This window comes from Amblyraja radiata, chromosome 3, assembly GCF_010909765.2.
Source record: "Amblyraja radiata isolate CabotCenter1 chromosome 3, sAmbRad1.1.pri, whole genome shotgun sequence".
Classification (NCBI taxonomy): domain Eukaryota; kingdom Metazoa; phylum Chordata; class Chondrichthyes; order Rajiformes; family Rajidae; genus Amblyraja; species Amblyraja radiata.
The window spans coordinates 25,108,701-25,397,058 of record NC_045958.1 but is presented as its reverse complement, the minus strand read 5'-3'; the positions used below and the strand labels follow the sequence as shown (position 1 = coordinate 25,397,058).

The 288,358-nt window shown below is 43.9% G+C and overlaps 2 protein-coding genes across 7 annotated transcripts in view; one reads left to right on the top strand and one right to left on the bottom strand.

Annotated features, from left to right (window-relative positions):
• Window positions 1–32,160, bottom strand: part of dmxl1 (Dmx like 1) — a 240,997-nt gene extending 208,837 nt beyond the window's left edge. For all 6 annotated transcript variants that reach the window (XM_033017479.1, XM_033017480.1, XM_033017481.1 and 3 more), the window contains exon 1: window positions 31,486–32,160. In XM_033017479.1, coding sequence (XP_032873370.1) covers window positions 31,486–31,572 — 87 coding nt within the window. In that variant the 5' untranslated portion in view covers window positions 31,573–32,160. The remainder of the gene's footprint in view (window positions 1–31,485) is intronic.
• A 28,367-nt stretch (window positions 32,161–60,527) lies between these two features.
• Window positions 60,528–220,823, top strand: dtwd2 (DTW domain containing 2). The gene is made up of 6 exons (XM_033017477.1): window positions 60,528–60,919; window positions 111,653–111,743; window positions 119,481–119,575; window positions 155,199–155,391; window positions 217,850–217,978; window positions 220,468–220,823. Exons 1-6 carry the CDS (start codon window positions 60,630–60,632, stop codon window positions 220,627–220,629), a joined length of 960 nt encoding a protein of 319 aa, XP_032873368.1. The 5' UTR covers window positions 60,528–60,629; the 3' UTR covers window positions 220,630–220,823.
• Window positions 220,824–288,358: the final 67,535 nt, after the last annotated feature.

The window sequence follows — 288,358 nt, the reverse complement described above, 5'->3', positions numbered from 1 at the left end:
AGCGGGTGGAGCTGTGGTGGACGCTGCTGCGACCCGACCCCCGGAGATTCGGTGGCTGCAACTGCGGGTTTGGCGGACGGTAACACCGGGAGCCCGCGGGTCCCTGGAGGGAGACCGCTTTTCGGGGCTTCCGCAGCGGCGACTTCTCCCGCCCGAGTTGCGGGGTTGAAGAGCACCTGGAGCGGGGCCTTACAGCACCGCCCCGCGCGGCTTGGAATGGCGGCGGGTCTCTGCGAGCGCACGCCGGGGGCTCTAACACCAAGACCCGGTGTGCGACCTTGCATCACCCGGCGTGGCTTTAATGGCCACGGGACAATCGCCATCGCCCGCCGGGGGCTTTGACTTTGACTTTGACTCTGACATCGGGGGGGAGAGTGCAGTGGAAAGGGAAGTTTTTTTGGCCTTCCATCACAGCAATGTGATGGATGTTTATGTAAATTATGTTGTGTCTTGGGTCTATTTGTTTGTAATGTATGGCTGCAGAAACGGCATTTCGTTTGGACCTCAAGGGGTCCAAATGACAATAAATTGAATTGTATTGTATAATTGTATTGTAAGAGGGTAAATAAATTGTTTATAGGTCTTAAATAGCAGTAGTGATGTAGGACACGGTTTAATTGAGGAAGTTATGTAATGTAAATAATACAGTAATCACTGTATATTGATCTCGATATAAACTGAGGATTAATGTAGTACTGAAGGGGCTGAATTTCTGTAATTTATGCAAGATTGATTTTCAGATCAATGTGTCAAGGAACCGTCTCAGACTGCGATGTTAGATCAAGTAAGAGGCAACAAGGTTAATTAATAATCTTTTTGGATAAGGCATATAAGAGAGAGTGAACAAAATACAGTACTATTTTAAACCAAAGTGCTGGAGGAACTCAGCAGGTCAGGCACCATCTGTGGTGGAAAATAAACACACCATTTTGAACCAAGACCCTTCTTCACACTAATGGAAAGAATGGAGAAAGCTGGAAAAGTGAAGGTGTGATGGTGAAAAGCCTGACAAGTGATGTGGATAAAGATGCAGGGGGTGGGGGAGAAGGGTGTGTGATTGTCAGATGGGTAGAGATAGTGACAAAGGCTAGAAGTGAAATTAAGCAATAGATGGAGTATAGGTACCTTAGATCTCAGTTGGGTCCTCACCGGGATGCCTGGAAACTGAGATAGATGGCACACTTGCCTTTGTGGCCTTCTGGTCTCATGGTCCCATCCAGCTTAATTTCCAGGCCTCCCAGTTCGGGCCCAGTCAGGATCAGAGTAAGAATTATTTGGTGAATTAATGATAATTTCAGTAAAAATTGAGAATTAAGTAATTTTGAATTGAAGGAATAGTGTCAATTTTGACAGGTCTCCTATTTTTCCTTTCAGCCCATGAAGTCAACATCGCATCTCGCCATATTCTCAGCAGTCCATCCCTCTCATATACCATTTGGAAATATTGAATATGAACACTGAATTCTCCAATTTAAGTAATACCATCCTAAACCCCCATATCTTTCCGAGACCCTCCCCAGTGTGCATCCATTTTCTCCACTGTCCTTCCCCAGTCACCCTGCTCCTTTCCACTCCTTTGTATACTCATCTCACATTCAAGAGCCCTTATTTTCCTCTTATAGCCCCTCTTTCCCCTCCCCTTCCACCATATCCCTCCCGCGCATTACATTTCACTCCTCCTTGCCTTATCCGACACCCCTTTATCTCCTTTTCATCTCTAGCCTTTGTCACTTACTCCACCTATCTGCCGTCCCTTCACTGTATCCACCTATCCCTCACCAGATTTTGCCTCACCCGCACCACTCTTATCCATCTTTCTCCCCCCACTATGATCTGTCTGAAAATCGTCTATCCATTTCCTCCAGATATTGCCCGACCTACTGAGTTCCTCCGGCACTGTATTTAGTGTATGTAAATTCCAACATCTGCAGTTATTCATGTCTCCACATTCCCCTGTATTTATTCTCTCACATGTCCATCACCTCCTTCTTAATTCTCCAGCCACACACCACACTAGGATTCATTTATTGTAATTAATTAATTTAGTTTAGAGATACAGAGTGGAAACAGACCATTTGACTCACCGAGTCCACGATGACCAACAATCATCCCGTACACAAGTTCTTCTCTACACACTTGGGTCAATTTACAGAAGCCAATTAACCAACAAACCTGCACGTCCTTGGAATGTGGGAGGAAACTAGAGCACCCTGAGAAAACCCATGCGGTCACAGGAAGAACGTGCAAACGCCGTACAGACAACACGTATGACACTCATGACTGCGTAGCTGGTCATAGTGCGAACTCCACTGTCAAGTTCGCTGAAGACACCACTGTTGTGGGACGTATCACTGGTGGGGATGAGTCAGAGTACAGAAGAGAGATCGAGCGACTGTCCAGATGGTGCCAGCACAATAACCTGGCCCTCAACACCAGCAAAACCAAGGAACTGATTGTGGACTTTGGAAGGACTAGGATGGGGACCCACAGTCCTGTTTATATCAACGGGTCGATGGTTGAAAGGGTCAAGAGCTTCAAATTCCTGGGCGTGCACATCTCTGAAGATCTTTCCTGGTCCGAGAACACTGATGTAATTATTAAGAAAGCACATCAGCGCCTCTACTTCCTGAGAAGATTACGGAGAGTCGGTTTGTCAAGGAGGACTCTCTCTAACGTCTACAGGTGCACAGTAGAATGCATGCTGACCGGTTGCATCGTGGCTTGGTTCGGCAACTTGAGCGCCCTGGAGTGGAAAGACTACAAAAAGTAGTAAACACTGCCCACTCAATCATCGGCTCTGACCCCTCTTCCATCGAGGAGATCTATCGCAGTCGCTGCCTCAAAAAGGCTGGCAGTATCATCAAAGACCCACACCATCCTGGCCACACACTCATCTCCCTGCCACCTTCAGGTAGAAGGTACAGGAGCTTGAAGACTGCAACGACCAGGTTCAGGAATAGCTACTTCCCCACAGCCATCAGGCTATTAAACTTGGCTCGGACAAAACTCTGAACATTAATAGCCCATTATTAGTTATTTGCACTTTATCAGTATATTTATTCATGTGTGTATATATTTATATAATGGTATATAGACACACTGATCTGTTTTGTAGTCATGCCTACTATGTTCTGTTGTGCTGAAGCAAAGCAAGAATTTCATTGTCCTATCAGGGACACATGACAATAAACTCTCTTGAATCTTGAATCTCTGGCACTGTAAGGCAGCATCTCTACTCCTGTGCCATCCTGAAAAGAACATGGAGGAGAGCTGAAGAGATTGATCCATTTGCATTTGTGAAACTAGAAGAACAGTCTTATTGCAAGACTGTACCAAATGGCAGTGTAAGGCGAAAGGGAAAGTTGGTGGCTGAGTGGTTCACAAAATCACTTCCCCTACAGTCATAAAGCACTCTAAAGGTCCGTGATGAATTAGATAAGCAGGGCATGGTGGCCTTGGCGCACAGAAGCAAAGGGTCATTATGAGCCAGGACGAACAGCACAGTGGTGGTGGTTGTGGGTCAAGGGGAAGTGACCGTTAGAGGTCCTACAGCAGCTGAGTGAGTGGATCGAGCGTGGCCTGTGGCAGCTGTACAAAATGGCGACGAAAGAAGCTGACAACATTGCGCGAGGTCAGGCCGATCCCTACTTCATTAATCAGTACCGCCAAGACACCGGGCCTTAAATAGAAAAATTGCATATCCCCTGAGAAATCTGATCTTGGCCAGAGGCCTGGAAGTTGCACCATGGCACTGGAATTTGGCAATACTGCACGCTTTCCAGAAGAGGATCTATTGTACTCGTGTACAGCATGATTTTAAAAGATAACATGCAGAACTAGCTTGTCACTATCTCTGTAAATTGAACTGGGAGTGGCAGAGGCACTAACTATAGAAAACAAAGATTAAAAAAAATCTTTCACAATGAAAAAGTAAAAATAATGCTGTTAGAAGGAACTGCAGATGGTATAAACTAAAGAACGACACAAAAGGCTGGAGTAACTCAGTGGGACAGGCAGCATCTCTGGATAGAAGGAATGGGTGATGTTTCAGGTCAAGACCCTTCTGTAGACTGAATCAGGGGGAGGGAGATACAGAGATAAGGAAATTAGGGTGTGAAAATGAGACAAAGGGGATGATAATCAAGGAACATGTAGAATAGATCATTGTTAGCTAGAAGGTAACAATAAAGCAGTGATAAAATGTAAACGAGGACAGTCAGACTAGTCGAAGAACTGGGAAGGGGGGAGGGATAGAGAGAGGGAAGGCAAAGGTTACTTAAATGTTAGAGAAGTCAATATTCATACCGCTGGGGTGTAAGCTGCCCAAGCAAAACATGAGGTGTCGTTCCTTCAATTTGTACTGGGCCTCAATCTGACAATGGAGGAAGCCCAGGACAGAAACGTCAGTGTGGGAATGGGAGGGGGAGTTAATATGTTTAGCAACTGATCAGGTAGGTTTAGGCAGTGAGCAGAGGTGCTCAGCTAAACGATCTCCGAGGCTGCGCTTAGTCTATACCTGGAACAGCGGATACAGTAGATGAGGTTGGAGGAGGTACAAGTGAACCTCTGCCTCACCTGAAAAGACTGTTGGGGTCCTTGGACGGAGTTGAGGGGGGAGGTATAGGGACAGGTGCTGCATCTCCTGCGGTTGCAGGGAAAGGTACCTTGGGAGGTGGTGGTTTGGGTGGGAAGGGACAAGTTAACCAGGGAGTTACGGAGGGACGGTCTCTGTGGAATGCGGAAAAGGGTAGACATGGGAAGATGTGGCGAGTGGTGGGATCCCGTTGCAGGTGGCGGAAATGCCGGGGGATTATGTGCTGCATGCGACGGCTGATGGGGTGGAAGGCGAGGACTAGCGCGACTTTGTCCCTGTTGCAACTGGGGGAGGTGGTGCAAGAGTAGAGCTGCAGGGTATCGAGGAGACCCCAGTGAGGGCCTCACCTATGATAGAAGAGGGGTACCACCATTCCCTAAAGCATGAGGACATCTCCGATGTATGGAACATCTCACCTTGTGCGCAGTTGCGGCGTTGACGGAGGTATTGGGAGTAGGGGGCTTAGAGTCTTTGCAAGAAGTAGGATGGAAAGAAATGTAGTCTAGAGAGCTGGGAGTCTGTGGGTTTATAATAAATGTCAGAAAACAGTCTATCTCCTGTGATGGAGACGGTGAGATCAAGAAACAATAGGGAGATGGTCCAAGTAAATTTGAGTGCAGGATGGAAATTAGTAGTAAAGTTAATGGTCAGTGAGTTCTGCCTGGGTGCAGAAAGTAGCAACGATGCAGTTGTCAATGCAGCAGAGATAGAATTCGGGGATAAGGCCAGTGTATGCCTGGAACAGGGATTGTTCAATGTACCCTAAAAAGATGCAGGGGCCCATATTCTGTGTCCATGGCTATGGCTTGGATTTGGAGGAAGTGGGAGGAGTCAAAGGAGAAGTTGTTGAGAGTAAGGACCAACTCTGCTAGGCAGAGGGAAATTGGTTGTTTCTGCGGTCGAGGAAGAAATGGAGGGCTTTAAGACCTTCCTGGTGGGGGATGGAAATGTGGAGTGACTGAACATCCATAGTAATGATGAGGGAGTGGGGGCCTGGAAAATAATGTTGACAACTACCTGCAAAGAGTTTGGCAATAACCTACAATACTGGTATCTCAGTTCTGGCAAATGGAGTGGGACGCTGGCCCTCGGCTGGCACCAGAAAAAAAAACATGTTGTGCAGAAATTTGCTTCATATCTACCACTGATCATTTACACAGAACAGTATTTTGGCATGTTAACATCATTAATTTGAATTACTAAAAGTGGGTAAAAATAACTAATTTAGTATAAAAATGTCATTTTTGAGAGAAATAACAGGTTCTTAAAGACTTTTAGATGCCTAAGTATTTGATCTTGGATAGCCAATTTTGGATTAAAGCAATTCAAAGCCATGAAGGATTCCATCTTATCTGGGCCACCACCAGCAAGTTGCATCTCGGAATCACCTTGTACAGCTCAATAAATTTTGTTTCACAAAATTCTTCGGGATATTTTATGATGTCAAAAGTGCTACACAATGTTATTTTGTACATTTAAATTTTACATGTTAATTTGCTATTGAGGGAGCGCAGCGTAGGTTCACCAGGTTAATTCCCGGGATGTCATATGTCGATAGAATGGAGCGACTGGGCTTGTATACTCTGTAATTTAGAAGGATGAGAGGGTATCTTATTGAAACATAAGATTATTAAGGGTTTGGACACGCTGGAGGCAGGAAACATGTTCCCGATGTTGGGGGAGTCCAGAACCAAGGGTCACAATTTAAGAATAAGTGTAAGCCATTTAGAACGGGCGTGAGGAAAAACTTTTTCACACAGAGAGTTGTGAGTCTATGGAAATCTCTGCCTCAGAGGGCGGTGTAGGTTGGTTCCGTGGATGCTTTCAAGAGAGAGCTAGACAGAGCTCTTAAAGATAGGAGAGTTATGGGATATGGGGAGAAGGCAGGAACGGGATACTGATTGTGGTTGATCAGCCATGATCACATTGAATGGCGGTGCTGGTTCGAAGGGCTGAATGGCCTACTCCTGCACCTATTGTCTGTTGTAAATGACTCAACTGCAAAGTAAGCGCAAGGTAGTTATTTTTTTCTTGAACACTTCTAAATGATAAGGCACCAAGCAAATGGAAGAATTAAGTGTATGAAACTTAAGGATGTTGGATTTGACTTAGAATTTGAAATAATTTGACTTTTTCTTTCATATATGCTGAAGCATTGTGCCCAGACATTTAGACACAGGATATGTGGCTAATGAGTCTCTCAAGGCAAAGATAGCCAAGGAGAATTATGCTGAGTGTTATTTAAATAGTAGTGCTGCCATAAATGACTTGGTAAGTGCAATCTCAAATCAAGCTACCACCATTTAAAGCATCAGAGCAAAATAAGTAAGCACATGAATAATTTTGCTGCAAAACAAACTTTTCAGATGGCACTGATGTGTGGAGTTCCACCTTACATTTAGAAACAAGGAACAGCAAATGCTGGAGTGTTGGCGTAACTCAGAAGGTCAGGCAGCATCTCTAGAGAACATGGTTGTTCATGGAGAACAGTGATGTTTTGGGTTGGTACCCTTCTTCAGACCGAATGTGTGGAGGAGGGGGGCAGGGAGGAAAACTGGAAGAGATGAGGTGCAGGACAAATGTTAAACTGAGTTATTTTGTCAATCTAAAGTCAAGTTGACTCAAACACTTGTTGAAATCAATTCTTTATTCAGCTGTGACTAGTCTCTTGAACCTTCCAACACAGAGCTGATGCTCTGGGGCGTGTCCAGAGAGGAGTAACTTTGATAGAAACTCATGGCATTTATATAGGTATTAGACATTTCAGATACAGAGGGTATGACAAGCTAGTAACCAATCATCTGAGTCCTTCTGGTGATTTACAACAGCAGTCACATGATCCCCCTTCCCTGGCCTCTTTACAACCTTTGTTTGCCTGTGGTATAACTTTGCTTATTTTATTTCAACACAGCAAAACCCCAGTAGGCCCAATTATCAAAGACCACTCCTCAAAATATAAGATACATACAATGATCACACAAGTCATACACACTTTTTATATCAAGAAAAAATATATTTCTATAAAATCTAAACAATTTCTATAAGTCTAATGTTTACCTTCCTACTAAGACAATACATTTCATAATTTGTTTTACTACAATTTCACAGTTTGAAATAGTTTTACCTATGTCTTTAAAACATTAATTATATAAGTTTGTTGAATTACGGTTTCTAAGTTCAAAATCCATACACATCCCAACCAAGCATACATGGGTCGTAAATCTGTCAACTTACTTAATAGGTGTTAGGTGCCTTTCCTGTTATCGGGAAGCAGGATTTCCAATTTCATGTACCAGGCAGAACACAAGGTTCTTACAAGGTACAACTCAGACCATTACGTCAGAATTCCATCTGCTTCGACTTTCTATAAACAACTCCATCAATCTAATTATTTTCTTCTCAAAGCAACTACTCACCTTCACACACATCCTATTCCTGAACACAATCTCATTATAATTTTACATAGCCAAGGCTAACTACAGTCTATTATCTCTCAGCCTTGAATTCTGTCTCAAACTCAGCATAACTGGCAATAACTCTTCACCTTTATGTCACATTCAGGCACAGGCAAAAATGTGCCACAGAGACGGAGCAGATGGCCTCTGGCCGAAGAAGAGGCCCCTTATTCAGCTATCCATTATTCAACACAAAGTCATATCAAATACAATTTCCTCCAGTGCTACAATTGCCTCAAAGCAATAACTAAGCTAAGCAGGTTCAGGTTCAGGCCTCGATGTTTTGATTCATCTTTACCTGTGTGTATGTGTCTGCTTGCACTTTATTTCGTTAGGAAAACCTTAAGCTTTTCTTTTGCAAATTACCTAGCTTATATAAAAGTCACTATCCGAGCGGTTCTATTTATATAATATTTCCTCACAAAGACTGGCAGATAATAAGTTGATAAACACATTTTTTGATAGGCAGGTGGTTGGACAAGAGACAGGGATGAAATGTTGTGACAGAAGGTGTGAGACGAAAGGATTATAGAGTTGCAAATTGTGAAGCTCGACCTTGGAATGTAGTGGGAAGTGGAAAGGAGAAATAGGCTCAAGGAGAGAAGGGGGGGGGCTCTCCATTCTTCCCCACAATCCCTCCCCTTCATCTCCCCGCTCCCCTATCCTCTGTCCCCCCCCCCCACTCCATCACCTGGACTCGGATCTATAGTTTTTTTTCCAATATTCCTCTTAGTCTCAGTTTTCCTATTAACCCTGCTTGGTATTATTGAGTTCTTATTGCTCAATCAAAGAACATATTCTAAAGTGTTCATACAAACAATATCTCCAGCACAGAATACATTAAGATTTGTCATTATCATTTGATCAATACATTAAACATTTGTCAACCATATCCTGGCATAGGACTGAAAAGTGCTACTGTAGTATTACAAGAAGTATACAGAGTGTGGCCATCATGTACAGAAATATATTTTGATGAATGCTGAAGGTGCTTTAAGTGTAGGTGTAACCAATTCTGTATGAAGTGTAAATAGGAATGAAGGTTGCCAGAAGGTTCAGCAGCTTGTAATGTTATACCAACAATTTTCAGACTTATAATATGATCAGGATAGTTACATAACAATTGCAACTGCAAATTTATGATCAAAATAAGTACACCACTGGCAACAAACAATTTGCTGATAGAGCACATATCTTCTTATTTCCTAGTTCTTCAAGATCAAGACTGGCTTGCTTCCACTCCAGTTTGGAGAAGTGGAGGATACCTGTATGAAACATAGAAAATAGGTGCAGGAGGAGGCCATTCGGCCCTTCGAGCCAGCATCGCCATTCATTGTGATCATGGCTGATCGTCCCCTATCAATAACCCGTGCCTGCCTTCTCCCCATCTCCTTTGACTCCACTAGCCCCTAGAGCTCTATCATTCTCTCTTAAATCCATCCAGTGACTTGGCCTCCACTGCCCTCTGTGGCAGGGAATTCCATAAATTCACAACTCTTTGGGTGAAAAAGTTTTTTCTCACCTCAGTCTTAAATGACCTCCCCTTTATTCTAAGACTGTGGCCCCTGGTTCTGGTCTTGCCCCACATTGGGAACATTTTTCCTGCATCTAGCTTGTCCAGTCCTTTTATAATTTTATGTTTCTATAAGATCTACCCCTCATCCTTCTAAACTCCAGTGAATACAAGCCTACTCTTTTCAATCTTTCCTCATATGACAGTCCCGCCATCCCAGGGATCAATCTCGTGAACCTACGCTGCACTGCCTCAATCACAAGGATGTCCTTCCTCAAATTAGGAGACCAAAACTGTATACAATACTCCAGATGTGGTCTCACCAGAGCCCTATAAAACTGCCGAAGAACCTCTTTACTCCTATTGTAGTTGCCTGGTCAAGGCCAGGAAAAGACCGGACGCCAGGCGGATTCAAAAGAAGCTTTTTAATTCCAACAGTCCGAGAACACACACACACACGACACCCTTATCTCTACCCCTCGTGAGTCGTCAGGAAACCCCGTGGCAGACCAACGCCCCTGTCCGTCAATCGGCGAGGGGGATGATCCAAGGAGTGGCCTACCCCCCAGGGACCGCCACAGGACCCCCCCCCCCCACACTGAAATCCTCTTGTTATGAAGTCCAACATTCCATTAGCTTTCTTCACTGCCTGCTGTACCTGTAAGCCAAATTGTAAGTTCAGTGACCGGTATACAAGGACGCCCAGGTCTCGCTGCACCTCCCCCTTACCTAACCTAACCCCATTGAGATAATAATCTACCCCCTTGTTTTTGTGTGGATAACCTCACATTTATCTATATTATACTGCATCTGCCACGCATCTGCCCACTCACTCAACCTGTCCAGGTCACCCTGCAACCTCCTAACATCCTCTTCACAGTTCACACTGCCATCCAGCTTTGTGTCATCCGCAAACCTGCTAGTGTTGCTCCGAATTCCCTCTTCCAAATCATTAATATATATGGTAAACAGTTGCGGCCCCAACACCGAGCCTTGTGGCACTCCACTCGCCACTGCCTGCCATTCTGAAAATGACCCGTTCACTCCTACTGTTTCCTTCCGGTCTGCCAACCAATTTTCTATCCATGTCAACACCCTACCATGTGCTCTAATTTTAATGATAATTATTTCAATGTGGGAAGACCATTTTACACCAGCCACTACATAATGCATGATAGAGATCCAGATCTAATGGCAAGAAGATCCAAGACTACTGGAAAAAAAGGTTTTGTAGCAGATTTAGTAGACAGCAACTTAATATTTGAAGTAATACAAGGAAATCTAGATATACTTGGGAATCATTCACATTCACCCAGGGCACATGATCATATCACGCTTCATGTGCACAGCGATTAACACCTATGTGTATTAAAATCACTGCAGCATGAATTTGGAATGCCAATTACATAGAACAGTACATCAAAGGACAAGACCTTCGGCCCACAATGTTTGTGCCGAAACATGACGCCAAGTCCTCCTCTGCTTGTATGTGATCCATTTCCCTCCAATCTCTGTATATTCCTGTGCCTACCTGAAACGCTCATAGATACTAACATAATTGCAGCCATCACATTCCAGGCACCTACTCTGTAAAATCCTTTAATTATTTTTTTCACCTTTCACTTTAAAGGTATTCTTCAACATTTCCACCCTGGGGGGAAAGGTTCTGACTGTCTACCCTATCAATGCCTCTCATAATTTTATGGACATTAATCAGGTTTTTCCTCAGCCTTTGGCATCTTACACTTGTTCAGATTAAACTCCAACTGTCATTTCTACACCCATTTCATTTGCTGATCTCGATCCCACTATACTTTGGCAGCCTCCCTCAGTAAACGCACCACTACCAATTTTGTTGCCAAATGCAAACTTACTAACCAACGCAGCTATATTTAGCTCCGTCATTTATATTAATAAATTTGAAAGCATTGAGGCAAGAAATAAATGGTCAGGTTGACATAAAATCAATTTTGACTGAAGATATTTTTTCTGATATGATGCTAGATTCTGTATTCCCCACAGGATAGACATCCATGTTTTTTTAAAAGTACAATAAGATGCAATAATATTAAAACTGCTCCCAGCATTTAAAGAACAGTAAAGTTTAACATGCAACAAAAAATGGGAGAAAATTTTGTTTAGCTAAATTTCCTGGAACATGCTGGCAAATGGTAGATCCTGAAAACAGAATAATTGACATTTATAAAGAGTAAATGCTAGCCAGTTGAGAACTCTGGCGCATGTGTAGCGAAGCTGGAAAACCACAAATCTCTGACAGATTCTAGCTGTTGAAGCTGTACCCATGCATTATATTGTGTGAAATATCTCAACAATTGTGCTGGAAACCTGCATGTAGGTCCTGTGCTTTGTCAACAAATTACAAATTATTTATTTTTAAATATGTGCAAGGTTTCTGAACTTTAAGGAGATTTGAAGCATTGCAAAAGTGAAAAGTACTTTTACATCAAAGAAAATTGTTTGAGGTGGTCTTCAACATATTCTTTCCCACAGAGTGATCATTCCTTTATGTTCCTTCCAGCAGAGTAAGCTTTGAATCGTTGTATTTTGTTATCAATGGCTTAATGGCACTTAAGAATCCACACATGACGGCTTCCAGCGAGTTGCTGCACCACAGAAGGAGATAAAAGGGGCAACAGCTGAGATAGTAGCTACAAGAACTGAAGTATTACAGAACAGAATGGCCCTAGATTTAATCCTAGCAGTAAAAAGAGGGACGTGCTCCATAATTGGCCGGGAATGTTGTACTTTTATCCCCGATGCATCACCAACATTACCGACTTGGCCGCTATTTCAGAATGGAAGTGGCTAAAATAAAGAAGGGAGGTGCTGAATTCCATGATTATAGCTTCGGGGGAGGTTGGTGGCCATTGACTAATAGCTTTGGAATGTGATTAAGTGATGTGATCATGGCAAACATCTTTGGAATGTGATTAAGTGAGACACAGTATAAAAACACCATGTAAAACTTTGTTCATTGAAGTGGTAGCATGGGGAAGTCAAGTGTTTGTTGCTTACTTGACTGGTGTATCCCCGTCACTTCCGCCGGCAGATGATCAGTAAAGCTTGAGTTGGTTTACCTAACGTTTTTGTGAGTTGTCTGTTTTAAGTGGGTATTTGTTTGAAATTGAGCAGATAGCATGTGTCTATACACTTCAGAATTCATTATGCCACTACCATCAGCGCTTGTATCATCAATGATGATAAGTGAGCCAGTACCAGCAACCATACATGCCCAGGCCATAAAATCCCCACCATCGTGTTTCACAGATGAGGTGGTATGCAGTTCCTTCTCTCCTCGATACTTTGCTATTGCCATCACTCTGATATAAGTTAATCTACATCTCATCTGTCCACAAGATCTTTTTCCAGAACTGTCGTTGCTCTTTTAAGTACTTCTTGGCAAACTGTAACCGGGCCATCCTATTTTGCGGCTAACCAGTGGTTTGCATCTTGCAGTGTAGTCTCAGTATTTCTGTTCATGAAGTCTTCTGCGGACAGTGATCATTGACAACTCCACACCTGACTCCTGAAGAGTGTTTCTGATCTGTCGAACAGCTGTTTGGGGATTTTTCTTTATTATACAGAGAATTCTTCTGTCGTCAGCTGTGGAGGTCTTCCTTGGCCTGCCAGTCCCTTAGCGATTAGTAAGCTCACCAGTGCTCTCTTTCTTCTTAATGATGTTCCAAACAGTTGATTTTGGTAATCCTAAGGTTTGGCTGATGTCTCTAACAGTTTTATTCTTGTTTCTCAATCTCATAATGACTTCTTTGACTTTCATTGGCACAACTTTGGTCCTCATGTTGATAAACAGCAATAAAAGTTTCCAAAGGTGATGGAAAGACTGGAGGAAAGACGAGGTGCTGAGAGCAGTGCTTTCACACCTCAACATTTTTATTCCTGAAATAGAATTCCAAATTTCCTGGAATTTGATGGTATTTCCTGAAACTTTCCAAAATGCTTCCAGTTTGCTAGTTGTTGGGTTTTTTTTTCCCATGGGCACATGTTAACAACACAAAGAAGAACAAGGCAAAACAGATTTATGTAACTACATCGTTTAAGAAAGAACTGCAGATGCTGGAAAAATCGAAGGTAGACGAAAATGCTGGGGAAACTCAGCGGGTGAGGCAGCATCTATGGATCGAAGGAATAGGCAATGTTTCAGGTCGAGACCAATCTTCAGACTGATGTCGGGGGGGGGGGGGGGGGGGGGAGGGAGGGGCTGGAAAAAGGAAGGAAGAGGCAGAGACAGTAGGCTGTGGGAGTGTTGGAGGGAAAGAGGAATCACAGAAGGGGGGGTGCAGTGAGAGAGGAGGTTGCTAAACTGTCTTCTTCAAAGTAGACATATCTTGAGGAGATTTTGCAGTGGAGTAGACATCTGCCTGCTTCTGTTACTCACTTGTACAGTGTTATGCAAGGCAGCTTTCGTTGTCTTCATTTTTTCAACCAGCCATCATGTGTCTCAGTCTCTGCTCTCTCTCCCTCCCACTCTCCCTCCCTCTTTTCGTCCCTCCCTCCCCCTCCCTCTCTCCCTCCCTCCCTCTCGGCCCCTGGAGCCCACCCACCATTCTGTAAGATAAAGGCGAATCCCACCGCCACTAATAACCTTTCACCACTAGGTTTATCCAGAATTCTACCACTGCCTGAAAAATAATCAAAGGCTCGACTTCCACTGAGAAAGAGAATTCCAAAGACTCATTGTTCAAGAAGGAACTGCAGATGCTGGAAAATCGAAGGTAGACAAAAGTGCTGGAGAAACTCAGCAGGATAGGCAGCATCTATGGAGCGAAGGAAATAGGCAACGTTTCGGGCCGAAACCCTTCTTCAGACCCTTTGTCTACCTCCAAAGACTCATTGCTATACGAGAATTTTCCCGAACAGTCTGTGACCCATAGCGATGTGGCCATATCGCTATGTTTAAAGCCCATAGAGCTGCAGCCGGTACAAGATACATTTATTTGTCACGTGTGCCAGTTGGCAGAGTGAAATGTGATCACCATACAGCCATACAATAAAAATAAAGAACACAACACACGATAGAGTTCAACATAAAGCATCCCCACACAGCAGAATCAAAAGTTTCCCACTGTGAGGGAAGGCACCAAAGTCAGTCATCTTCCTCCAATGTTCCTGATGTTCACCCGTGGTCGGGGCCTCCGGAACCCTCCGCAGTCACCGCTACGGGCATCCCACCATTCAGGCCTGCTCGCCGGGATGTTGGCACTCCGATGTTGGAACGGGAGGCCAACCTCAGTGGCTTGGACCTCCAAATCGGCGGCTTCCCACCGGAGTCCGCGGCTCCCGACGTCCCCAGGCCGCGCCGGGCGGATATTCACGCTGGCGGCCCTCGGATAAGTACCCCAGGAACTCTGCGATGTCGGTCAGCGCCGCCCACGCTGGGAGCTCTGCGTACCACTGCTCCGCGATGTCGATGCTGCAGGCTCAATGCTCCAGAGCTTCAAATGGCGATCCAGGTAGGTATCGCCCGCTATGCAGAGAATCCAGCGCTGCCGGACTTGGAGAAATAGTCGCATCTTCGCCAGGAAGCTACTGGGAAGCGGTTTCCCCCAAAGCGCCATATTTAGAACTCATGGTGGCGCTATATTTAGAACTCATGGCATTGCAGCCGACAGCTCTTTGTTTAAATTCCCACATGTTAAACTGACAGCGCTCTGTTTAAACCTTTGAGTGCCAAACCGGCAGTGCTGTGTGTATTACCATTACACCTCAGATACGGACATTTCCCTAAATTATTCCAGTTCCCTAAAATTAACAGAAGACAAGCAGAATTTACGGAATTTCAGGTAAATTCCTTCAATGTGGAAACACTGGCTGAAAGCTCTTTTATACCTGCATTAACAAGGCTCGAAATTAGCGAGTGCCACTGGCCACCCAAAGTGCTGCCGGGCAACCTAAACACCGAGTCATTTTGCCCGGCTTGGCACTGCAGATACTGGTTTATACTGAAGATAGACACAAAAATCTGGAGTAACTCAGCAGGTCAGGCAGCATCTCTGGAGAAAAGGAACGTGGCGTTTTGTGTCGGCGACGGTTGTAATGCGTGGGAAAGATGCTAAGTGTGGCGTGACGGAGGGTCGGAGCGAATGATGGGACCCAAACAGCAGCAGCAGCTCCATCTCCTCCTCCTCCCACCCCCGGCCCGGACTGATAGCGGCCGCTACCTGCCACTCTGCCAATGGCGCTTTCAAAACAAACCCTCCCGCACCCCACTGGGCCCCGCACCTTCCTGTTGGTTGGCGGAGATGGGGAGGCAGTGGCGAGGAGATCCCAACTGCCTCCCCCTTTAGCGTCGGTACTTGGCAATGGACAGGGACCAGGGGCGGAAATCTTGGGGGGGGGGGGGCGGACAGGGGGGACACGTCCCCCCCTGTTTTGAGAGGTCCCCGCCCGAGAGTCCCCCCTACCCCACGCCACACCACACCCGAGGGTGGCCAGAGACAGGTTTGTAGTTTAATTGGCTTGGTAAATGTAAATATTGTCCCTAGTGGGTGTAGGATAGTGTTAATGTATGGGGATCTCTGGTTGGTGCGGACCCGGTGGGCCGAAGGGCCTGTTTCCGCGCTGTATCTCTAAACTAAACTTCTGTGCTCATTTAAACCTGCATTCCGACAGAAACTGGCCACGTTTCTTCTTGAGCATAAATTTTTACCCATTGATCAGCACAGTTCTACATATTTATCCAACAAGTGCAGTATCAATATCCGATGTTTAATATATTGTATTCCAAGCATGCTAGATTTCATTAAGTTAAGCTAACTAGTTATACATATTCAAACTTGAGACACAAGAGGACACAAAGTACACTGTGCTGGTCAGGCAGCATCTCGGGAGAATATGGACAGGTGACAAGTTTAAATTTTGAATATAGCAGCAATGCAAATATAAAATGCAAGGTGGCTGCATAAGAAATGGATACACCAACTCAAGAGAAACCATATCCAACACGCTATTTAAGGATATTTAGCACTATTTTTCCACTAGTACTCAAATCATCCTTCATAATGTAATGTGCAAATGTAATTGGTTTACCACTGGATTGTACCACTGGATAGTACCACTGGATTGTACCACTGGATAGTACCACTGGACACTTCTCCGTGGATTGCCACTTTGTCGTGGTGGACAAGCTTGTGTGGACCCGAGATCCTGAGAGCGATGGCGTCTGGAGCTATGCTCCTGCTAGGGCCACCCATGGCGGTACGGTCGAGGGGGAGGTCTCTGACAAAGAGCAATCCAACCAAGACCTCAACGGTGGAACAGGCAGAGGAAGATGGCTGACCTTAGTCGAGCGTCACAATGGCTGGGATGGTGGATGAAGGCTGCAGCAGGAAAGGGTCTCCGGTCGTCTTGGACTCTATGCCACCGGATCCTGACCCAGATCTGTCAATGACCGTGGGGTGGCAGCCTGTGCACCAGCCTCCCCACGTTAAACAAAGTCACGCACAGGCGTCCTCCAGGTGTCCTCCATATAGCACCCTGGACGTGTGAAGGAAAACACCAAATGCAAACCTCCACTGCCTTGTGGCTATTACCTTATTCAGGAAAGGTGAAGACTGGATCTGGCAGAATACGCGGAGGAGATCACCATTTGGCGGTCCAACGGATAGGAAGGACAGAAGGTACAGGAGCATGAAGACTGCAACATCCAGGTTCAGGATATTATCTCTATTAAACTCTACTCAAACACAACTATGAACATTAATAACCCATTATCTGTTTATTTGCTCTTTATCTGTTTATTTATTCATGGGTGTATATATTTATATAATGGCATATGGACACACTGATTTGTTCTGCATTCATGCCTACCATATTCTGTTGTGCTGAAGCAAAGCAAGAATTTCATTGTCCTATCTGGGTCACATGACAATAAACTCTCTGGAATCTGGCAGGTGGACCCAGCAAAGCATCGTGGAGTGCAATTAGGGCGCAATGTTCACGTAGAACACTGGTGGCCATCCACTGTATCCTGACCTGTCGCCAGCCATCTCAACTATGTCTAGCCACTGGATCCTGATAGGCTGGGACGAGAAAGTGAGTCTGACGATTTGCGCAATTCTCCCTTACTTTAATCCAAGTCAAGCGCAAGTCATGACTTCAGGATCCGTACCGCCCAACTGGGAGAAGCAAGATCACCAAAGGATGCAATGCATTTATTTTGAGGGGGCTAGAATACAAAACATGGATTAATGTTGAGGCTTTATAAGGCACTGGTCAAACCACATTTGGAGTATTGTGAGCAGTTTTCAGGCCCATATCTGAGGAAGGATGTATAAGAAAGAATTGTAGATGCTGGTTTAAATTGAAGGTAGACACAAAATGTTGGAGTAACACAGCGAGACAGGCAGCATCTCTGGAGAGATGGAATGGGTGACGTTTTGGTTCGAGACCATTCTTCTGAGGAAAGATGTGTTGGCATTGGAGAGGGTCCAGAGGAGGTTTATGAGAATGATCCCAGAAATGATTGGGTTAATGTATGATGAGCGTTTGATGGCACTGGGCCTGCACTCGCTAGAGTTTAGAAGGATGATAAGGGACCTCATTGAAACTTACCGAATAGTGAAAGGCTTGGATAAAGTGGATATAGAGAGAATGTTGCCAGTAGTGGGAGAATCTAGGACCCGAGGCCAAAGCCTCAGAATAAAAGGACGTACCTTTAGAAAGGAGGAGGAATATATTTTCTCAAAAAGTGGTAAATCTGTGGAATTCATTGCCACAGAAGCCTGTAGTGGCCAATGGATATTTCTAAGATGGAGATCGACAGATTCTTGATTAGTGCCGTTGTCAGGGATTATGGGGAGAAGGCAGCAGAATGGGATTGAGAGGGAAAGATAGATCAGTCATGATTGAATGGCAGAGTAGACTTGATGAGCCAAATGACCTAATTCTGCGCTTACAACTGATGAATTTATAGATTGGCTTTCAGGATATACATGCAAATTTAATCCAAAATGACTAAACGCCATCTCTGTATGCATGGGCCTAAAGCACAAACTATGCTCACTCTGAGACTATATTGCAAATTATAGATGACAAAATGTAAAATGACAATCAGGGTTGACTCTGTTAAGTAAGGACAAAGTACTCTACACACTTTTTTTGCAACTATCCCCAAGAGTGCTTCATAGCATCAAGCCAAATAGCATTAATTAGTCATACAGTACAAGTACAATGAAGCACAGGTGAAATGATAATCTTGCTTGCAGCAGCATCACATGCACATCAACTCAGACAACACACAAATGCACAAATTATACAACTAAAAATAAAACTGTGCATAACGTAAAACATTTGTGCAACTCATAATTACAAAACAAGCCTTTTTCCTGGGGTAGGAGAATGAAGATCTAGAGGACATAGGTTTTTGGTGAGAGAGAAAGATTAAATAGTAACCTGACGGGCAACCTTTTCACACAGAGGGAATGGATATATGAAATGAGTTGCCAGAAGTAGTTATTGAGGCAGGTACACAAAATTGCTGGAGGAACTCAGCGGGTGCAGCAGCATCTATGGAGCGAAGGAAATAGGCGACGTTTCGGGCCGAAACCCTTCTTCAGACTGATAGGGGGTGGGGAAAGAAAGAAGGACAAAGGGAGGAGGAGGAGGAGCCCGAGGGCGGGCGGATGGGAGGAGACAGCTAGAGGGTGAAGGAAGGGGAGGGGGGGAGGGGACAGCACGGGCTAGCCAAATTGGGAGAATTCAATGTTGATGCCAAGGGGACGCAAGGACCCCAGACGGAATATGAGGTGCTGTTCCTCCAATTTCCGCTGTTGCTCACTCTGGCAATGGAGGAGACCCAGGACAGAGAGGTCGGATTGGGAATGGGAGGGGGAGTTGAAGTGCTGAGCCACCGGGAGGTCAGGTAGGTTATTGCGGACTGAGCGGAGGTGTTCGGCGAAACGGTCGCCCAACCTACGCTTGGTCTCACCGATGTAAATCAGCTGACATCTACAGCAGCGGATGCAGTAGATGAGGTTGGAGCAGATACAGGTGAACCTTTGTCGCACCTGGAACGACTGCTTGGGACCTTGAATGGAGTCGAGGGGGGAGGTGAAGGGACAGGTGTTGCATTTCTTGCGGTTGCAACGGAAAGTGCCCGGGGAGGGGGTGGTGCGGGAGGGAAGTGAAGAATTGACGAGGGAGTTGCGGAGGGAGCGGTCTTTGCGGAAGGCAGACATGGGGGGAGATGGGAAGATGTGGCGAGTGGTGGGGTCACGTTGGAGGTGGCGGAAATGGCGGAGGATTATGTAGTTATTGAGGCAGTTTCATTAACAACATTTAAAAGACATTTAAACAGCTATTTGGATGGAAGGGTTTGAAGGGTTATAGGGGCTGTTATAATGAAACAACTTGGATGGGGCATCCCGTTGGCATAAACATGATGGACCAGTAGGCCTATTTCCATTCTGTATGCCTGTATCCATGGTAATGCAAGAGCAAATTGTCATCAATAGATGCTTCCAAGAGAAAGCTATATTTCTTCTTCAAAGTGAATAATAATAATAATAATAATACATTTTATTTTTAGGGGCGCCTTTCAAGAGTCTCAAGTAGAGGAAAAACATGCAAGGGAATGAAATAAATAGTAGAGACATGACTAGTACACAAATTAAAGACAGAATTCAGTTCAAAACACAATATGAGGCAATTCAAGCACAGATGAAAAGGGAGGGTGACGTGGAGCTAAGGATAGGCAGAGGTGAAGAGATGGGTCTTGAGGCGGGACTGGAAGATGGTGAGGGACACGGAATTGCGGATCAGTTGGGGGAGGGAGTTCCAGAGCCTGGGAGCTGCCCTGGAGAAGGCTCTGTCCCCAAAACTGCGGAGGTTGGACTTGTGGATGGAGAGGAGACCGGCTGATGTGGATCTGAGGGACCGTGAGGGTTGGTAGGGGGAGAGGAGGTCAGTGAAGGTATCAAGGCATCATTCTGGTGGGCTATCACCTGACCAAACAATTCAAATTTAATGCCAGTTGATTCAATTGATATGCATCAATGTTTTCAAGCCACTGTGACAAAACATCTATGTGTGAATATGACATTTACAATAAATTAAACATTATAGGCCCCACATCAAATGTTTTTAGAAAACCATTGCCATTGCAGCTTGGAAATCAAGAAAACTTAACACAATGAGAGGCTGGTTGATCCACTGTGCTGATCTAACCTCACTAAAATTTACAGAAAAGAATCACTCTGTATTTTCTTGGTATTTGACTTTCATTTAAATATTTATCCACTGTAATTTAAAACTTTAAGATTACTTCTATCATTAATCAATAGGAATACCCTAAACAGGTTTCAAAATTCATATCTCATGTTGGTTTGCTGATCTTCTTATCCTTGAAAGATAAGATCTCTCCCGAGAATTTTTAGTTTATTTCCAACAATTCAAATTCTCATATCATTTCTTGCATCACATTGTGATCAGTCTTAAATATAGATTGCATAAAGCCAAGTACAATATTCTGACAACACCGTAATATTTATCTGTATTATAAATTAGTCATTTTATGGTCCATTTCTACATTCAAAATGCTGTAATTTACCAACGGCTAATTTCCCTGCTCTACAGGCCATATTCACAAAGTATTTAGAACACAGAAAAAACCCACCATTATAAGCCCAAAAGATTCACACAAATATTTACGATTTATACAAATCTCAATGTGCCTTCTGTGAAATGTTGCATCCATGCTTTTCTTCCTCACAATCTTTTCCATGTTTCATACATCAATTCCATTCACCACATATCTTACCCATGGTACCAATTCCACATTTTATAAAATCTTTGGGTAGGGATGTTTCTACTGAATTGTTTGTTTGGATTTCAACAATTAATATTATGGTTCCCTAATGCTGCTCTTCCCTGCAAATGACGACATCTCCACTCGAGCTACCCAATTTAAACCTTTCATTATCTTGGCCATCCTTGCAAACCCATTACAGTCATTTTTTCCCCCAGATAAGGGAGACCGTGTTTAATCCTTTCAGACGGCTACAAGTGAGTCAAGAGTGTTTAATTGTGTTTTAGAGATATGGGACGATGAAATTCTTGCTTGCAGCAGCATAACAGGTCTGTAAACATGGTACTCAATAAATAACATAAGCAAACAAAAAAGTTAAATAAATAGTGCAAAAAGAAACAAAAACCTGATAGCTTGAAGTTTAGTTGGTGTTTGTTGTGTTCAATAGCCTGATGGTTATTGGGTAGAAGCAGGGCCGTCTTAACAGCATTATAGGCCCCCAGGCAAAGCAGTGTACTGGGGCCCCTACCTACACATTTCGTTTTCGTTCCTGTTTTTTCACATCGCTCTAATCTGAATCTGGACACCTACTCCTTGTTTTCAATTCGTATTCACTAAATTTGTCTCTAATTTCCTGAAGATAGGTTTTCAGAGACTCAAGAAGATTCATGGCAACAAGTATGTTCACATCCTCTAACATGTTTTGTTCACTCTTTCAAGAATGTACTGGGCCCAAAATTATTTATCATGTACATAAATGATATTTGTAATGTGTCCAATGTCTTGAGGCTGGTTTTGTTTGCAGATGACACAAATATTTTTTGTTCTGGGGAAAATTTAAAACAGCTATTGGATAAAATAATAAAATGGGTAAATTGAAAATATGGTTTGATAGGAATAAAATTTCATTAAATCTGAGTAAAACTAAAATAATGTTATTTGGTAATTGTAGAATAAATACACTAGTAAGTATAAAGATAAATGGGGTGGAAGTTGAAAGAGTGCATGAAAATAAATTTCTTGGGGTTATAATTGACGATAAAATAAGCTGGAAATCACATATTAAACATGTAAAATTAAAATTGTCAAAAAGTATCTCTGTATTATACAAAGCCAAGCAAGCTCTGGATTACAAATCACTCCGTATTCTTTATTGTTCATTGATTTTACCCTACTTAAATTATTGTGCAGAAGTCTGGGGTAATAACTATAAAAATTCGATACACTCATTAACCATGATGCAAAAAAGAGCAATTCGTATTATCCATAATGCTAAGTATCTGGGTCATACGAATCCATTATTTTTAGAGTCAAAATTATTAAAATTAGAAGATTTGGTTACATTCAAAACAGCTCAGATAATGTTTAGGGCCAAAAATAAAAATTTACCTGGAAACATTCAAAAATTATTTAACGAGCGTGTGGGGGGTTACAATTTAAGAGGAATATTTAACTTTAAGAAACAAAAAGTCCGTACGACTAGAAAAACCTTTTGTATTTCGGTTTGTGGAGTAGGAGTGTGGAATAAATTGAACGGGGAATTGAAGCAATGCACAAACATGAATCATTTTAAAATGATATATAAAAAAATAATTCTCAAGGGGTACAGGGATGGAGGGGATGGTTGACAAGTGGGGGTTAGTGTTTATCTATTGCTTTACTATTGTTTACTTATGTTTGGGTACTTCAGTTATGAAGTTTGTATGTACATAATAGTTGTATGTATATATATGTCTGTAGGTATTACGGGAAATTGCCTAGGGTAGTATTATTATTGGTAATGAATTGATTTTTAAATATGGTAGAAGTGTTGGGGAAAAGGGGTGAGATTTAATAAGTTATTCTTCTTCTCACTCCTTTTCGAGCTTGTACAGACACAGAGTTGGACATTGGAACTTTGATTTTGTTCTTCTCATTGCTTTGTAAATATTGATTGTAATGTCCAATTGTTTGATAATTTCGATTTTGTTAATATTAATGTCGTTAATGTCTTTACTTGTTCGGAATAAATAAATAAATAAATAAAATAAATAAAAAATGTAATTCCAAAGAATTGTGAGAAAGATTGTTTCCAGGTTCTCCATTTTCTCGCTCAATCCTTCTGCCTCTCGCCTTGTGTTCACTTCCTGTTCAGTTTCAGCTGATACAGAATCCAGTGCATGTTTAATTTTCTCGAAACTCCCATACAGAGCATGAACAGAATCAAAATATGACGACCATCTCGTGTCAGACAGACGCTTGACTACAATATTTTTTCCTAAAGACGATGCTAGAACATTCCATCGATTTGTAGATGCAGAGAAAAAGGAATACAGACACTGAACAAAGTCAAAGAATTTTAGTCTGTAGACAACACTCTGCCACTTTTACTCCCAACAAGTCCAGGCTGTGACCAGCACAGGGGACACATAGATGGTGACAGCAAGTGACAACATACATAGATTAGCATGGGGCCCCTATGCTCGTGGGGCCCCGGGTAACTGCCCAGTGTGCCCATGCGTTAAGACTGCCTTGGGTTGAAGCTGTTCCTGAACCTGGAAGTTAGTTTTCAGTCTCCTATTCCTTCTTCCTGATGATGTGAAATAGCGTGGCCAGGATTGTGCGGGTCCTTGATGATGCTGGCTGCCTTTGAGGTGGCACCTCCAATAGATCCCTTTACAGGGCTCTCACTTAACTTATTTTCCACTGTTGCCAGCCGGGCAACATAGGCAGCTTTTCAGGTTGTCGAATGACAGTTTAGGTGGTCATTTAAGACGGCTTGCATGACGCGTGCGATAATGTGCTCGGACAAAGTGCGTATTACCAGTCGGAATTATGCTCAATGAAGCATTCACATATTATTTCTATTTCAAATAATGTCACAAACTAAACATATTCACCAATCAAGACATGATATATACCACAATGACATGCAGCAAAATTGTAATACAATATCTCAACTCTTTTTACACGTTGCAATGAATGCAATTTCTATTATTTCTTTCCAGTTCAAAACAAAAACGTGGTTGGATTATTCAGCGTATGATTGACTTGTGTCAATAAATCCTGGACCATGGTAACATATATGCTTAACCATGCACATAGTCAACCATGGTCCTAAAATTATCATGACATGGCCATAGGATGGTTCTTTTCCTCTTGAATCTTCCATCATCAATCTCTGTTGTGCCCAGTCACAGCAAGGTAAGTTGATAAAGAATCGAATCGATCTGTTTGACACCTTTGAAGGTAGGCACAGTAACAACATCAAGAGGGGAAAAATAGATACATAATATATCCCTTCTGTTATAGGATTTTGTAATTTAAAAGAAATAAAGCGAATGGAAGTGTACCTTGATTTTCTTTTTTTTTGTAACATACTGTATTATTATTATTACCTGACCAGACCTATACCATACTTTTGAATGTACCTCTTTTACTCTGTGCCCACCTAGAAGATGAGTCATGGAAGTCGGTGACTATATTGAATCAATCATGGCACTTGGCAAGTGAGAAATGGCTGAAGTGCTTTTTCTTTTGCACGGGGGGGGGGTCAACTTTAAATGACCAGAAACATTATATTTGTGAGAACTTGTGTAACTTTCCTGCTTGATATTTAAACCATCTCATGAAAAGCAAAGTAAAGACAGAGCTGTTCAAATACATGTAAAAGTCACTTTAATTTTCATCTGAGTCGCTCTTGAGCAGAGCATCCTCCTCATCATACTTGTCACTGTCAGGGTGAGGTCCGAGGCAGATGCTGCAGCTGGGTCTTCTCCCGTGTCAGGCCTCCTTGGCCTCATCCCTCCTGCATGCCACAAGCTGATGACTGGCCAGGGATCAAGTTGCTTGATGTTACTGGCATGCAGCATGATGAGGAGCTGGTCAGTCACCTGGTCATCATGGAGGGAACTTCTGATGGTGGTCTTCATCTACTTCAGCCGGCTGAAACCTCGCTCAGCGTCAGCTGAACTTGCCGGTATGGTAAGGACGAGGTCAAGGAGAGTCCAGATGGGCAGTTCTTCTGGTGTGGGACTTCAGGAACACCATGCTGTATCACAACAGCCTTTTCAGCAACATGGCTGTTACTTGACACTACACTGGAGCATTAGGGGGAGCTTCAATGCCCAAATTTCAGGGTGGGTTTCTGATGAAAAAGTGGGGGAGAACTGGTAAGTGAGAGACAGAGTCACAGAGAGAGACAGAAACAGCAGAGGCAGTCAAGTCAAGTCACTTTTATTTCTATAGCACATTTAAAAAACAACTCTTGTCGACCAAAGTGCTTTACATTGGTGGAGGTACTAACGTTATACAACATTGGTTCATAGATTAAGTATATACATAAATACATACATATAGCCCTCCCTCAGAGGACATCAAGAAAGGCTTGAGAGTTAAGTCGAGACAAAAAACTCATCTTTAAAGAGTCGATGTAGGGGGCAGTTCTGATGGGAAGAGGGATGCTGTTACACAGTCCAGGAGCTGCAACCGCAAAGGCGCGGTCGCCCCTGAGCTTACGCCTAGACCGCGGGATATTCAGTAACCCCAAGTCGGCTGATCTGAGGGACCTGGAGGTGGTGTGGTGGGTTAGCAGACTTTTGATGCAAGTGGGGACAAGCCCGTTAAGGGCTTTGTAAACATAAAGAAGGATCTTGAAATTTATTCGGAACCGCACTGGGAGCCAGTGGAGAGAGGCCAGAATCGGGGTGATGTGGTCCCTTTTTCGGGTGCCCGTCAGGAGTCTCGCTGCGGTGTTTTGGACCAGTAGCAGGAGGCACAGGGAAGATTGGCTGATGCCAGTGTAAAGAGAGTTGCAGTAGTTGAGGCGGGAGGAGATAAATGTGTAGATGATCTTTTCAAGGTCATCAAACTGGAGGAATTGTTTTATTTTAGCTATCGTCCGAAGCTGGAAGAAGCTAGCTTTTACCACGGCATTGACTTATTTGTCAAATTTCAATGCTGAGTCAAATATCACGCCAAGGTTTTTGACATGAGGTTTCAGTAATGGGGTAAGGCTTCCAAGGCTGCCTGCTATCATTTTGATTGAGTCCGAGGGGCCGAGAAGGAGGACCTCAGACTTACTCTCGTTTAGTTGGAGGAAGTTCTGGGCCATTCAACACTTTATATCCTCGAGGCAGTGGATAAGGTTAAGTAGATTTGATCGTTTTTTGGGCTTCAGGGGGAGATAGAATTGTGTATCGTCTGCATAGCAATGGAAGGAAATGCCGTGCCTTTGAATGACAGCCTAAGGGGAGCATATACAGGGAGAAGAGAATGGGGCCAAGGATGGAACCTTGTGGAACCCCGCAGCAGAGGCTAGCTGGGGAGGAGAAAGGGTTGCCTATGTTAGTAGAGAAACTCATACCTTTGAGGTAGGAGATGAACCAGCTCAGGGCAGTGCCATCAATACCAACCCCGTACCAGAGACGGTCAATTGGGATGGTGTGGTCGACAGTATCAAATGCTGCGCTGAGGTCGAGAAGGAGCAGGATTGCACAGTCGCCGGAGTCAACGGTGAGAAGTAGGTCATTATGTACCTTCAACAAGGCATACTCCGTGCTGTGGTGGGCCCTGAAACCTGATTGGAAAGTCTCCAAAATAGTATTTTGGTGAAGGTAAGGCATAAGTTGACTTAAAATTACCTTTTCAAGGGCAGAGATAGGTAGAAAGACAGGGACAGAGACAGGTACATGGATAGATCAGGTTTGTAAGGATATGGACCAAACGTGGGCAGGTGGCTTTGCAGTTTCTCTCCCCCTCCCATTGGGTAAGGGATTTAAGGGCCTATCCCACTATTGCGACATTTTCGGCGACAGCCTGAAAAGAGGTTGTCGCGTCGTGGTTGGGTCGTGACGCGCCTTGTCTCCCTGTCGCCCCAGGATTTTGGACTGTTCAAAATCCAGGGGCGACATTTGGGTGTCTCATCATGTTGTGCGCCGTGTCACACGCTGACGTATGCTGTCCTGCGGGTGACGCCTGGTTAGGGTTGGGGTTAGGGTCCACAGAGGGGATGAAAAACATTCTTCCTTCAATGCATGGATTTTAAACTTAATATATTAAAATTAATACAATAAAATCAATTGTGCAAATGAAAAGATGTCTGAATCGTTCAGTTTTACTTTGTATTCGTCAGCTTCCAGATCCAAATCACCATCTCTAACTTTTCACAGGGTTGGATTCAGTGAGTGTAGACTGAACTTCCATCTCTCCTCCACTCCCCTCTTCCCCCCTCCCGCCTCCATCCCTCCTTTTCCACTCCCCCCCTACCCTTCTCCTTTCCCCGCTCCACCCCTTCCTCCTCCTCCCCGCCACCCTTCTCCAACCCCCCCCTCCCACTTTCAGTGCCCTTCGGCCCACCAAGGCTGCATCGACCAGCGATCCATCGCACACTCTCCCACACACGCTAGGGATAATTTATAAATAACAAGCCTATCAACCTAGAGTTAGGGTTAGGGTTACCTCCCGCACTCCAAAGGGAGGGAGAGGGGGGAGATGGGGATGTGAAGGGAGTGGGGGGGGGGGGGGGTGGAGTGGAGAAGGGGAAGAAGAGTGGAACGGGGAGAAGGGAAGAAGGAAGAAGAGATAAAGCGGCTCAGGCGCTCGACGCCACTGCAAATTGTTTTGTTGCTCTTGTCCTTTAAAGGGACTGTCCCACGTTGTGTTTTTTTTCGACAACTGCAGAATGTCAGTGACTGACGCCCTTTAAAACCGTCACTGACGCTCCGCAGTCGCCGAAAAAAATCACAAAGTGGGACAGGCCCTTTAATGGAACAACAGCAACAGAACAATTTGCAGTGGTGTCAAGCGCCAATCCGCTGGTTCACAAACAAGCAGCAACTCCAGAGGGCAAGGCAGGGAACAAGGATAAGACAAGAGTTCTCTGGGAAACGCCGGCACAGTTTGCATCAGGCATTCCGCTGTCCACATCAGCCAAGCTTTCCTTCACTTACCAAGCCGGGCAAAATGACTCGGCTTTTAGGTTGCCCGGCGGGACTTTAGGTGGCCATTGGCACCCTGGCAACCGTTAATTTCGAGCCCTGCTTTGATGATAGGGAGATCAGTACCCGTAATAGACCGAGCAGTGTTCACTGCTTTTTGTAATCTCCTTTGCTCCTGAGAGTTTGAGTTTGCCAAATTAGGCCATGATGTAACAAGCGAATATACTCTCAACCATACACATGTTCAAGACGGTAATCGTGGATATACCGAATCTCCTCAATCTAATAAGAAAATAGAGGGCTTGATGGATTGCATCGATATCTGGATCCAGGGCAGATCTGATACGGTTCACTACTTTAAAAAAAAAACAGACAACTCACAAAAACGTTGGGTAAACCAACTCAGGCATTGCTGATCATCTGCTGGCTGAAGTGACGGGGATACACCAGTCAAATAAGCAACAGACACTTGACTTCCCTGCGCCACCACTTCAATGAACATAGATTTGCACGGTGTTTTATACTGTGTGTCACATTCCAAAGATGTTAGTCATGGTCACATCACAATCACATTCCAAAGATGTTAGTCATGGTCACAAGATGTAGCCAATATACATCACTACAGGACGAGTTTGAGCTTGTCGCTCTTATCAATTGGTAGACACATTTCAACGGCACCGGTCATTGTCTCAATATACATCAACCTGAGACAAGCCCGGGCTTGTCTTTCTCTCTTATCCATCCACTGGAGAAAGCCTGCTTGAGAAGGAATACATGCTCCAACCTAGTCATGTATTCCACCGTGTATCTTATATATATTTAAAAGCATTTAACCTTTTAGATCGTTAATGATTCGTGTGCCCAGGAACTTGAAGTTGTTGACTCTCATTTATGGTATCACTCTTTGTGAATAAGGAGTAAGCCATTTAGAACGGAGATGAGGAAACACTTTTCTCACAGAGTGGTGAGTCTGTGGAATTCTCTGCCTCAGTGGGCCATGGAGGCAGGTTCTCTGGATGCTTTCAAGAGAGAGCTAGATAGGGCTCTTAAAAATAGCGGAGTCAGGGGATATGGGGAGAAGGCAGGAACGGAGTACTGATTGTGGATGATCAGCCATGATCACATTGATGGCGGTGCTGGCTCGAAGGGCCAAATGGCCTACTCCAGCACCTATTGTCTATTGTCTTTGCATTTCTCATAAGTCCGTATTATAAGCTGTTGATCCAAACTGCATACAGTACTCGCAGTGTCGTTTAAGCAAGGTTCTGTCTAGGTTTAAAATGATAGAAAACATCCAAGCCAAATATTTTTCTCATCCAAGTATTTTTCCATCATATCTCTTACATTTTCCTACAACACAGAGGTGATTCTCCTCGATCTATGACTCCTCTCAGATCAATTACATTCTTCTCAGCTTCAAATGTTTTGAAGAGAGAGTTAGATTTAGCTCTTAGTGCTAAAGGAATCAAGGGATATGGGGGGGAAAACAGGAACAGGGTACTGATTTCAGATGATCAGCTATTGTCATGTTGAATTGCAGTGGTGGCTCAAAGGATGAATGGCCTACTCCTGCACCTATTCTTTTGTTTCTATTAATTTATTAGTAATCTGTGGTTACTTTCTTGTTGTACATCCCTCTGAAAATAGGTTTAACATATCAGCACATATTTTCAGTGTGAATTGTGATTAGATTAAGAGAATGGTTGGTTTTGTATTGCAAAGTACACCATTAATTTAGCTCAAAATGTAAAACTACAGTCAGAAACAAGCATTAGAGCAAAATTCCATTAAAATACATAAGTGAAATCATTCCACTCATTCATTTTAATATATGCTGCCGATGACTGACTATCAGATTAAGTTTATAATTAAAATAAACTGGTTTAGCCCAACCAAAGTAAAATTCACGCCATTTGAAAAACTAATGATATGTACAGAATTTGCTTTGGTTTACTTTTCTCAAACAAGTAACTGCAAGTGATTTATTATCAAACCCTAAATCCTTTATTACTTGCAGCATCTCCGCTCATTAACGATTATTTACACAGCTGAGGGATTAAAACATGTTTGCCAGCACAATCATTCTAGTGGGGAAATAGTGTTAAGGCATTTAAACCAGACTCCACATTTGATAGCCAGTCAACTTTTGGCAATCTCCCACTGATTCCCACAGAAACCAAATAATACTTTGCCAAGTAACCACTATTATAAAATACATAAGGAATGCCTTAAAAATATGTGCATCAACAGAACTCATAGCATAATTGTACATTACCCAAAATGTAGCACATTTTCATACCAACTAGACAGTATTGGCAATCTGTACAATGCATTTGTACATAAATCAACGCAATAGCTCTGTGCATTTCCATTCCACTTTGAACCTATTTTTTTATGTTAAAAATGCAAAAATGTCTTCAAATAAATATATTCTCCAGATTGAACAAAACGTCTATCCCAAATATACAGAAGTTCTCAAATCATTAGTGAAACGTTTTTATTCTATCCAAATGTTCACCTTTATGAAAATGTTCTGAGCACTAGTACTGTAGTTAAATAACTATTCAATGAAACTATGGTTTATTGTACATAGCTGGTTAGTACTAATTTAATCCACACGTGTACAATATTCAGCATGGCTTAAGAAGAAACTGGAATGAAAATATAAACAGGATAAACTTTCTAAAAGTCTTATTGCCGCATATCATAGATTTCCTGATGTCTTGCAACTATTTTTTTTAGATCGTGCAATGAAATTGCGGTCTCCTGGTCTGCTTGATCCCGTAACACAAGGGGGCAAATTTAATAACTTAAACCGAAACATTCCCAGAATGTTAAAGTCACCTGCATTTCTAGTGCCTCGACTATCACCACCCATTTCTCTCAAGCAGGAAGTTCAAAAACAGGTTAAGGTACATTACTAAACAAGACTGACAGAACAAGTTGAATTCATAGAATCAGGAAATGTTAGCTCCCACAGGTGCGTGGTCATCTCGAAGGACAAGATGATTTAGTGAAAGTTGGTAGAAAGGAGAGCACTCTTTTTCATTCTCGGACCATACAGTCGTTAGGGTTGGGGGCAAGAGAGGTGATGAGGCCAAGGCCAGCATTCTCCAGTGGAGACAGAGGTGGCTGAACAGCTGACTGCCCGCTCTGCGTCCCCCCCCTTCCTTCCCCCCTCCTCCCGCCCCGCCAGTGCCTCCATACTCCTGTACACTGACCGTGAATGGTTGTTCGCCGACGTTGCCCACTGAGAAACAGCTGTCGCCGGGATTGACGGCGCCGGTGAGGACCTGATGAAGATTCATCCTCCCCTCTCGCTGGCAGCAGGTAGCTCGGCAGAGGGTTACCCAGCCCGATCGCTCTCTGGGCTCATCTCAGGCCAGCAACGACGGCGGCAGCACTCGTCGGACAGCCCCAACGGGCTGGGTCTGCGCTCGCACACTTCTGTCGACGTGTCTGTTGAGTAGCGTCTGTGTGTGTGTCTCTCTCTCTCTCTCTCCTCACCGATGCCGCTCACAGCCTACAGCCGCCATCTTGCTGACACATCTCTCCCTCGCGAGAGCGGCCGGGCCCCGGGCGCCTCTGACTGGAGCCGGCGGGCGTTGCCACGGCGACGGGAGGCCGCAGGCCCGGGCTCGGAGTGACAGTGACCCGAGCGAGTGGCGCAGGAACAATTATTATTATTATTACCGCCGCCGCCTCTGAAGTTAATGTACACTCGATCACGGTCACCTTGGACGGGCCTTTATTCCCCTGAACAGCCGTGAGCAATCGGAAAAAAACGCCAGCGGCATTGGGAATTGCGATTTGTTTTCATTTTGAATGGCAACGACAGGACGACCGAGGAGTCTGCGCGCTATCCATTTGGTGTGAAGAGCAATGGACTGTGTCGAGAGACCACAGGGCGGTGGAAAATAGAACATGTGATAACATCGCCAGGTTTAAGTCCAACCAAATTTCAAGAGTGTTTACCTCACTTGTCATATGAACCGGAACAATGAATTTCTTACTTGCTGTAGCTTTACGGGCACAATGGTCCAATGGTACTTTATTATTCCGAGATACAGTGACATTCTCAGTTTTGCATGCAATCCGGACAATCATCCAACATATAAACTGGATGATATGCAAGTACAAGCGTGCAACGACTATAGTGTAAGAATAGTAAATTTATTCTGAGGCAGTACATAAAGAGTCGAAACGTCTCTGATGCCACCTTGCACCTTTTAAGTTTCAAGTTCTTAAAAATATCGCATTTTATCTTGGCCTTGAAGGACTGTTGTTCTGGTGGCATGGTCGACACATGGTAGTAGGTGGTCACTGGTAAGTCTCCTTCATGGTCGAGAGGAGTTCCCGCATAGTGGTTAAGAGTTTAAGAAGGAACTGCAGATGCTGGAAAATCAAAGGTAGACATAAGTGCTGGAGAAACTCAGCGGGTGCAGCAGCATTTATGGAGCGAAGGAAATAGGCAACGTTTCGGGCCGAAACCCTTCTTCAGACTGATGGGTGGGGAGAAGAAAGGAAAAAGGAGCAGGAGGAGCCCGAGGGCTGAGGGAGATCTAAGAAGGGGAGGAGACAGCAAGGGCTCACGGAATTGGGAGAATTCAATGTTTATGCCACTAGGATGCAGACTACCCAAGCGGAATATGAGGTGCAGTTCCTCCAATTTCCGTTGTTGCTCACTCTGGCCATGGAGGAGGCCCAGGACAGAGAGGTCGGATACGGAATGGGAGGGGGAGTTGAAGTGCTGAGCCACCGGGAGGTCAGGTTGGTTAATGCGGACCGAGCGGAAGTGTTTGGCGAAACGATCGCCAAGCCTCCGCTTGGTCTCACCGATGTAGATCAGCTGACATCTAGAGCAGCGGATGCAATAGATGAGGTTGGAGGATGCAGGTGAACCTCTGTCGCACCTGGAACGACTGCTTGGGTCCTTGAATGGAGTTGAGGGGGGAGGTAAAGTGGCAAGTGTAGCATCTCTTGCGGTTGCAAGGGAAAGTGCCCGGGGAGGGGGTGGTGCGGGAGGGAAGGGATGAATTGACACGGGAATTACGGAGGGAGCGGTCTTTGCGGAAAGCAGAGAGGGGGGGGGGGGGGGGGGAGATGGGAAGACGTGGCGAGTGGTGGGGTCACGTTGGAGGTGGCGAAACTGACGGAGGACTATTTGTTGTATGTGACGGCTAGCGGGGTGAAAGGTGAGGACTAGGGGGACTCTGCCCTTGTTGCGAGTGGGGGGATGGAGAGAGATCAGTGTTACGGGGCATGGAAGAGACCCTGGTGCGAGCCTCATCTATGGTAGGGGAGGGGAACCCACGTTCCCTGAAGAAAGGACATTTCCGATGCCCTGGTGTGGAACACCTCATCCTGGGAGCAGATGCGGCGTAGACGGAGGAATTGGGATTAGGAGATGGAGTCCTTACAGGAAGCAGTGTGGGAAGAAGAGTAGTCTAGATAGCCATGGGAGTCAGTGGGTTTATAGTGGATGTCGGTCAGAAGTCTATCACCTGCGATGGAGATAGTGAGGTCAAGGAATGGTAGGGAAGTGTCGGAAATGGTCCAGGTGTATTTGAGTGCCGGATGGAAGTTAGTGGTGAAGCGGATGAAGTTAGTTGTGTGCTATATTTAAGATGGAGTTAGATGTGGCCCTTGTGGCTAAAGGGATCAGGGGGTATGGAGAGAAGGCAGGTACAGGATACTGAGTTGGATGATCAGCCATGATCATATTGAATGGCGGTGCAGGCTCGAAGGGCCGAATGGCCTACTCCTGCACCTATTTTTTTTTTCTATGTGTGTGGGTGCAGGAGGTAGCACCAAAGCAATCGTTGATGTAGCGGAGGTAGAGGTCGGGGATGGGGCCCTGGTATGTCTCGAACAAGGATTGTTCGACGTACCCGACAAAGAGGCAGGCATAGCTGGTGCCCATAGCTACGTCTTGTATTTGGAGGAAATGGGAGGAGTCAAACGAGAAGCTATTGAAGGCAAGGACCAACTCTGCTAGGCGGAGGAGTGTATCAGTGGACGGGTATAGGTTGCTTCTCCAGTCGAGGAAGAACCGGAGGGCTTTGAGATCATCCTGGTGGGGGATGGAGGTGTAGTGACTGGATGTCCATGGTGAAGATGAGAGGATGGGGGCCTAGAGAATGGAATGCGCAGAGACGACGGAGAGTGTCTGAGGTGTCTTGAACATAGGTAGGGAGGGATTTAACCAAGGGGGATAGGATGGAGTCAAGGTATGTGGAAATGAGTTCAGTAGGGCACGAACAGGCAGAGACAATGGGTCTACCGGGACAGTCAGGTTTGTGGATTTTGTGGAGACAGTAAAATCGGGCCATGCGGGCCTGGGGAAAGATGAGGTTGGAGGCTCATACTCGCAGCCTCAGTTTGGTCGAGGAAAAATTTTCAACAAGCTGAAACATTTTCTGCGAGTAAAAGTTGGTCAGCATGGAGAAAATCGATACTTTTGAACACATAGTGCAGTGGTAGTGGTGGCACCATGTCGTTGTAGGTAGTCTAGGTAGCCGTAGGTAATCTCCTTTGCTGACTGGGCATTTTAATTGGCTCACTGGGGGAAAATAACATAAGCACGAGGTGTGTGTGTGTGTGTGCGCGTCAGCTCGCGTTTTTTCAGGCGAGTGCCTCCAAGCTTGAAGGTCGCAGACACTTTGCTGAAAACTCGCATAATTGGGACAGGCCCTTTAAGGCAACTCAACTCAGAGATATAAGACTGCAGATTCTGGAATCTTGAACAAAGCACAACGTACTCGAGGAACTCAGCGGGTCTGAAGTCTGAGGAAGGATCCTTACCCGAAACTTCACTTATTGAGTTCCTCCAGCAATTTGTGTTTTGCTCAATCAAACCATGATAATACAAAGGAGCAAAGTACATTGAGCATCCATCGTGATGCAAAGTCTGTCGTAGTATGAGAGGGTTGTGGTTAGGGTTGTACTTCATTTAGAGATACTGCATGGAAACAGGCCCTTCAGCTCACTGAGTCCACACATGACCTATGATCACTCGTACACTTGTTTTACCTTGCATGCCAGGGACAATTTACAGAAGCCAATTAACCTAAAACCCACATGTCTTTTGAATGTGATTGGAAACCAGAGCATCTGGAGAAAACACACGCTGTCACAGGGAGAACGTGCAACCTCCGTACAGACAGCACCTGTAGTCAGGATCTATATCGGGTCCCTGGCACTGTAAGGCAGCAACTCTACTGCTGCACCACTGTGCTGCCCCTATGGTTCACATCTGATGGTTGACGGAAAGAAATTATTCTTGAATCGTTACAACAGTTCTCAGGCTCCTATACCTTTGTTCTAATTGTAGCAGACAGAAGTCGAGCATGGCCAGGATAATGTGGGTCTTATATCATCTGCATTTTTGAAGCAGTATTTTTGGTAGAACCTTTTGAAGTTGGAGAACTCAGTAGAAGTGTAGCTAGTGGAGAAACTGCCTCACTTGCTTGGATTCACTCCTGATCTCCAGCGCTGGATGTTTCGATTGCAAAAATGTGTGGGTTTGTAGATTATTTACTACATTACTGCAAAGATATGTGGGTTGGTTGGTTATTTACTATAGTAATTCAATTCAATTCAATTGTCATTTGGACCCCTTGAGGTCCAAACGAAATGTCGTTTCTGCAGCCATACATTACAAAACAAAAAAGACCCGAGACACAACACAGTTTACACAAACATCCATCACATCGCTGTGATGGAAGGCAAAAAAAACGTATCTCTCCACTGCACTCTCCCCCCCGATGTCAGAGTCAGAGTCAAAGTCAAAGCCCCCGGCTGGCGATGGCGATTGTCCCGCGCCATTAAAGCCACGCCGGGTGATGCAAGGTCGCGCACCGGGTCTTGGTGTTAGAGCCCCGGCGTGCGCTCGCAAAGTCCCGCGGCCATTCCAAGCCGCGCGGGGCGATGGTGTTAGGCCCCGCTCCAGGTGCTCTTCAACCCCGCAACTCGGGCGGGAGAAGTCGCCGTTGTGGAAGCCCCGAAAAGCGGTCACCCAGCAGGGACCTGCGGGCTCCCGGTGTTGCCGTCCGCCAAACCCGCAGTTGCAGCCTCCGAAGCTCCGGGGGTCGGGTGGCAGCCGCGCTCCACCACAGCTCCACCTGCTCCGGACTCGGCCAGCCCCGTGACGGTGAGTAGTCGGCAGCTCCGCAGCTGGAACCCCAGGTCGTTCCTGTTGGAGGCCGCTCCACGTTGCAGCCCCAACGACAACGGAGACCCGACAAAGAAAAGGTCGGGTCTCCCATGCAGGGGAAAGATTTTAAAGTTACCCCCTCCCCCCCACCCACACACATACCCCAACAAAAAAAATAACAAAAACTACATAAAAACAAGACAAAAAATAATAAAAACACAGACGGACTGCAGAGGCCGCTGCTGACGAGAGTCGCGCCGCCCACCGACAACACAACACAATAATCACCCTGGTGTGTAGGTTAGTGGTAGCATCTGAGGAGAGTTGATGGAAATGTAGGAGATTAAAATCAATTTCCAGATTCAAAGGTTTTGATCAATCTCCAGAAAATGTCTCAGAAATTATACCACATATAGCAGGACAGAGAGGAAAGTATTACTTGAAACTGCTTTTTGGGGTGTGCTTAGACAGTGAATGAAATAAATTGGGTAGTAGAATGATTGGCAAGGTTGACCTTTAAGTCTAGAGGACAGGAAGGTTTGCAAGAGAAGAGGATAGGGCAGTTTGGATATCAGCCTGTACAACTCAATCAGTAATTTAGAAGTGCTGTGTTGCACAAAAGGCAGCTTTTGACATCCAAGCTCATGTTGAAATGACTATCGGAAAGTAGGAAGAGTGGTAATGTTTGGGAGAACATGTTGGATATGCAAGATAGACAAAAGTGCTGGAGAAACTCAGTGGGGGCAGCAGCATCTATGGAGTGAAGGAAATAGGCAACATTTCAGGCCAAAACCCTTCTTCAGATTGATGTAGGGTGGGAGGGGGGAGGGGGGGGGGGGGGCAGAGAGAAGAAAGAAAGAGGGGAAGCCCGAGGGCTGAGGGAGAGCTGAGAAGGGGAGGAGACAGCAAGGGCTACCGGAAATTTGAGAAGTCAATGTTTATGCCGCTATGGTGGTGACTGCCCAAGCAGAATATGAGGTGCAGCTCCTCCAATTTCTGGTGGTGCTCACTGGCCATGGAGGAGGTCCAGGACAGAAAGGTCGGATTCGGAATGGGAGGGGGAGTTGAAGTGCTGAGCCACCGGGAGATTAGGTTTGTTAATGCGGACCGAGTGTAGGTGTTCGGCGAAACGATCGCCAAGCCTACGCTTGGTCTCACCGATGTAGATCAGCTGACATCTAGAGCAGCGGATGCAATAGATGAGTTTGGAGGAGATGCAGGTGAACCTCTCGCACCTGGAACGACTGCTTGGGTCCTTGAATGGAGTCGAGGGGGGAAGTAAAGAGACAAGTGTAGCATCTCTTGTGGTTGCAAAGGAAATTGCCTGGGCAGGGGGTGGCGCAGTAGGGAAGGGAAGAATTGACCAGGGAGTTACGGAGGGAGCGGTCTTTGCGGAAAACAGACAAGGGGGGAGATGGGAAGATGTGGCGAGTGGTGGGGTCACGTTGGAGGTGGCGATTTGTTGTATGTGACAGCTAGTGGGGTGAAAGGTGAGGACTAGGGGGACTCTGCCCTTGTTACGAGTGGGGGGATGGGGAGAGAGAGCAGTGTTACGGGGTATGGAAGAGACCCTGGTGAGAGCCTCATCTATAGTAGGGGAGGGGTAATGTCCTACCCTGAAGAATGAGGACATTTCTGATACTATGCAAAGTGGGTTAAATGAAAGATAATGTGACTGAACAATAAGAGGTGATGATGGGAAGGAAGTAAAAAAAATAGAATAGACTTTCTGCAGAGGCAAAATCTATTGGGGTAATCCCCTTGAAAATCTGATGGACACGTATGCAAATCTCAGTATTTGACAAAAGTCAAGGTCATGTGTTTTTTCGTAGAATTCAGGAAGTTGGCATTGGTGAATGTAATATACAGCCAGGCTGATAAACGAATGAAGGCTTGTGCATGCTTTGTTAGGGTTTAGGATTGAGTGAATGGCAACCTGCTTGTGAGCTACCAAAACTTGACTGGCGAACCAGGCTTTTATTCTGTAGACAAAGTGTTTAAGAAGGAACTGCAGATGCTGGAAAATCAAAGGTACACAAAAATGCTGGAGAAACTCAGCGGGTGCAGCAGCATCTATGGAGCGAAGGAATAGGCAACGTTTCGGCCCGAAACGTTGCCTATTTCCTTCGCTCCATAGATGCTGTTGCACCCGCTGAGTTTCTCCAGCATTTTTGTGTACCTTTTATTCTGTAGATTTGTGCTGACACATGATGAGCTTGAAATATTTACTGAGCAGTACCACACAAGCGACAATCTCATGAAAAAGAGCACCTTTAAAGATATTTTGGACTGTTTCTTCGCCTCTGTTGCTATTTGTCAGTGTGAAGATTTATCACCTGTGGGCATGATTGCACCTAAACAGTCATTTCTGTTCTGGGTATTTGAGTTTAATGCATAACATATTACTGGGCTCATTGATTTACAATAACTCAATAAATCAAATTAATTTATAATTTTTTGTGATATTTTGGAGTTCATACATGGTGTGGTAAATTGGATTAGTAAGTATGCAGATGATACTAAGATAGGTGGGGTTGTGGATAATGAAGTAGATTTTCAAAGTCTACAGAGAGATTTATGCCAGTTGGAAGAGTGGGCTGAAAGATGGCAGATGGAGTTTAATGCTGATAAGTGTGAGGTGCTACATCTTGGCAGGACAAATCAAAATAGGACGTACATGGTAAATGGTAGGGAATTGAAGAATGCAGGTGAACAGAGGGATCTGGGAATAACTGTGCACAGTTCCCTGAAAGTGGAATCTCATGTAGATAGGGTGGTAAAGAAAGCTTTTGGTGTGCTGGCCTTTATAAATCAGAGCATTGAGTATAGAAGTTGGGATGTAATGTTAAAATTGTACAAGGCATTGGTGAGGCCAATTCTGGAGTATGGTGTACAATTTTGGTTGCCTAATTATAGGAAGGATGTCAACAAAATAGAGAGAGTACAGAGGAGATTTACTAGAATGTTGCCTGGGTTTCAGCAACTAAGTTACAGAGAAAGGTTGAACAAGTTAGGGCTTTATTCTTTGGAGCGCAGAAGGTTAAGGGGGGACTTGATAGAGGTCTTTAAAATGATGAGAGGGATAGACAGTTGACGTGGATAAGCTTTTCCCACTGAGAGTAGGGAAGATTCAAACAAGGGGACATGACTTGAGAATTAAGGGAGTGAAGTTTAGGGGTAACATGAGGGGGAACTTCTTTACTCAGAGAGTGGTGGCTGTGTGGAATGAGCTTCCAGTGAAGGTGGTGGAGGCAGGTTCGTTTTTATCATTTAAAAATAAATTGGATAGTTATATGGACGGGAAAGGAATGGAGGGTTATGGTCTGAACGCAGGTGTATGGGACTAGGGGAGAATACGTGTTCGGCACGGACTAGAAGGGTCGAGATGGCCTGTTTCCGTGCTGTAATTGTTATATGGTTATATGGTTATACTAATGTACTGAGGATTGAATTCTGCAATTCCTGAATTATTCCATCATCATTACTATTATTATATCTTGATTTTTTAAGTTTAGCGATAAATTAGAAGAACCATACCAGGTTAAAGATTGGTGCCACTGTTGTGCAGGGAGAGACTCTTTTGGAAAGTTGGAACAAATCAAAATGTGAACTACCAGTGATTGATAGTGAAAGTGGAGCCAATGCGATAGTGAAAGATAAAATATTTAGAATTGTTGTCTATAATGGAGCATTATTGAGAAAGAGAACAGAAATTGCTCCTTGGAATTGCTCCTATAGAATCTGGAAATATAGAGTGTTTAATTAAGCAGAATCACTTTGTTGGGGGAGGGGGTGGGGGGTGTTGGTATTCAAAATTATTTAATAGTCATGTTTTTATTGTAAATGGTGCTATTGTGGCGCCACACGGTGGTTAGGCCACCTGTATTCGAACCCTTGGCGTTCGGGGGTAGGGTAATATGACTGGGTAATGGCAGGAAGCAGTTGTCGCGAGGTTTAGGGGTGTGCCCAAGTATAAGTGTGGAGACCTGGGTCAGCCCACCCCCATTCGTGTGTGTGTTGATCTCTTTACCTGAGCAACAAAGTTCTCTTTGGCTCAGGCGATCGCAAGCCGTCGGAGCTGATCAGCGAGATGCTCACCATAATGAGCACGCCTTCCTGGAGCAGATGCCAGACGACATCCGTCTGCTGCTCGCTGGTGAGGATTTCGCGGACCCTTGAAGATCGATCGAGTAGCGGCGGTGCCTTGGAGAGCACTGCTCCCATTGGGATCCAGCTACGCCGCCTGTCCCGAATGACCCGGGTAAGAGGAAGTGATGTTATTACCACCAGCGGTGTCGCCCGCCTTGTTCGTATCCAGGAAACGCCAGGGACAGCCGCCAGTAGTGGCTGCGGCGGTCGGCGTAAAACATCGCCTCTATGTGTGGGATCTGCACTCAGGACGACGGTTCCTGGTCGACACGGGTGCGGAAGTTAGCGTTTTACCCCCATCGGGGATGGACACTCGTTCTGGCAAGCGGTCTCTCACTGCAGTCAATGGCAGCTCCATATGGACGTATGGAGTTCGCACGATCCCGCTCATCTTTGGTCCTTGCCATTTCACCTGGACCCTTACAGTGTCCGACGTTTCCCGGCCGTTGCTGGGTGCAGACTTTCTCTGGGCCCAATCTCTGTTGGTGGATGTGAGGGGGCAACGCCTCGTTCATCTACCATTTCGCTATTGTGCTTCGGGTTCTCGGGGGGGGGGGGGGGTTCCTGTGGCGCCACCTGGTAGTTAGGCCACCAGTATTCGAACCTTTGGCAGTCGGGGGTACGGTCACGTGACTGGGTAATGGCAGGAAGCAGTTGTCACGAGGTTTAGTGGTGTGCCCTAGTATAAGTATGTAGACCTGGGTCAGCCCTCCCCCATTCGAGTATGTTGATCTCTTTACCTGAACAATAAAGTTCTCTTTGTTTTCACCATGTGTGGTTCGCCCGTCCGCCATACTATGCTAATAAATTTTGGAGAAAGTTGGTTGTTTCACCTTTTCTTTTGTTAATGCCTATTTAAAGAAGAGTAACAAACCAACCTTGTTAACAAACCGGTACTTACAGTAGAAACCACAAATCTAGATTTTGTCTAAAAGTGTAATATTCAAGAATACGGCAAGAGAGCATGAGATTAAATTTACCTGTGGTGAAAACAAAGTGAAAGGGTGTGACGAGGTATGTATTTGGTGATCTTCACCCATGTCTTTTCTCTACCCCCCTTGTGTTTTTTGATGATCCCACAAGGCTATATGATTCACCATACAATAATAAAACAGGCTCCAGGTGTGCTAGAAACATCCTGTGGCTGTGAATCCAAAAGACCTGTTTGTTTTCACATTAAATTTTGTGTCAATATGTGATTAGCTCGTTTCAACAACAGAGTCACAGGTGGACATGCTCTGGTTTGTATTTTCCCACATGATATATAATAGCATTGTGGATATGTCATCAAACTTGAACACCTATTGAAGTGAAACCCCTCACCCAAATACTATTGAAATCATGTTTAACCCCACCCATTTGGAACGTAATACAATGTTGTGACTGTAATATATTAAAATTGAATCAAGCAGTTGATACAAACACTAGACAGGAGAGGGAAAGATGGTAAGGAGGAGAGTTGGAGGACACTGGATGATATTGATCAATTTGTAAAACGGGCAGAGCAATGACAGATGAAATATAATCCTCATAAGTGCAAGAAGGACTTTGGGAGAACTAATAATGCGAGTACACAGACAATCGGTGGTATCTAAGAAAGTTTCGAGGAACGCAGGCACCTTGAGGTACAACTACAAGAACCCCTGAAAATGGTTGCAAAGGAAGCTAGGTGACTTCTTTGCGTGCTTGTCCCAGAAGTGGATCTGCTATCATACATTTGAGCAGCGTTTCTCAACTGGGGTTCCCTGGAATGTTAGTTTTCCGCGAGAGGTCGCTAGGGGTTCCGAGAGAAATTGTGATAAACTAGACCCTCCTTAGTCAGCTGCTCGCTCCTTATATGGCGTGAGAGGCTGCGCGCTGCCAGCATTGTAACGACTCCTTGACTGACACCCGACCAGTCGAATGCAGATGCCACTTGGGGGGGGGGGGGGGGTTTGAAAGCGACGAGAGCCAGACAAACGGGCTGGCCGTCATCCCGCATGACTGACACCAGGCTGCCCAATAGAAGAGACTACCCTCTGGGCAGTCAGATGTGTCCAATGAGGAGGGTGGGCGCTGAGCGGGGTTAGGTTGCGCGGTGCGGAGCGGCTGGGTGCTGGGTTCAAATGGTGTGAGGAAAAAAACAAAATTTTAACGGTGCGGGCTGCGCGGTGGATACTTTTCTCTTTACACTGTGTGGAGCAGCATGGCGGAGGAGAGAGCTCAGCCGACTGCAAAGCGTTTCTGTTCTAGGCCCTTCCCAGTCTCCCGATCGTCTCAGAAAGCTGCACTGACCGGGAGAGGCCACAACCCGGAGTCTCTCTTGGATGCCAGCGCTAAAATGGTGGCGAAGAAATAGACCTAACGAAACAACTATTTGTTTTGTTAGGTCTACATTTGTGTCTGCTAACCTTCGATTTCAAATGGTTTATTAATGGAAAGGGTGTGGGTCCCAAAACAATCTTAGCCAAAATAGCATCGTTTTCTCTCTCTCTCATCACAAACTTTCTTGTAGCCTATGACTATGACTAAGTTAATACCGGTAAGTTAATACCAATCATAAAAGTAATGCTTGCTAGGCAATCTTCTTCATAAGAAACGTGATTCGTAAAGTGAAACACTTTGTAGTTATAACAGAGACTGTGACACATGTGAGCAGGTTGAGAAAAACGAAGGCAACAAAAGCTGTGGGAGCATGCGTGCGTGTGTTCACGCGTGCACAACTGATCCGGCCCGCATGAAGTCGCATTTTGCCCAATCCGGCCCGTGACCTAAAATTAGTTTGACACCCCTGACCAAGCGTAGACCCGTTTGGTCCCTCTCCCCAAACGCAATATTCCCCCAGTAGCACTCACCTGTACACAACGCTGGATGTTAACATGGCGATCCCGGCCTGGCAATCCTCCCCCAACAGCGCAGGCATGGCTGACAGGTCCCCATTGTGACGCCAGAGATCGCCGTTGTGACGCGAGTCAAAATGGCGGCGGGCTTGGCAACCCCCAACTCTGGAGTTCCCTGAGATATGAAAATTATTTCAAGGGTTCTGCAAGGGTAAAAAGGTTGAGAAATGCTGCATTAGAGTCATAGAGAGATACAGTGTGGAAACAGGCCCTTCGGCCCAACTTGCCAATACCGGCCAACATGTCCCAGCTGCACTGGTCCCACCTGCCTGCTTGGTCCATATCCCTCCAAGCCTGTCCTATCCTGTCTAACTGTTTCTTAAACGTTGGGATAATTCCAGCCTCAATTACCTCCTCTGGCAGCTTGTTCCATACACCCACCACCCTTTGTGTGAAAAGGTTACCCCTCAGATTCCTATTAAATCTTGACTGGATAGCATGCAACAAAAAGCTTTACACTGTGCCTCAGTACATAGGTCGGTGGGGGTGCTGCAAGCCGGCAGCCCTGCCAGCAGTGCGTTTGTTTTTTCTACTTTATTGTTTTTTGGGTGTGTGTGTTTGGTGTCTTTCTGTGTGTCCTGTGTGGGGGGTGGTGTGGGAGGGGGGGGGGGGGGTAGGGGGGAACGCGTTTGGTCGCCTCCTCCACGGAGAGGCAACTTTTTCCATGTCGTCTCCCCCGTGGCTAAACAGCGAGGATCGGCGCGGCCCTTTCCAGAGACGTGCCCGGGGCTTCAGCGGCGGGCGCGGCATGGACTCTAGTCGCGGAGCGGGCGAGCCCTCGCCGGGGTCGCCGGAGGGGAGCGCTCCATTTGCTGGCCCGCGCCAACCTGAAGCCACGGTCTGCGGAGCTCCAGCTGGCGCGGCGCCCGCAGCCTGGGGTCCCTCGTTGGGGACCCGGGAGCAGAAGAAGCTCCGATCGCCGACCCGCGGCCAACTTCTACCGCGAGCGCGGCGGGGACTTACCATCAGGAGCGGGGTCCCTCGCTGGGGACCCCTGGAGAAGAGCTCCGACTGCTGGCCCTGCGGTCTGCGGTGCTTCCAGCTGCGGCGCGGCGGGAATTTTAGATCTTCGACCGCCGGCCTGCGGCCTACACCAACTTGAAACCGAGGTCTCCGGTGGGGAAGCGTCGATTCTGGACTTACCTGGACTTTACCTTGTCTACTCATCTGGACGCCCGCAGCGGTGACTACGGAGGGTTGAGGTCCCGACCACGAGGCAAAATGGAAAATGGAGGAGGACTGGCCAATTTTTGTGCCTTCCACCACAGTGATGAATGCTGTGGTGGATGTTTGTGTTGAATTTTTATTGTGTTTTTGTGTGTTCTTTTTTCATTGTACCGTTGCTGGCAAATTCATTTCACTTGCACTTTATGTGCAAGTGACGAATAAAACTTTCACAAGGATCTAACCGAGGATGAAGCATTTTCAGTTACTAGGAGTGACTCTTGTCTGGGTTTGTGGAGGGAGGACGCTGCAGATGTACAGAATTATGAGGGCATTGATAAGACAGAAGGAGACACTTTTTCTTTTGATATCGCAGAGGGGAAGGCTTTACAGTAAGGGGTTAAATGGCGACCTAGGGATGAACCTTCAAACCCAGTGTGTAGTTGGAATCAGGTGCCCAGTGCCTAAGTGGATGGTGGAGGCAGATAGTCTCATATTTAAGAAATATCTCGATGTGCACTTGAATCGCCACAGCATTGAAGACTACAAGCCAAGTGCTGATAAATTGGATTAAAATATAAATTATATATCAGTGATAAGATGATGGGCCGTGGGAAGCTGCAATCTCGGTATTAATGGCAAATGGGTATTTACCTTAGAACCTTAATGCTACTGCATTCAGAGTCGAGTGACTACGCAAGTCGATCTCCAATACGAGTATACATGGCTTATCTTTTAGCACAGAGGAGCAGAAGGAAGGGGAATGGTTTCATGATAACAGCTGTTGCTTTGAAGTTATTAAGACACAACCTAGTAATGTTACAACATTTTGAGATTTTAAAAATCAAGTCTGTAATTTATCCCATCAGATAAAGCATAAAAATAAGTTTAATTTGACACTTTCATATCTTCAGTATTAAAAAAGTTATGACAATTTTCATACTCGGAAATTAGCATCTTGTCCCCTATTGCTTTTCCATTGACTTAACACAAAAGCTGTGATCGAGAACAGTCAAAAGCCCATCTATCTATATTACTAAAAGTCTGATCATTTGTGGCCACCTCGCTCTGAGCCCCCCTCCGCCTTCCGTGACTGGAGGATTTTTCCTATCGATGAAAAATCAGAGATATATTAATGTTTTTTAAAAATTCCCCATTCTCTCTGCTGCCCCCGCTGGAGATTTATAAAACCCGGAAGTGTAGTCCCTCACTCAGTCTCTGCCAGACCCAGGAAGCGAGAAGGTCATGGCTCACTGAGCTGCGAAAAACACTGAACGCACGTCTACTACATGGTTAGTCCCCTCGATGCGGCTATAAGGTGGCTGCTGCCCAATTGTTTGCCTCGCCTTTTAAAAAAGTTTGTGTTCACAAAATGAATTTTGGTTATCGGGTGGCTGCTGCCCAATTGTTTGCCTCGCCTTTTAAAAAAGTTTGTGTTCACAAAATGAATTTTGTTGTCGGGTGGTTGCTGCCCAATTGTTTGCCTCGCCTTTTAAAAAAGTTTGTGTTCACAAAAAGAATTTTGGTTGTCGGGTGGCTGCTGCCCAATTGTTTGCCTTGCCTTTTAAAAAAGTTTGTGTTCACTAAATGAATTTTGGTTGCCGGGTGGCTGCTGCCCAATTGTTTGCCTCGCCTTTTTAAAAAATTTGTGTTCACAAAATGAATTTTGGTTGTCAGGTGGCTGCAGCCTAATTGTTTGCATTGGCTTGGCTTTTAAAATCGTTACAACAGTTGGCTGCCAGCCCAAGAGTCCATTCGGCCCACAATGTCTATACTAGCCCTCTGGAAACCAGTACCATCGGCCCACAACACCCATACTAGCGCAACAGAAAGCCCCCTCCCCCACTGGCGAGCAATATTGGAATTGGTGGAGAGGTGGAATATTGCGTTGGTGACCAGCCCTCCCGTGTGATGCTGGGACCCAACCGGTCACACTTAGTCTAGTAACTTTCTTAAAAATTAAGAGAACTGAAATAAATTTTCAATTATTATAGATTGAAGCATTCTGAAACAAATATGAAACAATCTTACTTAGATGACTTGAAATTAAAGCATACAATTAGTTAGTTATCTAATTGTAACTAATTACAAAATTTAATTACTAGATCTAAACATCTATCCATTTCTAAAAATAGATTAACATTTTTAAATAGCCTAAGTGTCCAAATAACATTCACACAAGAATTCACAATATAACATAATTTTTAAATCTCATTGTCATGGCATTATAGGCCAAATGGAAGGAATTTAATGTTTAATACCTGTAAATTAATGGCCATTTAAATCAGCTTGCGAGTGGGTTTTTCTGGAACGCAATCAATTGGAACCTTGCAGTTGCGGTGATTTAGTCCCCATATCGGCAGCAAAACACTGCCGGTTTGTAAGGGGAAAAAAATCACCGTTTCGCAACTTAAAATGTGAATTAAATGCATCTTAAGAAACACTTTTATACATAAAAATAAACTTTCTTTTACCTGTCCCCTACGTAAAATCCGTCCCCGTTGTCGGTGTTGACGGCTTCAGAAGCTAATTGTAAAATCACTTCAGCGATTAACTTGTCGGGCGAATTTTTTTTTAAAAGACACAGAACGGCCGTCGGAATGATTCTTCAGCAATAGCTTGCACTCCAACAAAATATAATCCAAGACCAGGTCGGAGAAAACCGCATTTTAACACCGCCCCCCCCCTCAAACGCGCCAAAATCGCGCACACGGCCAGTGGCAGTATTGCAGCGCCGCTGAAGGTAAGTATTGTAACATACCTACTTAACCTCATGTAAAGAAATGTCATCATAAAATAAAGGACTTCAGGACAAATGGGAGATATTGTAAGCATAGATATTTTTCTTTGGTGGTCCATTGAGCTTGAGAATGATCTTTGCTTTGATTTTGTGGGTTCTGAGATGCTCTGAGGCCAATGTAAGCGCTTCAACAAATTTGGGAGGGGATAGCTAATAGGATGGGCAGGTAAGTAGTTTTGTGAGACCTTCTGCTGCTTTGCCTGAAGCCATGCTTTGTGAGCAGTCAGAGATCCTGTGAACATAAATAATAATCTTACAATTTTCTGAACTTCATGATTGGTGATACTATTTTGCTGTAAAAGTTGGTATAATAATAATAAACTTTATTACGGACTCGAGGTCCAGGCAACATTACATAAAAAATGCATTGCATATTAAAAAATATCATAAAGTACATATAAAATCTTAGTATATCACATAAAAGCATCATAAATTATATATTTTTTAAAACACAATACATGAGTTAAAAATCCAGATTAAAAGAATGATCAATGTCCTACAACGAGACAACGATACCAGTGTCTCCACAGCTGGGATTCGTAGCGTGTAGTGCTAACCCTTATGTTTTACAAGGCCACAATAATTACATTTTTAGAGTCATTTATCCTGCAAATGAATTTATACATGTGATTTCTTAGGATAACTTCTAAAGTACTGACTCTTGCAGCCACAAACATATTACTAGCACTACACCATCTAGGTTTCCTTAGCAGTGTTCTCATGGCATCGTTATATGCCACCTTTAGTCTCTGCAAACTTGTCTTTCCATAGTTCGACCACAGGTGCGCAGTGTAGAGTGGTGTGCAGTATGCTCTAAATAGCGACATCTTCACCACATCTGCACACGCACCAAATTTACGCAAGAGAATATTCGCCTGTACATACAGCATGCGTCGTTGCCTATAAATATCCTCATCATCTGTCATTTGTTCTGTAATAAAATGCCCTGGATATTTTACCTTATTACAGACACTAAGATTATTGTCAGACAATTTAAAATCAGGAAATTTTAGACATTTATCCTCTTTGGTTCTACAGATAATAGATAGATAGATAGATAGATAGATAGATAGATAGATAGATAGATAGATAGATAGATAGATAGATAGATAGATAGATAAATACTTTATTAATCCCCTTATTCAGGGGAAATTCTGATGTCCATGCAGCACACTAATAAAAATACAACACAGTATTCAAAGAAATTCAACACCAAAACATCCCCCCACAGTGATTCCCACTGTGGGGGAAGGCACAAAGTCCAGTCCCCATCCTCTTGTCCACCCATAGTCGGGCCTATTGAGGCCTCCACAGTCGCCGCCACGGCGCCCGATGTTCTCGCCGGGTGATGGTACACCGGCGTCGGGAGAACCCTCAGCAGCTTGGGGTGCCAGGAACGGCCGCCTTCCCACCGGAGCCTGCGGCTTCCAAGCCAACAGACCACGCCAGACGGAGCTCCGCACACTGGTGATCTCGGCGAGATGTTAGTTCAAACGCCGCAGCTGGCCGCTCCGCAGCACCGCGGCTCCACGATGTTTTCCTCGGCGGTCCCAGCATACCGGAGTTCCAGCGCGGCGACCCAGGAAAGGGATCGCCCGCTCCGCAATAGCGCTCCAGCGCTGCACTGCCGCCAAAGCCGACGTTCTGCGCCGCCGCCACCAACGTTCTGCGCCGCCGCCAACGCCGGTGTTCTGGCCAGGTCCTCAGGGAAACGTCGCTCCAGGACCCGCTGGTAGGCCGCGAGGACAGGTCGAAGTCACTGCTCGGAGGAAGGCAACCCCTCCGACCAGGTAGGGACTTAGAAAAGCAGTTTCCCCCTTCCCCCCCACACATAAAAGATTTAGGCCCCCTGACTATACATTTAACGAACTAAAAATAATAAAAAAGAAGGGGAAAAAACGGACAGCTGCAGGACAGGCAGCCGTTCAGGACAGCGCCTCCTCCGGTAACAGCACTCTTACTAGCATTATATTTAATATCATGTTCCTCACCATACACAGAACATATAGTAAGGAGCTGCTGGAGACCAGCGCTAGATGGACTAAAGACCACAAGATCATCTGCATAGAAACATAGAAAATAGGTGCAGGAGTAGGCCATTCGGCCCTTCGAGCCTGCAATGAACTGGCCTCAACTACCTTCTGTGGCAGAGTTCCAGAGATTTACCACTCTCTGTGTGCGTGCATACATAATATGGTTCACTATAATATTACCAATCACGCACCCAGTATTACAGGCTTTCAATTGTTTGGACAGATCATCAATATATAGATTAAAAAGGATTGGGGACAAAATTCCCCCTTGTCTAACACCATTGCTAACCCCAAATGGGGCTGAGACCCTATTGCCCCATTATATTTGCATAGTCTGGTGGGCATACCAGTAGGCCAGAATTCTCACAATGTATTTAGGCACCCCTCTTTGACTCATTTTACCAAACAGCTTTCTGTGATTAACACGGTCAAAGGCTTTGGAAGCATCAATAAAGCACATAAGGATTGAAGAGTTTTTGCCTCTATATTTGTTTACAATCTCCTTTAGGGCATATATAGTAAGTAAGTAAGTAAGTAAGTAAGTAAGTCAGTGCCATGTTTAGCTTTAAAGCCGAACTGGTTATCTGTGGAGTTTACAAACTCATTTATTCTATCCAGCAGAACTCTTTCTAAAACTTTTGACAATATGCTGGCTAAAGCTATGGGCCTGTAATTATTTAGGCTGCCTACTTTACCAGCTTTGTCCTTAATGACCAGCACTAGCAGAACAGACAACATTGAGTCTGGTAACAAGCCATGAATCATAAAGCCAGTAAAACAAATAGCAAGGAGAGGAGCTATCCTCATACTCGCATACTTAAGATGTTCAGCAGAAATATGATCCAAGCCACTTGCTTTGTTGTTGGACAGCTTGTTCATGGCATGATACACCTCATGTGACATAATCACAATTGAGTCATTACTCTCAATATTGTCCACCCTATACAAGTCACCTTGGATACAGTTGAATAAAGTACTATAATGTTGTCGCCATAACTCCGCGATATTAGCTGTTCCGGAGTATAATCTTTGTACAACAATTACACAGTAACCTGTATACCGGACAGCAGATGCTTAAAGTGTAATGGATACAATAATGTAAGGTGTTTCCAAGCAGTTTACTGGATGACGTGGTTTGTTGGGACAGATGCAAATACACTATATAAAAAGAGAGAATATAGAGATCTTAAGAAATAGCAGGAGGAGCAGGCCCATTAGCCCCATAGTATGCTCTGTCATTCAACAACATTGTGACTGATGCCAGTTTTCAGTTCAATCCACATATGTTTCTGATATCTTGAAATCTATCAATTTCTGTTTTGAATGCTGTCAACGACTCAGCCCATGGTAGAGATTTCCATATATTTTCCATTTCCCCCAAATATCTTACCCCTGATTATGAAAATATGACACCAGATTCCAGTCTCCTCAGCCAGAGGAAAAATCTCTGCTAGTCCATCCTGTCATGTCCTCTAACAATTTTGTATCTCTCAATGCGATAACTTCTTTTAAACTATAGTGAAGAAAGCGCACCCAATCTCCCCATGTATGGTAGACATATCACCCCAGGAAACAATGGTAAATCTTTGTAAGGAAGTATATTTTTCGGTAAGAAAACCCAAATTGTGCACATGATTCCAGGCAGGTTATCACCAAGGTCCTCTACAATTGTTCAAAGACATCTTCACTCATATACTTAAATCTTATAGCAATAAAGCCCAATATGTGTATTTTTACAATACTGGAGAGTTTTTGACGAACAAGATTAGTCATCACTTTTTTACACCAATACACTGTTCTTAACAAAAATCTAGCCATCATGTGAAACCTTATAAATAGCAAATATAACTATAACTTCAAGACCGAAAGTCAAAAACTTCTTTCATAATAGACACATTTTCATTGTTTTCCCACCATTTTGGACACAAAAAGTGTGAAATTAAAAACTCTGTCACATTTAGTCATGAATATTTAATTCTTAAATAAACTTCATATGGCCCCTCATACATATACGTTTTGATAATGGTCTCAGGAAATATCTTCATCTATACTAGGAGAAAAATAGTAACATAAAGGAAATGCAGTAAAGACCCCGTAACGGTCGTAGTGCTTGGTGTCCATTGTCACAACCTCCGTTATCGGAGTTGGTACATCCGTAAGTTAAACCACGGAGGCTCCAACCCTCTAATGCTTTTCAAACACCCAACGAGGTATCCTATGGTAGTAACAATCTTTGGGTGAGTTAATTATTTTTTATTGTTTTGCAATTTTATACATCAAAAACAACGGGGTGTCAAAAATGCAACGTCCATTTACGATATATTTCCTGACTTTGAAATTAAGAAAAAAACATTTTTGACATAAATTTGTCATCAAAACTAAGAAACTGAACAAATTTTCAATTTGGCAACACACTGTCTCTTGTTTACCTTTTGTACCAACCAAGTCATTAACTTCATTCCTTCGTGTCAACTTTGGGAAACTCCACAACGACCGTTACGTAGACATTTTTCTTACAAATAAATCAGCCCAAATCAAACGATCTGACGAATCATCGGCCATCGATGTCGCTCAGATCCATAAGGTAATGTACCATTTAGATTGAATTAGTGAAAATGTTTGGTTTTCGCTGGGACACCGCAATGTACGTTTGTGTGTATGACAGTGATGTGCGGTGAGGTCAATTGCTGGGGAGGCACTGGCTAGTATCAGAGCCAGATTTACACACATATGAACCCAATAGAGGTAGCTTAAATTCACCAATCAATTTGCAGGTTGACTATTGGTTAGGCGACTGTATGTTTCATATTTCATATCAGCATTCTTTACAACACATGCATACAGGTATGTTACGTATTCGATTCACGTTTTATAGACAAATGCGGTTCCACTATTCATACTCATTCAACACAAATGAAAATAAATATTCCATGGTCTTACCTTTACTTGTAAATGAAGTCCATTCGCCTATCCTTCTGGACAAAGATGTCAGTGACCGTGTTGCAGAAGTCCTCTTTATTTTCTTTTAGTTTTTAAAGTCTCTCCGTCTCAATAGAGATGATTGCCAGGGATGAAAGTCGTCCTTGGTCAGTCCGATTCCGACTGTATGTTTTGAGTCGTTTCAAAGCAGAGAACGACCTTTCAATGGACGCTGTTGTAGCTGGTATGGTGAGCACCAGCTGGAGTAACTTTGTCACCTTGGGAACTGTCTGCATCAGATCATTCTGGGCCAAAAAGCTGAGGAGCTGTCTCGGTGATTTGCATTCACCATTTGTGAACTATACAATCTAATAAGATCAGCTTTTAGTCTAACAAAGTCAAAGTACCTTGCATATTTTGATAGGCTCTGCAGTTTGGTGTCATCGAAATGTTGTGACATTTCATAAAATTCCGTGCAATCGACCAAACCAAGGAAAGTTAGCTCACCAAAATGATCAAACCTAGCTTTCATTTGAACACTGATATTGTCCAGAATGTTATAAAACATTATTTTCCTCTCATCTCTGATCGGCTGTTTACTTCGGGCATTGTCTGTCAGGCCAAGTGTGATGCATTTCTGCTCGAATCGATCACAGAAACTGTCAAACTTTTGTCTCTGGCGTTCCACAACTCCCATTGTGTCGCGGATTCGCACACAGCAGAATCTAATGTCCATTACTTTATTCTGCAGCACACAAAAGAGTGCATCGGTTTCATTGAAAATGCCCTCATATGCCATTATGAAGAAGCAGGTTGATGCTTTTGACAGCCAGAGATCATATCCGGCGGCCATCATCAGGGTGTCATTGTCCCAACCATCGGGATTTTCGTTCATAATCCGGAACACAACATGCAGATCAGATTGGTACATGCTGATCGGCTGCACTAGTCTGGAATATGAGCTCCATCTCGTGGGCCCTGCTCTTGGTTAACATCGCTTCACGACATTGTCCAGTAGGTGGGTGCGCTTGGTCGACTTATTGAAAAACGTCGCAAGTCCCTCAACTGTTTTAAAAAACGTTTTACACTCAGGCCAATATTTTGCTGAATGCGAGAGCACCAGGTTCAATTTGTGTGCATAACAATGGGTAAACGTGGCTTCGGGTACATTTTCTTTAATCTTGGCCTGCACCCCATTAAGATCTGATGCCATCACTGAGGCTCCGTCGTAAGTCAGAGCTACCAGCTTTTCAATGCAATCGTATTTCCCCAACACTCCAAAAACATAATCAGCAATAGCCGGTGCTCGTCTGTCATCACTCACATCATCAAATCCCAAGAACGCCTTCCCTCACCTCACAAGTCACCTCACTTTTAGCCACATAACGCAAAACTACAAAGACCTGGGCTTTGTTTGTGACATCCGTTATCTCATTAACCGACTGCTACAAATGGGGTTGCATTAATCTCCTCTTTGATATCATTTCCAATTACATCACCGACTACTTTGATTAAATCGTTCTGTATTCGGTAGGATGAGCCAGAAAACACAGTGGATGTCTCCAAATGTCTAGCTAACTTTTCATCTTTCTCAGCAAAAGCATGTAATAGCTCCACATAGTTGCCATGATTAGAAGATCTTGCACACTCATCGATACCACAAAAATGATAATTCCTGTTTGGCTAGGAAGCAGGTCGCATTAATAAGGTCTTTTAAAATCTCACAGTTTTCCTGTACCTTTGCATTGTGGATGCTGATATTTAATCTCCGCTGTTCATTCAAAGCCAGATCTATCCTTGAAGCTCCAAAGGTTTTTAAAGCAATTTGGCTTTGAAAGTGAGTTGTCGATTTTTCATGTTTTTTGAGGCTCCTTGGTAGATTTTTCAAGTCACAAAATCCCGCGTTAGTCCAAACGTGGTCGGTAGTGGAGAACAGAAGGCAGGAAAAGCAGTAAAGGCGATTCTTCGTAGCACAGCCACACAGCCAGTTTTTTCCGTTGGTACCACTACATTTGAAACGACCGTGTTTTCTGTCCCTTCATTTGAACTAGGTCCTTAAGCTCAAGCATTGATCTTCCAGTGTTAATCACTCCCTGTATTGATTAAAAGTCCAATTTTGAGACATTTTCAAGGTTAGATATAATGTTTTCCATTTTTGCAGCTGCTGGAATTTTTTTGCTAGAGCTAAAGGACAAAGGACATTTATTGTCACATACACCAATTGGTGCAGTGAAATTTGAGTTACCATGCACTTATGCAGCACACAAAAATGATAAACACAACACTTTAGAATTTAACATTAAACATAAAAAACATCCCCCCCACAGCAGATCAACGTTTCCCATTGTGAGGGAAGGCACCAAAGCTCAGTCCTCTTCCTCTGATCAACCGTGGTCGGGGCCTATTGAGGCCTCCACAGCCACCGCTACGGACCCGATGTTTCAGGCGCTCGAACGGAAGAACACTCTCAGCGGCCCAGAGCTTCCGAATCGGCTGCTTCCTACCGGAGACCACGGCTTCCAAAGTCCACAGGCCTAGCTGGGCCGGAGATTCAACGCTGGCGACCCCGGCAAGGATACCAGGGCTCCACGATGTAAGGACAGTGCCACCCGCGGCTGGAAAGTCAACGCCGCCAGCGGTAGAATCCAGTGCTGAGCCGCCGCTGCTGAAGCTAGCTATCGTGGAGGGAGAGCGAGGCAGCGTCAATTACGTGGGCTGAGCCTATGTAATTGACGCTCGCTCTCCCTCCACTGGGCACAAGGCATGCCCCCCTCAGTGAGGCAGATGTGATAGCTGCCTCCCCTGGTACTTTTTCATTGCAGTTTTATGACGAGACCAGTGAGCCTAAATTTAATATCTTTATACATTCAATAAGTTACCTGGACTATGGAAGGCGAGGACATGTAATGAAGGGGTCTACAAGCATTACATTGGTGACATACAGAGAGATAGTAACAAACACACGCTTATTGCCCACGCTCCATCCAGTTTATGAGAGGTTGCGCAATCAGAGGGGAGGCTCAGCTCGTCGCTGCCTCACCTCTCGTCTCTCCTTGTATTTGCAGCGGAGCTCCGCAGATTTGGCAATTTTGACCATAAAAGATGAATGGATTCATATAGAAATGACATTTATAACACAGATCAGTGGAAACATCTTTATATTTATTTTATTTTATTATTATTTTTCTTTACTTTTTGTAACAGCTATTTTCATTGGAATATGACAGGTGAGGCTCTGCCTCCTGTGACCGCACGTCCCTGGTGTATGATGTGTAACGCGCGTTGCTGTGTCCACTCAGATGGATACAGTATTCTACTACATGATCAAGTAAAAGAAGTGGAAATGGTGTTTGTAATTTGATTGTTCCATGTGGTATTCATAAGCAGAAAGGAATAAGTATGTGTGCTTACTGTGCCAACCAGGTCACTGGTGGACACCACGCGACAACAAAATGTATTTGTGTATTCTGATGCTACAGCTCGGTGTATTTCAGAAACTTGCCATCAATCTTTTCTTATATTTGTTGTTGATACTATGTTAGTCATGAACCCAAAATAGTGCTTGTCAACATTTCTGAAGGAATTTGAAATTTGACCCCATTTGTCACATTCATGTGTGCAGTATTGTAAAAAGACACATATACTTTTTGCTTTCCAAACTGCCTGCTGCATATGCATGTTAGCCGTCGGTCATTTATATTCAAAGACACCCAGATCTCCTTGAACAAAAATACAACTAAAACCATTTACAAAAGCTCAACTTTACAGGTTTATTTGCCGTTGGAATAAGTTCAGATTTTTACAAATTACACATAAGTGGTAACCATTGTGGGGGGATGATTTTTTGTGTGTAAGTGAATATGTTAGTCTGTGTCCAAGATGGCTGTCGGAAGGGAGAGTGTACGCTGGCGCGGTTTAGCTGCCGCTGCTCTCTCTTCACACTGTGTTTTTAATTTTTTGTCTTTGGAGTGAATTCTGTCTTTAATTTGTGTATTGGTGATGTCCTTATTATTTATTTTACTCCGACTATATGTTTTTTCTTTCTTGTTAATTTCTGTAAGGTGTCCTTGAGACTTTGAAAGGCGCCCGCAAATAAAATATATTATTATTATTATAAGACGTACTGTAGGAGCAGAATTAGGCAGTTCAGCCCATTGAGTCTACTCTGTCATCCAATGCAAAGGAGGAACCGGTATACTTTGTAACTTTGCCAGCGCTGTAGGTGGCCGCTATTTGCATACCCTGGGCATGCAAGCAAATAATTTTACTGTGGCTTGTCACATGTGACAATAAAGTATTCAATTCCATTCCATCTCCCTATAACATACATCCAAGAAAACTGCTCTGCCAGGCCTGTATTGCAGCCATCTTTAGCTTATGATTGTTTTGGGGCTAGTCCCCTTCAGTTTTCTCTTCAGCATATAAACGGCATGCTCAATTGGGTTAAGATTGAGTGATAAACTTGTCCACTCAAGAAATGACCATTTTTTAGCTTTGAAAAACTCCTTTGTTGCTTTAGCAGTATGTTTGGGATCATTGTCTTGCTATCGAATGAACTGCCGGCCAATGCGTTTTGAGGCATTTGTGTCTATACACTCAGAATTCATTATGCTACTACCATCAGCAGTTGTATCATCAATGAAGGTAAGTGAGCCAGTACCTTCAGCAGCTGTACATGCCCAGGCCATAAAACCCCCACCACCGTGTTTCACAGATGAGGTAGTATGCATTGGATCTTGGGCAGTTCCTTCTCTCCTCCATACTTTGCTCTTGCCATCACTCTGATATAAGTTAATCTTCTTCTCATCTGTCCACAAGACCTTTTTCCAGAACCGTGGTTGCTCTTTTAAGTACTTCTTGGTAAACTGTAACCTGGCCATCCTATTTTTGCGGCTAACCAGTGGTTTGCATCTTGCAGCGTAGCCTCTGTATTTCTGTTCATGAAGTCTTCTGCGGACAGTGGTCATTGATAAATCCACACCTCTCCTGAAGAGTGTTTCTGATTTGTCGGACAGGTGTTTGAGGATTTTTCATTATTATAGAGAGAATTCTTCTGTCATCAGCTGTGAAGGTCTTCCTTGGCCTGCCAGTCCCTTTGCGATTACTAAGCTCACCAGTTCTCTTTTTCTTCTTAATGATGTTCCAAACGGTTGATTTTTGTAAGCCTAAGGTTTGGCTGATGTCTCTAACCGTGTTATTCTTGTTTCTCAGTCTCATTAATGATTTCTTTGACTTTCATTGGCACAACTTTGGTCCTCATGTTGTTAAACAGCAATAAAAGCTTCCAAGTGATGGAAAGAATGGAGGAAAGACTAGGAGCTGAGAGCTCTTCTATACCTGCATTAAGGAGGCATTTAAATACACCTGAGTAATTACAAACACCTGTGAAGGCATGTGTCCCAAACATTATGGTAGCGATGTTACAATACTTACCTTCAGCGGCGCTGCAGTTCTGCCACTGGCCGTGTGCGCGACTTTGGCACCTTTGAGGGTGGGGGGGGCGGGATCAAAATGTAGTTTTCTCCTGCCTGTCGGAGGCGAACTTCTTCAGGCTGTTAAGCTGCTGCAGAAAAATCGTTCTGACTTCCGTTCTCGGAAGTTTAAAAAAAAAAAAAATCGCTGGAGTAATTTAAATAGCTACTAACGCCGTCAACGCCGACAATGGGACGGATCTCCCGTAGGGGACAAAACGAAAGGTAAGTTGTTAATTTTACATATAAACTTGCTTCTTAGGATGACTTTAATCAAAATTTCCGTGGCGAAAATGTGATTTTGGCCCCATACGAACCGGCAATGTTTTTCCTGCCGATATGGGGTTCAAATTCACAGCAAATGCAACGTTCCAATCGATCGCATTCCACAAAAACCAACTCGCAAGATGATTAAAATGCCCATTAATTTACGGGAATTTAACATTAAATTCCTTCCATTTGGCCTATAAATTCATGACAATTAGATTTTAAAAACAATGTTATATTGTGAATTCTTGTGTGAATGTTATTTGGACACTTAGGCTATTTAAAAATGTTAACCTTTTCTTAAGAAATGGATAGATGTTTAGATCTAGTAATTTAATTTTGTAATTAGCTACAATTAGGTAACTAACTAATTATATGCTTTAATTTCAGGTCATCCAAGTAAGATTGTTTCATATTTGCTACAGAATGCTTCAATTTATAATAACTGAAAATTTCCTTCAGTTCTCTTAATTTTTAAGAAAGTTATGGGCTTTTGACTGTCCTCGATCACAGCTTTTGAATTAAGTCAATGGAAAAGCAATAGGGAACAAGATGCTAATTTCAGAGTATGAAAATGGCCATAACTTTTTTAATACTGAAGATATGAAGGTGAATTAGGTGTCAAATTAAACTTCTTTTTATGCTTTATCTGATGGGATAAATTGCAGACTTGATTTTTAAAATCTCAAAATGTTGTAACATTGCTAATTATGGTGCCTTGAAATGGGGGGGGGACTATGTATAAACACCGCTGTAATTTCTACATGGTGAAACCAAAATGTATAAAAATACCCTTTAATAAAATCTGACAGTGCACTTTAACCACATGTTGATTTTTTTCTGTTACAAATCTCAAATTGTGGAGTACAGAGGCAAATAAATAAATGATGGGTCTTTGTCCCAAACATTATGGAGGGCACTGTATGCACCATCGTTAGTCACAAGTGAGGTGCGGGAGGACTTGGGGATTACTAATGATTTATTTAAGAAGAACTACAAAGAAAAACCTGGGAACTGTAGACCAGGAAGCCTAACATCTATGGCAGGTAAATTATTGTAGGGGATTCCTGAGGGATAAGATATACATGCATTTAAAAGGACAGGGGTTGAATGAGAATAGCATGTTGTGGAAAATCATGTCTCATTAATTTGATTGAGTGTTTGAAGAAGTAACGAAGAGCCAGCTAATTGGAGACAAAACCTTCAACCATCACCCTCTGCTTCCTCTATTCAAGCCAATTTTGTATAAAATTATTTGTTGCACTGGTGGTGTGACACACGAGTCGATGCTAGCTGGGATTGTTATTTGTTACTACATTAATGACTTAGATGAGTGTGCAATTGTAAATTACACTAAAATAGGTGGTATCATAGTGAAGAAGGTTATCAATAATTATTTTTTTTGCACCGTGTTGAAAGGAGCTAAGTAAAAAACAGGATTATACCAGAAAGTTCCTGATCCTAGTATGCAGGTGAATGCAGACAGATTCACTGCATTGAATGTCATAGAGATTGGCAACTGAGATGCTTAATGTTTTTGAAGGGTAAAGTACACCATGCAGATGAAGTGGTCATAGAATAGACAGCAAGGACCAAGGACAAGATTTAAATGTATAAAATTGCATTGTGGAATGAAATATTTATAGGCCCATTTTTTCAGTTTTGCACTTTCATTGGTTGTTTAATTTGCATTGATACACAGAAAATATTTAAACAATGCGTATGTGGATAACGTTCTTCCTAATTTGGCGGAAGGGAAACTGGCTTTAGGTCAAGAAGTGAAATGAAACTGAGCATCCTTACCAACTGTATCACAGTATGGTATGGCAACTGCTCTGTCTCCGACCGGAAAGCATTGAAGAGGGTGGTGAAAACTGCCCAACGCATCACCGGTTCCTCACGCCCCTCCATTGTGTCTGTCCAAAGCAAGCGATGTCTGCGAAGGGCGTGCAGCATCGTCAAGGACTGCTCTCACCCCAGCCACAGTCTGTTCACCCTCCTACCATCCGGGAGGCGCTACAGGTCTCTCCGTTGCAGGACCAGCAGGTCCAGGGACAGCTTCTTCCCTGCGGCTGTTACATTACTCAACTCTGTACCTCGATGATTGCCAGTCACCCCACACTCCTTCCCCCAGAAAAATTGCACTTCTACGTATATATATTTATTGCTCATTATTCTATGTTCGCTCTTCTGGGGAGATGCTAATTGCATTTTGTTGTCTCTGTACTGTACACTGCACAATGACAATAAAATTTGAATCTGAATCTGATGTCTTGAAAATATATGGTAACTAAAATTAAAAAATTAAATATCACTTCGTCAGCACCAGTCAAGAGAAAAAATAAAAGTCAAGCATGACCTATTTTAATGCGCTTAAAACATAAAGTACTGGAGGAACTCAGTAGGTCAGGTAGTATCTGGGAAGGGAATGGGCAGATGTTTCAGGTCGGGACCCTGCTGTAGATTGACGACCTACTGTTTTACAGTGTCCATGCGCCCTCCGATGGTCACGATCCCAATTGCACGGAATGCCGGCAAATGCGACCTGTCACACCGCCCCGCCCCGCCCCCTCTGTTGGGCCGTCTCGTCTCGTCTCGTCTTGTCTCTGGCGGTGCGGAACCAACCAAAGACCGACCGTGCTCTGCAGCCGCTTCTGGGCAACATGGAGTCCGAGAGGGCGGGGGTAGAGGCGGCCGCAGACTCGGAGGGTGGGCGCTCGAGTGCAAACTGCGCGGAAGAAGAGCAAAACGTCTTGCAGGAACTGTCAGAGTTGCCAGTGGAGAGGGCGGGCAAGAGGCCGACGTGCTCACGGTGCAGGTACTTACGCCGGAAAATGCGACGCGTGGAGGCAGAGTGGGGCCCAAGTCACAGGCGGAGTCCAGCTTCCGTCACCCACACCCACTCCAGCTGTAAGGCAACGTCCAATGACGGGCAATGTCTGCTTCTCTTCAGTTGAATTACTTTATGAATTTAAACTTATACTGAAATCCAATGCTTTCCATGGAGGAAGCTTGTTGGGGACTCATTTGGCTGGCGTGTAGGGCAGCTCTTGTACAGAAACTGCATACTGTTCCTTTGGCCGGCAAGGTCCTATTGCCATCTCACATTTGTATAGATCCAACACCTGTGCTTTTGTGTCCTTTCATGAACTTACTCATATCCTTGTATTAAAATCATCTGTTTTAGTGCAATTGTTTTTATACACACGGATGACTACACAATACCATCCTAAACTGTCTGAAGCAGGGTTTCGGCCCGAAACGTTGCCTATTTCCTTCGCTCTACAGATGCTGCCGCACCCGCTGAGTTTCCCCAGCACTTTTGTCTATCCTAAACTGTGGACTCTATGAATTTGATGAAGGGTCCCGACCCGAAACGTCACCTGTCCATGTTCTCAAGGGATGCTGACTGGCCCACTGAGTTACCCCAGCACTTGTGTCTTTTCTTTCTAAACCAGCATCTGCAGTTCCTTGTTTCTCAACTATGGACACTTTTGACTCTTTTTCCCTTGATCTATCTATTTCACTACCTTAGCTGCAGTACAACAGGTTTGTAATCACGGTGCTCAAGAGATAATATAATAAACAAAAAAAAGTTCAATAAATTAAAAAAAACGATATATTGCCAACCAATAAAATGCCCAAAGTCCCTATTACAACAAAGCCAGTTCATAATTTGGAGTTCATAGTGTTCAATAGCCTGATGGTAGTTAGGCAGATGTTGTTCTCGAACCTAGACTTTACAGTTTTTCATATACTTTCTTCCCAATGGCAAGAGTGAACCAAGTGCATGACTAGGGTTATATAGGTCCTTGATGTTGGCTTTCTTTTTGAGGCAGTGTCTCCTGTAGATCCCTTCAATGGTGGGGAGGTCATTACTCATGATGGACAGGGCATTGTCTACCATTTTTTTGTAATCTCCTTCGTTCTTGGGCATTTGAGTTGCCAAACCAGGCTATGGTACAGCCAATCAATATGCCCTCTACCATAAACCTGTGGAGGTTCAACTATTCATCAACATACCAAATCTCCTCAATCTTCTAAGGAAGTAGAGGCATTAATGGGCTTTCTTCTTGAGTGCATCAATGTTTGTGGATCCTCAGCCTTCCTTTTCTAAAGTCAAAAATCAGTTCTTATCAAGGTTGTTGTACTGGCACCATTCAATCAGACCTGCTATTTTCCTCCTATACTCTGGAGTATATCCATATTTCAGCCAATAAATGTGGTGTCCACAGTGAATTTAAAGATGGAGTTGGAACAGTCTCTGGCTACACGGTCATGGGTATAGAATCAGTAGAGCAGGGAGCTGAGCATGTGCTGGTGGTTATCAAGAAGGAAGTGTTGTTGCCAATTCTTTCCGATTGTATTCTGTTGATGAGGAAGTCAATGATCCAGTTAGAAAGGGATATACAGAGACGCAATTTCTTGAGCTTGGTAACAAGACTGAAGGGGATGATGATGTTGATTACCGCGCTGTAGTCTTTGAACAACAGCCTGTCATATGTATGTTAATTGTCCATGTGGTCCAGTGGAGAGCCAGTGAGATTGCATCCCTCATTGATCTATTGTGGTATAAGGCAAATTGTAGTGGGTCCAGGTTCTTGCTAAGGAGTTGATATGTGCCATAATCAACCTCTCAAAATACTTAAGATGGACACAAAAAGTTGGAGTAACTCAGCCGGACAGGCAGCATCTCTGGAGAGAAGGAATGTGTGACGTTTTGGGTCTTCAGACTGGTTAGGGATAAGGGAAACGAGAGATATAGAAGGTGATGTGGAGAGATAAAGAACAATGAATGAAAGATATGCAAAAAAGTAATGATGAAAAAGGAAACGGGCCATTGTAAGCTGTTTATAAGGTGAAAATGAGAAGCTAGTGCAACGGGTGGGGGAGGGATAGAGAGAGAGGGAATGATAGGACTACCTGAAGTGAGAGAAATCAATATTCATACCACTGGGCTGCAAGCTGTCCAAGCAAAATATGAGATGCTGTTCCTGCAATTTGCATTTAGCCTCACTCTGACAATGGAGGAGACCGAGGACAGAAAGATCTGTGTAGGAATGGGAAGGAGCATTAAAGTGTCCAGCAACCGGGAGATAAGGTTGGTTCAAGCGGGCTGAGGGAAGGTGTTCCGCGAAACGATCGCCCAGTCTATGTTTGGTCTCGCCGATGTATAAGAGTCCACATCTTGAACAACGGATACAGTAGATGAGGTTGGAGGAAGTGCAAGTGAACCTCTGCCTGACCTGAAAGGACTGTCGGGATCGCTGGACAGAGACGAGGGAGGAGGTATAGCGACAGGTGTTGCATCTTCTGCGGTTGCAGGGGAAGTTACCTGGGGAGGGGGTGGGAAGGGTGGGAAGGGATGATTTAACTAGGGAGTTGCGGAGGGAATGGTCTCTGCGGAAGGCGGAAAGGGGTGGAGATGAGAAAATGTGGCTAGTGGTGGGATCCCGGAGGTGGCGGATATTTTGGAGGATTATGTGTTGTATGCGACGGCTGATGGGGTGGAAGGTAAGGACTCGGGGGACACTGTTGTAGCCCAGGAGGATCAAACACTCTCAACCACTGCTATTCCACTATGAAGTATGCCAATAATGCTATCTCTTGCCCTCACTTTGGAAAACAGACCTCCTGGCTGTGCTCCTTCTGTCTGAAGAGTGCAGTGGTGAGGATTGAACAGAGCTGGTCAGCAGAGAAAGGCAAGACTCAACGGACTTGAATGAAATCCCCACAGTTGCTGAAGGAAATGTGTGAAGGGAGGTGTTCCCACCAAGACATAGAAACATAGAAAATAGGTGCAGGAGTAGGCCATTCGGCCCTTAGAGCCTGCTATTGGCTATTCAATATGATCATGGCTGATCATCCAACTCAGTAACCTGTACCTGCCTTCTCTCCATACCCCCGATCGCTTTAGCCACAAATGCCTTTCTCTGCTGACCAGCTCTGTTCAATCCTCACCACTGCACTCTTCAGACAGAAGGAGCACAGCCAGGAGGCCACATCTAACTCCCTCTTAAATACAGCCAATGAACTGGTCTCAACTATATTCTGTGGCAGAGAATTCCAGAGATTCACCACTCTCTTGTGTAAAAAATGTTTTTCTCAACTCAGTCCTAAAAGATTTCCCCTTTATCCTTAAACTCCTTGTTCTGGACTTCCCCAACATCGGGAACAATCTTCCTGCATCTAGCCTGTCCAACCCCTTAAGAATTTTGTAAATTTCTATAAGATCCCCACTCAATCTTCTAAATTCTAGCGAGTACAAGCCGAGTCTATCCAGTCTTTCTTCATATGAAAGTCCTGAATCAGTCTGGTGAACCTTCTCTGTACTCCCTCTATTGCAAGAATGCCGTTCCTCAGATTAGGAGACCAACACTGTACGCAATACTCCTGGTGTGGTCTCACCAAGACCCTGTACAACTGCAGTAGAACCTCCCTGCTCCTGTACTCAAATCCTTTTGCTATGAATACTAACATACCATTCGCTTTCTTCACTGCCTGCTGCACCTGCATGTCTACTTTCAATGACTGGTGTACCATGACACCCAGGTCTCGTTGCATCTCCCCTTTTCCTAATCGGCCACCATTCAGATAATTGTCTACTTTCCTGTTTTTGCCACCAAAGTGGATAACCTCACATTTATCCACATTATACTGCATCTGCCATGCATTTGCCCATACACCCAGCCTATCCAAGTCACCTTGCAGCCTCCTAGCATCCTCCTCACAGCTAATACTGCCCCCCAGCTTCGTGTCATCCGCAAACTTGGAGATGTTGCATTCAATTCCCTCGTCCAAATCATTAATATATATTGTAAATAGCTGGGGTCCCAGCACTGAGCCTTGCGGTACCCCACTAGTCACTGCCTGCCATTCTGAAAAGGACCCGTTTACTCCTACTCTTTGCTTCCTGTCTGCCAGCCAGTTCTCTATCCACATCAATACTGAACCCCCAATACCGTGTGCTTTAAGTTTGTATACTAATCTCTTATGTGGGACCTTGTCGAAAGCCTTATGAAAGTCCAGATATAACACATCCACTAGTCCTCCCTTATCCACTCGACTAGTTACATCCTCGAAAAATTCTATAAGATTCGTCAGACATGATTTACCTTTCATAAATCCATGCTGACTTTGTCCAATGATTTCACCACTTTCCAAATGTGCTGCTATCCCATCTTTAATAACTGACTCGAGCAGTTTCCCCACTACCGATGTTAGACTATGTGGTCTGTAATTCCCCGTTTTCTCTCTCCCGCCCTTTTTAAAAAGTGGGGTTACATTAGCTACACTCCAATCCTCAGGAACTACTCCAGAATCTAAAGAGTTTTGAAATATTATCACTAATGTATCCACTATTTCTGGTGCTACTTCCTTAAGTACTCTGGGATGCAGCCTATTTGGCCCTGGGGATTTATCGGCCTTTAATCCATTCAATTTACTTAACACCACTTCCCAGCTAACCTGGATTTCACTCAGTTCCTCCATCTCATTTGAATCCCGGTCCCCTGCTATTTCCGGCAGATTATTTAAGTCTTCCTTAGTGAAGACAGAACCAAAGTAGTTATTCAATTGGTCTGCCATGTCCTTGTTCCCCATGATCAATTCACCTGTTTCTGACTGCAAGGGACCATTCAAGTGTTCCTTAGCAAGTCGCCTTAGATGAACCAGGAGATCTGCAATCTACAGAGAGACAGTTAATGAGCATTCAAGTCTGGTGATACTGGATTACTTAGGAAATCCAAGCATAACATTGCTAAGGCCATCAAGAAACGAAGAAACTATTTTGGGCTTTTGGTCCAGAAGGACATTCAGCAGCTGTGGCAGAGCTTGCGCGCTGTTACTTCCTACAAGGCAAAGCCAAAGAATAGCTCATCTGAGAGTGATGCATCACTTCTTGATTCTCAATTATTTCTATGCTCAATTTCAAAGAGAGAATAATCTTCTTGAGTCCCCACAGCCACGGACGATATTGTAAGCTCAGTTATTGAGGTCAGAACATCCTTCACAGGGATAAGCCCCCAGAAAAGTGTACCTGACTGTGTTACTAAAATCTGTGCAGACCCACTGGCTGGAGTTTTTGTGGACATCTTCAACCTTTCACTGCTGCAGTCCAAGGTCCCCACCTGCTTTCAAAGAATTTCCATAATAAAGGTGTCTTCATTGATATGATGGCAATGGAGAGAGACACCAGCCTCAAGTTCCAGGGTGCGCATATCTCTGAAGATATGTCCTGGCCCCACACATTGATGCAATCAGAAAGAAAATTCATTGACATCTCTACCTGCTTAGAAGATTGGGGGGATTTTGTATGTTTCCAAATACTCTATTGAACTTCTGTAGATAGCTTATAGACTGGTTGCATCATGACCTGGTTAGGTAATTTGATTACCTAGGAACAAAGTAGAGTACATAAAGTGGTAGATATTGCCTGGTCCATCATGGGTATTGTTCTTCCTGCTATCAAAGGTATGCACAGGAGGTGCTACCTCAAAAAGGCAGCTAATATCATCAAAATACCTTACTACCTTGGCCATGCTCTCATCTCACTAAAATCATTGGGAAGAAGGTGTAGGAGCCTGAAATTTGTTTACTCCAGGTTCAAGAACAGTTTCTAACCAGCAACCATCAGGCTCTTGAACATTGCACAACGCAGACCACTGTCATACCTAATGATCAAGCTATTATCTATTATGCACTTTTTTGTTGCATCACATACTTTGGCTTTGCACCATTATCTGGATACCTGGCATGACTGATTAATAATTTATTGCATGATTGATTTTTGTTTATTTATTCCATGTGTTATTGCATTAATGTGCCTGTAACTGCAGCAAGTAAGAATTTCATTGTCTTAATGCCCTTAATCAGCATGTTGTTCGGATGAGAATTGTGGGGGTTGATCGGCATGGACAATCTGATCCTTGTTTCGCTCTTAGTTCAAGATGCTGAGGTAAATGGAAGGTCATTGAAGCAAAGTTCATATGGTAGTAATATTAAAATTACTGGACCTTGAGGCATGTAGGAACCAACTTGTTTATCATTGTGACATTATTACGTGGCAAAGGTTATGTAACTTGATGGAAAATAGTGACACAGTATTTGGAAATATATTTATCTTGATCTGATTTTCACAGCAGTGGCTGCTTGAGAACACATTTCTTTGTTGTTGACCTAAAATAGCAAATTATCTTGAACAGATTAGTATTTTCTCTATGATTGATAAATATGGACATTCATTATTCTTGAATGATTAAATAGAGCTTACAAAGAAGCACTGCATGGGACACAGGAAGCAGAAAGACTAGCCATTTTCTTCTCGGAGTTGTCAAATATGTACCAAGTGATGCAGTTTGCTACTTTGGTAAAACCTTTAGTTGAGAACTTGGTAAGTGCAACAAAGTAGCAACTTAACCTAAGGAAAAACATCCAGGAATATCAATCGTAGAGATAAAATTCAAGAGTCAAGAGTTTTAAATTGTCATGTAACAATGTCAAATGCTGAATCTCACTTGCTGAAGCTTAATAGGCACATTGATGCAATAACACTCAAATATACAATAATCACAAATACAATAAATTAATATTCAGTAAGACTAGGTAAACAGAACATAATAGTCCAAAAACTGAAGTTTGTAGTGCAACCAAAAACAAAGTGTGTAGAAGAACATAGTTGCTGAGATTAGTGTTGTGCAGTATTCACAAGCCTAATGATTACTGGAATAAAGCTATTCTTGAAACTGGGGTTTACAGTTTCATAGCTCCTATCCGTTCTTCCGGACTCACTGGTCTAAAATTCAATTTCAGGCCTAGATTAAATCCTATCTGCTATTATTCTGTCCTTTTTACCAACATATTAATATTATCCTGTATCTTCAGACTACCCTCCTCACCACCAACTCTTGTATAATGTATAAACTTTCTAATTATCCCTCCTATATTCACATCCAAATTGTAAATGTATATAACAAAAAATATATAATCCCAGAATTGATCCCTGTGCCATGATACTAGTCACATTCTCCTAATTACAAAACCATCCCTCCTCATTTTTCCAACTTGTCTTGGGTCCAATCAGCTCTAATCCTATGGACCAGACTCCTGTGTGACACCGTCAAAAGCTTTCCTAAAGGCCACTCAAACTACATCAACAAAACTGTCCACATCAATAAAAAGATGACAAATTGGTCAGGCAGGCAAAGCCATGTTGATTATGTTTGATTGATCCCTGCCTTCCCAACAGTATAGATTGATCTTTTCTCTTGGGATTTTTCCCAATAGCTTCCCTTGAACAGATGTTGGCACACTGGCCTGCAATTAACTGTCTTATCCCTGTTGCCTTCTTGAGTAAAGATAACCAATTCTCTGTCCTCCTGTTATGGCCATGTATATCTCAGCTGTGATCAGAAAAATTATTTGCCAGACCTCCAGTGATTTCTTCCCTTGCCTGGCACAGTATCTGTTAACATGTTTCAGAATTGTATTCTCTATCTGGACAAGGTATGCTGAAAAGTCTCTTGATTATATCCCTGAGTTCTCCAATTACGATGCCCATCTTCTCAGTGAATGCAGATGAGAAGTATTCATTCAATAATTGTCCATAATTTGCCTACTCTTTCCTTGGTTACTCTGGTGCTCGTCAGATCTTTCTAAATGTGGAATTTTCTTTAATCTTATCTGCCAGTGACATTTTATGCCTCTAATTTTTTTTTTAAATGCCTGCCTCCATTTTTATGCCACTGGGTTTTATCATTTTCAGTATTGGAGGGTGTGGCCTGATTTGGAAAGAGTGTTGGCATGTGACTTCATGTCGGGCAAAAATATGTCATTTCATTTTGTACCATTATGGAAGGGAATTGATAGAACTGCCAGATGATGGGGAATGGAAGGAATGCATTGCCTTCCTTGGTCAGCTGTGAATTGTTCTGATCAGAAGAATGGAGTTGGCAATTTGGATAATCTGTGGCAAGAAAAATAGAGTTCACGTTTCAGAGTTTAGAGATACAGAGTGGAAACGGGCCCTTCGGCCCACCGAGTCCATACTTACCATTGATCACCTGCACACTAGTTCCATAGAGTCATAGAGTGATACAGTTTGGATACAGGCCCTTCGGCCCAACTCGCCCAACAATGGCCAACAATGTCCCAGCTACCCTAGTCCCACTTGCCTGCGCCTGGTCCATATCCCTCCAAACCTGTCCTATCCATGTACCTGTCTAACTGTTTCTTAAACAATGGGATAGTCCCAGCCTCAACTACCTCCTCTGGCAGGTTGTTCCATACACTTACCCCTCGGATTTCTATTAAATCTTTTCCCCTTCACCTTGAACCTATGTCCTCTGGTCCTCTATTCCCCTACTCTAGGCAAAAGACTCTGTGCATCTATCCGATCTATTCCTCTCATGATTTTGGATACATCTCACACAGGGGTCAGCAACCTACGGTCCACGGGCCGGATCCGGCCAGTAACCCGAAATCATCCGGCCCCAGGCATTTTTTTTTTCCCCGTCATCTACACGTCTTTAGACTGTTTAATACTGTTGGCCAGCGACATAAAGACTTACTTTAATGCTCCTAGCAATCCTGTTTGCTGATACAAAAATTGGAACTTATACAATCCCACGAACTGGGCAAAAGTTTAGTTGGATTGGTGGACGTGGTTCCACTGATGTAACAGTGCTGTTGCAGCAGCTGCGGTGCCTGGTGCTCAGCACACCCCAGGAACCATCCGTCACCACGCTTCACCCAGGGTGGGGGGGGGGGGGGGTGTGGGACAGGGCCAGGGCTGCCCTCCTCAAAGTTGGCGGTGCTGCTGGCCATTGGTTCGTGTGGACGCGGCGGACTGGAATCCAGCGGTAAATGGACGGGACTAGACCTTGAAGAGGGAGGTGGGAGAGAGGGGAGGAGAGGACGAACTGGAGAGGGAATGGGGGGAAGGAGAGGGGTGGGGGGAGGAGAGGGGAGGGTAGGAGGCAGGGAGGAGAGGGGGAGAAGAGTGGAGGAGAGGTGGAGAGGGGGGAGAGGTGAAGGGGGGTGATGTGAAGAGGGGGATGAGAGGTGGGTAGAGGGGAGGTCGGAGGAGAGAGGGGGAGGGGAGGAGAGGTGGAGGAGAGTAGGAGAGGATTGGGATGGAAGGGGAGGGGAGGGGGAAGGGTGGAGAGAGGGGGAGGAGTGGTGGAGGGAGGGGGGAGAGACAGTGAATGGGGGGGAGGGGGAAGAGAGGGTAACAAAGGGTCTGCATGAAGTTTAGGACAGAGAGGGGTAAGGGTAGTTTCAATACCAGTGTCTCAAACTAATATTGTCATGACTAGACTAAGTGGGACCCGTTGGGTATGTGATGGGGGGAGGGGTGTGGGGAGGTGTGTATGTGGGCGGGAGGGGTTTGCGAGGGGGGGGGAGGAGGTGTGTGTGGGGGAGGTGGTGTGTGGGCGGGGTGTAGGTGGGAGGGAGGATGTGGTTTGGGGGAGGGGGTGGTTTGGGAAGGGGTGTTTGTGGGCGGGGGGAGGGTTGTGAGGGGTGTGTGGGAGGGAGGGGTGTGTGGGAGAGGTGTGGGCAGGGGGACGGTTGTGAGGGGTGTGGGAGGGAGGGGGTGTGTGTGGGAGGGGGGAAAGTGTGGGAGGGGGGTCTGTGGCAGGGCGGGGTGTGGGGGGGAAGGGTGTGGGGAGGGGTGTGGAGAGGGGTGTGTGTTGGGGGAGAGGGGTGTGTGGGGGGAGGGGTGTTGGTGGGGGCGGGTGTTGAGGGGGGAGTGATGTGTGTGGGGGGGAGGGGTGTTGGGCAAGGGGGAGAGAGCTCGAAGAAAAGACGGGGGAAGAGCCATGAGGAAGAGTGCAGTATCACGGGGGAGGGGGGGAGGTGCCAGCGAGGGGGACCAGAGCGGGAGAGGTTGGCGGTGCGATGGGTCTCACAGCGGGCGCTGGTCGCTGGCCGCTGGTAGCTTCGCTGGTCGTTCTCCGTCGGGATCAGAGTCTCCGCTTTCCGTTTGGCAACATCGGCGCCATCTTCGACTCTGCACTAGGCTGAGCTGGGCCGGGCCACCGTTTCCGGTCCCTCCCTCCGAAAATTGTGTCCGGTTGGAGACCTCCGCCGGCCATCCATAGCCTCCTGCAGCTGCAGTAAAGATGCAATGGCGCAGGGAGGGATGGACCATCCCAAGGAGTGACAGTAGAAGGGACCAATCCACGCGGCGCTGAATGACCGGAGAGGCAATCGATCTGCGCACGCGTGTGTTTTAAGACTTTTAAACCTCTATAACTCTTACCGGCTTCCACCGATCGGAAACTTGCGGCAATCGCAGCACAGGAGAACGGTGAGTAAGCTGACAAAAAGCTATCGCGTACCGTTTTTGCGCAAATAGAATGACTGCCAAACCGGAAGATAACAAGATCGGAGTTTTGTATAGATGGGTTTTTTTTTTCCCATTTGGAACTTCTTGGTGAATGGTTATTATACATTTTTGTATGTTATTATTTTCAATTTACTTAGTGTATCTTCCATTTGTTCAAATAGTTTTCAATTTTGATTTGAACTCCTTCAAATTTGTGACTTTTTAACTTCTGTTATTGAGTTAATGTTGCGTACAAATAAAACTCATCACCTTATAGTTAGTGTCACAATGACAGTGCAGCAAATCTGCTTTCCGGAGCAGAGTACCCCGTGATGTCGATCTCTGCGTGTCAGCCTGAAGAATTGTTTGACATGAAACAACACCTATAGCTGCTCTCCAGAGATGCTGCCTGACCCGCTGTGTTAATCCAGTACTTTGTGACCTTTGTGTAAACCAGCATCTGCACTTCCTTACTTCTTTACTTCATGAGTTTACTGTTCTGTAATTTTGTCTTGGATTTACGAACTGCTAACTTTTTCTCTGACTATGGCTTGTTCTGCTGCATGCCGTTTATTTTCATTATTATTGCAGAGTGAATTAGACGACAATTATTGGCCTCCATAATAAAATATGGAAAACAGGAAGTTTAGTTTAGAGATACAGCGCGGAAACCACCGAATCCACACCGACCAGCGATCCCCGCACGTTAACACTATCCTACACACACTAGGGACAATTTACATTTATCCCAAGCAAATTAACCTACAAAAACCTACAAACCTGTACGTTTGGGAGGAGTGTGGGAGGAAACCGAAGATCTTGAAGAAAACTCACGAGGTCACGGGGAGAACGTATAAACTCCGTACAGACAGCACCTGTAGTCTGGATCGAACTAGGGATTTCCGGCATGACAAGCATTCTAAGGCAGCAACCCTACTGCTGTGCCACGGTGCTGCCCGTAACTGTTGTTCAATTTTATGCTGCGTAGGTTACAGTAATATTTTGATGTCGATTTGACATTCAAATACTTGAATATAGTTCAAATTCAAGTTTACATTTATCCGGTGTGCGTGTTGGGAGAGAGGGGTGTGTGTTGGGGGAGAGGGGTGTGTGTTGGGGGAGAGGGGTGTGTGTTGGGGGAGAGGGGTGTGTGTTGTGGGAGAGGGGTGTTTGTTGGGGGAGAGGGGTGTGTGTTGGGGGAGAGGGGTGTGTGGGGGAGAGGGCTGTGTGGGGGAGAGAGCTGTGTGGGGGAGAGGGCTGTGTGTGGGGGAGAGGGGTGTGTGTAGGGGAGAGGGGTGTGTTGGTGAGGGAGAGGGGGGTGTGTGGGCGGGGGGGTTGTGTGGGAGGAGGGAGTACGGGGGAGGGGGTTGTGTGGGCAGGGAGAGAAGGGGGTGTGTGGGCAGGGAGGGGGGAGAGCTCGGAGAAAAGACGGGGGTTGTGGGGGGTATCACGGGGGAGGGAGGCAGGAGTCAGTGAGGGGGGACCAGAGGGGAAGGGGCTGGAGCGGACTCACAGCGGTCGTTAGACTGCTGGTCGCTGGACCACTGGTCGCTGGACGTTCTCCTCCACCGGGATCAGATTCTCCACTTTCCGTTTGGTGACATTTCCCGTGCTCGGGCGGGGCGGGGCCGTTTCAAGTCCCTCTGAAAATTGTGTCCGGTTGAAAACCTCAACTGGCCATCCCCAGCTCCTGGAAAGACGTGATGGCACAGGAAGGGGCGGACCGTCCTGCAGAGTGACAGGAGAAAAGACTTATCCACGTGGTGCTGAACGGCAGGAGAGGAGATCGATCTGCGCACGCACGGTTTTTAAGATTTTTAAACCTCGCTCACATTTACATTAGACCACCGATCGTAATGAAACGTGGTGCAATCGCAGCATAGGAGAATGATAATAGCGCTATCGCGTAACGTTTTTGCGCAAATAGAATGACTGCGCAACAGGAAGATAACAAGATTAGAGAGAGAGAGAGAGGGGGAGAGAGAGAGAACGCTATAGGTTAAGTCAAATGTGAGTCATCGTACAGCCAAACGAATAAAAAGAACGCAATACACAATAGAGTTTGACATAAACATCCACCACAGGAGATCAACGTTTCACTGTGATGGAAGGCAATAAAGTTCAGTCATCTTCCTTTGTTCACCTGTGGTCGTGGCCTTTGAACCCTCCGCAGTCACCGCTACGAACGGCCTGATGTACAGGCCCTCTCACCGGGATAATCGGAACTCCGGTGTCGGAACGGAGGAAAACACTCTGTGGCTTGGATTTTCCTAATCGGCCTCTTCTTACCGGAGACCGCGGCCTCCGAAGTCCACAGGCCGAGCTGGACGGAGCTCCAACACTGGCGATCCTCGGCAAAAGATCCCAGGCCCCCACGATGTTCAAGTCAGCGCCGCCCAACTCTCCCGTGCTCCAACACTGGCGATCCCCGGCAAGGGTTCGCCCCACTCCGTGATGGTAATTCAGCGTTGCGCCTGCCCAATCAGTTGGTAGGCCGAGATGGGGGGGCGAAGATATGCGACGTAGAGAAAAGACGCATCTCCGTCCAGGTAAATGACTGAAAAGCGGTTTCCCCCGATTTCCCTCCACCACCCCCCACATAAGACATACTAATAAACATTAAAACATACATTTAGACACTAAATATAACAAAAAGGGTGAAAGAACTAACGAGCTGCTGGCAAGGCAGCCACTGCGGTGGCACCACCCGATTGATACTGTGATGAATGTTCTGCATATCATTAAATGACAGGCCTCATCCATTGACACATTTGCACATTTTTAATGTCCGAATAAGGACTAATTATGTTAAATTACTTAACTCTTAATTACATCAAATCTTAATTACCACGGTACTGAAAAAGTGCGGAGAATCTGTCCTTCAAATTGAAATTATTATTTATGCTTTTAAAAAGCTGTGGACTTTCGCAGAAGCCACTGATCAGAAGAAATTGTTTAATACAATTTTTCTTCTTTATCAAGCCATTTCTAAACCTGCCACTGGAAATATTTTTCAATGCTTCTATCTTCATATTTAATTTCCATCCTCATTACATTACCCTTTTGATTTTCCCATTTCTATGGTGCCATTAAATTTTAACGGTTTTGTTTGGACATAGCTAAATATCTACGTCAATATTATTCAAACGGAGTGAGTAGAGGTACTGGTAGTTAAATGCAGCCTGCCTCTTCCAAATACATTTGCCGCCGAAGTATAATGGAGAACCAAAAAAGGCAGCATTGAAATTGTTACATTCGTACCCCAGCCTGCACCCACATATTTGCACATTAAGATCCTGTCTCTAGTTTTCTATGGAAGGTGATGGTCCTATTTCTGGAAAATCTGAGAGTTTAGAAGGAATTTGCTTTTAGTCTGCTTTCAAAGAGTAGTTAATAAGTAATTAAATTGCTGTGGAACTGAATCCCGATTATTTTGCATGCAATTTAAATTCTCAAACTATCATGATAGTATTTGAAATAGGATTGCAATCCTCTGGATATTAGTCCATACAACTAGGAGACTAGTCCCATAACATGACAACTATGCTAATGTATCTCAAGCAATGTGAAAAAGATGTAAAAGGAATATGAATAACAAATTTAAAGAGCGGAAATCAATGTCAGAAAGTACTGAGTATAAAAAATATGTTGAATATATCACATTCTACCTTTGTTTCCTCAAAATGCATTCCACTGCCATAGTACCTAAGTTTTATTTGTTCATGCTGAGCTGGAAGTTTTAATAATTTGTAATTGGTGAGATTAAGGCCATTCAATTTGTTTCCCATGAGAAACCTGAAAGATGCATAAATTCACTTACTTGTTCCAGTCTACTTTACTGCCTTCAATATAATGTGGCCTCTAATACAATGGGTGAATTTTGCGCACCTGCGTTCAGTCCACTCAAGGGACTCTGAGCTCCTGGTTGCCCACCATTCTACCATCCCTGCAGATTGGAAAGTGCTCAGATTGAAGATGACGTATTGTTCCTCGATTTTGTGTTGGCCCTCAGACTGTTTATACAATAATCGCAACACAAACACAAAATAATTAAGTTTAATTTGATGTTGACTGCTCATTAATTGCCTCACTTTTCACCCATTATGAGAAATTATCTTTGTTCTACCCATTGCTCTCCCACACCTTTGCTGTCAAGAAAAAATAATTTTTCTTTTCTGAGTTCTGATGAAAAGTCCTGGACGTTCAATGATAACCCAATTTTTGTTTTTCTCCATAGACGCTGCCTGAGCTACTGAGTTTTTCCAACATTTTCTGTTGCAAATTATCTCAGATTTTCAGCATCTGCAGAATTTTTTATTTGATGCCAATCATTTACCTGGATTCACTCAGACGTTCTCGTTTATTAAGAGACCAGAAAACAAACAACATATGGAATTTCAGGAAAAAAGTTTACTTTTTCAAATACATTCGTGTCCACCATTTTAGTTTCGTACTGCATAAACATAATCTCATGGAAAGTTACCATCTACATTCAATATGCGAGGCAGCATCTATTGAGCGAAGGAATAGGTGACGTTTCGGGTCGAGGCCCTTCTTCAGATTGATGTAGGGGTGGGGGGGGGGGGGGAAGAAGAAAGGAAGAGGTGAAGACAGTGGGCTGTGGGAGAGCTGGGAAGGGGAGAGGAAGGAGGAAAAAAGCAAGGACTACCTGAAATTGGAGATGTCAATGTTCATACCGCTAGGGTGTAAACTACCCAAGCAAAATATGCTTTCAACTCCCCCTCCCATTCCGAAACCGACCTTTCTGTCCTGGGCCTCCTCCATGGCCAGAGTGAGTCCCACCGCAAATTGGAGGAGCAGCACCTCATATTTTGCTTGGGTAGTTTACACCCCAGCGGTATGAACATTGACATCTCCAATTTCAGGTAATCCTTGCTTTTTTCCTCCTTCCTCTCCCCTTCGATTTTTCCAGCATCTTCGGTTCTTTCTTAAACATCTACATTCAATAGCACATTAACCAGTTTATCTGTCACTCACCGCTTACTGGCTTCTTCCCACATTCCACATAATGAATTTAAATTCTTGTCCTTCGCCTTCAGCAATTCTGGTGTCCCTCTATTATAATTTTTGTCTGAAATTACACCTAATTAATTCCTGTGTTGTTCAGCTCCAATGCTTTTAAGTAATCGGTAACCGAACAACAGTTGCTTGTTTTTTCCAGGATTGTTTACGTATTTTCAAGAGGTTTTTGATAAGATGCCACAAAACAGGCTTATCATCAAAATGAAAGCAGGTTCCACTGTGGCCTTCAAGAGGGAGTTGCATAAGTACATGTGATGAAATATTTGCAATAATAATGAAAAAGAGCCTGTGAGTGGAGGTAGAGAGTTGGTCTTTTAAAAAGCTGGTGTATCGACATGGCAGGTTAACATAGAAACATAGAAAATAGGTGCAGGAGTAGGCCATTTGGCCCTTCGAGCCTGCACCGCCATTCAATATGATCATGGCTGATCATCCAACTCAGTATCCTGTACCTGCCTTCTCTCCCTTTAGCCACAAGGTCCACATCTAACTCCCTCTTAAATTTAGCCAATGAACTGGCCTCAACTACCTTCTGTGGCAGAGAATTCCAGAGATTTACCACTCTGTGTGAGAAAATGTTTTCCTCATCTCGGTCCTAAAAGATTTCCCCCTTATCCTTAAACTGTGACGCCTTGTTCTGGACTTCCCCAACATCGGGAACAATCCTGCATATAGCCTGTCCAACCCCTTAAGAATTTTGTAAGTTTCTATAAGAACCTTACAGTTGTGTGATCTTGTCTGCTGTGACCATTAAACAATTCGGGGAATTTACAGAATTTTCAATACATCTTTACATTTTTCTGACTTCATTGTTTACAGATTATTTATTTATTTATTTAGTATTTTATTCTATTTAATATTATTTTTGATATCTTAGCTTTATATTGATTTGGCTTCCTCATAGAAAAGTGTGGAAATACTATCGAGCAGCACTGCAGTGGACCATATTGTCAAGTATGCAGTTTAATAATATGTTTGAGTGATTAGTTGCTGACACCAAACTTGTTGGCTATGACTGGATGCAATCTCAGTCATCCATAAGTTATGAGGGGTTAGATGCAGAAGGAGGGAAGAAGTCAAGGTGTTTGCTACACATGCTATTTTTGGGAGGTTCAGAGAAGTATGCATGCTTGTTCTAACCTCCCAAAATAAAATCATGTTAAAACTTTTATTTTCAGTGTGCTGTACTATCATGCCTAGATTTGCAAAGTGGAGCATCCATTCATGAGGGTAATGAAAATGCCAATGTGAAGTAATTGGTATGGATTAATGGATTAATCTATATTACTAAAAGTCTGATCTTGACCGCTTTTGGCCCACTGTGCTGCGATTTCCGAGAGAACGTCGCCACCTGCGGCCGTCATTTTTGGCCACCTCGCTCAGAGCCCCCCTCCACCTTCCGGAACCAGAGGATTTTTCCCATCGATGAAAAATCAGAGAGATATTAATGTTTTTTTTTTAAATCCCCATTCTCTCTGCTGCCCCCGCTGGCGGCAGGGGGAGGGACTATAAAACCCGGAAGTGTAGCACCTCACAGTCTCTGCCAGACCCAGGAAGCGAGAGGGTCACGGCTCTCTGAGCTGCGAGTAACACTGAACGCACGTCTACTCCACGGTGAGTCCCCTCGATGCGGCTGTAAAGTGGCTGCAGCCCAATTGTTTGCCTCGCCTTTTTAAAAAGTTTGTGTTCTCAAAATGAATTTTGGTTGTCAGTTGGCCGCAGCCCAATTGTTTGCCTCACTTTTTAAAAACGTTTGTGTTCACAAAATGAATTTTGGTTGTCGGGTGGCTGCAGTCCAATTGTTTGCCTCGCCTTTTTAACAAGTTTGTGTTCACAAAATGAATTATGGTTGTCGGGTGGCTGCAGCCCAATTGTTTGCCTCGCGCTTTTAACAAGTTTGTGTTCACAAAATACATTTTGGTTGTCAGGTGGCTGCAGCCCAATTGTTAGCCTTGGCTTGGCTTTTAAAATCGTTGCAACAGTTGGATGCCAGCCCAAGAATCCATTCGGCCCACAATGTCTATACTAGCCCTCTGGAAACCAGTACCTTTGGCCCGCAACACTCATACTAGCGCAACAGACAGCCGCGCCACTGGCGAGCAATATTGGAATTGATGGAGAGGTGGAATATTGCGTTGGTGACCAGCCCTCCCGTGTGATGCTGGGACCCAACGGGTCCCACTTAGTATTATACTAAAACTCTTCCCCTTATTCTCAACTTTCTAAATTTCCGTGTGCATGCAGGGTTGTGTTGGCTTTCTTTTAATCTCCTTAATTTGTATCTTCTTCCTAAATGCTTGGCCACAGCCTTCCCATTTTCACACATGCGACTCGCATGTTTTCCCTCGATGGGATAAACATATTCATAACATAACATAACATAACATAAACATATCAGCAACAACGATGAGTCGGCTTACAGGGAGGAGGTCCAGCACTTAGCAGCATGGTGCGCTGACAACAACCTGGCCCTTAACTCCAAGAAGACCAAGGAGCTCATTGTAGACTTCAGGAAGTCCAGGGGCAGCACGCACACCCCCATCCACATTAACGGGACAGAGGTGGAACGTGTTTCTAGCTTCAGGTTCCTGGGAGTCAACATCTCCGATGACCTCTCTTGGACCCACAATACCTCAACTCTGATCAAGAAGGCTCACCAGCGTCTCTTCTTCCTGAGGAGACTGAAGAAGGTCCATCTGTCTCCTCAGATCCTGGTGAACTTCTACCGCTGCACCATCGAGAGCATCCTTACCAACTGCATCACAGTATGGTATGGCAACTGCTCTGTCTCCGACCGGAAGGCATTGCAGAGGGTGGTGAAAATTGCCCAACGCATCACCGGTTCCTCGCTCCCCTCCATTGAGTCTGTCCAAAGCAAGCGTTGTCTGCGGAGGGCGCTCAGCATCGCCAAGGACTGCTCTCACCCCAACCATGGACTGTTTACCCTCCTACCATCCGGGAGGCGCTACAGGTCTCTCCGTTGCCGAACCAGCAGGTCCAGGAACAGCTTCTTCCCGGCGGCTGTCACTCTACTCAGCAACGTACCTCGGTGACTGCCAATCACCCCCCCACCCCCCGGACACTTATTATCACTTATTATTATTTATTCAAATCATTTGCTATGTCGCTCTTCCAGGGAGATGCTAAATGCATTTCGTTGTCTCTGTACGGTACACTGACAATGACAATTAAAATTGAATCTGAATCTGAATCTGAATCTGGATATTCCCGTCGTATTCCAACCTATATTTCCGAAGTTTATTAAAAAAAATTAACTGTTTTTCAGTGGGCGGCTCTTGCAGCACTTTCCATTGATGATGTCACAGTGCTATCTCACAGACGTCCAATCACAATGGATCTCATTTACATATAACATCATAATGGGACAGGGGTGGGAGATTGCAACCTTCGCGTGTTTCCACGAGTGCGATCAATCTGGCGTGCACAATCAAATAAGATCAAATAGAACAAGTTGTCCTCTCTACCCCCTCCCTCTCTACCCCCTCCCTCTCTACCCCCTCCCTCTCTACCCCCTCCCTCTCTTACCCCTCCCTCTCTTACCCCTCCCTCTCTTACCCCTCCCTCTCTTCCCCCTCCGTCTCTAACCCCCTCCCTCTCAACCTCCCTCCCTTTCTACCACCCCTCCCCTCCCTCTCTACCCCTCCCTCTCTTACCCTCCCTCTCTTACCCCTCCCTCTCTTACCCCTCCCTCTCTTCCCCCTCCGTCTCTAACCCCCTCCCTCTCAACCTCCCTCCCTTTCTACCCCCTCCCCCTCCCTCTCTACCCCCTCCCTCTCTACCCCCTCCCCTTCCCTCTTTGCTCCCCCTCCCTCTCTGCCCACCCTCCCTCTCTGCCCACCCTCCCTCTCTGCCCCCGCCCCCCTCACTCACTGCACCCCCCCCCCCTCTCTGCCACTCCTCCCTCTCTGCCCCCCTCTCCCTCTCTAGGGAGTGGTGAGTATTGGGACCTCGCCCCCCCTCCCTCTCTACCCCCCTTACCCTCTCCCTCTCTACCCCCCTCTATAACCCCCTCCCTCTCCAACCCCCTTCTGCTACCTCTCTAACTGCGCCTGCGCAATTAGGGGCTATGCGTGAGTGTAGGGCGGGGGATGGGGAAAAGGAGCAAATTAATATTAATATAATATCAAGGGGGGGGGGGGGTTAGTGTGTGTGGGGGGGGGGGGGGGTGTGGTTAGTGTGTGTGATACTGTGCGTTGAGGGGACGGGACCCAATGGGTCCCACTTGGTCTAGTCAGTTATAAATGTCCTGGGTGGCCATTGGATGGTGATAGGAAGGGTTTGAGCTGAGCAATAAGCCTGTAGTACCTAATTCACCCCAATACAAAGCTGTTTACATTAAGTGGAGGGAGGTTTCTCAAGATGACAAGTAATAAGGAATCTGATTTTGCCTCACAAGAATCTTTGTTTACTCATGTCAATAATTATCCTATTGCTAGAATGTATACGGTAAAAGTCCTTGATGGATAAACATTAAACCTATCTGAGCTTTTCAACATTAAACTTTAAAAGTTACCATTTAATTATTTTGGTCTTGGAAAAAACATATCTCGACCGAAAACGTCGCCGAGTCTGAAGAAGGGTCTCGACCCGAAACGTCGCCTATTTCCTTCACTCCATAGATGCTGCCTCACCCGCTGAGTTTCTCCAGCATTTATGTCTACCTAAACATATTCTAATAACATTTGGTTTAACAGAGGATTTAAAAAAATTTGAAACATCAAATTATAAAATTATTTGATATGCAAGGAAGTTTAATGTTTATTAAATGTGTAAACCAAGTTTGTTCATTGGTTCACTTTTGAAAATTAGAATTTTTTCCCATGGGATTGAAGATTTAGACAAAGACACTCGGGCGATTTGTTAGAGCCACAAGGTTAATTGTGCTTCATATCTGAATCCTCAGCCTGCACATTCTTATTGGTCTGTTTTTAATTAATACTTTTATTCAAAATGATTGGATTTAATTTATGAAAAGAGTTACTCAAACTTAATTTATGAAGGTGATTTTTGTATACATCTCGTCGCTCTTTGTCCCAGTAAAGTTGAATGATTTTAACTAAATTTTTTTTTAATTTTCTGTGAATTAGAAATTGAAAAAATGTTGCAAGTCAATTAGTTATTGACAACAGATAATTACGTGTGCTTAGACCTGCTGGAACCACCACTTAACCGCTGTCATAACTGCTGTGACAAAGAGCTTGTCTCAACAAACCCCAAATAGGCCGATTGTCAAATAACTAACTATTCAATAGAGCAGCATAGTGATTTGGGTATAAAATAGAAAATGCTGAAAATATTCAAGATAGACAATAGGTACAGGAGTAGGCCATTCGGCCCATCGAGCCAGCACCGCCATTCAATGTGATCATGGCTGATCATCCCCAATCAGTAACCCGTTCCTGCCATCTCCCCATATCCCCTGACTCCATTATTTTTAAGAGCCCTATCTAGCTCTCTCTAGCAAACTTCATTAGACCAGCGAGCAAAACTAAATCAAAATGTCAGGTTGTTAAGCCTTCAGCAGAGCTGTGGAATTTGAGAATGTCAAGTTTGAGGAACGACGGTTGCATTAGTTTTTTCAGTCTTTCTTTACAACTGTTGCTTTACTTCCAGGAAGAACCTCTGCCATCTGTGTGATTGTTCAGAAAGCCGTGTTTATTCTGGACCGTCTAACTGAAATGAATTACTGAATTTAAGGCAGAGATAGATAGATTTTTGATCAGTGCACGTGTCAGAGGTTATGGGGAGAAGGCAGGAGAATGGGATTAGGAGAGATAGATCAGCCATGATTGAATGGCAGAGTAGAGTTGATGGGCCAAATGGCCTGATGCTACTCCTATCACTTATGATCTTATGACCTTACTAATACATGCTATCTCCTAGACTTTATAGTGGGATAGCTATATCTACCATGTTACCACATTAAAGAACGTTACTTTGGCATTAAGTGTTCACTGATTTGCAAATAATGATAGTGCAATAATACACATTTTCTCACCATAGTTCTTTGTTACATTATGAATTTCCTATTTAATGGTTTAATGAAGCAATAAATCATATGTTGTTTTACTATTTACCTATATGACATTAACATTGCTGCTAATCTGGGAACTGGTTCAAATGTGTAAGACACATTCAGATGTGTGGAGCAGATATTAACATAACGCCTATTGCAGGATTCATAGCATGGTCTTCTGGTAATGGTGTAAATTGTTCATTTTCAATGAAAAGAATAAATGTAATGATGTGGGATTTGTGGACATTTCAATAAGGTTTAGAAAATCAGCTGATGAAAGAGTGGTTGTGTGACTCAAGTTGGGGTAATGAGGCTAATGTAATGCTCCTGTAGAGAGTGGACTGAATGTCATGATGTGCTACCTCAAAGAGAAAATATCAAAGATTTGTGCTACAGTAGCTCCATTCTTCAGCTTCAATGAAATAACAGTTATTTAATAAAATAACATTCTTGTTTTAAGAATGTATTTCCATAGAGATTTAGTTATAATTTGAAGAACAAAGAACATGCTTTTAGAAAGTACTCAACAGAATTTATGAAAAAATGAAATTTTACAATATTTAATTTTTCTGCAGGTCTAAAAATATAAGAATTACAGATGCCCTTAGATGAAATCTTTGTACTCAGCCTTTTATGTTCTGTTTGCTGGTTGACTTTCCATGGGGGTTTCTGGACTTGCTATTTTTTAATGTTCCTCAGCTTTCTTTGGCTGTTAAGCTAATGAGTATTCCCCAGATAGACCCAAGTCATGGATAACTTTCCCAGTAGCCATTCTTTGTGTGTGATGCGGCTATTTGTCCATATCAGGATAAACCATGCCTTAGCTTAATCATATTTGCATGTTTGCGATCATTAGCATAGGAGAAAAAAACGTGAACATTACACAGATGTATATTTTTTATCCTGTTGATTTATGGCATTCCATTGCCACTTTGGCTGAGATCTGAGAAAATATCAAATCTCAAACCTGCGTGTATTGTAGTCCATAAGACTTCTCGGGCCTTAATTGATTACTGAGCCAACAGCAATATGTATATTTCATACCTGATCACTTTTGGATGGAATGATAGTTTGTATTCGTTGAAGCATTCTGGAAAACATTGAGATCAAACAGAATCCTTCAGAAGTGACCACATAGTATGATCATGTTTCTCTAGTGCAACATAGAAACATAGAAATTAGGTGCAGGAGTAGGCCATTCGGCCGTTCGAGCCTGCACCGCCATTCAATATGATCATGGCTGATCATCCAACTAAAGAAACGAGATGCCTAGAATTTGTGAATTAATTAAATGGTGAATACCTGCCTGTACCTGTTGACAAAAAATAGCTTGTGCTGTTCTTTAAGTTGTGCTTGAAATATGAAAACATCAGATTTCACTGCACGAAACATTAGTATTACTGCTTTCAAATTAGATGTTGGAGAGGTGAGCAACATACACCTGTAGTGGCCATTTGGCTTGTTTTGTGTGTCATTAATTATGGCATGTGTCTTTAAATTTTAGACTGCCGTTATTATGCGGGTGGGATTTATGACGTATTCTAGGGCGTGTTTGGAGCTAGGTTTATTGTGCAGAAGCTTAGTTTTTAGTTTAGTTTTGGACCAGCATGAGGAAGGCATACCCTTTGACCATGCGAAGTGTAACGGAGACACGAGGATTTTCCTAACCTTTAAAGCGATATGCTGGAGTTCGATGAAGATTATAGTATACGAGTCGGAAGAAGGTTGGATGTATACCGTATGATTTTTCATCAACAATAAATAATCTATTAATTAAAAGACTGTGTTATGAAGATTTATCTGTGAAGAAGCTCTGAAGGTCTCTGACGGAAAGCTCACATGAGTATAACGACATTCTCCTTAATCATGTGGTCCACTTAGTGGCTAGAGGGAGTAATCTCTTGAACGATATAAAAATGTGCCGCTACATTAAGTCAAAGGAAACCTCTGACGGGGGGTGAAACCCAGTCCCAGTGAGTGGGACAGAAGACTTGGCTAGATCTCGAAAGAGGTTTTGGCCAGAAGACCGGTTCCAGCCGAGGAACTGAAGACAATAGATCTCGGCCAGAGACGGCCTAGAGGTTTATCGACAGCGACACGACTTATCTGAAGAAATGATCAAAAACGTGAATAAAATCGTCTATTATTCTTTTGAATTTTGAAGCTGAAAAGCTTTAATTTTAAATGGCTTCTGTAAGAAGAGCCAGAAAGCTAGCCACTAGCTTGGAAGATAGCCAATATAAAAGTGTTTTTCCACTGTCTGGAGATATCCAGCCAGTTCAACCTTGGATTGTTTTGAAGTAAAGATAAGACATGCATTCCTTTTGAACGTCATCTTTAAGCCCATGGATGTTTGAGAGACGTTGGCTACAATCTCAGTTTGTTATAGTTCTGAGAAAATTGTTTTCAAAATAGTCACTTGATGTTCACACAGAGTTGGAGCAGAATTCAGAGAAGACTTTGTTCGTTCAATTTAAAGACTTGGCATTCTGCCAAGACCTGCTTAAAATCATGTATCAAGAAGATGAAGAAGAAACCACACCAAATGAACCACAAGGTGGTGAAGTCAAGCTCAGTCAAGGACAAGCTGCCTACCTGAAAGAAACTAAGGAGGAGGAAAACACGATGTGGGAACAAGTTAACCAGTCAATTGAAAGCTACAGAGAACTCGTGTATCGAGAAGAAACAGATGATACACAAGCTGCCTACCTGAAAGAAACTGAGAAGGAGAGAAACAAATTATGGAAACAGTTTACCAGATTAATTGAAAAACAGAAGAAACTAATGGAATCAGTACAGAACGCGATCAAAGTAGAATCTAATCTGGGCCAACTATGGAACCTCGGCCAAGAGGTTGGGAAAAAACAAAATGTGCTGCTGTGTTCACAACCGCCTCGGGAAGAACGCGTAAAATACATCTAGTGGTGGGAAGACAGGGTGAAGATATTCAATGGTTTCATGGATAAGGCAGAGGAGTGGTTATCTGAAATTATACCACAATTTACGCGCTTAACAGCTGGAGGTGTGATGCAACAAGGTGTCGGGATGGAAGATGAGATTACACCACGAGATACTATCTCAAATATATCTACACGAAGATCAGGGCATAAATCTGGTTCTACAGCCAGTTCGGTATCAAGGGTTTCTGCTCGATTGGTAGTTGAAGCTGCTCTCTCAATAGATGCGGATGCCTTGAAGAAGAAACATGAGATTGAGCAAGAAGAAGAAGAGATGAGACGACGAGAAGAACAGATGAAAGAAGAGGTGAGGCGACGAGAAGAACAGATGAAGGAAGAGATGACGCAACAAAAGAAACAGATGAGGCGACGAAAGGAACAATTAACTAGACACAAAGATGTCGGTGGCCAATTCAAAGAAGGAGATACTAGAAAGTAAGGGTTCAAGATGTAGCTCTAGATCATCGAAGACGATGAACTCTAAACCAAGAGGAAAAACTGCTCCAAATGAGTCAGCAGTTGGATAATTCCACAATTGAGAACCACCGGATTACAGGCGTGGAACACCCATTGAAGCAATAATAGGGCCGGCAAAACCTCATCTCAGCTAATGAGTGCTAGATCGAAACAAACTACTTATGGAGCGTCTGTAGATGCTCGGGATAAACCAATAGCGGACCACACTTTTCCAAGGCCTGGTGCACAGGTTCGAGCAAGCCAGTTTGAGCCAAGGCCTGTCTATCGTTCGTTGGAGCCAAGCCAAGGTTATCAGGATGGAGTATTGGCATGGGCGAATAGGCAAGCTGAATTCAACCAGATCATAGCTCGACAAAATACCTCTCTCATTCTACCACCAGCAGAAATTCCTACATATGATGGAGATCCTTTGCGGTATGAAGCTTTTGGAAGGGCATTAGAAGAAGTATTAGAAACGAAAATTACGGATGAAAAGGAGCGCTTACGATTTCTGGTGAAGTACACAAGCAGAGATGTTCAGGTACTTGTAGAACGTTGTCAAAATGAGCCTGACAGCCATGGCTATAAAAAGGCAAGAAGATTACTTAAAGAATGTTATTGTAATGAACAGAGGATTGATAACACATACATGGAGAAGGCCCATGCTTGGAAAGAAATCAAGCCAGAAGATGGGGAGGCATTGAGTAAATATGCAATATTTCTGATTGTTGCAGCTCGATGAAAAATCTCCGCCACATGAAGTAAATGAATCTTGCAAGTAATACTCGAGTCATCATTAGCAAGTTGCCCAGAAGACTGAGAGAAAGGTGGAGACATAAAGCAGGCAAAATAATGGATAAGAAGAACCGAGTAGCCAGGCTACAAGACCCGGTGAAATTCTTAGAAAGGGAAGTACGGTACATGTTAGAGCCACACCACGGGACTATTGAAGATCATAAACCAATTGCAACTAACAAAGGTTCTACCTTTACCAAAACTGAAGAAATATCAGAATCTAAGAGAAGCAGTTTTGCTATCACAACCAGACCTGTGGAAACGATAGATGGAATGAAAGGAAATGTATCTACTCGCAAGCAATTAGTATTTTATTTGTTATGTGATGAAGTTGGTCACGCCATAAGATGGTGTCGAAGCTTCGAGATGAATGAATATGAAGAAAAGATGGATTTCTTGAAAAAGAAGGGAATCTGTTTTGGATGTTTGAAAAAAGGACATATGGTGAGAGACTGTAAAGGACCTGTCCCACTTTCACGACCTAATTCACGACCTCTGCCGAGTTTGCCCTTGACTCATACTCGCAGCATGTTCGTCACGAGGTCGGAGGAGGTCGTAGGTAGGTTTTAGCAGGCCGTGATGCTAGTCGTAGGTACTCGTGGCATCAAGTAGGTCGGGGCGTTTTTCTAGCATGATGAAAAATGTCCATGAGTAAAAAAGGTCGTGAATTAGGTCGTGAAAGTGGGACAGGCCCTTAAGAGTCCTATAATTTGTTATAAGTGCAGGTAATATCATCCTGAAGCACTTCATACTGAAAAGAACACACCAGAGCATTGGGAAAAGGAAGAACCTGAACAAATAGAAGAGGAGGAACAGGAGCAATAGAAGAGGAGGAACTGGAGCAAACGGAACAGAAGGAGAAGCCAACTATTAGTGATGCTATCACCTCGCCTCAAGTAACTGCTCATATTGGGGCCGGGGTGGAAGCTTGTATTTTTTCTATCTTACCAGTACAGGTGACGAATGGTAAGACGAATACAGTGTTGCAAACATATGCTTTTTTGGATCACGGAAGCTCGACTAACTTTTAACCATATAACCATATAACAATTACAGCACGGAAACAGGCCATCTCGGCCCTACAAGTCCATGCCGAACAACTTTTTTCCCTTAGTCCCACCTGCCTGCACTCATACCATAACCCTCCATTCCCTTCTCATCCATATGCCTATCCAATTTATTTTTAAATGATACCAACGAACCTGCCTCCACCACTTCCACTGTAAGCTCATTCCACACGGCTACCACTCTCTGAGTAAAGAAGTTCCCCTCATGTTACCCCTAAACTTCTGTCCCTTAATTCAGAAGTCATGTCCTCTTGTTTGAATCTTCCCTATTCTCAAAGGGGAAAGCTGATCCACATCAACTCTGTCTATCCCTCTCATCATTTTAAAGACCTCTATCAAGTCCCCCCTTAACCTTCTGCGCTCCAGAGAATAAAGACCTAACTTATTCAACCTTTCTCTGTAACTTAGTTGTTGAAACCCAGGCAACATTCTAGTAAATCTCCTCTGTACTCTCTCTATTTTGTTGACATCCTTCCTATATTTGGGCGACCAAAATTGTGCACCATACTCCAGATTTGGTCTCACCAATGCCTTGTACAATTTTAACATTACATCCCAGCTTCTATACTCAATGCTCTGATTTATAAAGGCTAGCATACCAAAAGCTTTCTTTACCACCCTATCTATATGAGATTCCACCTTCAAGGAACTATGCACGGTTGTTCCCAGATCCCTCTGTTCAACTGTATTCTTCAATTCCCTACCATTTACCATGTACGTCCTATTTTGATTTGTCCTGCCAAGGTGTAGCACCTCACATTTATCAGCATTAAACTCCATCTGCCATCTGCCATCCAGAGGATGCCATCTCTCTGGCCCTTCACACTGTCCTGACTCACCTGGACAGACAGGGCACGTATGTGAGGATGCTCTTCATTGACTATAGCTCTGCATTCAATATGGTCATCCCCACCAAGCTCACCACCAAACTCCACCAGCTAGGCCTCAGCTCACCGATATGCGCTTGGATCCTGAACTTTCTCACGGAGCGACCGCAGGCAGTGAGACTGGGCCCGCACCTGTCCTCCACCATCACCCTGAGCACCGGCACACCACAGGGTTGTGTACTAAGCCCCATGCTCTACTCCCTCTTCACTCACGACTGTGTCCCTGCATTCGACACCAACACCATCGTGAAGTTTGCAGACGACACAACAGTGATTGGGCTGATCACCAACGGTGATGAAACAAAATACAGAGCGGAGGTGCAGAACCTGGCGGACTGGTGCGCCAATAACAACTTGGCACTAAACACCTCCAAGACCAAGGAGCTGATCATTGACTTCAGGAGGTCCCATTCTGGAGAATACGACCCAATCTCCATTTATGGGGAAAGTGTGGAGAGAGTGTCCAGCTTTAAGTTTCTGGGCACTCACATTTCAGAAGACCTCACATGGTCCACAAACACCGCCGCGCTGGTCAAGAAGGCACAGCAACGACTGTTCTTCCTGAGGACATTAAAAAAGACTGGTCTGCCCCAACAGCTGCTGACAACGTTCTACCGCTGCACCACAGAGAGCATACTAACGTATGGCATCTCTGTGTGGTATCTCAGCTGCACGGAGGCGGAGAGGAGAGCTCTTCAGCGCGTCGTCAACAGAGCGCAGAGGATCATCGGGACAGAGCTACCAGCCTTGGAGGGCATCTACCACACGCGGTGCCTCAGGAAGGCCCTCAGCATCCATAAGGACTCATCACACCCCTGCCACGGTCTGTTTCAACTACTTCCCTCCGGCAGACGTTACAAGGCCTTCTACGCCCGAACCTCCAGACTCAGGAACAGTTTCATCCCAAGAGCTATAGCGGCTCTGAACCGGCCCTAATGAGTGCCCCCCCACCCACCCCCTTTGGACAGTCTCCCTCAGATGGTCACGTCAATCAATTCAGCTTGTTTATTTATGTATTGTATTTATTTACCTTTCCTGGACATCAGTGGAGCTGCACACTAAATCTCGTTGCACTGACGTGCAATGAAAATAAAAGATATATTATTATTATTATTATTATTATTATTTCAGCCCATTCTTCCAAATGGCCTAAATCACTCTGTAGACTTTGGAAAACCTCTTCATTATCCACATATCTTGGTATCATCTGCATACTTACTAATCCAATTTACCACCCCTTCATCCAGATCGTTGATGTACATGACAAACAACAAAGGACCCAACACCGATCCCTGAGGCAACCCACTAGTCACCTGCCTCCAACCCGACAAACAACCATCCACCATTACCCTCTGGCTTCTCCCATTCAGCCACTGTTGAATCCATCTTGCTACTCCACCATTTATACCCAACAGTTGAACCTTCTTAACCAACCTTCCATGAGGAACCTTGTCAAAGGCCTTACTAAAGTCCATATAGACAACATCCACTGCTTTACCCTCGTCAATTTCCCTAGTAACCTCTTCAAAAAATTCAAGAAGATTAGTCAAACATGACCTTCCAGGCACAAATCCATGCTGACTGTTCCTAATCAGACCCTGTTTATCCAGATGTTTATATATATTATCTCTAAGTATCTTTTCCATTAATTTGCCCACCACTGAAGTCAAACTAACAGGCCTATAATTGCTAGGTTTACTCTTTGAACCCTTTTTAAACAATGGAACAACATGCACAGTACGCCAATCCTCGGGGACTATTCCCGTTTCTAATGACATTTGAAATATTTCTGTCATAGCCCCGGCTATTTCTACACTAACTTCCCTCAATGTCCTAGGGAATATCCTGTCAGGACCTGGAGACTTATCCACTTTTATATTTTTCAAAAGTGTCACCTTTTGCACAGAAAACCTGACGAGAAGGCTGAACATCACAGGAGAAGAGATTACGTACCATGACTAAAGATAAAGAGAGCATGAGTCATTACATTAGGAGTATGAAGATAATTTTATACCAATATCTGAAGTGTTTACACATGGAACCATGCCTGTTGATCGTCAAAATATACCAAGACATGAAGACTTGAAACAATGGCCGTACCTGAAGGATGTCAAAATATCAGAAATAAATTCTAGTGTTGATCTACTTTTCGGAAAGAATAGTTTGAAGGCATTGGAACCTATACAGATTGTGAGGAGCCAAGGTGATGGACCGTATGCTGCAAAAACCCAACTTGGATGGGTTATCTACTGATAAATTAGAAAAGCAATACAATCATAACTTCAATGAAAGTACCAATAAGGAATATGAAGAGATGTTGAATGAAGAGTTGAAGTACATGGATATTATGAACTACTCAGTAATGATTGACGGACACTATTGTCTGGACTTACCTTTCAAACAAGAAAGTGTTAATCTACCGTCGTATGGCAGAGCAACGCACCTAGACTTTGAAATGCAAGTTTGGCGAGAATACTAAATTTCATAAAATAATAATCTCTTTGAAGAATAATTTGTACATTGATGATTGCTTAAAATCCATGTCTACTGAGCAGGAAGCAATTCAACCAGTAAAACATCTGACTTCCCTGTGCAATAAAGGAGGATTCACACTTTCTAAGTGGATTAGCGACAATTGTGGAAGCATTCCACCAGATGATAGAGCCAAAGAAACCAGAGAGTTGGATTTGCACAGAGATAATTTGCCAATGGAAAGAGCTTTGGAAGTTACTAATGTTTCACAATTGAAATATGTTAACACAAAAGAAAATCCTGCGGATGAAGTTTCTAGAGAATTGAAGGCGAACCGCTTGTTAAGCGATAAGAAATGGATCAATGAACTAGAGTCTTTCTGGTAACGAGACAGACAGAGAATGGCCAAAGCTTGAGCTGGCATTTGAAGTCTCTGCTAATGATCTGGAAATTAAATCAAAACTAACGGTGAACTTTATTGCTAAAAATCCTGTTTTTCTCTCGAAAGATTTTCACACTTCAACATTATGTTAACAACACAACCATGAGTTGATCAGACGTGGAGGAAAATGTTACATGCTATCAAAGCTTTGGACTGTTGTGTTTTGGACTATATACTAGGTATCAAGCCTGACTTTAAGGGTTTGGTGCGCACGGTACGACTTTAAACTAAAACCAGTGTTTTAATGATTAGTTGAGCTTATAGGACTTGATATTACAATCCCTACTATAATTGGCACCTTCTTAATATCTTGAGTGGGGGTAGGGGTAAAGACTTCATTGGGGTCATCAGGTGAGCACCCTCCTTCCTTGGTGTTTCGTTGATAGGCCCACGACACCTCCCAGGTGCGCTCCTCTCCATTTTACCCCTCTTGCTGGTCATTTTGCAGCCCAGTTGGAGTCCTTCCTCTTCAGCCACAGCCAGTTGCTGCTTCGCTCGGCAGCCTCTGACAGCGACCTGGCAGCTTGTCGGAAAGCCAGTCCTCGAACTCCCATTCCCTTCAGGAGTCTGGTTGTTGACATGGCTACAAACTCTCTACAACCAACCTCTACAGGGAGCACCTGGGTACGCATTGTTCTGCCTCTGCTGCTAAGTCTGAATACTTCAAACATTTGCGTTCATGCGCTTCACCAACTGCAGCCTCCCAAGGCACAGTTAACTCCACGATGTACAGGGACATCTGTGAGGTTGACCACAAGATCAGGTCCGGCCTGAGATTAGTTGTGATGATCTCTGGTGGAAAGATGAGCTTCTGGTCTAGATCAGCCTTCATTTTCCAGTCCCGGGCAGTGCCCATGAGGGTCGGTTGTCCTGCCTTTACAAAAGGGGAGGTGTTCGAGTTGGGGGAGGGAGGGCATTGGTGGTAGTTCTCCTTCCTTCCAAGGTAATCGCCAGTTGTCGCAGGTCCTGATTGTGCCTCCAGGTGTAGCGGCCTTGTGAAAGACTGGTTTTGCAGCCAGTGAGAATGTGCCTTAATGTTGCTAGGGTTTAGCAGAGAGAACATGATGGATCTTCTCCAAGCCACTGGTTTAGGTTCTTTGGTGTGGGAAGAACATCGTAGGTGGCTCTGATGATGAAGCTAAGACGGCTTCCTTCCATTTCCCACAGATCCTTCCAGCTAAGCTTACGATGCTCCAGGTTTTTCCAGGTAGTCCATTGGCCCTGTTTGGACTGTGAGACTGCCTTTGCGCATCTCTCTGCCTCCTCTTGCTGACGAACCTCAGCAACTACCAGCTTTCTTCTCTGGGTGGATGTTGCCTTGTGCCATGTGGGTTGACTTGTCCCGAGTCCAATCCCACCTCTTCCCTGCTGCACCTGCCCTACAATGTCTCCATGCTTGAGAGCAGATTTTACTAGCTATACAGCCTCCGATGGGGTCCACTTCCTCCCAGTTGAAAGTCTGCAGCCGCTCGTCATCATCTTGAGACTCGGCCAGGGTCATGTCCAGCCTCACTTTGGTGCATTTGTATTCTTCCTTAAGTCTCTATAGAGACAGGCAGATTAATAATCAAGTTATGCTTGCTTCTAGAAGGCGAAAGTGAAGATTGAAGAGTCGATGAAGAATTCTGATTGCTGATATCTGGTGCATGCTATTTTTCTCGCTAGTATAGTGATTGGTATCCTGGCCTGTCACGCGGGAGACCGGAGTTCAATTCCCCGACGGGGAGCCAGAACGGGGTTACATTTCCTGACTTTTTGCTTTTGATATATGTTAAGCCTTCATGGCTACTTTTTTGATGTTTATTAATTATTGCCTCTTTATATACTCGGAACAATTAGGGGCCGGTATGAAGTGGCCATTTGGCTTGTTTTGTGTGTCATTAATTATGGCATGTGTCTTTAAATTTTAGACTGCCCGTTATATTGTGTGTGGGATTTATGACGTATTCTAGGGCGTGTTTGGAGCTAGGCTTCTTGCGCAGAAGCTTAGTTTTTAGTTTGGGTCGCATGAGGGGGGCATACCCTTTAATCATGCCACAATTGAAGAATACAGTTTAACGGAGACACAAGGAGTTTTCTAACCTTTAAAGCGATAAGCTGGAGTTCGATGAAGATTATAGTGTACGAGTCGGAAGAAGGTTGGATGTACCTTATTGTTTTACATCAACAATAAAGAATCTATTAATCAAAAGACTGTGTTATGAAGATTTATCTGTGAAGAAGCTCTGAAGGTCTCTGACGGAGAGCTCACATGCGTATTACAACATTCTCCTTAATCATGCTAGAGGGAGTAATCTCTTCAACAATATAAAAATCTGCCGCTACAACACCTTTGCAGTATCCTTGTTTTGAAATTGACATTATTGTTGAGAACCTATCAATAGGTTGTGTTAGAGTCATGGAAATGTACAGCATGGTAACAGGCCCTTTAGCCCAACTTGCCCATGTGGCCCAAGATGTTCCATCTACGCTAGTCTCACCTGCCTGCGTTTGGCGCATATCTCACTAAACCTTACCAAGTCACGGTCAGTCACGGTGGCACAGCGGTGGAGTTGCTGCCTTACAGCAAAACGCAGCGCCAGAGACCCGGGTTCTATCCCGACTACGGGTGCTGTCTGTATGGAGTTTGTACGTTCTCCCAGTGATCTGCGTGGGTTTTCACCGAGATCTTCAGTTTCCTCCCAGACTCCAAAGACGTACAGGTTTGTAGGTTAATTGGTTTGATTAATTGGCTTGATAAAAATGTGAAAATTGCCCAAGTTGGCGATATGCAGAGTACTGCCCTGCCGACTACAAAATTCAGAAGGTTCAGAAGGTATTGACTAATTGACCAAGTATAAGACTGGCCAAGTCTTATACAACTGTATCATAACATCCCAACTTCTCCACTCAATAGCTTGACTGCTGAAGGCCAATGTACTGAAAGCCTCCTTGACCACCCTATCTACCCAGCAGAATCTCTGAGGGACGCCGCTCATCACAGGCCTCCACTCTGGAAAAACAACCATCCACCATCACCCTCTGCTTCGTTCCACAAAGCCAATTCTCTATCCAGTCATCTAGCTCTCCCTGGATCGCATGTGATCTAACCTTTCAAGGCAGCCTACCATGCATTAATGAGAATAAAGGTACAATTTAGTGACTCTTCTGAAAGTCTCAGTAAAATGTTCTGTTTTATAAAAGTCAGCGATTGTAATGAAGGAAAGATTTATGTTCACATTCTATAAACTGATTTTACAATTAAGCTTAACTGCTTTTTCTTAAGTAGAAAATAACTGCTCAAAACCATGACTTTTTGTTTTGTTTGAGAAACTCAGCGGGTGAGGCAGCATCTATGGAGCGAAAGAAATAGGCAAAGTTTCGGGTCGAGACCCTTCTTCAGACCCAAGGGTCTCGACCCGAAACGTTGCCTATTTCCTTCGCTCCATAGATGCTGACTCACCCGCTGAGTTTCTCCAGCATTTTTGTCTACCTTCGATTTTCCAGCATCTGCAGTTCCTTCTTAAACACTTTGTTTTGTTTGTTTTATTTTAGCTAGGAATACAGTATTTCATATTTCTTTAATGTTCTTAAGAATCAGCTCGGCATGTATGGAGATTAGTTTTGACATCACTAAATTGTGAGTAAAAGGCCATTGTTTCAAACTCTTCACATTCATACTGGAACGGCCCTTCAGGTTAGAAGTGATATTTGTAAAGACCTCTCTGCCTAAAGGCAAATCTCCCCTGTTCTGCCTGCACAAATCTTCATCTTTGATGTATCTTCGTAATTTTACTTGGTGACAGAAAATGTGAACAACCAGGGCTTGAGGGAAGAGGTAATGAAATTTCCCATAAGATTGCAAAGGTTGAAATGTTTTAGTGCTGTTGTTATTACTGCTGATGACAATGTAAACAGGTATTAGGATGATTAAACCTACAGAATTCTTAGCAATCTTCTTTTGTGCGTGGATTGTGTTACATTTAATGCCAGTTGTCTTCAGTTTTGTCAGAGCTCAAATGCCTCGCTTGACAGCAAGTCATTCATTCTGAAATCCCCACTAAAATGAATTGTTTTTATTTTTTTATATTATTACCAGATCAATGTAATTCTGATCCAATTCCACAGTGAGTCACAGTTTCCACTCCATGATAATTCTTCCTTAAAAGACGATTGATAGTTATATTGTGCTATCATAGCACCTCTGCCTATTTACCTTCAGATCATGAGTTTTTCACTCAGAGGGTGGTATGTATATGGGATGAGCTACCAGAGGTAGTTGAGGCATTTAAAATACACTTGGACAAGTATAAACCATAAGAAAGGTTAAGAGAGAACATACAATGAACTACGGATGCTGGTATACAAAAAAAGACAATGTTGGAGTAACTCAGTGGGTCAGGCAGCATCTCTGGAGAACATGATGGGTGATGTTTTAGGTGAGGACCCTTCATCAGATGGAAGAAGGGTCCTTACCTGAAATGTCACTCATCCATGTTCTCCAGAGTTGCTGCCTGACCTGCCGACTTACTCCCGCACTTTGTGTCTTTTTACGGTTTCTTAAATGGGGCATCTTAGTTGACGTGGATGGGTTGCGCAAAAGGACCATTTTCATTGCTCTGTGACTGTGCTTCCATGACCCAATCCTAGTGCTAGCAACAGCATTCTCATATTATGCTGAAGGGAAACTCTTGGTTTTGGATTCCATTTGAGTCTAGAAATAATTTGACCTGCGTGATTGGTACCATGTTATATAGTGCAACTGAAAACATGTCAAGTTACTAAAAACCTTGTCCAGTAAATAATTGACTCAGAACAGCCAGTTTCAGTATGTTCCATATTAACAAGTTACAGTTTGCATGGAAATAGAGCAAGTTTTTTCAGCACTTATTCCTTGGATTAGACAAAGAAATAAAATACACACTGTCTGCTTTAATTGGTATCTAGCAATCTCCACAAAAGCATCCCTTTGGACTTTGGGTGTGTACAGGATTAGAACATGTTTGTCTATGTGCAACTATTATGAGAAATATTGTTCAACAATTTTATTCAAAATTTATCATTGCAACCACCATTCATTCCGTTGTTAACTTGTGTATTGTCAGCAGATATTGGTTAATTTGCAGGTGAGTTATGAGAAGGTGCAGAGATGCTAAAAGCCGCTTGACAAAACCAAGGGTCAGAGGAAAGTAGGCAGGAATTAACACAGAAAGGAAGATCTGATCTTAAATTTCCTTCTAGTGATGCAATAACAGTAGTTTTACTTGGTTTTACTTTTAGCGTATGAACTGTTTTTAAAACTTTCTGGGCCTGTATCTCAAGAGTCAATTATCCAGAGTGTTTTATTGTCGTATGTCCCAAACAAAGCAATGAAAGTCTTGTGTGCAACAGCACAACAGATATGTAAATATTGTACTCTGTAAGCACAATAATAAAAGATAACAGTAGATATTGCAACGACAAAATCAATACCTCCAAGTCTATGTGGTTCGGAACTTATTTGGAGGTTCTGGTATTTAGCCTGATGGATATTGGGAAGAAGTTGCTCCTGAACCTGGATGTTACAGTTTTCAGGCTCCTGTACCTTCTTCCCGATAACAGAAGTGAAATGAGAGTGTGGCCAAGGTGGTGTGGGTCTCTGATGATGCTGGCTGCCTTTTTGTTGTAGCGACTCCTGTGGGTCACTTTGATGGTGGGAGGTCAGTACCCATGATGGACTGGGCAGTGTCACCACTTTTTCCAATCTTCTTCATTATTGGGCTTCAGGGTTACCGAACCAAGTTATGATGCAACCAGTCAATATGCTCTCGGCTGTGGAAGTTCAGGAGAGTATTCACCGATATACCAAATCTCCTCAATCTTCTAAGGAAGTAGTGGCATTGACGGGCTTTATGATTGCATCGTGTGCTGGGTCCAGGACAGATCTTCAGAGATCTACACACCCAGGAATTTGAAATTTTTGAATCACTCCACGACCGTCCCGTCAATTAAGACATGTTTATAGATCCTCAGCCTTCCTCTTCCAAAGTCAACAATCAGTTCTTTGGTTTTACTGACATTGAGAGCATGTTTGTAGTTCTGGCACAATTTGGTCGGAACGATCCACCTCCTATATTCTGACTCGTCATCATCTGTAATTCGTCCAACAGTGGTGACGTCAGCGAATTTGAAGATGGAATTGGAACAGTTTCAGCTGCACAGTCATGAGCATAGAGTAAAGCAGGTGGCTGAGCACACAGTCTTTAGGTGCTCCCATGCTGATGGTTATTGACAGTTCCGTGAGCTTGGGAACCAGTTTGGAGGGGATGATGGTGTTGAATGCTGAGTTGTAGTTATGGAACAACAGCCTGCGTTTGTGTATTTCTTGTCGAAGTGGTCCAGTGCAGAGTGGAGAGCTAGTGAGATCCTAGAACAGCATCCTCCTGTTGTGGCGGTTGGCAAATTGTAGTGGGTCCAGGTTGCTGTTGTGGTAGGAATTGATATGCGCCATTACCAACTTCTCAATGCACTTCATCACCAAGGACGTTACTGCAACAGGTCGGTGGTAGTCATCGAGGCACATCACCTTACTCTTCTTGGGAACTGGTATTATTGATGCCCTTTTAAAGCAGGTGGGAACCTCAGTAACCAGAGGTTGAAGATGTCTGCAAAACTCCATTCAGTGTTGGCTGGACAGGTTTTAAAAATGCATTAGGACGGAAACATTAGAGCCTGAGCCTAGAACAGGAGAAGAAAATCTCAGCCTGGATGCAAAACAATGGGGTTAAGTGCCAAGCTCTTCAGACTGAGTGGTTACATGCCTGCTATAATAGGCCGATGCCAGGGAAGGACCTCATTGAAACGTATAGAATATTGAAAGGCTTGGATAGAGTGGATGTGTAGAGTGGGAGAGTTTGGGACTAGAGCTCATAGGCTCAGAATTAAAGGACGTTATTTTAAGAAAATGAGGATAAACATTTTTAGTCAGAGGGTGGTGAGTCTGTGGAATTCTTTGCCACAGTAGGCTATGGAGGCCAAGACAGTGAATATTTTTTAAGGCAGAGATAGATATATTCTTGATTAGTACAGGTATCGGAGGTTATGGGGTGAAGGCAGGAGAATGGGGTGAGGAGGGAGAGATAGATCAGCCATGATTGAATGGTGGTGTAGACTTGATGGGCCGAATGGCCTAATTCTACTCCTATTCCTTGTGACCTTATGACTGGTGCATCAGCAGGATGCCAGTAAGAAGTTGCGTAATCTGCAGTGTTGAACTAGGCAGGCTAAATTGGTTTAGTGGAACATAGTGGAAAGTTATGGAATGCAGACTGGCGTAAGGAGGTGCAGAACTGTCGATTTTAGCTGGAATCAATTTTGACATATTTTGGTAGAGAAACAAGGAACTGAAGATGCTGGTTTACCAACAAAAGACGCAAAAGTGGTGGAGTAACTCAGTGGGTCAGGCAGCATCCCTGGGGAACATGGTTAGGTGAGATTTCAGGCCGGGATTCTGCTTCAGAAAGTTCCAATGATGTGAGCAGTGGAGGACCATTGTAGTGGGAATGAGATTGTGGATGGAGACATGGTGGTTTTCAGAGCAACAACCTAGGAAAATCAGATGCCTGACAGGTTGATTAAAATGGAAGATGATGGAAATGTGGGACATTGTGATGAGTATGACATATATACATTTATTTCTGCCGAGAAACTGGCTTTTTACATGACGTGGTTAGAATGAATTTAAGTAAGAATTTGATTTATCTATTTAACATCAGGAAGCAATCATTAGCTTTAGAGGCTTAATATTATACTGCAGTCATGAAATATGCAACTCCAAACACAAGGATTTGAGTAAGATGAATAAAGAGAAAGTTCGATGGTTCATAATCCCAAGTTATATCATTTGATTTTGAGGTTTACATCTTAATTTTTGAAGTATTTTATGTGAATAACTGGATTATTTCCTGCCATTACCTTGATTAAAAAGTATAATTGAACCACCAAGCATGGTAAACACTAATGGGCCTGTCCCACTTTGGCGATTTTTCAGCTGTCAAGTTGCCGGCAGCCTGAAAAACCGGGAACTGGAATGGCGACTGTCAGAGTGGAACACACGCGCACACACACAAACATATCACTTCCTTCACCAGCCCGCGTGAATTTTTTAGACACCACTCCCCCCGTTTGGCCTGTCTGAAAAATTCACAAGGTGCAAAGCCAAGGTGATAGACACACACCGTGATGAACAGGAAGGTTGGTGCTGTAATAAGACGGCTAAAGCACAGTAAGTCCATTAAAAGAGGAGGGGGGGGGGTGAGAAGGGGGGAGAAGGAGTGGAGACAACTTTTAAGAAGTCAGAGATACACGGCTGTGAAGCTCGGCGGACATTTAACATTCCGGTCGGTTATCCTTGGTTCTGAAAACTACTGCTTACCTTTTTTTCCCCAATGTGACAATGAAATGCACCGGTCAGCACCGGCTCGAACCTCCAAGAACCTTCGACCTCCTGGCAACCCACTAGGACGTCCTGCCGACCCACCTACGGTTCGAGAATTCTCGCTACTCTCCATGGCTGCTTCATTATAGTCGCCGCTAATTTTTCAACATGTTGAAAAATTCACGGCGACCATAATGAGGCCGCAACTTGTTCCCAGAATGAGGGAACTCCTCACGACCATGAAGGCGGCGACTCCCCGGCAACCACATGTGCAACCATGTGGCGACTGCATAGTCTCTTGCAGTCGCCAAAGTGGGACAAGCCCATAAGGATTTCTTCAAGACCATTTCAACTTTTTCTTATTTGAATTCCAGCATAGCACATTACTCACTCTTCCTGTTGACCATTAGACAAGTATAATATTTTTTCTTATTTGATGCTGCCTGAAGTCCCCAAATGGCAAGGCTTTACACTGCATTGATGTATTGCATGATTAATATCACTGTAAACAACAACAGGTAATTAAAAATATTTAATGTAAGTCTAATCCATGTCTCCAGACTTCATCACTTTTCAAAACTGTCAAGTACTTTCAATGCACCTGAATACCCGTAGCATTCAGAACCATTGACAATGAATGAATCATCTTAAAAAGAAACAAAAGTCAATACAGCATTGGCATACTTAAATATAAGGAAAATAATGGTTTTGACAATCCAAAACCATTCATATTCCCTTATACAATTCTTTGTTGTAGCCGAAATAAATAATTTCAGTGTTACTGTCCTTGATCTAATCTGGCTATCTACCTCTTTTAACACTGGACAGTTGCAATAAGTCTATGCTCAGCATCTTGACTCTGATGAAGTACAGTCCAGAAAAAAGCTTGTCTTAGAGTGGTCAGAAAAGTTTGTGACATGCACTTTTCTGAAATATGAGAGAATATCTGTTTGCAATCCTGCACTATCTGTTTGCAATCCTGCACTAAAGTGTTGCCGTTTACCAACAAGTCCCAATCCTTAGATTTCTGAACAAACTGAAAGTTGTTATTACTTTGTATATTCAATAGGGGACAGTGTTGTGCTTTGTCATTCTTACCTTGCGATCAGATTTGCTGTTCCACACATTGCAGCTTCTCTTCAAAATTACCTTTCTATGAATCTGTTTTTGCCAGGTCTTAATTTTAAATTTTCTGAGCAGTTGGTAAAATGTAAGTAAATTTATTTTTAAATCAAAGTATCTTTCATCAGCAGATGAATTACCATTCCTGTGGGGACATATGGTGAGAGTCGAAGGAGATCGTTTTCTGTCGGGGAAGGCTATACCTAAACTTTGTTTCATAAGGCATGAAGGGGGTTTCTCCCCTGCAACCCTATACTTAAGTACAATGGTGATAAAACCAGAATAAAGTTAAACATATAATTACGTAAAACATTTTGCAATGGTTGTGTTCAATGAATGTTATTGCACTTGGTGGAAAGGTGGGGGTGGGGGGGGTGTTGGGGGGGGGGGGGGGTTGTTATTGGGTGGAAGAGCAATCTTTATATTTTGGTTACTTACTGCTATTTCAGTGTTAAAGCAGGAAGGGGATTATATTCTTTATGTGAGAGATTTGGATATGATCCATCCATATATTCGGATCGTTCAAGTGGATGTTAAAATCCTTTGGCACCGTCTGAAAATGACCACAATATTTTTCTTCAGTATCTAGACATATATTCTTTCATTGAGTGACTCTTCCAAAATAAAACAGATTAACCGATCGTTCATCTCGTTACTATTTCATGGGATATTTAGCTCGTAATATCTGTCAATTGTGATTGTGTACCTGACAGTCAATCTACTTCAAAAGTGATTAACTGTCAAAAGCACTTTGAGACATTTCAACGTGCTAACGTGAAATGAAAATAGTGTTGTTTAATGTTGCATCAAGCATTTGTAATTCAAATGTAATATAAAAGATGAATAGTGAAGCACTCAGGGCTGTACCTCAATAATACACCTCAACTTGAATAACTGATTCACAAAACATAACATGAACCAGTGCGAGAGATTTTATTTTCATATTCAGCTTTAACCATTCCCACTGTTGTTTTGCTCAAATTCTCTGAATGGTATTGTACTATGCACTCATTTCTGTTAGCAACAACGTTAGATGTTCAAAATTTATTTAATGTAGCTTTGGACAATTGGCTATGATTAGATTCAACTGGAATTTTGTACAGGTTTTAACACAATAAAATCAATTTGACTGAAATATTTCCCGCATCTGTTGCCCAAATTGAAACATCTGTCTGGAGCCTCTAGCTGACATAGTAATTAGTTACAATTTTAATTTTGCAAATAGAATGAGTCATCATCATGAACAACTGCTAACAAGCCGCACCTCATATTAGGTTTAACCTTTGTATTAACAACCATTATTGTTACTATTGTACTGTAACTATTGTTACAGGTTTTATTTTACCTGTAATATAATTTAGTTGTTCGCGAAAGAGTTATTTTCAAATTCGGGAATGCCTATTCCAATTCAAATGTTGATGGCGCCATCGAGTGTGGCTGCCTTGCCTGCAGCTGTCTGTCCTTTCATTCTTTTTGTTATTTTTAGTCTGTTTTAAAGTTTGTTTTTGGAGGTCTTTTAGTCTTTTTTATGTGGGGGGGATGGAGGGGGAGGGGGAAACTGTCCCTTCCTGGGCGAGGATGCGACTATTCTCTGAGCCGCATCTTCGCCCCCCTCCTCATGGCCTATCACCTGGATTGGCGAGGCCTTTCCTGCCGGAGATCGACCAGAGCCTCAGCTTCAGCGGCGGCACAGCACTGGATTCCACCGCGGAGCGAGTGATGCCTTACCGGGGTCTCCATGTTGGAGCTCCGGAGTGCTGGGACTGCCGACTTTGACACCGTGGATCTGTAGTCCGCGGAGCTTCCAGCCACGGGCGGCGGGAGCTTCCAGCCGCTGGTGATGCTGACTTTCCAGCCGCTGGTGATGCTGAATTTCCAGCCGCTGGGATCTCTCGCTGAGGCCGCCAGCGTTGAATCTCCGCCCAGCTCGGCCTGTGGACTTCGGAACGTCTTTGGTAGGAAGCGGCCGATTCGGAGCCTCTGGGCCGCTGAGAGTGTTCTTCCGTTCGAGGGCCTGAAACATCGGGCCTGTAACGGCAACTGCGGAGGCCTCAAATAGGCCCCGACCACGGGTGAACAGAGGAAGAGGACTGAACTTTGGTGCCTTCCCTCACAGTGGTAAACATTGATTCCGCTGTGGGGGGATGTTTTTTATGTTTTTTGTTAAATTCTAAAGTGTTGTGTTTATCTTATTTGTGTGCTGCATGGTAACTCAAATTTCACTGCACCAATTGGTGTATGTGACAATAAATGTATTTTTTCCTTTGTCTTTTAAAAAAGGGAGGTTGGACAAATCTGACATTTATTTATGGGAAGCATCTCTGCCTGCTCAGCCGATCCATTACTCTATTGTGATGTTGAAGAAACATTATTGTGCATTGGGTTTTTTTTGTGGGCTATTTCTGCATGTAACTGGGTGGTTTTAAACAAAAGCTGGCCAAGTGTCCCTTGTGGGGCAGTTGTGACACACATGCAGAGGTTCTAGAGTTTCTGTTTTGTGTGATCAAGGGAAAGTGGGCTCTTTCATTAATGTCTCATTGTGCTCTGTTGGTATTGAACGTATCTGGGTGTGACTGTGAGTGATGCATCTTGGCTTCCACTAACGGATGGGTATAAATGACATGAAAACCTACATCGTGCTGTGCTCAAAGGAATCTCTGGGTTATCAGTTGTGCCCTGAAAGCAAGCAGGAGAGAACTTTCCTTCCATGGCATTTGGTATTATTCTCTTCCAGTGGCACTTGTTGGGCTTATTATTGGAGCAACAACTACTCTCGGTCCTCATTCTCTTCTTCCTCTGCTACCTGGGCTGGAACACAGGCAAAAGTCAAGGTAGGGAAGAATAGTATTTGTAACCCAATATGTATCCATCTGTACAGATGAATCTCCGAAGTATGCCAGGGAAGTATGCCAGGGAAGGTGGATTGCAAATTATTGGTCGTGTTCAGAGCAATGTAAACAGATTTTACTTGGAAACATTTAAAAAGGCATTACATGAAGAATTCAATCATTGGTTTGTCACCAGAAACGTGTTTTGTATACATGAGAACTCTGAGAGAGGGATATAAGGAAAGACCATTGGAGCTGGAAGTATATTGGAGGGGGAATGACATTATGAGAATGTTGCCAGGACTAGAGGGTCTGAGCTATAGGGAGAGATTGAGTAGGTTGGGCCTCTATTCCTTGGAGCGCAGGAGGATGAGGGGTGATCATTGAGAGGTGTATAAAATCATGAGAGGAATAGATCGGGTAGATGCACAGAATCTCTTGCCCAGAGTAGGGGAATCGAGGACCAGAGGACATAGGTTCAAGGTGAAGGGGAAAAGATTTAAAAGGAATCTGGGGTAACCTTTTCACATAAAGGGTGGTGGATGAATGGAACAAGCTACCAGAGGAGGTAGTTGAGACTGGAACTATCCCAATGTTTAAGAAACAGTTAGACAGGTACATGGATAGGACCAGTTTGGAAGGATATGGACCAAGCACAGGCAAGTCAAGTCAAATTTACAGGTGGGACTATTGTAGCTGGGACATTGTTGGTCAGTGTGGGCAAGTTGGGCCGAAGGGCCGGTTTCCACCCTGTATCACTCTATGACTCCATGACATTGTAAGCTGCATGGAAAGGTTAGGTAGGGAATGACGATGAGTAAAGATTTTGGAGAATGCTGGTCTGGTTAGCCTACAGAAAATGGATGAAACCAAATATTTTAATTAAAGTTTTGAGGGAAGAAGAATGGCACAATGCACAACTGTTATAAAAATGCTTCCAGACACCCGAAAACAAAATCAAAAATAAACATGAGAATCTGCACTTAAGAAGTGTGCGCATCTAAAGTTGCTACCTAGAGTCTTGTCCTTGAATGTTGTATGGATAAACTAAAAGGTTTTTTTTCTGTTCTGTAGGAAGGAACTGCAGATGCTGGTTTAAACCGAAGATAGAAACAAAAAGCTGGAGTAATTCAGCGGGTCACACAGCATCTCTGGAGAAAAGGAATAGGTGACGTTTCTACGGAGATGCTGTCTGACCCGCTGAATTATCCAGCTTTTTGTGTCTATCTTCAGTCTGTTTCTATTGTTTGACGGCTTGTGGAAATGAGTTTTTGGAAACGTTATTCCATATATTGAGAGTTGAAATACTATCCTCACCTGACAGTGATATTTCTAAAGGAATAAACTGACGTCTGTAGCCACAGAAGTCAGATTTTTCTTGAACAGGCTTGGTTTTCTACCCAGGTTCACACTGCCTCCTCCATTTATGGTTTAACTGTAATTGATTTACATAGGTTCAAGCCTCCTCCATTTATAGTTCAGTTTGACCACTTTAAACATTGTATAGCAAACAGCTGCTGTGATTACAGGGCTGTGTAAACTGGGACATTTTACATGTAAAATAAGCATAAAGGAGAAATGAAAAATATGTTGTGTATCTGATAACCACACAATGATCTGAAAGCTTGCCTGCATCAAATATAACCCTTCTGATTCTGAATAAAATGTAATGTTTGCAAATGTTACAATATATATGGCAGGTATTTATTATCATTCAAGCTTTCAAGCCTAATAGATTTAATCTTGCCTAAATTTCTAACATCTTTTTTAATTTACAGCCTGCAAAGTGTGGTTTAGTATATGATTCAACCATGCAAGATGCTTCTAAGGTTGTAAAAGCGATATTAAACTGAATTGTAAATGGCTCTATATAATCATCAGGCATCCACTCTGGTTGGGAAGCAAATCATTTTGTTTTACGTGTTATGTGTTACTTGGGCTTTTTAAAATTGAAGCTTTTGGAATTTTGCTTTTAAAATATTTAATTTTAATTTTTGGAAAAAAATGGCGAAAGATAATAAGATATTTTATTACCATATCACCGTACGCGGCACAGTGGCATAACGGTAGAGTTGCTGCCTTGCAGCACTCACAGCGCCGGAGACCCGGGTTCGATCCTGACTATGAGTGCTGTCTGTACGGAGTTTGTACGTTCTCCCTGTGCTCGGTTTTTTTTCCGAGCTCTCTGGTTTCCTCCCACACTCCAAAGACGTACACGTGTATAGGTTCCTCAGCCTGATGTAATTGTGAATTGTCCGTAGTGTGTGTAGGATAGTGTTAATGTGCGGGGATCACTGGTCGGTACGGACTCGGTGGGCTGAAGTGCCTGTTTCCGTGCAGTATCTCTAAACTAAACTAAACTAAGATGGAAAAAAGAACAAGAGTAATAAAATTGCACCTTGATAAACACCAGCTTGACCAAGATCAAATCTATTTAAAATCGGTTTGAAGAACCCAACAATTCTCTTGCCCTGCCATGTAGCATATAATATGTCTGTGGATGGTTGCAGTGTTATTTTAATCCTGATATCACTGGGCTAGGCAGGTGAGGATTGCATGTAGATTTGTGTGAACCTGGGTAGAATTTTTTTTTTCCTTCTTGGGCAGATCTTCAAAATCAAGGGTGACTTGCTCCCTTGCTGTGGGATGCAGATTATTCTTTAGATGGAACATGGTAGGTGGATGATAGTTTGTGAAGTGGTGTGCATTTGCTGGAATACATCCTTGAATCTTTTCCTCTGTGTACCTCATATATCTCTTCTTGTTGGAATTACAAGGTTAATTCCCAGGATGGCGAGACTGTCATATGCTGAGAGAATGGAGCAGCTGGGCTTGTACACTCTGGAGTTTAGAAGGATGAGAGGCGATCTCATTGAAACATACAAGATTGTTAAGGGCTTGGACACGCTAGAAGCAGGAAACATGTTCCCGATGTTGGGGGAGTCCAGAACCAGGGGCCACAGTTTAAGAATAAGGAGTAAGCCATTTAGAACGGAGACGAGGAAACACTTTTTTTCGCAGAGAGTGGTGAGTCTGTGGAATTCTCTGCCTCATAGGGCGGTGGAGGCAGGTTCTCTGGATCCTTTCCAGAGAGAGCTAGATAGGGCTCTTAAAAATAGCGGAGTCAGAGGATATGGAGAGAAGGCAGGAACAGGGTACTGATTGGGGATGATCAGCCATGATTACATTGAATGGCGGTGCTGGCTCGAAGGGCCAAATGGCCTACTCCTGCACCTATTGTCTATTGTCTATTGTTTGCAGGTGAGGGGTTGGCTGGTGAATGGAAAGCTTTCAAAAGTGAGAAATCAAGAGTACAGGGGCAGCATGTTCCTGTTAGGGTGAGGGGAGAAGGCAGGAACGGGGTACTGATTGGGAATGATCAGCCATGATCACATTGAATGGTGGTGCTGGCTCGAAGGGCCAAATGGCCTACTCCTTCACCTATTGTCTATTGTCTATTGTGACAGAGCTTGGAAAGGACTGTCTGTTTCAGTAAACTGGTGTCAGGCAGCCGAGCGCAATAGATTGAGTGTATTTGGGACCCTGGTGCTGGAGATATTGGCCACGGATAGGATGCGGACTTTGGTTTTCTCATCGTTCCAGTGAATTTCCCTTCAAAATATGAGGTTTAAAATCTGGAACTTCAGCTCATGCACAGACACAATACTGACAGATTTAAACATTGCTCTGTCATCACTGCAGATGAAATAAGGACACAAAGTGCTGGAGTAACTCAGTGGGTTAGGGAGAGTCTATGGAGAACATGGATAGGTGACATTTCTGGAAGTGACCCTTCTTGAGTATTCCTTGTTTCTACACTGAAATCAAAGATGCTTTCACATCAACATGAGGTAGGGATAGAAGTGTAAAGAACCAGGCGAAGGTATGCCTTCTTAGAGAGGTAAACGGACAGAGGAATGTCATCTTCACAGAGTGAGCTTCACATCAATAATGACCTAGGTTGGCATATCAATAAATCCTGTTTTGGAATTTGTGCATTCCTTACAACCCTTTGATTCACACCAACTTGAAACCAGCATGCAATGGCCATCGTAATTATGTCCTGACCCTGGAAGCTACAGATGAGGTAAAACTACTGAAGCTACAGAGGCTTTAACTCCAGTGCGAGAAAAGATGCAGCACTTCCAGCACATCCACCTAAGGTGCCATCAGTAACGAGGGAGTAGAGAAAAAAGGCTCTAGCAGGATCATTTTCCTGACAAAATGCTTGGAGCACAATCCTATCATAACCAATATTTTGTTGTAAGCCAATCCCAAGACTGTATGGCAACAACTTCAGCCCAATCACTGATATTATGTTCCAGATGAGGATCCTTCTTCAGGCTTAGCGGTCCCAACCCGAAACATTGCTTATCCACGTTTTCCAGAGATGCTGCCTGACCCACTGAGTTACTCCAGCACTTTGTGCCTGCAGTTTCTTGTGTCCACAATGTCGTTTGTTGATCTGATGGATGTTATCATCAGTCAATCAGGATTCTGCTATGTGTTTGCATCACCTTTGCCGTGACAAGCACTGAACACAGCAAATCCCCATTGTTGGGTTCACCAGTGTAGTCCAAAAACAGTTTCATTTGTTTCATCAAAAATGATGCTGCAAGAAAATCAATGTAGAGGTTCTCTAGGACCCCATTTAGATGGCTCTTTTCTGACAGCAACTCAGACAATCTGTCGACTTCCAGTCTGCATGGAATTTTCAACTGGACTGGCCCATTTCCACAATAATTGGTGTCTGCGAATAACTTAGTTTAGTTTATTTAGTTTAATTTATCATTATTGTCGCGTTTTGAGGTACAGTGAAAAGCTATTTTGTTGCGTGCTATCCAGTCAACTAGGACTACACATGATTGCAGTCAAGCTGTCCACAGTGTACAGATAAAGGGTATATCATTTAGCGCAAGATAAAGTCCGATTAAAGGTAATCCAAAGTTATCCAATGAGGTATATGGTAGGCCGGGACCGCACTCGAGATGGTGAGAGCACGGTTCAGTTGCCTGTGAAATACCAGGGCTGGTTTGATGAGAACTAGGTTATATGTTATTTTCCTTGGATTGCACTGCGCATGATTTGCCCTTGGCTATTATTCTCGGGAAATAAATGTGTTACACTTCCTGTGCATGAGGAGATAATTCAAGAAAGTCTAAAAGGACACATTGACTGCTACAAATTTGCTCTTAGATAGACCCAAAGTGCAAGAGTAACTTTGGGCCAACCTGAAACGTCACCTTTTCACATTCTCCAGAATTGCAGCCTCACCCGCCGAGTTACTCTAGCACTTTGTCTCTTTTTAGGTTTTAGAGAGATTTGGGCCTACCGCAGGCAAATCGGACCTGCTTACTTGGGACATCTTGGTTGGCATGGGCAGAAGGGCCTTTTTCACTGATTCTATGACTCAATCCCGGTGCTAGCAATGTGTTTTTTTGTAAACCAGCATAAGCATCTCCTTGTGCCTGCAAATTTGATCGTCCGATACTGGATAATTTGAAATGTAAAACTAATTAGAGTGAAAATAAATTTTAATTCAGAAGAGAGTTTTAAAGAAATGTGTTAATTTTCTCTAACTAAATCGGTAATTAAATTGGCTCAATTGAGTGATAGATGAATGAATGAATTTCCTTTATTGTCATTCAGACCTTTCAGTCTGAACGAAATTTCGTGCCTGCAGTCATACATACAATAATACAATAATAGACAACAGAACAGACAGTAAACACAAATTAACATCCACCACAATGAGTCCACCAAGCACCTCCTCACTGTGATGGAGGCAAAAATCTTAGGGCTGCAGTCTCTTCCCTCCTCTTCTCCCTCTGCGCTGAGGCGTTACCCCACTGGGCGATGGTAAATCAGTCCCGCGGCTCACCGAGCTCCGCGAACGGGCCGGTTCAAACACCGCGGCCCAGGGTGGTCGAAGCTGCCGCCCTCCAGTCCAGCGGACGCAGCTGTTGACGACGTCGTCCACTGGCCCGCGGCCGAACCCCGGACTCAGGTCGCCGCCGCCAGAACACCGTCTCAACCACCGGTGCACGGCTCCAGCCCCGAGCCGGGTCGCCCTCACATGAGCGTCTCAGCCCCGTGCCAGGCCGCCCTCACGGGAGTGCCGTTACCCTCGAGCTGGGCCGCCCCGATGGGAGCACCGTTACCCTCGAGCTGGGCCGCCCCGACGGGAGCGCCGTTACCCTCGAGCTGGGCCGCCCCGACGGGAGCGCCGTTCCACCCTCGAGCTGGGCCGCCCCCACGGGAGCGCCGTTTCCCTCGGGCTGGGCCGCCCCGACGGGAGCGCCTTTTCCCTCGGGCTGGGCCGCCCCCACGGGAGCGCCGTTTCCCTCGGGCTGGGCCGCCCTCACGGGAGCGCCGTTTCCCTCGGGCTGGGCTGCCCCGACGGGAGCGCCGTTTCCCTCGGGCTGGGCCGCCCTCACGGGAGCGCCGTTTCCCTCGGGCTGGGCTGCCCCGACGGGAGCGCCGTTACCCTCGGGCTGGGCCGCCCACACAGGAGCGTCTCAGCCCCTTGCCAGGCCGCCCTCACGGGAGCGTCACAGCCCCTCACAGGAGCGCCGTTCCAGCCCCGAGCTGGGCCGCCCTCACGGGAGCGAGCCCAGGGCGAGTCCTGACAGGCTCTGCCTCCGGAGCCTCGAGGTCGGCAGCTCCGCCATTAGGCCTCAGCGCAGACGGAGGCAGAGAAGGGGGATACGACAAAAAAGTCGCATTCCCCTGAAGGGAGAGACAGCAAACCCCGTTTCAACCCCCCACCCCCCCCCCCTTCCCCCTCCCACACATAAACACAACCTAAAAAACAAAAAACTGGCTCCTTCTCTAGTTCTGTTTATTACTAACTGCCACTGGAACATTGACCACCCTTATATTTTCACTTATACACGCTCATTCTCATCCTTCCAAATTTATAGCATTCCACTCACTAAAAATAATCCTGTAATAAAATGTTTCTGCCAAAAGGTTCTCTGACCTAAAACATTAACTCTGCTTCTTTTTCATAGAACATAGATCAGCACAGCACTGGGACAAGATATTCTGCCCACAATGTCTGTTCCGAACATGATGGAGGTTTATAATAATTTCCTCTGCCTGCATGTGATCCATATCCCTCTATTCCCTGCATATCCATGTGCCAATCCAAAAGCCTCTTAAAACCTACTATCGCATTTGCCTCCATTACAACCTTTTTGTCAGCGCATTCCAGGCATCCACCACTCACTGTATGTATAAATAAATCATCCCACACATCCTTTAAATTTTGCCCCTCTCGTCTTAAATCTAAGTCCACGAGCCTTGGACATTTCCACCTTGGAAAACATATGTGGTTCTTGAGCCTTGAGCCTCTGATGCACCAGAGAAAACAATCCACAGATGCGATTGACCTGCCACATGTTTCCATCTTTTCCGAACTTTGACTCTTTTTTTGATTTGCTGCATGCAATGCATATTACACTCCATATATATTGTCATTTTCTTTGAAGTGCCCTAGGAAATCTTGAGTGTATGAAAGTCACAGTGCATTTTATTAAAACATGGTATAAAATTCTAAGCCACAGCCTGACAATGTGTGTAACCTGCATGTGAATGTTGCTTTGGAAATGTCATGTGAGTATATAGCTGCAATGATTCTGTGGCTTGGTGTTATGAGTTAGTTCTCTTGATTGAGTTTTGGATCATACACAGTGACTAACATGTGTCTCCCTCATTACAGCCGTCCTCAGAAGGTTTGCCTCTGCCCATTCCTACCAGTTCATCCACTGAATATTTCCACATGCCTGTACATAGTTCAGCATCCAGCAGAGGTGAGTAAAGCTGTGGGAAGATACAAATGTCAGCAGGAATAGGACTATGGGAAAGGGCAAGAGGAAACTATGAATCAGCTCAGCCGCTGCCAACTGGGCGTTGAACAAAATGTGTGCACTTGTTAATAACCATTTCCCCATCCGTTGCCAGTTACTTTTGATCATACTCATCACAACAAAGTATAGTTATTTGCTGCTGAGAAGCCTGCTGCAGTGATCAACAATATCATTAACCCCTTCCAGACATTTTACAGTAACTATTTTGAGGCAAATCTTGGGGGACAAATGTAGGAAAGGTGAGGAGTTTAAAGGAGAAGCTCCATTTAAATAACAATAAATTGGCCATTTAGTTTGGAGATTTTGTTAATTGGGGATATAATTGGTGAGTATTAATGGTAGCATTTGCCAATTTGCTGGTGGTATCCCCTTAATGTATTAAAATAAACTAGCCGAGTGCAGTGAAATGGCTGAACAAATATCAGCCTGGAATTATCCTGGCCTGCGGCATAAGATTTGGTAGTAAGCCATTTATGCTTGACATTGACCATATGTCATTGAGGTGTTTCTCTTCCTGGAGCTGGCAACATCTTATTTAAAGAATCATCAAGCCACATTCTTCTTTTGCTTGTGTTAGCTTTTTAAAAACGGTTTAATTATGTTTTGCGCTAGGTAGATCAAGCTTTATGAAAGAGACAGGAGGCATACAGTCAATTAGAAGTGAGGTCTGTCAATATTCCTCCTCATGGGATCACTGTGTGTTCCTGCTTGGTTAAATGTTGCTCAAGGGACAGCCAGGTGACCTACAGGTAATCCCTTTTAACAAAGTGAGCAAGAGCATTTTGCATGACCCAGCATCTGACTTCTCCCTCTCAGCTCCTTCCTAAGAAACGTGCAATGAATATTAATGCACTCACTGCAACCTTTTGGCACAGCACACGCGTACACCAGCAAACTTTCCAGATTATCTCCCCATTATAATGCAAGCAACAGTGGACCTTTGTGCATTTTTTATTTTCTCTGCCCCTTAAGCAACATGGAATCAGAAATACCAGAGGTTTAAAATCTGGCAATGATTATGCTGTTGAATATCAAGGGGAGCCACTCACATTCTTACTTCCTGGAGTCAATCTTTCCTGGCAAGCTTCTGACTAGTTTTTGCCACTGAGGAAGCTAATATTTAATGTTGCTCGGGTCTTGCGGATGTGGAAAATTGTGACTGGAACTGAACACTGTAATTAGCAGGAAACATCACCACATCAGACCTAGTGTCAGGTGTGACTCAGCTGGTAATTCTGCCCCTTGCGAAATGTGAACACAAAAATGTAGATCGACTCTGAAGTGCTGCTCTGAGGTGATGCTGTGCATTGAGCAATGCTGTCTTCCAAATCCCATCTGCTCTCTTGGATGGGCATTGGAGATCCCTTGTTGCTATCTTGAAGGAAAAGGATGTATCCCGACCATCCTGCCCAATATTCATCCCTGAATCGGCATAATCCAAAACTATAGTTTCAGTTTAGTTCAGTTTATTGTCACGTGTACCGAGGTGAAGTGAAAAGGTTTTTTTGTGTGCGAACCAGTCAGCGGACAGACTATACATGATTACAATCGAGCCATTTACAGTGTACAGACACATGATAAAGGGATTAACATTTTAGTGTAAGATAAAGTCCAGTAAAGTCCAACTAACCAGCTGAAGACGGTTCTCGACCCGAAACGTCACCCATTCCTTCTCGCCAGAAATGACAATAAAGGATACTTGATACTTGATACTAACCACAGTTACAATACAAAGTGCTGGTGGAACTCAGTGGGTCAGACAACATCGTGGAGGGAATAGACAAAAGACATTTTGCGTCAGGACCCTTCTTCAGACTGATGAGTCGTCTGTTCATTTCTTCCACTGACCCGCTGAGTTCCTCCAGCACTTTGTGTTTTTCCTCAAGATTCCATCATCTGCAGTTTCCAATGACTACTCTTTTGTGCAATGTATTAAAATTCGGTGGAAGGATTTTGCACCGATTCCCATTGACTTTGATTTTACTTTGTCTTCTGTATGTCACCGACAGCTAAATGTTAGAAAACAACTGAAATTGTAAAAGCTGGTCTCAGAAATAAAATCATAAAACTCTGGTAAATTCAGGGATGGTATGGTGGTGCAATGTCTTACAGCGTCAGAGACCCAGGTTTGATCCTGATTATGGGTGCTGTCTATACAAAGTTAGTACGTTTTCCCTGTGACCACGTGGGTTTTCTCCAGGTGCTCCGGTTTCCTCCCTCACTCCCAAGACATGCGAGTTTGCAGGTTAATTGGCTTTTGTAAAATAAAATGTAAACTGTCTTTAGTGCATAGGATAGTGCTAGTGTGCGGGGATCGTTGGTCGGCATGCGCCAAAGGGCTTGTTTCCACCCTGTATCTCTTAATTAAACTAAATAAACTGAACTCGACCCGTGAAGCAGAATCTGTGGAAAGAGAAGCCAGCTAACGACCCTTAATCAGAACTAAGAAAGAGAGAATGTAAATTGGTTTAACTATTTCAATAGGATGTGCTCTGCAGGTCTGAATATAGATTTAATTTATATGTACTGGCTTGCTCAGCAAGCCCCAGGCTATACATCACTCAGACTTCATGATGTTTTCAACAAATTACACAGATAATAAATGTTTAAGAAGGAACTGCAGATGCTGGAAATTCGAAGGTAGACAAAAGTGCTGGAGAAACTCAGCGGGTGAGGCAGCATCTATGGAGAGAAGGAACTGGGCAACGTTTCGGGCCGAAACCCTTCTTCAGACGTGCAGATGCTGCCTCATCCGCTGAGTTTCTCCAGCACTTTTGTCTGCACAGATAATGAAGCTCAGTTATCCAGTCCTTTCACTTCATTACAGGTTCCCATTGTTCCATATATTACCCTCCCTCGCCTTCATTGCTACTTAGACCAAAATACAAACTTCTGAAGTAACTCACGCGTCAAGTAGTATTTGTGGGGGCGGTGAGTGGGGAGGAAGGGGGGTTGGTGGGGAGGAACTATCGTGTTTCTGTTTAAGTCCCTGCATCAGGACCTTCCACTTCCACTGGGCTATATACTACTTGGGCCTACTTGCTTTCTCTCTTTCTCATTTCAGAAGAAGGATCTTTGACTTGAAACATTAGCTGGTTTCTCTTCCCCCAGATGTTGCTTGTTCTTCCAGCATTTGTGCTTTTGCTTGTTAAATGTCAAGCTACTCTCAATGTAACTGGAATTCATTTTTTTAATTTACATTTGCAAGATGTTAGAGAATATTTTAGTTTTCTCTCTTGCACTGACATGCTCATAAGATCGTAAGTGATAGGAGAAGAATTGGGTCATTCGGCCCATCAAGTCTACTCCGCCATTCAATCATGGCTGATCTACCCCTCCTAACCCCATTCTCCTGCCTTCTCCCCATAACCTTGGACACCCATGCTAATCAAGAATCTATATATCTCTGCCTTAAATATATCCACTGACTTGGCCTCCACAGTGTTCTGTGGCAAAGAATTCCACAGATTCACCACCACATGCTGTGCTCCATCATTGTGGATTGAATATTCATGGAATAATCTCATCTTTTTTTTATTAATTCACTGTTATTCGAACAGTTTTGCAAATCTAATCTGTTGTTCATGGGACTGTTCAGCATGCATATCATCTGGTATTTAACCTTAGCATCTCATTTTTCAGTGCATCTGGTTTTCCACTTTTCTACATTCCTATTGAGTCCGTATTACTCCTCTGACTTGATAGCAATAATAGAGGAATATAGAAAATGAAATTGAACTGTTTTGCTTTTGTAATATTTTGTTTTGTATATGGTAACCTTTGGGTAATAGTTAGTTTTGGACGACTTATAAAGGTTCAAAGGTTCTTTATTAGTCACATACACCAATTGGTGTAGTGAAATGTGTATTGCCATTGCAACACATAAAAAAAGAAAACAACATAACAATAATAAAGAAATTTAACATAAAAAGCATCCCCCCACAATGGTTCTCATTATGAGGGAAGGCACAAAGTCCAGTCCACATCCCCATGTCCACCCATAGTCGGGCCTATTGAGGCCTCCGTAGTCGCTGCTACGGAGGCCCGATGTTCCAGGCCGTTCTCGCCGGATAATGGTGCTCCGGCGTCGGGAGAATCCTCACGGCAGCTTGGGAAACCTGGAACGGCCGCTGTATGATCTGAAGAATGATGATAAACAAAGTTGGGAGAAACCTGGAGAGAGGAGCCCGTCTTCCAGAATGCAGCAGTAGTCTCCCAGAAGGGTCTTTAAGTAGGAGACACCTAGTCAGAGGAGCCAGTCTCCCAGGGGTGAGAAATGGCCAGAGGAGCCCGTCTCCTAGATGCCAGAAGAAGTCCCCAGAAGCCTAGCTAGACGAGAGATGGGAGCCAGTCTCCCAGTCGTAGCAGAAGGCAATTGAGAGAGGCCCTCTGCTAGAGTGTAAAATTAAGTGGACATCAGGGGAATTGATAAACAAAGTGAAAAGGGGGAGATGTATGATCTGTAAAATGAAGAGGGAGATGTGATTTCTTGCTACGTTATGTAATAAATGTAATATGTATATAACGTTATGTAATAAATGTAATATGTATATAATGTAAATACAAGTGCCTGTAACATTTTAAAAGTAAAGAGGGAGATGTGATGTCTGTGATGTCTTTGCAATCAATGTAACAGAAACTCGTGCATGAGCCTCGTGACTAAGGTCAAGTGACCTTCAAGATAAAAGGCAGTGATTGCCGAATAAACGTGCTCTTGTTCTGGAACACAAACCCGGTGTGGACCTGTCTTTTGTGCTAGTCACAACGAAGCCTTACCTTCAGACGAGAATACCTTACAGCCGCTTCCTTACCGAAGACCGCGACTTCCGAAGTCGATAGGCCGCGCTGGATGGAGCTCCACCACTGGCAATATCGGCAAGAGATCCTAGGCTCCCGATGCAAAGTTCAGCACCGCCGCCTGCGGCTGGCCGCACCCCAGACCCGCATCTCCGTGATGTTTCATCGGCAATCTTCAGCTCACCGGAGTTCCAGCGCGGCGACGCGGGCAAGGCATCGCCCGCTCCGCGGGCAAGGCATCGCCCGCTCCGCGATAGCGCTCCAGCGCTGCACCACCGCCGAAGCCGAGGTTCTGGGCGGTCCCTTCAGGAAACGCCGCTCCAGATCCGCTGGTAGGCCGCAAGGACGGGTCGAAGGTGCAGCCCGGAGAAAAGCCGCCTCTCCGACCTGGTAGGGACCCTGAAAAGCAGTTTCCCCCTCCTCCTCCCCCCCTCCCCCCCCACATAAAAAAGACTAGATCTCCGAAAACAAAAACTCAACTAACTAAAAATAAAAAAAGAGGTGAACAAACGGACAGCTGCAGGCTGGGCAGCCATACCCATATAGGACGGCGCATAATAAGGGGATTATGTTGAGAGAGAAACAACAAAATATTAGTTTAGAAAGCCTTTCTTTTACACATAACCATGTTCTTTCAAGGTGATTAAATATAATTAATTATCAGTAACCCAGCATGGCACAATTGGGAGGAAAGGGCTTGTAATGCTAGATTCACTAAGTTTGTGGTTAGTACCATTCGCTCTTAGATTCCTATATCAGAAGTAGATCTTGACAGCGCAGTGGTGCAGCTGGTAGAGACCTGGATCTGTTCCTGACTTTATTTGGTTATTCTATTATTGCACCAGAACTTCTTTTGCACTACCTCATATTGCATGACAATCTTTGCACTATTTTACTGTTTTGTTCTTAGTTGTACTTATTGCTGTATCATAGTTGTACTTACTGCTGTCTGAGTGGAGTTTGCATGTTCTCCCTATGACCACGTGTATTTCCTCCAGGTGCTCAGTTTTCCTGCCATATCCCAAAGACATGGGGATTTCTTGGTTAATTGGCCCCTGTAAAATTGCCCTAATGTGTCGGGAATGGATAAGTAAGTGGAATAACATAGTACCGTTAATTGATGGTCAGCATGGACTCATGGGTCAAATGGGCCTGTTTTCATGCTATATCTCCAAACAAAACTAAACTAAACGGATCCACCTCGGGTTGGCAGGCAGTGGCTAATGGGATACAGCACAGATCGGTGCTTGGACCATTCACAATCTGAATCGACAATTTGGCTGAGGGAATCAAATGTTATGTTTCTCTATGCAAACCTAAATAAGATTGTGAGTACAGAGGAGGATGTAAAGAGTCTTCAAGATAATGTGGACACATTAGGTGAGTGGGCGAGAACATGGTAGTTGGAATATAACGTGGAAAAATGTCAGGTCATCTATTCTGGTACACAAAACAGATGAAACGGGGTTGTTAATCAGGTTGGAGATTTGGTATCATTAATACTGAAAGGAACATATGTATTTTTGCACAAGTTCCTGAAGGCCAACATGCAGATGCAGCAAGTGCAAGAAGGGAAAATGATATGTTAGCATTTATTATTATGGGATTTGATTACAGGAGTGACAAGGTCTTATTGCAGTTGTATAGACCATACCGGGCATTTAGTGTAAAATGGTGGTCTTTTCTTAGAAAGGATATCCATGCCAGAGAAGGAGTGTAGGACAGTTTGACTAGGCTAGTTCCAGGGAGAAGCAAAAAACTGCAGATGCTGGAGCAACTTAGTAGGTCAGGCAGCATCTGTGGGGAGAATGGATATGCGAGGTATCGGGTTGGGACTTTGCCTAGGGTGGTGGGTTTGAGCAGACAGGGACAATATTCTGTATAGGAAGGAACTGCTGATACTGGTTTAAATCGCAGATAGACAAAAAATGCTGGAGTAACTCAGCGGGTCAGGCAGCATCTCTGGAGAAAAGGAATAAGTGATTTCCTCAGACTGTCAGGGGAAAGGGAAATGAGAGATAAAGGTGGTAATATAGAGCTTTTTGTGTCGTCATGACAATATTCTCTTGTTTAGAAGAAATAAAGGAGATCTCATTGAAACTTTGCATAATTCTTAAAGACCATGACTAAGCTGGAATGTATTTCCCCTGTCTGAGGAGTCGAGGATCTGGGGACAGATTGAAAATAAGGAACAAACCATTTACGGCTGAGATGCGGAGAAATTTCTTCATGAAGTTGGTGGGAATCTTTGTCATTCTTTACCCCAGAGAGCTGAGGAAATGCAGTCACTAGGTTCATTCAAAATATAGATCAATTAAAAAGATATGAAAGGAATCAAAAGGGATATAGGAAAAGTACAGGAAAATGACCCTTGTAGAATTTCAGTATCTTGATAAAGGACAAGTCAGGCTTGAAGGGTTATATGGTGTACTTTTGTTCCTGCTACTGTTTTCTTATGTATGTGCCTTGTCCTGAGGTTACGTTGTGGTAGATATGGTCCTGTTGCTACTAACGTCCTGTAGCACTTATTGATGACCAGGTAGGTGGATCAATTTTACATTGATCCAAGTGTGCACGCTACAACAGGATGCAATGTGGCCTGAGTGTGAAAAGAACACTTCAAGATAAATGTCAAATGGTGATCACTTCTACCAATACACTTGTAAATAATTGAATCAGAAACAATTTGATTGATCAGGATGGCTTCCTTTTCCTCACACCGAATAGGAAATACTTGATTTTCAAAGGCTCAAATATATTTCATTTGAATGTTAGGACATCTGTAAAGTTTGGGGAATGGGTTTGTGGATTGGAATTTCAGAAGTGAAATTGTCAAATGCAAAGGTCCAAGACTTTTGACACCATTTTGTTTTCTTAACTTAGGAGAGTCGAGTGCTGCGGACTGTTCCTTTGCTGGCTGCCTGCCTTCCAGCTGACAAATGTAAAGTCTTTATTGGACGGCGCTTTAATGAGGACAGGTAAAGATCAATTCCATTTAATGTTCCTAAATTGTAACACCCGCAGCACTTTTAAGTACCACATTGCCTATAACGTTCTTTTGAACATGATCTTGTGTAAGATTCTCCATAAATTAATGGGTTTTGTTTCTTATTTGGATTCTGAAAAGTTAATCAATGAAAGAATAAAGTAACTTAAAAGACAAGAAAACTGGACACTCTGCTCAACTTTAAAAGGTGAATATCATTGGTGGCCTTCTGGAATATTAGGAAATTGTTTATTTTTATTGAATGAGTACTCACCTGATAATGTAGATGTAAGAGGGTTTTTATTGAAGAAAACACATTTCATCACACAAATTCCTCACACAATGCCAGCAGCTGGAAACTGTTGGATGCGAAATGTGTACGTGCTAACTGGAAATTCACAGAATGATTATAACTGTGAATTAGTGCTGAATCATCTGTTCACAAACCTGTAGATACCACAGATATCACAAAGGGAATCATAAGGGTTAAACAACATTACAAAACAGGGTGTTTTTCTCAGGGAATCAGCTATTTGAATTAAACAAGTGAAACTTCAATTGGCATAGCTGAATGATTTCTTTAACTTTCAGTTGGTCAGATAAAATGCCTTTTGTTATTTGTTATATTTGATCAAGCTAGATATTTTACAGTTTTACAGAAAATTACTACATTCTCCAACTGGGCATTTCTGGAATAGAAAATGGTGTTGGAAGAAGAAAAATGTTTGCAAACAATATACTACTTAGTAAATGGCCAGGCCTGGCCTATTTGAATCCAGTTATGTTATTTTTTATGATTCACTCCAGTAAGACTAATATTTAATTATTTATTCTAATATTTAATATCACATGTGAAGTTGCTGATGGGAACTACCGGTTAAATGATCAACATACATCAGCAATAAAAGCCTTTAAAAGGGACAATAAGATATCATATGAGAGACAATGCACCAGTCTTTTTTTGCTTTCAGAATAAATGAAGTAATTCCCCATTTAAAAAACACTGTTTGCATTCATTATTAGATTCAACTTCTCTGTATACACACATTTAAGCATAATTACTCAGAATAATTTAATCCCATTTTTTAGCTCTTTCAGATACATGTCTCTGAGCACAAGACGGATGACCTGGCAATGGCTTTCCTCTGAATGTGTACCTACAAAATGGTTTCCAAAATTCAAGTTCATGTTTCATTTTATGTAAATCACAATTTTGATAAAATCGCAATCTGAGGAAGAGAAGGTTAAACTCTGTAATGAGAGATATAAATACATCTTTACATCACCATATTCTGCTAATTTTGGTGTTCACATTATAACTAATAAGGTACATCTACCATAATCAATCTCCCAACAGCTTTTCTCTTTGAAGTAAATTAAAATGAAATATAATTGTTTTAAGTTTCTAAATTTAGCATCCAAATCATTTTTAAATCAAACAGCATCTTAATAGTGTCCTGAGGAAAAAGACACTTCGAGAGTCACTGAACGTATGAATTCATATTTGGAGATTACACATATGATAATGAACAATAATAATCAATTCACTGGAGTTCTTGTTAGTTTTTCACTGGAGTTCTTGTTAGTTTTTCACTGGAGTTCTTGTTAGTTTAGAGCTGTTTTGAGGCCTGACTTTTGTTAAGACGCTAGCAACTCTCTTGTGTTTACCGATTCAGATTCAGAGTAGTTTATTGTCATGCACACCAGGATACAATGAAATGTCTTGTTCGCATGAAACATGTCAACAGTATACTTTAATGATGGATACAGCAATAAGTACAACTATGAAGAAAACAGTAAAATAGTGCAAAGATTGTCATGGAATATGAGGTAGTGCAAAATAAATTCTGGTGCAATAATGGAATAACCAAATAAAGTAATTGTATTAACATAATATATAATTAATACAATAGATTTATTAATATAATGAATAACATAAGAGTAAGAGCATATGGCAATATTTTTGCGAAGGGGGTGTGAAAGAGTTGATTAATTCAGGAGTCTGCCAGCTGTGGGGAAGAAGCTGTTTTAAAGTCTGAATATCTGAGTTTTTACTCTCCCAGAGGAAGCGTCCAGGACCACATTTAAAAAGATACCATAGTTTAAAGAGATGACTGAGGAACTCAGACTACTTGACCGTCATCAAAAAAAAAAATCTTGTCCTATGTATTTCTGTTAACAACAAGGCTGAACACTACCACTGGAATTTTATCCAGTCAAGTATGTGGTAATGCACTTGGGAAGTCTTATTCTGGTATGGCATATGAAGAAAATGGCACTGACCTCAGGAGCATTGATGTACAGAGAGTGCAACTCCATATCTCTCTGCAAATTAAAGCAACGGTAAATAGGGTAGTGAGAAAGGTATTTGCATGCTTGCTTCATCGGCTGAGACATTGAGTATAAGAGTTCAGACTTTACTCTGGAGATACAACGTGGAAGCAGGCACTTCGGCCCACTGATTCCGCACCGATCAGTAATCCTACACTAGCTTTATCCTACACACTTGGGACAATTTACAATTCACAGACGCACAGTGCAGACAGCACCCGTAGTCAGGATTGACCCTGGTCTATGGCACTGTAAGATAGCAACTCTACCGCTGTGCCACTGTGCTGCCCCCAGTTGTGGTGTCATTATTGTCGCTGTATAAATCATTGGTTAGATGTTTGCCACACTACAGGAAAGATGTGATGGCAACAGAGACTGCGGGGAATAGATTCACCAGGATGTGGCCTGGAATGGAGGGCTGAATGTTTCTGGTGCAAAGGGAGAAATTTAAAGGAGACCTGAAGGGTAAGCTTTTCACACAAAGCCTGGTAGTTTTCTGGAACAAGCTACAAGACAAGCTGCTAGTGGCAAAATAATTGCAATGATTAAAAGGCATTCAGACAGGCACTTGGATATAAAAAGGCAAGGAGGGGTATGGGCTTCATGCAGGCAAATGAGATTCGTGTAGATGGGCATCACAGTCAGCGTGAACGGGGTTGATTGAAAGTCCCCTTTTCTGTGTTGTATGCTATTCTTTATATTGAAAATAGTCGAATCTCATTGTTATCACAGCATGAAAGAACATAATAATCTGGGCCAAAGGGAAAACGGAAATACAAACCAAAACTGTTCGCAATAGAGCAGTTCAAATAGTATCTCTGGAAAAAGAAACTGCTAACATCTGCCACAGAAGGCAGTGGATGCCAATTCACTGGATGTATTCAAGAGAGTTAGATATAGCTCTTCAGGCTAACGGAATCAAGGGATATCTCTTGCCCAGAATCTGTGAATTGGGGACTGGAGGACATAGGTTTAAGATGAAGGGGAAAAAAATTATTAGGAATCTGAGGTGTAGCTTTTACACACACAGGATGGTGTATGTATGGAACAAGCTGCCAGAGGAGTTAGTTGAAGCAGGAACTGTCCCAACATTTAAGAAACAGATAAACAGGTACATGGATAGGACAGGTTTGGAGGGATATGGACCAAATGAGGGGAGGTAGGACTAGTGTAGCTGGGATATGTTGGCCTGTGTGGACAAGTTGGGCCGCAGGGGCTGTTTCCACACTGTATCACTATGACTCTATGAGATATCCACGCCCAATAATTTGTTATTTTTTAACTCTCTCCACAACTGTGTCATTTGTGGATCTACATCCCTCGTCTTACAAAGTCCACAATCAGTTCCTTGGTCTTATTGATGTTGAGAGCAAGATTGTTGTTCTGACTATTTGGTCAGTCGATCGATCTCCCTCCTATCATCTAGATCATCATCATCTATAATTCGTCCAACAACGGTGGTGTCATCGGCAAATCTGAAGATGGAGTTCAAACTTTTGGTTTTAAATTATTTTGTTGAACCATAATAATAAATATTTTGGCAGATTTTTTTGGAAAATTTAGGTTAGTTTTCTACAAAGTGAGAATAATGGTTATTGTAACTTTCTTGGTACAAGATATTCAATGCTTAGTGTATAATCAGATGTATGCCAGTTTCCTTGTCATACAGCTAATTAGTGGGGGTTGCTGCAAATGACTAGATAGAGAAAAAAATCACGATACATTTAACTAAAAAAAAGAGTTTTCATGAGAAACCTGCTAAAGGGCTGAGGGTGGAGTTTTTAATTGTAAAATTAAATATTTTTTGTTTTGAATGTTCAAAATGTATATCCACTGGTTTGTGACATGCAAGTAAAGAGCCATGATAAAATCAAGCTGGCCCCATGTCAATGTGATGCAACATAAAGGCTTTCAACTTCATTGTTTCGTAGTCCTCTTTGCCTCAGGAGGAGTAAATTAGGAGCAATGTACTTTAGATCGTAAATCAAAAAAGATCTGTTTCAAAGATAATCAAGCAAGCACGAAGAGACTTTGATGAGTGGTATGACCCACCCTCAATAAACATGAGGACGTGTTTCATGGGGCTTATCCCACTTTGAATGGCTGACAGCAAAGCTACTCTTACTGCTCAATTTGGCATCCTGCCAAGAGAAATACTTTCCAGTGTATAATTCAACTGTTTTGGGGACATTATGAAGTCCCACAATCCTTTCATGGCAATCATGGTCCATCTGGACAGAATTTATTGATTGATTTAAAGATCTCAATCCTATCTCTGTGATGTTGAATGTTACTTTCACTAGGAGCACAGAAACACACATATCCCATTATGTTGTTTGATAAATGGAAACTCACCAAGATAAAGGTTTCCAATAACTTTATCTTCATATGAGCAGTAAAAGAAATAAGGAATTGTGCAGTGTTTAGATTCTGCCTTAGAATGATTTAGGGACTGCACAGTGACACAGCAGTAGAGTTGCTGCCTTACAGCGCCAGAAACCCGGGTTCGATCCTGACCACAGGTGGTGTCTGTACAGAGTTTGTATATTCTCCCTGTGACCACGTGGGTTTTCTACGGGTGCTCCGGTTTCCTCCCACATACAGGTTTGTAAGTTAATTGGCTTCAGTAAAATTGTAAATTGTACCCAGTGTGTAGGATAGTGTTAGTGGACGGGATGATCGCTGGTCGGTGCGGACTCGGTGGGCCGAAGGGCCTATTACTGCACTGTTTCTCTACAGTAAAGTCTAAATGACAGAGGATAGAGAAGATAATTGAATTTACAGGACTGAGTGTATTTGAAGCCTCCATGCAGATTATTGCTTCCCATTCATTTAGAGTCATACAGTGTGGAAACAGGCTTTTCGGCCCAAGCTGACCAACATGCCCCATTTACACAAGTTTGGCCCATATCCATCTAAACCTTTGGCCCATATTCATCTAAAACTTTCCTATCCATGTATCTGTCCAAATGTTTCTTAAATAAACAATTTCAAACATTAGTTAACAAAAGCTCTTACAAATTCTCTATTCGCATGTAATAAACATCATGTTTCAAATGAAAAAGGTTATGAATGAAATTTGATAAAACAGTTCTCCAGTCAGAAGGATCTCCAAGACTAGAAAAATTATGTCCTGCTGGTTTTTATTGGCAGTTGTTCGATAATATAACTTTAAATCCTTCTTCCTATATATATATATATATATATATATATATATATATATAATCATGGAAAAAAAAGATACTTGTCTGGAACTCAGTCTCCACCTTATTAACTCTCATGGTCAATTTTCTTCCCTTGTTCAAGTTTAGCCTAAGTTAAGAAAATTTGAGAATTTTTGATTCCATTCCCAAATGTCCTTGGCTGGATAGAGGTTAACTGCTGCAGATTGTATAAATCACATGAGTTGTGGCAGGGACACCTTTTTGTTGTCGTTTTTGCTGGACCGGTAGCTGACACACAGCAACCCTGCTGTTCAAACTCATTTCTTCTGGTTGAAGAGTACCAGCTGTTCACATGGCATTGCATTCAAGTGCAGACCTGTTCACAATTAGTATATCAGAATGAGCTTTCACAGTCATGTGTGCCAGCTTTGTTAGCTGGGATTCAAATTAAATGCAGGAGAAATCCGACTGGTGATTATACTTTAACTAGTAGTTTCTGCACATAACATTTTTCATTTGAAGCTTGATGTTTATTACGTTAATAGAGAATTTGAATTGGTTTTTGTTAACTAATGTTTGAAATAATTAATTAAAAGCATAGACTTTGCTTTGGTAGTTATCTGTAGATTGAAGACTAATCTTTGTCGGTGGTAGAAAAGATTTGTAAATGGGGAATAATCCAGAAGCACAAAATGTCCTCTGGGTGATTATTTAATGCAGCTCGAGGATGGAGACACAAGGAACTGCAGGTACGTTTATAAAAAAAGATACAAAGTGCTGAAGAAGGGTCCTGATCCGAAATGTCACCCATCGTTTTTATCCAGAGGTGCTGCCTGACCCGCTGAGTTACTCCAGCACTTTGAGTCTTCTTCTGTTGGAGGTTCTGCCCTCTTTAATTTGCAGGGTGGAATCATAATATCAGAATCATAACACACTTCAGGATTGTGCAGAATCTACATTTCAGCTGTCAAAGACTCCATGAAGGCTTCACATAGTACGATCAAGGCCAGAGATAAACCTAACGTTTGCTAACCAGGATGTGCAATTTTTCTGGTGTGGTAATGTCTCATTTAACTGGTGCTAAAGTGAGAGTTATTTTTGACAGCATTGCTGATGATTAGCATAGCACAACTTTACCAGTGCAGATTTTAGACTGTTGCATTGGTTCGGTTTCTCATGCACCTGCTTAATTGAGGGTGTTTTTTTAAAAGTCTTGGTTGATTTAAAATCTCAGGAAACTCAAAATAGAAAAGCAGCTTGAGGAATAACTGATATTGAGTGATATCAGATATTATGAATCTTTTAAAACCTGGAAAATTGGAATGCTGTAATATTATTTTACTAAACATGAACTCTGTTATCTATTTCAGTATTATGATATAAACTCTTCAATTAATGAGGAGACTTGGAGATCAGGCAGAGAAGTTACTGATCAAATTAAAAACATTGAGCAAAATCACTAAGTGCTAGAGGTACTCAGCAGATTAGAGATGGCGGCCCAATGGTGCAGCTAATAGAGCTAAAGCTTGAAGCACCAGAGACTCTGGTTTGATCCTGACCTTGGGTGCTATCAATGGAGTTTGCACATCTATATAACTAAAAGTCTCATCTTGACTACTTCCTGTCTGCGCTGTATATTGATTTTAGAAAAAAACGCTACCATATATCGCTATGATTTTTGGCCATCTTACTCACAGTCCTGCTCTGCTGACACAGCCCCGAGGATTTTTCCATCGATGAAAAATAAAAAAGTTATGAGTGGTTAAAAAATCTTGAGATCAGTTGATTGGTCCTCTCGCCTGTCAATCACCACGATGAAGGTAATGGGATTATAAAGCAGGATTATAAAACTCCGGATGCCTGGACATGTCAGTCACTCTGGAAGATCGTGAGGGAGAGTCCACAACTGTGATTCTAAGCTGTGAATCAACTGAACTGTGAGTCTGCAATGTACTTGCAATAAATGACTTGTTAGCCCTTAATGACAATGCAATGAGTTGTTTGGAAATTTGGTGGCCTGCACTCTGCTTGAAATGCTATGAAATTTAATTTGGTGGCCTGCACTCTGCTTGAAATGCTATGAAATTGAATTTGGTGGCCTGCACTCTGCTTGAAATGCTATGAAATTGAATTTGGTGGCCCGCACTCTGCTTGATATGGAATTTCAATGGACTAATCTTTATAATGGACTAAATTCAAATAGGACAAAAAAGACCATCTAGTCTTAATAATGATGACCAAGAAAAACTAACAGGATATTGTTAAATCCCACAACCCGGATCAAAACATCATGTGATAGGAGAGGATTAGACCATTCGGCCCATTAGGTTTACTCCGCCATTCAATCATGGTTGATCGATCTCTCCCTGCTAACCCCATTCTCCTGCCTTGTCCCCATAACCTTTGACACCTGTACTAATCAAAAATCTATCTATTTCTGCCTTAAATATATCCACTGAATTGGCCTCCACAGCCTTCTGTGGCAAAGAATTCCACAGATTTACCACCCTCTAACTAAAGAAATTCCTCCTCATCTCCTTCCTAAAATAACGTCCTTTAATTCTGAGGCTATGACCTAGACTCTCCCACTAGTGGAAACATCCTCTCCACATCCACTCTATCCAAGCCTTTCACTATTCTGTACATTTCAATGAGGTCCCCCCTCATTCTTCTAAACTCCAGCGAATACAGGCCCAGTGCTGACAAACGCTCATCATAGGTTAACCTACTCATTCCTGGGATCATTCTTGTAAACCTCCTCCGGACCCTCTTTAGAGCCAGCACATCCTTCCTCAGATATGATGCCCACAATTGCTCGCAATATTCCAAATGCGACCTGACCAGCGCCTTACAGAGCCTCAGCATTACATCCCTGTTTTTGTAAACAAGCCCTCTCGAAATAAATGCAAGCATTGTGTTTACTTTCTTTACTACCGATTTGACTTGCAGATTCAATATTTGAGAATCCTGCACCAAGTCCCTTTGCACCTTCAATTTCTGGATTCTCTCCCCATTTAGAAAATAATCTTTTCCTTTATTCCTACTATCATAATGCATGACTCCACAGTTTGCTACACTATATTCCATCTTCCATTTCTCTGCCCACTCTTCCAACCTATATGTAAATCCTTCTGCAGAGTCCCTGCTTTCTCTACACTACCGGCCCCTCCACCTATTTCCGTATCATCCGCAAACTTGGCCACAAAGCCTTCAATCCCCTCATCCAAATCATTAATATACAACGTGAAGAGCAACGGCCTCAGCGCTGAGCCCTGCAGAACTCCACTGGCAACCAACCAGAAATAGCCCCTTTTATTGCCACTCTTTGCCTTCTGCCATCCAGCCAACCTGCTATCCATGCTAGTATCTACCCTTTAGTCCCATGAGCTCTCATTTTCCTCAGCAGCCTTCCGTGTGGCACTTTATCAAAGGCTTTCTGAAAATCAAGGTAAACAACATCTATTTCCTCTCCTTTGTCTGTCCTGTTATAAAGGATATAGGTGGAAAGGGACAGTGGAAGGGGCGGAATAGTGGATTAGCACAGTAGAGCAGGATTAGAGTTGCTGCCTGACAGCGCCAGAGAACCGGGTTTGATCCTGAACATGGGTGCTCCCTGTACAGAGTTTGTATGTTCTCCGCGCAACCTGTGTGGGTTTTCTCCGGGTGCTTCCGTTTCCTCCCACACTTCAAAGACATGAAGGTTTGTAGATTAGACAAAAGTGCTGGAGAAACTCAGCAGGTGAAGCAGCATCTATGGAGCGAAGGAAATAGGCAACGTTTCGGGCCGAAACCCTTCTTCAGGCCGAAACGTTGCCTATTTCCTTCGCTCCATAGATGCTGCCTCACCCGCTGAGTTTCTCCAGCACTTTTGTCTACCTTCGATTTTCCAGCATCTGCAGTTCCTTCTTGAAGGTTTGTAGATTAATTGGCTTTGGTAAAATTCTAAATTGTCCCTCGTGTGTGTAGGATAGTGTTAGTGTGTGGGGATCGCTGGTCGGCACGGAATCTGAGTCAAAGGGCCTGATTCTGTGTTGTATCTCTAAACTAAACTAAATAGGTGCACATCTAGTGACAAATCCTATTTGGTATACTTGCCTTCGAAGGCTGAGGCATTGAGTTTATGAGTTGGTACATCATGTTGTAGTTGTGCAAAATATTGCTTCGGCTGCATTTGGAGTATTGTGTACCATTTTGGTTGTCACACACACCAAGGGCATGGTAACATTAGACAAAAAGTTTCACCAAACTGTTGCCTGGAATGGGGCTGCTTATTTACATGGAGAAATTGGGCTTATTCTCACTGGAATGTAAGAGGCTAATGGTGATCATATAGAGGTTAATAAAGTCTTGAGGGCCATAGATAAGGTGAATGGTCACCATCTTCCTCCTATGATGGGCGAGTCTATAATTTGAAGGCACAGGTTTAAGGCGAGATGGATGAAAATTAAAGGAGATCTTTTCAACACTGAGAGTGGTGGTTATATCATAGTCATAGAGTGATACACCGTGGAAACAGGCCCAACTTGCCCACACAGGCCAACATGTCCCAGCTACACTCGTCCCACCTGCCTGCGTTTGGTCCATATCCCTCCAAATCTATCCTGGAAGGAGCTGCCAGTGGATGAGGTACTAACAGTTACAATGTTTAGTAGAGACTGGCATTCGGATACTGGTGCTGGTAGAAGATGTGGGCCTAATGTTGCAAATTGGATTAACGTAGGATTAGCATAGATAGTCATCACTGTTGGCATAGATGAGCTGGGCTGAAGGGGCTATTTATGTGCTGTGAAACTAAATAGCTCTATGGTGGTATTGGTGTAATTACTGTCTCCACCAGGTCTGTACAGTGGCAATGTCTACGATTTCCAAAATAGAGGTGCACCTGTTACATATATATTGGTGGGAATGAGGTCAAGCAGATTTATCCATGATATGTTGCTTCATTCATTATCTGCTGCAGATTCAGTCTGGGAGCTGTGTCCTTTAGGACATGGCTAGCAAAATCAGAGCTAGTGCTTTGACGACGCTCTTTGAACTTCCCCACCCAGAGTACATTCTGTTCCCTTGGTTCTTTCAGTGGTTCTTCCAAGAGTTGTTCAACATGGAAGAGCACAAATTGGCTGGTACATGACTGTTGTAATTAATAATGAAGTTTTAACTTCTTTTGGAATCCGTGCAACATGATAAGGCACGTTGTAAATGGTGATTTTTTTTTCAGCAGCTATCAAGGCAGCTTGAAGAAAACCAATCATATCCAAGTTTAATCCAAGTAAACACTACTTCAAAGACAAATTCTATTATATCAGCAAAGCACACTGAAAAAAAACCCATAAAGCTATTAACTGACAAGAATGTATAGGAATACAAGTTTCACTGCCATGCTATGTAGCTTTAAGAAATTTAACTAATTTGATCTTGAATATCTAAGGACTGCCTTACACGTTGAAAAACAGTGCAAACATACCAACATCATGATACCAATAACACAAGGTCTGGGGCCACACTTACAAGTGCACAGCCATGCTAGGTGCCACAAATCTACTGTATAGAAGTAACTACTGTGCTTAACATTAAGTTGCTGGAGGACCTGTGGCAAATGAGAGTAGTGGTCCTTCCCAGGCTTCAAACTTAGATTAGATTAGATTAGATTATTTAATGACCACACAGTCAAGCTGGTGGAATTCAGGGTCAGTACAGGATGTACCCGACACACAGAGCCCTTGCACATGAATGAGTGTTGAAAGATCGGCAGGATGGATTTGCCAGCTATAGCAGGGCTTCAGGCACCTTCTGTTGAGTAGGAACCCGATTCATAGCAATATCGTTGCATCATGTTGAGAAAACTGAGTGGTTGAGTTAAACGCCCGGGTGTAACTACACATTGCCCTTGGTTGTCCTTAGTTTTTATTTAAGTATATGGCCAGATGGCTGCAATTCTGACCTGCAAACTGTTTGGATTGCAAACAGTTCTCAGGAATGAAACCCTGTCATAACCTGCAGAGGACCTGTAAAGTGGTTAGTAATAGAGATTCAAGCAGCACTACTATACGTCAAGGGTCAAGAGTGTTGAGTGTTTAGTTGTCATATGTACTGAAAATGAAACAATGAAATTCTTATGTGCTGCTGCTTAACAAGCCCGTAAACGCAATAAGTCACAGTTAATATGTGATGATCAAAAATACACTATATTAATATTATGGTGATCAAAATTGTGTAAAAACCGAAGGCTGCAGTACAACCCTTGACACAGTCCATAGAAAATTGTATGGAAGATGGTGAGGTTCTTCAGTCTGAAGAAGGGTCTCGACCCAAAACATCACCTATTCCTTCTCTACTGAGATGCTGCCTGTCCGCTGGGATTCTCCAGCTTTTTGTGTCTATCTTTTTTGAGGTTCATGTTGTGTAGCGTTCAAGAGTCTGATGGTTGCTAGGAAGAAGCTGTTTTTGAGCCTGCTGATCACAGTTTTCAGGTCAGAGTGTGGTCATGGTGGTGTGGGTGTTTAATGATATTGGCTGCCTTTTTGAGGCAGGGCCTCATAAAGATCCCCTCGATAGTGAGGAGGTCAGTGCCCATGATAGAGCGGCCAGTGTCTGCCACTCTCAGCAGTCTCATTCTTTCCATGGTGATCAAATTTTTGGACCAGTCCGTGATGCAACCAATCAGTATGCTTTTCAATGTACACCTGTAGAGTTTCAATAGAGTATACATGGTCAAAACTGAGACAGCTGCAAAATTTGCAACTTATAAGTTGTCAAAAATTTCTGACAGCATAAATTCTAATAAAATTTCCTGTCCCAACAGTTTTCGAGGATGTTGCCAGAACTCAAGGGTCTGAGCTGCAGGGAGAGGTAGAGTAGGCTGGGACTCTGTTCCAAGAGGATGAGGGGTGATTTCATTAAGGTGTACAAGATCATGAGAGGAATAGATCGGGTAGATGCACAGAATCTCTTACCCAGAGTAAGGGAATCAAGGACCAGAGGATATAGGATTAAGGTGAAGGGAAAAGATTGAATAGGAATCTGAGGGGTAACTTTTTCACACATAGGGTGCACCATGTGTGGAACGAGTTGTCAGAAGAAGTAGTTCAGGCAGGGACTACCCCAATGTTTAAGAAGCAGTTAGACTATTTTCCTATCTTGAGATAGAGGATCTTGCTTCCACGAGGGTTTTGCGAGTTCTCAGATCGCTGATAAGGCCAATGAAAGAACTACAGACCCTTCCACTCATGGGGAAGGGGGCAACTGACTGGGTGGGTGAATGGATAGTGTGCAATATGGTGCACGGCTTCCTCCAGTTTTGCTGTGTGCTCTTGATCCATGAGCTCAAGGATCAGAATGATCAAAACATTTCCGTCCAAGAGTGGTGGCATCTGAGATATGAGAAGAGGTCCATATCTCCCAGAGTCTCACCATGTAACTTTATGTTCAGAGGGCGGTGCTGTACAGGGTTTGTAGAAAATCTTTGTTGTGCAGATCTTGAATGTCGAGCCCATCATTTTATATGCCACCCTATCAGAGACATACCCTTTGTCTTGTTTTCCTTTGTCGGTCCTCTTTTGATTTAGTGAGCCCTTTCCAACAGAACATGTCTCGCCTTCCCCAGTACTTTTAGTCATTGCTATGCAAGCTGAAACCCATTTTTTCGACATCAATCTTTGAGCCACATATTCAATTTTTTTATACTAGGAATGAACAGGCTGTCTTATGAGGAAAGATTAAACAGTCTAAGGTTGCATGCACTGGAGTTTAGCAGAGTAAAAGGTCACTTGAACCGTACAAAAGGTTATTCCCTTTGTTGTTCCCCTTTAAATTTGGATCCCACTGGTCACATTATTTTAGCAGACCTTCCACCTTCACCCTATCGATGTTGTTGATTCCTATAAGGATTACAACTGTCTTTCCCCTCGCATTCTAATGCCCCTGTCCCACTTAGGAAACCTGAACGGAAACCTCTGGAGACTTTGTGCCCCACCCAAGGTTTCCGTGCGGTTCCCGGAGGTTTTTGTCAGTCTCCTTACCTGCTTCCACTACCTACAACCTCCGGCAACCAACTGCAACCTCCGGGAACCCCATGGAAACCTTGGGTGGGGCGCAAAGTGTCCAGAGGTTTCCATTCAGGTTTCCTAAGTGGGACAGGGGCATATGTTCCCTTCATCCCTAGGAGATGTCCTTCGCACTGGGGAGATATCCGCACAGGTTTCACAGGCTCAGGATTCATTTGCCACATTGCAGAGATTAGTATCTGTACCCCGAACCATACTACATGTCATTACTACAACCATTTTCGGTCCCCAAGCTTGAATGCTCCACCTGTGCTATGGTACTGTGCGCTCTTCACTCTGCGGTCTTTGCTCTCACCCATGCAGATTGCAGGAACCTTGTGCATGGGCTACTTTGTGATTTCCCCATTTCCTGCTTCACTCACAATTATACCTCCCTGTCCTCTCAAGACTGATCATTCCGGAAGCACTTAATCAAGAGTTGAACCTGCCTCTTGGAACTAAACATTCAAATAACTATTCCCTTGTCCTAATGCACTACAACATCCAAATCTCAGGCTTAATTCCATTAATTGTAAGCAGCACCGTAGATGTGGTCACCATGGGATTCAGTAGCAAGCATATACAGCATCTGTTACCCATCAACTGCCCTGCCACATCTATATTAATTAAATGAATTCATTTTATTAATAATATTATTGAAATACAAAGCTACATCTTTGCCTGTCTGACCTCAATGGGCATAGCATAGTGTGCTAAATCATACTGTATTATCTGAACTAACAGATATATTCACGATTTCCATCAATTTTGAGTGCTCTATTTCTGAGATTTGTTTTCATCAGTCAATGGAATCAATAGAATGCAGTAAAACATACATTTCCTGTGATAAAGAATTTGAGTTTTATTAATCAGGAATTAATTTCTAGCAAATGATTTTTACAGGAAGTGTATATTAGTGGTTATGTAGAATTATATATTTTTTACCTTCTAATTATAGCCAGATTCTACTTTATAGTCAAGATAGATTAGGTTAAAAGCCATAAAACAATCTCAGGAAAAAGTAAAATGAACAGAACAAGCAACATTTTGCAGCACTTTGAGTGAGAAGGGTTCTGGGGTCAAGGCCTAGAAATGTGAACCTACATTAGATGCTTAACTGAAGTCCTTTCTGGTTTCTCAGATGGATTTTAAACAGTCTCATTTCATTATTTCCAAGACAAGTAGAAAGTTATCTCCAGTTTCCTTGACTGTATTCCACTTTCGACCTTCAAAAAACAGCAGTTTTCTCGTCATTTTTCACATGTGGGGTTTGGCATCTCCAGTTTGGCCACATTTTTTTTTTTTTAATAATATTTTTATTAGAAGTATGTACAGTACAGTAGTCAATGTACAGTAGTATAAACCGCGGCATCAGTATGGCCACATTTCTTGCGCTATTCTCGTGAATGTACTTCCAAATTGCTGCATTGGTTGTGAATTGGAGCATGGAACTCAACACTAATGGAAGATAGACATTAAATGCTGGAGTAACTCAGCGGGACAGGCAACATCTCTGGAGAAAAGGATTGGGTGACGTTTCGGGTCGAGACCCTTCTTCAGACTGAGAGTCGGGAGGGAGAGAGGGAGATAAAGATAATAATAATAATAATACATTTTATTCATGGGCGCCTTTCAAGAGTCTCAAGGACACCTTACAAAAATTGAGCATGTAGAGGAATAACATGTAAGGGGAATGAAATAAGTAGTAGAGACATGACTAGTACACAAATTAAAGACAGAATTCAATACAAAACACAGTATGAGGCAATTAATGCACAGATGAAAAGGGACGGGGACGTGGGGCTAAGGATAGGCAGCGGTGAAGAGATGGGTCTTGAGGCGGGACTGGAAGATGGTGAGGGACACGGAATTGCGGATCAGTTGGGGGAGGGAGTTCCAGAGCCTGGGAGCTGCCCTGGAGAAGGCTCTGTCCCCAAAACTGCGGAGGTTGGACTTGTGGATGGAGAGGAGACCGGCTGATGTGGATCTGAGGGACCGTGAGGGTTGGTAGGGGGAGAGGAGGTCAGTGAGATATGGGGGGGCCAGATGGTGGAGGGCTTTGTAGGTGAGGACCAGGATTTTGTAGGTGATCCGGTGGGAGATGGGATGCCAGTGAAGTTTTTTGAGGACTGGAGTGATGTGATGCCAGGATTTGGTGTGGGTGATGAGTCGGGCGGCTGCGTTCTGGACCAGTTGGAGTCGGTTGATGTAGGTGGAGCTGATGCCAAGGAGAAGTGAGTTGCAATAGTCCAGTCGGGAGGAGATGAAGGCATGGATGAGTCTTTCAGCAGCAGGCGGTGTGAGAGAGGGTCTGAGTTTGGCGATGTTGCGGAGATGAAAGAAGGAGGTTTTAATGACATGGCGGATGTGAGGCTCAAGGGAGAGGGTGGAATCAAAGATCACGCCAAGGTTGCGGGCCTGGGGAGATGGGGAGACAGTGGTGCCGTCGATGGTGAGAGTGGGGTTATTGATTTTGCTGAGTGTGGCTTTGGAGCCTATGAGGAGGAATTCTGTCTTATCGCTGTTGAGTTTGAGGAAATTATGTTGCATCCAGGTTTTTATAGCTGACAAACAGGAGTTGATATGGGAGAGGGGGGGGGGGGGGGGGGTTGTGGGGGGATTTGGTGCCAAGGTAAATCTGGGTGTCATCAGCGTAACAGTGGAAGTCCAGATTGAAGTGGCGGAGTATCTGACCAAGGGGGAGGATGTAGATGATGAAGAGGAGGGGGCCGAGTACGGAGCCTTGGGGAACGCCTTGAGTGACTGCGGCTGTAGCAGAGGTGTGGTGTGGAGAGAGATGAAGTGGGATCTGTTGGAAAGGTAGGAACGGAGCCAGCTGAGTGCAGAGCCTTCAATGCCGAGGTCTTTGAGTCTGGTGAGCAGGATGTTATGGTTCGCTGTATCGAAGGCTGCGCTCAGGTCGAGGAGGATGAGGATATTGAGGGAACCAGTGTCAGCAGAGGTGAGGAGGTCGTTGAGGACTTTGAGGAGAGCAGTTTCTGTGCTATGGAGGGGGCGAAAGCCAGATTGGAGGGGTTCAAGTAGGTTATACGCAAGGAGGTGGGACTGAAGTTGTAACGCAACGATACGCACCAGGGTTTTTGAAAGAAAGGGGAGGTTTGAGATTGGGCGGTAGTTAATGAGAGAGGAAGGAACAAGACCAGGTTTCTTTAAGATTGGTGTAACGGCAGCAGTTTTGAAAGCGGAGGGGACAATCCCTTGGGACAATGAGGAGTTGAAGAGATTAGTGAGGTAGGGGCAGAGAACGGGGAGGCAGGACTTCAACAGGGAGTGGGGAGAGGGTCGAGGGAGCAGGTAGTGGGTTTGGAAGAGCTGATGAGTTTGGAGATTTCAATAGGGTGCTATGTCCCACTGGGAGAGGACGCGTTGTGGAGAGGGGTACGAGTGTGGAGGAAAGGAGGGCCTTGGTAGGTGGGGAGTAATGCTGTGGATCGGTACGGGTAAAGATTGAGTAGTGGTGTGTTTTATCACGAAAAGTTGTAGGAGAGTTGCAAGACCGGAGTAAGATAGGAGAGATGGTCGGCTGGAGTTTTCCCACTGGAGAAAGTGGTGCGTGGTTGGCGGAGTTGATATGAGAGAGAGGTAGCAGATTTTGCAGCAATGAGAGCATCTTTTGTAGTCGTGAGGTGGAGTTTGTAAGCTTCAAGGTGGACTGTGAGAGATGATTTATTTATAAGTCGTTCGAGTTGGCGACCAGTCTGTTTCAGTTTACGAAGTGCAGGTGTGTACCAGGGTGAAGATGTGTTGAAAGTTACGGTTCTTGTTTTGAGGGGGGCCAGAGTGTTGAGGGAGGTAGACAAGGTGGAGTTGAGATGGTTTGTGAGATCATCAGGTGAGATGGGGGTTGAGTCCAGGGGGAGAGTGGTGGAGAGCAGGTCAGAGAGATGGTGGGAATCAATGGATTTTTGATTACGGAAGGTGATTTCTCGGAGGAAGCGGGGGCGAGGTGTCAGAGAAGGGATGGTGAACCGTATAAGCTTATGATTAGAGAGGGGGAAGAGGCAAGGATGGAGGTCGAGTACCGGTTGATTTGTGGAGCAGACCAGGTCAAGGATGTGACCTTTGTCATGGGTGGGAAAGGTGACGTGCTGAGTGAGAGAGAAGTGGTCCAGTAAAAAGGCGAATTCAGATGCAAGCTTGCAGGTGGGGGAGTCCATGTGAATATTTAAGTCACCAAGTAGCAGCAGACGTGGGGAGAGGGATGAGGCAAGTGTGAGGAGTTCAGTGAAGTCAGATAGGAAGGAGGGGTTTGGTTTAGGTGGCTGGTAAATGAGGATGACTGTCATGGAGGAAAGGGCTTTGAAGGCGAGGAATTCAAATGATGCTACTGGGGGGAAGGTGAGTTCAGTGATACGAAAATTCTGGTTAAAAATAACAGCTAGGCCACCTCCATGGCGGGAGGGGCGGGGTTTGGAAATGTAATTAAATCCAGGTGGGGATGTTTGATTGAGGGAGAAGAAGACATTGGGTTGTTGCCAGGTCTCAGTGAGCAGAAGGAAGTCCAGAGTGTTGTCAAGGATTAGTTCATGGAGGGCAAGGGCTTTGTTGTTGAGCGACCTGGTGTTGAGGAGGGAAAAGTTGGCATTGTGAGAGGGTGGAGGGATGGGGGCAGGCTGGAGAAATCTGAGGTTGTCCCGGTTGACAGTGCGTGCGGTCAGCTGGGATGGGGGGTGACGCGAGTGAGGGGGGGCAGAGCGTGGTAGTGAGCAGATGGATGGAATGGAATGTCCGTGGTTGAAGCAAACACGCCTGCGCCGAGAGCCTCTGTGGATGTAACGGGGTCGACGCAGAAGTCCAAGCTGTTTAACGACCTGGATGCAGGATGGGATGTGGTTGTTGCAGAAACCAGCCATCTGCAGAGTTGAGTATTTGAGCATGATGGTGAGGGTGCAGAGAGGTGTCCAGCAGAGCGGGTGCAGCGAGGTGTCGAGCAGTGAGGGAGCAAAGAGGTTGACCAGCAATGCAGATGCAGCGAGGTGTCCAGCAATTGAGGGAGCAAATAGGTTGTGTAAAGATAAGGAAGTGTAAGGTGTGAGAATGAGACATCAAAGGGGGTGAAGCTCAAGGGAATGTGGAATAGATCATTGTTAGCTGGGGGAAGTTATCAACAAAGCAAACAGAGATAAAATGTAATCAGGGACAGTCATACTGGTCGGAAAACTGGGAAGGGGATGGATGGAGAGAGAGGGGGAAAGCAATGGTTACTTGAAGTTAGAGAAGTCTAAAATCATACCGCTGGGGTGTAAGCTACCCAAGAGGTGCTGTTCCTCCAATTTGTGCTGGGCCTCGTAAAATCATCCAATTATTAGTAGCCTTCCCCGGGAGTATTTTTTTTCCAGGAGAGGTTTGGATAAACAGTCGGCGAGTGCGCTAAGGTTGATAGATCAAAATAAGTGTCAGGTTGATCAGATGGAATAATGGTTGGGATGCAAGATAAGCTGCGATCTTATTGAATTGAGGAGTAGATGAGAGGGACTGTATGGCCAACAACTACACCCTTTATATTCTTAAATTTATAAGATTATAAACTAAGAACTATGGTAAAGACAGCACAAGACAAGTTGTTTATATTCATTAACGTGAAGTATATTCACCTCATAAACATTTCTGAATGTCATCCACATTGCAGACATGGCATTAAGAGAACAATCCAATCCATCTCAGCTCAGCATGTATATAAAACCTCACTTTCTGCCTTTCGCTTACTTTAAGATAACTCGGAGATTTTGATAATAAATTGGACCTAAACTGCCACCAATCCAGTTAAATTGAAAACCACAGCAATAATTTGTTTTGAATTAACCTGAGGAAATATTGTGAATTAGCTGCCCAGAAGTGTGTGTTGAATTTAAAGGAAATAATGATGTTAGCAACTGACCCTCTACTCCTGTATGCATTCAAGTCCCCAGGTAGTCAGTAAGTAGAGTAAAAATAAATATAAAGAAAACTTAATTTAAAAGGCCTACATTTTGGCAGCAGTACCTACGTGTTTTGAATAAAATGAATGCACTTTAACTATTCAAATAAATAAAGGCTAAGAAGTAATTTTCAATAATTGTACATTCAAATAACTGTAAAGGGGCTGTACCACTTGGGCGACCTAATCCGTGAGTCCAGAAGAGTGTTTTGACCTTGAAGCTCGAGGGCACTCGCCTGGAAAGCCTCGAGCTGGATCGACCATCCACATTGAAACTGCGAGCTGGATCGACCGACTGCGCGCACACACACAAACACATCGCGAAGGTGGGGGCCAGGGAAAGCGGGGGAGCGCTGTCTGTGCGAAGAAGAGGAAGGTAAACGGCTACCACAGTTTACAGTAAGTCCTTTAGAGCGGGGGGGGGAGAGGGGGGGGGAGAGAGAAGGGAAGTGAGGGGGGGAGGGGGAAAGGAGTGGAGACACTTTTAAGAAGTATAATAAAGTTTAGCGGGCATTTTAACTACTGGTCAGTCATCCTAGGTCCTGAAACTCCAATGAGCCAATCAAAATGCCCGGTCAGAGAAGGAGATTGCCTACGGCTGCCCTCGACTGCCTGTAAGTAAATAGCGACCCCACTCCACTGCACTACGAGTTTAAAAAGACCCGTAAGACCAAATTTTACTCGCGGAAAATTTTCAACATGCTGAAAATTTTTCCGCGACCTAGCTGAGGCCACGAGTATTCGGGAAATTCCCTCGAGCATGAAGGAGAGTTCCAGCGACCTCATAAGATCTCCTCGGACCACTTGTCGACCATACTGCGAGTGTGAAGGTCGAAGACACTCTTCTAAACTCGCAGATGAGGTTGCCCAAGTGGGACAGCCCCTTTATTGTATAAATACACTGATATCGGCAATAGTAATACTTTACATTCAAGGTTCATGAGTATGAATAAGATTAATTTATTAATTTGATTTGGTGGTTATTTGAGTGGCAATATTAGGGTAATGGAAAAAATTCTTGCTCTTTGAATAATGCCATGTGATCTTTTTATCCAGCTAATCGGTTAATCAGCTTAACACAGCACTTGAAAGACAGCACTTCCAATAATTCAGCTCATTTTCAATAGATTAATGGACTGTCAGTCAAAGTCTTGGTGTTGAGTTCATAACCATCCATTTTACAAATCCAGATTGTAACCATTTGCGCCAAACTGACATTCAGCAGCAATAACAACAATTGCCTGAACTTGCAATATAATGAAACACCCCAAAGCAATTTGCAGGAATACTATTTAAACAAGCAAAGGTCGTCATCAAGTCAGAGGCTTGAAAATCAGTTTAGGGAGTGTGGAGAGGATGGAATTTAGAGAGAGAATCTGGTCTTGGGTTCAAGGCATGGCATTGAAATCGTAACTTTAACTATGATCCTAAAATTGAGTATTTTACTGGCAGCAAATGCATTTGTAATGTATGAACGAGAATTAGACATATATGTTCCTCGGACATCAACTATCCTTGACTGGACTTTGCTGACTTTACCTTGCACTAAACGTTATTCCTTTATCATGTATCTATTCACTGTAAAGGGCTTGATTGTAATTTGTATTGTCTTTCTGCTGACTGGTTAGCATGCAACATAAAGCTTTTTTCACTGTACCTCGGAATAAACGAAACTGAACTGAACCCACTGAGTTATCCAGCACTTAAGTTAAGTTAAGTTATCCAGTGTCTATCTCCCTAATAGTTTATTGTACATGTCCATCTGCCTTTGTACAGACCATGCCCTTCCAAAGACATCAACTGACTTCAGTGGAGCACAAATTGTTTTCGACCTGGCCTTCCTGTGAGATTACCCTCTCATCTGTCAAGGTCAGGCAGGATCTCTGGAGAAAAAGGTTTGGTGACATTTAAGGTTGGAAGCCTTCTACAGACCGAAGAAGAAGGGTTCTGACCACAAACGTCAACCAACCTTTTTCCCAAGAGATGCTGCCTGACCGGCTGAGTACTCCAGCACTTTGTGTCCATCCTCAGTATAAACCAGCAACTGCAGTTCCTTCCTACATAACATGTTAAGGAGGTTAGCATGTGAAGGAGCATGGAAGAGTCCAGCTCTGACTCTGCCCAGGATTTTGTGGGGGAATAGGAAACTGTCCTTTCCAGCATCCAAGTAGTGGCCAGCTTCACTTGAAGATGTAGGGGATCCAACATCTCCTGGCTGAAGTCTCCACTATAGTCCAGATAGAAACTGCCTCATAGCTGAGCACTGCTGCTGCATCTTAGATATCCTGGAACAAAAGATCAGCTTGCTGCCTTCATCATGATGGAGACCAAAGCTACTGGGAGGATTTTGCAGTGCACTGGCAATGAGATTGGAGCATGAATTTAATATACAATCTGCACCAGGTTAAACTCGGACAAATTAATTGAAAGCGATGACTGCAGTGCTTTATCCAATTTCTCCACCAATGTGCACACAATAGCATGAGACTAAACAGCACTGAGCCTTAACATGGTTCCTTTGGCTTTAGACAGTTTGACATTAATGAGGCTTATTTCAATGATCGATTATGCTGTCTGGTGTCTTACAAATAATTATGATCTTGTAAAATATATTGAAGTGCCATGGTTACAAATAAATCCAGTCAACTTTCAAAGGGAATAAATTGTTTCTTGGTAAAATAATTGGCATCTACCAGGAGCAGATCTGGAAAATGATTTGTTGCTTTTTAATTTTTGTCGCTCTATAAGCTTTTCATTTGCGCTACAAGAGCTAGAAATCGAAAACGAGAGCCAAGCATGCTGGAAATAGAAGAATAGCATTTGCATGATCTCAGAAAGTCCCCGAGTGTGTTAACCCTATTTGTTACATTTGAAGTTTAATCACTGTTGTAATTTGAGAAAATCAATAACTCAATATGTAGTCTCTCTGTCAGCCACTGCAAGTGAAAAAAATGTTAACATTCTGCATGCAACGTGAATTAAGTTGGCCTTATTGAAGATGGCCTCATTACCATTTCCTTTTCCCTTGATGCCACTGATCAGATTGTCACTATCCACTTGACAGAAAGGAAATATATTCCTATCTCCTTCACACATCTTATACTCATGGCTCTCTCTCCTATGACCCAAGTCAACCAAGGGAATTCTACTGATCTGGATATTATTTAATATTTACTTTCAATGCCATTATTCCAATGTCATAAGGCCACAAGGAATAGTAAAATTAGGCCATTCGGCACATCAAGTCTACTCAGCCATTCAATCATGGCTGATCTACCTCTTCCTCCTAACCCCATGTCTAGCCCTAATGTACAGCCACCCAGCTGATTATGCGACTGGCTTTTCCCTCTCTCCCTTAATTTTTGGACTTCAATTAAACATTATTCCAGGCTGAACATATTTTCACCTTTCAGTTTTTTTTCCCCATGATTTACTGGAACCCATCTTCTCCCACTTTGAATTCCTCAAGCTCTGATTCCCAGCCTCCAATGTTAACACACAATATTCATGCCTCAGTTTGGCTACTCTTATAGGATCGCATCTTCAGCTTCCTTTTGAAAAATTCATCAGTTCATCTTTCATCCTCTAACTTTTGTCCCACCTTAAACCATGCTCTTTTTTCTGCAGTGCTCTATGAAGTGACAGTATCATACTAAAATATTATTTAATATTATTCAAAACTTAATCAAAACCATCTGCACGAGGCGCTGTCTCAAGAAGATGGTATGTATCATCGAATCCTCATCATCCAGTCCATGCCCTCTTCTTGCCGCTACTCTCGGCAAGAAGTACAGAAACTAGAAGTCCCACACAACTAGGTTCAGGAATAGCTACTTTCTTACAGCTTTCAGGTTCTTGAACCAACCCGCAAAACCCTCATCCTTCCTCGACAATGAAACATTAGGAGACGGCCACCTTTTGAACAATGAGGAACTTACTTTATTTTCTAATTAATTTTTGCACCTATATTCTTCTTTGTACTGTTATTTTGGTTTAGAGATATAGCGCGGAAGCAGGCCTTTCGGCCCACCGTGTTCACACTGACCAATGATCACCCACACACTCGTTCTATCTTACACACAAGGGACAATTTACACAACCCAATTAACCTACAAATCTGCATATCTTTGGGATGTGAGAGGAAACTAGAGCACCCAGAGAAACCCACACGGTCACAGGCAGAATGTAGAAACTCTTCACCAGCAGAGAGCACCAGCAGACAGGCTCGAAACCTGATCTCTTGCCCTGTAAGGCAGCAACTCTACCACTGCGCCACTGTGCCAGACTTTCGTTTAGTTTAGCTTAGTTTAGAGATACAGTGCGGAAACAGGCCTTTCGGCCCACCATGCCTGTGCCGACCAGCGATCCCTGCATATTAACACAAGCCTATACAAACTAGGGACAATTTACACATACCAAGTGTACAAACCCAAGTCACCTAACCTACAAACCTGTACATCTTTGGAGTATGGGTAGAAACTGAAGATCTCGGAGAAAACCCATCCGGTTATGGGGAGAATGTACAAACTTCGTACATCTTTTAGAAATGTTACGTGTAATTTATGTTGTCTTGTGTGTTTATCTGAGCCTATATGCCCGTGATGCTGTTGCAAGCATGATTTTCCATGTATCTGTGCCTCACTGTACTTGTGCAGATGACAATGAACTTCACTTGACATTAAAGCTCCCAATCTCAGGCAGATCTTGTTTCTATTGCTGGCAGTTGAAGTCTCAAGCAATGATGTCCCCCTAACATCACTAATTCTATCCCCACCTTGCACACACACTAACCACCCTCCAAACCACTGACATTCATGAATGTATTAGTTATTTTAAAGATAAGTGTAAGAAGAAGAAAGAGGGTGGAGGGGAGAGGAGGAGGGGGATTGGGGGGAGAGAGAGGAGTGGAGGGGGAGGGGGGGAGAGGAGCAGCATGCGGCATCACGCACACTAACTACCCCCCCCGCACACATGCTAACTACCCCCCTTGATATATTAATATTATTAATTTGCTCCTTTTATCCCATAACCGCTCACTGACGCATAGCCCCCAACTCGCAGACGCGTCTAGAGAGGTGGGGGGGAGGGTGGAGAGTGAGGGCAGAGAGAGAATGGGGAGAGAAAGAGAGAAAGGGGCAGAGACAGGGCAAGAGACAGGGAGAGGGGGGTGGAGGGGAGGAGGAGAGGGTGGGTGGGTGAGGGGGGAAGGTTGGGGCAGGAGGGGTGAGAGAGATGGGAGGAGAGAGAGGGGAGGGGGGGGAGAGGTGGGGGAGGGTGGGGAGGGAATGGGGTGGAGGGAAGTGTGGAGGGTGCCTTTCTTTTCTTATCCTCTACCGTGTTGTGTCTCGCTGTCCTTTGTGCTTTCGCTCTCGCCGTCCTCCTGCCGCGTTTGGTCGTCTTTCGCTTGGCCTCCCAGAGAGACGAAATGCAACCGTGTGTCCAGCGTTCAGTATGTTCTTGAATGAAGCAGGTTCCGCGTCTCATGCACAAAAACTGTCGGCAGCTCTATGGAATTCAGGGGAGGACACCACCCCCCCCCCCCCCCCCCACACACACACACACACACACACACACACACACAGCGCGTTCGATCTAAGCTGTCAATGAAGACAGCAAATTTTTTTTTTTTAAACTGTCTTTGAAATTAAAAGTTAATGCTAAGAATTTGTGATGTCAAGTGAGAAATAATTCAATGAAATGAAATGAAAAACAATGTAATCAACAACCTGGCAGACTGGGGGGGCGGGGGGGGGGGGGGGGCAGGCAACTGGGCAACCTTAATATTTTTTATAAATGTCAGTTTGGTGATAAATTTTTGTAAATATCTATGGAAATAATCGACCAAATTGATAGTGGTTTGGATTTTTGAAATCATAAGGACATTTTCTACCAGAAGATGTAAAAATCTCACTTTTATTGTAACGTCAGCAGCTGGGCAGCGGTCCGTTCCCGTTTCGGCGTCTGGTTTTCGAGGAGATACGTTTCACATGCAAAACCACACACACACACACACACACACACACACACACACACACACACACACACACACACACACACACACACACACACGCACACACACACACAAGAGTTTTAATAGATACTAGACCAAGTGCAGACCCGTTGGGTCTGTTCCCCCAACGCGCATTTGCGGGAGGGGGGCGGGGCGGCATGCGGCGTCACACATATTAACTACCCCCTCTCTCTCTCTCTCTCTCTCTCCCCCCTCCTCTTACCCCCCTCCTTTATCCGCCCTCCTTTATCCCCCTTCTCTCTCTCCACTCCTCTCCTCCCTCCTCTCTCACCTCTCCTCTCTCGCCTCTACTCTCTCCCCCACCCCCCCTCTCTCCCCCCCTCTCTCCCCCCACTCCTCTCTCCCCTCTCCTCTCTCTTCCCCCCCACCTCTCCCCCTCAACCGCCTCTATCTCTCCCCCTCCTCTCTCCCCCCCTCCCTCAACCCTCCTCTCTCTCCCACCTTCCCCCCCCCTCCACTCCTCTCTCTCCCCCCAATCCCCCTCCTCCTCTCCCCTCCACCCTCTTTCTTCTTCTTACACTTATCTTTAAAATAACTAATACATTCATGAATGGCTACTATTTGTCAGTGGTTTGGAGGGTGGTTAGTGTGTGTGCAAGGTGGGGATAGAATTAGTGATGTTAGGGGGACATCATTGCTTGAGACTTCAACTGCCAGCAATAGAAACAAGATCTGCCTGAGATTGGGAGCTTTAATGTCAAGTGAAGTTCATTGTCATTTGCACAAGTACAGTGAGCCTGTAGTCGCATGTGACGTCATCCAAGAGACTGTCGCGAGATTACAGACCCGACACCCGGACGTACTCATTGCCTTATCAGGGGACTTCAATCATGTGAACATCAGCCCCCACTTGTCGGGCTTCTCTCCGTATGTTGACTGTCCCACAAGGCACAATAAGACACTGGACGTGCTATGTCAATGTCAAGGAGGCCTATAGTGTCTTAGCCTTTCCACCGCTTGGCAAATCAGATCACAACCTGGTTTATCTAAGGCCTTCTTACAAACCCTGTGTACTGAGACAGCCTACAACCACCCGGTCTTTCAGAAAGTGGACACCAGAGGCCAGTGAATCACTGAGGGACTGCTTTCAATGCACAGACTGGGACGTACAGATGGAGCCACAGGAATTAAACAGCTGTATGGACATCGACAGGATGGCTGGATGCATAACGGTCTACATCAACCTCTGTAGGGATGTTGTCGTGCCAGTAAGAACTGTTTGTTGCTTTCCCAATAACAAACCTTGGATTACAAGCAACATCAAGAGCCTCCTAAACGAGAAAAAGGAGGCTTTCAAGGTTGGTGATCGGGAAAAAATGAAGAGGGTACAGCACCACTTGAAAAGGAGTATGAAGCAGGCAAAAGGAGACTATAAAAGGAAGCTGGAGAAGAAACTGCAGCACAACAACATCAAAGAGGTGTGGAGAGGAATGAAGACCATCACTGGCTTCAAGGAGAAGAGAAGCCAGCCGTCAGGAGACGTGGACAAGGCCAATGAGTTTAACCTGTTCTATAACAGGTTTGATCTGGTATCCCCTCCCACCTCTACAGGTGCAGCCTCTCCCCAACCGTCACCTCCACGAGGCAGCCCCCCCAACACCACAGCTGCAGCACCTCCTATGCCGGCATCTCCTCAACTGTTCTTCACGGAGGACGAGGTGAGAGCTGAGCTGAGGAGGTTGCACCCTGGTAAAGCAGCTGGCCCTGATGGTGTATGTCCCAGGCTACTAAAAGACTGTGCGGCTCAGCTGGCGGAACCGCTCCAGACCATTTTCAACCTGAGCCTCCAGTCAGGGAGGGTACCAGGTCTGTGGAAAACATCATGTCTCGTGCCGGTTCCCAAAGCAGGGCGGCCGACCGAGATCAACGACTACAGACCGGTGGCCCTTACATCCCATATCATGAAGACAATGGAGCAGCTACTCATTCGTCTCCTGAGACCACAAGTCCAGCACGCACTCGACCCACTACAGTTTGTGTACCAGGAGAACATTGGGGTGGATGACGCAGTCCTCTACATGCTGCACCGGATCTACTCCTTTTTGGACAAACCCGGTGGATATGTGAGGATTATGTTCTTCGACTTCTCAAGTGCGTTCAACACCATCCAACCCCTGATTCTGAATGACAAGCTTAAGAAGATGGGGGTGGATTCCACATTTATCTCCTGGATATACGACTACCTGACGGGTCGACCACAGTTTGTCAAGCTGGGGGACAGTGTCTCTGGCACAGTGGTGTGCAATGTTGGAGCCCCACAGGGAACGGTTCTGGCCCCGTTCCTCTTCACCCTGTACACAGCAGACTTTAACTACAAGTCTGACACATGCCACGTACAGAAATATTCAGATGATACAGCGATTGTGGCATGTGTAAGGAACGGGCAGGAGGAGGAATACAGGAACTTGACCAGTTCCTTTTGTGCCTGGAGTGACGAGAACTGTCTCATCCTGAACACAACTAAGACTAAAGAGATGGTGGTTAACTTTGGCAGGTCCAAGCTCCCCCTTCAGCCGGTCAACGCTGCAGGGGCTGACATTGAGGTGGTGCAGACATATAAATACCTTGGAGTGCACCTTGATAACAAACTGGACTGGTCTGTCAACTCTGACTCCCTCTACAAAAAAGGCCAGAGCAGACTCTTTTTCCTCAGAAGGCTCAAATCCTTCAATGTGTGTAATGATATGCTGCACATGTTTTACAACACTGTGGTTGCAAGTGTTATTTTCTACGCTGTTGTCTGCTGGGGCAACAGCATTAGTGCAAAAAACAACAAGAAGCTGGTCAAACTGGTTAAACGAGCTAGCTCAGTGCTGGAGGGGAGAGTAGACTCTGGGATGGATGTGCTTGAGAGGCGTATGAGGCACAAGGTGCAGGTCATGCTGAAAAACCCCGGGCATCCCCTCCATTTAATTCTGGAGAGTCAAAAGAGCACTCGGAACAACAACCGGCTCCTCTCCCTGCCCTGTAGAACGGAGCGGTTCAGGAAATCCTTCACCCCGGAAGCCATCAGATTTTATAATTTGGCTGTAGGGGGATGCATTTTGCAATTTTTAATTTTTAATGGTTAATTATTGGTCTTTTTAAGTATTTATTGCTCTCAGGTAGTGTCCACATTGTATTCTATGTATTTTCTGTCTGCGTTCGTTTTGAATCTGTGGGTTTGTTGGTTGGGGGCTTCTGGGCATCTGAATTTCCCTGAGGGGATCAATAAAGTATTTATTATTATTATTATTATTATTATTACAATGTTAAATAGGCAGTGCAGTTGATTATCTTCAGTACAACAGCTTTGGTATTCGTAATTTTTTTTAACATCTTAGAATTGAGATTATTTTGTCTGTTTTCCTGCATTTATTTTCATGGCTTATTGCAAATTAGAAGGAATGCTACTGCTGGATATTCTGCCCAATAAACTTTTGGCATCAGCTGGAAAACTACTTACCAGAAAAGAAGATACACACTACTGAAGACAAAACACATCTATTTTACCCAGTTTGTGCTTGTAATATTCTCTCATGGTTTGATTATAATGATGCCCAACTGTTTTGTAACTAAAAAGGATATAACCATATAACCATATAACAATTACAGCACGGAAACAGGCCATCTCGACCCTTCTAGTCCGTGCCGAACACGTATTCTCCCCTAGTCCCATATACCTGCGCTCAGACCATAACCTTCCATTCCTTTCCCGTCCATATAACTATCCAATTTATTTTTAAATGATAAAAACGAACCTGCCTCCACCACCTTCCCTGGAAGCTCATTCCACACAGCCACCACTCTCTGAGTAAAGAGGTTCCCCCTCATGTTACCCCTAAACTTCTGTCCCTTAATTCTCAAGTCATGTCCCCTTGTTTGAATCTTCCCTACTCTCAGTGGGAAAAGCTTATCCACGTCAACTCTGTCTATCCCTCTCATCATTTTAAAGACCTCTATCAAGTCCCCCCTTAACCTTCTGCGCTCCAAAGAATAAAGCCCTAACTTGTTCAACCTTTCTCTGTAACTTAGTTGCTGAAACCCAGGCAACATTCTAGTAAATCTCCTCTGTACTCTCTCTATTTTGTTGACATCCTTCCTATAATTAGGCGACCAAAATTGTACCCCATACTCCAGAATTGGCCTCACCAATGCCTTGTACAATTTTAACATTACATCCCAACTTCTATACTCAATGCTCTGATTTATAAAGGCCAGCACACCAAAAGCTTTCTTTACCACCCTATCTAAATGAGATTCCACTTTCAGGGAACTGTGCACAGTTATTCCCAGATCCCTCTGTTCACCTGCATTCTTCAATTCCCTACCATTTACCATGTACATCCTATTTTGATTTGTCCTGCCATGATGTAGCACCTCACACTTATCAGCATTAAACTCCATCTGCCATCTTTCAGTCCACTCTTCCAACTGGCCTAAATCTCTCTGTAGACTTTGAAAATCTACTTCATTATCCACAACCCCACCTATCTTAGTATCATCTGCATACTTACTAATCCAATTTACCACACCATCATCCAGATCATTGATGTACATGACAAACAACAGTGGACCCAACACAGATCCCTGTGGCACCCCACTAGTCACTGGCCTCCAACCTGACAAACAACCATCCACCATTACTCTCTGGCATCTCCCATTCAGCCACTGTTGAATCCATCTTGCTACTCCACCATTAATACCCAACCATTGAACCTTCTTAACCATGAGGAACCTTGTCAAAGGCCTTACTGAAGTCCATATATACAACATCCACTGCTTTACCCTCATCAATTTCCCGAGTAACCTCTTCAAAAAATTCAAGAAGATTAGTCAAACATGACCTTCCAGGCACAAATCCATGTTGACTGTTCCTAATCAGACCCTGTTTATCCAGATGCTTATATATATTATCTCTAAGTATCCTTTCCATTAATTTGCCCACCACTGACGTCAAACTAACAGGTCTATAATTGCTAGGTTTACTCTTAGACCCCTTTTTAAACAATGGAACAACATGCGCAGTACGTCAATCCTCCGGCACTATTCCCGTTTCTAATGACATTTGAAATATTTCTGTCATAGCCCCTGCTATTTCTACACTAACTTCCCTCAATGTCCTAGGGAATATCCTGTCCGGACCTGGAGACTTATCCACTTTTATATTTCTCAAAAGTGTCAGTACTTCCTCTTCTTTGAATCTCATAGTTTCCATAGCTACTCTACTTGTTTCCCTTACCTCACATAATTCAATATCCTTCTCCTTGGTGAATACCGAAGAAAAGAAATTGTTCAATATCTCCCCCATCCCTTTTGGCTCTGCAGATAGCTGTCCACTCTGACTCTCTACTTTCACCTTACTTGCCAAAGCAACCTCATATCTTCTTTTAGCTTTTCTAATTTCTTTCTTAAGATTCTTTTTACATTCTTTATACTCCTCAAGCACCTCATTTACTCCATGCTGCCTATAATTATTGTAGATCTCCCTCTTTTTCCAAACCAAGTGTCCAATTTCCCTTGAAAACCATGGCTCTTTCCGATTTTTACTATTTCCTTTCAACCGAACAGGGACATAAAGATTCTGTACTCTTAAAATTTCACCTTTAAATGTACTCCATTTCTCTTCCACATCTTTCCCATAAAACAAAATGTCCCAATTTACTCCTTTTAAATCCTTTCGCATCTCCTCAAAGTTAGCCTTTCTCCAATCAAAAATCACAACCCGAGGTCCGGTTCTGACCCTCTCCATAATTATATTGAAACTAATGGTATTGTGATCACTGGTCCCGAACTGTTCCCCAACGCATACCTCTGCCACCTGACCCGTCTCATTTCCTAACAGGAGGTCCAGCACCGCTCCTTCTCTAGTAGGTACTTCTATGTATTGCTGCAAAAAACTATCCTGCACACATTTTCCAAACTCCAACCCATCCTGCCCATTTACAGAATGTGTTTCCCAGTCTATGTGTGGAAAATTGAAATCTCCCACAATCACTACCTTGTGCTTACTACTAATATCTGCAATCTCCTTACATATTTGCTCTTCCAATTCTCGCTCCCCATTTGGCGGTCTATAATACACCCCTATAAGTGTTGCTACCCCTTTCCCATTTCTCAGTTCCACCCAAATAGCCTCCCTAGACGAGCTCTCTAATCTATCCTGCCAAAGCACTGTTGTAATATCTTCCCTGATAAGCAATGCAACACCTCCACCTCTTGCCCCTCCAATTCTATCACACCTGAAGCAACGAAATCCTGGAATATTTAGTTTCCAATCACAGCCCTCCTGCAACCATGTTTCACTGATCGCCACAACATCATACTTCCAGGTGTCAATCCAGGCTCTGAGTTCATCCACCTTTCTTACAATGCTCCTAGCATTAAAATATACACATTTAAGAAACCCACCCTCTCTTATTCTCTGTTTATTGTCTTTTTCTTCTCTCTCCCCTACATTTTGGGTCAGAGTGCTACCATTCTCTGCCTCCTGCCTCACACACTGACTGCTAGCTTTCCCAATTTGAGTCCCTCCCCCCAACCATACTAGTTTAAAGTCTCCCCAGTAGCCTTTGCAAATCTCCCCGCCAGGATATTGGTCCCCCTCGAGTTCAAGTGCAACCCGTCCTTTCTGTACAGGTCACACCTTCCCCAAAAGAGGTCCCAATGATCCAGAAACTTGAATCCATACCCATTGCACCAGTCCCTCATCCACTCATTTATCCTTCACCTCGCTCCATTCCTACTCTCACTGTTGCGTGGCACAGGCAGTAATCCTGAGATTGTTACCTTTGCAGTCCTTCTCCTTAACTGTCTACCTAACTCCCTAAATTCTTCTTTCAGGACCTCTTCTCTTTTTTTACCTATGTCGTTGGTACCTATATGTACCACAACCTCAGGCTCCTCTCCCTCCCATTTCAGGATTTCTTGGACACGTTCAGACACATCCCTGACCCTGGCACCAGGGAGGCAAACTACCATCCGGGTCTCCTGTCTGCGTCCACCAAATCGCCTATCCGACCCCCTGACTATAGAGTCCCCTATTGCAATTGCCCTCCTCTTCTTTTCCTTACCCTTCTGAGCAACAAGACCGGTCTTTATGCCAGAGGCCCGGCCGCTGTCGCTGCCCCCAGGTAGGCTGTCTCCCCCACCTTTACTCAAACATGAGTACTTATTTTCAAGGTGTACAGCCACCGGGGTACTCACCAGTCCCTGCCTCTGCCCGTTGCACTTCCTAACTGTGACCCAGTTTTCTGTCTCCCGTGGTCTTGGAGTGACCACCTCCCTGTAACTCCTATCTATGACCTCCTCGCTCTCCCTGAGCAGACAGAGGTCATCAAGTTGCTGTTCCAGGTTCCTAACACGGTCCCTTAGGAGCCCCATCTCGACGCACCTGGCGCAGATGTGGACGTCTGGAGGGCACTCAGACTCCATGACCTCGCACATCTGACATCCAGAACAGTAAACTGCCCTGGCCCTCATTCTTCCCCTTAACCAAATACAATAAAGCCTTACCCGGGATACAAGCCAATCAGCTGCTTCCTCTAGTCCGTTTGACCAATCAGAGGCTTCCTCCAGACTCCTTCTCTGGAAGTGAGATCTGCGAATGGAACGTTGCAGATTTTGGTCGCTCCTCCCTCTGTCACGGCTCCCGGGCCTCTGTTGAGACAAGCCCCGCGATGGGTTTTTAACTCACCACACGGAGGTCGCTCCTCCCTCTGTCACGGCTCCCGGGCCTCTGTTGAGACAAGCCCCGCGATGGGTTTTTAACTCACCACACGGAGGTCGCTCCTCCCTCTGTCACGGCTCCCGGGCCTCTGTTGAGACAAGCCCCGCGATGGGTTTTTAACTCACCACACGGAGGTCGCTCCTCCCTCTGTCACGGCTCCCGGGCCTCTGTTGAGACAAACCCCGCGATGGGTTTTTAACTCACCACACGGAGGTCGCTCCTCCCTCTGTCACGGCGGTTCAGTCATGTTCCTTAATAAAACCCCTACTGTGCAGTGTCTACCATTCAGTGGTGGCCAGTGCTCTGTTTTTTGCTGTGGCCTGTTGGGGAGATGGCGCCCGCATAGCGGACAAAAACAGACTGGACAAGCTAATCAGGAAGGCCGGCTCAGTGGTCGGGGCTGAGCAACGAACGGTCCAGCAGGTGGCAGAGGCCAGAACTCTGAACAAACTGGGTTCAATAATGACCAACCCCACTCACCCACTCCATGCCCTGAAGGTGATCAAGAGCAGCATCTTCAGTCAGAGGCTGATTGCACCAATGTGCAAAACTGAGAGACATAGGAAGTCCTGTTTACCAGCTGCTATAAGGTTATATAATGCGCATAAATAACTGCACTTTTTTTTTTTAATTAATTGTATTTTAACTTGTATTTTAACTTGTTAAGTATGGAAGCCATTTGAGGAAATGTGTGGTGTTATGTCTGTCTTGAAGCTGTCGTGGCACTGTAATTTCCTGTAAAGGATTATTAAAGGTATAATCTAATCTAATCTAATCTAATCTAATCTAAAAATACATAGGACTTGATCTTCAGATGACTGGCAAGCAGTCCAAACTCCCCAGTCATCTGAACTTGGTCCTTTTCTGTTTCTTCAATCATGATCTGAAATGGATTAAATCATGATTGGAGGCTGCGTGTAGCTGTTTGGAAGTGCCTTTCTTATTCTCTTTCATGGCCTGTCCCACTTAGGTGACTTTTTAGGCGAGTGCAGGAGACTCTGGGCTCGCCACATGTTCGCTGGTGGTCTCTGGTGAGTCTCCTTCATGGCCGCGAGGTGTTCCCGCATTCTGGGAACTAGTCGCGGCTTCAGTATGGTCGCCATAAATTTTTCAACATGTTGAAATATTTTCTGTGACCAAAAATTAGTCGCCATGGAGAAAATCGATACTTTTGTAGTCGTAGGTGCAGTTGTAGTGGGGTCGCCATGTAGTTATAGGTAGTTTTAGTTAATCGCCTTTGCTGACCGGGCATTTTCATTGGCTCATTGGGGGGAAAAGAAACGTAAGCACGAGTTTTCAGAACCAAGGAAAACCAACCGGTAATGTTAAATGCCCGCCAAACTTCACAGCTGTGTATCTCTGGCTTATTAAAAGTTGTCTGGCTTCTTAAAAGTGGCTCCACTCCTTCTACCCCCTTCAACTCTGGCACTCGCCGTTCCAGTTCCCGGTTTTTCAGCGAGTGCCGCGAACTTGACAGTCGCCAGCAGTCCGCTGAAAAATTGCCCAAGTGGGACGGGCCCTTTAAGCATGTAACTAGCTACGTTCCCAGGACAGCTTTGACTCCTGCTCAGTAGGAAAGTACAGGACAACCAAGGGAGAGATGAAGGTGAACAACAATATAAATTTCAGGTGAAGTAAATCTGAAATAAAGTCACAAAATGTTGGAACCACTCAGCTGATTAGACAGCAAATACAGAAGGACAAACAAACTTAACACTCCGGATAAACAAAGACCCTTTGTCAGAATGACGAAAGTGAAAAACAGTTGGTTTTAAGTTGCAGAGAAGGTTGGGAAAGAATGAATGGGCCAGTAGGAATATCTCTGTAGTATTTCCAATTGCAATTCATTGAACTTCATTTCATTTGGTTCCATGTGTGCTGCCTTCTGCTCCGGTGCCTCTGCCAGTGAACATGGTCAATGATCAATCAATCAATAGAGCATTACTGTTACATGTGCAAAAGAAATTAAATACTTTTCAAGTCACCAGATTTGGGGCCATTTCCAAAGTATGGTCCGCATGCTAGTTCTCATGCAGTAGCTAGAGGACATCAGATAAAAGTTTCTCGCTGTTAAAATAAGCATCTGATCAGACTGCCTGCCTATATGGCATAGTGGCACAGCAACTCGAGCTGGTGCATTACTGCTTCAGTAACTGGGTTTAATGCTGACCATCTCTATCTGTGGAATTTGTCTCTGTTCTCCCTGTGGTTTCCTCCTTATGCTTTGGTTTCCTTCCAGACCCCAATGGTTGCTAAATTGACCACTACAAACTGCACTGAGTTTGTAGGTTATTTAACGAAGGCCATGCCACAAGAGTGTTTAGTGTATGTAATAGCAATTTGAAAAGAATGACAAGGGTAATGTTAACTGAATGACTGAAGAGTTTATTTTATTTTAAAGGCACCCTGAACTTGCAGCAATTTGCCAGAGTGTTGGTACATTAATCTTGTTTCCTGGACCTGAGGCAAATAACCTGGAAGAACTTGAACTTGATCCAACGCTGTCTCCTTACAATATTATTATCATCGATGGGACCTGGAGCCAGGCCAAAGGAATGTTTTATGGAAATTCCCTCTTCCGCTTGCCTAAACAAGTGAGTATCGGATCATAATATTGGAGCAAGAAATCTGTCTGATCCTTTTAAAATTTGATTCATTCTGAGCTGAATTGTAAATAATAATGTCATACTTTTATTATAGGTGATCTTGGCTCGGTTGATGATGGGATATTGGCCTTGGTTTCTCTAAATATAGGAAAAAGGCAGTAAACTAAAAGTCCCATTCGTGCTGTACAATAAACAGTAAATGTTTCTCAAGATTACAATATAAACCAGTCAAATTCAGAAGAGATAGAAACATAGAAAATAAGTGCAGGAGGAGGCCATTCGGCCCTTCGAGCCAGCTGCCATTCATTGTGATCATGGCTGATCGTCCCCTATCAATAACCCGTGCATGCCTTCTCCCCATATCCCTTGACTCCACTAGCCCCTAGAGCTCTATCTAACTCTCTTAAATCCATCCAGTGACTTGGCCTCCACTGCCCTGTGTGGCAGGGAATTCCATAAATTCACAACTCTCTGGGTGAAAAAGTTTTTTCTCACCTCAGTCTTAAATGACCTCCCCTTTATTCTAAGACTGTGGCCCCTGGTTCTGGACTCGCCCAACATTGGGAACATTTTTCCTGCATCTGGCTTGTCCAGTCCTTTTTATAATTTTATGTGTTTCTATAAGATTCCCCTCATCCTTCTAAACTCCAGTGAATACAAGCCTAGTCTTTTCAATCTTTCCTCATATGACAGCCCCGCCATCCCAGGAATCAATCTCGTGAACCTACGCTGCACTGCCTCAATCACAAGGATGTCCTTCCTCAAATTAGGAGACCAAAACTGTATACAATACTCCAGATGTGGTCCCACCAGAGCCCTATACAGTATACAACCCTATACACATAGATAACGCGCAAACCAGGCGACATTTTGCGTGCTGATCCCAAAAGTGGATCTGCAATCACGTACTATAATCACTCTATTCTTTTCAACCACTACTTCAATAACAGCATTTATACTGTAGAGGGCTCCAATGTAATCATGCGTAGCCTTTCAGCCGACTGGTTATCGTGCAACAAAAGCTTTTCACTTTACCTCGGTACACGTGACAATAAACTAAACTAAGCACACAGAGGCATGCAACCCTAGATGCACAAACTATTGTACACATCAATTGCACTTTGGAACATGGAATGTAGTATTTTGGAAGTATAAATTAGTCGTGTATGCTGTTCACGTGTGACAAATTAGTTCAAGGTTTCAAGGTCAATTTATTGTCACAAGTACCAATTAAGGTACAGTGAAATTCGAATTACCATATAGCCATACTAAAAAAAGCAACAAGACACATAACTGCGTAAAAGTTGACATAAACACCACCACATGCCTAAGAATTATAAAATTCTTAGGCATTTTTTACATTATCCTAACAGATAGGATTAGATATTGATCATACAAATCTATGCATCGTACAATAGCATATTAGGGCATATATCAACAGAATGCCTGTATAATTTAACGGATGCTTGCTTTATTTCTATGTGGTCCCACATGTTTTTCAATACCTTTTAGAAAAAAAAGGCTAAATCTTTTTTGTGCTGGATTTTTTGTTTCTCCCTCTGCTCTTCAGAAATGAGCGGAAAACCTTTCTCACACAAACCCTATCAAGCACTGGGTTGCACGGGCCTTCACGTACAATTGGTGAAAAGCAGTTTTTATAGGCAAAAAGGTGCCAGTATGCACCTATAATAAACATATATGTCACGTCAAGTTTATTTGTCACATACGCATACGAGATGTGCAGTGAAATGAAAAGAGGCAATGCCTGCAGAATGTGCAAAAAACTACAAAAAAAACAAAACAGAATAGAACAGAATCAGTAATTACATATTGGTGAGGAAAAAAAGCAAAAAAAGCCCCCCAGCAATTAAAAAAAGACACAACACTTCAGTAGTTTTGAACAGTAAGTTAGTCCCTGGTGAGGTGTTTGCCTGACCGTAGCAGCTGGAACAGTCCGTTGCTGGGGTGGAAGGGGTCCCCCATAATGTTGCTGGGTCTGGATCTGCACCTTCTGATGTATAGTTCCTGCAGAGGGGTGAGTGTAGTTCCCATAGTGCGTTCGGCTGAACGCATTACTCTCTGCAGAGCCTTCTTGTCCTGGGCAGAACAGTTCCCAAACCCGATTGTGGTGTTTCCGGACAAGATGCTTTCTACAGCCGCTGAGTAGAAGCACTGGGGGATCCTCAGAGAGTCTGTGAATTTCTTCAGCTGCCTGAGGTGGTGAAGGCACTGCCTTGCCTTACTCACCAGTGTGGCCAATAAACAAAATAATGACATTTAACTCTTTTCAGGTGTTGTCGTATCACCTCTGTGGTACCATTAACAAACAAAACAACACTGCAATAAGTCCTGAGTCAATCTAATGTTGCAAGACTGTCTCAGTAAATGATGGACTGTTTTTCCTCTGTTTCACTGTTCAAAGATGCTGCCTGATATGCTGAATGTTTCTCTTTTTATTTCAGTTCTCAACATCTGTCGTTTTTTTTATTTTCAATTATTAATGACGTTACTTGCTGGTTGCATATGTTTGCAATAAGCATTCATTTCCTTAGACTCTGGAGGAAGTTCACATCATTTTGTTTTGTTATTCCTTTCATTATATTTAAGGTAAAAAAGGCTGTTTCGTGCAGGTTTTTGAACTTGAAGGGATAAGCTATCATCAATTGGGTCAGTTTCACCAGCCTACTTCTTAAATCTAATTTGATTGATAGTAGAATTAGAGAAATTAATGTTTAGAATTATACCATTGGTTATATGCAGTAAATGCATAAAGTAGTAGCAGTTGCTGGTTAATCTCCACTTCTGAATCTGGTTCAGTTGAATTAGCAAAATGCAATTTTGGAGATGTACAATGTGGCAGGTCTTTATCCTTTGTTTCTGTTGCTACGCTTTTTTCTATTTAGCATCTGTCTCCCATATTATTAATGTTTTATTTATGATGACTCTTCAAACATTGCAGAAAGGATTCTTCATGCATTTTTAAAATATGTAGCCAGGGGAGATTGAAATGGAACTTGTAATATGTCACAATTTCAGAACGACACAAATTGTCCTGATTTATGAATTGGATGACTTCAGCATTTCAATGTGCCAACAGGAAAAGGCATTTCTAAAATATGGCAGAGTGGAATCTGATAGAATTTAAATGTTTGTATTGATGGTGGTAGATCGTACACAGCAGTATTAAGTTGTATTTCATAATGTAACGGCTGGACTGGAATCGTACTTTTTTTACAAGGTAAGAGGATAACTAGGAGTGTGGATCAAGTTTTGTGTCTTAAGAGCTTAAGGGGTTGGACAGGCTAGATGCAGGAAGATTATTCCCGATGTTGGGGAAGTCCAGAACAAGGGGTCACAGTTTAAGGATAAGAGGGAAGTCTTTTAGGACCGAGATGAGAAAATCATTTTTTACACACAGAGTGGTGAATCTGTGGAATTCTCTGCCACAGAAGGTAGTTGAGGCCAGTTCATTGGCTAGATTTAAGAGGGAGTTAGATGTGGCCCTTGTGGCTAAAGGGATCAGGAGGTATGGAGAGAAGGCAGGTATGGGATATTGATTTGGATGATCAGCCATGATCATATTGAATGGCGGTGCTGGCTTGAAGGGCCGAATGGCCTTCTCCTGCACCTATTTTCTATGTTTCTAAGTTTTCAACGTAAGACTTGTGGCTGAGGTTGGGAATGGAGCAAAGTATAAAGGAGCTGGGGTACATTGTGGTGGTGTCTGGAACCAGGGTTGGTGGTTGAGGCAGAAGTGATAGTGGTGTTGAAGAGCCTTTTAGATAGACACATATGAATGAGGGGCAGGGCTTAGTTTATCTTGACATCATGTTCAACATGGACGTTGTGGGCCAATGGACCTGTTCCTGTGCTGTACGTTTCTGTGTTCTGTGAACATCATAAGGAAATTTGCAGAAAGCTCAGCAAAGAGTAAGGAATAAAGGTAACCTGGAAGATCTACAAATTAATGACAGTTAAAGGATATGGCTATAAAATAAGTGTTATTAATAAACATAGCAGAATAATTAATAAGGAACTGATTAAATTAACTGAATAAAACATTTTTTTTTTTAAACTTAAGGAACAGGAGGTACTAATTTGCAATGGAGTAGTAAACATTGAAAGGAGGATAAGAGAAGCATGGCTTGGTGGACATCAGGTCTTCAATTTGAAAGGACTAGGCGGGAGAAACAGATATTAGAGGGACAATCACGTTACCATAGATTTAACTGATTTTGCTCACAGTTCTAGGAGAGTTTACAGCAGTGTTTAATACAATATAGTATCATTATTGTACGATTGTCTTGTACCTTCTATGCTATTTTTATGACTCTTGCTCACTGAAATCTTGCTAATGGTACCATGTATCCAAAATGCATTTCTTATGAGATTTTAAATTGGGTTGCTCCTAATAGTGGACCAGTGCTGTTCACTCCCAGAAGAACCAGCTTTTATAAGCATCAAATGCTTATGCTGAATGTAATAGAAAGGGACAGATGAGGCTCTTTGCAGTCTTGAGCCGAGTTCTGAACATTTCTTTGCCAACCACCTTTATGTAGACTGGCCTAAACTAAGATTTCAATCAACATATTCTGACCCATGGTGCTGGACACCCCTGCCAGGAGAAACATCAGGTTTAGACTTGTAGAGATACAATGTGGAAACAGGCCATTCGGCCCACCGAGTCCACGCCGACCAGCGATCACCCTGTACATTAGCACTATCCTACACACTAGGATAGTGTGGGCACAAATGTCATTTACAATATACAGAAGCCAATTAACCTACAAACCTGTACGTCCTTGAAATGTGGGAAGAAACCAGAGCACCCAGAGAAAACTCACATGGTCCCCGGGAGAATGTACGAACTCTGCTCCTCATTATGCAACAGGATTCTTGACTTCCTCAATGACAGACCTCAATCAGTATCGATTGGCACAGCAACTGCCCCCTTGTCGGTAAGCACAGGGGCAATTCAGGGCTACGTGCTCAGTTCCCTTTTCTACTCTCTCTATACCGACAATGGTGTAGCCAGACACTGCTTCTCTGTGTAGGAAAGAATTGCAGATGCTGGTTTAAATCAAAGGTAGACACAAAATGCTGGAGTAACTCAGCAGGACAGGCAGCATCTCTGGAGAGAAAGAATGGATGACGTTTTGGGTCGAGACCCTTCAGTCTCAAGAAGAGTCTCAACCCGAAACGTCACCCATTCCTTCTCTCCAGAGATGTTGCCTGTCCGCTGAGTTACTCCAGCATTTTGTATCTACCACTGCTTCTATGTCATCTTTAAATTTGACAACGATACAATTGTCATTAGACAAGTGTGGGGTAATGATGAGTCAGAGTACAGTTGTGAGATTGATAACCTGATTGAGTGGTACTGAAATAACAATCTTGCTCTCGACATTAGCAAGACCAAAGAGCTAAAGAAAAGTCCTGATCCAAAACATCACCTATCCATGTTTTCCGGGGATGCTGCCTGACCTGTTACGTTACCCCAGCATTTTGTGCTTTTCTTGGTAAACCAGCATCTGTGTTTCTCCAAAGACCTGATTCTTGACTTTAGGAAGGAAAAGCCGAGGGATCATGCACCTATCACCATGGACAGGTGAATCACCAGATTCAAGCTTCTGGGCATACACATCTCTGATCATTTGTCCTGAGCCCAACAGATTGATGCAATCACAAAGAAAGCTCATCAATGCCTTTACTTCCTCAAAAATCTGTGAAGATTCGACATTCTGATGAATACTCTATCAAACCTGCAGGTGCATGGTGCAAAGCATACTGACTGCTTCTATCACGGCCTGGTTCATTAATTTGTTCAGTCAGGAACAAAAGAGACAGCAGAAAGTGGTGGTCCATCACAGGGACTGACCTCCTATCCATCAAAGGGAACTACAGGAAGCACAACAATAACAAGGGAAGGTTACAGGAGCAAAAAGAGAAGCTGAAGAAGATAAACTGATAATTATTTTAATTCAATTGTTGCTGATTCTGTTCCTAATCGAATTCTCAAACTGAGAAATGGCCAATTGTACAAAAAATGAAGTCATGATAATTTACAGCATGTGCAGTGCCCTACCAGGGGCTCAAACACGCTGGATAAAGTGTACACCAACATCAAGGATGCATACAGAGCTCTCCCCTGCCCATCCCTGGGACAATCCGATCACCTCTCACTGTTTCTACTGCCTGCATACAAACCCCTCATCCGCAAGACCAAACCTGCAATAAAGACGGTCAAAATATGGCCCGAGGATGCCACCCTACAACTCCAGGACTGCTTTGATCGCACCGACTGGGACCTGTTTGCACAACAGGCAACCTGTGGTACAGAGGTAGACTTGGAGGACCTGTGCTCTCCTACATCAACTGCTGTGTGAAGACTGTCACAGTGGACAAGCAAATAAAAATGTTCCCAAACCGGAAACCGTGGATGAACAAGGAGGTTCAGAATCTGCCAAGGGCACGCAACAATGCCTTTAAATCCAGGGACACTTCTGCCTACAGTGCTGCCAGGTCGACCCTGAACAAAGGTATAAAAAAGGCCAAAGACATCCACAGGCAAAGGGTGGAAGACCACTTCAATATCGCGGACACCAGAAGCATGTAGCAGGGAGTCAGGGACATTACTGACTACAAGAGCAGCCCCGCCTGCCCCCATGGTGATATCACACTGGCCAATGACCTTAACACCTTCTTTGCCCGCTTCGAAACTGGCAACACCACCAGGAGTGGAATAACCCCGGCCATAGCGGAGGGACAGGCCTTAACACTGACCACTCAGGAGGTACAGTGCGCTCTGCGTAGGATCAATCCACGCAAGGCTGCAGGCCCGGATGGAGTCCAAGGAAGGGTACTAAAGGACTCTGCTGTACAGCTTGCGGAGGTATTCACGAGAATCTTTAACCTGTCTCTATCTCTGGCAACGGTCCCCAAGTGCCTGAAGACAGCTACCATGGTGCCGAAAAAGTCTAAAGTCACCAACCTGAATGACTACCGCCCGGTTGCCCTAACTCCAATACCCATGATGTGCATTGAAAGGCTGGTCCTCTCCCACATCAAATCCAGCATCCCTGCCTCACTGGACTCTCATCAATTTGCATACAGGGCAAATAGATCCACAGAGGATGCCATCTCTCTGGCTCTTCACACTCTCCTGACTCACCTGGAAAGACAGGGCACGTACGTGAGGATTCAGATTCAGATTCAGAAAACTTTATTGTCTGTCGTAACAGAAAATCTTCTTTGACGTGGCTCAACATACAACCAGGACAATGTACTGATAAGCAGTCATACAATGCTGCATAGACTATAGCTCTGCCTTCAATACGGTCACCCCCACCAAGCTCACCACCAAACTCCACCAGCGAGGCCTCAACTCGCCGATATGCGATTGGATCCTGAATTTTCTGACGGAGCGACCGCAGGCAGTGAGATTGGGCCCGCACCTGTCCTCCACTATCACCCTGAGCACCGGCACACCACACGACTGTGTTCCTGCATTCGACACCAACACCATCGTCAAGTTTGCAGATGACACAACGGTGATCAGGCTGATCACCAACGGTGATGAAACAAACTACAGAGCGGAGGTGCAGAACCTGGCGGACTGGTGCTCACGTAGCAACTGGTGCTCACGTAGCAAGACTAAGGAGCTGATTATCGACTTCAGGAGGTCACAGAAGGGGGAATACGCCCCAATCTCCATCTACAGGGACAGTGTGAGTGTCCAGCTTTAAGTTTCTGGGCACTCACATCTCAGAGGACCTCACATGGTCCACCAACACCACTGCGCTGGTCAAAAAGGCACAGCAACGACTGTTCTTTCTGAGAACATTGGTCTGCCCCAACATCTGCTGACAACCTTCTACCGCTGCACGACAGAGAGCATACTATGGTATTGCATCTCTGTGTGGTATCTCAGCTGCACGGAGGCGGAGAGGAGAGCTCTTCAGCGCGTCATCCACAGAGCGCAGAAGATCATTGGGACACTGCTACCAGCCTTGGAGGGCATCTACCGCACACGGTGCCTCAGGAAGGCCGTCAGTATCCATAAAGACTCCTCACACCCTTGTAATGGACTGTTCGAACTACTTCCTTCCGGCAGACGTTACAAGGCCTTCTACGCCCGCACCTCCAGACTCAGGAACAGCTTCTTTCCCAGAGCTATAGCTGCTCTGAACCGGCCCTGCTGAGTGCCCCCCACCCCCACGGACTGTCTCCCTCGGATGGTCACGTCGCACAGACACATCTGCACTTTAGTCTGTTTTGACTATTTTACTGTTGTAATGTTCTTTGTACAAACCATGTTCTCGGGGTATCTTTTTTTTTCTTTTTTTTTTTCTTTTATTAGAAGTTAATACAATACAAAACAATACAGTGGTACCTAATTTTAGGTGCCAACTATGTCATAACATAATACATTCTATGTACAACCTCTAGTTTTATGTTTTTGAAAAGAAAGTAAGAAAGACAAGAAACAAAATAGAGAAGAAAAAGAGGAAAAATAGATCGTAGAAAATAGAAAAACGTGAAGTGTGTATATAAGAAAAGAAAAAGTAGAAAGTAGAAATAGGAGAGAAAGACCCTTAAAAAAGAAATGTTCAAATCTATATTCGGAGATGTAAATCTATCCACGACCTGACCTGAAATCAGTAATCTTTACCGTACCGCTGCATCACATGATTCCAAAAAGTCGATGAAAGGGGACCAACTCCTTAAGAATTGGTCATATTTATCTATTAGTCGGAGTCTCATTTCTTCAAGGTGTGCTATGTCCATCATATTCCTAATCCACATTTTAATAGTTGGTATAGCTGTATTTTTCCAAAATTTAAGTATCAATTTATTTCCAATTATTAACCCATAATTAAAAAAAACTTTTTGGTCTTTATTTAAATTGATATCTTCTACTATTATTCCAAATATAAACCATTCCGTATTAGGTTCTATTCTTAACTTGAAAAGCTTTGTAAATATATTAAATATATCGCTCCAAAATGTATTCAACTTTGTACATCCTTCAAATGAATGTGTTATATTAGCATTTTGAAACAAACATGTATCGCATCTGGGAGAGACGTTTGGGTAGAATTTATTCAACCTCGTTTTTGAATAATATAGTCTGTGTAATAATTTAAATTGTATTAAATTATGTCTTGCATTAATGGAACAATTATGTGTGTTCATTAGATACTTTTCCCATCTATCTTTTGGGATCTTTATCATTAGTTCATGTTCCCAATCTTCTCTTAGTGCCTCTGTTGAGGGTAATTCTTTATTTAATATATTATTATAAAAGTATGATATTAGTTTTTGTGAATCAGCCTTAATATTCATTACTTCTTCTAAAGGGTCTAAAAATATAGTTTGAAATCTATGTGTATATTTCTTCATAAAGTCACATATCTGTATATATTTAAAATATTGATTATCCTTCAGTTTAAATTTTGATTTTAATTGTTGAAATGATAACAATTTGCACAATTCATACATACAGGTGCACAACCTTTTATCCGAAGATCCAAATAACGAAAACCTCCGAATAGCGGCCATTTTTTCGGTCCTTGAAGAAAGGTCCTTGAAAACGTTCACCGAGGGCGGCCCGCAGAGGTGACAGCGGAACCTCCGGTCGGTCCTCGAAGAAAGGGGAACTAAATCCCCATTCATAAAAGAGAAGGTGAGGGTATATTGCGCGGGAAGGTTAATAATTGACAATCTGCTGCTGCCTGCCCGCTGAGTTAAAACGTTCGCACGGTAGACTCACGATACACAGTGTATCGTGAGTCTTGCGTGGGAACTTTTTAACTCAGCGGGCAGGCAGCAGCATATTGTCAATTATTAACCTTCCCGCACAATATACCCTCACCTTCTCTTTTATGAATGGGGATTTAGCTCCCCTTTCTTCGAGGACCGACCGGAGGTTCCGCTGTCACCTCTGCGGGCCGCCCTCGGTGAACGTTTTCAAGCGCAAGCACGGAGATCCCAGAGACCCACAGCCAACAGCAGCCCAGCCCAGCCCCGCTCCAACTACAGAGGAAAACTGCAAACTGGCCGGAGACGTCAGGACCACCAGAAGCCGTTCGCCGAGCTGCGCCCCCTCATCGGGACACCGACCCCCAGGCCCACTGCAAGCACGGAGATGCCAGAGACCCACAGCCAGCAGCAGCCCAGCCCCGTTCCAACCAAAGATCTTTGGTTCCAACTACAGAGGAACCTGGGTTGCGTATGACGGGGCGCAGCTCGGGGCGTCGTAGGGGCCCATCGGGGAGCGGGTTCCTGTTGGTCCTGACGTCTCCGGCCACCTGCCATCCTCCGGGAACTGTACCGCCCTTGCAGGAGAGTGGGGTTGTTTGCAGTTGCAGAGGGAGGGGGCAAGGGCGGTACAGTTCCCAGTCTCAGATCCAGTCCAGGGGGGTGGCCGGAGACGTCAGGACCAACGGGACACCGACCCCCAGGCCCACTGCAAGCACGGAGATCCCAGAGACCCACAGCCAGCAGCAACTCCAGCCCAGCCCCGCTCCAACTCCAGAGGAACATATAGGGGAAGAAGCTGATGGTGTGCAAGGTACGTCTTGTTCTTGGGGTGGCGGATGAGGGGGCGCAGCTCGGGCTGTGGGCAAACTGCCACTTGTCGCCGTAGCGGCCCATCGGGGAGCGGATTCCTCTGGAGTTGGAGGGGGAGGGGGTATTGTGCTGTTTGATCGCCCCCTGCTATCCCAGGGACAGGGAGACACAGCGGCTTTTTAGACTGGTGGGCAATCACTTCCAAAGTTCTGCCCACTCAGTCAGTACACCTCTCCTACACTGCATTTCATACAAACATTTATTCTGCAAGAAAAAACTACATTGAAGACACAAACTCGCGACCGAGTAACTGCCAGGATCGAGGCGCAAACTCGCGACCTAGCTCGGGGATTCAAGAATCCCCGAGCTAGGCCGCCTAAGGGCATGTAGCCCCGCTAGGGTGACATGAGTGCGAGAGGTGATTCAATGCTGCGGGCACATTTACAAATTCAGGAATTCATTCAACACACTGCATTTCATACAGACATTTATTCTGCAAGAAAAAACGACATTGAAGACTCAAACTCGCGACCGAGTAACTGCCGGGATCAAGGCGCAAACTCGCGACCTTGCGGATATGAGCCGAGCACTCTACCACTGAGCCAGCCGTTAAAATCTACGCAAAAAAATTCCATTCCGAAGACCGACAAATTCTGAATTACGAAAAGTGTCTGGTCCCAAGGCTTTCGGATAAAAGGTTGTGCACCTGTATCTCCTACTTTCCTAATCCCCAGTCTATCCCATTGTTTATATGTTTTGTCGATAAGAGATGGTTTGAATGCAGGGTTGTTCAATAGTGGTGTTAGTACTGATAGATTATTTAATTTCAAGGATAATTTTATTTGTTTCCAAATTCTTATTGTATTGTGAATAATTGGGTTCTTCTTATATATTATATTATTCAATTTTATCGGTTAGAACAAGATCGTTCCTATATCGTACGGGAAACACTCCTCTTTCTCCATTCTTATCCACTCCGACTGGTGAGTGGAACTATCCAACCAGTACATTATGTTCTTAATATGCACTGCCCAGTAGTAATACGTAAAGTTAGGTAATGATAAACCCCCAACTTCTTTAGGTTTACACAAATGCTTTCGTTGAGTTCTGTGTGCTCTATAATCCCATATAAAATTAGTGATATTAGAATCTAGTTTTTTGAAAAAATATTTTGGAATATATATTGGAATCGCTTGAAACAAATATATTAATTGTGGTAAGAAAGTCAATTTTATAGCGTTAATTCTACCTATCAATGAGAGCGGGAGCGTTTTCCAAAATTTAATCATATCATTCAGTTTATTTAATAGTGGCATAAAATTGGCGCTAAATAATGATTTGTGTCTTCTCGTAATTTGAATACCCAAATACTTGAATTTTTCTGTTGCAATTTTGAAAGGGAATTTTAATAAGTGTCTCGCATCCTGTGGTTTTAAAGACATAATTTTGCTTTTATTCCAATTTATTCTATATCCTGAAAAAGAGCCGAATTCCTCAATTAGTGTTAATAAGGTGGGTATACTCGTTTGTGTATTAGTAATATATAAAAGAATATCATCAGCATATAATGAAATTTTATTCTTTGAGTCCTTAGTACTATATCCGTGAATATTCGGATGATTTCTAATCTTTTCAGCCAGCGGTTCTATCATTAGGGCAAATAGCAATGGTGATAAGGCACAACCCTGCCTATTACCCCTTGATAAATAAAATTTTGGAGATAACATATTATTAGTTAATATTCTTGCCGTAGGTTTATCGGGTCTCCGTTGTCGTTGGGGCCGAGCACCGTGGAGCGGCCTCTGGCAGGAACGACCTGGGGCTCCAGTCATGGAGCCTGCGGACCTACTCACCATCGTGGAGCTGGCCGAGTTCGGAGCGGGTGGAGCTGTGGTGGCGCGCTGCTGCGACCCGACCCCGGGGATTCGGAGGCTTACCGCAGGTGTGGTAGAAGGGAACACCGGGAGCCCGCGGGTCCCTGCTGGGAGACCGCTTTTCGGGGCTTCCGCAATGGCGACTTCAACCGCCCGAGTTGCGGGGTTGAAGAGTACCTGGAGTGGGGCCTTACATCACCACCCGGCGCGGCTTGGAGTGGCTGCGGGACTTTGCTAGCGCCCACCGGGGGCTCCAACAACAAGACCCGGAGCGTGGCCTTGCATCACCCGGCGCGCCGTAAATGGCCGCGGGACAATTACCATCGCCCGCCGGGGGCTTTGACTTTGACTCTGACACCAGGAGGGGAATGGGAAGTGCAGGGGAGAGATAAGTCTTTGCCTTCCATCACAGCGAGGAGGAGATGCGCTGTGATGGATGTTTGTGTAAATTGTGTTGTGTCTTGGTTCTTTTTTGTGTGTATGACTGCAGAAACAACATTTCGTTTGAACCTCAATGGGGTTCAAATGACAAATAAATTGTATTGTATTGTATCATAAAGTAGTTTAACCCATCTAATAAAATTCTCTCCCGTGTTAAATTTTTGGAGTACCTTATATAAATACTGCCATTCTACCTGATCAAATGCCTTCTCTGCATCCAGCGTAACAACTGAAATATCTTAAATGTCCTCTTTGTGAGAGTACATTATATTGAAAAGCCTTCTCAAATTATTAAATGATTGTCTTTTGGGTATAAATCCCGTTTGATCCGGGTTTACCAATTTGTTAATATAATTATTCAGTCTTCTAGCTAGAATCTTTGCTAAAATTTTCTGATCCGTATTTAGAAGTGATATAGCTCTGTAAGAACCTGGTTCCTCTAAATCTTTATCTTTTTTTGGTATAAGCGTTATTGCTGATTCTGCTAATGTTTCTGGTAGTTTATTTTCGGTATAAGCCTGCGTGTATAAATTGAGTAATCTTGGTACAATTAAGTCCTGAAATCGTTTATAAAATTAATTACTAAAACCATCTGGTCCTGGGGTCTTCCCATTTTTCAGTGAGTTTATTATTTGTTTTATTTCTTCACTAGTAATCCGTGCTCCTAATTCCTCTTGTTCTAAACTATCTAATTTAGGGAGATTGCAATTATCTAAAACATTTGTGATTTTACTATCGTCTGTATTTATTTTAGTTGTGTATAAATTATGATAAAATTGGGAAAACCTTTTATTAATATCCTTTGGTAGTGTTAGAAGCTCACCCTTATCAGATTTAATTTTAATGATAGTATTTTCCTTTTCTTGTTGCTTCAGTTGCCTCGCTAGTAATTTATGTGGCTTATCCCCAAATTCGAAGTGTGCCTGTTTTGTAATTTGGAATAATCTTATTACTCTTGCCGATAATATTCTATTGAGTTTATATTTCAATAAGGTTATCTTATTATGTTTATCTATGGTTGGGTCAGTTGCATTGTCCAATTCTAGTAATTTTATTTCCTGTTCTATCCGCTGAAGTTCTCTTTTATTTTATTTATTTTGAAAACTTTGATAAGAGATTATAGCACCGCGAATGTATGCCTTAAAGGTTTCCCATAATAGCGATACAGAAGTACCCGGCATCTCATTTATTTCGAAAAAAAATTTTGTTTGTTCTTTTATATACTCATAACCCTGCGGGTTATTTAATATTTGTGCGTTGAATCTCCAAAAAGGTTTTATACCCGGCATTCCCTCAATTTTAAGTATAAAAGTCAATGGTGAATGATCGGAAATAATACTATTATGATATGATGGTTTAGTCGTATGCGGGATTAGTTTTGTATCCAATAAGAAATAGTCAATTCGTGAATAAGTTTTATGAACCGATGAGTAAAACGAGTATTCCCTTCCACTTGGGTTTGCTATTCTCCAAACATCAGTTATGTTATTATTTTTTATATAAGTATTTAAAAATTCACAGGTCTTAGTTTTAACAAGACGCTTCCCTACCTTTATTGATTTATCTAAATATGGGTCTATAACACAATTAAAATCTCCCCCCATTATTATATTTTGATAATTATGCTCTGCAATTATATCTAATATGTTCTTAAAAAATTGTGGGTTGTCAGAATTAGGCGCGTAGATATTTATCATAGTTAATGGTGTATTATAAATTTCTCCCGTGACTATAACGTATCTTCCCCCTTTATCAGATATGGACTTCTTTAATTTAAAGGGTATACCTTTCCGAATTATAATGGCCGTGCCTCTTGCTTTAGAAGTGAATGCGGAGTAGTAGGTTTGACCTACCTTTAATCTGATCTGAGTTTGTTGTTTCAAATGCGTTTCTTGTAGGAAAGCAATATCCATTTTTAATGATTTTAATTGTGCCAGAATTTTACCCCTCTTAATTGGCTCATTCGCACCTCTAATGTTCCAGCTACAGAAAGTGAGATCTCCGGTGTTTATTCGACTATTATCTTGCATTGGCTATTATTACCAGAATGTATGATTCATGTGATGCAGCCAAGTACCTCAAAATCCCGAGTCCAGGGTTGTCCTCCATAATTTCTGCACTAGTTTTACATCTCCTGTCATTATTAAACATAATTAAGGGAAAGAGAAAAACATAAAATGAAGTGTTCATAAAAATTGTTAAATCATACAACTCATAATAGTGAATAAACAAAAAAAGTGAGTGTAAGTTATCACAAAAGCGATATCTTACAAAAAAGCCACCTATGGTAGCTAGGATTAGTTTTAAATTGACCTCCGTCGATGGAATTATGCACTGGCCTTTGCCCCCCGAATAAAGTATCATCCAACGTTAGTCGGTTCCCTCCACTTATAACCAAAATTATCATGTCAGGTCGGTTAATAGCTAAAAAGTTTAAAATAAAATAGAAGAAAAGCTCGAAGATTTGAAATAAAATAAAAGTTATTATGGGTTAAAGCACCTCGTCATTAATCACACTTTTCATTAACCTGTATATTAGTTAATTCATAATTAGTAATTTGAATATATGTCTAACCTCCCCCGTCCTTCCTACTATATAGTTAGTCATGTTAATATAGTACATTAAACCTTTAGCGTTAATTAAGTTTATTGCGCATATATAGTTAATTAGTTAGTTATATACTGTATATGTAAATAATAGATCATATAGTACTGAGACAAATGCAGGCCATCACGACTGTTTGTAAACGCGAAAATGAACAGTCTCATAATTCTCAGGGCTGAAGAACTGGCGCAGAGCCTGCGACCTTGAACATTCCATCTGTTGAGCTTCAGTCTTTCAATTCAAAATGAAGTTAGGACTCTGTTATTGAAAAACACATTCTTGCCAGATAAGTCTTGTCTGGGAACCGTCTGAAAAATCCTAGTGTCTTGATTGAAACAAAAAAGACAAGTTCAACAGGCGAAATGGCTTATTATTCCGTTCTTCCTTGAATTTTGTTTAAAATCTTCTGGGCATATTTGCAAGCTGAGTCCGGATCCGTGAATGAACGTTGCTTACCATTGTACGTGATAAGCATCTTAGCTGGAAAGATAACGGCGTAACGAACTTCAGAATGTCCTTGTAAAATACTGCTTGCCCTTTTAAACTGGTGTCTTTTTGCCAGTATTTCCCGCGGGTAATCTCTGTAAAATCTGACAATATTATCAGCAAATGTAAGATTTTCTCCATAGGATATCTTCTTTAATAAATTTTCCAAAGGTGAAATGTCTAAGAACTTTACAATAATTTGACGTGGCGGAGCGATAGCACCTCTTTAGAAGCGACCAACACGATGAGCCACATCTATCTTTGTTTTTTTGGCAGTTTAAAAACATCTTTAAGTAAGTTAGTGATAAAATCACACATTTGAGAGCCCACTCTTTAACTCCTATTATTCTCAAATTCTGCCTCCTTGACCTGGCTTCCTAATCTTGACATTTCTCATTCAGTTTATTCGTCAGCTCCCAATTCGCATCGTGTTGTTTTTTCAAACCTGTTATTTCCTGGCTCATCTGCACCATTTCACCCTCCATCTCTTCCATCAATTTTTCCGCCTCTGTTAATTGCTTCAGCAGGGAGTCATGTTTATTGTTATAATCTCTCTGCATTCTTTCCAATTCATTAGCAGTCCTCGACTCCAAATCTTTAAACTGCTGGTTCAGGGATACGTAAAGCTCCTTTAATTCTCCGCAACTATTATCAATTTTCTTAGAAAGATTATCCTCCATAGTGGAGAAGTTATTCTGAATTGTAGAATTCATTTTGGCAAATTGCTTCTGAAGATCTTTAGTAATGTCTTTAGTAATATTAGCTCTTACCGTTTCTTCCCAGCTTTTCATTTCTTTCTCCCTTTCTTTTAACTCCTTTGCTTCAGTTCTCGCAGCCATTTCGATTGTTGGTTGTTGAGACTTCAGCTCCTCTTCCAAACTTTCAAAAGTGGATTCAGGAGTGGTTTCAAGCTCATCCAGAGCTTTTTGAAGCTGGAGACTGATTGTAGTCTTCTTGGGTCCTCTCTGACCTCTTCTCTTTTTCATCCGATTTTTACCGGTAAAATCGTTTTAAATCCCGAATCCATCGGCACCGTTTGATGACGCCAGTACCCACAACGTTCAGCAATCCCGGTAAAAGTTTTTAAGTCGATCCTGGCATAGGATCCGACTTTAAACACGATTTGTCGGGAGGAGAGCTCAGTGCAGCTGGCTTCACTGCTTTATAGCAGCCACCGGAAGTCTGTTCTCGGGGTATCTAAACCTAAATTTTAGTAGTCACTTAAGTTATGATGTCGGATGGAAGCTGCAAATCCAAATCTTGTTGCACTTATGTGCAATGACAATTAAAAAAAAGATATTAGATATTATTATTTACCTTATTTACTTGCATTAATTGAGCTGGCAGTAGTGCATCAGAAAGCACAGCAGAGCAACAGTAGTGATCACTGATGGCAACTATGCTGACTTCCTGGTGAATTCCTGTCTGCATTTCATTCAGGACAAAGATAGGTGACAGAAATGGTTGCAAGTTCTGAACATTTATTTATTGGCATAAGTCTCGGATGTTATTTTTTTACCACCTATAGTGCATCTTCACTCCGCGAGGTGTTCCATGAGTATTGACAGAATAAGATTTGCTGCTGGGTCTATTACCGCAGCCTCCGGTCTCTTCCACAAAACGCAATATTTTCTTAATTTTTCTGAAACAATTAATTGTATATTTTTGTAGCTAATTGTAGCTGGTGCAAACAAATGTATTCCTAATGGCTTGCCATTGTATTGGATATTGTATCTTTGTTGATCACAAAACATTAAATTATATAGTGCAGTAATCCTCCACAGATGTTATTGAATAAATTCATATATTATGAACAAAAGTACATGAGCAATGTACTCTGAACTACTTGGCCCAAAAAAGAGATAAAAGAGCACCGTTAGATCTATCTAAATCTGTACTCCATGAGGTATTCATTGTAATCGCAGCAAAATGTTTTTTTATGCCACACAGAGTATAAAAATTGTAAGAAGGATTTTTTTTTAACTTACAAAAGATGAAGCAATGCTAATATCATCTAAGGTTCTCTGGAGACTGGCAGAGATTGTTAATGTTGTTAGTTGGGTTCAAGCTTACTTTGTAATATTGTAGCTGGAGAGGTGGGGGTTTTAATGATGCTGTCAGGTCAGGTTACATTATCACTTCATCAATATAATGAGGAGCATCTTGCTTAACATCACGTGACAATCTGAACTTTACATTTGAGCCAAAGTGGATATAAAGCCTTGGCCCACTTTTATATTGTTGTAAATATTTAACACAGCTCCAAGGGCTTGTCATAATGCATAGCCTGAGGTGCAGATGACAGCTCTGTTACCGTTATCTACATCAGCCCCTATAAGAAAACTTATGATGTTAAATATGTTTTTTCCACAGAACGAAGTTTGGCTGTGAGGGACATTCATTAATCCTTAGTTAAAGGGGGCCGCATTTGGTAGTCTTTGAAAATGGGCACGGGGATGACAAAGATTAATTGGCCCGACTAATATTTATGATGCAGACAGCATCACACATTGAGCTGTTTGCTCAGTTGAAAGATGAGTGCATGCATTCTGCACATCCCATGGTGTTCACTAGGTGCATAATTCAGCATATTCCAAATCCCAAGTGACTTGTGCTATTTAAAGCTGGCCTCTATCTCTTAAGGTGTGGTGCTATGTGACTTTAGCAAACCATGAGAGCTTTTCTAAAAATGGGTAAGAATGAACTGCAGATGCTGGTTTAAATCGAAGGTAGACACAAAATGCTGGAGCAAAGGGGCTTTCCCACTGCAGCGACCTAATCTGTGAGTTTAGAAGAGTTTGCCCTTGATTCAAACTCACAGCATGGTCGACACGTGGTCCTAGGAGGTCCTATGAGGTCACTGGAACTCTCCTTTATGCTCGACGTAAGTTTCCGCATACTCGCGGCCTCAGTTTGATCGAGGAAAAAATTTCAGCATGTTGAAAAACTTTCCCCAAGTAAAAATTGGTCGGCATGGTTCTTTTGAACTCGTAGTGCAGTGGAGTGGGGTCGTTATGTAGTTATAGGCAGTCGAGGGCAGCCGTAGGCAATCTCCTTCGCTGACCGGGCATTTTAATTGGCTCATTGGAGTTTTCAGGACCAAGGAAATCCGACCGGTAATGTTAAATGCCCGCTAAACTTTATTATAAGTTGTCTGGCTTCTTAAAAGTGTGTCCACTCCTTTTCTCTCCCCTTCTCTCCCCTTCTCTCCGTCCCCCCCCCCCCCCCCCGCGCTCTCTAAAGGACTTACCGTACACTGTGCAGCCATCTTTTACCTTCCTGTTCATCACATTTCAAACAGCACTCCCCTGCTTTCCCTGGCCCCCGCCTTTGCGATGTGTTTGTGTGTGTATGTGTATGGTCGGTCGATCCAGCTCGCGGTCTCATCGCTGACGGTCGATCCAGCTGAAGGTTTTCCAGGCGAGTACCCTCGAGCTTGAAGGTCGAAGACAGTCGCTGTAAAGTCGCGTCAGTGGGCCAGGCCCTTAACTCAGCGGGTGAGGCAGCATCTCTGGAGAGAAGGAATGGGTGACGTTTCAGGTCAAGACCCTTCTCAGACTGATGTCAGGGGAGGAGGCAGGACAACGATAGAAAGTAGGCGGAGGCAGACGACTAGTGGGAGAACTGGGAAGGGGATGGAGAGAGAAAGCAAGGGCTATCTGAAGTTAGAGAAGTCAATGTTCATACCGCTGGGGTGTGAACTACCCATGCGAAATATAAGGTGCTGTTCCTCCATTTTGCGCTGGACCTCACTCTGACAATGGAGGAGGCCCAGGACAGAAAGGCCAGACTGGGAATGGGAGTGGGAGTTGAAGTGAGCCACCGGGAGATCAGGTATGTTAAGACGGACTGAACGGAGGTATTCAGCAAAACGATCGCCGAGTCTGCGCTTAGTCTTGACGATGTAAAGAAGTTGACACCTGGAACAGCAGATACAGTAGATGAGATTGGAGGAGGTGCAAGTGAACCTCTGCCTCACCGGGAAAGATTGTTTGGGTCCTTGGATGGAGTCGAGGGGGGAGGTAAAGGGACAGATGTTGCATCTCCTGCCGTCGCAGGGGAAGTACCCGGGGAGGGGGTGGTTTGGGTGGGAAGGGACAATTTGACCAGGGAGTTGCGGAGGGGACGGTCTCTGCGGAAAGCAGAAAGGGGTGGAGATGGGAAGATGTGGCCAGTAGTGGGATTCCGTTGGAGGTGGTGAAAATATTGCAAGATTATATGCTGTATGCGACGGCTGATGGTGTGGAAGGTGAGGATAAGGGTGAGTCTGTCCTTGTTACGAATGGGGGGAGGGGGAGTAAGAGCGGAGCTGCGGGATATCGAGGAAACCCTCGTGAGAGCCTTATCTATAATGAAAGAGGGGAACCCCGGTTTCCGAAAGAATGAGGACATCTCCGATACCCTGGTGTGGAACACCTCATCCTGGGCGCAGATGCGGCGTAGACAGAGGAATTGGGAATAGGGGATAGAGTCTTTACAGGAAGCAGGGTGGGAAGAGGTGTAGTCTAGATAGCTATGGGAATCAGTAGGTTTGTAGTAGTTGTCGGTCAATAGTCTGTTTCCTGTGATGGAGACGGTGCGATCTAGAAATGGTAGGGTGATGTCGGGGATGATCCAAGTGAATTTGAGTGCCGGATGGAAAATAGTGGTGAAGTTGATGAAGTCAGTGAGTTCTGCATGGGTGCAGGACGTAGCACTAATGCAGTCGACAACGTAGCGGAGGTAGAGTTCGGGGATTGGGCCAGTGTACGCCTGGAACAGGGATTGTTTAACATGCGTTACAAAGAGGCAGGCATAGCTGGGGCACATGCGGGTGCTCATAGCTACGCCTTGGATTTGGAGGAAGTGGGAGGAATCAAAGGAGAAGTTGTTGAGGGTAAGTACCAACTCTGCTAGGCGGAGGAGAGTATTGGTAGATGGAAATTGGCCGGTTCTGCAGTCAAGGAAGAAATGGAGGGCTTTAAGGCCCTCCTGGTGGTAGATGGAGGTGCAGAGTGACTGGACATCCATAGTAAAGATGAGGGCATGGGGGCCTAGAAAACGGACGTCATTGAGGAGACAAAGAGCGTGTGAGGTGTCTTGGACATAGGTAGGGAGGGATTGTACCAGGGTGTTTAGGATGGAGTCAAGGTATGTGGAAATGAATTTGGTGGGACATGAACAAGCAGAAACGATTGGTCTGCCAGGACTGTTCTGTTTGTGGATTTTGGGGAGAAGATAAAATTGGGCCGTCCAATCTCTTCCCCTTGCTCTCCCGCAGTCGGGGGCCTCGAGCCCTCTGTTGACGGGATGACCTTGACTCCCATAGCCGGCGGCAGGCCCTCCGCGTCGAGGCGATCTGCTCCTGCATCGGGGGGATGTCAGCTTCCCCGCGTAGGATGATCGAACCTCGCATCGGGGCTGGTCGAAACTTCCACAACGTTGGAGCTTCCGACACCCACGGCCTCTCTGGAGACTGAGCTCCCGTTGTAAAGACCGCAGGCCGCGTTTTGAGCGATCCCAAGCAAGGGATCGACTCCGATGTAAAGTCCACACCCCGCTTGTTCATGTCCCACCAAATTCATTTCCACATACCTTGACTCCATTATTGGACATATAATCAGAAGCAGCAGGATCTGACTGAAAGGTGAATGGCAAACCAGAATGTAGTGCTGGAAGCTGAGTGAGGCTCTGGCCAGCTCCCAAATCTATCTCCACCAGACCTGCAGGCAGTGCTTTCCAGATTCCATTTGTTGCGTAGGTCAGTTCTTAATGTTCCTGCTTTATTTTCTCACTACTACCAGTCCTCAAACGTCTGCAATAAAGAGCACAGCCTCACACTATCCAGTCTCTTCAGGCCCCTCGTTATTGCATATACTTTCCTGCACCTTTTCCATATAGTAAACATTTTTCTAATCAATCTTCGAAATCATGGTCCTTCACCCCAAGGATCATTTGTCAGATCTTTTTTGGATCTTCCCCAATGCTTTCATGTCCTTCCTACAATGTACTGTCCAGAGTTGACCACATTAATCTAGTTGACAGTAGACCAGTGTTCAGTGTAACCTTCCTACTTTTATATTCAATGTCTTTTATTAAGTTCTGCCTTAGTAATCACTTTCCCAACCTGCACTTCCATTTTCAATAATTGTGTGCACACATACTCCAGTTGTCTCTTTCTTTGCACGCCTATTGACCTTTATTCTATGTTTTGGGTCAAGACCCCACTTCAGTTGCAGGAGCAGGTCTCTACCCAAAACATGGACTATCACTCTCCCTCTAAGGATGTGCCCGATTGCTGATTTCCTCCTGCAGCTTACATTTTTCTTCCAGAGTGCAACCTCTGCAGTCTCATGTGTCATCCTTTATTCTCTTGTACTCTCCTCATTCTTTCCACCTCACATTTTCTGCATCTAGCTTCATCTAGGTTTTGCCCCAGCTGCCAGCTGCAATTTATATTTTTTCGTCTTCACAGTACACAGTAGTGTCGATTTATCCACAAATTCAGAAATTGTGGCATGAATCTCCAAGTCTAGGTCCAAAATATATTATCAACAAAAGCAATGGGTTCAACTCTGATCTCTGAGCACCACTAGTCAAAACAGCCATTCACTACAAATCTCTTTCTCTGTTACTTAAGCAACTTCACATCATTGCTTGCAATATTCCTGTCAGCCCTCCTGGTTCAGCTTTTAATAATGTGCACATAAGCCTGTTGTGTGCATCTTATTAAAAGCATTCTGGACAGCTATGTACTCACATTGGCTGAGTTATTCTTATTAATTCTACTGCTACCTTTTCAAAACCTTCAATGAAAGTAGTTAAACATGATTTGAAGTGAGCAACCGGGGCTGGCTTGCCTTAACTCATCCACTTTACTCCTGCCGACTATTAATCCTGTTCTGGGTCAATGTTTCTAAATGCACTCTCAACACCTTTATTAAAATGAATGGCCTATATTTGCTGGGATGATCCATATTCCCTTTGTTGACCATTGGATCCTCTAGCTTGCATCCCATCCTGTCCTTCTTATTTACCTACTTTAATTTTGCTCAACCTTTCTAATCTCTTTGAGCTCTCGCTTCTTAATTTATCCAACTATCCTGTCTTTCACTTTTCCTTTAGAAACACTCTTCCTGGTGAAGACAGATGCAAAGTATCACTTAGTAGCTTAGAAATGCCTCCGGCACCCATGTGCAAGTTCCCATATTTGCTCTTAATGGGCCTTGCATTTACTTTCCTTCAATATTAGAACACTTTTAGAATAGAATAGAATACATTTTATAAGCCAAGTATGTATACATACAAGGAATTTGCTTTGGTGCTTCGCTCGCAGGGATACCAACGTGATATACAGTAGATAATTAAAAATAAAACATAATTTAAACATGTGAAAAATAAAATAAAATACCAGAGCAAAAGGAGGCTACAGACTTTTGGCTGTTGAGTAGAGCTACTGCTCATGGAAAAAAAGCTGTTTTTATGTCTGGCTGTGGTAGCTTTGACAGTTCGGAGTGGCCTCCCAGAAGGAAGTACTTCAAAGAGTTTGTGGCCAGGGTGAAAGGGGCAGAGATAATCTTACCCGCTCGCTTCCTGGCCCTTGCAGTGTACAGTCAATGGGGGGGGGGGGGGGGGGGGGGGGAGATTGCAGCCAACAACCTTCTCGGCAGATCGAACATTGTGCTGCAGCCTCCGGATGTCATGCTTGGTGGCTGAGCCAAACCAGGCTATAATGGAGAACGTGAGGCCAAACTCTATGATGACAGTGTGAAGCTGGAACCTCATTGCCTGTGACAGATTGTGTTTTCTCAGCTGTCACAGGAAGTACATCCTCTGTTGGGCCTTTTTGACTGTGGAGTAGATGGTGGCCTCCCATTTAAGGTCCCTGGAGATGATGGTTCCAAGGAACTTAAATGATGTAACTGTGGTGTTGATGATGGTGAGTGGGGTGAGGGGAAGGGGAGCTCTCCTAAAGTCTACAATCAATTACACTGACTTAAGAGCATTGAGCTCCAGGTTGTTGTGATGGCACCAGGACGCCAGCTGTGTCACTTCCTGTCTGTAGGCAGATTCCTCCCCATCCTGGATCAGTCCAATCATAGTTGTGTCGTCCGCAAACTTGAGAAACTTGACAGACGTTTCTGTGGAGGTGTAGTCGTTGGTGTAGTGAGAGTTAAGGAGAGGGGAGAGTACGCAGCCTTGCGGTGCTCCTATGCTGAGGGTCAATGGGTCCGAGATGTACTTTCACAGCTTCACATGCTGCTTCCTGTGATTCCCATTGATTCCCATTTATGCCAGCAGCTAATCTTTTTTTCCCCCCTTGTGATCATATTACATCTCTTACTTTTATTTTCATTTCTCCTCTGATTGTTTAGTAATTAATCCAGTTCTCACTGGTAATTACAACCCAAGAATTAAACCTATTGTTGCGTTATCATCCTCTGCATTCCTTTTGACATCCACGAGAAGTGTTTGTTCTTCCTTTGCTTCTCGTGGGAATGTGCCCCAATTGATTTGAATCATCACTTCCTTAAAGGCAGCCAACTAATCTGCTACAGTTTTGTCAGCCAATTTTAACTGGAGATTACCTGGTCCAGATCCACTCTCAACCCAATGAATTGAGATAGCCAAAAACTCCAACCGTGCTATCAATGGTAGAAATGTAAGAAAACAGTGAAGACAATCAGCCATTAGATTCGATGTGATACAGTCTAATTTCAGTAGTTATCTTAGAACCGGAATGTATACGTGGTGAATTGGTGAGAACGGTTGCCAGCTCCCTATCAAGTAAACAGAGTAAATTTCGTCCACAGAGCTTCATATAAAAGCATTGATGAGGCAGCTGATGTTAGTGGAATCATTGTTGAAGGATGCCTCTGTTCTCTTCCATTGCATTTGTTGCGGTAGAATGTTTTTTTGTTCTATGCCCTGCACACATGTCTGAATGTTTCAATTCAAAATGTTATTTTGGACCTGGATTGTTTTTTTGCTCATGATTCTAGAAACAGTTGTCTCCTGTGTCTAGAAGAATACAAGGAAAAGTTTTGAGCGATATGTGCAGGCATTTGGACAAGCTCAGCTGGGCGATTTAATTTTTGTAACTATATGAATCTATTTGTCACAAAACTTGGTGCTTTATCAAACATGGCAAAAGTGAGAGTTTAGTATGGGGTGTGTGGGTGGGGGGTGAGGGGGGGGGGAGAGGAGTAAAGACGGAGGATGAGCCATGGGGGAGAGGGGGGTATCATGGGGGAGGCGGGCAGAGCCAGTGAGGAGGGCCAGAGGGGAAGTGGCTGGAGCTGGTGGTGCGATGGGGACTCACAGCGGGTGCTGGTCGCTGGTCGTTTTCCTCTGCCGAGATCAGAGTCTCCGCTTTCCGTTTTGCAACATCGACAACATCTCCGACTCCACGCCATGCCGCTTCCGGTCCCTCTGAAAATTGTGTGCGGGTGGAGAACTCCGCCGGCCATCCACAGCGTTCCTCAGCTCCAGTAAAGACACAATGGCGCAGGAAGGGGCGGACCGTCCCAGGGAGTGACAGGGAAAGAGACCAATCCGCTCGGCGCTGACTGGCAGGAGAGGAGAACGATCTACACATGCGCGTTTTTTACGATTTTTAAACCTCACTAACTTTTACAATATACCACTGATCCGAACGAAACTTGGTGCACTCGCAGCACATGAGAACAGTGAGTGAGCTGTCAAAATAAATGTTGATTTTTTGATTTTTGGCCATCTTAGTCAGCGCAGTACAAGAGGATTTTCCCATTGATGAAAAATAAGAGTTATTAGTGTTTAAAAAATGTTGAGATTCTCTCTCATGAAGGCCACGCCCCTTCCGGAGGGACTATAAAACCTGGAAGTGTTGAGTGCTTCAGTCAGTCTCTGCAAGATGGGGGAGTGATAGGGTCATGTCTCTCAGTCCGAGCTGTGAATAACACTGAACACATGTCTACTAAACTGTGAGTGGTTTTACTGACCTGTCAGTGCCCTTAATGTGGTTTGAAAATATAGTTTGGAAATGCTAAAGCTGTGTTGCCTTTGGTTTGGAAATGCTAAAGCTGTGTTGCCTTTGGTTTGGAAATGCTAAAGCTGTGTTGCCTTTGGCTTGGAAATGCTAAAGCTGTGTTGCCTTTGGTTTGGAAATGCTAAAGCTGTGTTGCCTTTGGTTTGGAAATGCTAAAGCTGTGCCTAATTAAAGTTGCCTTGCTTAATTAAAGTTGCCTTGCCTAATTAAAGTTGCCTTGCCTAATTAAAGTTGCTTTGCCTAATTAAAGTTGCCTTGCCTTCTATATAATTATAAGTCTAATCTTGATCACTTCCTGTTTGCGCTTTATATTGATTTTAGAAAAAGCGCTACCACGCACGGCTGTGATTTTTGGCCATCTTACTCAGAATCCCCCTCTGCTCATCAATTTTCCCATCGATGAAAAATAAAAGAGTTATTAGTTTAGTGTTTAAAAAATGTTGATATTCGCTCTCCTGGTCCCTCCCCCTCCCTCCCCTTCTGGTGGGAGGGGGAGGGACTATAAAACCCAGATGTGTGGGCGTGGCTCAGTCTCTGCAAGATGGAGGAGGGAGAGGTCACGACTCGCTGTCTTTAGTGGCCTTGCACCCTGCTTGAAATGGTATAAAACTGCACTTGAATTTGGTGGCCTTGCACCCTGCTTGAAGTGGTAAGAAACTGCACTTGAATTTGGTGGCCTTGCACCCTGCTTGAAATGGAATTTCAAGGAATAGCCGTGAGTCAACTGCCAGCCCACCAGCCGTGAGTGAGTGAGCTGCCAGCACAACAGGCTTGAGTGACTGAGCCACTAGCCCAAGCATCTATTCGGCCCACAATGTCCATACTAGCCCTCTGGAAACCAGTCCCTTCAGCCCACAACACCCATACTAGCACTCCAGAAAGCCCCCTCCCCATTGGCCACCAATATTGGAATTGGTGGAGAGGTGGAATATTGCGTTGGGGGACCAGCCCTCCCATGTGATGCTGGGACCCAACGGGTCCCACTTAGTCTAGTTTAAAATATAACTATCAAGAATTTTTTAAATTTATTGTATTGATTTGATTTTGATTTTAAACTGATCCACTTTCCTCTAATTTAATTTAAAAAATGAATATAACTGTACCTACTTAAATCATTTTGCAGTTAAAAAACCGCACTTTTTAATCTATTTGAATTCATTCATGACATTTTCTTCATGTTGACACCAAGCTATTTACCTCAAATTGCACTGCTGTACTGAATCCTGAACATACTTGATGGAAAGCCATTGAACTTAGCATGAAAATCATCCCATAGGTCTTTAATTGATACAGTTGGAGCTAAAGCATTAGTACCAAAGACAACTTCAGGCGGCATTGTATCTAGTTTGTAACAACAGAGGGCATTCCATTTATATAGTCTATTGAAATGAAACCATATTATTTCATACTATATCATTTCATACTTAATTTGTATTTTTTAAATTATACCTAATACTCATTTAGGATAGATTGTTTTCATGTCACAACCATGTGACAACCATGCCATTGTTAGAATTGTTATTGTTATAAGTTACATTTGCAGAAATTCTTTGTGAAATATCAAATTGAATATGCATATTTAGAACAGCTTTATTCCAAACATTTATCACAATTTCATTAATTTGTTAAGTGATCTAATAGAGCCTAAATTATTAGGGATGTTACAATTCAAGAAGGTAGTATAAAGAGAAGCTTGTGACCAAAAGAGCAGTGTTCAATGAGTGGAATGTCATATTTTCCACCAGTGTACATGTATGTTGTTGCTTAGTGTCAGAAATTAAACAGAAGCTGCTTTGATTTTTCTGTGTAGGAAAGAACTGCGGATGATGGTTTAAATCAAAGGTAGACACAAAAAGCTGAAGTAACTCAGTGGGACAGGCATCATCTCTGGAGAGAAGGAATGGGTTTTTCTGTATTTAACTAGTATCATCGCCAGTCACCAGTAGAGTTGTAAGTAAATAAAAAGGATCTTGCACTTGTCTGATCCCGTGTGCGGACGTGGCGTCGAAGGATGAGAAGCCGAAGTGAAGAAGTGGAAACCAAATAACCGAACGGAAACCACGCCAAAAGACAAATAACCGAAAGCGTACGACACCGAACAGCCAAATAACCGAACGGACGCAACGCCGAAAAGCCAAATAACCGAATGGGCGAGACGCCTAAAAGCCAACTAACCGAAAGGGCAGGACGCCTAAAAGCCAACTAACCGAACGGATGCAACGCCGAAAAGCCAAATAAAGGACATGATGTCGCCGGGGGGCGGGACTTGTCAGCAATTGGTCCAGACCCCCGCGTCCATCACATCACTGGCCGGGGAGACAGGAGAGTGGGGGTAATTTTCCCACACAAGACCGCCATGGGCTGGAGGGTGACTGGGCCCTCCGAACAGCGCTGACCCCGGGGGGGAAGTGTGGGGGCTGTCCCAAGGGATGAGCTCCTTCGGCCGCTTACACCTTGGTGCTCGGGTTCAGAACGCCCAGTCACCCTCCAGCCCCGGGCGGTCTTGTGTGGGAAAATGACCCCCACCCTCCCGTCTCTCCCAGCCAGTGATGTGATGAACGCGGGGGTCCGGTCCATTCGCTGACAAGTTCTTACCCTACGGCTGGGTCATGTCCGTTATTTGGCTTTTCGGCGTTGCGTCCGTTCAGTGAGTTGGCTTTTCGGCATTGCGCCCTTTTAGTTACTTGGCTTTTAGGTGTCCCACCCTTTCGGTTATTTGGGCTTTTCGGCGTCGTTTCCGTTCAGATATTTGGCTTTCACTTCTTCGCTTCGGCTTCTCGTCCTTCGCCGCTACGTCCGGGTACCGTCTGATCCCATTCATGTCTTGGGATATACCAAAACATTTCACATACAACCGCTGTTGCATTGTAGGAATCATGACATCACAGTGATGTAGCGAGCAAAGTTGATATGGGTTTGATGATAAATCGAATATCACTGTACCTTAATTGGTGCACGTGACAATAAAAGATCTTGAACCTTGATCCTGACCACCAGTGTTGTCTGCATGGAATTTGCATGTACTAAGGCAGGAATTCATATGCATCATAACCAATCTCTCGAAGTACTTCATCACAATAATAATAATAATAATGGATGGGATTTATATAGCGCCTTTCTAATACTCAAGGCGCTTTACATCGCATTATTCATTCACTCCTCAGTCACACTCGGTGGTGGTAAGCTACTTCTGTAGCCACAGCTGCCCTGGGGCAGACTGGGGCAGACTGACGGAAGCGTGGCTGCCATTCTGCGCCTACGGCCCCTCCGACCACCACCAATCACTCACACACATTCACACACATTCACACACAGGCAAAGGTGGGTGAAGTGTCTTGCCCAAGGACACAACGACAGTATGCACTCCAAGCGGGATTCGAACCGGCTACCTTCCAGTCGCCAGCCGAACACTTAGCCCATTGTGCCATCTGTCGTCCACAATAGACATGAGTGCCACCGTTTGGTAATCATTGAGTCATGTCACTATGGTAAAAATATAAGCAATGTGGGCAGGAGTAGGCGGGTGATCCATCAGTCCTTTACTGGCATTTATCATGATCATGGGGGATCTTCTATCTAAATTCCATTTTCTAGAATTGTTCCCATATTTCTTGATTCCCTTAATATCCAGAAACACATTCATCTCTACTTTGAATGGATTTAATGGCAGGTGTTTGGGGTGGAGCAAATTTCAGGAGTTGAGTTTAAGTCCACAATCAACTGACTCAGGAGTAAGAGTACTCAAACTCAAAGACAAACAAAAACATGTTCTTTATGCCTAATATTATACCGATGATGTGGTTCATAACTTCAGCAATTCAGAGTAAAGTGTACCAGATTAGACTCTGCTTGGTCAGATGTGACAAAAATCTCACAGCAATGATAAATCAACGACATTGCAGTGAAATAGACTGAAGTGCTCCCAGTGGAGGCCTCCTTCTGGCTTTGATATTAACTTTGATTTGCATGTGTTGTCAAAACTTCAGTGATGGCTGAAAAATATGACAACCTCCCCCGACGATAGAAGTTTTTATTCAATTGCTGTAGGCATCGTGGGAGGCAAAATCATCTCTTTGGGAAAAAAAAAATCTGGGATAAAAAACAAAGTGCAGCAAAATTAATAAAATAGCTCTTTCAAAGAGCTGGCACAGGCACAATGGAGTGGGCAACTTTTTGTGATGTACAAATCTATGATTGGCCATATATCCTTATAACTATAAACTGATCTTTTGTGTGTGTGTACACGTGTGTGTGTTTGTTTGTTTGTTTGTTTGTTTTCACATCATCTCCAAAAAACGAAGTGCGAACGGGAAATTTTTACATATTCTGGTAGAGATTTACCCCATGGAGTCCGAAATTGGCTTATCTGAAAATGTTGTGCTTTATTTCTTGAGTTATTATTAAAAATCTTCACAAATCCAATCAAACTTTGAAATCAAAACGCCTTTTTTTTGCTGATGTTGTGACAATGGATCTGCCATCTGCTCGCACTGCGACTGACGTCACCTCCTACCCCTCCCTCCTCCCCCATTATACAAAAGTCACCCTGTCGACTGAAGACCAAAGATCATAGCTGAAGACTGCGCCGCGTGCTGCGAGTGAAGCACGAGCAAGTCAGGCCCTGTGCTAGAGCTATCGGGTCCAGTCCGTCGCTGCCGAAAAACCTTTGAAAAAAACCCGCTGTCTTCATGCTCGTGCTGCGAGTGACGTCACCCCCCAGACCACTCCCCCCGCAGCCTGGAGCGAGGTTCAGGAACCAGCCCTCACCTCTGATGACGCACCCCCACCCCTCAAACGCTACCCCCCCCTCCCTCCCCCCCTCCCTCTCTGCTTCTCCCTCTCTGCCCCCCTCACACTCCCTCTCTGCCCCCCCTCCTCCCATGGGTAATGGGTAGGGGACGGGTGCGTTCTGCAGCAGGGAGCAAGGGATTATTGCGTTCGGGAACCAGCCCTCCCCTGTGACGACGCGCCCCCCCCCACCCCTCTAACTCTACCCCTTCCCTCTCTGCCCCCCGCTCCCTCTCTACCCCCCTCATGCTCCCTCCTCCCCCACTCCCTCTCTGTGCCTCTGTGTCCCTCTCTTTCTACCCCCCTCCCTCTCTAGCCGCACCTGCGAGTTGGGGGCTTTGCGTGAGCGGATAGGGCGGGGGATGGGGTAAAAGGAGTGAATTAATAATATTAATATAATATCAATAGTGGTGGTTAGTATGTGTGTGAGAGGGGTTGGTTAGTGTGTGTGTGTGACGCCGCAGGCCGCCCCTTCCCGTGCAACCGCTCGTCGAGGGGATGGGACCCAGCAGGTCCCACTTGGTTTAGTGTATATATATATATAAATACGACTTATTTCTTGAATTTTAGTATTAGGACTAAATTAATAACACTGCATGAACCATCTGTTGTAAAGAGTAATGATTGCTTGTGCCTGGACATTATGGAAAATGTACGTTTATTTTGGAGTCATAGAAGATCCATTTGACCTAAACTCTGTATTGCAAAGAGGAATTATTGCAATTGGAACAGGTAAACATCAGAAGATTGTAATATTAACTGATTATAGTAACTGATACCACATTTTGAGTTTAGTTGATTGTCACATGTATCGAGGTGCAGGGAAAAGCTTTTGTTGCCATGCTAACCAATTAGTGGAAAGACAAGACATGATTACAATCGATCCATCCACAGTGTAGAGATACACGATAAAGGGAATAACGTGAATAACGTTTAGTGCAAGATAAAGCAAGTAAAGTCTGACCAAAGATAGTCCAAGGGTCTCCAATGAGGTATATAATAGTGCAGGACTGCTGGTAGGATGGTTCAGTTGCCTGATAACAGCTAGGTAGAAACTGTCCCTAAATCTGGAGGTGTGCCTTTTGCACACCTATACTTTTTGCCTGATGGGAGAAGGGAAAGGAGCTTTGCAGCTTTGATTCCATTCCATCATAGTATTCCATACCTTTTCACTGAAACATTTGCCATCGTTTATATTCTCTTGGGCTGGGGAGAACAGATTATTTTCTAGCTAGGAATCTAACAGCTGTACTTAATAAGTCCAGTGTGAGATGGTCATTCTATCTTGAAAAATTACCTTTTCACTCACATACTGGAGATGTGTAAGGTGTGGAGACCTATCATGAAGAATCAGGAACCTTAATACACATTAATTCTAGTCACCAGCTACAAGGGAGCTTAATCCTGAACTCAGATGTAAGGTAAGTTTTGTTTTTATTATTTAACAGAAGCATGATGAAACTTTAAGATGGATGGCTGGAGGGTACCACAGGGACACTCGATATTGATGCTATTAGGTGTTTAATGATCATTTCTAGACTTTGTTATGAGATTATTAGATGATGTTGGCCCCTCTGTTTTTACATATTGCAATGTTCCCAAACCAAATTAAAGTATTTTTTTCTATATTGTAACCGAACATGAAGAGTGAACTTCAGTTATTTTTTAACTTGTTTTTTTAATGAAATTAATCACTCAATGATATTTCCCAGGGCAAGACTAGATCAGATCTGAGCATGAAGAAGGGCCCTGACCTGAAATGTCATCTGTCTATGTATCTGTCTCCAGAAATGCTGCCGGACCCACTGGTTTATTCCAGCAGTTTGTGTCATTTTGTATAAACCACCACCATTCATTCCTTGTTTCTATATCACCAGATCTATTCTGTAGCTCAATGGATGCTAAGGTACACTTTGGTGTGTATGTGCATTTTGAGTACAATAAAAATCAAGGTCCCGTGGAATACAGGTGTAATGGAAAATAAATGAAATCAATTGGAGTGAAATATATGTTTTGTTTCATTGTAGCTAGATTAACAACTGAATGTTCACCTGCTTTGCACAAGAATCTATACATAACGAAAAACTGATCTTGTGATCTTCCGGTTTGCGGGGTTTTCCTATTTGCGCAAAAACGGCACACGATAGCGCTACAATTTTTCGCCAGGTTACTCATCCTGTGCTGCGAGTGCAACAAGTTTTGTTCAGTTCGGTGGTATATTGTAAAAGTTATCGAAGTTTAAAAATCTTAAAAACCGCACATGCGCAGATTCCTTCAGTCAGCCCACACAGATTGATTAGTAGGACTGGATGTTACAATCACTATGGTTTCACTACAATTGACATTCTTGGGTATGACCACTAGGTGATTTGCTAACAATCAGACACATCTTCAGTTGTGTACCTCAACGTCACTGGGTGTTTCGGCTTTTTATCACAAGACACCCTCAGTCGAGGCAGGCCCACCGCAGGGTGATCAGACCTGGGTGTGTGTCTTATTGTTAGCCTCTAGATGATCACATGGCAGCCCAGACAGCATCTTTCCTCTTCAGCCACAGCCAGTGACTGCTCCGTTCGGCGGCATTGGCAAGTTATTTTATTGCCCTCCTTTGTGCCTGCCCTTTGACTCCTACTTCCCTCAGGAGCCTTGCGGTGGAACTGGCTACAAAGCCCCTGCACTCCACCTCCACTGGACACACCTTAAAACTCCAACCATTCTCCTCTGCCTCTGCCTCTGCTGCACAGCCTCCTCCCATGGGACCGTCAGCTCAATGATGAAAACACGCCGACAGGAGTTGGACCAGAGAACGAGGTCTGGTCGCAGGTTGGTAACTGCGATTTCAACTGGGAACGAAAGCCTCTGGCCTAGGGGAACACGCATTTCCCAGTCCCTGGCTGCATTCAGTGGGCATGAGTTGAGAGGCGAGGGGTTAGTCCTCCATTTCTCTCCTTCCCGGATGAAGGATGGTATTTGCGGGAATGTTATCTGGGCATTGGTCTCGTCTCCCGTCAGTCAATGCCACAGCCGGGATGGCGACACCCCTTCCTGCCCACCAGCGGCGGCCTGTCCCGCCTCACTCACAAACTCCTCTCTCGTCTTCTCACAGTAACTTGTCTATCATCTTCCCCATCACCAGCAGCGGCCACGGGAGGGATTCAGTGGAGGCCCTGGTCCCGTCCTTCTCTCCCTCATCACTCACCCCTCTCCCCTGCCCGCCCTCTGCGGCAATGGCGGTCCCGTCTACTCATCCCCCTGGGTCCGTCTCTGCCGCCGTTGCAGTAACTCACCCTCTAGGCCTTCTCGGAGGAGATCTTCTCCACCAGCTCATCGAAACTCGTGGTGCCCACCGTGACGAACACCGACTCCATCACCCCCCCGCGGCCCGGCCCGGCGGCGGATCCGAGCAGGTTGGCAGGGCGGGAACGGGCCGAGCAGCAGCAGCGGGCGGGCAGGGCAAGGACGGGCCGAGTGGCAGCAGCGGGCGGTCGAACAGGACGGGGATGGGCCGAGCGGCGGCTGAGCCGGAGTGGGCAGAGGGAGGGAGGGTCGGGTTGCAGGATGGTCGAGCAGTTTGCGCGGAGTTAGATTAATACACACACACACACGATGCAAACTGGTCCAATCATCAAGTCAACGGGATCAAAACCACAGCTAACAATGAATGGCCTGTGGAGGAAGGAACTGCAGATGCTGCTTTTTATGGATTGATGGAGGGAGGGTGACTGGCGGTAGAGAAAAGGAGGGAGGGATTTGGGTAGGGAAAGAGGGGGGGGGAAGATCCTGTGGAGGTGAGGAGGGAGATGGGGGATTGAGGAAGAGGATGGGGTAGGGAGGGAGAGGGGGAAAGTGGGGGAGGTGAGGAGAGTGGGGGAGGAGGGGGAATAGAGGGAGAGGAGGGGAGGCGTGGGGGAAGGTAGGGAGTAGGGAATAGAGGGAGAGGAGGGCAATCGGGGAGGTCAGGAGGGATAGTGGGGAGGCTAGGGGAAGGTGAGGAGGGGGGTAGAGGGATAGGAGGGGAGTAGGGATGTGAGAAGAGTTATGGATGGAGGGAGTGACTGAGGGTAGGGCGGGGAGAGGTGAGGGAGGGATTGGGGAGGGGAGGAGGAAAGGGGAAAAATGAGGGAGGGTAGGAAGTGCTGGGGGATGAGGGGAAATGAGCCGTGCCTGCGCAGTTGGGGGCTATGCATGAGTGGTGCAATATTGTGTTGGGGGGACGGATTGAATTGGGGGAACGGGTGAGTGGTGGAATATTGCATTGGAGAACGGGTTGCGTTGGGGGACCAGGCCTCCCGTGTGACAGGGACCCAACGGGTCCCACTTTGTCTAGTGGCAGCAAAAACTGCTCAAGTTGAAATCATGAAAAATCAAGAGAAATTTATGGGATAGGTATCTGAAACGATCGTGCAGCTAGATGTTGAATTTGTTCATGTCACTGTCATTTTTTTCTTGCATGAAGCCGACACATCAGAAACACTTAAAATTGGTTGTAACAGGATTTTGGGTATCGTGAGGGCACAAAAAGGCACTGTTTACATGGTTGGTTGCCGGTCTTTCTAATTATCACATTCTTCATGTCTTTTCAGTTCTCTCATCCAGTTTTCATGCTGCAGCAGCTGGCAAAAAAACATTTATTCCAATGCTTTTGGTCCTCTTAGACTGATACAAACAGGGCTACTGCTCACAACATTTGCAACATACTGCGTTGGTTATACAACTTGCAGTAGTCATAAAGATTAATGAAATTCTGATGGAACCGATGGGCTGATCTCTTCCAGGAACTTCATTTCTATGATAGATCTGTGAATGGTAATCAGAATTTCTTAGCACTGTTCCTGATTTGGTTATCATCACCACAAGTGCATTGGTACGATTGGTTTCCTAGCAATTGCCTGAGCAACAAGGGGAGCATGGGATAAAACAGTTGCAATTTTGTGGTAATATGATTATATCTGTGGATGTTCAATTACCTATTCCCTTTCTCCCGAGATGCTCCTTGACCCGCTGAGTTACTCCAGCAATTTGTGTCTATCTTTTGTGGCACAATGGTGCAGCTAAAAGAGGTTGCTGCCTCATAGTACCAGTGTAGTGGATTCAATCTTGACCTCTATAGCTGTCTGTGTGGAGTTTGCATATTCTCTTGTACTAGTGAGGGTTTCTTTCAGGTGCTCCAGTGTTCTCTCCCATCCTAAAGACATGCTGATTAATGTTAAATGGCCACTGTAAATTCCCCATAAAGTATGTTGGTAGTAGTGTTGATGGGTAGAACAGTTTGGAGACACCATTTGGGGGAAATGAAATTGATCTGAGCACTGGCAGGGAGTTCCTTCCATATCTTGTAGCAATGTTACAAAATGTTGAGATTTTAAAAATCAAGTCTTCAATTTATCCCATCAGATAAAGCATAAAAAGAAGTTTAATTTGACACCTAATTCACTTTCATATCTTCAGTATTTAAAAAAGTTATGGCCATTTTCATACTCGGAAATTAGCATCTTGTTCCCTATTGCTTTTCCATTGACAACACAAAAGCTGTGATCGAGAACAGTCAAAAGCCCATAACATTCTTAAAAATTAAGAGAACTGAAAGAAATGTTCAATTATTATAGATTGAAGCATTCTGAAACAAATATGGAACGATCTTGTATGTCTACTCCACTGCGATATATCCTCATGGAACAATCTTACTTGGATGACCTGAGATTAAAGCATATAATTAGTTAGTTACCCAATTGTAGCTAATTACAAAATTCAATTACTAGATCTAAACATCTATCCATTTCTTAAGAAAAGATGAACATTTTTAAATAGCCTAAGTGTCCAAATAACATTCACACAAGAGTTCACAATATAACATGAGTTTTAAATATCATTGTCATGAATTTATAGGCCAAATGGAAGGAATTTAGTGTTTAATTCCTGTAAATTAATGGGCATTTAAATCATGTTGCGTGGGATTTTGTGGAACGCGATCGTTTGGAACGTTGCGGTGAATTTAAACCCCATATCGGCAGAATAAGCTCTGCCGGTTCGTATGGGGCCTAAATCACCTTTTCGCAACATAAAATGTGGATTAAGGTCATCCTAAGAAGCACGTTTATATGTAAAATAAACGGCTTTCCTTCAGCTGTCCCGTACCTGAAATCTGTTCCCGTTGTCGGCGTTCACGGCATTAGATGCGGCTTTTTCGTTTACTCCAGCGCTGAAATGGTCTAGCGATTTAAAAAAAGAAAAAAAACCAAAAACAATTTCACAGACCGGCAGAAGGAACAAATCTTCAGCGTTACCTAGCTCCCCGAGAAAATATATCCTGGACAGGCGGTAGAAAACCGCATTTTAACCCCGCCCACCCACCCCCCTTCAAAGGCGCCAAAGTCGCGCACACGGCCAGTGACAGAACTGCAGCGCCGCTGAAGGTAAGTTTTGTAACATACCTACATCTTTCATATCTTAATAAAATATGTAAACATAAATTAATTTCTATCCAATTGCTTTATTTTACTTTTTCCTACGATTAAAGTTGGTGAAACTAATAATTAAAGCACAGATACATCAATCATTTTGCTGGGAAATTAGCCGTAATTTAAGATTAAGTGAGACCAGTGAGATTTTCTGCTAATTTCACACGCTTAAGGGATTTACAAAGTCTCTTAAAATTAAACAACTTTTTGGTGGATTAAGAAGGCAAGTTATGCATTTTAATTTAGTAAGAAGCTGATTTTATGATGTAAACAGTAAATTATTCTGTATTTTGTAACATTATTGGAGGTACTAAATTAGATTCTGATTAAAATATTTTAACCTTCTCATGGATATGACAGTTGTATCTTAAGTACATCAAGAGATGTCTGGTACATTTAATTGCTAATTGCATCCAAGACGAAAATTCTTGCTGTCCGATATTTTGTGATTATGAGGAAAATGTCATGGTTTAGTTGCACGATGCACAGTACTGGACTTTAGATATCTTATGATCCAACAGCAATGGGTTTTTTTAATGATAGCACAACTATAGAGACGCTAGATGTACAGCATGTTGAGGTATGCTTTATGTGGCATTGCTTTATACTTTCTGTGACATTGCCTTGACCTTGCGAGAACTGTTGGGTAAATTTGGAGGTTACTACAGTGGTGAATTTCTCATGTGTGTCAGTAATGAGGGTGAGGAATGAGATGTGATGCTGAGGCTCTATAAGGCGCTGGTCAGGCCGTATTTGAAGTACTGTGAGGAAATGTGGGCCCCATATCTGAGGAATGATGTGCTGGCTCTGGAGAGGGCCCAGCGGAGGTTTACAAGAATTATTCCAGGAATGAGTGGGTTAGCATATGATGAGCGTTTGACAGCACTGGGCCTCTACTCGCTGGAGTTTAGAAGGTTGAGGGGGGACCTCATTGAAACTGAGAATATACAGAATAATAAAAGGCATAGATAGAGTGGATGTGGAAAGAATGGGAGAGTGGGAGAGTCTCGGACCAGAGGTCATAGCCTCAGAATTAAAGGATGCTCTTTTAGAAAGGAGGTGAGGGGGAATTTCTGTAGTCAGGAGGTGGTTAATCTGTGCAACTCATTGCCACAGAGGGCTGTGGAGGCCAAGTCAGTGGATATTTTTAAGGCAGAGACAGACAAATTGTTGATTAGAACGGGTGTCAGGGGTTATGCGGAGAAGGCAAGAAAATGGGATTAGGAGGCAGAGATCAGCCATGATTGAATGACGGAGTGGACTCAATGGGCTGACTGGCCTAATTCTACTCCTATGACGTGAACTTATGATGGGAACAGGCCAGATAATTCTGTGGAGACACAAGGAACTGTTGATGCTGGACCTCTGAGCAAAACACAAAGTGCTGGAGTAACTCAGCAGGTCAGGTCGCATTTGTAGAGGGAATGGATTGGTGACATTTTACATTGGGACCCTTGGTAATGGGATCTTTGGTTTAACAGCATTCCTATGTAAATTTCTCAGCAATCTCTGCAACCATTACATTTGCCTTGTTGCAATGTTAGCCAGCTCCAAGCTGGACATTCAGCTGCTTAAATTTATCTTTCATTTTGCATTAAAATACTTTTCAATAACACACAAGAAAAAAAATAAAATTTAATTGGTGTCCATGTTGAGTTTAACTTGGCCTGAAAATGCCCTGAAATCATTTGGCTGTACCAAGGACTATTTGTCATTGAGGACACCCACCTGAAATAGGGTTTGGAAATGTTAAATATATCCATTTTGATCCTATGCCATTTGTGAGACCATTAATTTGAAATTCAGGTATACTGGAAATGGATGAGCCTTGCACCATACACATAGCTCATAACAGTGGAGATAGACACAAAGTGCTGGAGTAACTCAGTGGGTCAGGCAGCATCGCTTTTGAGATGTTGCCTGACCCACTGAGTTACTCCAGCACTTTGTGCGTATCTTTGGTAGAAACCAGCATCTGCAGTCCTTTCCTTCTCTTTGCACTGGGTTTTAAATGGTCAAATTACCAGTCCTTAAGGAGATTGCTGGAGGTCATTAAAAAAAATAGCGATTTTCACATTTGCTTTCTGGGAACTCAGAGGAAATCAACCTCTCAGACCTATAAAAAAAAAAATCCCAGTCCGCTGCTGGCATGCATGAAGCCATGTCTTGAATCGCTCTGAAGCCCACTGATTCTGCATAATAGTTGGCCACTATCCAACCCTGACTGGTGAGCAAGAGAAAGACCCCCACAATTTACTGGCAGCAATGAAATGAAGCTTGGTTTGACTTAGTCCAGCAAAGGAAGCTTTCACTCTTTACATCCAAATTTCTCCCACACACTCCCTCATGGACAGAAGCTGAATTCTATTCAGAAACTGAATAGAATGCTTTCAGTTAAATCATAATCAAAACCAAACTCAATACTGCAGTCACTTCAGAGAAATGGAATGTATCTCTTTCTTGATATCAAACACATGCACACAAAGCCTTTTTGTATAATATGAATTTTGCTTGACTAAAGATTGATGTTTGTCCTCTTAATGTTTTTGCAAATTATTTTACAAAACATTTATATCAATATTTGTAGAAAATAAAGAGAAAAGTGCAATATGGAAGCTGAGTGCTGATAATGCATGCTTGGAAAATGTCCAGATTGAACTTCCAGGGTGTACACGGGTTTTTAAAGCAAATTTATGTTCTTTGTAGTTGTTAGTCTTGAATATAAAAGTTGAGAAGTCATTTTGCAGCTACATTAAGTTTTGGTTAGATCACATTTGAGCACTGTCTGCAGTTCTGGTTGAAACACTATTAGAAGAATGTGGAATCATTGGCGAGGCTGCAGAAGAGGATCACCAAGATGATGCCTAGATTGGAGTGCAGTAGCTTTATGGAGAGGTTGGACAAACTTGGATTGTTTTTCCGGGGTGTTGGAGGCTTCGGGGCAACCTGATTAAATTGAATAAAATTGTGAGAGGCACAGATAGGGTCAACAGTAAGAGTCTTCTTTCCCAGGTTAGAAATGTCAGATACTAGAAGGTGTAAGTTTAAGGTGAGGGAGCGGGGTGGGGTTTAAAGGAGATGTGCAAAGCATTTTTTACAATGTGAATCTTAGGTGCATGGGATGTTTTATCAGGGGAGGTGGTAGAAGCAGATACAATAGCAATAATTAAGAGTTTATTAGATGGGTTCATGAACAGATTTGGAATAGAGAGATGTTGTCCATGTTCAGGCAGATGGGTTTGGTTAGATTGGCAGCCTGGATGAGGTAGACTTGTTATGCTGAAGGTCCCGTTCCTGTACTGTTCTGTGTTCTAATTGATGTAATGCAAATATTTTTAGCCAGACCGCAGAAACAAATGTACAGGTCATTTTGGAACGAATGCTGGTAAATGATCCCACTCGCACTTCTACCCCAATGTGATTCTGCAAGGGTATGGATACAATCCTCAAAATAGATCACTTGATCCCCTAGAATATTTTTTGACCAAATTAATTAAATATTTTTCTCTTGTTAATGCTGCTTTTTAAAATGTTGTCTGTTTTGAACTTGATCAATTTATTATTTAATATCCTTTGGTTTTGTTTTCACCATGCTTTTTTCTTATGTCTTATTCTTATTGTTCAGAAACAAGTCTGCTGTAAATTGAATGCTGGGTCAGTTTAAGAACATCTGCACAACATTTCTGTGTGGTTTCAAGAGAATAAAGTAAATGCACCAAAGTATTTTTCAGGAGCAAATGTTAAGTTATTTGTAACACCATCCTACCAGTTTTCTTTTATTTAAAGGTAACAGTGAGTTGACATTCAATCGTTTATACAATCTGGGAAACAAAATAAGAATTGACAGATTCTTTAACAGCTTCATATAGGATTTATTGTATTTCTTATCTAAGGTTTTCTTCAAAAACTATTTGAAAGAGCAGTCTTTAAACATAATTGGGATGATTAAATATGTTTTAAATTTTGCACAGCTTTCACTTTTCTGTCTTTAAACATAATTGGGATGATTAAATATGTTTTAAATTTTGCACAGCTTTCACTTTTCTCTAATTAACTTGGAATGAAATCCCAAAATTGTTCAAGATTACATCAAAGAATTAAGTTACTTGAATTGAAAAATTGGATATAATTTAAAGTAGTGCCAGTTGTCTTTTCCTGAATAAGCATTTTCTGCTTCATAAGGCTTAACAAGTTGATAGGTTGGAACTGCTGCTCATTTATGCTTAATATTTTTTTTCTTTCTGAAATGTTGGCTTAAGTAAATCTTGTTGAAACTATCAGACATATAGGTCTTTGTGTTTCCTTTGAGAATTCAAGTCTTAGTTTGAAGATCAGGCATCAAGCTGGGTTCATCTCTAACCCTTTTCCCAGTGGTACAAATCAGAAGCTTATTTACAATGCGGTTAATTTTGGGAGCACCATGGGGTTCCAATTTAAACATTTCTAAAACCCATCCATGAAGTATCAAACTGTTGGTATTGTGATTAAGAAAACAAAATCCCTTCTGTATTAACCTTCGTGGAACTGGAAAAAAAAAATTTCAGAATCAACCTCATGATTACAATGTGTGAATGTTTAAGTTCAGTCTTGAATTATTCTGAGATCCCCTACAGTGACTACTTGCTTATTTTTGTGCTTCTTTCATAGCTGCCTCAGTGCAAAAATTGGGAAGAAATTATTAATTTGTTACATCCAGAAACTAAATAATTTAATAAATACAGGCAATTAATTTATCTCTTCTCCTCCTTGACCCATGTCTTCATCCCATATCCCACTCTTTGACTAAATATTCTAGCAGTGCTTTTACTCTTCCTATTAATAATTTAAGGTATGCTGCAACATTAAAAAATCATGTGGTTTTTTTTGTGTTATTTTTAAACGTATCCATTTGGAGAATATGAACAATTTTAGAATTCTCTGAACCTAGACTACAGTGGATTCTGCTGCAAAAATATTCTCTCAGTGTTGACCTTGTTGACTAGATATTTTATAAAAGCACCCATTTGCCTGCTGTACTATCTTATTTGACAAATGAAGTATGAAAAGTTAAATGCGACAAGTTCTTTGTTGCCTCCACCTGGAAGATAAAGAAACCAAAGTCTCTGTTAGTGCTGGGCCCATTTCATTGGTTGCATTAGATTTATTCATGTGTCTGCAAATGTCAACACTTCATTTCTCACTGAGAGAAAACATTTTTTTACTGTTGGTTATGAAAAAGGTGCACTGTCTAGAAGGGAGAGGGCCTGCTTGAAATGAATTAGTTGTTTAATATTCTGCAGCACTCACCAAGTTATTGTGCCATCTGTCAGCCCAGATTTTTAAACTGCTGTGTGGTTATGTCCACATCAAGTAAATCTGTTTAAAAATAATAAAATCCTTGAATGAAATGCTACTTCTAGCATCTTACAAGTTAGTCTGTGGTTCAGTAGTTGATTGTTGGAGGACTATATACTTCAACATGGGCTGCAATAAAATGCTACAAATTGTAACAATTGCTCTCAAGATAATAAATAATTTAAATCCTTTTTAAAAGCATTTAAGATCTGTATCTCTGGATGGAGTAACGAGGCATAGGATATTTGTATTCTCATTCCAGCATGCCTATGTAATAAGGCAGCCTACATTTTGTCCATATGATCTCTGAGATAACAATTCTATTTTGATTGCCTTGAGCTTTCTCTTCAAGGAGCTGGCTGACCTCTCTGTCAAGCACTTTGAATTTATACTACAAGGATTTGCTTTGTGTTGATGTGGTTGTGATGCAGAAAATATTTATGTGTCTTATATACAGGGCAGAGCTTATGAATTCAATATACAGGGCAGAGCTTATGAATTCAATATGTCATGTTGCTTCATGACTCAAATCCAGGCTTTAATGGACCTACTTGATCTGTTAAATCTGATCAAGAATGAATGCACAATTAACATGAAAATCAAGGTGACAGTGACTCCCATACCTAGTGTCCCTAGGCAGTGATGGAAATGGTTTTAGGAACTAGGGGTCCGTGAGACTGAGGTTGGGAAGGAAGAGGGGGTGGGGAGAATTGTTTTATGTGCGGTCATATCCATGTAAGAGTACAAGAATGTATAACTTGTTTATTGTGTATTTGTAATACAGTTTATTGTGTATTATATGTCATAGCTGCTTTCTTTCGTCTCTCTTTCTCTTTCTGTGTTGGCTCTAGCCACCATCTGCTTCGGTGAGGGAAGTAGGTCAGTGATTGGTCACAATGCCCTTCGGAGACTGTGTCTGATTGGCTGGCGAGTGACCAGTGCACTATGTGATTGGACACAATGCCCTTGCAGACAGCAGCTGATTGGACGGGAGGAGACCAATTTGTTGATTGAATGGGAATTTTAAGGGAAGCTGGTCGGTGATTGGTCACAACGCTCCTTGGAGACTGTGTCTGATTGGCCACCAAGTGACCAGCGCATTATGTGATTGGACACAATGCCCTTGGAGACAGTGGCTGATTGGACGGGAGGAGACCGATTTGTTGATTGGACGAGATTTTTAAGGAAAGCTGGTTGGTGATTGGATGCAACCCCCTTTGAGAAAGCGGTTGATTGACCGCCAAATAATCGGACACAAAAAATTGACAAATAGGTAAACAAAAAAAATTGGAATTTCGATTTAAATCCGATATAAGATACATGGGGCGGGTATCAATTAATTCTAGACAACAGATTAAAAAAAATAATCTAACCCCATTAATTCACTCAAGGTGTATTATGATGTGTTCTACAGTATGAAGTGTAGAGCAAAACCTGCACTTCCCGAGTGATCTATCATTTTGTTTCTTCAGCGGGCCACGGATTTATTTTAAGAGCAAAACATAAAGTGCTGGAGAACTCAGCAGGTCAGGCTGGATCTATGCAGGGTCCGAAGAAGGATCTCGACCCAAAACATCACCTATTCTTTCTCTCCAGAGATGCTGCCTGACCCGCTGAGTTACTCCAGCATTTTGTGCCTATCTATGTAGGGAATGGCTAGGCGACATTTAGGGTCGGGTCCCTTGAATGGAGTCTCCCCCCTCAACTCCATTCAAGGACCCAAGCAGTCGTTCCAGGTGCGACAGAGGTTTATCTGCACCTCCTCCAACCTCATCTATTGCATCCGCTGCTCTTGATGTCAGCTGATCTACATCGGAGAGACCAAGCGTAGGCTTGGAGATCGTTTTGCCGAACACCTCCGCTCGGTCCACATTAACAAACCTGATCTCCCTGTGGCTCAGCACTTCAACTCCCCCCCCCCCCATTCCGAATCCGACGAATGGGCCTCCTCCATTGCCAGAGTGAGCACCACCGGAAACTGGAGGAGCAGCATCTCATATGGGCAGTGTGCATCCCGGTGGCCTGAACATTGACTTCTTCAATTTCCGGTAGCCCTTGCTGTCTCCTCCCCTTCTCAGCTCTCTGGCTCCTCCTCTTCCTTTCTTCTTCCAGCCCCCCCCCCCCCCCCCCCCCCACCCCCCACAATGCATCAGTCTGAAGAAGGGTTTCGGCCCGAAACGTTGCCTATTTCCTTCGCTCCATAGATGCTGCCGCACCCGCTGAGTTTCTCCAGCAATTTTGTATAACTATGTGTTATCGACTGGCTGTTAACAAGTGTTAACAGTGGTAGTTAACAAATTGTTTTCATCTCATGGCCAGTGCAGCAGTGACTCGTTATGACGATTATCCATGGTCGTTTTTTTTAAAAATCCATGTTTAACAACTTTAACTCCCTTCTAGTACAGAAATTGGACATAAACTGGAAACTGAAAAGTAAGGGAACGCCGTCCCCATGCGTACACCCCCATTTCCATCACTCCCTAGGTAACATATAAACAGTAGTTATCTCGACACCTGCAGAGGTACAATAAATTGAATGAATTAACCTGATAATACAGGCACCATTATCAAGCTTCAGATGATCGTCATAGAATTGTTGTACAAATCGCATGTTTCATTCAAAGTCAACGGTAATAAAGCCCCTGAATGTGCTGTAGGGATTGGCATGGATTGAAAATTAATTGACAGATAGGAACCACAGACTAGGAATTTTGATTAGCACAGGCGTCAGTTATGGGGAGAAGGCAGGAGAATGGGGTTGAGAGGGTAAGATAGATCAGCCATGATTGAATGGTGGAGTAGACTTGATGGGATTAATGGCCTAATTCTGCTCCTACCACATTCATTTAACAATGAAATAATCTTTTCCGGGTGGCATAAAGGGCCTGTCCCACTTTGGCAACTTTTTAGGCTAGTGCAGGAGACTCTGTGCTCGCCTCATGATCGCCACATGGTTGCCACATGTTCGCTGGTGGTCTCTGGTGAGTCTCCTTCATGGTCGCGAGGAGTTCCCGTATTCTGGGAACTAGTCACGGCCTCAGTGCAGTCGCCGCAAAATTTTCAACCAATTTCAAAATTGGTCGCCATGGAGAAAATCGATAATCCTGTAGTCGTAGGTGCAGTTGTAGTGTGGCCGCCATGTAGTTATGGGTAGTCGAGGTAGTCGTAGGTAGTTTTAGTTAATCGCCTTTGCTGACCGGGCATTTTCATAGGCTCATTGGGGGAAAAAAACGTAAGCACGAGTTTTCAGAACCAAGGATAACCGACCGGTAATTTAAATGCCCGATAAACTATACAGCTGTGTATCTCTGGCTTATTAAAAGTTGTCTGGCTTCTTAAAAGTGTCTCCACTCCTTCTCACCCCTTTTCTACCCTTCTCCCCGCCCTGCCTCCTCCCTCTTTTAAAGGACTTACCTTACACTGTGCTAGCCGTCTTAACCTTCCTGTTCATAGCGGTGTGTGTCTGTATCACCTTGGCTTTGCACCGTGTGAATTTCAGACAGCGCTTTCCCTGGCCCCTGCCTTTGCGATGTGTTTGCATGTGTGTGTTCCACTCTGACAGTCGCCATTCCAGTTCCAGGTTTTTCAGGCGAGTGCCGCGAACTTGACAGTCCGCTGAAAAATCGCCTAAGTGGGACAAGCCCTTAAGATTACTAGTATATTGCAGGGATTAGGAGTTGAGCATCAGCCATTCCCTTCATAGTGAAATATCATCATAATCAGGTGTAATATTTTGACGTTTGTCAACACATGCAATTGGATGAAATTGTGAGCCATGAGAAGAAGGCAAAGAAGCTTCAAGGTAAATTAGACATGTTGATGAAGTGAACAAATGCATGGCCAATGCAGCATAATGTGAATATCTATACTGTGGAAATCCAACTGTTTTCTCACAGATAATGAGGATGCTCTGAGTAGGATGGCAAGTCGTTTGGTATTGTTAAGGCTAATGTCATCAATTTATCTCAAATCAGAATTCACAGCATACAGTGAAGAAAGCAAATAGTACATTAGCCTTTTTAGCAAGAGCTTTTGAGTGCAGCATTGAGGATAACCTACTTCAATTATTCAGGACCTCTGAGGCCACATCAAAAGTTTTGGTCTCTTTATTTAAGAACAGATACACTTGCCATAAAAGGAGTGTAACAAAGGTTCACAGTCTCGAATGTTGGGACTGCATGCGGGGAGATTTGTTCAACTAGGCTGAAGTACACTAGAATATTGAAGAATGATACCAGACCTTATTGAAAATTACAAGATTCTGGTAGGGCACAACATGCTGATACAAGGAGGATGGTCTTTCTGGCTGTAGGATTTAAGACCTGGAGTCTTTGTGTCAGGGTTAAGATATTTAGGACTCAGATGAGGTCTTCTTCTTTTGTGTCCATCATCTATGTTTCAAATGTTCGGCCAAGCTCTTGCACAGTGGACGGCCTTCTCGTTTGCCACCGCTAGACCTTCCAGGCAGCATTATCAGTATCAGTATCAGTATATCTTTATTGTCATTTTCCTGAGTACTCACATACCCAGAGGAAACAAAAAAACGTTGCTCAACCAGTGTCCATTCAGTGTGCAGTACAAATAACAACAAATAACTAGAAATAAAAAACATATATCATGAACAAATTAAATTAAACACTCTACTCTCTACTAAACATCAACAGGCGTTCCGATCGACAGCTGCTGCAGTGTGTCCAGGTTGATGGTTGGTGCGCGATACTTTGGCAGGGGGCTAAGTCCGTTTATCAGTCTTATAGCCTGCGGGAAGAAGCTGAGGAGCATCCTGCTGGTTTTGCAACTAATGCTCCTGTACCTCTTCCCAGATGGCAGGATGGAGAATATGTGATGCGATGGGTGGTAGGAGTCTTTGATGATGGAGATGGCTCTGTTGATACATCTCTTCCTGTATATGTCCAGCAAGAAAGGGAGTGGAGCACCAATAATCCTGCTGGCGGTCTTCACAATCCTGTCAAGTTGGTGCCGTTCGTACGCCTTGCAGCTCCCGAACCAGGAAGTGATGCCGTTGGTTAATGTGCTCTCGATTGTCCCCCTATAAAAAGTTCGTAGATGTGTTATTCACCAAGAAGTGGGCATCTTAGTAGGTGTGGCATGGATTGTACAGATGTTCCACATTCACATTCTGTGTCTGCTGCATCTGCATAGCTCCATTTGCTCATATAACTCAAATGAGGTGAAACTTGTGGAGAGCAAGTCATTGAAAATATTTCAGAAGGCTTTATGCATCAAAGGATATGGGGTGAAATTAAGGATTCAATCTTAAGGATGAGCCATCATTGTGTTGTACAGCAAAGCAGGCTTCAATTTCACTGCTTCCCAAAAAAATACAGAGTCACCGATCTTGTCATCATTGGAGCATTAAAAATAGAAATGTATCGGATTATGCTGTGAACTCTAATGACAAGAAATGGCAGAGAGTTGTGGATGTAGCTCAGTTCATCTCACAATCCAGACTCCTGACCATTGATTCCATCTACACTTCACGCCGCCTCAGAAACGCAGCAAACATAATCAATGACATGTCCCATCGCGCTCATCCCTCAGGCAGAAGATACAGAAGCTTGAAAGCAAGCACCACCAAACTCTTCTTCTTTCGAATGAAACATAAACCAAAGGAATAGTTAGATGTCAAGCCGGGTGTTGAGATCTAACTGGGCATGCAACACCAAAGTAAGGAACAGCTTCTTCCCCTCTCTCAGGCTTCTGATAAGCTATGGTACTGTCGGGTTCATCCCTACCGCATTGTGGAAATTGGACTTTTTCCTCAGGAACTTGTGTGCTACAATGCTGGGTATTAGCATTGCACTATATCTTCCCCTTTGCTCGATCTATTGTAATTGAGTTTTGTTTGATTGTATTGGAAATGGATTAATTGTAAATTAATTGTTTAAGCATCACAACAGCCTTCTCCAAGATCCCACATCCTGAGTCTTATTTGCACCAATTGCATGAATTTGGGAAGGAACAGAAAAAATAGGGCATTTTAAAATATTTGTATTGGCTTTTTTGGATATATTCTGATAACAAAAGTATTTTAATTCACAGATTGAATTTGTTCTCATGTGCATCCGACCAAATCCAGGCATCAATTGCTATCAAAGATTTCTGAAATTCTTTGAGTAAAGATTTGCATTTCTCCAATAGGGATTCAGACAATTAATTACTTTTTTGTTATTCAGTGATCTCTGATTAACATAATTGATTCAAGTGTAGAACTGAGACTGATTGCTTTCCTCACTTAGTCTTCTGAACTGAAATGAAATCATATAAGTTAATGATTTGTTACAGGAATAGCCCAAACTTGTATATCTGTGACTTATTGCTGCTGTAAATATAAATACATTTTAAAATTGACAATTTGGAAGATTACTGATGTGAAAATGTTGACTATGATTGTTTGTTATAGTAAAGCTGCAATCCAGTACTGACTTTATATTTTTGCAATATCATTGTCAAAAATTGAGGAAATAGGAAATTTTAACAAGCTCTGTAAAAGTGAGTGAAATAAGACCTAATGCTTCCATATCTGCTGCCAGGGATATTAACATTGTCAAAAGGTTGACTCTTATGGAAAATAATGGCCGGTTCTCACGGTGCGACCTGACGCAAGATGTCACCAGAGTGAAGTGGTCGTGGTCCAGCACGAGTTCCGCACGATATAACGGGGGGTAGATAAAGAGTTCCCACGGTACTCGGCAATTCTGTCATTTGTGCGAGTGACTTGTCCGTCTCCCGATCTTTCCCGTTAATCGTGAATGAACATCGTGGACTGTAGTGTAGTTAATCACGTGGCACAAATGATGTCACTTTTTTTCACACACTATATAAATATCCTCCGTTCGTAGAATTGGCTCATTTGCAGACATGCCTATACAAAGTTGGTTCGAGTACCATATAACCATATAACAATTACAGCACGGAAACAAGCCATCTCGACCCCTCTAGTCCGTGCCGAACACATAATCTCCCCTAGTCCCATATACCTGCGCTCAGACCATAACCCTCCATTCCTTTCCCATCCATATAACTATCCAATTTATTTTTAAATGATAAAAACGAACCTGCCTCCACCACCTTCACTGGAAGCTCATTCCACACAGCTACCACTCTCTGAGTAAAGAAGTTCCCCCTCATGTTACTTGTTTAACCTTTCTCTGTAACTTAGTTGCTGAAACCCAGGCAACATTCTAGTAAATCTCCTCTGTACTCTCTCTATTTTGTTGACATCCTTCCTATAATTAGGCGACCAAAATTGTACACCATACTCCAGAATTGGCCTCACCAATGCCTTGTACAATTTTAACATTACATCCCAACTTCTATACTCAATGCTCTGATTTATAAAGGCCAGCACACCAAAAGCTTTCTTTACCACCCTATCTACATGAGATTCCACTTTCATGGAACTGTGCACAGTTATTCCCAGATCCCTCTGTTCACCTACATTCTTCAATTCCCTACCATTTACCATGTACGTCCTATTTTGATTTGTCCTGCCAAGATGTAGCACCTCACACTTATCAGCATTAAACTCCATCTGCCATCTTTCAGCCCACTCTTCCAACTGGCATAAATCTCTCTGTAGACTTTGAAACTCTTCTTCATTACCCGCAACCCCACCTATCTTAGTATCATCTGCATACTTACTAATCCAATTTACCACACCATCGTCCAGATCATTGATGTACATGACAAACAACAGTGGACCCAACACAGATCCCTGTGGCACCCCACTCGTCACTGGCCTCCAACCTGACAAACAACCATCCACCATTACTCTCTGGCATCTCCCATTCAGCCACTGCTGAATCCATCTTGCTACTCCACCATTAATACCCAACCATTGAACCTTCTTAACCAACCTTCCATGAGGAACCTTGTCAAAGGCCTTACTGAAGTCCATATACACAACATCCACTGCTTTACCCTCATCAATTTCCCGAGTAACATCTTCAAAAAATTCAAGAAGATTAGTTAAACATGACCTTCCAGGCACAAATCCATGTTGACTGTTCCTAATCAGACCCTGTTTATCCAGATGCTTATATATATTATCTCTAAGTATTCTTTCCATTAATTTGCCCACCACTGACGTCAAACTAATAGGTCTATAATTGCTAGGTTTACTCTTAGACCGTACAGGCTGGTTGTTATTTTCATTGACGCGCTGTATGCATTAGCGCAACATGTGCATCGAAAACGCTTGCGTGAAGGCAGAAGGGTGAGATTAATTAAAAAGAGAATTAAGAGGAAGTCTCACTGGGTTAAGCCCATGTTTCAACGGAGACCTCAATTTGGACAATATGAGCAACTGCTTAATGTGCTGTGCGAAGAGGATAAAAGTGCATTCAAAAACTTTGTCAGAATTTCACCCGAGCTCTTTAATGAGTTAAAGAATAATTTGGGACCTCTGCTGAAGAAGACTGACACTGTAATGAGAAAGGCACTGGAACCAGGGTTGCGCATAGCAATCACCCTCCGCTACTTGGCCTCAGGCGATTCTTATAAAAGTCTATCTTACAACTTTCTTGTCGCCACCAACAGCATCTGTGGTATTTTCCGAGAAACCTGTGAGGGGATCATCCAATTTTATTCAGCTGAAGTGATGGAATGCCCCAGTATACCAGATGCGTGGAAGAGAGTTGCACTGGGGTTTGAAAACAGGTGGGACTTTGCTCACACATGTGGGGCTTCGGATGGCAAGCATGTGGCAATTCGTAAACCACCCGGAGGTGGCTCAAATTATTTCAATTACAAGAAATTCCACTCAATTGTACTCATGGCGGTGGTTGATTATAACTACAACTTCCTGTATGTGGATGTGGGCACACCTGGAAGTGTTGGTGATGGCCGGATTTGGAAAGAAACCTGGCTTGGAAAGAAAATGGAAGGTGGAACAGCAGGCATGCCTGATCCAGAACCTATGTTAGGAGAAGACAGTCCGGACATCCCATATGCGATGGTTGCTGATGAAGCCTTTGCATTACGGCCCTGGATTATGAAGCCATATCCACAGAGGAATCTAACTAGGGAACAGAGGATCTTCAATTACAGGCTGTCAAGGGCCAGGAGGGTAGTAGAAAATTATTTTGGCATCTTGGCAAACAGATTTAGATGCTTGCTCAAGACAATGGAGCAGAGGCCCAAGAATGTGGAGAGTATAGTATATGCAGCATGTGTTCTGCACAACCTGATCCGAATGAGAGGTGCAGCTGCTGGATCAGCAACATCCATCCAGGGCGGTGACATAGTGGACAGTGACACAGGAGAAGTAACACTAGGTGCTTGGAGAAGTAGTGCGAACAAGTTGAAAATGGTCTCACTGCAGCGTTTGAAAGGTAACTCGTGCATAATTTATTTTATGGCTCTTAGAGACATGATTCCTACTTCAAACAAAGAGTGTATAAAAGCTGTCTGCCACTACTTTTACATTGCAGCTGCAGGGAACAGACAGACTTATAAGATAAATTAAAGGTAACTGCAAAAACAGCACTTTTACATCTGTAGCATTGTATGTTTTTAAATCATGGATAACATTAAATTGTTCTCCTGTACATAAACAAATATATTGTTATAGATACTCACATGAGCACCCGGGATACTCCGCAGCCTTCGTCTCCAGCAGGTTGCGCTTTCTCTCCCTATTTCTATAATCCTCTCTGGATTTGTCATAGAGAATCTCATTGCATTGGTACCACTCCACCAGTTCCCCCTCTTGTTCCCTGTTCAAGTTATATGGCCTTACCTTCTGCCTTCTTACCTTTATGTTATCGTCTGCTGAGGCTATTGGGGAGGCAACAGCTACTGGGGAGGCAATCTCAAATCCACCTTGATCACCCTCTCCCTGCTCCAAAGAGCCCACAGGCAGTGGTATCTCTGGCATCTCCACCTGTCTCTCTTGCTGAGTCTCCTCCTCATTTACCTGCATGGCTAAAAACTTTCTGACTTTCTTTGACCCCTTTCTTTGCGCTTTTCTGAGAGTCATCTCTGCAAGTCTTACTGTGAAAAAGATTCTCAAACAATGACAATTAGGTGGGACGTCCTCGATGGACACATGGTCCATTGGCGATATTGAGACCACCTTTTTTACTCACCTTATGTCCCCTCTGTCAAGCTTCCGGGTTTACCGTTCGCAGGAGTTCCCACGGTACCCGCAAGAGTCATTACGGATATCGCACGGATATCGCACTGGCATCTGCGTTCATACAATGTTGCAACGCTCACCAAAAAGTGCTCAAGTCACTCTTGGAGAAATTCAAAAATGTTTGAATTTTTTCCCGACCGTACAAAGTTACACGACTACCTGCCGTTAGCGCCACGGAGGTCCTCGGTGGTCCACAAATGCCGTACTGTTATCGCAGGAGGTTCCCACGATGTTAAACTCTTGTTTAGTCTTGCGTCAGGTCGCACCGTGAGAAAGCCCTTTTAGTGAAAATCTGTTTCATGTAAAGATGGTTGATATGGAATCATGTTTTACATTGGCAGTCATTCTTTGAATGCATAATAAAATCCAAGATGGGTCTGGTGGCCAACTTACTTCATTTTCTTAGACCTTCCTTCATTGTACTCTGATTCAGACCTAACCTAAAGAAAAGTCAAACCCTGTCAAGGGAGACCTTATGCTTGGTTCCCTCCTCGACAATTTTCTGAAATCATTAGTGTTTGTAAGTAGGGGTTAGAAATTCCATTCTTTATAAAACTGATCTGCTACTACAAGTATCTGGAGAATCAAATGTTCAGATCCCGCATCCAACAAGATTGTTTGCATTTTTCTGATAAATCTGTTTTACCAGTGTGAAAGACTGCTCAATTTTAAGCCACAAATTACTTTCTAGAGCGTATTGACTTTTTGCAACCTTTTGTGCCAGCTTAGAAAACATTGATCTGGTGGGAGTTAGTTTCCAAAAATTGTGCTTGTTTGCAGGGCTTGAAAGAGCCATGGCCTTGTTAATTTCTTTTCAATTTGCAAAAAAATCTGACTTTTACAGCGCCCTCCATAATGTTTGGGACAAAGACCCATCGTTTATATATTTGCCTCTGTACTCTACAATTTGGGATTTGTAATAGAAAAATTCACACGTGGTTAATGTGCACATTGTCAGATTTTATAAAAGGCCATATATTTACATTTTGGTTTCACCATGCAGAAATTACAGCTGTGCTTATACATAGTCCCCCCCATATATCCAAGATGGCGGCGCTGCCTTGGCAGCTGCGGCTCGCCTGCAGTCCGTTTGTTTTTTCTTTTTTTGTTTGTTATTTTGTCCTGTTTTAGTTAATTTTTGGTTTTATTTTATTATGTTGTGTATATGTGTGTGGGTGGGTGGGAGAAACGTGTTTTTGGTCTCTTCCTTCGGGGGGATGCGACTTCTCTTGTTGTCCGTCTCCGTCTGCGACGAGGCCGAATAGCGGAGCTGACGGCCTCGGAGCTGGGGCAGCGTTCCAGCGGCAGCGGCGACCCGACATCGGAGCTGTGGCATTCCGGCGGCAGCGGCGACCCGACATCGGAGCTATAGCGTTCCGGCGGCAGCGGCAGCGGCGACCCGACATCGGGGCTGTAGCGTTCCGGCGGCAGCGGCGACCCGACATCGGAGCTATAGCGTTCCGGCGGCAGCAGCAGCGGCGACCCGAAATCGGGGCTGTAGCGTTCCGGCGGCAGCGGCAGCGGCGACCCGACATCGGGGCTGTTGCGTTCCGGCGGCAACGGCGACCCGACATCGGAGCTATAGCGTTCCGGCGGCAACGGCGACCCGACATCGGAGCTGTAGCGTTCCGGCGGCAGCGGCAGAGGCGACCCGACATCGGAGCTGTAGTGTTCCGGCAGCAGCGGCAGCGGCGACCCGACATCGGAGCTGTGGCGTTCCGGCGGCAATGGCGGCGGCGACCCGACATCGGAGTTGTGGCGTTCCGGCGGCAGCAGCGACCCGATCTCGGAGGTTTGGCCGCGGGCCCGGTGGACGACCACATCGGGAGCTCACAGGTCACAGGTTGGTGACCTGTTTTTCCGAAGCTCCCGCGACAACAGATTCGTCCGCTGGACTGGAGGGCGGCAGCTTCGACCACCCCGTGCCACGGAGTTTGAACTAGCCGGTTCTCTGCGCTTGGATTCAGCCGCGGGACTTACTTACCATCACCCGGCGGTTTCACAACATCCGAAGCGTGGATCGCCTCGGAACAGGGGGAGAACAAGGAGGGAAGAGACAAGGACTTTAAGATTTTTGCCTTCCATCACAGTGAGGAGGTGCCTGGTGAACTCACTGTGGTGGATGTTAAATTTGTGTTTATTGTGTTTGTCATTTTTATTTTATGTATGGCTGCAATCCAACAAAATTTTGTTCTGACCGAAAGGTCTGAATGACAATAAAGGCTACTTTGACTTTGACTTTGACTTTTGACTTTCAGGGCACCATAATGTTTGGGACACATGGCTTCACAGGTCTTTGTAATTGCTCAAGTGTGTTTAATTGCCTCCTTAATGCAGGTATAAGAGAGCTCTCAGCACCGAGTCTTTCCTCCAGTCTTTCCTGCACCTTTGGAAACTTTTATTGCTGTTTATTAACACGAGGACCAAAGTTGTGCCAATGAAAGTCAAAGAAGCCATTATGAGACTGAGAAACAAGAATACAACTGTTAGAAACATCAGCCAAACCTTAGGCTTACCAAAATCAACTGTTTGAAACATCATTAAGAAATAAATCATTGGTGAGCTTACTAATCGCAAAGGGACTGGCAGGCCAAGGAAGACCTCCACAACTGATGGCAGAAGAATTCTCTCTATAATAATCCCCAAACACCTGTACAACAGATCAGAAACATTCTTCAGGATTCAGGTGTTGATTTGTCAATGACCACGGTCCGCAGAAGAATTCATGAACAGAAATACAGAGGCTACACTGCAAGATGAAAACCACTAGTTAGCCGCAAAAATAGGATGGGCAGGTTACAGTTTGCCAAGAAGTACTTAAAAGAGCAACCACAGTTCTGGAAAAGGGTCTTGTGGATAGATGAGATGAAGATTAACTTATATCAGAGTGATGGCAAGAGCAAAGTATGGGGGAGAGAAGGAACTGCCCAAGATCCAAAGCATACCACCTCATCTGTGAAACATGGTGGTGGGGGTGTATGGCTGCTGAAGGTACTGGCTCACTTATCTACATTGATGATACAACTGCTGATGCATAATGCATTCTGAAGTGTATAGACACATCCTATCTGCTCAAGTTCAAACAAATGCCTCTAAACATTGACCGGCAGTTCATTCTACAGTAAGACAATGATCCCAAACATACTGCTAACGCAACAAAGGTGTTTTTCAAGGCTAAAAAATGGTAAATTTGTGAGTGGCCCAGTGTATCACCTGATCTGAACCCAAATGAACATGCCTTTTATATGCTGAAGAGAAAACTGAAGGGGACTAGCCCCCAAAACAAGCATAAGCTAAAGATGGCTGCAATACAGGTCTGGAAGAGCATCACCAGAGAAGACACCCAGCAACTGGTAAGGTCCAAGAATCGCAGACATCAAGCAGTCATTGCATGCAAAGGATATGCAACAAAATACTAAACATGACTGCTTTCATTTCCATGACATTGCTGTGTCCTAAACATTATGGTGCCCTGAAATGGGGGGACTATGTATAAACACTGCTGTAATTTCTACATGGTGAAATCAAAATGTACAAAAATGGTCTTTATTAAAACCTGACAATGTGGACTTTAGCCACATGAGATCTTTTCTATTACAAATCTCAAATTGTGGAGTACAGAGGCCAATAAATAAATGATGGGTTATTGTCCCAAACATTATGGTGGGCACTCTATATTCATATGGCTATAGATTTTTTAACAAGTAATGATTCAGTATTTCAAATTAGTACTCGATGATGATGAGTAAGAACGGTGATAAAACTGCTTTCTATTTAAAACTAGACTAAGTGGGACCCGTTGGGTCCCAGCATCACACAGGAGGGCTGGTCATCCAACGCAATATTCCACCTCTCCATCAATTCTAATATTGGTGGCCAGTTGGGGGGGGGGGGGCTCTCTGGAGCGCTAGTATGGGTGTTATGGGCAGAAGGGACTGGTTTCCAGAGGGCTAGTATGCAAATTGTGCGCCAAATGGATTCTTGGGCTGGCGTCTCAGTCAATCAAGCCTGTTGTGCTGGCAACTCACTCACGGTTGGTGGGCTGTTAGTTGACTCACAGCTAATCCTTCAAGCAGGGTATAAGGCCACCAAATTCAAGTGCAGTTTCATACCATTTGAAGTAGGGTGCAAAGTCACTAAAGACAGCGAGTCATGACCTCTCCCTCCTCCATCTTGCAGAGACTGAGCCACACCCACATTTCCGGGTTTTATAACCCCCCCTCCCCCCCCCCCACTGGAAAAGGTGTGGCTTTCATGAAGTGATTGACAGGAGAGAGATTCTCAACATTTAAAAAAAAACTAATAACACATATTTTTCATTGATGGGAAGAATTCTCTGCACCTGCTCAGCGGAGGGGGACTGAGTAAGATGGCCAAAAATCACAGCCGTAAGTGGTAGCGTTTTATCTAAAATCAATATACAGTGCAAACGGGAAGTAAGTGCATTTGCAGTAGTGCCTTTTAACTGCAAGCCAATGCACCCAAGCCACCATTTGCAGTAAGTAGACCCTTTCAACTTCATGCCACCATTTGCAGTAAGTGGTGTCTTTCAACTTCAAGCCACACCCAAGCCATCATTTGCAGGAAGTAGTGCCTTTCAACTACAAAGCTCCCAAGCCACCATTTGCAGTAAGTAGTGCCTTTCAACTTCATGCCATCATTTGCAGTAAGTGGTGTCTTTCAACTTCAAGCCACACCCAAGCCATCATTTGCAGGTAGTGCCTTTCAACTTCAAAACTCACAAGCCACCATTAGCAGTAAGTGGTGTCTTTCAACCCCAAGCCACACCCAAGCCATCATTTGCAGTAAGTGGTGTCTTTCAACATCAAGCCACACCCAAGCCACCATTTGCAGTAAGTAGTGCCTTTCAACTTCATGCCACCATTTGCAGTAAGTAATGCCTTTCAACTTCAAGCCAAAGCAACCAATCCACCATTTGCAGTAAGTAGTGCCTTTCAACTACATGCCACCATTAGCAGTAAGTAGTGCCTTTCAACTTCAAGCCAAAGCATACAAGCCACCATTTGCAGTAAGTAGTGCCTTTCAACTTCAGGCCAATGCACCCACGCTCCCCATTTGCAGTAAGTAGTGCCTTTCAACTTCAAGCCACACCCAAGCCATCATTTGCAGGAAGTAGTGCCTTTCAACTTCAATTCAAAGCAACCAATCCAACATTTGCAGTAAGTAATGCCTTTCAACTTCAAGCCACACCCAAGCCACCATTTGCAGTAAGTAGTGCCTTTCAACTTAATGCCACCATTTGCAGTAAGTGGTGTCTTTCAACTTCAAGCCAAAGCAACCAATCCACCATTTGCTGTAAGTAGTGCCTTTCAACTTCAAGCCACACCAAAGCCACCATTTGCAGTAAGTAGTGCCTTTCAACTTCAAGCCAAAGCAACCAATCCACCATTTGCAGTAAGTAGTGCCTTTCAACTACATTCCACCATTTGCAGTAAGTAGTGCCTTTCAACTTCAAGCCAAAGCAACCAAGCCACCATTTGCAGTAATAGTGCCTTTCAACTTCAAGCCAAAGCTCCCAAGCCACCATTTGCAGTAAGTAGTGCCTTTCAACTTCATGCCATCATTTGCAGTAAGTAGTGCCTTTCAATTTCAAGACACACCCAAGCCAAGCCAAACAGGAGGGGGGAGGAGGAGGAGGGGGAGGGGGGGGGGGGGCTTCTGGAGCGCTAGTATGAACCATTTTAGAACCAATAGACTTTTTTGCAAGCTTTAGAACCAATAGACATTTTTTTGCAAGCTTTAGAACCAATAGACATTTTTTGGCATGCATTTTAGAACCAATAGACATTTTTTTGCAAGCTTTAGAACCAATAGTCATTTTTGCAAGCTTTAGAACCAATAGACACTTTTTGCAAGCTTTAGAACCAATAGTCATTTTTTTGCAAGCTTTAGAACCAATAGAGACACTTTTTGCAAGCTTTAGAACCAATAGAGACAATTTTTGCAAGCTTTAGAACCAATAGACATTTTTTTTGCAAGCTTTAGAACCAATACATTTTTTTGCCAGCTTTAGAACCAATAGACATTTTTTGCAAGCTTTAGAACCAATAGACATGTTTTTACAAGCTTTAGAACCAATAAACATGTTTTGCAAGCTTTAGAACCAATAGAGACACGTTTTGCAAGCTTTAGAACCAATAGACACATTCTGCAAGTATTTTAGAACCACTAAGGACACTTACATTTGAGTAGACATGTGTTCAGTGTTATTCACAGCTCAGAGAAACGTGACCCTCTGCCTTCCTCCATCTTGAAGAGTGAGTGAGGCACACCACTTCCTGGTTTTATAGTCCCTCCCCCCTGCCGCCAGCGGGGGCAGCAGAGAGAATGGGGAATTTTGTAAAAACATTAATATCTCTGTCATTTTTAATCGATGGGAAAAATCCTCGGCACACATGCGGCGGAGGGGGGCTCTGAGCGAGGTGGCCAAAAATGATGGCCGTAGGTCGCGGCGTTCTCTCGGAAATTCAATTCAATTCAATTCAATTTATTTGTCATTTGGACCCCTTGAGGTCCAAACGAAATGTCGTTTCTGCAGCCATACATTACAAAACAAAAAAGACCCGAGACACAACACAGTTTACACAAACATCCATCACATCGCTGTGATGGAAGGCAAAAAAAACGTATCTCTCCACTGCACTCTCCCCCCCGATGTCAGAGTCAGAGTCAAAGTCAAAGCCCCCGGCTGGCGATGGCGATTGTCCCGCGGCCATTAAAGCCACGCCGGGTGATGCAAGGTCGCACACCGGGTCTTGTTGTTAGAGCACATGGCGTGCGCTCGCAAAGTCCCGCGGCCATTCCAAGCCGCGCGGGGCGATGATGTAAGGCCCCGCTCAGGTGCTCTTCAACCCCGCAACTCGGGCGGGAGAAATCGCCGTTGCGGTAGCCCCGAAAAGCGGTCTCCCAGCAGGGACCCGCGGGCTCCCGGTGCCGACGTCCGCCAAACCCGCAGTTGCAGCCTCCGAAACTCCGGGGGTCGGGTGGCAGCAGTGCTCCACCACCGCTCCACCCGCTCCGGACTCGGCCAGCCCCGTGACGGTGAGTAGTCGGCAGCTCCGCAACTGGAACCCCAGGTCGTTCCTGTCGGAGGCCGCTCCACGTTGCAGCCCCAACGACAACGGAGACCTGACAAAGAAAAGGTCGGGTCTCCCGTGCAGGGGAAAGATTTTAAAGTTACCCCCTCCCCCCCCACACCACCCCCACCCCCCACACACACACCCCAACAAAAAATAAAATAAAAACTACATAAAAACAAGACAAAAAATAATAAAAACACAGACGGGCTGCAGAGGCCGCTGCTGACGAGAGTCGCGCCGCCCAGATGGCCAAAACCGGTCAAGAACAGACTTTTAGTAATATAGATAGATAGGCCATCTTCTGCAAGTTACCGTTTAAATAAATGCAGGCGTCGTTTTTATTAAAATTATTATGTTTTTAAATTACATTTTTAAATGCTGCTCCGTGGTATTCTTTGCAAAATTAGCATCCGTCTATTATCAAATGAGCAATAAAATGGGCGACAGTTTCCAAGTTGGCTGCTCTTTTTAGTGTGGCTCCAATGAGATTTGCTTTTGCTGTGGAAACTCAAGCCCAAGGTTTTCCTATCGCTTAGAATTGCATGTGCCGATGAAATAGAGGGGTTCAATGTAACAAAAGTCGGCAATGTGATGCTGACTGAGGAAGGCAGAAGATCCAGTTAATCAGCATGACTTGGCAAAAAGGCAGTGTTTTGTGACATACATTTACAACGGTTCCATGACTGGAAATTCTCCAAGGAACTGATAGACAGACAGCTCTTAAACTGTCACTTTGAATTACTGCCACTATGCATTCTTTCAAGAAAAATATGATTTATTTATGTCTTTGTGACAGTATGTTTTAAGTTGTATAGGTGTTTTTATGCTGTTGTGCATGTATCTAAAAGGCTAAGGCTATTTGATGCATTAACCATTTTGGGGATTGGATTCTAAAATGTTGTTGTGGAAATATCACAACTCGAATCTAAAATGTTTATGTGAGAAAAGTATCACCGATACTTCTCAGTCTCTTAACATTGGATATTTTATTTAGAAGGTAATTTAGAAATGATAGTGAAGCTCCACCCACAGGTTCAAGAGATAAAGCCAAACTTTTGCAGCCACCTTCAGCCAGACATGCTGCCTGGTCCTTCGTTCCAGCCTCCTCCTGCAACCCTGGATATCACATATGCCAGGATTCTGCCATTTGTTACACCACATTAGGAGACCACATTAAGCTTCGGTTACACCAAAGATCATGGAACCATATGTCATCCTGCCTGTAGTCCAAGATTTGGGGTCTTATTCTGGCCATTTTTTCAAGTACTGCACCTATCCAAGTACTGAACCAGGTTCAGGAATAGCTACTTCCCCACAGACATCAGGCTATTAAACTTGGCTCGGACAAAACTCTGAACATTAATAGCCCATTATCTGTTATTTGCATTTTATCAGTTTATTTATTCATGTGTGTATTTACGTATATAATGTTATATGGACACACTGATCTGTTTTGTAGTCAATGCCTACTATGTTCTGTTATGCTGAAGCAAAGCAAGAATTTTATTGTCCTGTCAAGGACACATGACAATAAACTCTCTTGACTTGATCCAACAAAGTGAAAAATTACAGATAAAAAATGGCCAGAATAAGAATAAGAAGAAGAACCGAAATAAAAGCAGAAAATGCTGAAAATTCTCATCAGACCGGACAGCCATTTTATACGGAGTTAAAACTTCATGTTAAAGATCCTTTGACCGATCTGGGAAAGTGTTTAGAGTTTGGAAATTAGAGACCTAGGGACGAAACAGGCCCTTTGGCCCACCGGGTCCACGCCGACCAGTGATCCCAGTACACTAACACTATCCTGAGGATACTGAGTTGGATGATCAGCCATGATCATATTGAATGGCGGTGCAGGCTCGAAGGGCCGAATGGCCTACTCCTGCACCTATTTTTTCTATTTTTCTATCCTACACACTAGGGACAATTTACAATCTTTACCAAAGCCAATTAAACTATAAACTTGTATGTCTTTGGAGTGTGGGAGGAAACCGGAGCACCTGGGGAAAGCCCATGCAGTCGCGGGGAGAACGTACAAACTCCCTACGGACAACAACCACAGTCAGGATTGAACCCGTGTCTCTGGCTTGCATCCTGAGACTCGCTCAAATAACGCAATACCGATCCTGGGGAATGCTACTGTATAACTCATTCATCTAAAAAGCAGCTATTTACCATGATCATCTGTCGCCTGTTGCTTCACCAAATTTGTTCCAGGCTTGTGCGATGGGATTGAAAATCTTTCCACTGACTAACTTTTCACGCCATCTCCAAAGAAGAGGTATAAATCCTGATTTTCATTTGTATTTTATCAAATTCCCCATCAATAATCATCTGGGTTAGAGATTGTGGAAGAAACTTAACCAGAAACTTAACTGAAATACCATGGCAACGAGATCAGAGATTGGGTATCCTGTGGCATCTAACTCACCTGTGCGTTTATTTTGGTTTGTTTTCTGCAGATCAAGTCAAATTTGTCAAATTTTGATAATGCCACTGTTAAGGGTCTTGCAATGTTTTATGTGAAATGCGGTTATATATTAATTGGATTGATCTTATCAGGAAACTATTAGCTTCCAAATTAATAATATAGCTTTTTCATTGTATTTGTCTTTAGGTTCAACTCAAAACGAGTTTATCAAGCCAGTACATAATTCGAACGCAGCCAAATAATACTTGTCTCTCTACACTGGAGTGTGCAGCCTTTGCGCTGTCAATTGTGGAAAAGGACCATTGCATTCATGAGGTAAGTCGCTCGAGAGTCACTTCTCATTTATCATCCTAACCACTTGTTGCACTTAATATTATATTTGAACTACAAGGACAGCCACACATAATGTTGTAATAGTTTCTAATTTCTGATAAATATTTTGGTTTATCTTGTCCCTACCAAAATGAATAATCACTGCCACCCATTTGCACCCGTCTTTATTCTTTTGAATATCTTTGCATTCATTGGAAATTGCCTTCAAATGCCTTTGATTCATTAGTAAACTTGTGGAGATTACTCTTTGTTCTTTCATCTGAGTCATGAAGACAAATTGTAAATCGCTGGGACTACAATATTGATCCTTGTGGTTCTCTGTTGGTAGAAGTCTGCCAAACTGGAAATTATCCATTTATTTCTGTTCCTTTTGTTTCACCATTAACCAATCATCAATCCATGGTAACGTATTACCCCCAGTCACATTTCTTTATTTTATTTTTTAAACTTTTGTGTAGCACCTTATCCTATGCCTTTTGGAAAACTATGTTCTTTTATTTACATCTTCAATGAAGTTTTAGATTTGTCACACTTCACTTCCCTTTTGTAAAACCATGTTTTGATCTTCACAGTTCCATATTGCCAATTCACTAATAATGGATTTGAGTATTTATCTAACAATTGATGTCAGATTAATTGTTCTCTTGTTTCCTATTTTAATGAGTCGTAGGAGCAGAATTAAGGGGCTGTCCCACTGCGGCGACCTAATCTGCGAGTTTAGAAGAGTTTGCCCTCTACTCAAACTCGCAGCATGGTCGACACGTGATCCTAGGAGGTCCCATGAGGTCACTGGAACTCTCCTTCATGCTCGAGGGAAGTTCCCGAATACTCGCGGCCTCAGCTAGGTCGTGGAAAAATTTTCAGCATGTAGATCTTCCGTGAATAAAAATTGGTCGGCATGTTTTTTTGAACTCGTAGTGCAGTGGAGTGGGGTCGCTATTTAGTTACAGGCAGTCGAGGACAGCCGTAGGCAATCTCCTTCGCTGACTCGGCATTTTGATTGGCTCATTGGAGTTTTTAGGTCCGAGGAAAACCGACCGTTAGGTACAAAGCCCATTAAACTTCATTATACTTCTTAAAAGTGGACCACTCTTTCTTCTCCCCTTCTCTCCCCCTCTCTCCCCTTCTCTCCACCCCCCCTCTCCATGCCCTCTAAAGGACTTATCATACACTGTGCAGCTGTCTTTTACCTTCCTCTTCATCGTGGGTGTGAATTTCAGACAGCGCTCCCCCGCTTTCCCTGGCCCTCGCCTTTGCGATGTGTTTGTGTGTGTGTGTGTGTGTGTGTGCGGTCAGTCGATCCAGCTCGCGGTTTCAATGCTGACGGTCGATCCAGCTCGAAGTTTTCCAGGCGAGTGCCCTCGAGCTTGAAGGTCGAAAACACTCTTCTTAACTCGCAGATTAGGTTGCCGCAGTGGGACAGCCCCTTTAGGCCATTATACCCATCAAGTCCACTCCACCATTCAATCATGGTTGATCTATCTTTTCCTCTCAATCCCATTCTGCCTTCTCCCTGTAACCTTGGACGCCCTTACTAATCAAGAACATATTAATCTCCACTTCGAAAATACCCTAAGACGTGGTCTCCACAGCCATCTGGCATTGAATTACACAGATACACCACCCTATGACATTTCTCTGTGATTCCTTTTCATCTTCCTGAAAGTAATCCCGCAGATGAATGGATGCGATGGTGATGTACGTGTCCACATATAAGGGGCAGGGTGGAGTGAAATTCCATTGTCATAGGTCCATTGTCACTTTCACTTTGAGCAATACCACGAGAGAAGCACTGGCATGAATAGAATAATAAATCCAGTTGCAATAACTGTAATGCTTGCAATTCTATTCTGTTTTATAAATGCCACAGTTGGAATAGGATCATCTTTAGGTTCAAGTGCTGGTAACTTTATACCCAGAGAATCATTCAAACAGGTGAATTGGTTGATCTTCGTGTGGTTTGTACATCCTGTTACATGCCAAGTGGCTGCTATATTTATCAGTGTATCAGTGGCCACATTGAATATGAAGAGCTTTAAAACATGCAAAGCTTCTTTCTTGTTTTAGTTTAAGTTATAATACCTCATGGAAACAGGCCCTTCGGTCCACCGAGTCCACGCAGACCCGTTCACTTTGCTCCCATGTTTTCCACTTTCTCATCCACTCCCTAAACTCTAGATGCATTTTTTACAGAGGCCAATTAACCTACAAACCCACACATCTCTGGGACATGGAGGAAACCTGAGCAGACAAAGGGAGACCATGCAGACTCCACACTGACAGGGCCTGAGGTCAGGATCAAACCTGGGTCTCTGGCATTGTGAGGCAGCAGCTCTACCAATTAATCAAGGCGAACATGGTTTCTATCTTAACTGATACTATCTTAACAGATGTCAAAATATTAATGTTAGAATATTAGTATTAAATAGTTAACAGGGATTTCAGGTGTTCTTATTGTTTTATATCAATAGGTTATACTTCGTCCCCTTCGAGCATTGTGCTCATTCCAACTTCAGCATGGAGCTCAAGTCCATCACAGTAAGGAACATCTGATTAAGAATGGATTATACGCAAAACAGATGCCAAAGAATAAACATAAACCTAATAAAATGGAACGTTTAGACAAAGAATAGGTGATGGGTATAATTTTAAAATTACATTATTTTTTATGAGCAGAGCTTTATGACAGTGGTTTTCTGTCTCTGAATCTCTTCATTTTTATTTGAACTGGACATTGGTTTGCAAAAGTTTAATTCCTTGCTTATTTCTATTTTGATTTTTAGTCTTAATAAATTCACCAGCAGTAAGTTTCTTGAGTTGCTTCTGTTGTACTTCCATGATTTAGGTGCAAAAATTCATGAAAAGTCTTATTTACTGAAGTCAGTGGGGTTTCTTTTGAAATTGGGTCATTGTTCTGGTGCTGAGGTTGAAGAATATTCAGTTCCTCAAATCATAGGATATTATTTGCTATTTCATGGTATTCTCTGTGGCCAGGTTAAAAATCCTGCAATCTTCAAGAATAATGGCAAATACAGCAGGCATGTCTTTAACCCTGCTCGGTGATTATTAGGAGTCTGAGGGGTAACTTCGCACAAAGGGTGATGGGTGTATGTAACAGGCTGCAAGAGGAGGTAGTTGAGGCAGGAACTATCCCAATGTTTAAGAAACAGTTAGACAGATACATGGATAGGACAGGTTTGGAGGGATATGGCCCAAACGCTGGCAGGTGGGACTAGTGTAGCTGGGACATGTTGGCCGGTGTAGGCAAGTTGGGCTGAATCACTCTATGACTCCGTGATCCCCTTTGCCATGAGAATAAGTGGTCTTACCCAGGTTTCATCACAATCACTGCCAGCGATTGGCAACCCAAGAAATGGCAGATGCAGGAATCCTTAAACAAAACACAAAATGCTGGAGGAATTCTGCAGGTCAGGCAGCACCTGTGGAGGGAATTTACAGGTGACGTTTGAAGTCAGGACCTTTCTTATTAGACTCTATTATTGGGTTTGCTACTGAGGGTACCCAGACGTGGTGCCAACGGATGAGAAGCCAAAGCAAAGAAGTCGAAGCCAAAGAACTGTAAAAGGACTTACTCGACACACAAAGTCTTTTACTAAGTATCTTTATTAAAGGCACTACACACATTATGCCCTAGCTGTCCGTGGTCATCACTGGAACTAGAGAGCGAGCTGGAGGTGGGGAAGCTACAATTATACAGGAGACAATGGGGAGTGGTTAGTAGTGGTGAGGTCACTATGTTAAAGGAGCATGCACTGATCTACATCCTTCCTCTTGGAAACAAAAGCGACCACGGCTCATACGTTAGAATCAGACCATAAGCAGGGAACAGTTAGACAATCATGATACAGACTACTCGCACACTCCTTACCGGACAGGCGGCTTGACCAACCGCCCAGAGCGGGTGCGCAACCCGCCTTCCCCTTCAACCGCAGGAGCTGCAGGTACGGGGGCAGGGACAGAGATGGGAGATCCGGGAGAAGAGCGCCCAGGGGAAGGAGGAGAAGGGGTGGGCGAAACAGGTACACCAGCAGGTGAGGCAGGAGAAGGAGGCTGGTGTGTGCGGGGCACAGAGAGCTGAGAGGGCAGTGTCCGGGGCATGCGAGGAGTGACAGGGGCAGGAGGAGTTTCGGGCAGTGGGGAAGAGATCGGCGGCGAAAACGGGTCTGCGGGAGGCGGAGTAGGCTCGTTGACAAGCAGCAGGTGCTGGCGTGTCCGACGGTACACGGTTCCCTCGTAATCAACCAGGTATGACCGGGGAGAGTCAGCATTGCCAACGACAACGGCCAGCCGGTGATGACCGGAGGTGGACTTCATCCGGACAACCTGGCCTGGGAACAGACGGGGAAGGAGACGGGATGATTTGTCAAAGGAGCGCTTCTGGATGACCTTCTCGATGATGCGCTCCGTGACAGCGGCAGGGCTGCGGACCGCGGATTTTAGGGATTGTTGAGAGACCGGGAGAGGGGGTCGAGTGGTGCGGGACATGAGGCGCTGGGCAGGTGAACCGAGTGCGGGGTCCCAGGAAATGTTGCGGAGGTTGAGGAGGGCAAGGTAGAAGTCCGAATGAGCAAGCCGACAATGTTCCAGCAGCTCCTTGGCGCTGCGGACAGCGCGCTCTGCAAGGCCATTGCTTTGCGGGTACTCGGGGCTGCTGGTGATGTGGCGAAAGTTCCATTGGGTGGCGAAGGCGCCGACCTCCGCGCTGGTAAACTGGCTGCCGTTGTCGGATTGGAGAGTCACCGGGGAACCAAAGGTCGAAAAGTGGCGGCGAAGCTTCCCGATGACGGCAGCAGACGTGAGGGACGGCAGCTGGTCCACCTCGAACCAGCTGGAGTAGGAGTCCACCAGGACCAAGAAGTGTTTGCCACGCCATTGGAATATGTCAGTGGCGACAGCCATCCACGGCAACTCGGGAGCCGGTTGCTGCATGAGAGGTTGGCGCTGTTGATGGGGCCGGAGACTGTTGCAGGCAGCACAGGCGGAGACCCTGTCCCGGATGTCCTGAACCATGCCAGGCCAGTAAAACTGGGCTTGGGCCTGGGACAAAGTGGCTTCCACGCCGGGGTGGCCGTTGTGGGCGGTTTGAAAGTAATGATCCCGCAGCGCGGCCGGCACCACGACCTTGTGACCCTTCACCACCACGCCGTTGTGCAGCACCAATTTGTCCCGAACCAGGAAGTAGGGCACCAGCCGGTAGGGAAGAGCGTCGGTCAGGCCAGCCAAGGCGGATGACGCCCTCAAGCTGTTGCAGGGCAGGATCAGCGGCAGTGTGTTTGACCAGGGACTGCATCTGCCAAGAGGGAACAATGTTAACGTTCAGCACCATCAGGTCAGACGATTCGTATGGATGGCGGGCAACGGAAGGGAGCGGCGCATGGGAAAATGTGTCGGCCACGAACATTTCCTTGCCCTTGCGGTACACAATTTCGAACGTGAAACGTTGGAGCTGCAGCATCATTCGCTGCAAACGTGAAGAGGCCGCGTGGATAGGCTTGTTCAAGATAGAGACCAGCGGCTGGTGGTCAGTTTCAATAGTGAAGGAGTTGCCCAGAATGTAGTCCTTGAATTTGGAGCATGCGAACACCACGGCAAGGAGCTCCTTCTCGATCTGAGCGTAGCGCTGCTCAGCAGGGGTCATGGTGCGACAGGCGTAGGAAACAGGCAGCTGCCGATTGTCATAGAGCTGCAGGCAGGCGGCACCGAGGCCGAACCGAGATGCATCGCAGGTGAGGACGATTGGCCTGTTCAGGTCAAATTACTTTAAAGTCGGGGTGCGTGCGAGCTTGGACTTCAGGGCCACGAAGGCCGACTGGTGGTGCGGGAGCCAGACCCAGGCATTGTCCTTCTTGGTCAGCTCCCTCAGGGGGGCACTCAGTTCGCTGAGGTCGGGTATGAACTTCTCCAGGTAGTTGACCATGCCCAGAAAGCGCTGCAGGCCGGGCACGTCGGTGGGGGCGGGCAATTCGGTGACCGCTGCCGTCTTCTGGGGGTCTGGCTTTAGTCCCCCGGCCGTGAAAACGTGACCTACGTAAGTGACTTCCTGAACGCGGAACCGACACTTCTTCGGGTTAAGTTTGAGATTGATCTCACGAGCCCTGTCCAGGACTTTGCGGAGGTGCAGGTCGTGCTCAGCGACGTCCCTCCCGTACGCCAGGATGTCATCCACAATGATAGCGCACGGCAACCCGGCAAACAGCTGTTCCATGGTGCGCTGGAAAACCTCGCTAGCTGAGTTGATCCCAAAAGGCATGCGGAGAAAACGGAACCTGCCGAAAGGTGTGCTAAAGGTAGTCAGGAAGGAGGAACGTTCATCCAGAGGGATCTGCCAAAAGGAGCTCTTGGCATCTAGGACCGAGAAGACTGTGGCCGGACCAACCTGTGCAGCGACGTCCTCCACCGTCCGCATGGGGTAGTGCGGGCGTTGGATAGCAAGGTTCAGGTCTTTTGGGTTGATGCAGATCCTGATCTCGCTCGCATCCTTCTTGGCAGCGACGACCATGGTGGAGACCCACAGGGTGGGAGCGCTCACCTCCTTGAGGATGCCCGTGGCCACCATGTCACGCAGTGTGGACTCCACGCGGCCCTTCATGGCAAAAGACACCCGGTGGGCCGGTCTAATTACCGGGTTGACCCCCGGGTCAACAACGATTTTGTAGGCACAGGGCAGTTTGCCCAGAACGTCATCAAAACGGTCGGGATACTCGTTCAGGGGGTCCATGGGAGCCTGCACCAGGTGGATGTCGCGGTGGAAAGAGACCAAACCAAAGTCCTGGCATGCACGGGCGCCCAGCAGGGTGACGTTTTCAGATTCCAGCAGGAGAAAAGTGAGGGGCCGAGAGGTCTCGAGAACTGTACAGATAACCGTGGCCTTCCCCACGGCGACCAGAATACCTCCCCCATAGGCATGAAGGCGGGAGTCATCGGGAGTCACCCTCTCCCCCGAGCTTATCTGCTTAAAGAGGCTAACAGACATAACATTGGCAAAAGCACCAGTATCGACCTTCGCAGGGAAGGAGTGTCCATTGACAGTAACATGCACGGAAGGATCTGTTATCAATGCAGGTGCACCCAAAAGCGAAAACACAGTTGAATCACCATGGGAGGAACTCGTATCATAATCAGGGAGTTCAAGCTGGTACTGGGAACCAGGCGCGCTATCACAGTCCGCAAGGTTGTTTAGACTCCTTCTAGGAGCAGGGACAGGTTTCCCACACGATCGACAAGCTGCAGAAAAATGGTTCAGCTTCCCGCAGGAATTACAAGTTTTACCCTGCGCTGGGCAAACGTTGAACTGGTGTGAAGAGAAATTACAATTGGGGCAGCGACGAGGGGTGACCTTAGCGGGTGCAGAGGGGGTGAACCGGCGTGGCGGGCTATTGATCCGACGGCGGCCAGCGGTACCGGTGAAATTGATGTCCTGGGACACCGGTTGAGATACGGAGCCAACAGCAGAGGCCATGCGAGCGGAATGCATGGCATCCTTTAGCGATAGATCAGGCTTCATCAGTAGCTCTTCACGCAGCTTAGAGTTTAGGAGACCGTTGGCCAGGACGTCCCTGATCATTTCGTCCGGTGTAATCGCTTCAAGGCGGCACCGCCAAGCCATATGTCGCAAAGAGGCAATGAAAGCTTCAATGTGCTCACCTGGAACCTGACGCCTTGTGAAGAACTTGAAACGCTCAATAATGTTATTAGTGGGTATATCGCATAGGGTAGTGAATTTGGCTATGAGACATACCGGGTCGTAGCGGTCTTCCGGAGGGGCGAACTCGAACGATGCATAATGTTCCATTGCCTCCGGACCAGCCAGGTTGAGGAGTAGGTGAGCCTGTACCGCAGGAGTGGCACCAGGATGAGCGATCGCGATGTAGTGTTCATAGTCGCGCTGGAAGACAGTCCAGCGGTGCACAATGTCCGCGTCAAAAACTAGCTTGTCGGGACGACGACACGAGTTAGCCATAGTAAAATGTTGAGGTGGGGACACAACTGGGATAAACAAATAATAAAATAAAGCCGATTAACAGGAGACGCAAGTCTACCGCGCTGACACCATGTAAAAGGACTTACTCGACACACAAAGTTTTTTACTAAGTATCTTTATTAAAGGCACTACACACATTATGCCCTAGCTGTCCGTGGTCATCACTGGAACTAGAGAGCGAGCTGGAGGTGGGGAAGCTACAATTATACAGGAGACAATGGGGAGTGGTTAGTAGTGGTGAGGTCACTATGTTAAAGGAGCATGCACTGATCTACAAGAACCGAATGGAAACGAGGCCGAAACGCCAAAAAACCGAAAGAGTACGAAAACGAAACGGCAACTAACCGAAAGGGCGGGACGCATAAAAGCCAACTAACCAAAAAGCTGCGTCGCCTAAAAGCAAACTCACCGAATGGCCGCTCTGTCGAAACGCCACCTACTCAAAAGGGGGCGTCGCCTACAAGCCAATGAACTGACTGCCGCTCAACAGAAAAGTCTAATAACGGACATGACGTTGCCGGGGGGCGGGACTTGTCAGCGATTGGGTCCAGACCCCTGCTTACATCACATCACTGTAGAGGGATGAACATTGTCCCACACCTCTGCTCCACCCGACCCACAGCCCGCGGAGGGTGGACACTGGGGTCTGGACCAATCGCTGACAAGTCCCGCCCCACGGCAACGTCATGTCCGTTATTCGACTTCTCTTTTTTTTACTAAATATTAATTTTATTAGAAGCAATTGTACAAGGAGAAAGTAATCAACATAACGGTTATACAATTTCGTACAGCTTCAATTTTAACATTTTATAAACTAATAACTATATCGGAAAAAATAAAAAAGGATAAAAGGGAAAGGAAGAAGAAAAGAAAAAGAAAAGAAAGAATTTCAAAAAAGACACGAAAGAGAAAAAATAAAAACCCCTGAACTAACGAAGAAGTGAAAAAAGCGGAGATATATCCCACTACCCTTCCCCGTTATTGGACGTTTCTGTTGAGCGGGAGTCGGTTCGTTGGCTTGTAGGCGACGACACCTTTCGGGTAGGTGGCGTTTCGACAGAGCGGCCATTCGGTGAGTTTGCTTTTAGGCGACGCAGCTTTTCAGTTTGTTGGCTTTTAGGCGTCCCGCCATTTCAGTTAGTTTGCATTTAGGCGTCCCATCCTTTCGGTTAGTTGGCGTTTCGTCTTCGTACTCTTTCGATATTTTGGCATTTCGGCCTCGTTTCCTTTCGGTTCTTTGGCTTCGACTTCTTTGCTTTGGCTTCTCGTCCGTCGATGCCACATCTGCACATGGGTACTGAGTGAGGGGAGGACTGCGTGTTTGGTGGGGGTGAGATTGGAATGTGTAGGGGGAGTGGAGAAATCGGGAAGGTTGATGTCAAAGCAGCAGTTAGACATGAAAAGCTCCCAAGAGGGTAGAAGGCCAGCAGGTGGAGTCCAGGAAGAGGAGAAGGGTTGGAGATGTGAGAAAGGGTCTTCATTGCGGGGTGAGGACTCCTTGCCAGAGAAATAGGCCCAGGGGCAGAGGCGATGGAAGGTGATCTCGACATCGTGATGGTTTCAGAACTCATTGTGGTGTGGGAGCAAGGGTACAGAGGTCTCTGCCGGGGACCGGCCATGCAGCATTGGGCAAGGGGAGGTTGGGGGTGGGGGGGGGGGAGAGCAGGGGCGGTGAAAACATGACGGAGATAGGGGCATCTGGAGGGGAAAGCGGCTCTCAGAGGAGGTACCACGGAGAGACCAGCAGGGCTCAGAGGAGAGAGGGTTGTGCAGGATAGTGTATGTGGAGAATAGGGGCTGCAGCGCGGTTAACCATGGAGGAAGTGCTGCAGAACCCAGTGGTGTTTGGGTGCCGCAGCTTGGAGGCAGCCGGGGGAGTAGTACGACCAAGGAAAGTCAATGGTCCGCAGCTGGAGAAGCTGTAGGGGTCCACAACGTCTCGTCACCCCCCTCCCAGGAGTGGCTGGGGAGGTGGCTGCATCCGATGCCGTCAGTGTTGGGGGCCCTTCTTGATCTGAAGGCAATGCCGTCGGGAGTCCCAGTCTGGAGGCAAGAGGCCTGATCCTGTGTGGGGACTCTAGCCGGAGGTGGGGGGGGGGGGGGGGGTGGTCAGGAGGGTAGCGGAGTCATGTACAGTCAGTGGGGGTCCCAGACTGGAGGCGGGCAAACCTAGTAAGTGAAGAATCAATAGTTAAAGGCGTGGATCTGGTGGAGGATGTCGTGGAGTTGAGGTCTGTGATGAGCTGGGAGAGCGAGGCATGGAGCTGGCAGGTCGGACTGAACAAAGGCCCGTCGTTCCTCAAGATCTTGAGACCTCTCCCTCTCCAGATGTGCCGGTGTGTAGTGGGGATTGGAGAGCACAGGGCACAGAGGGAGAACTTGTGGTAGGTGGTGGGTGGAGTGTAGATATGTTAGATCCTGGTTGAACCTGAATTGGGAGCCTGGGAACTGAGCTGGAAACAGGCATCACAGAGGGGGAGCAGTGGGAGAGGGTCTTCAGAACTCCCAGCAGAGAGAGGAGGAGAATCTCTTCAATATATGCACACTTTGAAGTGATTTTGCTGTGGAGCAGTAAAACGGAGAGATAAGAAATTGCATATGCTGGCATCTTGAGCAAAACACAAAATGCTTGAGAATACATGTCAGGCAACACCTGTGGAGGCAATGGACAGACAACATTTCAGTTCGGCACCCTTCTTGAATGAATGAATTAATGAATGCTATTTATTGTCATTCAAACCTAGGTTTGAACGAAATTTCATTTCTAGAGTTTTTTTTACATTACAAAAAAACCCAAGACCCACACTTAACACAGTTTACATAAACATCCATCACAGTGAATCTCCAACACCTCCTCACTGTGATGGAAGGCAAATTCTTTATCTCTTCCCTTCGTTCTTCTCTCGCGGTCCAGCAGTCCAACTCTAAGGTCTGAACAAGTGTCCGAAACACGAACATTGCCTTTTTGTTCCCTCCACAGATGTTGCCTGACCCGCAGAGTTCCAACAACAGTTTGTGTTTTGTGTTGCTAGAGATTGCCTGGTCAGGATCACTTTAAGCGGGGTATTTAGCTCAACCTACTGTATTTTTACATATTAAAACAACAGTGCAGATTTAAAATGCTTCCATTTAATACGTGTAATTTCTCAGGCTCAATCCTGGTGTACACTGCCTGCACCAGGTTACAGAGTGTCAGTTCCCTTTTCTGATTATTTTAGTTTGGAGACACAGCGTGGAAACAGGCCCTTCAGCCCACTGGGTCTGCGCCGACCAGCGATCCCTGCACATTAACACTATCCCACTAGGGACAATTTTTACATTTACCAAACCAATTAACCTACAAACCTGTATGTCTTTGGAGTGTGGGAGGAAACCGAAGATCTTGGAGAGAAAACCCATGTGGATCATAGAGAGAATGTACAAAATCTGTACAGACAGCACCCGTAGTCAGGATCGAACCCGGGTCTCCGGCATTGCATTCGCTGTAAGGCAGCAACTCTACCGCTGTGCCACCGTGACATGAACTCTCAATGCAGAACATAGAATATATAGCCTGTCTGCTGACTGGATAGCACGCAACAGAAAGCTTTTCACTGTACCTCAGTACACATGACAAGTTTACACTGAGTAGCTTGTTTTCAAGGGCAAAACTGTTAGACCCCACATTGCTATTCCAATTGCCCATATGAAAGTGTCAATGTGGCAATTGGTTTTATTAAGCAATGATTTTAGTCTGGACTACCAGGGCGACACAGTGGTGCAGCGGTAGAGTTGCTGCCTTACAGTACGAGAGACCCAGATTCGATCCAGACTATGGGTGCTGTCTGTACGGAGTTGTATGTTCTCCCCATGACCGCGTGCGTTTTCTCCGGGTGCTCCAGTTTCCTCCCAGACGTACAGGTTTGCGGGTCGATTGGCTTCGGTAAAGATTGCATATTGTTCCTAGTGCATAGGATAGTGTAAGGGTGATCGCAGGTCGGCGCGGACTTCGTGGCTCGATGAGCCTGTTTCAATGCTGTATCTCTAAAGTCTAAATCTACTAAGCATGTCCTGAAGCTGCCAGATAAGTACATTGTCAATACCTTGAGAATTTTCTCCATTGATGAGGCCCTTGCTTGGAATTTATTTCAATCTCACACATCATTACAACCCCATCCTGGCAGTTGACTTCCACATAATTAAATACCTCAAGAGATCACTAATATACTCCATAACATATGTGCTCTTGGAATGGTTTCATGCACTCCCAGAGTACATAATGTTGCATTGGTAACATGTGCCTTTCTTAATGTGTTGCACTGTGGTTCAGTTTGGCATTTTTATAACTTACTTTTTTTAAAGGGTTCTCTTTTAAATGACCTGATTTTTAAAAATTAAAAGTAAAAGTATATGGCATATAAGTTCAAACGACTGCCACTGACGGTATTAGTTCGCAACATCTTGTGCTGGATTGAAACTGCAATATCTCAATGCATAGAGTAGAATAGGAAACCGAAGAACAGTTTAGTGCGGGGAACCTGCATTTGTGACACTTTATTTTTGTCGGACCTGATGTTAGTTGGAGAATATAGGATAATATGTTATGTTAGAAAGAGAATATGTATGAGCTCCTACATTTTAAAAGAGATTACAAGGTAGGTTTTGGGATTTGCTTGATCAGAAATTTGGGATAAAAATAATTAATTAAAAAAAGATGTCCGCACATCCACACCACTGCTTTTTTTTCAATGCATTGAATTTAAACTCTGTGTGGTAACATCCTGTGCAGAATTAATAATTATTTTTAAAGTACTGGAATAAAAAACAAACAAACAAACATGCAGCATCTGTGGAGGTGGAGGTTCAATGCACTGTTATTAGTGCAGTGTTTAAATGGGCACAGACAAAATAGTATATGACCATGAATAAAATTATTGTGGAATTAGGTGTAATGCAAGCTGTTTTTGTAGCTACAGTTACCATGTGGTTGGTTGCTGATTCCAAGCCGGATTTGAGATAGTTCAGGAACTTCTGAATAATGAAAAAAGGGATGTTCAGTTGCCCAGGCTAGTCATCTCGCAATTGGCAAGTGAGTTAATGTGGGGCGCGGTCTGTGATTGTCAACCAGCTGAAGTGCAAAGCGTAAGATGTAGCACGTGGATACGTAGGGAATGGAGAGATATGGATTATGTGCAGGCAGATTAAATTAGTTTATCTTGGCATCATGTTTGACACCGACATTGTGTGCTGAAGGGGTAGTTCATGTGCTGTACTGTTCTATGTTCTATGTGGACTCTCGCAAAGAAAAATATAGGAAATAAATTATAAATGCCTGTTTATCATTTGTTACTTAACCACTGCATCAGTATTTTTTTTTAAATATTAGCTCATATGTTTTTTTAAAAAATCTATTAAAATGGAATTTGCAATTTTCTTTACATTCATCTCACATTTAGTAATGAATGCAGAGATAGATTTACTACTTAACTTTTGTATCTGTTTTCAATAAAATGTTGTTGAAGAAAAGTATTTCTCAATGTGTTTTGACTATTCATTTAGATATAGTATGCATCTTATTTCTTCTGTAACCGTTTGTTGATGTTAATCCTGGGCTACCTACTACTTCCTAGAGATTAACATTGGTAGAAGACAAATTTCAATATCCTACTGTCAACCAAGGAAAGGACATAGAATGAAGGACATAGAATATGATGCAACGTGTTGTGTTTCTTTTCATGTTCATTTTACAGGTAAACAGTCATACACTTGTAGCTGCTAGCTGCAGGCTCAGTAGACCATTTCTGTACATTGCTAATTGATGATCGGGGGTATGGCAATACTCTACTGGACTGCTTGTGTGAAAAATAATTTCACTGTGTTAGCACTTTGCTCAAGTGACAATAAAAGCACCTTTGAACCATTCAAATATTATCTTCTTCACCCAATATAGGTATGATTGAAAGCAGAATGCAATTTCCTTCAGCAATTCAAAGCTGCTTAATGAAAACATTATGACAGCATAAGAAATGCAAGCAGGAGTAGGCTTTATGGCCTCTCATGCTTCCTCTAACATTCAATCAGATCATGACAGATCTTTTGCCTCAATGCCTGCATTAATCCCATATCTCTTAATTATCTTAGTAGCTAAAAATCTGTCAATCTCTGTCTTCTGAACACTCAGCGGCTGAGCCCCAACAACCGAACTGGTTAAATAATTCAAATCTCCTCATTTCTGAATGAACAATTCCTTATATTAAGTCTGGACACCCCTGCCATGAGAAATATCAGTCTACATCTCTGAGACCAATCAAGGAGAACACAGAATGAAGCGACATGTGAAGGGAAAAATGAGCGCGTTGTGTTTCTTTTCATGTTAATATTACAGCCAGGGCATTAGTGTTAGAATTATATATGTTTTGTTGAGAAATCCTTTCAGTCTTTTGAACTCCAGAGAATACAGACCCAGTCATTCAAAACCCCATTCCAAGGAATAAATCAAGTGAACTTCCTGGGCATTCTGGAAGTTGTTAGTAGACTGTAGTCTTAACAGGTTTCAGATGATGTTTGCAAAGCATTTAAAGGATTGTGTGATTTGAATCATTAAAGAGTCCGTTATCAAATAGCCATTATTCTCAATATCATCACTTACAGAAGTTTGGCATTCTTGCACATAAGCCTACAGGGATATAATTTTCAGGAAATATAGTGAATTTTCAACAATATCAAATATAAATTTTAAACTGCAGTAACATACTAGTATCAGTCATACTGTTTGTAGCTAAATCTTTTTTAATGGTATATTTTATGTTAACAACCATTTCTACAGTTGCATATAAACTCATTCCAAACTGATGGTCACTATCAAAGTAATATAAAGACCTTCTTGTTGGCAAGCTAATTGAGTTGGATACCCTAAGGATGACCTGGAGTCTAAATTACATACAATGTGGCACAATGTTGTTCCAAAGCCAAGTTGTGCAAAGAAAGTGAATTTACTTTCAAAAAGGGGTTGACACATGGGAGTATAAGGATGGAGTTAAAGGGGAAGTGAGTATAGGAAAAGTTACGAAAAACACCCAAATTAATGGGACGGGAAGTTCAAGAAGGGATAAGTGAGTAAGGTCAGGTGAAATAGGAACTGGTGTGAGAGGGGAGGTGAATTCCGAATCAAAAGTGTTATATATGAATGCGTAAAGTATAAGAAATAAAGTGGATGAGCTTGAGGCTCAGTTAGAAATTGGTAAATCTGATGTTGTGAGAATAACAGAGACATGGCTGCAAGAGGATCAGAGCTGGGAACTGAATATTCAGGGGTATACATCCTAACGAAAAGACAGGCAAGTGGGCAGAGGGGGTGGGGTAGCTCTATTGGTAAGGAATGAAATTCAGTCCCTTGTGAGGGGTGACATAGAATCAGAAGATGTAGAGTCATTGTGGATGGAACTGAAAAATTGTAAGGGTGAAAACACCTTAATGGGAGTCATCTACGGGCCCCCAACCAGTAGCCTGGAGATAGGGTGCGTTGCATCAGGAGTTTAAATTGGCATGTAACAAAGGTAATGCTACAGTGGTTATGGGAGAATTCAACATGCAAGTAGACTGGGAAAATCAGGTTGGTATTGGACCCCAAGAAAGGGCGTATATAGAGTGCCTCCGAGATGGATTCTTAGAGTAGCCTGTACTGGAGCTTATCAGGGAAAAGGCAATTCTGGATTTATTGTTGTGTAATGAACCAGATTTGATAAGGGAATTCAAGGTAAAGGAACCATTAGGAGGTAGTGACCATAATATGATATGTTTTAATCTGCAATTTGAGAGGGAGAAAGTAAAATTGAAAGTGTCAGTATTGCAGTTGAACAAAGGGGACTATGGAGGCATGAGGGAGGAGCTGGCCAAAGTTGACTGGAAAGGGACCCCAGCAGGGATGATGGTGGAACAGCAATGGCAGGCATTTCTGGGAATATTCCAGAAGATGCAGGATAATTTCAGAAGAAATATTCTAAGGGGAGTAAGAGGTGACCGTGGATGACAAGGGAAGTTAAGGGCAGTATAAAAATAAAAGAGAAGACGTTTAACATAGCAAAGATGAGCAGGAAGCCAGAGGATTGGGAAACTTTTAAAGATCAACAGAAGGTAACTAAAAAGGCAATACGGGGAGAAAAGATGAAGTACGAAGGTAAGCTAGCCAAGAACATAAAGGAGGATAATAAAATCTTCTTTAGGTATGTGAAGAGGAAAAAAATAGTTAAAGCAAATGAGGGTCCCTTGAAGACAGAAACAGGTGAATTTATTATGGGGAACAAGGAAATGGCAGACGAGTTGAACAGGTACTTTGGTTCTGTCTTCACTATGGAAGACACAAACAACCCCAGATGTACTATGGGACAGAGGACCTAGGGTGATGGAGGAACTGAAGGAAATTCACATTAGTCAGGAAATGGTGTTTGGTAGACTGATGGAACTAAAGGCTGATAAATCCCCAGGGCCTGATGGTCTGCATCCCAGGGTACTCAATGAGGTGGCTCTGGAAATCGTGGACGCATTGGTGATCTTTTTCCAATGTTCTATAGATTGTAGATCAGTTCCTGTGGATTGGAGGGTAGCTAATGTTATCCTACTTTTTAAGAAAGGAGTGAGAGAAAGCTTAGAGCCGTTAGCCTGACATCAGTGCTGGAGTCGATTATTAAAGATAGCGGCGCATTAGGATAGCAGTAATAGGATCGGTCCATGTCAGCATGGATTTACGAAGGGGAAATCATGCCGACTAATCTTCTGGAATTTTTTGAGTATATAACAAGTAAAATGGACAAGGGAGAGCCAGTGAATGTAGTGTACCTGGAAAACCTTTGATAAGGTCCCATGCAGGGGATTAGTGGGCAAAATTAGAGCACATGGTACTGGGGGTAGGTTATTGACATGGATAGAAAATTGGTTGGCAGACAGGAAACAAAGAGTAGGGATTAACAGGTCCCTTTCAGAAAGCAGGCAGTGACTAGTGGGGTGCCACAAAGCTCGGTGCTGGGACCGCAGCTATTTACAATATACTGTACATTAATGATTTAGATGAAGGAATTAAAAATAACATTAGCAAATTTGCAGATGACACAAAGCTGGTTGGCAGTGTGAACTGTGAAGAGGATGCTATGAGGATGCAGGGTGACTTAGAGAGGTTATGTGAGTGGGCAGATGCATGGCAGATGCTGTAAACTATTGATAAATGTGAGGTTATCCACTTTGGTGGCAAGAACAGGAAGGCAGATTATTTTCTGAATGGTGTCAGGTTAGGAAATGGGGATGTACAATGAGACCTGGGTGTCCTTGTACATCAGTCACTGAAAGTAAGCATGCTGGTACAGCAGGCAGTGAAGAAAGCTAATGACATGTTGGCCTTCATTACTAAAGGAGTTGAGTATAGGAGCAAAGAGGTCCTGCAGTTGTACAGGACCACACCTGCAGTGTTGGTCTCTTAATTTGTGGAAGGACATTCTTGCTATTGAAGGAGTGCAGTGTAGGTTCATGAGGTTAATCCCCGGGATGACGGGACTGTCATATGAAAGAATGGAGTGACTGGGCTTGTATTCACTGGAATTTAGAAGGATAAGAGGGGATCTTATGGAAATATATAAAATTATTAAGAGATTGGACACGCTAGATGCAGGAAACATGTTCACGATGTTGGGGGAGACCAGAACCAGAGGCCACCGTTTAAAAATAAGGGATGGGCCATTTAGAACTGAGATGAGGACAAACTTTTTCATCCAGAGTGTTGTGAATTTGTGGAATTTTCCTCAGAAGGCAGTGGAGGCAGATTCACTGGATGCATTCAAAAGATTCACTGGATGCATTCAAAAGAGAGCTCCCACGGTACGAGCTAATGCAAGAGTTCTCCCGAGTTTCCCCGATTCGAACTTAGAGAATTACAGTAATAGCCGCTCGTAGGTACTCGGGGCTCTCGTGGACATTTTTCAACATGTTGAAAAATCTTCACGAGTCTTCACGAGCTTATCGCGTTTCCCGAGTACCTGCCGTTAGCGTTACGAGCCACTAAGAGGCGTCCCGAGCTCCGACGTACCCGCTACGTACATTCTACATGCTTACCACGAGTTTATTTATTTTTAAACTCGGGAGAGCTCTTGAATTACCTCGTACAGTGGAACAGGCCCTCTAGATAGAGCTCTTAGGGCTAGCGGATATGGGGAGAAGGCAGGAACGGGGTACTGATTGTGGATGATCAGCCATGATCACATTGAATGGCGGTGTTGGCTCAAAGGGCCGAATGGCCAACTCTTGCATCTATTTTCTATGTATCTATGTAAAATGAAGGTGAATGAAATCCTATCTGACCAATGTTTGTCTGCATAAAAAGTAAGTGGGATGCCAGAACCTTTTTCTACGTCATTATGTGGTCTCATGAAACTTGTCAGATCTCTTACAGAGCTGAGAGGGAATTGCTAGGTTCTTTCATCCTCCAACTCAAACAATGCCAATAGTTCCACCCCCACCCCATTCATATTCTGGTTACCAGTACAATGTGCCCCCCAATTAATTACTCTACAGAATTAACTCTTAAAGGTCTTCTGTGGGTACCTAGCACCTTGTATGTTCCAATTCATTTCTATAGACTTTAAAGTGATATTAAATTGTTCTGGATCATTAGCAATGCATTTTTTAACTTAAAACAATCTGCTATATTTTGGAGGGAAGAATATATAGCTCAGATTGAGACATTAACACAACTGTAATTTTAAGATAAATGTGGGGGATTGAGAAAAGTGCTTTCAAATATTTTAGCAATGTTAAAGTGACTGCAGAAGTGGCAGACGTTTGAGGATTAATGATCTGTTATGTCCCACATGCAAAATTGTACTTGGCCACATTTGCAATGCATTCATTACAAATAATGCATCAAATCCATCTCAAAGGGTATGTGTAATGGTACAGATATGGTGGGACGATGATGTTTTAGTTATTGTTCCTCACCATCAATATTCAATTTCACCTGAGGTTTCGTCGCAATCACCTGAGCATTGCATACCTTTGGATTTGAAACGTCCCAGCTGACCTTCCTATTCAAAGAATAGGTTTGGAGATCACAATCAACCACAACACTAAATAACAGCGCAGGGCAAATGTTGCCCAAGGGAATACATTGGAATCCAACAATTGGGTGGATGGATAGAGAACCGGGAGACACTAGAGACTGCAGATGCTGGAATCTTGAACAAAGCATAAAGTGCTGGAGGAACTCAACAGATCAGTCAGCATCTGGGGAAATGTTGTTTGTCCATTTCCTCTCCACATGCTGTCTAATCTGCTGCGCTCCTGAAGATTTGAGAAATTAGCCACAATCTCTCTTGGGAAGATCAGGCAGGCCCGATGATGATTTGCAGAGGGATTGGGGAAGCAGCAATCATAATTTAGAGAGAAAGTTGAGAAGACATCATAATGATTTTGAGGGAAGAACGAGGTTGTGGATCATGCTTTGGCACATAGCGGAGGTAGAGATCGCAATTTTTTTTGGGAATGGGGTCAGTTGGTGAAATGGGGCCTATGCATCGGTGGCAGGAAATGAAGATCTGGAAACGCTAGGAATCATTTGTAGGGAGATCCAGGGACTCCCACTCCATTTTTAGGTGTCAAGAAGGGGTTTGAAGGAGGTTAGAGGATGATGGGGAGTTGTCAAAGGATGTGGGTGAGAATTTTAGTTACACGTGTGACATGCGTGTGTAAGACATTTCCGGGGAATGCCTAATGACCAGCGCTCCACGCACAATGTGATCATGTGCCCCTGCAATGGTACAAACAAAAGGAAGGAAATCACCTGCTATATAAATCACGCTGGTCATTCTTAAGTCATTCCCATGATTGGAAATATCCAGGCACATTTCTCAATTAATATAATTTAACCTGGAAATAGTTACAAGTATGGTTTAGCCAGATTAAATAAACCCATCATGGTATTGATTCACACTCTCATTTCACAAGAAGCTGCAAGAAGTATAGGAATCGGGTTCAGGAGTAGCTCGTGTAGGAAGGAACTGCAGATGCTTTTTTTAGAATAGAATAGAATAGAATAGTTTCTTTATTGTCATTTTAACATGAACCATGTACAACGAAATTGTAAAATGTCAGCCATTTTCACACCGAAGATAGACACAAAATGCTGGAATAACTCAGTGGGACAGGCAGCATCTCTGGATAGAAGGAATGGGTGACGTTTCGGGTTGAGGCCCTTCTTCAGAATGTCTCAACCCGAAACGTCACCCATTCTTCCTATCCAGAGATGCTGCCTTTCCAGCAGTGTTATTCCTGCAATTTGTGTCTATTTTCAGGAATAGCTTCTTCCCAACCACAATGAGGGCCTTGAACACTACACAACAATAACTAAACTATGGACTCTTAGGTTGAGGGGCAGGGCTTTTTTTGCACTAGCAATCGGGTTATAAATGTATTTTTAATGTTATGTTATGCTGCTGCAAGTAAGAATTTCATTGTTCTGTGGTTGGTATATATGACAATTAAACACTCTTAACGACTCTAGATGTGTAAGATATGCAATACCTGTTATTGCGTCTGTTGATCTTAAATTCTGTCTAACTTCCTTGTCATTTCCTGGAGATTGATATTATAAAAGTCCAAGACCAATTTCAACATCAGCACAATGTGATCTAATATGCAGGTAATGTTATTCTTAGCCAGTATCTCACATGCACTGGCTGGGGAATTGTTGGCTTTACCCTGTGTGGTGTCACTATAATTCTGTCCATAGCACCTTCCAATTAGGTGAATTTGGCAACTCTTCACAAATAAAGATAATTAGTTGAGTGTGCAAACTGCAATAGAAATGGAAAGGAATTCAAAACCTCCGTGATGGTGCAATGTAATGATTTGAATGAACCTTCCCGAAAAGTATTTTAACAAAGATTACTTGAATCCAGATGTCCCAAAGTGGTTGAATTATTTTCAAAGTAGATATTCCAGCCAATTCTCATAAACCAAATAGACCAGTCAAAAGAAATAATATCTATCTATATTACTGAAAGTCTGTTCTTGACCGGTTTTGGCCATCTGTGCTGCGATTGCCGAGAGAACGCCGCCACCTACGGCCGTCATTTTTGGCCACCTTGCTCAGAGCCCCCTTCCGCCGCATGTGTGCCGAGGATTTTTCCCGTCGATTAAAAATGACAGAGATATTAATGTTTTTACAAAATTCCCCATTCTCTCTGCTGCCCCCGCTGGCGGCAGGGGGGAGGGACTATAAAACCAGAAAGTGGTGTGCCTCACTCACTCTTCAAGATGGAGGAAGGCAGAGGGTCACGTTTCTCTGAGCTGTGAATAACACTGAACACATGTGCATTCAAATGTAAGTGCCCTTAGTGGTTCTAAAATGCTTGCAGAATGTGTGTATTGGTTCTAAAGCTTGCAAAAAAAATGTCTATTGGTTCTAAAACTTGCAAAAAAAGTGTCTATTGGTTCTAAAGCTTGCAAAAATTGTCTCTATTGGTTCTAAAGCTTGCAAAAAATGACTATTGGTTCTAAAGCTTGCAAAAAAATGACTTGGTTCTAAAGCTTGCAAAAAAAAAGACTATTGGTTATAAAGCTTGCAAAAAAAATGTCTATTGATTCTAAAACGATTCATACTAGCGCTCCAGCGCTTGGGTGTGGCTTGAAGTTGAAAGACACCACTTACTGCAAATGGTGGCATGAAGTTGAAAGGCACTACTTACTGCAAATGGTGGATTGGTTGCTTTGGCTTGAAGTTGAAAGGCACTACTTACTGCAAATGGGGGGGGGGGGGGGCATTGGCCTGAAGTTGAAGCACTACTTACTGCAAATTGTGGCTTGAAGTTAAAAGGCACTACTTATTGCAAATGGTGGCATGGATTTGAAAGACACTACTTACTGCAAATGGTGGCTTGGGTGTTTTGGCTTGAAGTTGAAAGCACTACTTACTGCAAATGGTGGCTTGGGAGCTTTGGTTTGAAGTTGAAAGGCACTACTTACTGCAAATGATGGCTTGGGTGTGGCTTGAAGTTGAAAGACACCACTTACTGCAAATGGTGGCATGAAGTTGAAAGGCACTACTTACTGCAAATGGTGGATTGGTTGCTTTGGCTTGAAGTTGAAAGGCACTACTTACTGCAAATGGGGGGCGTGGGTGCATTGGCCTCAAATTGAAATGCACTACTTACTGCAAATTGTGGCTTGAATTTGAAAGGGACTACTTATTGCAAATGGTGGCATGAAGTTGAAAGACACTACTTACTGCAAATGGTGGCATGAAGTTGAAAGACACTACTCACTGCAAATGGTGGCTTGGGTGTGGCTTGAAGTTGAAAGACTCCACTTACTGCAAATGGTGGCTTGGGAGCTTTGAAGTTGAAAGGCACTACTTACTGCAAATGATGGCTTGGGTGTGGCTTGAAGTTGAAAGACACCACTTACTGCAAATGATGGCTTGGGTGTAGCTTGAAGTTGAAGGACACCACTTACTGCAAATGGTGGCATGAAGTTGAAAGACACTACTTACTGCAAATGGTGGCTTGGGTTTTTCGGCTTGAAGTTGAAAGCACTACTTACTGCAAATGGTGGCTTGGGAGCTTTGGTTTGAAGTTGAAAGGCACTATTACTGCAAATGGTGGCTTGGTTGCTTTGGCTTGGTTGAAAGGCACTACTTATTGCAAATGGTGGCTTGGGTGTGGCTTGAAGTTGAAAGACACCACTTACTGCAAATGATGGCTTGGGTGTGGCTTGAAGTTGAAAGACACCACTTACTGCAAATGATGGCTTGGGTGTGGCTTGAAGTTGAAAGACACCACTTACTGCAAATGGTGGCATGAAGTTGAAAGGCACTACTTACTGTAAGTGGTGGCTTGGGAGCTTTGGCTTGAAGTAGAAAAGGCACTATTACTGCAAATTGTGGCGAAGTTGAAAGGCACTACTTACTGCAAGTGGTGGCTTGGGAGCTTTGGCTTGAAGTTGAAAGGCACTACTTACTGCAAATGGTGGCATGAAGTTGAAAGGCAGTACTTACTGCAAATGGTGGCTTGGATGCAATGGCTTGAAGTTGAAAGGCATTACTTACTGCAAATGGTGGCTTGGGTGTCGCTTGGGTGTGGCTTGAAGTTGAAAGACACCACTTAATGCAAATGGTGGCATGAAGTTGAAAGGCAGTACTTACTGCAAATGGTGGCTTGGGTGCTTTGGCTTGAGGTTAAATGGCACTACTGTAAATGCACTTGCTTCCTGTTTGCACTGTACATTGATTTTAGATAAAACGCTACCACTTACGGCTGTGATTTTTGGCCATCTTACTCAGTCCCCCTCCGCTGAGCAGATGCAGAGAATTCTTCCCATCAATGAAAAATAAAAGTGTTATTTGTTTTTTTTTTAATGTTGAGAATCTCTCTCCTGTCAATCACTCCATGAAAGCCACACCTTTTCCGGTGGGGGGGGAGGGGTTATAAAACCCGGAAATGTGGGTGTGGCTCAGTCTCTGCAAGATGGAGGAGGGAGAGGTCACGACTTGCTGTCTTTAGTGGCTTTGCACCCTACTTCAAATGCTATGAAACTGCACTTGAATTTGGTGGCCTTATACCCTGCTTGAAATAGAATTTCAAGGATTAGCCGTGAGTTAACTACCAGCCCACCAGCCGTGAGTGAGTGCGTTGCCAGCACAACAGGCTTGATTGACTGAGACGCCAGCCCAAGAATCCATTTGGCGCACAATGTGCATACTAGCCCTCTGGAAACCAGTCCCTTCAGCCCATAACACCCATACTAGCGCTCCAGAAAGCCCCCCCCCCCCCCAACTGGCCACCAATATTAGAATTGGTGGAGAGGTGGAATATTGCGTTGGATGACCAGCCTTCCTGTGTGATGCTGGGACCCAACGGGTCACACTTAGTCTAGTATATATATATATATATTTATTTTATTTATTTTTTTAAAAAATTTATTTATTAGAAGTAGACATATTATAAAATGTGGTTACATATTATAGTAAAAAAACTTTTCATATACATCAGTCATACATTATTAAAATTTTCCATTATCAATTACTTCTGCTTCTAGTGTTTTTATTTTTTATAGAAAGAGGGAAAAAGAGAGGGTAGAAAGTTACAAATAAAAAAGAAAGAAAAAAAAAAAAAACACAACAGAAAAACAAGGGAGGTGGAATGGGTTACCTGTAATACGTCAATGGAGATAGGTTCGTAGGTTATAAAGTATAGCTTTTCATCTGTTCCTGAGTTCAAGTTTCAGTTGGGTCCTCGTGCTGTGCCAATCTATCCCTTCAGATAGTTAATGAATGGAGCCCAAATTTTATGGAAAAGATCTTGTTTGTCCATTAAGACAAGTCTAATTCTTTCTAAGTATAGGGTCTCCGACATTTCCGTAATCCACATTTTAATTGTGGGGGTTTGTTGGGCCTTTCCAAAATTTTAATATTAATTTTTTCCCGGTTATTATACTGTAGTTGAGGAAATTTCTTTGGTTTGTTGTGAGTGTTAAGCTTTGTTCTGATATTCCAAGTATTATTAATTTTGTGTCTGGGTCCAGTTTTGTATTAATAACTTCTGAAGTTATTTCAAAAATATCAGTCCAGAAATGTTTAAGTTTTATACAGTTTGCAAACGTATGTGTTAAATTAGCCTCTAGATGTAGAGGCTAATTTAACACAACTAGCCACCAATATTAGAATTGGTGGAGAGGTGAAATATTGCGTTGGATGACCAGCCCTCCTGTGTGATGCTGGGACCCAACGGGTCACACTTAGTCTAGTATATATATATATATATTCTATATATATATATATATATATTTATGTATATATATATATATATATATATAGAAACATAGAAAATAGGTGCAGGAGTAGGCTATTCGGCCCTTCGAGCCTGCACCGCCATTCAATATGATCATGGCTGATCATCCAACTCAGTATCCCGTACCTGCCTTCTCTCCATACCCTCTGATCCCTCTAGCCACAAGAGCCACATCTAACTCCCTCTTAAATATAGCCAATAAACTGGCCTCAACTACCTTCTGTGGCAGAGAGTTCCAGAGAGTCACCACTCTCTGCGTGCAAAATGTTTTTCTCATCTCGGTTCTAAAGGATTTCCCCTCTATCCTTAAGATGTGACCCCTTGTCCTGGACTTCCCCAACATCGGGAACAATCTTCCTGCATCTAGCCTGTCCAATCCCTTATATGATTGGATACCTAGGTATTCCAAAATATGAAGTAATTTACTCTATTTTACAATAGACAATAGGTGCAGGAGTAGGCCATTCGGCCCTTTGAGCCAGCCACGCCATTCAATGAGATCATGGCTGATCATCTCCAATCAGTACCCCTTTCCTGCCTTCTGCCCATATCCCCTGACTCCGCTATCTTTAAGAGGCCTATCTCGCTCTCTCTTGAAAGTATCCAGGGAACCGGCCTCCACCGCCCTCTGAGGCAGAGAATTCCACAGACTCACAACTAAACTCCAGAGTATACAAGCCCAGCCACTCCATTCTCTCAGCATATGACAGTCCCGCCATCCAGGGAATTAACCTTGTAAACCTACGCTGCACTCCCTCAATAGCCAGAATGTCCTTCCTCAAATTAGGGGACCAAAACTGCACACAATACTCCAGGTGTGGTCTCACTAGGGCCCTATACAACTGCAGCAGGGCCTCTTTGCTCCTATGCTCAACTCCTCTTGTTATGAAGGCCAACATGCAATTCGCTTTCTTCACTGCATGCTTACTTTCATTGATGAACAAGAACCCCCAGATCCCGTTGTACTTCCCCTTTTACCAACTTGGCACTGTTGCTCTTTAAACATTACCCAATCCTCTTGCTTCCCGCTCATCTTTGCTACGTTGTACTTCTTCTCTTTTATTTTTATACTGTTCCTGACGTCCCTTGTCAGCCACGGTCGCCCCTTACTCCCCTGCGAATCTTTCTTCCTCTTTAGAATGAACTGATCCTGCACCTTCTGTATTTGTTCCACAGTGATACAACGTTAAACCAAAGTTAAAACATGGGAGCAAATCAATCTTTCCAATGGAAACATTGGATCCAGTGAAACATAGCAGGCAAGGCCAAAATTATTCCTTGTATCTCTTCAGTTTACCTCCAGTTTCATCACTTAATCTCATCAATTTTAAATCATGACTTAAAACGACTTTGAGCTGTCCAAGAATAATTGAGGCAACCATTCACTCAATTTCTCCAGGAGACAATAACTCATGTTGCAATCCACCCTGCAGGTGCCAGCAAATTTAGCAGTCCCTTGCATCTGAACAGATTATTGAAAAATTGATACCATAACCTTCACCAACTATTGCATAGTAATCAGGTGTAAGAAGGTAGACAACTTTTTTAACTTCTCTAAACCAGAGATACGTATTGAGCTCAGTTGCAGCATCCCCATTGTGTTGTCGGCCAAGTTCAGTTAATTTAAGAGAAGTCAGTTTGAACCACACAGCTTACACAGCACGTCATTTTCGACTGCGCTGTCCTCCGCCCCCCCTGGTGGAGGGGTAGACCATCACGGCCCTCAATAACAGCACATTGAACTGGCGACAGCGCCTGGAGGGCGTTACATAACCTCTGCTGCCTCAAACGCAAGAAGAGGAAGAAGCTGACAACCACACTCTGGTGTTTGCCACTGTACCACCACAGACTAATTCTTCAATAAAAGCTAATAAATCTAACAATGAATGAGACATAGTTCATGTTGTGACGAGATAACGTTTCTTTCTAAACAAATGCTTAAAATACTAAAATATATATTTACTACTGACTATTCCTTAAATTTCATCTAACATAAATAACAGTGTGAATTTGATTATTTACTGGAGGCTATTATCATCCTATATATTGACCTTGTGAATATTAGTTTACCTACTAATACCATTTCCTAATTTTAGACATCATGCTGGCAAATATGAATCGCGAACCAAACAAATCTGTTGTGAACGTAGGCATTATTCAATTAAACTTCAATCATCAAAAGCTTTCACCTTGTGCAAATTTAAATTACTTCCACAGATAATGTCCAAATATTTGACAAGGAAAGGTTGAGGCATTGAGTACAAGAGTCTGCAAGTCACGTTTTATAGCACTGTATAGCCAAAGGCTGTATTTGGAATACTGCGTGTAGTTAAAAGTAAAGTTGCATTTAAAAGGCTTTTGGGTCGGCACATGGATATGGCATCTTGGCATCTTTTCTGGCCTGGACATTGTCGGTCAAAGACCCTTTTCCTGTGCTGTACTGTTCTATGTTCTCCGTAAAAGAAGGGGGAAAATGGGACTCAAGCAAATTATGAAATCATAGGAATGGGTTTAAGCTACTCAGGGCAAAGAGTTTGTTCTGCCATTTAATGAGATCAGAGGTGATCTATTACACAACTTAGATGTCTGCATACATTTCATTACAGCTTTCTTTACCAACATCTCTCAGTCTCAAAATGTAAAATTATTGATTGACTAGATTTGATTACTGTCAGCAGAAGGAATGCTGAATTTCTGGTGTCATTTGCAATTAGAAGCATTTCTTAATTTCATTTTTGAAAGGTCTCAACTAGCAGAATACTCTACCAGGTACAAGGCTCTTGGAACTAATCAGTAGAAATGGTTACTTTTTTTGACATTTCCTGTCAGTTTCACATGATGCCTTGGGATCCTCTGAGTCCCAAGTTTGAAAAATAGAAGGAAAGCTTCGGAATTTTGTCCTGAGAGGGCTGTGGCTGCTCATCTATTACTGCCCTGGTGACCAACATTTTCTCGCCCTCGACACGGATTATCAACTTCACGTATATTATCAGTAAACAATTATTACTTCCATTAACCTTACACCATGGGGATTTATTTATGGCGAGTATTCTGTATTTAAGTATAAATATTTAATCTTGTTCTGTAGAAGGGATTTGGGATAAATCTCCTTTCTGCGTTTCATTTTCTTCTCACTTCAGTCCTGTCAGTAATCGAATCATAGTTATAAAGCTTGGAAACAGGCTCTTCACCCCAACTTGCCCACACCGACCAACATGCCCCATCTACACTATTCCGACCTGCTTGCATATAGCCCATATCCCTCGACACCTATCCTATCCATGGACCTATCCAAATGCCTCTTAAACTTTGCAATAGTACCTGCCTCAACTACTTCCTCCAACAGCTCATCCCATACACCCACCTGTCTTTGTGTAAAAATGTTACCACTCTGGTTCCTATTAAATCTTTCCCCCTTCACCTTAAACACCTTGTTCTCGATTCCCCTATTCTGAGCAAAAGGCAAAGAAACATAGAAACATAGAAAAAAGATGCAGGAGGAGGCCATTTGGCCCTTTGAGCCAGCACCGCCATTCATTGTGATCATGGCTGATCATCCCCTATCAATAACCCATGCCTGTCTTCTCCCCATGCGTTTACCCGATCTATTCCTCACATAATTCTGTACACCTTGATATGATTACCTCTCATCATCCTGGGCTCCAAGGAATAGAATCCTAGCCTGTTCAACATCTCTCCATAGCTCAAGCCCTCGAGTCCTGGCAACATCCTCAGAAAACTTCATCCTTTCCAGCTTGAGAACATCTTTCCCATAACATGGCGACCAAAACTGAACACAATACTGCAAATGAGGCCTTGCTAACTTCTTACGTAACGTCCTAATGACCTCCCAACATCTATGCACAATACTCTGACTGATGAAGGCCAATGTGCCGAAAGCCTTTTTGACCACTCTATCCACTAGTGATGCCACTTTCAAGGAACTAAGTCAGGTCAACTGTCAGATGCCAGAAGAGGTTCAGTCATAACCCCACCATCCAGAAAATGCTTTTGAATCTCTATCATGATTTGGACTTGTGAACAAATGACATTAAGTGGTACTCTTTTCTTCAGCTGAAAATGAAGTTGTTCATAGTTCAGTACAGTAACATTGGTTCCATCAATGCTGCCACTAACCCACTCCAGGTTCAACAAAAGCTTCTACTGATTCTTGTCATGCAGTTGAAAACTCATTTCCCCTGGAAGTCAAAAGCAGCATGAGAATCTACTCAATATGTATAGTTGATCTTGGACCTTGCTCCAAGGTCCCAGTAGCTGTTAACTACCATTATTTGGGAAAAGTTTCCATGAAGCTTCTTGTTTCTGGGTTAGTGAGCATTCAGTATTATCTTGATTCTAAATAATAACTGCTAATGTTAGTTGGTTAGTTCAAAAATGCAGGTGTCAAGATGATCCATTATGGTAATTAACAACTTACGTGTCACTGCATTCTATCTGGAAGAAAAAGTGATGTAATCTAATATGATGTCTCCAGATATATCTTTAATATATTGTAGGCATGCTACTGCCACTGACTAACATCAGGTATGCTTGAGTGGAAACATAATTGCAGTCTTATGCCCCGCCATAATTAAATTCAATTTGTGCTGCAGATTATTTCTGAAAACAGGATTAATTGAAGCATTATGGATTAGTGCCTGACACATTGTTAAAATACTTTCTCCAGCATCAAAGTTAAATGTTACAAGATACTCTAGTTATTTCACATACAAATAAATTGCTGGTTAATGTTTCTCTGCATTAAACTTTTTGTCTTGGAAATAAATAGCTTTTTAGAAACTGATGGTTACAAATTGATTTCAAGATTGTAACAATGCTTAATATTTAAAAGGAATAAAAGAGGCTGTGTTGATAAAGGCACATCTGGCTACAGAGATTACAAGATCCCAGTTCAATTACCAGCCCATGTTGAACTCAATCAGAACTATATTGGAATCTTGCAGCACAAAAGGAGGCCGCTTGCTACACTGTGTCTGTTAATTCTATGAAAGAGCTACCCACTTTCTAAATCCCCTGCCCTTGCCACAACCCATTAATTTGATTTAACTCTGCAGTCGTGATTGTTTCTGCAAGGACATTGCGGTCCTTTGTGCTATGAAGGCCTCACTCTTCACTAATCATTCCAACCTCAACAGGTAGCATCAGACACCACGACTGGGTGGATACCATAACATGTCGGGCATTTCACTGTCCAAGTCACTGGATGGATTTAAGAGCAGGTTAGATAGAGCTCTAGGGGCTAGTGGAGTCAAGGGATATGGGGAAAAGGCAGGCACGGGTTATTGATAGGGGACGATCAGCCATGATCACAATGAATGGCGGTGCTAGCTCGAAGGGCCGAATGGCTTCCTCCTGCACCTATTTTCTATGTTTCTATTTGAACCCACCAATATGTACGTTTCCAAGATAGACACAAAATGCTGGAGTAACTCAGCAAAATCTCTGGAGAAAAGGAATAGGTTACATTTCAGGTCAAGACTCTTCTTCAGACTGTCTGAACCCAAACATCACCCATTCCTTTTCTCCAGAGATGCTGCCTGACCCACTGAGTTACTCCAGCATTTTGTGTCAATCCTCCGGACAGCTATATGCTGCAACACCAGCATTTCTTTGGTGTGGACCAACATCCGCAGTTCCTTCCCACACAACATGTACGTGTCGGCAGCAAAGAAAAATGACCAATCATATTGTCAGAACAACAGAATACATTTCATAGAATACAAGATACAGAACCCTCATTGGAGCAACTGTAAACAACAAATGGTTCAGCATTAAAATATTTAGAATAACTCATAAATTAAAAACTCACAACTGTTTAACCAAAGACAATCATTTAGCGCAATGATAAAAAACCATTTCAGCTTCGGTCAAGCTTATAAAAGTACTAGACTAAGTGGGACCCGTTGGGTCCCAGCATCACACAGGAGGGCTGGTCATCCAACGCAATATTCCACCTCTCCACCAATTCTAATATTGGTGGCCAGTCGGGGGGGGGGGGCTTTCTGGAGCGCTAGTATGGGTGTTATGGGCTGAAGGGACTGGTTTCCAGAGGGCTAGTATGCAAATTGTGCGCCAAATGGATTCTTGGGCTGGCGTCTCAGTCAATTAAGCCTGTTGTGCTGGCAACTCACTCACGCACGGCTGGTGGGCTGGTAGTTGACTCACGGCTAATCCTTGAAATTCTATTTCAAGCAGGGTATAAGGCCACCAAATTCAAGTGCAGTTTCTTACCACTTCTAGCAGGGTGCAAGGCCACCAAATTCAAGTGCAGTTTCATACCATTTGAAGTAGGGTGCAAAGCCACTAAAGACAGCGAGTCATGACCTCTCCCTCCTCCATCTTGCAGAGACTGAGCCACACCCACATTTCCAGGTTTTATAACCCCTCCCCCCCCCACCGGAAAAGGTGTGGCTTTCATGGAGTGATTGACAGGAGAGAGATTCTCAACATTTTATTAAAAACTAATAACACTTTTATTTTTCATTGATGGGAATAATTCTCTGCATCTGCTCAGCGGAGGGGGACTGAGTAAGATGGATAAAAATCACAGCCGTAAGTGGTAGCGTTTTATCTCAAATCAATATACAGTGCAAACAGGAAGCAAGTGCATTTACAGTACAGGTGCACAGCCTTTTATCCGGAGTTCCGGAAACCGAAAAACTCCGAAAACCGGCCATTTTTTCCAGGATGTCGTCTGCACACCAAAGCTCGCGTTTGGCGCCAAACTTGACCCGAATCGACCCACGGTCAACCCAGGTCTGTACTACTGTAGCGGCTGCCTCCTACCCGGAGACACTTAAACACCTGTAAATCATTGCTTAAATGTTAGTCAGTTAGTTTGGAGGGCTTTTATGTGAAGGGGGGGGGGGGTGATGGGGGAAACTTTAATTCTTAGTCCCCTACCTGGTCGGAGAGGCGGGGAGCGGTCAATGCCTTACCGGGTCGCCGTGCAGTAAGCCCCGGAGCGTTGTGGGCGCCGACTCCCAGCTGGGGCTGCGGGCGTCCGGCCGCGGGCGGCGCCGGTTGTAGCTCCGACCCCGGCAACTCTACCCCTGGCTGCGCGGCGCTCCAAATCCAGCGCGGCCCGCGGCCGGACGCCCGCAGCCCCAGCACCGCTGTGGCCGCCGACATGTTGTGTGTCGGCGGCCTCAGCGCTCCGGAGCTTACCGCACGGCGACCCGGTAAGGCATTGCCCGCTCCCCGCTGGTATCCCAGCGCTGCGACGCCGCCGACTCCCAACATCGCGGCGCTGGGTCTGCGGGCGTCCGGCCGCGGGTCGCGCTGGATTTGGAGCGCCGCGCAGCCAGGGTCGGAGCTCCAACCGGCGCCGCCCGCGGCCGGACGCCCGCAGCCCCCAGCTCCGCGATGTTGGGAGTCGGCGGCCACAGCGCTCCGGAGCTTACTGCACGGCGACCCGGTAAGGCATTGCCCGCTCCCCGCCTCTCCGACCAGGTAGGGGACTAAGAATTAAAGTTTCCCCCTTCACCCCCCCCCCCCCACCACATACAATCCCTCCAAACTAACTGACTAACATTTATGCAATGATTCTCCGGGGAGGAGGCAGCCGCTCCAGACTGTTCAAGCCGCCCGCGCTACCTACCTAATCTACGCTAAAAATCTTCCATTCGGAAATCCGAAAAATTCCGAAATCTGACAAGTGTCTGGTCCCAAGGCTTTCGGATAAAAGGTTGTGCACCTGTAGTGCCTTTTAACTTCAAGCCAAAGCACCCAAGCCACCATTTGCAGTAAGTACTGCCTTTCAACTTCATGCCACCATTTGCAGTAAGTGGTGTCTTTCAACTTCAAGCCACACCCAAGCCATCATTTGCAGGAAGTAGTGCCTTTCAACTTCAAAGCTCCCTAGCCGCCATTTGCAGTAAGTAGTGCCTTTCAACTTCATGCTACCATTAGCAGTAAATAGTGCCTTTCAACTTCAAGCCAATGCACCCAAGCCACCATTTGCAGTAAGTAGTGCCTGTCAACCTCATGCCACCATTTGCAGTAAGCAGTGCCTTTCAACTTCAAGCCAAAGCACCCAAGCCACCATTTGCAGTAAGTAGTGCCTTTCAACCTCAAGTCAAAGCTCCCAAGCCACCACTTGCAGTAAGTAGTGCCTTTCAACTTCAAGCCACAATTTGCAGTAATAGTGCCTTTTCTACTTCAAGCCAAAGCTCCCAAGCCTCCATTTGCAGTAAGTAGTGCCTTTCAACTTCAAGTCAAAGCTCCCAAGCCACCATTTGCAGTAAGTAGTGCCTTTCAACTTCATGCCACCATTCTTCTTCTTCTTCTTCTTTGGAGTTTTACGGCAGCCGGCATCCGCAATGTTGCATTGCTGCCACCTTCTGGCTTCATTCCACAGTACTCATGTCTTTACATTATATCCTTTTTATAAGGCCAGAGGCCCTCAAGAAATCAAACAACAACTTTATTCCTTTTCCTTTCCCTCCACACTCTAGAATGTTCTTTACTGATATTTCTGTCAATCCAATTTCCTCATTTCAATGATCATAAATCCTCTTTCTGTCTCATATCTCCTACATGCAATTAGGGCATGCTGAACTGTTTCTGGCTGATGGAATTCCTCACACAGCCCAGTAGGGTGTTTTCCCAATATTTTTTATGTGCTGTTCAGGTGAGTGTGTCCTATCCTCAATCTTGGTAATACTACCTGTTCCCTCCTGTTCCCCCCTCTTCTTGCTGTAATGCCCACTCTGTTTTGTAGCGAATAGAGGTGTCTCCCCTTTGTCTCCTGTTCCCAGTATTGTTGCCATTCCTGATTTATTTTCTTCCACACAATGTGTTTTCCTTCAGATTTGGATAGTTGTAAGTTTACCTCTATGTTTCTTTTTTTTACAGCCTCCTTTGCTAATTTATCCACCTTTTCATTCCCTAGAACACCAATGTGTGCTGGGACCCACAACAAAGTCACGTCACTGCCCCTCCTTGTCACTTGGCTTAATAGTAGCAGGATTTCATAAACTAAGTCAGGCCGCCTATGGGATGCACCAGACCCAATACTCTGGATTGCAGATAATGAGTCGCTACATATTAATACTTTGCATGGTTGCACCTGTTCCATCCACCGAACTGCCATCAAAATAGCGTACAGTTCCACTGTATATACTGTCAAATAGTTATTTGTTCTTTTGTAAAGCTCAACATTCATCCCCTGGACTACCACAGCCGCCCTTGGTGTTTCAGCTACTGGGTCCTTTGATCCATCTGTGAAAATTAAGAGGTGTTCCCTGTATCTATTATATATATATGGCTATGATATTCTGTCTTTAGGTCTGAATTTTTGTTCCTCCTTTTTGCCTCCCATATCTCCAAATCAACTTTTGGGATGTTCAGTAACCATATTGGCACAGATGGCCACAATACTGCAGGGCAGAACTCTTTGTCCTCTACTCCCATGTCCCTTGCCACAACTCCTCCAACCCAGCCGAAGCTTCCAGACTGAACCACCCCTCTCTCCCAGCATTCATTTACTACCTGTTTTGTTGGGTGGTTCTCTCCATGACCCTTAAGGCTTAGCCAGTAATTAGCCATTAGTTGTCTGCGGCGCAGTCTCAATGGCATCTCCCCAGTTTTTACCTGTAGTGCACATACAGGTGACGTCCGCACACCTTTATACAGATTCTTGGAGCTTCCGCTTGGACTTTGTCCAACTCGGACAACACTGACTTAGATGCTGACCCATAAGCTATACTGCCATACTCTATCATGCCACCATTTGCAGTAAGTGGTATCTTTCAACTTCAAGCCACACCCAAGCCATCATTTGCAGTAAGTGGTGTCTTTCAACTTCAAGCCACACCCTTGCCATCATTTGCAGTAAGTAGTGCCTTTCAACTTCAAGCCAAAGCAACCAAGCCACCATTTGCAGTAATAGTGCCTTTCAACTTCAAACCAGAACTCCCAAGCCATCATTTGCAGTAAGTAGTGCTTTCAACTTCAAGCCAAAACACCCAAGCCACCATTTGCAGTAAGTAGTGTCTTTCAACCTCATGCCAGCATTTGCAATAAGTAGTGCCTTTCAACTTCAAGCCACAATTTGCAGTAAGTAGTGCCTTTAAACTTCAAGCCAAAGCAACCAATCCACCATTTGCAGTAAGTAGTGCCTTTCAACTTCATGCCACCATTTGCAGTAAGTGGTGTCTTTCAACTTCAAGCCACACCCAAGCCATCATTTGCAGTAAGTAGTGCTTTTCAACTTCAAGCCAAAGCAACAAGCCACCATTTGCAGTAAGTAGTGCCTTTCAACTTCAAGCCAAAGCAACCAAGCCACCATTTGCAGTAAGTAGTGCCTTTCAACTTCAAGCCATAGCAACCAAGCCACCATTTGCAGTAATAGTGCCTTTCAACTTCAAGCCAAAGCTCCCAAGCCACCATTTTCAGTAAGTAGTGCCTTTCAACTACATGCCACCATTTGCACTAAGTAGTGCCTTTCAATTTCAAGACACACCCAAGCCAAGCCAACCAGGGGGAGGGGGAGGAGGAGGGGAGGGGGGGAGGAGGAGGGGAGGGGGGGAGGGGCTTTCTGGATCGCTAGTATGTATCATTTTAGAACCAATAGACATTTTTTTGCAAGCTTTAGAACCAATAGAGACACTTTTTGCAAGCTTTAGAACCAATAGACAATTTTTGCAAGCTTTAGAACCAATAGACATTTTTTTGCCAGCTTTTGAACCAATAGACATTTTTTTGCCAGCTTTAGAACCAATAGACATATTTTGCAAGCTTTAGAACCAATAGGCCTTTTTTTGCAAACTTTAGAACCAATAGATACACTTTTTGCAAGCTTTAGAACCAATAGACACTTTTTTTTGCAAGCTTTAGAACCAATACACATTTTTTTGCAAGCTTTAGAACCAATAGATATTTTTTGCAAGCTTTAGAACCAATAGAGGCATTTTTTGCAAGCTTTGGAACCAATAGACATTTTTTTTGCAAGCTTTAGAACCAATAGACACATTCTGCAAGCATTTTAGAACCACTAAGGGCACTTACATTTGAGTAGACATGTGTTCAGTGTTATTCACAGCTCAGAGAAACGTGACCCTCTGCCTTCCTCCATCTTGAAGAGTGAGTGAGGCACACCACTTCCTGGTTTTATAGTCCCTCCCCCCTGCCGCCAGCGGGGGCAGCAGAGAGAATGGGGAACTTTGTAAAAACATTAATATCTTTGTCATTTTTAATCGACGGGAAAAATCCTCGGCACACATGCGGCGGAAGGGGGCTCTAAGCAAGGTGGCCAAAAATGACGGCCGTAGGTGGCGGTGTTCTCTCGGAAATCGCAGCACAGATGGCCAAAACCGATCAAGAACAGACTTTTAGTAATATAGATATATATTAGTTGTGTAGGAAGGAACTGCTGATGCTGGTTTAAACCAAAGATCGACACAAAATGTTGGAGTAACTCAGCAGGACAGGCAGCATCTCTGGAGAGAAGGAATGGGTGACGTTTCGGGTCGGGTCCAGAAGAAGGGTCTCGACCTGAAACATCACCCTTTCCTTCTCTCCGGAGATGCTGCCTGTCCTGCTGAGTTACTCCAACATTTTGTGTCTATCTTCTATATATATATGTTATTCTGTTTCAATAGAGCATATTTCTCTGACAATTTTATTTCCATTCCAAGGTACCGCACGTCGATCAGCTGATTGGACATTGCCCAAATGTTTTACATTTTCCAATTTCTACATCTGCCATGTAAATGGTGTAAATAGTATTTTAAATCAAATGGAAATGGAAATAGAGTGTCCTACTGTACTGATGTATCAGTATGGCAGATGGATCACCATTTTGCTATTTTGTTATCATGCACTTACTCCGAGTGCTTTTAGATTGTCACAGTCTATAACGGGATGTGATTATTTTATGCAAACCCTGCACAAGTTAACCAAATCCATTCTGGTAGAATAAGACACACCACATAAAATGCTGAAGAAATTTAATCAGCAGGTTTGAGTCATTCGCTATTAATATTCTACTGGTGTGGAGGTCAGTGATATTATTCTATCATGGAAACTGAATGGATTAAAATATTTTCTGCAAATTTAAAGTAATTGTTATTTTGTGCTCAAGCACAGCTTTCCTCATTGGAAGTCAGTAACTTTTGGTCAGGTAACTGATCAGTCCTCCAACAGCCGAGACATACTGGACAATACCTCATAGCAGGCTCTGCAACAGTGATGGACCACTTCAAGGACATGATGATTATCATTCATGAACAGTCAACCACTTGAATTCTTAAAATGAACAATTAAAAGTGTTGAAAATCCTTTCCCAAGGTAGTGTATTGTTACCTGATGGTAAAAGTTATTGAATATGTTGGCAGGTGGTGACCCATTTTTCCACTGAATCCAATAAATAATTAATTGATTTACAAAGAACTTCTCAGATCATGTGAATATTTCTATAACTTTTTCTTAATTTTGTACATCTTTTATCCTTTGAGGATGCACAAGCCAATTTGGAGCTGTGAGGAATAGGTTTGGATTTGTATGGACGACAGATGCAATTACCTGAATACCCCTCTTCACCATGGCATTGATCCTGTTTCCAATCTCTGCTGCAGCAGTGCTGTTTCTATCCAATTAGTAGCTTTTGTCAAATAGATTTTCATCTCAGTAAAGCCACGCTGGCTCACTCATAAGACTTGAGAGACAGGATTGTAAGTCTGTGCAATTAGTGTATTTTATCCGTCTTCGAGATCTAAAGGATAAAGGATGTTTACATCTCTCCAGCTTTTCAGATGAAGATTTTTACTTGTCTCACAAACTGTGGCTTACAAACTTCACAGAATCTTTCAACACATCCATTAAATCGTCCTTCACCAATCCTCATTAACAGCTGTTACTGTGGTGGAAAATAGTAGTGAAGTCTTTTCTTTTCTCCCTACTTTGTATGAGTAGTTGAATCAAACAGGAAAACTATAATTTCCATGCAAAATTGTATTTCTTTACAGAGAGTTGTCCTTTCCATATAATTAAAACTGTAGGGCGGTGCCTGCTGAATTTCACCAGACGATGGCTCAGTGGATTCTCTCAGTAGAATATCTCAGAAGGGCAGCACAGTGACGCAGCAGTGGAGTTGTTGCCTTACAGCACCAGAGACCCCGGTTTTGATTCTGACTACAGGTGATGTCTGTACAAAGTTTCTACCCTCTCCCTGTGACCGCATGGGTTTTCTCCAGATGCTCCGGTTTCCTCCCGCCCTCCAAAGCAAACCAGTTACCCTGTTTTTCCTATTACCAAGCCATTGGAACAAATTTAACAACTTACTCTGGATCCCAAAGACAGGCCAAGCCTCCCATGTGGAACCATGTTAAAAGCATCACTGAAGTCTTTGTAGACTACATCAACTGCTCTGCACTCGTCAATAGACTTTGTTACTGGTTAAAAAATGCAATGAAATTTGACATATTCCCCTTTAACAAAACTATGTTAACTATCTTTGATGCAGATTAATCCAATAGACTATTTTCCAATAATTTCCCTGCTATTGATATTAGACACATTAGCAAGCAATTACATTATTTTCCCTGCTGCCTTTCTTCAGGTTACTTTGCTGGAACTTTGAACTCATGCCTTTATTCTTTACTGTGTAAGCTAACATGTCCAGACTTTACAATTATCCATTCATCTTAGCAAATGTATTGAAAGCAGACGTGGAATGCTTGCTTGTTCTCGCTTTAGCTGATAAGACAATTATTATTATTGCCCAACAACTATGTACAGGCTGAGATTTCTTTGTCAAATGTATTCAAGTAATAATATGGTAGCAGCAAGACAATATGATATTCTAGAAACAGATCATCAAACATGCACAGTTCACAGGCGGAGAGCAGAGCAACAAATCCTTCCAATTCTTGTCGGAATATTCTTGGTGTGGACTTCAAACAAGTTATTGGCAAAAATTCATCACATTAGCATATTTCAGTGAAATTGTCAAATTTGAATCAGTATTGAAGCTAAAACGTCATGAGGTCATAAATGATAGTAGTAGAATTAGGCCATTCGGCCCATCAAGTCTACTCCGCTATTCAATCATGGCTGATCTATCTCTCCCTCCTAACCCCATTTTCCTGCCTTTGCCCTATAACATAGAAACATAGAAAATAGGTGCAGGAGTAGGCCATTCGGCCCTTCGAGCCTGCACCGCCATTCAATATGATCATGGCTGATCATCCAACTCAGTATCCTGTACCTGCCTTCTCTTCATACCCCCTGACCCCTTAGCCACAAGGGCCACATCTAACTCCCTCTTAAATATAGCCAATGAACTGGCCTCAACTACCTTCTGTGGCAGAGAATTCCACAGATTCACCACTCTCTGTGTGAAAAATGTTTTTCTCATCTCAGTCCTAAAAGACTTCCCCCTTATCCTTAAACGGTGACCCCTTGTTCTGGACTTCCCTAACATCGGGAACAATCTTCCTGTCCAACCCCTTAAGAATTTTGTAAGTTTCTATAAGATCCCTCCTCAATCTTCTAAATTCCAGCGAGTACAAGCCGAGTCTATCCTGTCTTTCTTCATATGAAAGTCCTGACATCCCAGGAATCAGTCTGGTGAACCTTCTCTGTACTCCCTCTATGGCAAGAATGTCCTTCCTCAGATTAGGTGTACAGATCATGTATCTGTACACTGTAAATGGTTCGATTGTAATCAGGTATTGTCTTTCCGCTGCCAGTTAGCATGCAACAAAAGCTTTTCACTGCACCTCGGTACACGTGACAATAAACTAAAACTGAACGGAACATTTCCACCCTGGAAAAAAGAGCTTGTTTCTGTGTTTTTAAGTTGTATGTACACATGAAGGGTATTTACAGCATGTCATGAACCTGGCAAGCCACATTGGTATGTGGGAAGAACAGAACATTTAGGAGAAACCCACATTGTCATAGAGAGAATGTATAAACATCATACAGACAATTTCAGAGGTTTGGATTGAACCTCCTTGGTTCTTGGTCCTACATTAAGACAGCAGCTCAAGTAACTCAGTTTTCTGGCTTGCCCTTCCACATCCTCCTTGAGTCAGAGTTGATCTCCTGGCTTGATAGTATTGATAATATGAGGAATATTCTGGGCCCTGAGATTACAGATTGTAAGGGTGTACACCTTTGCCTTTGCTGATAGTCCACAGTACATCAGTTTTGTGTTGCCTTGTATGTTCTGAATCTGAACCTTTAAATACAGTTCTCAGTCCAAATATCATGATGGAGGATGTTTGTGATATTAAGTTGGGGTTTTGTCTCTCAAAGGAATCTGTAGTAGCCATTTCTACTGATGATGTTATAAACAGGTATGTTTGTGACATTGGTGTGTAGGTTTACCCATCATGGTGGTCCACTTGCTATATGCTGTGGACCCAAACACAGCATCTAGCCTCTCAGTAAGTTCTCGGTTATAGGGGCAGAATTAGGCTATTCGACCCATCAAGTCTACTCTGCCATTCAATCATGGCTGATCTATCTTTGTCTCTCAACCTCATTCATTGCTTTTCTCTGCCATAACTACTGACACCTGTACTAATCAAGAATCTATCAATCTCTGCCTTTGACTTGGCCTTCACAGCCTTCTGTGGCAATGAATTCCACAGATTCACCACCCTCTGACTAAAGACTCCACTCAAAGCCTTCACACGTACATTCAAACACATCACTTTGCCTCAACACCTGGCTGCTTCCAATAGACTGCTCTGCCACTGCTTTGCTTCCTTTTATACTCCTCTAGGAGCTGTCACCCAGGAACGTAAGCGGCTGCTTTTGAAATCTCCCGTGATGTTCCTCCTCTCAGCTGTTTACTTGCAAGTTAAACTGGCAGGAGCTATTTGCTGCAGCCCTCAGCTACAGTGTGTTTCCCATGGACAAAACACATTCTCCCTGTGGGTCCTTCCTTTCACCAACTTGTCCTGTACCCTCTGGCCTCCAGGGAAAAATACTTTCCACCCTTCCCCATATCATTGCAGCATCCCTCCATTCAGCAGCACCATTGCTGTGGGCAGGTGTGCTTAGGAGCTGGCTGAAAAGAACACACCAGCTCTGCTTTAAGCTGAGAACATAAAACTGTGCAGTCCTTCAGCCTACAATGCCTGTGATATTAAGATAAACTAATCTTATCTGCCTGCACAGGATCTACATCCTGCACAGAATGGCAAATATAATCAGTGAGGATTAGTGAAAAATCATCCTCTGATAATTCTCAACACTAGTTGAGAAACAATGCAGTTTAATATGTGTAAGTGTAAGGTGTTGCATTTTAGGAAATCAAATTAGGGCTGTATCTATACAGTGAATGGCAGGGCTCTGAGGAGTATTGTAGAGCAGAAGGATCTAGGAGCTTTGGCAGCAAAAACAAGGGGGCAGATTATTATCTCAATGGGGTTAGGTTAGGTAAGGGTTTACAGGTAGAGTTGGCTTACAGGTACAGCAGGCAGTGAAGAAAGCGAATGGAATGTTGGCCTTCATAACAAGAGGATTTCTTAGAAACATAGAAAATAGGTGCAGGAGTAGGCCATTCGGCCCTTCGAGCCTGCACCGCCATTCAATATGATCATGGCTGATCATCCAACTCAGTATCCTGTACCTGCCTTCTCCCCATACCCCCTGGTCCCTTTAGCCACAAGGGCCACATCTAACTCCCTCTTAAATATAGCCAATGAACTGGCCTCAACTACCTTCTGTGGCAGAGAATTCCAGAGATTCACCACTGTGTGTGAAAAATGTTTTTCACATCTTGGTCCTAAAAGATTTCCCCCTTATCCTTAAAATGTGATATGGGGAGAAGGCAGGCACGGGTTATTGATAGGGGACGATCAGCCATGATCACAATGAATGGCGGTGCTGGCTCGAAGGGCCGAATGGCCTCCTCCTGCGCCTATTTTCTATGTTTCTAGGAGTGCAGGTACATAGTTCCTTGAAAATTGCGTCACAGGTAGATAGGTCAAGAAGACTTTTGACACATTGACCTTCATCAGTCTTAATATTAAGTATACTAATTGTGATGTTATGTTACACTTGTTCAAGACATTGGCGAGGCCATGTTTAGAGAGCTGTGTTCAGTTTTGCTCACCCTGTTATAGGAAAGATGAAAAAGGAGCAGAAAAGATTTATGAAGATATTGCCAGGACTCGAGGGACTGAGCTACAGGGAGAGGTCGAGCAGGCCTGAACTTTATTCCTTGGAGTGCAGGAGAATGAGGGGTGATCTTATAGAGATGTATAATGAGAGTCTTTCACCCAGAGTAGGGGAATCGAGAACCAGAGGACACAGGTTTAAGGTGAGCGGGGAAAGATTTAATAGGAATCTGAGGGGCAACCTTATAACACAAAAGGCTGGTAGGCATATGGAATGACCTTCCAGAGGAGGTAGTTGAGGCAGGTACTACCACAACATTTAAGAAACACTTGGGCAGGTACATGGACAGATAAGTGTAGAGGGATATGGGCCAAATGCAGCAGGGAGTCGTGTGTAGATGCAGCATGTTGGTCGGCCTGGGCAAGTTAGGCCAAAGAGCCTGTTTCCAAGCGGACCAACATTCCCCATCTGTTCTCAGCCCCCTATGATACTCCTCATACACTCATGAGTATGTAGCCAAACACCATTCCAACACAATTTACAAATTTGCAGACTGTAGTGGACCAGATACATGATGAGATTGAGTACGGAAAGGAGATTGAGAACCTTGTAACTTGGTGCCAAAACAACAACCTCTCCCTCAATGCCATACAAAGTAGTTTATGAATGGAAACAAAACAGTAAATGCACCTAAATACATTGACAGTGCTGAAGTATAGATGGTTGAAAGCTTCCAGTTCTGAGGAAAAAGTATCACTGGCAATTTGTCCTGGACCAGCCAAATTGAAGCTGTGGCCAATAAAGCACACCGACTTTTCTATTTCCTTAGAAAGCTTAGGAAGTTTGGCTTGTCCCTAACAATCCTCGTGTCTTAGAAAGCATTTTATTGGGATGCATCACAGCCTGGTTTGGGAACAGCTCCATCCAAGACCACAAGAAATTGCAGAGTTGCCGACATTGCCCAGGCCATCACACAAAGCAACCTCCATTCCATTGACTCACGTACTACGGCAAGGCCACCAGGATAAGCAAGGACCAGTCTCACCCTCCCAGTCCCTCTTCTCCCCTCTCCCATCAGGCAAGATGTACAACTATTTAGAAAAATCTTCGCTCCAGGTTCAGGGACACTTTCTTCCCAGCTGTTATCAGGCAACTGAATGGGTCCTTGCATCAGCTAGAGTGCGGTCCTACCTCATATCTACCCTATTAGAGCTGTTTGAATGAACCTTAGTCAGATTGTATCAGACTTTATCTTGCACTAAATGTTGTACCCTCTATCCTTTAAATCTAAACTAAACTATACACTGTGTCTAGGGGGGCCGGAGGAGGGAGATGGCAGCCCTGCCGGAAGTCTGTTCATCCTTTTTGTTATTTTTCGCGTTTGTTTATTGTTTGTTTTAATGTTCTTCTGTTTGTTTTATGTGGGGGGAGGGGGGGGTGTTGTCGGGGGAAACTTTTTTTTTCAGGTTCTTACCTTCCCGGAGAGGTGATCAAGTTTCGGATCACATTCTCCGGGCTCTGCGGCCTACCATCGCTGGAGCTGGGAGCCGCCTCGGACTGTCGTGAGCCCCACCGCAGGGTACAGACTTACCATCGGAGTGGATCCCTCGCCTGCGATCGCTTCCACCACGGCCTGCGGACTTTACCATCAAGGGCTCGCAGTCTCGGGAGAGGCTAGTCAGGAGCTTCAACGCCGCAGAAGGTTCGTCCAGCCCTGATGACGCCGGCTATGGGACTCAAGACCGTCCCGTCAACGGGGGGCTCGAGGCCCCCGACCAAGGAAGAACAAAGAGGGAAGGACTTGAACTTTATTTTGCCTTCCATCACAGTGAGGAATGTGTAGGAGTCACTGTGATGGATGTTTATGTTAAAATGTTTTTTTGAGTCTGTGGCTTTTTAAAATTGTGTGACTGACCTGGCCAGTGAAATTTCACTACACCAATTGGTGTATGTGACAATAAATGAACCTTATGAACCTTAAATCTAAGCACCTCTCATCCTGTAATGCAGGAGTTATCTGTATTGCAAACTAGCCATGGGACATTTAAGTTTATTGGTAGCTTTCTAAAACCATCTTGTAGTTATGATTTATCTCCATTCTTTAATGAAAGAATAAAGGTAGGCCATTTAGGACTGAGATGAGGAAAAACATTTTCACCCAGAGAGTTGTGAATCTGTGGAATTCTCTGCCACAGAAAGCAGTGGAGGCCAATTCACTGGATGTTTTCTAGAGAGAGATAGATATAGTTTTTCGGGCTAATGGAATCAAGGGATATGGGGAGAAAGCAGCAAAGGGGTACTGATTTTGGATGATTAGCCATGATCATATTGAATGGCGGTGCTGGCTTGAAGGGCCGAATGGCTTACTCCTGCACTATTTTATATGTTTCTATGTTTAAAGGTTCATTAAAAGAAACGTCTGAAATATGTAGAACACAAATTACTGGAGTAACTCAGCAGGTCTGGCAGCAAGCAGCATCCCAACCCGAAACGTCGCCTATCCATGTTCTGCAGTGATGCTCACTGACCCACTGAGTTACTCCAGCACTTTGTGTTCTATACAAGATTGCATCATTTGCAGTTCCCTTTGTCTACATCTTTGTAATACGTGTCACTTTGATTTGGCTCATATAAAAATGTTTTTTCTTTCTTGTTTGTATAATGTACGTAAAACCAGTTGAGCAATGTCTTGCCTGCTCTTTTGGTACAAATCAAATATCAAAGTTGTCAACTTTCCTATGAAATTTCCCAATTAAGGAACACCATATTTGACGAGAAACATAGAAACATAGAAAATAGGTGCAGGAGTAGGCCATTCGGCCCTTCGAGCCTGCACCGCCATTCAATATGATCATGGCTGATCATCCAACTCAGTATCCTGTACCTGCCTTCTCTCCATACCCCCTGATCCCTTCAGCCACAAGGGCCACATCTAACTCCCTCTTAAATATAACCAATGAACTAGCCTCAACTACATTCTGTGGCAGAGTTCCAGAGATTCACCACTCTCTGTGTAAAGTGGTGAATCTCTGGAATTCTCTACCACAGAATGTAGTTGAAACAGTTGGAATTGAAGGTAATCGAAATTCAACCATGACAGCAGAGGGCAAGCAGTGCCAGAGATGCTGTTAATTGGTTACCTCCTAGGAAAACACAGAAAATAAACAGTACAGCCACCCGACAACTGCAAGGAAAGTCAGTATCCAGAAAGTGTTCATCACAATATGGAGATATTAGAGATGTTCTGCAATCAAAATCTGTTGGTTATTTTGATTAAGTTGGCCACTGAAATTTTAGGTTATGTGAAATTTAACTCCGCTCTTCAAAGATAGAATATTTGTGAGCTAACAGTCCCATCTCTCACACCATGAATTGAAATAACTTCCCCATATTATAAAGCTATATATTCCTGTTTTAATCAAAGAGTGGGACTTTGGTGGATGGGAGTGGTGAAATGGATGCCAAGCAGGGGATAGGAAATCACAAGGGGATTCAGGCAAGATACTGCAGACAAGGAAGCCTACTATGGCCGATAGTAATTTGTCAAGCTTCGCATGACTGCATCAAAAGCAAAAACAAATAAAGAGAGAAAAGAGTAACAAACAAATCATATGTTTACTTTCACAGACATACTAGGTCTGTGACCAAGTCTATGGCCTACAAAGATTAATTGGACGCATTAGAAGACTCCCATCATTCTCTTTCTTCAGTTCTGTTCAGTTCCAAGATACTCTACCTAAACAGGCCCTTCGGCCCACCGAGTCTGTGCCAAAGAGTGATCCCTGTTCACGAACATTATCCTACACACTAGGGCCAATTTACAATTTTTACAGAAACCAAATTAACCTACAAACCTGTACGTCTTTTCAGTGTGGAATGAAACTGGAGCACCCAGGGAAAACCAACGCAGTCACAGGGAAAAGGTACAAATTCCGTACAGACAGCACTTTAGTCAGAATCGAACCCAGCCTCTGTCGCTGTAAAGCAGAAATTCTACCCCAGCGCCACCATTCCTCTTGTGGCTTTAGGGCCTTACTCCAACAGACTCCAGACTGATTTGCTCATGAAAGGCAGCAATAAGAAGATTGGGATGGCAGTCTATAATTTTGAGAAGATTGGACGCAAATACAATTCAAATTACAGCAATTTATATTGAGAGTTAATTCATGCTAGTAACTCACTCTATGCAAGTACAGGTGTCAGGGAAACAATTTGCTTTGCTGTTAGCCCAAGCTAGATTTAAAACCAGTTCCGGGAAGTAAAAAAATACATTTATTTTGGTTCAACCATGGTCATGCAATCCTTGAAGGAGAATTACTGAGAGGAGGAAGCATGCGGCTGACATTACTGACTGCACATTTGCACCAGGAAAAAGTCAGGCTTTTTACATTGAGCAATTTCATGCTCGGCTGCATCTGGAGAAGTTCACTCAAAGGTGCATTTAAGGCAAACAAGCAGATTATTTCATTTACACTGAAGGTGCAATGGGATATCTATAAATCACTGATTATGGCGTGGTGATGGATAAATAATAAGCTTGTTAACATCCAGAGCAGCTGACATCACCTTTCTGGTGATTATGTTGCCAGGCAACAAGAATACCTGGCAGGACAGCAAATCTAGTTGGAGACACTAAGAGCATTTCTAATGTCAATCTCCTGGAAGCCATCTTCAGAGGGATATTGCACACAAGCCAATGAATCCAGCGTTCATATCCTCATGATATCTGTACTGCTGTTTAATTAAATCTGTATCGGAGTTGTCTGGAGATCCAGTGAAGTGGAAAGAATTTCCGTACCCTTCAGCTATAACTCTGAAATAGATTGCAATTTTATTCTGAGAGTGCATTAATTTAATTTTAAACTGATCGAGAGTAGAAAATCTAAAATCCGCAAAGTCCAGAGAGTTACTGGCATTAGCTCTTCAAACATAGAAGAGAACACTAGTGAGGCTTAAGGTGTTACTATAGAGGTGAGGCTTAAATAATAAAGGGATGCTGGAAAAGTTGAACAAAAAGCAAACTGCTGGAGGAACTGAGCCGGTCAAGTTGACCAGCATATGTGGAAGCAATGGGATGATTTATGTTTTGGGATATGAGCTAAAAACATTGACTATCCCTTTACCTCCAAAGATGCTGCTTGACCTGCTGAGTCAGAGTATGGCCCCATGATCTTATACACCTATGTATGATCACCCCTCATCCTCCTTCATCCCCATTCAACAGTGTAATAAAAGTCCATAATAGATTTTGAATGGAAATGTGTACAACTTTTGGGGAAGACAATGTAAAGGAAATGGAAAATTGCATAAAGTGTAAAATTTGTTTGCCTAAAATTACACTGGGTGGACCTTGACAAATGCTGGACACCAAAAATGGATCTGGATACCGTCTGCATTTAACTTGATAATAAAGGATTTTTCATTCAGGTGTTTTTTGGGAACTGCCTCAGGCTGTTGCAGCTGAAGCTGTTGTAAGTTCTGCTGAGATCAACAAAATGTTTTCAGCAGCAGGTATCTCCGAGAGCTGATTAATAAGTCAGGATGCTGTCGGTTGAAGTCCCACACTAGAAACATAAAAAGTGGCTGATTTTCACGCCTGGTTCATGGACTACAATATCTTAAATTGACTCTGTCCAGGGACCCCGACAGTCCTTTCAGGTAAGGCAGAGGTTAAATTGCACCTCCTCCAACCTCATCTACTGTATCCATTGTTCAAGATGTGAACTCCTATACATCGGCGAGACCCAACGCAGACTGGGCGATCGTTTCGCGGAACACCTTCGCTCAGCCTGCGTGATCCAACCTGATCTCCCGGTTGCTGGACACTTTAATTCCCCTTCCCATTCACACACAGACCTTTGGAGGAACACCATCTCATATTTCGCTTGGGCAGCTTGCAGCCCAGTGGTATGAATATTGATTTCCCTCACTTCAGGTAGCCCCGGCATTCCCTCTCTCTCTATCCCTCCTCCACCCAAGTTGCACTAGCTTCTCATTTTCACCCTACAAACCAAAGATATTAGAGCTCCTCTAGTATCTTTGCTACAAACCTTTCCTTTTTCATCGTTACTTTTTTGCATATTCTTCATTCATTGTTCTTTATCTCTCCACATCACCGTCTATACCTCTCGTTTCCGTTATCCCTTACCAGTCTGAAGAAAGGTCTCGACCCGAAACGTCACCCATTCCTTCTCTCCAGAGACATTGCCTGTCCCCCTGAGGGCAAATCTGGACAATGTTGGCTCTATCTGGGGCCCATAAAAGATCCCCTAAGTCTACTACAAAGAATTGGTGCTCTGGAAAATGCATATCCGTGGATCAATATCACAAATCCACACCATCTGCTTATTATGACAATACATTTTTGGGGAGCTTCCACTCTGCAAATTGCTAGTGTTTCCTACAATTATATCAGAAACCACATTCCAGAAAGACTTTATTTGTTTTTCAGTATTTAGGAATGACTGGAGGCTGCATGTGGCTTTGCATAATCACCAGTTTTTTATCTTTGTTTACCAAAGCCCAGAAGGAGATAATTATTAGCTCAATGTTTCCCAGGCCCTAACAGTAGTATGGTGTGGTGTCAGTTTCATCCAAGTGGATTGTAGAGAAAGTCACTTCTTCAAGTTTATGGTTTGGATAAAATTCCTGGTTTTCTGGCTCGTCCAAGTGTACTTTTAAACATAGAAAAATAGAAAATAGGTGCAGGTGTAGGCCATTCGGCCCTTCAAGCCAGCACCGCCATTCAATATGATCATGGCTGATCATCCAAAATCAGTACCCCATTCCTGCTTTTTCCCCATATCCCTTGATTCCGTTAGCCCAAAGGAGCTAAATCTAATTCTTGAAAACTTTTGGCAGGAAGCAGTCTATGATTCTGTGAAACTACTATATATTCCGTGTCATGGTAATGCCAGGATATATAACATAATGCCAGGATATAATATTGCAATAGTGGCAATGGGGCAGAATCAGCATTCCTTCAACAATGGGAAATAGTGTTTGATAATTTTTTATTAGGAATGTAACTGTAAGCATTCCATTTCTTGAATTGACAGCTGCTGCTTTCAGAATTGTAATTGTAATTAATTTATTAGCCAAATATGTAAAAACATACAAGGAATTTGATTTGACACAGTCATACCAAAAAAGCAACAAGACACACAACTATATAAAAATGAACATAAACATCCACCACAGTGCACCGTGATTGTCAAGTCTTCTAATGTTTTTGTGCAGATTCCCCGCTTGAAAGGGATCTGATTTATCCACCCCGAAATGATGAACTGGATTTCACTCAATGACCAAACACTTCTTTTCCATTTTGTTTTTTTTTCCCCTTTTTATTTTGGCAGATTCAGCAATTAATTTACAGTTCCACTTGATTTATTGCTTCAGCCATTACTTTGAAGGCATTTGGATGTTGTAGGTCTTAAGGTATTTAACAGTTTAGTCTTTTAGCAGGTGAAAACTCGACTGCTAATCGGGTGCTGTAGATAATCAGTCCTGCATGCCTTTGCTGGCGATCGCGGCAGTTTTTAGGACAGTCTCTTAGATTATACTGCTCAAGTTTTAGCCGCAAGTCAACTTCTCTCGCGGGCCTGTCCGCTTTTCTGTTCACGGTCAGGCTGACTCTGATCCCGACTGGGCTTTCTCTGTTTTCTCCCCCCACCGGGTTGACTGTTCCCGGCTGGGCTGAAGACTCAGCCTCTGTCGGTGGCTCTCTGGACCTGTCCGTGGCCTACACGGTACTAGGCCCTCACCTGACGTCTGTGGCTGCTACTGGGGCTGGCCGTGGGCTACACGGTCCTCTTGTCGGTGGCTTCTCTGGACCTGTCCGTGGCCTTCACGGTACTAGGCCCCCACCTGACGTCTGAGGCTGCTGCTTGGGCTTGGCTGTGGGCTGCACAGCCCTGGATACATTCCAGGTAAGCTGACACCGTGCTTGGTGACCCTTACTGCCCCTGCTTGGTTTCCTAGCTCTTCCCTGAGCTATTGCTTCCCGTTCCTACCTTTTTTCTTTTTGGCGCCAATTCAAAACCATTTGGCTTGGAGCTGTTCCACTTGTTTCCAAATACTACTTTTATTTTTAACTTTTGTTTTCGATTCTTCTTGCTGGCCTTGTTCTTATCTTCGTTCTTTTATCCTCGTCGCCAATTGTTGTGTATTCGGATGCTTTGAACAGTCTTGAATAAAGGCTCGGACACGGGAGGAATCATACAAGCTTCTTTACTGCAGGACGCCACCTCCAGTCTCCCCCTGCTCATGCGTACTTGCCCAAGACATCACAAGACACCAATTATTTATCCTAATTATCCCATACCTAACACTCCTCCCCCTTTAACTCCATTTCACCTGTACGGTATATGCTCTTTTCCTACTATTGTGCGCTTGTGATTTTAATTTAGTCCTTTCATTACAGTTTGACTTGACAGTGATGGAAGGCAATAACGTATTATCTTATTCCCTCCTTTTCTCCCGCAGTCGGGGCAGTTGAACCATCCGCAGTTGGGGCGATCGAAGCTCCCACAGCCGGCGGTCGAAGCTCCCATGTCGGGGCGATCGAAGCTCCTGCGTTTGGAGCTCCCGGTCGGTCCTTAACCAAGGGACAGCAAGCTCCATGATTCAGAAGTCCACAGGCTCCTGCATTTGGAGCTCCTGAAGTCAATCCCCAGCAAAGGGACCACCAGCTCCACGATGTTAGGCCGCAGTTCGGATGGAGATACGATATGGAAAAATCACATCTCCGTTGAGGAAAAATATTTTTTAAAGTCCCCCCCCCCTCCCCCCAAACACCAAAACAGACATTTAACAACAGACTAAAAACAACAAAAGAAGAAAAGGACGAGACAGGCAGTTGGCGAGGCTGCCATCGTAAGGCGCAACCTGTAGACTTTAAACTTCAGAGATGCAGCATAGAAACAGGCCCTTCGGCTTACCAAGTCCGTGCTGACCAGCGATCACCTTGTGCACTAGCCCTATCGTACACCACTTACAAATTTACAATTTACAAATTTACCAAAGCGAATTAACCTACAGACCTGCATGTCTTTGGAGTGTGGGAGGAAACCGGTACACCTGTAGAAAATCCATGCGCGTCACAAAGAGATCATACAATCTCCATACAGACCGCACCCATAGTCAGGATCAAACCCAGGTCTCTGGCGCTGCAAGGCAGCAAATTTACTGCTGTACCACTGTGCCTTCTATGTCCTTCATTGAACCTGGGTTGGTGCCTTGGCCTGGTTACAATGACAGAGAATAGTATGCTAGGCTCTCAGGCTACAGGCTATGGAAGAGTAGTGTCACTGCTGAAGTTCAACTGGACCTAATGGGAGCAATGTCCTGAGCTTTATATCTGTTCTCAACTGGCCCCATTTTGTATGATGGCATTGCCATAAATCACAACAGGCAGGGTCCTCAATGTAAAGATGGATCTTGAACTCTACATGCATTTATGTTACACATTTACATGGTTATAGTCAAGAATTAAGTTAATCGTGCATTGGCATTCTCTCTCCACAGATGCCGCCCAGCACCCCAAATATTTGAAATATTTTCTGTTTATAGAAACATAAAAAATAGGTCAGGAGTAGGCCATTCGGCCCTTCGAGCCTGCACCGCCATTCAATATGATCATGGCTGATCATCCAACTCAGTATCCTGTACCTGCTTTCTCTCCATACCCCCTGATCCCTTTAGCCACAAGGGCCACATCTAACTCCCTCTTAAATATAGCCAATGAACTGGCCTCAACTACCTTCTGTGGCAGAGAATTCCACAGATTCACCACTCTCTGTGTAAAAAATGTTTTTCTCATCTCAGTCCTAAAAGATTTCCCCTTTATCCTTAGACCGTGACCCCTTGTCCTGGACTTCCCCAACATCGGGAACAATCTTCCTGCATCTAGCCTGTCCAACCCCTTAAGAATTTTGTAAGTTTGTACAAGATCCCCCCTCAATCTTCTAAACTCTAGCTAAATTATGCAGGGTTTGTAAGAAATAGCAAGATAGGTAGAGCAGAACAGCGAGCCCTCTCCAATTTCCATTAAACTTTCTTGAATCTAATTTCTGAACATGGTCATCAAGAAGAGATATCGTGCTCCTTTTCCCAGTGTCTTAGAAAACCATGAAAACGCCTTTCTTCCACTACACTTTGCATTGGTCTCTCGTGAATAACATTGTGACAGCTTCCCAAAATAACATCATGAAATTCCTACTTTCCTGATATTATGGAATTTCAATTATTTTCACTCAATACATTTTGCATTAAAATTTCTAATTTAAGTGACTGCAAACAAAAATTCCCCAGTTTATTACAATTCAAAGCTTACCTGAATAGTTTCCTAATAGGTTGCTCAAGCAGTGTTGGTCCACTTGAATAATTAAATACAAATTAATACTTTCTAAAAATTGTTCAATGACAGCCAGACTTAATTAATGTATGTCATCCTGTGAATAAATGGTGCATCATTGTGTGGCATGCATCTAGTCATGTTTAGTTTAGAGGTACAGTGAGGAAACAGGCCCTTCGGACCACCGAGTGTGCGCCGACCAGCGATCCCCACACATTAACACTACCCTACACACACTAGGGACAATTTTTACATTTATACCAAATCAATTAACCTACAAACCTGTGCATCTTTGGAGTGTGGGAGAAAACCGAAGATCTTGGAGAAACCCCACGCAGGTCACGGGGAGAACGTACAAACTCCGTACAGACAAGCACCCAAAGTCAAATTCGAACCCGGGTCTCTGGCACTGTAAGGCAACAGCTCTACTACTACGCCACTGTGCCGCCCATAATAATTATATTTTGTCATCTTGATATTAAACTGTTTATATCTCTAATATGTTCTTGCCGATCATATTGTATTTTAGCTCGTTGGTTATGCTGGTGTTAATCCTAAAAATTAATGAGTACGCTTAATATTCAAGGTAAGAAGAGAAGTCCTGTTTGTCTCTCTTGGATTTTTACTACTTTTTAACAGCTCTATTAATGGTGATCTTATTGGCACCCTGAAGTGCCAATGCAGAGCTTGCAAGCATTTTCATCAAAGCTTGTGCTTGCAGCTTTTAATACTCTGCCCAATACACTTATTTATCAGATCAAGAGACAGACTAATTAGATGTTGGTCTTTTAGCAACATGATATCAGAGGTCTTTAAACATCAGGCCACCTAACGTGCTGCAGTTCTATGTTTCAGTCAATAGTAGATAAAAATAACACAATAAGGTGATTCTAATAAAATGCAAGATACAGAAACTCAAGACAACGGGCTGGGTGCTGCATGAGCTGAATACACATTCAGGATTGAGCAAGTCCAAAACAATACTTTAATCAGTAGGTAAATTCTTCCCCATATATTATTTTATCATTCTTGTTTCTTTGTGGGTAAACGCTAATTATCTTTCCTCAGACTTTTGACACAAAACTGCGTTGATTTTTATTCTGCTGAGCATATGTAACAATACAGCTGAGGGGTTAAAATGGAACTGGGTTGAACTGCTGCATTTTTCATGGGGTCATCGAGTCACACAGAATGGAAACAGTCACTTTGGCCGAACTCGTCCTTGCCGGCCAAGTTGCCCCATCTAAGTTTGCTCATGTTTGGCCCTTATCCCTCTAAACTTTTCCTATCAATGTACTTATACATGGGTCTTTCAAATGTTGTCATAGTTCCTTCCTCAGTTACCTCCTCTTGCAGCTTCTCCCATATACCCACGTTTGAATCTTTCACCTCTCATCTTAAACCTATATCCTTGACTTTTTTTTACTCCCCTACTCTGTGCTTTCACTCTATCTATTCCCCTCATTAATTTATACACCTCTATACCATGATGTTTCTGTTATGTTCCGGCAACATTCTTCCCACACGTGTGTTTTACTTCCAGATAAAAGGAAGAATGGAGATTCACTTCCTGCCACATGCGGATGAAAGCCACATAAACACTAGTGTTGAAATCCAATGGAGTAGTTCAGAGAGTGGTGAAGCCTTTGGAATGAAAGGTGCAATCTGAACACTGCCTTCAAATATGAGACATTTTGATTTGAATAGTTCTGGCCCAAGAGTGGGTGTGATACTTCTCACTCAAAGAGGAAATGTTTTGATTCTGCTCTGCCCCAGTTTTTCTCGTTAACCTTATTGAAATGCAATTGCATTTTCCCCCTCACTCCTCCGATGCATTCTCCCTTGAGGCCCATTTCCTCAGCTCCTCTAATATCCAGCTTCTGTTTGATGTCTACTACTGAGTACCAGTCACATCAGCACATGCTGGGTGGGCAATGAAGCTAAATAAACTAGAAAAGTGAGACATAGGAACTAAAAGGATCAGGATCTCATGACAGCACGATGATGATGATAGATTTAATTGAGAAAAGATTGGAGGAGGATCAGATTTCCTTTGGTAATCGTATGTTGGTTAAACTCCCAATTTAAGATTACCCGTTCTTGTTTATGAAAGGGTAAAATAATTTTATAATATATTTTTAATCTTTTTAAGAAATTAAAGGTTTACAGGGATAAATAATATTTGAATTTTGATTCTTCATTTACAAGATGAATTACTATGTAATTACTAAGTATGAATTACTAAGTATAAATATTCTAAATTAAGGAACGATCTCGAGATGTGATGCCAAAATCATAATATAACTCTGTAATGTAGATTTACTGCTGCAATCATCTGTGTTAGAAATCAGTGTCATTACAGACTTAACTTAAAATCTGTTTTTCAGCAGACTTTGATTATTGGAAGGTCTAAGATTTTACTTTCTTCTCTTTTGTCATTTTGATTGTTTTTCCATGGTGTTTATTATCAATTCAGAACGGCTGAAGTATGCTTTCTAAATTGTACATGAATTGTACATCCGCCGATTCTACGATGTACATGGGATTTGGTTCATTGTTTGTGTTACAAATTTGTTTCCTTTCTCTTATTCACCCAGCTCACATTCAGTCATGTTGTCAAATAATAGCAGATACCATGCACAAATAAATTGCACATTATTTACACGTAGGCAGTACGTGTCCTGAGCATACTCATCCAAAGGAGAATTTCAGGATCACAATATCATTGTCTTTACTTGAATGCACATCGTCTATGTATGCGTATCGCAGGAGGGGGCAGTGAACAGTAGAGAGGAAAGATGCTCTGGATTATCCACTTTCCCTCCTCTTCATCATTTATTCTTCATCCAGCATTTATTATTCATCCCAAATGCCCTTTAGAAGATGATGATGAGCCCCTTGCTGAACTACATCAATGTTTCTGATGACTATTGCCACAATGCTGGTGTTCCTGTTGATAATGCTGTTATCCCCAGCATGGCTGAATCAAGTCAAGTCAAGTCGCATTTATTTATATAGCACATTTAAAAATCAACTCTCGTTGGCCAAAGTGCTTTACATTTGTTATAAGAATAGTATAAACAAACAAACTACATACATATATACATAAAGCCCTCGCTCAGTGGATGTCAGAAAAGGCTTGGGAGTATAGATAAGCTTTTAGTCTTGACTTAAAGGAGTCGATGGAGGGGGCAGTTCTGATGGGAAGGGGGATGCTGTTCCACAGTCCAGGAGCTGACCTGTAACACTGTATATTCCTATCAGACTACTGCACAACTTGGTGGAGAATCTGCCAGTGATGTTATCCTATTCCTCCTGCTGTCTTTGGGCTTCTTGTTTTTTTTGTTTTTTTTATTAATCAAAAACATTTATTCAATTATTAAAAAATAATATTGACACTACAATAAAACAAGCCAGAACCCACCACCATAATACAATACAAACATGTATCCATAATAAACTACTATACAACTATGTTACAATCCTTATTGAGGATACATTCAACACCCTGCAGAGCCCAGCGGTCCCGGAACTCCCTCAGGGTGCCCGTAGACAGGGCGTATTCCCTTTCTAACCGTACCCAGGCACGGACGTAACCCCGGAAAAGGGGCAGGCAGCCGGCTCGGGTAGTGCCCTTCACCGTCTGGTGCCATGACTCGCGGATGGCCCACTAGTCACTGCCTGCCATTGTGAAAAGGACCCGTTTACTCCTACTCTTTGCTTCCTGTTTGCCAGCCAGTTCTCTATCCACATCAATACTGAACCCCCAATGCCGTGTGCTTTAAGTTTGTAAACTAATCTCTTATGTGGGACCTTGTCGAAAGCCTTCTGAAAGTCCAGATACAACACATCCACTGGTTCTCCCCTATCCACTCTACTAGTTACATCCTCGAAAAATTCTATAAGATTCGTCAGACATGATTTACCTTTCGTAGGGGTTACGTTTGCTACCCTCCAATCCTCAGGAACTACTCCAGAATCTAAAGAGTTTTGAAAAATTATCACTAATGCATCCACTATTTCTGGAGCTACTTCCTTAAGTACTCTGGGATGCAGCCTATCTGGCCCTGGGGATTTATCGGCCTTTAATCCATTCAATTTACCCAACACCACTTCCCGACTGTAGATGGGTTATGCATGCAACCTATAATGTAGTTACCTCATCACCACTAACCACGCCCCATCATATTAGTATAACTGTAGTATCCTCCCTTTGTTCCTCCCACTAGGTTCCAGTACGCCTGAAGGCTGGATGCAGTCAGTGCTGGGACGTGTGTGCCATGTGCTATATTAAACTCACAGTAAAGCTTACAGTGTGTCAGTAAACAACCCTTTACATGGCGTCAGAAGTTTAAAACTCGCGTTTCCCGTTTACCGGTTTTCATTTATTTTGTCCCCGTTAGTGCCCAGTGTTGGGTTTCCCTTGACATGGCATCCTCATGCCGAAAGCCATCTCCCCTTGTCTTCGACGCTGACATTGCGGAGCGATGGTCGACTTTTGTGATGGACTACACTCACTACGTCAATATTGCGCACCGGAACGACCCAGCCGCGGTCAAAGCATCACTCTTGCTCAACCTGGCCGGTCCCGATGCAATGAAGAGAGCTCAAGCCTTTGTCTACGAACCAGCGGTCCTGGATGACAACGACCAACCGGTCGAGCCAGCTGAATCGGCCGACGACCCGGTATGTCTTTTGCGCAAATTCGCGGAGATATGTGACCTGCCCTCCAACCGTATACTGGAGCGGGCCAGGTTCTTCTCACGCAAGCAACAGCCGGATGAACCTGTTGAATGCTTCATCGCCGACCTGCGGCACCTTGCCCAGCGGTGCCGTTTTGAAACCATGCGCGACCAGCTCACCAGAGACATTCTCGTCACCGGTATGATCGATCAGAAGCTGCGTGCCGACCTGCTGCAACGGCCTGACCTAACCCTGACTCAGGCAATGCATGCGTGCCGCATTGCCGAAGTGGTCACCCCTCCTCATGGACAGAGGGGGTCTGACAACCGAGCCATAAATTTAACTGGTGTTGCTGGACAACGACGGATGAAGGACAACTTTCGCACTCCACCGCGGCCCGTTCGTACACCCCGGGACCCGAGATCTCAAAAGTGTCCTAACTGCAACTACGTGCACTCCTCAGAATCACAGTGCCCAGCCCTTGGGAAGACCTGCAATTTCTGCAGGAGAAGAAACCATTTTGCAGCTGCCTGCCGGTCCCGTGGGAAAGTGCCCTCAGCTCCCAGACAACTCCTAAACAACCTTCTGCAAGTTGATAGCGAGATGGATTCTCAGCCCTCTGTTGACGCTGCCCCCGACTCTGAGCTCAGCTTTTCCACGGGAGATGTAAGTATTTACACTCTCCTCCACAGCCGATCTCGCCTCCCCGATCCTTCTGTGAACATAACTGTAAACAATAAGTCCTTCTCTGCTAAACTTGACACGGGGGCGAAAGTGAACGTAATGTCAACAAAGCTGTTCCACCAGATAAGGAATAATGAGCTGCTGATTGCAGACCGCTCTGTTTTGCGTGCCTATGGGGGAGAGGAACTAACACCTGTGGGGAGGGCGACTTTCCACTGCGTGCTGCAGAAATCTTCCCAGGACCTGTCTTTCTTCATTCTGGACAGTGACTGTGTGACGTTGCTTAGCAACCAGGCCTGCCAGGATCTTGGTCTGGTGTCGTTTGACCCTACGGTCCACGAGGTGCAAGCTGTGATGGATCCACTATCCGAGTACCCAGACCTGTTTGACGACAAGTTGGGGAAGCTGCCGGTGGTGTACAAGATCGCGACTGACCCATCTGTGGTGCCTGTGATCCGTCCACCCCACAGAGTGTCTTTTGCCATGAAGGGCAAGGTGGAGAATATGCTGAAGGACATGGTCAACATGGGAGTGCTGGAGGCTGTCAGCGATCCAACCGAATGGGTCTCCACCATGGTCGCCACGTTGAAGAAAGGGAAAAATGAGATACGGGTATGCATCAACCTTAAGGACTTGAATATGGCGATTAAACGGCCCCACTACCCCATGAGGACTGTCGAAGATGTTGCCGCCCAGGTGGGACAAGCCACTGTGTTCTCCGTCCTCGATGCCAGAAGTTCGTTTTGGCAGATACCACTGGACAAACGCTCCACGGACCTGACCACGTTCAGCACGCCCTTCGGCAGGTTTAAGTTTTTACGGATGCCGTTCGGCATCAACTCTGCCAGCGAGGTATTTCAGCGTTCAATGGAACAATTATTTGCAGGTCTGCCCTGCGCGATCATTGTGGATGACATTCTGGTCTATGGGAGGGATGTGGCCGAACATGACCACAACCTCCGGCGGATTTTGGACCGTGCTCGGCAGATAAATTTGAAGCTCAATCGGTCAAAGTGCAAGTTCCGGGTGCCTGAGGTCACATACGTCGGCCACATTTTCACGGCCCAAGGGTTGAAGCCAGACCCGCAAAAGACCAGCGCCATCTCAGAGCTGCCCGCCCCGACAGACGTTGTCAGTCTGCAGCGTTTCCTGGGTATGGTGAATTACCTGGGGAAGTTTATCCCTGACCTCAGCGAGTTGAGCGCACCCCTGAGACAGCTCACAAAGAAGGACATTGCCTGGGCATGGTTTCCGCACCACCAGCAGTCGTTTGACCTGCTAAAGACGAGGCTGGTCAGCACACCTACCCTGAAGTTTTTTGATCTGCTGCGTCCGATCGTGGTCACTTGCGATGCCTCTCGCTTTGGACTGGGTGCTGCCTGCCTGCAACCCCACGCGGATGACTTGCTGCTGCCTATCTCCTATGCCTCTCGGACCATGACGGACACAGAGCAGCGCTATGCTCAGATAGAGAAGGAGCTGCTGGCGGTGGTTTTCGCGTGTTCGAAGTTTAAGGACTTCTTATTTGGCACCAGGTTCACCGTTGAGACGGATCACCAGCCACTGGTAACGATACTTAACAAACCAATACACTGCGCTCCTGCCAGGCTACAGCGGATGATGCTGCAGCTACAGCGCTTTGACTTTAAAATCGTATATAAGAGGGGCACCGAGATGCATGTGGCTGATGCACTGTCCCGGGCCCCCCGGGCCTCCTGCGTCCAGCACCCCTTCGAGCAGTCGGACTTACAGGTACTGAACGTTAACGTCGTCCCTTCTCATCAGCTGCGGTGCTTGGTTGAACATACCGCAAACGACCCCGACCTGCAGCAGCTTGCTGCTGTCATCAAGCGCGGGTGGCCCACCAAACGGAATTCGTTGCCTGCCAGCGTCCACCCCTATTTTTTGGTCCGCGATGAGTTAGTTCTCCGTGACGGTATTATTATCAAAGGACACAAAATTGTCATCCCGGCCTCGCTGCGTGGCTTGTATTTTGATGCCGCCCACATGGGTCATCCCGGGGCAGATGCCACTATCTCACATGCCCAGGAACAGTACTACTGGCCGGCCATGGCTAAATACATCCAGGCCAGGGTGGATTCCTGTCCGGACTGTCACTCGCTTGCCCCGCATCAGCAAAGACAGCCACTTTTGCAGCAGCCTGCCCCTGACATGCCCTGGTCTTCTCTGGCGGCCGATATCTTCGACTGGCGTGGGAGGCAATACCTTGTGCTAGTAGACTCTTACTCGAATTGGTTCGAGGTGGACCTCCTCCCTGCCATCACCTCCGAGATGGTGATCAGCAAGCTTCGCCGCCACTTTGCCACGTTTGGTTCCCCTGTCCGGCTGCAGACAGACAACGGTCGCCAGTTCACCAGCGCCGAGTTTCGAGCGTTCGCCACAAAGTGGAACTTTAATCATTTCACTAGCAGCCCGGAGTACCCGCAAAGCAATGGTTTGGCTGAACGGGCGGTCCGCAGCGCTAAGCACCTGCTTGAACAAACCCGCCTCTCGAACGGGGATTTCTATCAGGGTCTCCTGAACCTTCGCAACATTTCCAGAGACAGTACCATGGGATCCCCTGCCCAGCGACTCATGTCCCGAGTTGTCCGCCCTCTGATGCCTATTGCCCAGCAGTCCCTGATGCCTAAAGTCCTGCAGCCTGCTGATGTCCAGAAACGTATTGCCCAGAAGCACGAGATCCAGCGACGATCGCATGATAAATCCTGCCGCCCTCTTTCGCCACTGATGCCTGGACAGGTCGTCCGTTTGCAGACGCCCACCGGCTACTCCCGACTTGCCACCGTCGTCGGGTTTGACAGCGCGCCACGGTCCTACCTCGTGGATTTCGAGGGGACTGTATACCGACGCAGCCGCCAGCACCTGTTGGCGGTTAACGAGCCCAAACCACCTCCTGCGATTCCGTATACCCCTCCATCGCGTGTCGAGCCTTCCTCCACTAACGTACCATCTGCTCCCTGCATGCCACGATCGGTCCTTTTGCCTCGGGTAGCCCCCCCTGCTCCTCCCGGGTTTGCTCCCCAGGCTCTGTTGTCCCCTGCAAGGTCTTCTCTCTCTCCAACTTCAGCTCGTTCTACCCCTTCATTCTCACCTGGCTCTCCTGTGCCTCTCCGTTCCCCCTTCAAGCTGGGTTCCCCACCCATCTTCTCTCCCCCTCCTGTTTCTGTTCCTGTCCCTCCTCCTATTCTTTCGGGCGGGGAGGGTGAAGGTGCTGTGCGCACTCGCTCGGGTCGGATTGTAAAACCTCCGGCTCGCTACGGAGAATATGCTTAGCTTTGCAGGTACTGTATAATAAACCTGCTACTGTAGTAACTTGTTTGAATTGTAAGGGAAAGGATGTAGATGGGTTATGCATGCAACCTATAATGTAGTTACCTCATCACCACTAACCACGCCCCATCATATTAGTATAACTGTAGTATCCTCCCTTTGTTCCTCCCACTAGGTTCCAGTACGCCTGAAGGCTGGATGCAGTCAGTGCTGGGACGTGTGTGCCATGTGCTATATTAAACTCACAGTAAAGCTTACAGTGTGTCAGTAATCACCCCTTTACACCTGGATTTCACTCAGTTCCTCTATCTCCTTTGACCCGCGGTCCCCTGCTATTTCCGGCAGATTATTTATGTCTTCCTTAGTGAAGACGGAACCAAAGTAGTTATTCAATTGGTCCGCCATATCCTTGTTCCCCATGATCAACTCACCTGTTTCTGACTGCAAGGGACCTACATTTGTTTTAATTAATCTCTTTCTCTTCACATATCTATAAAAACTTTTGCAGTCAGTTTTTATGTTCCCTGCCAGTTTTCTTTCATAATCTATTTTCCCTTTCCTAATTAAGCCCTTTGTCCTCCTCTGCTGGTCTCTGAATTTCTCCCAGTCCTCTGGTATGCTGCTTTTTCTGGCTAATTTGTACGCATCATCTTTTGCTTTGATACCATCCCTGATTTCCCTTGTTATCCACGGATGCACTACCTTCCCTGATTTATTATTTTGCCAAACTGGGATGAACAATTTTTGTAGTTCATCCATGCAGTCTTTAAATACCTTCCATTGCATATCCACCGTCAACCCTTTTAGAACTAATTGCCAGTCAATCTTGGCCAATTCACGTCTCATACCCTCAAAGTTACCTTTCTTTAAGTTCAGAACCGTTGTTTCTGAATTAACAATGTCACTCTCCATCCTAATAAAGAACTCAACCATATTATGGTCACTCTTGCCCAAGGGGGCACGCACAACAAGACTGCTAACTAACCCTTCCTCATTACTCAATACCCAGTCTAGAATAGCCTGGATAACTATCCCGCATACATTCCAAGAAATCCTCTTCCTCAGCACCCCTGCCAATTTGATTCACCCAATCTATATGTAGATTGAAGTCACCCATTATAACTGTTTTGCCTTTGTTGCACGCATTTCTAATTTCCTGTTTGATGCCATCCCCAACTTCACTACTACTGCTAGGTGGCCTGTACACAACACCCACCAGCGTTTTCTGCCCCTTAGTGTTTCGCAGTTCTACCCATACCGATTCCACATCCTCCAAGCTAATGTCCTTCCTTTCCACTGCGTTAATCTCCTCTCTAACCAGCAACGCTACTCCACCACCTTTTCCTTTCTCTCTATGTCCTCCTGAATATTGAATATCCCTGGATGTTCAGCTCCCAGCCTTGGTCACCCTGGAGCCATGTCTCCGTGATCCCGACTATATCATAATCATTAATAGCTATCTGCACGTTCAACTCATCCACCTTATTACGAAAGCTCCTACCCTCTCCCCTACGCACAGGGGGGACGAGTACGCCTACCGGGATGAGGCGGAGCAGCTGACAGTGTGGTGTGGAGAAAATAACCTGCTCCTCAACACCTTAAAGACAAAAGAAATAATAATAGACTTCAGGAAGAATAAAACGGACATGGTACCATTAATTATCAGAGGAGACTGTGTGGAGAGGTTGGCGGATTTCCGCTTCCTGGGAATCCATATTGAGGAGGACCTGACGTGGAGCGTGAACACCTCTGCGCTGCTGAAAAAGGTCCAGCAGAGACTGCACTTCCTGAGGGTGCTCAGGAAGAATAACATCACTCAGAGACTGCTGCTGTCCTTTTATCGGTGCTCCATTGAGAGCATCCTAACATACTGTGTATGCGTATGGTACACCAGCTGCACAGTGGCTCAGAGGAAAGTGCTCCAGAGGGCCATTGACAACGCCCAGAGGATTGTCCGCTGCCCTCTCCTTACCTTGGAGGACTTACACAGTTACCGCTGCATCAAAAAATCCCAGAGTATTATAAAGGACATTTCCCACCCCGGACACTCCCTGTTTGAACTGTTGCCGTCAGGCAGACGGCACAGATCTACAAGGACAAGGACAAACAGACTTAAAAACAGTTTTTGCCCCACTGCTATAAAGGCACTAAATGTAGCCGTCAAGGAACGCAGGGGCGATACATACTAAGGGACTGTGGTACACTGTGAAATCGACAGAAGGATGTAGGGTTGGGTGTTTATGCGTGCCATTTTCATGATATTTATTTTAGTTGTTTATCTTTTTTTAATATTTTACCTTGTATGTATCGTTAGCTTTTAGAAATGTTTGAATGGTGCACTGACTAGCTGACATTTTAAAATTTTGTTGTACATGGTTCATGTTACAATGACAATAAAGAAACTATTCTATTCTAGGGTGTCCAAAGATGAGGATGGAGGGGGAAAATGCAGCCAGAAGGCAAGGAGCAGCCCCTTTAGGTATTCAAACAGTGGCTGCAGCCTCACGCACTCCATGTACACGTGGTACACAGACTCTTCCAGCCCGCAAAAGTGGCAGGCGGCTGGCGAGTCTGAACCGCGAGAGAAACAGGTTGCAGGGAACACCTCGGTGCAATACCCTCCACCCCAGGTCCCCAATGTAGCGGGAGAGAATCCCTGCATAGAGGGACCCCCACCAGAGGTTGGGCTTCTTGTTGGTAGGTGAGAGAGGTGTTGGCGGAGCCTGGGTGGATAACAGCAGTGCATTTTGTGGATGATATGGTGGTGCTCCGGTGGTCATGGGGTATGAATGTTCAGGGTAGTTGACAATCTGCCTGTCAGGGCCTGGATGGTGTTAAGGCTCTTGACAATAGACAGCGTTTTGTTCATCCATGAAGAATATCCCAAAAAGTCAGAAAGTATCTCAGAGGAAAGTATTGGAAGCAACATTTGAAAGTTGTTGAGTTCTGATAAAAGGTCTTTAACCTGACATTGAGGTCCACTCTGAATGACTTTAAACTTTAGAGATACAGCGTGGAAGCAGTCCTTCAACCCACCGAGTCCGCACCAACCAGTGATCACCCCGTACACTAGCATTATCCTGCACACATTAGTGACAATTTACAATGTTACATAAGCCAATTAACCTACAAACCTGCGCATCATTGGAATATGGAAGGAAACCAGAGCATTCAGAGAAAAACCCGCAGTTTCAGGGAGAAAGTACACATTCTGTACAGATGCACCCGTAGTCAGGATCAAACCTAGGTCTCTGGCACGGTAAGGCAACAACTCTACCGCTGCGCTACTGTGCCGCCCAGAGTGGAACTTATTTGACCAAATTTGTTCAGCGATTAATACCCATGGGTCATTCCCATGCCAGTTCAGTCATATATTTATAATCTACATATTACTAAAAGTCTGTTCTTGACCGGTTTTGGCAGGCCGTGCTGCGATTTCCGAGAGAACGCCGCCACCTATGGCCGTCATTTTTGGTCACCTTGATCAGAGCCCACCTACGCCGCATGTGTGCCGAAGATTTTTCCCGTTGATTAAAAATGACAGAGATATTAATGTTTTTACAGAATTCCCTATTCTCTCTGCTGCCCCTGCTGGCGGCAGGGTGGAGGGACTATAAAACCAGGAAGTGGTGTGCCACACAGTCTCTTCAAGATGGAGGAAGGCAGAGGGTCACGTTTCTCTGAGCTGTGAATAACACTGAACACATGTCTACTCAAATGTAAGTGCCCTTAGTGGTTCTAAAATGCTTGCAGAATGTGTCTATTGGTACTAAACTTGCAAAAAAGTGTCTATTGGTTCTAAAGCTTGCAAAAAAATGTCTATTGGTTCTAAAGCTTGCAAAAAAATGTCTATTGGTTCTAAAGCTTTCAAAAAATGTCTATTGGTTCTAAAGCTTGCAAAAAGTGTATATATTGGTTCTAAAGCTTGCAAAAAATGTCTATTGGTTCTAAAGCTTGCAAAAAATGTCAATTTGGTCTAAAGCTTGCAAAAAAATGTCTATTGGTTCTAAAGCTTGCAAAAAAATGTCTATTGGTTCTAAAGCTTTCAAAAAATGTCTATTGGTTCTAAAGCTTTCAAAAAATGTCTCTATTGGTTCTAAAGCTGGCAAAAAAATGTCTATTGGTTCTAAAGCTGGCAAAAAAATGTCTATTGGTTCTAAAGCTGGCAAAAAAATGTCTATTGGTTCTAAAGCTGGCAAAAAAATGCCTATTGGTTCTAAAGCTGGCAAAAAAATGTCTCTATTGGTTCTAAAGCTGGCAAAAAAATGTCTATTGGTTCTAAAGCTGGCAAAAAAATGACTATTGGCTCTAAAGCTTGCAAAAAAATGACTATTGGTTCTAACGCTTGCAAAAAAAGTCTATTGCTTCTAAAGCTTGCAAAAAAAAAGTCTATTGGTTCTAAAATGGTTCATACTAGCGCTCCAGAAATCCCCCTCCCCTGGTAGGCTTGCCTTGGGTGTGTCTTGAAATTGAAAGGCACTTATTGCAAATGGTGGCATTAAGTTGAAAGGCACTACTGACTGCAAATGGTGGCTTGGGAGCTTTGGCTTGAAGTTGAAAGGCACTATTACTGCAAATGGTGGCTTGGTTGCTTTGGCTTGAAGTTGAAAGACACTACTTACTGCAAATGGTGGCTTGGTTGCTTTGGCTTGAAGTTGAAAGGCACTACTTACTGCAAATGGTGGCTTGGGTGTGGCTTGAAGTTGTAAGACACCACTTACTGCAAATGGTGGCATGAAGTTGAAAGGCACTACTTACTGCAACTGGTGGATTGGTTGCTTTGGCTTGAAGTTGAAAGGCACTACTTACTGCAAATGGTGGATTGGTTGCTTTGGCTTGAAGTTGAAAGGCACTACTTACTGCAAATTGTAGCTTGGGAGCTTTGGCTTGAAGTTGAAAGGCACTATTACTGCAAATGGTGGCTTGGTTCCTTTGGCTCGCAGTTGAAAGGCACTACTTACTGCAAATGGTGGATTGGTTGCTTTGGCTCGCAGTTGAAAGACACCACTTACTGCAAATGGTGGCTTGGGTGTGGCTTGAAGTTGAAATACACCAATTACTGCAAATGATGGCTTGGGTGTGGCTTGAAGTTGAAAGACACCACTTACTGCAAATGGTGGCATGAAGTTGAAAGGCACTATTACTGCAAATGGTGGCTTGGTTGCTTTGGCTTGAAGTTGAAAGGCACTGCAAATTGTGGCTTGAAGTTGAAAGGCACTACTTACTGCAAATGGTGGCTTGGTAACTTTGATTTGAAGTTGAAAGTCACCTCTTACTGCTAATGGTGGCTTGGGTGTGGTTTGAAGTTGAAAGGCAGTACATACTACAAATGGTGGCTTGGATGCAATGGCTTGAAGTTAAAAGGCATTACTTACTGCAAATGGTGGCTTGGGTGCATTGGCTTGAAGTTGAAAGGCACCACTTACTGCAAATGGTGGCATGAAGTTGAAAGGCACCACTTACTGCAAATGGTGGCTTGAAGTTGAAATGCACTACTTACTGCAAATGGTGGCTTGGGTGCTTTGGCTTGAAGTTGAAAGGCACTACTGTAAATGCACTTACTTCCTGTTTGCACTGTATATTGATTTTAGATAAAACGCTACCACTTACGGCTGTGATTTTTGGCCATCTTACTCAGTCCCCCTCCGCTGAGCAGGTGCAGAGAATTCTTCCCATCAATGAAAAATAAAAGTGTTATTAGTTTTTTTTTAAATGTTGAGAATCTCTCTCCTGTCAATCACTCCATGAAAGCCACACCTTTTCCGTGGGGGCCCCCCCTTGAATTCTTGGGCTGGAAATTGTGGCTTGGGTGTGGCTTGATGTTGAAAGACACCACTTGCAATAAAACCCGGAAATGTGGGTGTGGGTCAGTCTCTGCAAGATGGAGGAGGGAGAGGTTATGACTCGCTGTCTTTAGTGGCTTTGCACCCTGCTTCAAATGATATGAAACTGCACTTGAATTTGGTGGCCTTATACCCTGCTTGAAATAGAATTTCAAGGATTAGCCGTGAGTCAACTACCAGCCCACCAGCCGTGAGTGAGTTGGTTGCCAGCACAACAGGCTTGATTGACTGAGACGCCAGCCCAAGAATCCATTTGGCGCACAATTTGCATACTAGCCCTCTGGAATCCAGTCCCTTCAGCCCACAACACCCATACTAGCGCTCCAGAAAGCCCCCCCCCCCCCCCAAATGGCCACCAATATTCGAATTGGTGGGGAGGTGGAATATTGCGTTGGATGAACAGCCCTCCTGTGTGATGCTGGGACCCAACGGGTCCCACTTAGTCTAGTATCTATATTACTAAAAGTCTGTTCATGATCCGGTTTTGGCCATCTGTGCTGCGATTTCCGAGAGAACGCCGCCACCTATGGCCGTCATTTATTGGCCACCTTGCTCAGAGCCCCCTTCCGCCGCATGTGTGCCGAGGATTTTTCCCATCGATTAAAATTGACAGATACATTAATGTTTTTACAAAATTCCCCATTCTCTCTGCTGCCCCCGCTGGCGGCAGGGGGGAGGGACTATAAAACCAGGAAATGGTGTGCCTCACTCACTCTTCAAGATGGAGGAAGGCAGAGGGTCACGTTTCTCTGAGCGTTGAATAACACTGAACACATGTCTACTCAAATGTAAGTGCCCTTAGTGGTTCTAAAATGCTTGCTGAATGTGTCTATTGGTTCTAAAGCTTGCAAAAAAAATATCTATTGGTTCTAAAGCTTGCAAAAAGCGCCTCTATTGGTTCTAAAGCTTGCAAAAAATGTATATTGGTTCTAAAGCTTGCAAAAAGTATCTATTGGTTCTAAAGCTCGCAAAAAATGTCTATTGGTTCTAAAGCTTGCAAACAAAATGTCTATTGGTTCTATTGGTTGGCTTGGCTTGGGTGTGTCTTGAAATTGAAAGGCACTGCTTACTGCAAATGGTGGCATGAAGTTGAAAGGCACTACTTACTGAAAATGGTGGCTTGGGAGCTTTGGCTTGAAGTTGAAAGGGACTACTTACTGCAAATGGTGGCTTGGTTGCTTTGGCTTGAAGTTGAAAGGCACTATTTACTGCAAATGGTGGCTTGGTTGCTTTGGCTTGAAGTTGAAAGGCACTACTTACTGCAAATGATGGCTTGGGTGTGGCTTGAAGTTGAAAGACACCACTTACTGCAAATGGTGGCATGAAGTTGAAAGGCACTACTTACTGCAAATGATGGCTTGGGTGTGGCTTGAAGTTGAGACACCACTTACTGCAAATGATGGCTTTTGTGTGGCTTGAAGTTGAAAGACACCACTTACTGCAAATGGTGGTATGAAGTTGAAAGGCACTACTTACTGCAAATGGTGGCATGAAGTTGAAGGACACTACTTACTGCAAATGGTGGCTTGGGTGTTTTGGCTTGAAGTTGAAAGGCACTACTTACAGCAAATAGGGGGCGTGGGTGCATTGGCCTGAAGTTGAAAGGCACTACTTACTGCAAATGGTGGCTTGAAGTTGAAAGGCACTACTTACTGCAAATGGTGGCATGAAGTTGAAGGACACTACTTACTGCAAATGGTGGCTTGGGTGTTTTGGCTTGAAGTTGAAAGCACTACTTACTGCAAATGGTGGCTTGGGAGCTTTGGTTTGAAGTTGAAAGGCACTATTACTGCAAATGGTGGCTTGGTTGCTTTGGCTTGAAGTTAAAAGGCACTACTTACTGCAAATGGTGGCTTGGGTGTGGCTTGAAGTTGAAAGACACCACTTACTGCAAATTATGGCTTGGGTGTGGCTTGGGTGTGGCTTGAAGTTGAAAGACACCACTTACTGCAAATCGTGGCTTGGGAGCTTTGAAGTTGAAAGGCACTACTTACTGCAAATGATGGCTTGGGTGTGGCTTGAAGTTGAAAGACACCACTTACTGCAAATGGTGGCATGAAATTGAAAGGCACTACTTACTGCAAATGGCGGCTAGGGAGCTTTGAAGTTGAAAGGCACTACTTCCTGCAAATGATGGCTTGTGTGTGGCTTGAAGTTGTAAGCCACTACTTACTGCAAATGGTGGCTTGGATGCAATGGCTTGAAGTTGAAAGGCATTACTTACTGCAAATGATGGCATGAAGTTGAAAAGCACGACTTACTGCAAATGGTGGCTTGGGTGTGGCTTGGGTGTGGCTTGAAGTTGAAAGACACCACTTACTGCAAATGGTGGCATGAAGTTGAAAGGCAGTACTTACTACAAATGGTGGCTTGGGTGCTTTGGCTTGAAGTTAAAAGGCACTACTGTAAATGCACTTGCTTCCTGTTTGCATTGTATATTGATTTGAGATAAAACGCTACCACTTACGGCTGTGATTTTTGGCCATCTTACTCAGTCCCTCTCCGCTGAGCAGATGCAGAGAATTCTTCCCATCAATGAAAAATAAAAGTGTTATTAGTTTTTAAAAAAATGTTGAGAATCTCTCTCCTGTCAATCACTCCATGAAAGCCACACCTTTTCCGGTGGGGGGGGGGAGGGGTTATAAAACCCGGAAATGTGGGTGTGGCTCAGTCTCTGCAAGATGGAGGAGGGAGAGGTCACGACTCGCTGTCTTTAGTGGCTTTGCACCCTATTTCAAATGGTATGAAACTGCACTTGAATTTGGTGGCCTTATACCCTGCTTGAAATAGAATTTCAAGGATTAGCCGCAAGTCAACTACCAGCCCACCAGCCGTGAGTGAGTTGCCAGCACAACAGGCTTGATTGACTGAGACGCCAGCCCAAGAATCCATTTGGCGCACAATTTGCATACTAGCCCTCTGGAAACCAGTCCCTTCAGCCCATAACACCCATACTAGCGCTCCAGAAAGCCCCCTCCCCCCCCGGTGGATGACCAGCCCTCCTGTGTGATGCTGGGACCGAACGGGTCCCACTTAGTCTAGTATTATATATATATCTATATTACTAAAAGTTTGTTCTTGACCGGTTTTTGCCATCTGTGCTGCGATTTCCGAGAGAACGCCGCCACCTACGGCCGTCATTTTTATCCACCTTGCTCAGAGCCTCCCTACGCCGCTTGTGTGCCGAGGATTTTTCCCCGTTGATTAAAAATGACAGAGATATTAATGTTTTTACAAAATTCCCCATTCTCTCTGCTGCCCCTGCTGGCGGCAGGGGGGAGGGACTATAAAACCAGGAAGTGTTGTGCCACACAGTCTCTTCAAGATGGAGGAAGGCAGAGGGTCACGTTTCTCTGAGCTGTGAATAACACTGAACACATGTCTACTCAAATGTAAGTGGTTCTAAAATGCTTGTAGAATGTGTCTATTGGTACTAAACTTGCAAAAAAGTGTCTATTGCTTCTAAAGCTTGCCAAAAAATATCTATTGCTTCTAAAGCTTGCAAAAAAATGTCTATTGGTTCTAAAGCTTGCAAAAAAAATGTCTATTGGTTCTAAAGCTTGCAAAAAAATGTCTATTGGTTCTAAAGATTGCAAAAAA

Excerpts from the sequence above, each read along its gene's own strand:
- dtwd2 (XM_033017477.1), top strand. The coding sequence starts at position 60,630 with ATGCCGGCAAATGCGACCTGTCACACCGCCCCGCCCCGCCCCCTCTGT. Across the intron at positions 111,744-119,480 it reads TAGTTCAGCATCCAGCAGAG|GAGAGTCGAGTGCTGCGGAC; the intron begins GTGAGTAAAGCT and ends TTCTTAACTTAG. Across the intron at positions 217,979-220,467 it reads AGGACCATTGCATTCATGAG|GTTATACTTCGTCCCCTTCG; the intron begins GTAAGTCGCTCG and ends TTATATCAATAG.